This window comes from Pezoporus wallicus, unplaced genomic scaffold, assembly GCF_028554395.1.
Source record: "Pezoporus wallicus isolate ANWC-B61680 ecotype Strahan unplaced genomic scaffold, APGP_CSIRO_Pwel_v1 contig_1876, whole genome shotgun sequence".
Taxonomy (NCBI): domain Eukaryota; kingdom Metazoa; phylum Chordata; class Aves; order Psittaciformes; family Psittacidae; genus Pezoporus; species Pezoporus wallicus.
In genome coordinates, this window is record NW_026638337.1 from 498102 (window position 1) to 759400 (window position 261299).

General features: G+C 43.3%; 2 protein-coding genes across 7 annotated transcripts; one reads left to right on the forward strand and one right to left on the reverse strand.

Moving 5' to 3' along the window:
• The first annotated feature begins 247 nt into the window (after positions 1 to 247).
• Positions 248 to 169944, forward strand: MTUS2 (microtubule associated scaffold protein 2). Of its 2 annotated transcripts, XM_057410384.1 has the most exons (14): positions 248 to 2640; positions 8831 to 9071; positions 18500 to 18706; positions 100285 to 100446; positions 113683 to 113781; positions 118855 to 119063; positions 145725 to 145791; positions 152418 to 152632; positions 154949 to 155054; positions 156920 to 156993; positions 158588 to 158686; positions 160108 to 160227; positions 163166 to 163263; positions 169199 to 169944. In XM_057410384.1, exons 1-14 carry the CDS (start codon positions 370 to 372, stop codon positions 169413 to 169415), a joined length of 4185 nt encoding a protein of 1394 aa, XP_057266367.1. In that variant the 5' UTR covers positions 248 to 369; the 3' UTR covers positions 169416 to 169944. The 2 variants fall into 2 exon arrangements, with proteins under 2 accessions (XP_057266367.1, XP_057266368.1); XM_057410385.1 differs by lacking the exons at positions 248 to 2640; positions 8831 to 9071; positions 18500 to 18706; ... (1 more) ...; positions 113683 to 113781; positions 118855 to 119063 and adding an exon at positions 139548 to 139715.
• On the reverse strand, positions 156891 to 214069 carry SLC7A1 (solute carrier family 7 member 1). 5 transcript variants are annotated; one of them, XR_008972284.1, is made up of 14 exons: positions 213956 to 214069; positions 196739 to 197122; positions 194833 to 194991; positions 192431 to 192605; positions 190214 to 190338; positions 188423 to 188645; positions 187478 to 187617; positions 186070 to 186172; positions 184137 to 184348; positions 183616 to 183764; positions 181176 to 181284; positions 180376 to 180477; positions 170346 to 170415; positions 169249 to 169298 (listed from the first exon to the last, which is right to left on the reverse strand). XR_008972284.1 is itself a non-coding variant. In XM_057410389.1 (13 exons), the coding sequence occupies exons 2-13, from the start codon at positions 197106 to 197108 to the stop codon at positions 156985 to 156987; spliced, it is 2088 nt and encodes a 695-aa protein (XP_057266372.1). In that variant the 5' UTR covers positions 197109 to 197122; positions 213956 to 214069; the 3' UTR covers positions 156891 to 156984. The 5 variants fall into 5 exon arrangements, 4 of the variants coding, with proteins under 4 accessions (XP_057266372.1, XP_057266370.1, XP_057266371.1 ...); XM_057410389.1 differs by lacking the exons at positions 169249 to 169298; positions 170346 to 170415 and adding an exon at positions 156891 to 157205; XM_057410387.1 differs by lacking the exon at positions 169249 to 169298 and having other exon boundaries at positions 170187 to 170415.
• Positions 214070 to 261299: the final 47230 nt, after the last annotated feature.

A 261299-nucleotide genomic window follows, 5' to 3' on the forward strand; every position in this document is an offset into this window, starting at 1 on the left:
GGATGTACTTGGGAGTGCTGTTGATTTTAACTGTGATTTAGCTAGCATGATTCCTGACATCAGTGTAACATTGGGTTTTTTTCTCATAGGTTGGCTGGATTAACTGGCTCCCATTCAGAGGGAACTTGACAGATCTATTTCGCTTTCGTTGAACTCTCTACTGCACATCATAGGTCCAGAAGCTGCATCAAAGACAACTGAGCGGCACAAAAATGTGACTCTGACAAGAGACTGCCAAGGAGTTTTCTACTGATCAGTTTATAATTTAAATGTATAACCAAAGCATGCATAACAGTTAACCTGATAAGGAAAAAAAAAGCTTACTTATTGATTAGGACTGCTAAAGTAGCAGTCACTTGAAGCTTCAAAATGAGTGCTCCGTTAATCCCAAACAAGTCATGTTATGCTCAGCTTCAGGACAACCGCAGTGAAATGAAAAATAATAATGAAAGCATAGTGAGTGTGGGGGATACCAATGCCAATCAAATTGTGACAAAAGTTAGAACCCCTGAAGGAGCTGTCACAAAATGCGATTTGATGGATGAGAGTGGGAATATACAGTCTGGAGGATCAGAGAAAGTTACTCATCTGAATACAGAGCAGAATAAACTTCTGACCTTCAAAGACTCTCAAACCTGTCACACCGCTGTACAGGAAAGTAAGCTGCCCTCCACCACAAGCAAGGAAATGGGGAAAGACTTTAGGACCAGAGAAGCTAAGGACATAGCAAGGCATACTAGGATTAGCCGAGGACAAAGTCTGTCCAATTTAAAAAGTAACACAAATGATGCCAACCTAGAAGTTATATCCAAAGGTGATGTTGACCTCACCCAGAACTTTTCTAAGGGTAAAATGTCTAGGACTGTGGAGGTGGAGAGAATAAAAAGGCTTTCTTTAGGAAGACCAAATAAATTCTCTCCTCAGTCTGAAGCATTCGCAAAAGACTGTGTTGGCCGTGTGTCGAGTAAACGCCTGCTTTCTGCATCACTGGACTCCATCGACACGTCACACCATTTGACAGGAAATACAGAGAAATCACAAAAAACATCCACAGGTCATTTTGTTGGGATGGTGTTTCATCCACTTGACAATACCTCAGAGGAGAATATCGTATTTTATTCCAAACCATCTACCTCAGGGAACAAGAAACTAAGTAAACCGGAAAATGTACCAAATGTTAACGTTGAAAGCACACTGCATACTTCTCATTCTCAACATTCAGATGTGAAGCCCAATGAAATTACTAGTAAATCAGAAGCACAATTAAGTCAGGGTGATAAAAGTAAAAAGATGGAGCTTAAGACTGCACCATCTCTGCAATATAAAAATACATGTCAACAAAAGATTGAGAGAATTATGCTGGTAGAGTTCCTGGGATGTCAAAAAGGCGAAAATACATCAGTGGAGGAAGAGAAATGCTCTGGGTCTTACGCTTCAAAATTTCAAGCATCCCATTTTCAAGAGACCTGTAATAAAGTAGAGGATCCATTATCAAGTCCCGACGACAAATTGTTTAGTGATGTCAACATTGGTGGGGAAGGGAGAGGAAGCAATGATGGTGACAACAGGGCAACTAGTCAGGATGGTGAGGAAAATCCTGACAAAGAAGTGGAAAAAATATTCTCACTCACCTGCAATAGTAAATCCAGTGGCAAATTGACACCTAGAAAAAATGAAAATTTACATGAAGCTGATGCAGGTTGCACTGAAAGAGTTGGTGAACAAATATCTCTTACACATAATACTAATCTACCTGACAGCAAAGCCTCGAAAGTTGATGAGAACAAACTGTCACTAGTCAAAGAAAGCACTGAGGATGCTGCTCTGCCTGCTTCTAATCTCTCATATCAGCGCAGAGCACGTAGTGCAGAGACAGTGTCACACCAGCAACCTGACAACCATGACAGTGACGTGGAAACATTGAACTTTCCAGTTCCAAGTAAAAAGACAGCTAATGCACAGAAACGTCCTCCAGAGGAAGCACCAGAGAGCTGTAATGTTTCAGGAAAGGATGATGCCTTTTTATGTGTCCCAACTCCTGTGCACCGAGTGGCAGCGCTGGATGTTAATAGTCAGCCCATGCCATCAAACAGTAATTTGAAGGACCTTTATGCACTTCATGTTGACAAACTGTCACCCTCCTCAGTCCTACCTCCCATTGACAGTACACAGTTGTTAAGCATATCCCCTAAAGTGCCTATCAAGACTGCTTGCAGCAGCGCCATCCCAAAACCTATCCTGGTCCACTCCAAGGGCTCCCTTGCAGATAAGACAGATGCGGACAGTGACTGCAGTGAAAAGCTGGAAGAAAGCATTGAGATAAAACCTGCCATACCCAGGCCCAAACCTGTGAGACCTAAAATCATCACATACATTAGGAGAAACCCTCGTTCAATAGAGCAGCTTGACCCTTTGTTTGCACCAGCAGGACTGCCCTTTGGTAGCCCTGCGTGTGGCATGCCCATCTCTACAGAGCAGAAGGCATCCAATGGAGGGGAGACAAAGTCTGCCAGCATCCTGTATGATAAATTTAAACCTGACCTCCAGAAGCCAAGACTTTTCAGTTCTGGATTGGTGGTGTCAGGAATTAGGCCCCCAGGCCATCACTTCAGTCCGATGAGCGAGAAGTTTCTGCAGGAGGTAAGGAGGCAGCTTTGAGAGCCTCTTCTGTATGCCAGGTGGTGGTAATTTCCTTACTTGTTGCTGTCAGAAGTTAGTTCTCATATCTCAAATAAGAAAGAAATTCTAAATCAATGCAATGTGTGATCATTAGAAATAAATTTACTTAGCCATTTCTGGCACTGATGATGTTGTGATATCTGATCTGTGACTGGAAGGTGTCACTGCATTCCTCCAGTGTTTTCCAGCAAACTGGTCACCTGCTGGTAGTATAAACAGGGATGTCTAGAAAAGAAAAGGCATGCTGTTTGAATTTATGCATAAATGGATTATGCCCTTCCTCCCCTCATAGAATAGCTTTGGGAAATTAATGTAATTTGCCCACAGAGACTTTTGCTCCTTAATGGGAAAGTTGGCAGGTTTTTGCAGACAGAGCACTAGAGGTATAAACTAATTCCCTCCTGTATTGAAAGCCAGGGACTATCAGAGCTCTTGTTAGATCGTATTGTTCATGCAGGAAAAGATTAAAAAGTCTTAAAAAAAGAATTACTATGTTTTTTTTGCTGTGTGTCTCGTGGTGTTATTGAAGGTATTTTAATGCCTGCCTCATTCTACATACAGTTATTTATCCAAGAAATAACATTGAAATAACAAATTTGATAAGTCAACAATCAAAAGTTGGCAAACACCCAAATTAAAATATTGTGTGTGTGTAGATTGGCCTTATGTTAACAGGAACTTACTGAAATGGTCATGGATTATAGGGTTTCATACAGCGGCATCTCACTGCAAACACCAAAAGGACAGTCCTCGCTGTCCTTTCCCCTCTAACTTCAGTTTCCAGCATTAACCCTGATATTTTGTGTCTGGAGTTAGAGTTATGCAAGTCGTAAACTTGTGTATGCCAGCCATTAGTAGTATATCTTTACAGTTGTCTTCTAAGCTGAGGGAAGATTGATAGGTTATTACTCTTTAATGTATGGCAATGGAAATTAAAGCAAAAATAACCCAGAATGTGTAGCTGTTTCACCATGTTTGACATGATCCTCTAAAGACCATAGGTATCTACGTCTCATACAGTTCGGGTTCAGATAATCAGAAGGAGACAGGTTGTGGCAAATCTGAAGCATGATTTACTCTAGACTAAGGTTAGAAGGAGGGCACTTATAGGCTGGAGAAGATCCAAAACCATTTCCATAGAGTCGTAGAATCACAGTATAGTTTGGGTTGGAAAGGACCTTAAGATCATCCAGTTCCAGCCCTCCCTGCCATGGGCAGGGACACCTCACACTAAACCATCTCACCCAAGGCTCTGTCCAGCCTGCCCTTGAACACTGTCAGGGATGGAAAATTCACAGCTTCCCTGGGCAACCCATTCCAGTGCCTCACCACCCTCACAGTATATATACCCTTATATCCATCCTGAACTTCTATTTAATTTTGAACCCGTTACCCCTTGTCCTATCGCTACAGTCCCTGATGAAGAGTCCCTCCCCAGCATCCCTATAGGCCCCCTTCAGATACTAGAAGGCTGCTATGAGGTCTCCACGCAGCCTTCTCTTCTCCAGGCTGAACAGCCCCAACTTCCTCAGCCTGCCTTCATACGGGAGGTGCTCCAGTCCCCTGATCATCCTTGTGGTCCTCCTCTGGACTTGTTCCAACAGTTCCATGTCCTTTTTATGTTGAGGACACCAGAACTGCACACAATACTCCAAGTGAGGTCTCAGGAGAGCAGAGTAGAGGGGCAGGATCACCTCCTTCGACTGCTGGTCATACTCTTCTGATGTGGCTCAGGACAAGACTGGTTTCTGGACTGCGGGTGTGCACTGCAGCCAGCTCATGTTCATTTTCTCATCAATCAACACCCCCAAGTCCTTCTCCACGGGGCTGCTCTGAATCTCTTCTCTGCCCAACCTGTAGCTGTGCCTGGAATTGCTTTGACCCAGGTGTAGGACCTTGCACTTGCCATGGTTAAACTTCATGAGGTTGGCATCAGCCCACCTCACAAGCGTGTCGAGGTCCCTCTGGATGGCATTCCTTCCCTCCAGTGTATCAACCGAACCACACAGCTTGGTGTCATTGCAAACTTGCTGAGGGTGCACTCAATCCCACTGTCCATGTCAGCGACAAAGATGTTGAACAAGATCGGTCCCAACACCGATCCCTGAGGGATTCTACTCGCTACTGGTCTCCAGCCAGACATTGAGCCATTGAGCACAACTCTTTTGCTGGTGAGAGTTTACCCTTATCCAGCCAGTTCTTTATCCTCTGGGTAGTTCGCCAAACAAGTTTGATGTCTGTCCAGTTTATATACAAGGATGTCGTGCAGGACAGTATCAAATGCTTTGCAGAGGTCTAGTTAGATGAGATCAACTACTTTACCCCTATCCGTCAGTTTTGTAGCCCCATCATAGAAGGCCACCAAATTGGTCAGCCATGATTTGCCCTTAGTGAAGCCAAGTTGTCGGTCACCAACCACCTCATTGTTTTTCATGTGCCCCAGCATGGTTTATAGGAGAATCTGCTCAATAATCCTCCTTTTACCCCCACTTCTCTAAGAAATATGACTTTGGGTGGGTATTCCAACAAGGGAAGGTTTGAAACCAAGAAGCTGCTACTTCAGAGAAGCTGTATTGCCTGGAGAAAAGGCTGGGAAGGAAAACTCAATCAAACTGCAGTTTGTGTTATGACTTTGCATTAGCGCAGGTGTCAGGAGCTGATAGCATAAGGTGATATTTCCTCCTTTGGGCTGCCACCCTGAAAGCAATTACCTTACCCTCCTGCTAGTTACAGAAATGCAAAGGGAGCTGATGTGGCTCAAGCATGGATCAAAAGAAAAGAAAATGATTGATCTACGGAAGTGGTCATATGCTTAGAAACGCAGCTGTGCACAGTACAGGTTCATGGCAGGTGCCTGATGTGTAATCAAAAATAATCAATTAGGATGTATTGACATAGATCAAAATCACCCTTTTGAAGGGACAGAGTAGAAGACTTGGAAGCTTTGGAAAGAGGGAGATGGTGGAGAAGGATGGCTACTGTCTTTATAAGAGAAAAAAATTGCCCTATTTCACACATCCAGTTTGGGCTTTGGAGATCTTTAAGTATTATTTTATAGCTCTTTACATAAGTATGATAGGGAGTGTAAATACCTGCTGTCAATCAGACCCTTCAGATAGCTAAATGACAGGAACATAGCCTAGGCTGCAGGGTGAGAGTTTACCCTTATGGATATGGCTCATGCCTTGTCAGAGAGTAGCCATTGGTTCACTTTGGTCACTACTTTAGGGCCATTGCCAAGAGCCCTGGTTCTGGTGGGGAGTCTATCAACAGATCTGCTGATCACCAGCTCTTCTACCTGCCTCCCCAGGTCTGTGCCTGCCCTGTTCAACCACCTCCTTGTGTCTGCTGCCCATCTGTCTGCACTGGAAAGCATGGATTAAAGCCTGTTGAAACAAAAGGCCTGTAGGGAAAAGGGGGATAAGGGGAATTGTTTTATAGTCAAACCAGCAATTCCTCACCAAATCTCATTATCCGAACGGCCTGAACCAATGTTGCCAACTCTTTCCTCAGATAGCTGCCTCAAGCAGCTGCTTGACAAGATGATTCTTGCTTAAGGCACTAATGTTTGATGCTGTTTAAACAAAGTAACATTAAGGAAAGTGTTGGGTATCCTTACCTGTTGGCTGTGCTGCCAGCTCTGCTAGGGATTAACCAGCCTGTGGAAATTCCTGTATGCTCCAAGCATTTGCTGCAGTCTAACAAATTCATTAAATGGAGAAAGCAGGAATGAACAGACAGTGACACACAGTAAAACTCTGAGCTGAGCTGCTTCTTAGTTGACAGGATGCAACAGACCTTTTATTTAAATTTCCTCACAAAAAAAATCTAGTACAGGATGTTAACAGGTCTCATATTAATCCATATCTTTCTAAAAAGCCTTAAAATGGCCTTATAATCAACAAATGCATCCAACTCTATTGAGACCAGTTGAATTTTACACTTCATAAATTCACTGTTAAATAGAAAAGAAAAAAATATTGTCTTTGTAACATGTTTATGTCCCCCCCGAAGCAGGATTTTTTTCTAAAAAAAGCATTTATTTCTTGAGGGATATTTAGGTAAATTACAGTTGGACTTGATGATCTTCCAACCTAAATGATTCTATTCTAAATCCTTCTTGGTTCTCCCAGCTTGAGAATACATTTTATGCTTGTGATTGAGTGATTCCTTTTGTGTGCATGTTTGTTGACCTTCTGTGTTACTCCTAGCATGCTGTCAATAAAGGAAAAAAGTGAGGTGACTAAAGGCTTGGATAAGTTGACCCAGCTTATCAAAAAGGCATGGTTTCTCTATTAAAGATTTTCCCTATTCTTTATACTGAAGTACTTAGCATTGTTGTGTTCACTGCCAGTTAAATGTGAAATGATCCGAAGTGTATAGGGGAATCTGGCTGAAATAAAGAAAAAAAAATACAAATAGAAAAAATAACTTTAGAAAAGATAAAATAAATAAAAAGACAACTGAATCTTATCCAGTAAAACAGTGTCATATCTAGAAGTTGAAAATAAAAAGCTAAGTATGTCCTACAATCCAAGCCTAGAGAATCATCTATACAGTAAAAAAAATGCATCCTAACTTGTAGAAATATGTCGTAGAAATACAACAAAAGAGGAAACAGGAAGATCTAATGGCAGGAAATAGAACTGCAAGCAAAAGGAAAATACAGAGTGAAAACATAATAATCAGTATTTGATCAATCTGCCCTCTTAATGCCTGTGCAAAAGCCTCAAAGATTCTATATTTAATAGTTTAAGACCAATCCTCTTTCTTTTACCATATTGAAGATTTGCTAAATCAGGATTAAAGCTCTTGAAGCAACAAGGATCAAAGCTTTTATAGCCAGTATTTAAGGACATATTCTAAATGCTTATAATTGGTAAATAGAAATTGATCTGGCATATTATATGCTTCATAACTTACAACACAATTAATTAATTTTCAGTTATATGTCTTCCTAGATAGCCTATGGCACTTTTTGATTAACTTTAAAACAAATTTATTTCAGATTTCCCATTTCCTAAGCTGTTTTGGTTTTGTTTTTTTTTTTTTTTCCTGTGGCCTAAATCAGATGCACTGAAAAAATATCCATGGGTCTTGTCCACAATATGTTGGTATTGCTCTTTATTAGACAACGATGAAGCTGGGCTCTACCCAGAAATGTAAACAGTTCTTTGCAGGTGAGAGAGATGAAAATACTGACATTGCTGTGCACCCTTCTCCTAAATCATGAAGCAGAACAGTGAGGTGGGCATCAGAGCCCAGCTTGAGTATAGAAAGATGCAAGGCCTGAACTGGGGAGCCATGTCATTCCCTGACTACAAATCCTCTGGTAACAGCCAGTTTGATGGAGATATTTTTCAGCTTGGTACTTAACTTCTGTCCTCACAGTATGCACCTGTTAGTATACTGAGAGATTTGTCTCTCATTTTAGCAAGGCAGCATCTATGTGTGATAAACACAAAATATTTCACATCTGCAAATTTGCTTTTTTTCTCCAATTCAAACGGACAGCTGGGTTTTATACCTCTGATTTGGAATATTCAAATGTAAAACATGCCCACTTCCAGAACCAGGTCTCTTTTCAGGACCTTTAGGAGCACAGATTACAGTGAACATTTTGAATTAAGAACATGTAGCGGGGGCTTTTTTCTCACACAAACGATTTGACAATACCATTTCTTTCATTAAATGAACTCAAAATACCTTCAGCTTTATTTTTAACTAAATTAAAAGCGAGTTTCCACAAAATTGTATCTCAGAGTGTTTTAAGTAACTTCTAACAAAAATTTCACTTACACACTCTCTTGATGTGCCTACCTCTATAAATAATATCACCTTTCAGGACTTAACAGTAACTTTATTTTCACTAATTCAAGATCTTCCATTTGTCTGTTTTCTTTTGGGGAAGACATCAATTCTTTATTTGGGTTTAGTTCTGTATTGAGACTAATGTGTGTGTGTATGTATTTTTGGAGAGTGATTCATATGGTAACACCATCACTTTTTGAAAGTGATGATCAGTCTGCAGTGCTCTGAAGCCCAGATTCACAAGGAGGGAAAATTAGCCTTTATAAGCAACTTTCAGCTCCGTATTTTCTGGATTTATTGATTTCTTGCATAAATATCTGTGTTAATGATTTTTCTGTAGGTTGGGGAAAGGCCTGCAAAAGATGAATTTTGCCCTCCACCATATACACACTATGAGGTCCCACCAAGTTTTTATCGATCTGCCATGATACTCAAGCCACAGTTAGGACTGGGTGCAGTGTCCAGGTTACCATCTGCAAAGAGCAGGATTCTCATTGCAAGTCAGAGATCCTCAGGTAGCTGTCTCCATCAGCAAGGAGAAATAACGAGTGCTCCCAGCCTCTATCATCCTGATGCTTCAGGTAAAGTATGAACTTTCTTTCCTTCCTTTAACTGTAGCCACCAATAAGATACGGGGTTTTTTTTTCAGACAGAAATATCACAAAGTAAGTGACATCTTGACCTGATACGACAAAGCTCCAACAGCAGTCGTTGAGGTGTGTCTTTTTATCCTGCAGCAAGGCTGACTAGGGAGTCTGGGACTTGCAGAAAGATTGCTTAACAGATCATTGCCAAAGAAGAACCAATTTCAGTAATAATTTTCATTGTACTCTTTTTTTTATCTTCCTCCTCTTTGCAATGCCTGAAAAATCTTTGTTTTGCTCTGTGGAAGTTAATTAGACATTTTCTGCCATCTGAATATGCCATTCCCCACCATGTTGTGCTCTGAAAGCCTGGTCAGTGTTCAGAATTGCCAGCAGAGATCCTGATTCTCTGAAGCCCTGGTATACACCTCTTTGGAGGCATTTCCAATATCTTTTTCCTTCCAGTTGCTCTCCAGCTCAGCATGACCCTGGGCAGAACTGGGGGGGGGGGCGGGGGGGAAGCAAGAGAAGAATCAGAAGGAGAAGTGTATGGTGCCACAAGACAAGACAGAGATAATTACTTCTACAAGGCATTCCTTGTTAGCCTGGAAAAGCTTGGAGGTTTTAACAATGTACATTTAAATGGCAGCAAGTTCAGAGGCAACTGAAAATCAGTCACTGCCAAAGTGAAACACAGCAGCTGTGGACTATAAGTGTGCAGAGATTTTTTAAAAGAGTCATAAGGGATAAAGTTAAATAATGACTTGGGATTATACGGTCCCTCCTCTTGCCCAGCACAGGATTCCTTCTGATTGATGTTTATTTAACCTGCTCATGAAACTCTATTTATAAAAGTCTTCAATATGAGATCCTGCAGCCTTTGAAAGCAAGCTGTTCCAATGCATTGCCTGCTTTCAATTTAAAAGTTTTCCCTACTGTTTTGCTTAATCCCCATTGTTGCAATTTACTTCCTCTTTACACTCCTCTGGAGTGGACATGGGGCCTTCTCCCCTTTGTAGGTATTTGAAAACCATTACTCTTTTTCCCCAGTGTCCATTTCTCCATACTAAACATCAGAAAAAATTTAGAGAAAATCAGAATGGAAATGGGCCAGAGCATCTTGACTTACCTGAGAGGACAGCATCAGTCAGTAATACAGGTTGCCAGGATTTGGGGTTTATTAGAAAATCAAGCTTGTCTGTAACACAGTGTCTCTTGACACTATCCTTCGCTATTTGACCTGCATCTGGAGTTTATCTATATTGATGCTGACCAAGCTCAGCTGTATGTGACTTCTGAGACACTCCAAGATTGCACCCTGGGTAGTAAATACCAATTCAGTTCGGTGAATTGAGTTCAGTAGCATTGAACACAGGAATGCAGGTGCAGAGAGCAATTGGATCAGATTTTCTGTTGAAATGAAACTGCAAGAGGCTGCAAGTTCAGGATAAGCCATTAGGTAGGGTAAGCCATTGTGTAACAGGAGCCAGTCTGGGAGATAGATATGAGAAGAACATATGAACAGGATATATTATCAAATCCACTGTCTTTTCTCATCCTTGGAAATGAATGTTGCCTTGATTTTTATTTATTCATAATCCATCCATCCATTATTTATATAATCCTGCATCACCAAGGACTGCACATGTGACTTTTTTTGTAGCCATTTTTAACCCAAATTGGAACTTGTCTTGTATCAATTTACTGTCTTCCTACATTACGTGACATTCTAAAATCTAAACATCCGCCTATCAGTTCTATTTATTGCCAGTAATGCTTCCTTTAAAAATGTCAGTGCATGAGAAGTATACATGAGGAAATTGCAGTGGTTGTTAGAGCAATTCCTGTTCCACAAAAATTGATTTCCTAAAGCTTTTCCTATTGATCAAAAGTTGTGGTTTTTTGATCTTGTCACTGATTATTTCTTGGACCTTGTCTGCTTTGCAGATAAAATTTAATTCACAAATCTCCATAATTTCCTTCTTACAACTGTTATTTTGTTTGTTTCTTTATTAATACATCACTGTTTCAATTATGCTATCAAAGATAACTCATGGTAGTCCAATAATCTGTCTGCCATCTCTTTCAGGATCCCGAAGTGTGTCTCATCTGGTCTTTGGGCTCTGACTGCTTTTATTGATTTTAGGTTACCCAAGACTTGTTCTGGAAAGGTTGTTAATTTCTCTAGTTTTTCATTGTCCATCCCAGGACACATAGTTTTCACTTCTGGCATATTACCTTACAATTCCTTTGTGAGATGAAGGATATGTTTATTTTATCTGCAACATCTTATTCCATTGCAAAGTACTTCTCACTGCTCTTTGTTGAGTTCTTTTATTGTCTTTCATGCATTTCTGTTACCTTATATTAGACTTTTTACATTCTTTTAATTTTGGCCTTTTATTTCCCAATTATCCATTCAAGATCGGCTTATAAACTTTTTCCTTGTCCAAAGCCTTTTTCCTTGCATACCTCAAATGACTTATTCTTTCTCTTAGCATCATATAACTTCACAGGTCAGCCCACCAGTCCTTTCATCTTTAATAATTCCATCTAAGTAGAATAAATTGCTCATGAAAGAGACTGGAGTGACAGCAAACAGGAGAAGACTAGTATAGGAGTGGAAGGGCAGCAGAGAACTGGTTCCTGTGGCTGTGTCCAGGCTGGTGCACAAATACAGACCAGAGATGGGTCCCTGATTGCTGGGGGGGTCTGGATAGGAAAGCAACACCTGGCATGCCAGAGCTGGTGTGAGACTCACTGGAGGGGCTCGGGATAGGGCAGGCACCATCAGCCAATTGTTTTAAGGTACCCAACACCATTTTCAACCACTTTTCCTCAACTTGCAGTTAGCTGTGGTATTAAACTTAAATCTGCATTATTGGTTTTGATGTAATATTTGAGAAACAGGATTAAGCACAGTTTTGATTAATAATCATATTTATAAATATGAGCAAATGAAATGCATAAACATATGCTTACTGGCAGGGGAGCTGGTAAGACCCTTGCCCAGGGGTCTTGTGGGGTGTGAGATCTTGGCTGACTGCAGCAAAAGCAGCTCAGGTCTAGGGGGTATTTTTCTCTCAAGAATACCAGTTCTGCCTTCAAGACAGCAGTCAGCAACTCTTGCAGATTATTTCTGAGCTTTTAATCCAATTTCTAATCCTAGTGATTTCAGTCCTGCCCTGGGGTAATGGGAGCAGAAGGATCTAGCCAGTTGCCATCCCATGACAAACTGTGAGGTATCACAGGAAGGCTTTTAAACTGAAATCGCCATGGCACAGTATTGAGGACAGAAGCAGTGCCTCATAATGAGGATTTTATTCCCCTTTGCCATTCCATTCATAATGTAGCAGTCTGCTTAAACAGCACTGATAAGCTGAGTGGTTTGGCCTGTGTGTAATACTAATACTCATAAAACTGACTCTAAAGTAATTGATAATTAAATCCCTGAACTGCCGTGATGGACTCCAAGTGATACAAGTACATTAAGGGTTTCGTTAGTTTGAAGACACAACTAGAAAGTAAAATAATAATGAATGATCTCACAAGTCTTATATCCAAGTGTGATGCCTAAAATGTGACCAGAGCAGCAATCCATCTGTAGGACACAGTACACATGTGCCGGCTTTTGCTGTGAGTTCCTTGTTGAGCAGTGCTGCTTCTTAGGTGATGCTTTGCCTCATACGGGTCAGGCAAGCAGTCTGCCTGTATGAAACAGCATTCTACACTGTATGTAAGATAGAAAGTAATTGAATCATGATGTATTTAAAGGTGCAACAGCGTCTGCAAAAGTTTGATTATTTTATGTAAATTGGCTCGGTTCCGTCTATGGGAAATCTTTAATTCAAAACAAGCATTGAAGGATACTGTGCCTATAACATATAAATGATGAATGTGTTTTCTTGGTTATAAAGACTTCTTGGAGCAAGCGTGTTAGAATTTGCATTAATTAGCTGATTATTGTGATGGAATTAATGTCTGATTTTGAAAAGTATTACAGAGATTTCATAATTAAAACTTCACTTAATTCTCCATTTTTCAATAGTATTTATGGTATTTTTTCTCAAAGAGTGAGTTAATGAAATGATGTTTCCTTATCACCTCTTTGTGTATTAAATTTGCCAGTCCTGAGGGTCTAGCAGTACATTTAATTTCTAAGCAAGCCAGCTCTTACTGAAGATACAATTCACATATAAATCAGGACAGCTATGTTCCTGATTACACAGGCACACACAGATATATACATTTATTTGTGTCTTTGTATATGTATAATGTATTTCATCATGAATACTACAATATGTCTACAGCTTTCTCTTGGTAGGAAAGCTTTGCTTTCACATTTATTCTCAGGAATACCTAATAACTTGAACTAGTAAATGAGATTTGATAATAGAAAAGGGGTTTTGAGGTTACTTCCTGAAATACTGCCTTACTGCTACTCCAGCTGTGTGCTTATTTTATAGGTTTTCAGTCTCAATTACTTGGATTTGAGCCGACAAACTTCTTAATTGTTTAAAGAAATAGTGACAGGGGGAGAATTCAGAGGGGAAAATATTCTGTATCCTGCAGTGTTTTCATTTGGCATTCTCTGCTTTCTTTCGGACAACAATCTGTATTTTGTAAAGAAAAATTAAGTGCTCAAAGGGAGAGACACACTTCTTTATGAGAGTTTTGCTAAGGGCATTGCCACTGTATCAAGACTTAGCCATATACCACCTCTCTGTTCGCCCCAATTACTGTGTCTTCAGAGAACCAAAATGCATCATATCACAAGGGTTGTCTATATAACTGTTGTGCCAAATTGCCAGTCATAAGAATGCTGGATGCAACAGCAGGCAAATGCTTCATATGCTGCCTCCTCCCTGGCAAAAGCCAAGCACCACTGCTGGCTGGGCACCTGCAGCCCTTCTGAGCAGCTGATTAGCAGCAGATGAGCAGATGAGCCATGGCTTTGGTGTACAGAGAAGAGTTCTTGCTGCTCTGGGCTTTCACTAGAAAATGCAGTAAGGGTGGATCAGGCACTGACAATTCCTGTGCTGGAAGTTTCTGTGGAATGCTGCTGCTCTGCATGTCAAAGTGAGCAAGGACACATTCTGAGCAAACATGGACAAAAGTGAACTGACAAATTCTTGGGGCGGTGAGAACCTGCTGAACAACCTTTCATTATCTGGGAGTTAGGAAGGCACAGAGCAGCTTTTGGGGGCTTTTAAATCTGAATCAAGAGGAGATGAGCGCTTCCTACAGTAGACGGTGTACTGGCTGATCAGAAATTAATTGATGTTCAGCAGGGACAACTGTTTTTCCTTTGTAATTGAACTGTCCCAGGCTTGACATTTGGGTGAGAGATCCTCAGAGCAGCTGGGCACAACCAGCTCATAGCTCTTTGAGTGTAAATCATTAAAGCCTCTGTTTTTAAAGCCCCTTTCTTCAGTTCTTGTTCAGACAGAAGTCATTATGCCTATGACAGGGAAACCACAAAGGCAGTAGCAACAGAATAGGTTGCTTGTTTTTGTTTTTAATCTGCAAAGATATCAATGACTGGGTTAACTCTGAGGTGGATTAACTGTGCAGGAATTTAACTCTGCTTGTATTATTTCTGATTAATTCAGTGACCTTGCAGGTAACTCCTTTGCCCCAGATTCCCGAATATGAAATGAGAATAATGATGTTCAGAACATCCTATAAAACAAAGTGAGCTTTCTGAGAGAAAATGACACCTAATGATTAAAGTTTTAAAAGACGTGCTTGTCAAAAAACAACAAACCAACAACCCACCACAAGAGCACAAAGGCTTGACAAGGATCCCTGAATCTCAAGTGAAGTCTTGAACCGCTACTCTTCTTTTCAAAAGAACATATCTGTGTAAAACTTTTCTTTCAATTTCAGATTTCACAAAGAAGTCACATGAAAGTTCCTTATACTTGTGCATGGAGAGTGATTCATGTGTGGTGGGGATGCATAAGAAGTCTAGCTCAGTCTTTCCTTAAGGATCCCCAGGCACATCTGGCTTGTGTCAATCAGTCCCTGCCTCAAAATGTTTTAATGTTCCTAGATGGAAACAGCTTGAAGTGTCATAGAAAATTACTTGTGTGCCATGCAGACAACAATACTTAATTCTATAATTAGCTTCAGGCAGTGAGACAACTGGAATGAATTTTTGCCAATTTTTAAAGCTTATTTTGGCAGATTTTTATTAAAATGAAAAGTGCTCATTAAAATAACTTTTGTTTTGAACTCCCAGACCTTGTTTGCAGGAGTGCTTCTATACTTCTAAGAAACAGAAACAAAGAAAGAACGTGCATCATAAAACTCAATGATACTTAGAAAATATGTACAATAGGCTGATGTCTCATGTATTTTAATGAGAAAGAAGACACAAAATTACTTAGTTTTAAGGATTTGAATGCATCCTTAATGAGGATAATGTCCTGCCCCCAGGACATTCATAGTACGGAAGAGCTGGATTACAAAGAATAGAAATGAAAAATAATTTAAGGATGATGATGAGTTCAAGATACCAAATATTGTTAGTTCAGGGAGAATTTGAATTGAAGTCATAAACTGAAACAGACAGAGAAGTGTGAGAAAAAACACTGGATCCTCTGCCCCAGTCTGGGAGAATGATCTTGAAGAATAGGTAGAGATGGCTGGGTAATTTGTCACCTGAATCCTTCTGGTTTTAAGGAAATTATTCTTCTTCAGTGACAGCTGTAGTGGTTAGTTTTATGGCAGTGCAGAGAACTGGCAGCCTGGGAACTAGGTGTGGGCATCCATGTGCTTGAGCTGGAGACATGGGAGTCCCAGGTGAACCTCACTGCCCTGGGGCAAGCACATCTCAAGTGCTTTTTAAATAAAACCATTTCTAATCACTTTTTCCCCTCCCCTTCCCCCTGACCCTGTGGAATTTCCCCTATTCTGCTGCAGGAAATTTGTGATATTTATAGCTTTTGCTGTAAAATTGAAAGATTTCTCTTTCCACATCAGTTTTCAGAGACTATTAGGAAAAAGCAATCTCAGCTCTCAGCTTGCATAGTGCAAGCCTGTTGGTACTTTTTTTTGAAACTATAAAACCTGCAACTGACCATCCCATACCTTCTCCCTGCTGCCACTGACCTGGGCAGGTTCCTGCAGCCACTTTGCATGGATACTTTTCCGTGCTTCAAATCTGGAGGCTACCTGGTCTTGGTCCTGTCACTGAAACAGCACCTGTAATATTTTGCATACTGCGACTAAGTTGTGTGCCTTTTATCACATGCAGTTGCCCTTATGTACGCAATAGTTATCTGACAAAGATGATGTTTGGCCATGCACAGCCACAAACAAGTGTGTGACTGCACAGTCAGCTGGGTAAGCAAGGTATCCAAAATACTGTTGAAGTGGCATAGACAGTCCGAGTCCTGCCATGCAGCACTTGTCAATGCAGAAATAGTCCTCTCAAACAGAGGTTCTGTCTAGAAGATGACTAGCATGTCGTTTTTATCGTTTGGGACTCTTAAAGCCTTTCACTGGACACTTTTTCTTGTTCCTGCATGAAAATCAATTACATGATTCACACTAATTGCAAGCTCTGCTGGTAGAATTGAGATCAGGCTCTTTAGTGGCTTGCCGTAGGATCATCTAGTTGTGGTGTGAACGTCCCCAGCATTGAGTAGATGTCTGGCTTGTGGTACTTTGCAGATAGCCTTAAAATAAATAGCTGTAACAGACCACTGTCAAAGCAGTGCTGCCCAAGCCTAGCAGTAAACTGATGGTAAACATCACTGCTTACCTGTTCTCCATGCTAATGTGCCTGCACTGCTCTTCACCTGCACCTGGAGCCTACAGGTATTTCTGAACTCATCTGCACATCATCCAAATAAAAGCAGATTCAGGATCGGGGTCTTTTAAAGGAATGTGTTTTACAGAATAACAAAATTCTTAGTCTGATGTTTCACATATTTCTATTTCAAGAAAAAAGGCTTGGTTTTGTTGAACAAAACTTAGTATTATTATTGTGATGAGGTACACATCTGTCTTTCAAAATCACCATAACATTTTTCTGCTTAAAGGAGTTAGTCTTGTTTTCTATAAAGTCTCCTCAAAGTGTAATGCTTCATTAAAATTAATAAGGCTGTGACCTACATAGTTTACAAAAGAATTAAATACTGTAATAATATGAAGATTGCATTCTTACTGTGCAGTTAATTCCCAGTTTTGCTTTATATTATGAATGTTCACTTCTTCCTTTGAAGTATATGTCACGCTAATGCACAAATAGGACTCACTGAAAAAGAATGAAAAAAGGGTGACTTTGTGGCTTTTTCTGGCAGAATATGTTGATTATTTTATTGCAGGCTTGCTTCCTAACCCACCAAACCTGATGACTGATTAAACACTTTGGCACCAGCTTTCGGAGAACTTTGTTTGTTTGTTTTAAAGATATGATTTTGCTTCTTGGTATTCCAAAAGGAACAGGAATCTGACATTGTCAAACCTAGACAGAAATTTTATGTACACATGAGGTTCAGATCCATTTGGTATCCAGACATTCCAATTAAAAGGAAACTCTAATCTTTGATTTCTTGAAAACAATCCTGCTGTGTTCATGGACCTTTGATCCATGAAGACAATTTGGAGCATTTATGAGCCTGTGTTTAGATTTGCCTAGAAAATTTCGACTAGCCAAGAGCAGCAAGGATGCAAGTTAGGACACAAACTGGAGAAAGATGACTAGTTAGCAGTTACCACAGAGACATCGTAGCTGAACTACTACTGTTGTCTAGCTTCATCTGTCATAAGCCTGCTATTGGCAGTTGTCCGGGACTTGGTTGGTGTCATTCACATAGGCGAGAAGTCCATCAGTGGAAATGGCTGCTGGTATATTAAAAAAGTACAACTTTACCAGTCATGTCCTTGTTTCCAGGCTCGGTGCAAGAAAAAAGGCATTTTCTTTTAGGGAAATTTAAAAGAAAAACTTCAAAGAAGTGTTTTCTTTGATGGAATACAAAGAACTCCTGTGTCCTTGAAGTGGACTGTAGGCATTCTACAATAGTTTCCAAAATTGGAGGCCATGAGTAGGGTGTGTACGAGTTTCTTTTAATTGCCATATAACAAATGTAAAATTAGAAAGTGATACAGCATAAAAGAAGATAACATTAAAAAAAAATCTTAGCAGACTTGAACTATGTTACTTTGCTGGAAGTTTGAGTCATTCCTCATGGGTCCTTGATGCATTTCGTGTTTTAAGAATTATTATGACCTGTAATTTTTACACAGAACTTCTTTTTAGTGGAGTGAGAATAAGACATCACTGGAGTTTGAGCAGCTGTTGAAACTTGAATTCAGTCTTTTTACTGACTATGTAGTTGGGTGGTGCAGGTAATGATCAGTGTATCCCAGTTCAGTTTATTTAATAAGAATTTCTTTCTTTTTCCTTCTTTCAGTTGATCTTAAGAAAGGCTCATGTCCAAGTGCTGCAAAATCAAATCTCCCCAAGCCCTGCCAGCCTGGACTTCGTCCTCCAGGTTATTCACGGTTACCAGCAGCTAAATTGGCCACATTTGGTTTTGTCAGGAGCTCAAGCGTATCCTCTGTCTCCAGCAACCAGTCAAATGACAGTGCTCAGAGTGATCAAAGCAGGACAACCAACCGTAAGTTCAAAAAGAGTCCTTCTTTCTGGAGGGATATTAAATAGATGTACTCCAGGATGGTCCAGGCCGGAGTTTGTGTATAATTTAGGACTAATGTAATCTGTGCAGCTCTCACTAATCTTTTCTGTGCCACTGAGTTGTAAGTTTGCTACCTTGACTTCCTAGTGTGATTTTTAAAAATATTATTAATAATAGATGAATAGGTGCTGAATGTACATTGCATGTAGAAGGGGCTGGTTTCCCTGTTCTAGAGAAAACCGCATTAAGAGTGAATCTGAGGCATTTTTCTATTTTATTTTTACTTAGAATATCCCTTCTTACAAGCTGAAGCAAATAATTGCAGTAAACTGTGTTTGGTAGGTATATTGCAGCCATGAAGAACACTTTAGGACAAAGATAATCTAAAATGAGCAACATAATCTTCCACATCTGTGTTTCTTCTGCCTGTTAATATGCGGTGTAATAAAGTCAGTTTAGAGAATTAATCAAATAATGTCAGAGATGTGAAAAGGATCAGAACTGATATTGTAGCTGTTGTATCTTCTACACACTTGGAAGAATTCCATGTCTCGAATGTAATTTCAAATCCTATTTTCTGTGAAGACTGCTGATTTTACCAAGTACAAAATAATACCCACTGGATTGTGCAGTTCCTGGAAAGTGTGTGCATGTCCTGGGCCCAGAGCAGGAATGGGAATTGAGGGCTTTTCATGACCATTTTTCTGTGAGGACTGAGTTCAACCCAAACTCTTTCAGGATCAGAGCAACTGGGATCAGGCCAGGAGGGGTGCAGACAGTGGGAACCAGGTGATATGAAACAACGGAGAAGCCAAGGTGCTGCAGACTCCTAAATCTTTCAGTGTTTGTATTCATTTGAAATGAATTAAAATAAATGAAGTGAAAATAGTTAAAAACTATAAGGGTTTTCTCTTTCCCATTTTAGATTGCGTAACTGAAATGCCAAAGACTAATGTGTCCAGGGACTTCTAACTTTGCCAGTCATCCCAAACAAGCACTTGCCTTTTGCTTTCAGGTTGGACTGATCGCTCATTTCTGTTTATTTCCTAATAAATTTATTTTGAGGGTAGTCAGCCTATTTTGCTTTGTGCTTTTTAAGCACAGTTTTTCCTTTTATCCTTGTATTTTTTTTGTGTGTTTGGTTACTTATAACCTTTGATAGGGACAGAATTACCTGATTTCTGCTTAGACCTCAACTACATCTCTGTAAGAAGTGTTGTTGTCTACCAATTTCAAGGGTGAATTTGAAAAAAAAATAGCACCTGTAGATACAGCACTATCCTTGAACACAGTGGAAATATACAGGTTCATACAACTGAGAATTCTTTAACAGGAAATTACCTCAGATTGTAGAATTTGAATCAATTGATATCTATTCAAAAAACTTCTTTGGAGAAGCATTAATAATCTCAGTTCCAGAAAGTTACATCTAACTCTTCATTTGTCTTAAAAGAAGTTGATTTCATTTATATATTCTGTTTTTTTTTTAATATTATATTTGTACATTAAGCCTATGAAATCTGAAACGATATTCCTTAGTTGCAGAATCCATGGATGTGGAAGTATTTGGTGCACATATTTTGTTCCAGCTGACTTTGTTGACCATAGTAACCATCTTTAATGTTGGGATTAGAATGTTGTGACCAACTTGTGCATGTTTCTGACAGATACAAAAATTACCCAGGGGAAGAGTTCTGCTTGTACAAATTCATGTAGACACAAGCTCAGTCTGTAGGACCTATAATTTCTGCTTTTGTGGGCAAGTTAGATATCTCATCTAAGCAGTTTCCCTCCACTTCCATGGGGGAGCAACAGAATGAGCACTTCCCAAGGATCATCTCTCTGAGGTGGATCCTGTGACACACACAGCTGTCCAGCCCAGAAGTCTTTTGCTCGTCTTTAATTACAAATGGATAATGCTTCCTCCTGTATGTGGGTGAGAGACAAAGGTGTGCTGCCAAGTGGGTGAGAGCATGCCCTGTGTTTAAGGCATCAGCCCTCGGGTAAGTCATCACACGATAAGACACGTAACATGACCCACTTTCTTTGGGTTAAAGGCAACACAGCTCCTCTTCATCACTCTTGATAAGGCAGATGTTTCCTTATTGTTGAATTAACTGTCATAGAAACGTTATTAGTGTAAAACTGTATCCTCTTTTGCTATTTCTAGTCTATGTGCCAGCAAGTGTTAAATTAGTTGCCCAACACCCAAGAAACACAAATTGGTTTTTTCAACTACAGCTTATTTAACACAGATCAGCAGTGCACTTCAACGTGAACAGAGTAACCCCAAGAATGGATGTAGAAGAAACGCATCTTGGCATGACATATTATTTCTTCCCTTCACTTATGCTGGAAGAATAGTTTTATTTAAATTAAATAAATAGCTGATTCTGTAGTTACCACCTGAGACTGTATCTTTGACTAAATCAGACTTCCTAGAGGGAAGAGTGAAAATTTACTGTTAATTTCGGAGCTCAGTAGGGTAGAAAATGCAAAAAAAAAAAAAAAAAGCTTTAGAAATCTTCAAACACGTATGATAACACAATTTTCTATTTAAGCAGCATCTCTGCATGTCAGGGAGGCAGAATTAATTGAAAACATCTTAGAAATGTGCATAGGTTATAAATAGAGGGGCTGCTACTATTGCAAATAGAGGGGCTCACCTCAAGATCTTGTATCTTCCATAAAAAGCAGGTGACTATGGCTGTGTGAAAGAAAAACAGAGATTTATTTTAGCGACAGAGTGTTTTAAGGAAAACAGGAATTCTTGATGGGGTCCTAGTGAGATCCTGTTACTGTTTTTCTCTCCCCTGCCAGATGTGGTGTTGTGCTAGCTCTTCCCAAACCCCTGATGATTACATTTCTTTTCAAAAATCCCAACTGCTGTCTCATTTTGGCATGCTAATACTGATTGAATACTGTCTAGGGAGTAAAACTGCACTTGTTTAGAGTAAGGAGACATGTTGTTTATGTTATGGAGAAATTTGTTAATGGAGCTGTGATGTGGCAGCTTTTTTCTTCATCAGATTTCTCCCCTTCCTGTGACCTCTCTGAAAGCAGTAAGGTTGGATGGGCAAGGAGCCTGTGCTATGCTCCTCAGCTGTCTTTCTGGCAATAGCTTTACGTGTTCTGATTGACTCAATTAAATAGATTTTCAGTGGTGGGACTATGCTCTTTTCCCATGGTAGGGACGGGGCAGGCTGTGCAGAACTTGCCTGCTTGTCCTCTGGTCTTTCCTGGAATCCTGTCCCTGGAGTATGGGTATAAGCCAGGCTGTTGTTCACTGATAACACACCATCTGGGGCAGCCATTCCACCAGCTGCTAATCAGGATCAGTTGTAAGGGGGTCTGCTCCTATGGGGTCCTGCCTGATTGTGTGATGAGGCTGGAGGAACAGCTCTGGCAACCAAACTGCTCAGCATCCCACCAGCTTCTGTGTCAGAGAACTGACCCACAAACTAGGTCACTAGTCTGTTTTGGCCATTTAAAATCCATTTTTTGATGCTCATGTGTAACCTGTGGTTGGCACACAGGGGAGCAAAGGTCTGTGAAGCTCTTTCATGATAGTGGCAGCTTCCCACCTTGTTGAAAGAAGTGGGATACAATGACAGAAGCCAAAGACCACTCCTAGGATGGGTCAGGAGAGCTCATCACGGCTCACCACTGCCTGTCCTGCTGTGCTCAAAATGAAATGGTTAAAATGGTTCAGGGTGAGCTCTTTGTTCCATGGGGAGAACAAGGGCAGTTGTTTGAATGAAACTCAGAGAAGTGGAAGCAGTGAGAGCTCAGTGCACCAGTGGATGGGGTCCATCCTTTGTTGCTGCTAATGTTCGTCTCCATTCACTGGGGAGCCTGCAGCTCTCCGTGACACTTTCACACCTCTCACCCCCAGCTTCCCACATCAGAGCAGCTCTATGCCACGGTGCACCAAGGCCCATGTGAGGTCTTCTGCTGGGGGAAAGCCACATGGCCTGACATCTGGGCAACCCCAGGCTGAGGCTCAGCTCCAGGTCCTGTTATCAGCTCTCCCCAGATTTATTCCATGTCACAGATGATAGTTTTTTTCCAGTAGCACTTTCCTTCAAGATTACCTGAAAAGTTCAAGTGTGCCCCCAGTTCTGGCCTACTGCTTTTGAGGTTTAAAAATTAATAGTATTCTAAACATTTTTCTTTATTTAGACAGAAGGAGGTTTGTATGTCAAAAAATTTGCTGAATTTGTTCACACTCTAAATTGACTAGAATTGAAAAATTCAGACACTTGGATTCTCTGCTAAGTATGAGAAAAAGCAAACAACTAGCAAAGTCATGTTAAGGTTGAAACCAGTGCAATTTGGAGTGGAGAGAAACAGTTGTGTAAACATCAAGAAAAACTTCTAGATTGCTAACTTATAACTAAATACCCAACTGCGTATTTTTCCTTGGATTTTTAAATTCATTATATTGAAGCTGCTCCTGTGTTTGCCCCAGTAAAATTTGTCTAAGAGGCTCATGTCATACAACAAAGGCCCACTCTTGTGGGATGTCGTTCTCAATATTATCTGGTGATTCTGCAGTGCAGTAACATGATGTCTATACTGTAGTTTCTCGTTTAGTAGTTTGCTAGTTTAAGGGCCTTAGATTTCTCCCACTTGCTTGTGCCTGCATTTCCAGTGATCAGCTAAATGTTCTCCTAATGGAGTTTTGTGTACTTCAGAATAGACTCTAATATGCTGTAAGTATCACATGGGAAATAATTCATTAAACACCATGAAACAGTTTGATGTGTGGAGGATTGGAGGAAGAATGGATTGTATAGGATGAGTTGAGGTATAATAACTGCTATGAGTTTAGGTAATGGAAGAATGTAGATAAAATATCAGGAAATACTTTGTAGTCATAAGGTCTACTAGTCTGTTAAATAATCTTCCATCTCAAGTGATAAAATCCCTATTGCTTAAGATTCTTAAAATTGAATAATAGCCTGGTGTTAGAGGCAATTCTTCTCTGGCAAGGTGCTAGACTAAAAGACAGTGCTATTCAGTATCTTCCTACAGCTCTGAGTGGTGAAGAGATTCCTTTTCAGGCTAAGCAAGAAAACAACAATGAATATTATAAAACTTCGTTTAGTACATCTCATGACAACTATTGTTTTGTTTAAAATTATAAAAATATGAAATTGCATGTTTTATACAAACTTCCACTATTCCTTCTTCAATGTGTCTATTTCATCCTGTTTATTGACCTTGCATTGCCTGGCTTTGCTAAATTCTGAATTTCCACTCCAATGAACAAAGATGTCAAAGTTTCAGATTCTGGTGGGTGGAGAAATAGGGAAATTAAAGTGAGCACAGAGGCCTTAAATAGGTGACTAATTGCTTCAAAAAAAGGTAGAACATTCAAAACTGCCACGTGGTGGACAGAAATACCAATAGTTCTTATACACAAAGATTTTCCTATATGAAAATACATTCCAATCCTGTTTCTATGACTGATTTTCTGTTCATTTTTCTACATGGCATATCCAATTTTTTTCCCCTTCTGGTCTTGTTCTGGTATTAGTATCTTGATGGAAGAATCACTTTATGCCATCACTGAATAGAACTAAAATAGAACTATTGAGTTAGGATATTCAGCTTTGTGGGGCAAAACTGTCTGCCAGGAAAAGCAAGGGTTGAAAAGAGAGTTTAGCTGCTTTCCAGAATCTTACCATTTTCTTTTCATAGTCTAGTTGTTACAGCTGGGAAAAAAGCACCATTCAAAGAATGACTTGGAGCTGTAGGCACAGTGGTTTCTCTCTGTTTGCAGACATTGAAACAATGCTGAAGTATAATTTGTCCATTACTTTCATTAGGTTTAGATATGATGTTTGTGATAGTATTTTAAATGCGATAATATTTTAATAGCTTAGATAATGTTTTTACTGTCTACAAATTTACCTCTTCCTCTGCCAACAGGAGCACGCAGAAGAGGGAAGCAGTACCACAGTGGGAGGGTCTGTATAACTCCCTGCAATGAGCAAGTAGGGGCAAGAAGATCAAGATGGTTTGCAAATGCAGAACTACTTTTATATGAAAGCGCCAAACTGAAACATTTTGAGGGGTTGTAAATTTACTAGGCTGAAGTTTGTCAAAACTGAAAACACTCATGAAACTCTCAATTCTGCAAAGCCTGCTTTTTCTGAGCAAAGAACAGTTGAAAGAGTTTTGCCAAACTTTCGTGCCAGCTTAACTTCAACAGAGTACTTAATCATCATATTTGTTATTGTTGCAAACTGCCATATAAAATTTGTGGGTTTAGGTGTAAGAAGGCCAGTCTGGGAGATACTCTGTGTGCTAAAATTGTCCTGCCTCAGACCTGGCAGCCCCACTTCCAGGTTTTGGCACTTATTTCTGTCTGGCTTCTTAAAAGTGACTTAAATTATCCACCTCACTTTCCCATCAGTAAAAATGGAGTGGGAGAGTACAAATGTTTGCACAGGTACTGGGTAATGGGGCAATAAGGAAGAAACAGATAGCAACAAATCCTCTTTCCTGGCTCATTTCCACACAGGATTATTTGACTGATTACGAGTGCCTAATTTAGTCATTGTGACTCTTACTGCTTGATCTGCAGAGGATAAAATGCAGTTCAAACAACTAGCACACCAGGCTGCCAGACACCAGTTTCACTGGACAAGGTAGTGCATCACCCCAAGATTATATTAATCTCATCACAGGCGCCCAAACTAGTCTCTCCTTTGACTCTCTGAGCAGATGTTGGTTCAGTGTCCAGCCTCATAATGTAGATACTGTGGCAGCCTGCTTAAGTACTTCTATATTGGGCTATATTATCAGCACTTGTGTTCAGTTCTGGGGCCCCCAGTGCAAAAGAGACATGGACCTGCTTGAGTGAGTCCGGAGGAGGGCCACAAAAATGTTCAGGGTGCTGGAGCATTTCTCCTATGGAGACAGGCTGAGAGTTAGGGTTGTTCAGCCTGGAGAAGAGAAGGGTCTGGGGAGACTTTAGAGCAGCCTTCCCTTTAAACAGGGCCTACAAGAAAGCTGGAAAGGGATTTTTCACAAAGGCATGTAGTGATAGGACAAAGGGAATGGCTTTAAACTGATGAAGTGGAGATTCAGGTTAGATATTATGAAGAAATTCTTCACTGTGAGGATGGCGAGGTGCTGGCACAGGTTGCCCAGAGAAGCTGTGAATTCCCCATCCCTGGAAGTGTTCAAGACTAAGTTGGATGGGGCTTGGAGCAACCTAGTCTAGTGGATATGGATGTGAGGAGAACATGAGGCTGGTCCCCTCTGCAGGCAGAGTTAGAAGAGAGCTGCTGTTGAAGTAAAACTTCTAAAGTCTGGGGTAAAGCCACGATCAGTCCAGAGCACAGCACATGTCTTTCTGGGGACACGCAGCACTCAGAACAGTATCACTTAAAATGTCCTATTGAAAATAAAAAGGCAAGCAGCAGCTGGAACCTATCATCTGTCACATCTGAATTAAAACCCATCATCTGAAGAACAGAAAATTCACTATAAATTGTCTCCTTTTCATACTCTAATCTGCCTCTTCTACCTGATGAAGGAGGAAAGACTCTTTTAAAAGTGAACCCTATGGGCATTCATCAGAATGGATTAATCTCTTAATTTAGCCCAAAGAAAAATTAAGAAATAAAGCTTTGAAGAAGTGAGAGCTCTTCCATTTCTCTTTCTCTTTTTTCTTATTCTTTTTATTTTTTTTTTCTTCATCCTGCTTTCTCCCTTCTGGACTAATTTCCCTTCTAATGAAATCGCAGTTTCGATCTTCATAGTCTCCACTAATTAAGTACAACCAGCAGGACTTTTGAGAAAATCTCCTCTTCAGCATGTCCCTCTTATCATTCCATTGCAGTTTGCAAATCAATATTTAGAAAGTGTTAATTCTGGATATCCAGCTATGGGGCTCATCACTGGGGTATTTCATTGAATTCATCAGCAGTTTTTGTGCTTTCTGAAATTCAAGCTTGTGGAAATCATGATGTGTTCAAATCCATAAAGGTCTGTCTCCCAAAAGCACTGCATACTGCTTCTGGCTCAATTCTGCATTTTGTATTGCCTGTGAGGTTGGAGCTGGTGAGCACGGTGAGGGACTTCAGCTTGAAAAAGCAGGTGCCCAATTGAACCAATTACTGTCAATGACAAAAATCATCACAAACTCTGTGATCATAGGCCTTTTCCAAAAATAAACATTAATTTCAGCATATCAGAAGTTTACTATGGTAGTTATGAGCCAATTCTGAGTCACAGAGAGACAAAGATACTAATATCACAGTTTTAAATTTTGAAAGCATTTTTGAAATTATGTTTTCCCTTGTGTAACTTCTGCTTAAGGTGGGTGAGGCTGTTGGCTTGTTTTCCTAAACAAGAGGCAAATAACCTTGAAGTTGTGTTTCTTTGATCTCTTTCAAGAACGACCAAATTAAAAGAGGGAGACTGAGAGATCTCATTGCAATCATATTATTAATAGCTGTTGTTAAAGGTGAAATATTATGAATTTGTCATGCACACAGTTCAATCCGCTGTGGGCCTTACTAGCAATAAACAAGGCCAAAGCTATAAGTACTGTAAATATTACCAGCAAATCACATTTAGACTGAAAGATTTCAGAAAACAGAGCTGGCCTATTTACAGTACCTGAAAAATCAATTAACAAAATGTTATGCGCTCGCAAAATGAAGTGTGGATAATGAACACAAATAAACAGGGATTTGGAAAAAGCCTGTATACTTGTCCCTTTTGGGGAGGGAGAGTGACTGATTACTTTAGGAGAACCACGGCGGATTAGTGCAGGTATGTATTAACAGTGGAGAAAAGGAAGACAAACTTCAAAGAAGTTGCTAATCTTTGATCCCATTATGAATCCTGCAGGAGAGTTGTGAATTCTAATTTAATAGTGAGAGAAGTGTTACAGCCTGAAGAGCGTGGCACTATTTATAGTGGGAAAACTTTTCCCATGTAGAGGTTGGGCTGGAATCTCACCCATGACATTTTTTCCATCACATTAATCCAGTCCAAACAGGTTAAAATTGAGGTCATTTATGTAAGTTTTCTGGGTGCTCTTGAGAATATCTGTAATAAAAAGAAGAAACCGCATCTTTTGTGGCTTTCAGTGTTGCCACAAGTCTGTTAGCTGTGATCGAAGAACTTGAAAATTGCAGCTTAAACAGCCTTTCCTTCCAGCCTGCTGCTTGACAGGCTCTAGAGTCCTGGGCACGATTACATGAAGCTGTAAACAGCTCAAAATATTGTGGTTCTTTGTCTTGTGACAGGTGTGAGACCACAGGCTTTCAATTTGGGATTTCCAAAGTTAATTTAAATGCTAAAAGAAAGCTATCTGAGCTCTGGAATAAATAAAATCAGCAATGGCAGAAAAATGACAAACTGAGACCTTCCAACCAAGAACACTAAGCTGAATGAAATGGAAACAATTGCACACTATTTTTCTCTCAGGTGGGGGTTATCACAAACCATAAGGTATCGTAACACTAGACCTCAGCGATATCACCATCAGTAGCTAGCATTCAGTCCCTTAGCCACGAGCTTAAGAAATGGTAGCATGCCTCCCATGTGGCAGCTCTAAGGGTTCACCTGCGGGGTTTGCATGGCTGGAGGAGAAAGCTGCTGCTGTTCAGGTTGAATTGTGTTTTGCAAACACTCCTCGACTCTCTGTTCCTTGTGGTAAAGAGTCAATTAAGCTGGACTACATGGTGTAAATCTTCAATTTATGCCATGTCTTGCTTCAGGGACTGCTGATACGTTTTCACGCAGTATAAGTTACCATTGCTGTGTCCATAGCAGGCTACAAAGTCAGAAATACTTATGCAGATATAAGAACATTTAGGATGGGAAAATAAAGTGCTCTGGTTCACAAATAGGAACATGACCTTGCCAGGATAGTTGGCAGCATTCCCATACAAACCTCTACATCTGATTGTGCATTGATGAGGTCTGTCTCAGAATGGGGCACATCTCTCACTGTGTGTGGATTCAGCAAGCAGTCGTAAGGTTACTGTGTTATTTTAGTATACACTGTCTGAATTGGGGTGTTAGGGTTGCATGGTGTGTCTTTCTCTGTACAGAGGTAAACATTGCTAACAAGGATGCAATAGGTAGATACTGCTAACCAGGATGCAATGGAGAGGGTGACTATGCTCGCCAGCTGGTGGACTGATGCCAGCAACAACTATCAGCAGCACTAACTCTGCACAGTGGACCTTGGTAACATAAAACTAGCCTAGATCAGTTAGTTCTTGCATGTCATGAACCTTTCTCTAGCTGAACAGGACATCAGTCTTCTCCTTTAGTTTTCTTCTTTAAAGCAACCTTCTCAAAGAAGACAAATTCCATGATATTCCTTAATTAAACTACCACAAAGAAAGAAAGAAAATAACTTTTAATTGACAAAGAATTGGGAGACACCTTTCTACTTCACCACTAAAAGCAGAGAAGGAATATAGTAAAAAAAAAGGAATGAGTTGTATCCTAGCACTGCTTTGCATCTGAAAAATAGTGTTCATTTCAGGTGCCGTGGTAGCTTAGTGTTTGTATTTCTTCAGTTTTCAATTTCCTTTCTATCACACATTGCAGTTATGCTGCCTTCTTGCCAGCCATTCCTGGAAAGGTATATATATCTTCCATACAAAACTAAGCAAAATTGAGTGAGGAATGATATGTTTTAAATAAAATGATGTGTCTTGATCAAAACATCTTACGATCAAAATTGGGAAACCCTTGTATTATCTTCTCCTGCTACAAGACTGTACGGATTAGGACTGGCCAGAACTCCGTTTATCGCCTGAAGTGTGTGGCATGACTCTCTTGAGCTAGATGAAAGAATTAAAAATCCAGCACTGTTCATCAGTACTTTTCTCCCTAAAAAAAAGGAATCTATAATTTATTTAGCACTTTTTACAAACTCTTCTGCTCAGTTCTTGCTGCCCAGCACAACATGATCTAGGAATTAATATTATTTTTGCAATCTGAAGAAAGGGGATTTCCCAATGAACATTATTACAATACTTTTATTTAAGCTGAAGGCCTATTTTTAGATGCTTGGATGTGTCCTGGGATAAAACATTCCTTCTCTGACATGTTCTAATGTTGACTAAATGTAGTATGTACTGCATCTAGGTATCTAAGGAATTTTAATTGTCTCAGAGGTACACAATAGCTTTTTAGAATTAGGATATTTATCACTTGTCACAGCTTGTAAATTTAGATACAGAACAGGCCTGTACACTGTCGAGCTGTGTGGGAAAGTAAGAAGAATAAGAGGTAGCGTCATGGTCTCTGTATGCCTTCCAAACACATTAATAGTATGTTCTAAAAATGGATAAGATGTAGTTTAAAAAAGCTGAAACCTGAAAGTAAGATGCATGAAAATGCAGAAGAAAAAAGCTGATGTGAAGAAACTCTCTCTTCTGTGCACAAGTCAGTCCCACTTCTTTGACAAAGTGATAGCTGCTCTAAAAAATGTACCGAGGTGTGCACGGCTTACCAGCAATCCTGCAATGGAGCTCAGTTGTGATGGCTTTGGGGAATGTGTGTGCTCCTGAACTGTCATATATCTGCCGTGCTTATCAAAAGTATCTGAAGATTAAAAAATCCAGATTAATTGAACGAAGCCCAGAGCAGCTTGCTAAATGATACCAGCTTGCTACCAGTTGTGGTCGAAAGATCCAACTATGGACTGTTGGGTTGAACAATTTGCAGCTAGGATTAATTCTGTATTCCCCACTTCAGGGCATGCCAGCTGTTGTGTAAAAAAAAACAACAAACCAAAAAACAGCAGTAAAAGTAGTCTAAAACCTCGAAGATTGGTATATTTTAAAGCAGACTGGCTTTTTCATGGAGCCCACAGCTTTGTAGCCATGTCATTTTGGTTTTCTTCTACTTTTAATTGGTTTGAATAGATGGCAAACCTTTCCCCAAGTGGTATCTCACAAACTGTTGGAAGCTGGTTTCTGCCTTTTACCAGGGGTACTTTGCTGCTATCTGGGCAGAGTGAAACAAAGCAGCAAGATCATGCCCAGCCTTGGTATGGGTGAGGACAAAACACAGCAGGTCCTTGGCCCATGGAAGGACAATTGTCTCTGGCAGCTTGATGTGACAGAAGCCATGTGGTAATAGAGGGTAAACACCTCTTGTTTGTATTTACATGCTTCTGATTTGGGCAATACACAATAGTTGGCTTCCTAACTACTATTATTGTTTCCATGTGAGAAATATTTTTGTATCAGAAGAATGATTTAGGCACTAGCTTCACTTCTTAATGCTTCTCATATTCTGATACCTGTCTGCAGAGAGCCTCTCCATCCACTTTTTCTCTGTGATCATCAGCAGTGCTCCTCTGATCTCTGCAGTCATCTGTTATGTCTTCTTCTCTTCCCATATGGCAATATATTTGGAGTAATCATCCTACTAAAATTCACCATGTTCCCTATCATCTTAACAGTTTTAAAAAAACATGGTCATTGAATCAGTGTTTCATTCCAAAATGCCTGAAACTATCTCTGTTTTGCTGACATCTGTTTTGTCTTATGTCTTCAGACAAGGGACTCCTTGTCTTATTGGTGTTGTCCAACACTTGTATGGCACCATGTACGCTCCTGGTGATGCATGTGATTTGGAAGATGGACACTAAATAAGAACTGTGATAACGTGCTTCCACTACAAAGCTTCATCCTGCTCATTTACAGTTTGTAATTAACTACTGAAATGTATATGTAATCAGCATTGATAATGCTTCTGGGAAACAACTGCATGCTTGCATGAAATTTTACCTCATTGTACAGGTATACCAGAGGGAGGTTTTGTGGCAAAGGAAGCTTCACTTAAGCTTTTAAATGTTTTCCACTCTGTGGATTGTGAAGTCAGGGCTTTCTCCAGACTTGGCCTTCTGAACTTTTTGCAGATTCCATCTCCATCACAAGGTCCTCCCACTGCTTGAAATAATGCCCTGATTCACCTTGGAGCCAGGCTAGGTGTGCTGGCATCTCAAGTTGGCAGCTAGGGCTGAATGAACTGATTGCTGCAGATAACGTGCTCAATCAAATTAACCCCATGGTCTCTGAGTGTGAATATATTCTGCCCGTGACTAACAAGCTGCTGACGCCACCAATGCCCTTCCTCTGCCTGTCACTGAGGGGGGGGAAGGGGGGGCAAGAAGCCATGTTCACTGGCTTCTGGTACCTTCTGACCTTGCGTCTTGTGCAGCTGCAGTGCTTGGAAATTGGGGGGTCCACTGTAAGCAGGAGCACAGCTCTGAAATGAGTGCTTTCAACTTTCTCTATCCCTGTCCTTGGCTTGGTATTGGACCTGATAGTATTAATACAAATATGCCTTGAGAGTGAGAGCTGAGATGCAGATATGTAACGCAGTAAAATAAACCCCTGTAAGCTAGGCTGGTACAGCACTTAGTGTGTTTTATGTTCCATGTTATGCAATGAATATTCCTGCATTTTAAATGGTATGTTATTTACAGCTTTCTGGTCACACTTAGAATAACGTTTTTTAAATTTAACTTCTTTTTAGCATTATCTCGCAGACCTGGAGATAAATAAGCCACAGTTGACACTGGACTTTTGTTGCTCAGCAATATAAATTCTGCTTAGCAGTTTTCAAACTATTGAAGTCTGACAAGATTTTAGCAAAGATACAGTAACAAATCCCCTTATATAAATTGCTGTTCATCTGGTAAGGGCTGGAGGGCTTTGGGTTTTACATTTTCATTCTATCTCTGCAGTGTTGTGCTGGTGATTAAGCAGTTTTTCTGGTACTAATTTAAAGGAAATGGATAAATGGGTATCAAAAGTTTCAAAGCAACCTGCAGGTGCTGAAAGATGGCTTAGCTTGGGATGGCCCTGGCACTCACGCCGCATCAGGAGTCCTAAGCTAATCATCAGGCATGGTGGTTGGCAGGACAGGGTGTCAAGGCAAACTCTGCAAGATCTCAGAGTGGTGCATAGGAATTAAACAGTAAAAGTACAGGGAGTAATTAAGGGTTTAAGGATCACTTGCACTCATATTAGCATGAATAATTTCCTTAATTGGCTTCATGGGGACTGCTCGGTGTCATATACCTTAGAAGGAGAAGTCTTTAGCAGTCTGTGCTACAGCACCAGCTGGGAATCTGTATCATTTAGGGGGCTTGGGAACAAGGTGTTTCCACTATGATTGCAAGGGGGAACTCCAGCAATAGCAGATAATAAACAGCCTACATTTGCCAATATCTCACTTTTGCTCTGCCTTCCCCATAGATTAGTAGCCACTTGAAGGGTAATGTATTTACAGCTGCTGCCTAAAGAACTCCAGTTGTCTGAAATGTGGAAAGTTTCTTGGCAAGGTGTCATTAGTGCCAGCTCTGATGATTCTGTAGAAATTGCCCTGTACCTTATTGTCGGCTCAAGTGATGGCGCGTGGTGACAGATTTCATACTTGCTGTGTCACATAATATAGCTAGACATAGAAACCTTGATCATCAGTGGAAAATCCTGTTCAGTGAACTATTGTGTGTGAGTACAGACTGACATGTTAATACTTCTAAAGAAGTTTTTATTGAAAGGTGTTGGTGAATATTGTGTGAATCAGTTGGTTTTCTTTTGGAAGAAAAGAAGCATGGTTGGGAGTCATGCAAGTGCTGCTATCACTGTCTTGTGGACAGGAGAACTGAGAAAAGTGTGAATGTGACACATTTCTCACATGTGCATACTGGAAGGCTTATGTGGGGTATTTGAAGCACAGGTGCCTCCAGCCCACTGGACCTGCTCTGTGCCAGGATAGTTCGTCTGAGAGACCCAAAGATGAGCTTCCTGGAAGTGCAATAGGGAAAATGACCACCAGCGCTGGGAACAATGTGCTTGAAGAGATGGTTCCCCTAAACCATGATGGGGGGAGCACAGTAATGCTTCAGGACTGTGGTGTCAAAATGCTTCAACGTTTAACCACTTGTTCTTATTTTCAGTGGAAGAAAGCTCTGCTTCCTTGGGGAAAGTTTTAGGAGCATTTGTGCCTTAATGTGATGCAACTTTGTCCCTTCCACACTTCCTGAGCTGAGGGAGAACTTGTGTCAAGTGCCTCAGCAGTGAAGTACTTATAGTCCTTCATCTCTGTAAAGTTGGCTTTGGCATTTATCATATCAAAGTATTTAAATTTATGAAGCAGTTTCTTGGAGCTCAGTTAATCCCTTGGGTGACTTTTTTACAGAGCTAGAAGCTGAGCTGTCTGGCTGTTAGTACTGGGTAGGGAAAAGAGAGAACTGTGTCATGTGAACTGCAGGGAAATTAGAACAAGCTAATCAAGGAACAGCGAAGAGGAAAGATAGGCATTAAAGGCACTTTCATATGGACCACAAAAAATAGAATTAGAAACGTGGCCTTAATACATATTATATTCTGGTCCCAAATAAGAGTCTATACAGTCTGAATGCAGCCAGAAAATACTATATTTGGTAACAGACAACTAAGAAATTATAATGAATATATAAAAGACATTTCCCGAAGTTTTCTCAGGGGGATCTGACATACAGGGTCATTGAAAACAGGGCAGCACCGTGAGATGTGCTTGTCCTGAAGCACGATCAGCTATGCTTGCATGATATGGGACAGATTTTTGTCTGCTGTTGCTTATAAATTGTTTAAGATGTTGACCTTGCCCAGGAAACTTATTCCTTTTTTACTTTTTGAAAATAATTCATGATGTCCAACCTGTATTTCACTCACAGGAGTTTATACCTTTCTCTTCTTCTAAGTGCAAAGGAAAGAGAGAATAGTTTCTGCCCAATACACATGCAGAGAACTGTTTCTGCCTAATACATATTTGAAGATTGTTGTCATGTCTCATTTCCCTTCTGTAGAAATGAATCAATCCAAGTGTTTCAGCTTTTTTCCCAGGTCATACTTTCAAAGACCTCTGATATTTTATATTCCTCATCTTTGTACTTCTACTTTGCCTGTGTTTCCCAGACCTGGACTAGTTATAGAGAGCTGATATAAACCCCACTTTGTAGAACTTCTCATAAGGTAGTCAGTCACCAATCCTCTGCAAAGACAGGGAAATTAAACCTTTCAGAGCACACATGACTGGCCCAAGGCTACCCATGAGGGAAACAGCAGAGCCAGGAAGAGGACCCAAGACCAGATCTTCCTGGCCAGCTCCTGTGAACTCTGGTCTCCCTTGGCAAATGCACTATAAGCAAGACTTTCATTAGTGAAAGTTACCTCGTAGCATCACTAAAAAAATCTATACTACCCCCCGGAAGTGACCTTTTTTTATTGCTAAGGGTGAGATGTAGTTATGCCTCTTGTATTTATATGCTGGCTCCTCTTGCTACAGCTTTAACCCATCTGAACTCTGGTCTCTCGCAGGTTGAGGGCATGGCACTTTAAAGTGTGCTTTATCTTCTTCCCTGTCACTTCAAAACTTCCCATAAATGGACATGTGCATCCAAGTTCTCTTTAAGCTGTAGTCAGAGTAAGTTTGCTTGTTGCCTTTTACTGATGGATTAGTGAATTAAAACAGAACATTTTAATAAAGAAGACCTGGCATATTCTGCTTGCTCCAGTCAGGCTGACTTTACCAACCCAATAAAGTAAAAATACAAGTAGCTCTAAAATGAGGTTGCAGGAATAAGTTGCTCAGCATGAGCTGCAATTGCAGCAAATATATTTCTCCTCAATTATTGTGCAGTAGTAAGTACATTAAAATGTTCAGCCTTCTCCTTAGCTGTATGCTGTTTGCTGAAACAGTCAGCTTGGCTAGGTTGAGTAAACACACACCTACCTCTCTGATTTAAAAATATTCCAATCATTATTCAGCTGATCTATACATCTTATCCTTGAAGTTGTTCAGATGTTTACTTTTTGTTGGTTTGGGTCTTTTTTTTTTTCTTTTCTGTAAGGGTATATTTGTTCATTTTCCCCTTCACTCTATTGGAATAGTTTATCTGTAATTTAAGATGCAGGAACTTTCTTACCAGTGGAAATCAGTGTGCTGATTTAATACTAGCAATTGTTTAACCTATCCAATGCCAAAGGGACCCTATTGCAAGAAAGGCCGTACCAATACAGCTTTATGAACATGCAGCACTCGTACCCGCACACTGCTGATTAAAAAACAAAGGAGGCATTTCTTCAAAGGATTCTGAATAAAGCCTTTGGTCCCATTTCCACACATGTTTTTTTTTCTTTCATTGTCCTAAATGCGTTTGTTAGACTATCTCATTTTAAACATTAACTGAAGCTACATTAGGGAAGGCTTTTGTATGTGTTTAATCACTGAAAACAATTGAGATATATATATATTTAACCTGATAAATACCTCAGCATTTAAAATCAGTACTGATCCTTAGATAGTGCTACTTAATCTCTTAAACATCGTCTTATAATGACTTAAGAATCTACACGCTAGAGATCTAGTGACCCACTTGTGTTCTGCTCTGCCTCTGCCATGTGAGGGAGTTGATTTGGATTTTATTAATCCAAATAATTTTTCAACTCTATAAACTTACCCAGGACTTTGCAAGTGCTAATGAGCAATGCCTGTGACCTAACCAGATGGTGTTCTCCAGCCAGAAGCTCTGAGGTGAGTATATAGCCTTGCATACTGCACCCTGCAGTGGTGAGCTCTGTCCTTAAAACATCTTTTAAATGTATCACAGTTACTGGGAAATGTGTGTGCTGAAACTTTTAGTGATTTCAGCTACTGTGGTGAAGAAACAGACTGCAGATTGCCTGGAAGTTTAGAACTCAAACAATAGTTTCTTTAAATGTAAATCTTCTCTATAATACAGGAGAAAGTAAATGCTTTTCCTTCCTTTGAGGTACAATGAGGTGGTCTTAACATGATTTAAACTACATTTCAGGGTACTTGCAGTCTCTGAATGCTTTATTATGTAGCACTAGCTAGGACCCCCGGTATGAGCTCGTAATACTCTTACCTATGAATTATTTCTGTTCCAGGAAGGGAGGAAGAAATTATTATGTATGAAATAATGCTTAGCAATTAACTCTCCTGAAACAACAGAGGCGTATTTATTCCCAAAGAATTGGCAGTGTGGCAGCCTACACAGTCATGTTACATCTGCCAGGGGTCCACACACACCAAACCCAGGAAAGCCATGTCAGTCTGCCCCAGTGCTGTCTTCCACCTCTATGATACAATGGGTAGGATTCACTGTTACTTCACATCAATGTTTGCATGTCTGCTTTAAGCAATGACCGTGAAATCTTTGCCAGGATAATTTGAAAAATGAAGTGTATCCAAAATAACTTTTGTGCCTTCTTCCTAGTGGGAGAGTGTGAAAGACTTGCTTTGCTGGTGCTGGTCTCTGGCTGGCTTTGAACAGAAAAAAAAATCATTTTCGCCCAGTAAGATGTCTCTATAATTGGAGGGGTTTGATTCCTTTTTTCTTTTATCTTGTACAAAGAAAGCAACTAGTACAGATATATTTACTGAACTGTTACTCCGTATTGAGTCAGCTGTGATCCATTCACATCTTAAATTCTGATGCCACCTCTTATCTTTGAAGACGAACTACGGACATTGGTTGCTTTTGATCTGGCTGCTTTCCACTCTGTCACTGTTAACTTTCTGTTCGTAATCATGGATGATGTGTAGTTCTCTCCAAAAGTTATCCTTATTAGCTGGGTGGGCTTAAAGGCTGAATCTTTCATTTCTTGTGCTACCTGTCACATCACAGATGAAGCTATTCATGTTATGAAAACAGTCACTGTAGTTAAGTGCAGATTAACAAAAGATTATTTCCATGAATATGAATTGTTCCTGGAATACAGCATTTTCTATTTTAACACATTCAGAAACTGGATCACAATTCTGCCACCCTGAACTCTGCTATTTTTTGTCCTCTTTTTTTCCCCACGTACAGATGATGATACTGGGCTGTGATCTCTCCCCAGATATTTGCTTGTAGTTGCAGAGTCCCTTAATTCTGTACCTGCACACAATGTATCCTGCTTAACCAATTCTTCGTGAGTCATTTGTCCTTTACAGCATGTTTTTATTCATACAGGGTATATGATCTGCCTTACATGCTGTTGATCCATCGGAGCCTATCTCAGTGAATTCCTAGATTTTTCTGCCTCATTAGAGTCATTATTGTATTGGACTTCTCTCAGAATGGAACCGAAAAGGTTTTTTTTCATTCTGAGTATGCTGCATTACTGACAATTACTTTCAAAACAGAGGTATCCCAGACTTCTAAAGTTTTAGCTCTATTTTGCAATGTGGGTGTGAATCTTGTCATTTCTCAGGAGAGTTTTCATGTATTTATGTCCCAGATTGGTGCTACATAATCTCTTAGGTCTTCCAACATAGAGTGATTAAAAGCCTGAGAGTACGTTATTGCTGCCTGGCCTGAGAAGTAGCTGGCAGATCTCCTCACAGCCCTCCCTGCTGCAGTGAAGTGTTCCTACATGTTTTCTTCTGTTGCCTCCTCCCCTAGAAGACAGGCAACAGAAAATGACCAAGTCCTCATAGGTCCTGAGCATGGATCTGGTGGGAAATCATTCCTGACCAATTTGGTGGCCTTCTGTGATGGGGCCATGGAACTGATGGATAGGAGCAAAGCAGTTGACATTGCCTACCTGGACTTGTGCAAAATGTTTGACACTGTCCTGCATGACATCGTTGTCTCTAAACTGGAGAGACATAAATTTGGTGGATGGTGGATAAACAATTGACAGGGTGGCTTCACACAAAGAGTTGTGGTCAACAGTTCAATGTCCAGTCGGAGACCAGTAGCGAGTGGTGTCCCTCAGGGATCGGTGTTGGGACTGATCCTGTTCAACATCTTTGTCGGCAACTTTTACAGTGGGATGGAATGCGCCCTCAGCAATTTGCTGATGACACTGAATTATGCTCTGTAGTCAACAATCTGGAGGGCAGGGATGCTGTCCAGAGGGACCTTGACATGCTTGTGAGGTGAACCAATGCCAACCTCATAAACTTCAACCAAACCAAGTGCAAGGTCCTGCCCATGGGTCAGGTCAATCCCGGGCACAGCTACAGGTTGAGCAGAGAAGAGATTCAGAACAGCCCTGCGGAGAAGGACTTGGGGGTGTTGGTCGAGGAGAAGCTTAACATGAGCCAGCTTCAGTGTGCACTCGCAGCCCAGAAACCAATGGTGTCCAGGGCTGCATCAAAAGGAGCATGACCAGCAGGCTGAAGGAGGCGATCCTGCTGCTTTGCTCTCGTGAGACCTCACTTGGAGTATTGTGTGCAGTTCTGGTGTCCTCAACATAAGATGGACATGGAGCTGTTGGATCAAGTCCAGAGGAGGGCCACGAGGATCATCAGGGGACTGGAGCACCTCCCATATGAAGACAGGCTGAGAAAGTTGGGGCTGTTCAGCCTGGAGGCTGAACATGCAGCTTGAAGGCTGCATGGAGACCTCATAGCAACCTTTATCTCAAGCAGGCCTACAGTGATACCAGAGAGTGAATTTTCATCAGGCACTATAGTGATAGGGAAAGGGGTAAAGGGTTTAAACTTAAACAGGGGAAGTTTAGGTTAGATATAAGGAAGAAGCTCTTTACTGTGAGGTTGGTGAGGCACTGGAATGGGCTGCCCAGAGAAGTGGTAAATGCTCCATCCTTGACAGTGTTCAAGGCTAGGTTGGACAGAGCCTTGGACAACATGGTCTAGGGTGAGTCATCACTGCCGATGGCAGGGGGGAGATTGGAACTAGATGAACTTAAGGTCCTTTCTAACCCAAACCATTCTGTGATTCTATGAAAACATCCATAATGCCATGATTTCTCTCTGAGCTCAACAACATCCTTTAGTGGGATGGATGTACATGCTCGGCTAGAACAGCTGTTCGCTGTTGCACATGTTCCTCCTGTGCACAGGCTGCAAGCTCAGTGTGAGAGTATGCTGAGGTGGCACATAGATGCGTTCAAAGTAACAAGAAGCTTCATCAATACTATGAGTCTCTTCTCCTTTTCCTCTATCTGGCTCTGTAAAAAGATGCCTAAACTGAGTCCTTCATTTCTGTTGCATTGTTTTTATTCAGAACGCCCCAAGAGCAATGACATTTGTTTATACACACACCCATGGGAGTGGGAAAGCCAGAATTTATTCATCTCATTTAGCACATGCCACGTGTATCTGGCAATGCCAGGCCAACCTGGTACCTTCTAGGTAAGGGCACTCAGCAGCTACCACTGCTGCAGTGGTGACAGTGCTCTGGTGGCTTGGGGGAGCCAGGAGGCCAAGCTATGTTTCAGCTACATAAATTACACAGTGGAAAATTTGCATGAGGAGCCAACTATTTCTCATTTATTCTGTCTATAAGCCATAGTAACACCATGCATGGGCAATTGTTTACCTGCATGTCCCCCAGATCACTGTTGACTTAGTCTGTCCCTGCTGTTCTTCTTATTAATTTATGGTTTATTCAGAAAACACAGATGTTTGACTGAGGGGCCTTAGGGTATTTTAGCTGGCTTCTAGCCAAATTTGCTTGTCAGGTAACCTTCCTTTTCTCTGGGTGCAGTGTTTGTGTTGGTTGCTAAGCAGTTTATTTCCTAGCTGCATGTTTAACAAGAACAAAAAAGGTAACAGAATGTTCGGAGGTGCTGGATAGCAGTGTAGTGTTTTTGAGTTAGGAAACAGTAAATAAGGGACTAAAATGATGATTTCTGCTGCTCCTTGGGATGGATTCTTTATGCATGAGATCCTTCTGATATTTGCTGTCTTTCATGTGGTGTCTTTGCTTCCATGAATGGCTGAAAAAGCTTGCACAGGCAGCAAGAAATTTCAGCTGAGAAAATGTAAGTAATGTAATAATTGTTACAAAATAGGTTTTGAAAGCTTTACTATTTCTCTCCAATTTTTTTTTGTCAAAATCCTATTGGCTCCTGTGGAGTTGTGTTTACCCTCCTTGTGTAACCCTTTCTTTACAAATGCCTTCAGGTATATAGGTTACTCTACTGAGGAATTATCATATTCTCTAAGCAAAATGAATCCTGATCATGCCATTTCCCATTCATACAATTTCAGTATAATAACATGATTATACTGATCACAGCTTCCTAGTCCACAGAGCTTCTATAAGATGTATATCCTGGGGCAAGAGGAAATCAGGGAAACAGTATTCTTAGGCTATTCTCACTGCTGAAGTTGGTTTGAGGCTCTACCTGAGAAAGAACTGCAAGACTTTTACATTAAGGTCTCATAGTTTGAGTGCCGAGTATTTTGTTGGTTTCTTTCTTCTCCCCTCCCCACCCCCCACCCCCCCTTTTTTTTTTTAATATGCAGTTGGGCTCTGGTTGAATCAAATAGTTAATAGCTGATAATACCTCTTTTCTGCTATAAGACTTTTTTTTTTCCAGCACACCAGGAACTTCAGCCTAGCTAACACCCACAGAGCCACACAAATCACCACGGAAGTCTGGAGTAAATGCACATTTTTATGTTGTATTTCTAAAACTTAGGAGCGTCTCACTGAACACACTGGACCCCTGCAAGGCCCTTTGTTGGTAGGGCTGATAATAGGTTGGTTGTCCTTGGAGGGGAAACTGCAGGAAAGGATAACAGATGTGCTGAATGCAGATCCGCACCCCATCCGGCTCGGCAAATCAATCAAGCAAAAGGGCACTTGTGGGGCAGGCAGAGCCACAGCATAGTTTCCTCCTCACCTCCTTTCGTTTGATGATACCTCTTGGGGTGTTCCTTGTGGGCAGCGTTTTTCCACTTCTCAATAGAGTAACTGATGGTCTTATCGTATACCCTCCACTTTCCTCTGCACAAAGTGCACACTCAGGTGCTGTCACTTGCTGTAGCTGCTGTTCTCTGCAGTGTGGGAGCAGCAGAGCATGGCTTCTGATGCTTCAGAGGTGGTACAGTTAATGATGCACATCCAAAGGCCACTTCCAGTTTCCTAAAGGGAGGATTTCTCATCTGTACCTGAACTGAAGCATATCCAGCTGAAGTAGGAGCATGGACTTTGTACAGCTGAAATCAATATACCAGTGAATAAATTGTTGGGTTTGGGGAGTGAAAGCAGGATGAGCCAGTAGGTTTTCTGGTATCTATTACCTTTGTCATAAGGACTATCTATAGAACTGCCTACTCTACTGCAGTCATGCATGCCCTTACATATGGCAGCCCATGTCTGGCCCCAGCAAGGGTGACATTATTGCATATCATTCTTCAAGAAATCAGTCAATCTTGCCATTACAGGTAGCCCAGGGGATACACCTGTAGCCAATTTCCCCACAGAAAAGGGCTGTTCTTGCTGACAGGTCTGACCCACATTTTGGTGGATAACATTCTGGACTAGTCTTGAGGAACCAGCGTTGTTTAGGCCTGGGAGGGGTCTACTCTGATCATGCAGTATGTTTTGTCTTGCCTCTGTGTGTCCCATTGCCAAAACCAGTGGCACTGCTGTTGGCAGGAACCAACCAAATTTATCAAAGCCACAGAATCATCAAACAGAAAATGCTACAAGTTTTGAGAATTTACCACGTCTGGGAGGCAAGATTTTACTGATGCTCTTATTGAAGGAAAGGCGGCAAAATGGACTTATAAACTTTAATAGCAGGAAATCCTCATGGGAGAATGTCAGGAAGAATGTCCCAGTCAGCAGAAACCTTATTAAAAACACTAGCCCTCTTAGATGCCAGAGTGTCCAGCCAGAAGAGACAAGCCACTAGGTTGCATGAGTTCCCTTGCTGATAAGTCGTTTTCTCTTTCACATGAGTTTGGAATCAACTAACCGCTACCAGCTAGTGCTTTATTCTCCACAATCTTGTTCTTTCCACACATTTTAGAAAACTGAATAAAAAAGGGATGTCTCTTACAATTTTTGCATTGTTAGGAGTTTCATTCTTCCCTGCTCTTCTCCGGAAAAGCTGAACTACTGCTTCACATGAGCCATAGACACTGAACAAATTGACAGCAGACACTGAGAGGAGAGAAAAATAAACTGTACTCACACAGAAAAACTGTTACTTCAATGACTTTTTCTTATCACACTGAGAAGGTAGACAATATGATTGTCACTGAGCATGTATATCCCCAAGATATGCTGGCTGATCAGTATATAAGGTTGAAGTGAAAGTTTTACCTACTAAGCATTGCCTCATACCTACTTTCATTAAAATTTATTTACTGTCATGTTGCCCAATTATCTGCTTTGATTATATCCTTCTGGAATTCCTCTTCATTCTCAGTCATTTTGTTTAACTTCAATAATTCTGTGTCCTCAGCAAATTCACTACCTTGCATACTACTTCTTGTTGAGTTGAAGAGATATTGAGAACTCCTCCATGTTCAACTTGGCAATGTAACTATTTACTCTTCCTTATCACTTCTTTTCTCCTTTTCAAAAATCTTGTATTTTCCCATAGGATTACAAACTTCCATTAATATTCCTCCATGGATGACTTTCCCAATAGACATGGGTAAAACTTAGTAAATGTGTGGCTTAGTAACTTTACACCTTCATGTTGCTCTACAGGTGTATTGCAGACAATGTAGTCTGACAGAAATTGTGCTGCTATTTCCGTTTATGATCATAGGTGAGTGCTTGTATTTTACAGTGCAGAGTCAGAAAAAGTGTATTGCAAAACAAAGAGTTTCCTATATGTACCTCACAATAGAAATATTAAAAGGACAAAACCACAGTGTCTGTGGTCCTCACCATTATTTCTGTAAATGAATCATGTGGCATATCCATGCATTGCTGAAAATCCAGTTAATAAAAGTCCCTGATACTCTCACTAACCATACTGTCTTTGTGTCTTTGCGTCTTTGCTCTTTTTGAAGACTATCTGTAGTTTGTCACCTAGCATTTAGTTGTTTCTTTTGTGATGTGATTAAAGAATATCAAGAGAGTGCATATTCAGCTTACGTGCTATCAAAGGAAACTTTGATATCTATCTGAGGATACCCAACAATGGCTAGATAACATTTTCTCTCTGTGTATGTGGTTATTTTAGAAGCTATATTTTAGAACTAGAAAATCAAATTATTTGCCATTTTGGTGGAAGAGGTGTAGAAGCACAGATAGACTAATTGCCAGTCGTATGAAAGGCAGATTAATACAGGTGCTTTTGCTCTGTGCTGGCTTTCAAAGCTGTTGGTGTGACCTGTTCTACTGTGGGTGAATTTGCAGTGCTTCGTGAAAGGCATCAAAGGCACTTTTTGGATTTCCAAAATGAAAAAGGAGGTAATCTTGGCATCCTAAAGATGGAGCTGTCAGAACAGTGGTTCCCCAGCTGTTCCACAGCAGAAGGAGATCTTCTAATCCAAATTTGAGAGAATTGAAAAACCTGCTTTATGATAAATTTTTGTATTTTCTTAATTCTCTCTCACCTGGTAGAAATAAATAGCTAGTGAAGTGAATCACCCCGCTGCTTAGGGTGTATGTTGTTCATGAGTGAGGCATTCAGCCAGAAAAAAACATCCTGTCCCTAGCAATCTTTTAAACATCACAGCTCAGAAAGATTAATTTGGAGAAAGTGCTGACTCCCAACCCCTGCTTGGTCTTCCTCAAAAGCCATAAAGAAACCAATACTTAAGATGGTTTCAACCACTTCTTTAGTAGGTTCTTTTTTGCTGTTACATGTTCAAGTGAGCACTGTAATACATTTTCCTCTCTATGTTCATCTCTGAGGAAATTAGCTCTTGAAATTTGTTTACTGGACCATTTTTGAGATTTAGCCACAAATTATTCCTTGCTGGCTTTGGAATATGCCACTTCAGCATAATTCATACTCACAGCTGCTCAAACGGCTACCACTGAGATCTAACAGCAAAAAATGTCTTGACAATCATGAAAGAAGAATCACACTCTGAAATGTTGCTGCCTGCTTTGCTCATAGACTAAGCATTTTGCACCTGCCAAAGAAAGAGTACCCAGCAAATGTATCTGTGATAGCCTCTCTGTAATAACAAATGAAGGGGGATTAGTGATCAATGCTTGCTTGTAATACTTGAATGTGGAAGGCCTCTTTTTTAAAAGAAAAAAAAAAGCTATAAAATTCTTTTGAGTTGGTACTGGTGTCCCAGCCTTCTTTGTGCAGTGTTTTGTGGGGTAGATTGCAGCAAGGTTTCAACGTTTTCCTGTTGTCTTAATAGACTAAAAGTAATTTTTCATTTCTGACTGGAGCAAGTTCTAATGGACTGTTTATGATAAATTATGGTATTCTTTGGAATGGTTTATTAGTGCTGTTAGGATTTGTTTAAATTAATTCTGAAACATTTCTAACTGTTCCCATACCAGGAACTGAATCACAATAACTGAAAACATTTTAACAATTAGCAAGCCATGCTTGTAATGCCAGTAAGATCAAGCTGTTGAAAAATGAATAGGAAACATATATGGATCTCCATGATAGAATTTCACAGTACCTGAGAAAGTTGGACTTTGAAAGTATTGCTTTATATTAGGATTTCTGATCATAAGACTGAGGCACATCTTGGTTTTGAATTGCTCAGATGCTAATCTAAGAGGAGCTCTACTGTTGCTTTCCACTCAGCAGCCTCATCAGAGCATCTCTCAGCTTCCAAGCAACTATTATCATGAAATAGCTTCCCAATAACTCCTCCTGTGTACTGGGATACAGAAATAATAGAAGCATAATGATGTTCCATGAAACAAAATTAAGTTCCTAGCTGTACCCTTTTTTCCCACCTCCTCCTAGATATAGTTTGCACCCATTAAAGAACTCTGTGTGTATTTAAGTTGATTAATAACTAAAGCATTGTTTTTGAAAAGCTGCCATGTCCACTGCAATGATTTTCATTTATCTTCTTTTTCTGAAGAGATTAATTTCCCCCCAAATGTTGCAGTTTTCCTAGACTTCCTGTAGTGATCGTAGGAAACCACAGGAGTGCTATAACTATTAGCTTAATGTTAGAGCTGAGCAAATTGAGCAGCTTAGTTATGCAGAAACTATGCTGATAGTTTACATTTAAAGTGTACTCTGCCCGCATATAGGTAAAAATATTAAGTAGAAATTCATAAAGTTTTGACATATAATCCTTACCCATATTTCCAACCATTCCTCATTACTGTGCTGTGACTATAATTAGGAAGGTTCAAAGACAAGTCCATGGTGGTGAGGCAGACCAGAGCACAAGGCAGGAACACACATCAGTGAGTCAGGGTCAGGATCAGATTTGGAAAACACAACCACGCAGAGGGCCAGCTAAATGACCATGAGGCAAAGCCCATAGTGATGAGGCAGGTCTGGGTCAATCCTTAAGTTAGCCTGTTGGCCAGTGTCCTGATCTGAACCATCTGTATCCATGAACAGGGATGGGTGTAGCTGTGATGCCACTGCCATGTAGCTCAGGTAGAGATGGAGGGTGATAGCCTCAGCCTGAAGACCATTCACAAGAGGAGAGCAGCCCTTGCACATGCTTCCTCCAGCCGTTTCTCACAGCAGCCCCTACCAGTTGTGAGTCCAGAGGAACAGACAGAAAAAAGTAGGACTGAGAAGGTGAATTTGTGGTACATCAGATAATTAAACTAAGTGTTTGTAGCTGGATGATGTGAAATCAAAGCACATAAGGACAATAGTCATTGGTCACAGTATGAGAAAAAAGAACAAGTACTGTGTCAGGACAGCACAAAGACATATCTAACTTCTCTAAGGGATGTAAGCAACATTATAGAAAAAAATAAAGGTGTCATTCATTACAGGAAAAAAACAAAGGTGACATTCAGAATAGTTAAAATATCCAAGACTGAGATATAGCTATTTATGAAGGAGGTGGTGAAAGTCTGTGGCTCAGAACATTTTCAAGTGGCCTCACTGAAGCCTTCTACCTCCTCTTCTAAGAAGTCCACAACTGACTGTAGCCTCTCACCATTTGCTCCTTTGCTAGAACTCTGGACAATAATTTCTGATTTCCTGCCAGACAATTCAAAACTTATTTTAGCAGTAAAGAACTATGAGAAGGATCCTTATGAAATACTGCTGGGGCTTGAAAAATGTTTCCGCTGTGTACAGCCTCCTATTAGTTTCCAGAGTCAGTAGCTAGTGGAAGCTAACTGAAAGAAGGAATCATTCTTATGTCTGCTATTTGAGAACATCTGTGAAGAGATATTTTTATCTCTTCTTCACCCAGTTACATTAAAATTAGTAACATAATTTCTTGTATTTTGTTAAATGTACAGCCATGAATTCCAAAGATAAGACAGTGACAAAAAAAGTCTTATTTAGTTAATGAGCCTACAGATGTATGGAAGAGGGCTTTTCATAAGTTTCAGATTAGCATAAAGTGCAAGTGAGTCCAACTTGAAACCTGTGTAGAAGAGTCATTGGGTAAGGCTAATTAACACCTGGTTTTATTATTATTATATTATTATTATTACTTTTATTATTTTTTACTCTCAAGTCTCAAAGACAAGAATTGGTTCATGATTAAGAAATACTATAGTCCTGTATAACTCTGTGTTAATAAAAGGTGTAATGTAGAATCATAAACTGGCTTGGATTGGAAGAGACCATAAAGCTCATCTAGTTCCAGCCCCCCTGTCACGGGTGTGGACAGTTTCCACTAGACCAGGTTCCTCAAAGCCCAGTCCAACCTGGCCTTGAACACTGCCAGGGATGGGGCAACCACAGCTTCTTTGAGCAACCTGTGCTGGTGCCTCACCACCCTCACAGTACAGAATTTCTTCCTGGTATCTAATGTAGTCTGGTGTCAATGTCCAAGTAGGACAAATATTATGTTTTCAGTTCAACCCTTCCATTTTCCCGCTTATTCATGGTCAACATCTATTATTATCATCATTGACTAATTTAAATTTCCCCTTTGCATCTGAACAGCAATCAAATAGCTACCTATTTACCTGGCCTTCCTCCTGCTGATGCAGAAAGACTCGTTATTACCTGATGAACTTCCTGTGATTAAGTAGGAGCACTGAGGTGCACTGGGTTGCAATACATTGAAAGTCAAGGCACCTGGTGACTCATTTTATAAAAACAAACTTTCTGTGCTCCAGTTTGTCATCTGTAAAGTGAAATTAGTGGTGTATCTTTTCGTTATCAAAAATGCTTTTAACACAAAAACATGAGTGTTTTCATAAGAAGGTCTTGAACTGAGACTAGACAGAAAGAAATGGAAGGATTCTTCACTTACTTATTCTCACAATATTTCCCGGGGGGGGGGGGGGCGTTGGCGGGGGGATTTATTCTCACTGCTTACACCACCTTCTGCCTGTGAATAATTGCTGTGCTCCTTCAGGGACAAAAATCTTTCACATCTGAGTGATCTTTCTGCTGTGGTGGAGACAAACACTATTCTAAATACTGAGTTTTCCCATCTTGAGCTCTAGCTTCTGTGTGAAGCAAAAAAAAACCCAAGTTTTGGAGCTGCATAGTTCAAAGTCAGATCAAAGAAATACAACTGTACTGATTATGTTAGCTGGTGATGTCTTGCCGACAAAAAATGAAGTTCAAGTGTCTGTGATGACCATTTTGCATCTGCCTGACGCAGCTGATGCTGTTGATCCTGAATATTTTTACTAACACAACTGTATACGCCAGTGGAAATGTGCAGAGATTGTTCTGTGAGGTTCTTTCATTTCAGAGATGCTACTGGAGATGACATTAGGCAACTATGTCCTCATACTTGCAGAGCTTTTCTATTAATTACTTTAGGCATCTGTCTTGTCACTTTGCCCCTGCTGCGTATTTTGCGTCTGCACCTGTTATATTCTGTGCAAATGAATAAGCTAATAGTAGGTATTCCTAATAAAAGCAGAACTAGGAAAACTTCCATATCCCTTCATAAAGTCTCCTGAGACTTTATGGTTGTGTGCTTGTTCATCTATAGTGAGATAGGAAAATTTTAAAAGGTCTGAAAAGCTTTTGAAAGCTTTAAATGCTTATTCAGCCTTAATTATTCTCCATGCTCTTGATGATTTAACTCAGAATGTCACAGATATATCATTCTTACTTTGTCTTAGCAATTCTTTAGAACTGCTCTGTAATTGCGAAATCCATGCAGCCTGGGTGATATATCACAGTGTATGTAATGCATTTCTTTCCCTTTTCACGGGAGAATTTACAATTCAGAGTGACAATCCATGTGTTTTTTCAGTGGAGAAAGAAAATGCTGATAATATACTACAGTGAATGAAAGGATGATGCAGCATTTGAACATGCTTAAGCAACCAATTACTTCATCTTTCATAGATTCAACAACACCATGGCTTGCAGCTAGCTCTTAAATGCACGTGGCTCAAGAGCTGCTCAGATGTGATTTTTGTGGTCAAGGCCCTGGTGTTTGGTCACTGGGCAGCCAGCATCTCCAGCTGTAGATTTAGTCAGCTGTAGGGGTCTGGGAGTTTGACAGAATTGTAAGTAAAATGGGGGTAGGCACTGATTCCTGTCTCAGAAGTCAAGTAGTGTGAACTAGCAACTTACTACTGGGGACTAGCTCCCTCCATGGCAGGCCTGTATTGGAGAAAACTCACTAGAATAGCAAAAAATATAATAAATTCAGCTAATCATTAAGGGCAATCAGGGACCCAGTGCTTGAGTTTGTTCCTTGGTACTCTTTCATTTTATTGTATAAAGACACTGCCTAGGACCCAGGTATAGTCCCTAGGCCAGGTCTATCCAATGGTGAAGTGAAAGGATCTTTAAGAAAATACCACTGCCTTCTCCACCTGTACTACTCCTAGAACTCTCCATCTTCTTGCTTCTTTGGAGAGAGATGTCATCCACACAGAAAGTTTGGGATGCCTCTCACACAGTCAGGAGGGTGATTCAGTTCAGATTTATACAGAATGGCCTCTCTATGTAACACCTCAGGGCAGCATCTGCCCATCCCTGGGGGAGCTCCATCTCCAGATATTGCTCTCCCAAATCCTGGTGCAGGACAACAATATTCAGAGGATCACAGAAAAAGTAAATCCTTTCTATATCAAGGTACACTGTCATTCAAAAACATGTCCTCTAACCAGTTAAAATAGATCGTACACACAGCAACTGGGGACAGTCTAAAAATCTGCTTAGCTGATCATCTGTAGGTGTCTCAGAGACTCAGATGGATAGCCCACTAAACACCTCCACCTATGTTGTCTAGGCTGTCGATATATTGGAAGCATACCCATCTCACACAGACATCTGTATTGCCATACCTATGTGTAGATATCTCATCTGGAGCTAAATCCCACCCTTCTCTCTCTTGTGGAGTAAATAAAGCCATGTCTATTTTTGCATTCACTTCCAGTTGCTGGTCAAGCATACTGGGATATTCTTTCAAGGAGGGCATATTAACTAGCTTGTGATTCCAGCAACAGTACCATTGGATGTGTGGTTGTCACACTTTGATATGGTCAAGGTAGCTAGATACCATCATGTCTGCACCAATACTAGATTAAATCTCTCTTGAACATGCAGATTGGGCACATCTCCCAGCTGCAGCACAGGCTCCACAAGAGCCTGGAGGTAGAACATGGGACCTTAACTGGAGTATTATTGAAATGAGCTCTCCTTCATCAAGCCAATGTCATGCTTAGTGCTACAGCTTTTGTTCTCAGGTGCTGGTCTGCTGGCAAAGGTCTGCCTGCACTGGGGAGCTGGCAGCCACTGCTGCTGTCACTGAAATTGCTGTCCTAGTAGCATTTGTTAATTTTGAGGGAAATCTGGGCACACATGTCTGTCTTTTCTTTGTTTTGTTCCCCTGTAGTCACTTCATTGTCTCCACTTTTGGAAGATGAGCTTCAGTGGGTCCACATGTTTTCCTGCATCCTTTTAATCACGAGAGGCATGCACAATTTACTTTGCATAACGTGTTTCATTTTTTTTTCATGCAGCGTGTTGGTGTGTATGCTTCTCTTGCATTTTCTTTACCTCTGAGATTATTGGAGACCAATTTAGTGATAACAAAAGAAGGACCCAGTTGTAGTTTGCATATTTCTATCCTTGAGAAGTCCTTCACACGTTTTAAACAGTACTGCTAGAAAAAACCCAAATCAGTGAGCTATCAAAAATAGAGCAGCAAGTAGTGTGCTCCATTTATTTTTGTCTCCCAAATCTCCATGTTGGTTTAGGAAACATTAAATATTTTAAACTGAAGAAGTAAAGGATGAATTCTGGTCTTGATGCTAAATCTTTACTGTACCAGCAAAAGATAAATCAAACTTGTGCAATGCATAAACACTCAGGGTTGTTTAAAAATGCTTAATTTGACATTGTTTTAGACTCCTTTGCCATTAAATTACCTCAGCCTTGAGGAAATAATGTAATAGCTGCTTCCAGCGTAGAAACCAAAATATGCTAAAATTTCCAGTGTATGATCCAAGACACTCACAGACCTGCTGCCATTCTCTCTTCCCCCACCTCTCATCAGTAAAATGTTACCTGTATTTGAGAGTGTTTTCTGTTTTCAAGTAAATCAACTATTGAAGATCTTTAAGTTGACACCTTAAAAGCATTTATTTAAAAAATAAAATGTCTTGGCGGTGACATTATATCTTTCTGTGGCCCACAAAAATATCCAATAAGGTTGGGTTTTTATTGATTTATAATCATCTGTAGTTTTCTTTGGTTATTAGCCGTCACAGTGGAAACTGTTCATGCCTTCATGCTGTACTTCTGGCACACACTGCAGTCACTCTACAGTGTCATCAGGGTTGGAGTCTGTGCACATCATTCACACGGAAAGAAGTAAAACGTAAATAAATTATATCAATGAGCATAATGCAAGCTTAATTTTCTTAATTGCTTGTATGCACTAACTGCAGTTGTTATCCCTCACTGCTTAAATATTTATTTCTGCTCAAATATATTGTCAGCTCCAGCACAGCAAAATACTGACAATAATACTAACAATAAGCACAGCAATAACTTGTAGCCAATGTGTAAACTGTGCTTGATACGTGTGTAATTGATAAAAACTGCTTTCAGTTGGTAACAATAAAGGGAAAACAGTGCTCCATATATCTGTCATGACGGCTTTGTACTGGTTTTTGATGATCTTTGGAAGCATTGCAATACGACAGAAGGTTAGTGCACTTCCTTCCTCTTAAATGAGTTTCCATATGGTCTTTATTGCGTAATTTAGGAGGTGAAGGCACTCCAGGCTTCCTGAGCAAGCCTCATTTAGGTTAAGATAACTTAGGTTAGCTTGTAGGAACAGTTGTGATCCTCTAGTCTGGCTCCTTGTTTAAAGAAAGTTATCATCAGCCGGTACCCAAATGATTCTTGTTTGAATTAATCTTCTCTGCCAAGAAAAGAAAAAAAAAAAAAAGAAGAAAAAAGAAAATAATGAATTAAAGACGAAAAAGCCAGGATGAGTGAGCACGTGTGTTGTGGCAGAGTGTTCTGTCTTACTGCCAAGAAGAAAAAGAGAGGAATCAAGGGATCAGGGTCTCTTGCAAGGGTAAGTAGAGAAACATCCCTGAGGGAGTCATTTAGGTACAGCAAGCAAGGGTAGGATTTATATTCCCATGTCCTGTTCAAGGCTCTGTCTCCCAAGCAAAGATCAGCTTTCACCTTCGTCCCTGCACACAGACTTGTGATGGGAGCAAGACGAGTTGCAGCCATCTGCTAGGGGCACTGCGCTGTTTTCTTTGACATCTGTGAGAAGTTGCTTTTCTTGCTTCTACATTGACTAAGATGGGGTGATATTTTACTATGTGGTTTGCTTGACAGGAGTGCAGTTGGATGTCCAGGAGGGTCAAGTTCTAGTTCCTGGCCCTTTCTTTCAAAGGGGTCATTTGGCTCTTTGGTAAGACAACAGGGTCTATAGGCACAGGAGATGCCAAGTCCGTGAACTGCAGTACACCTCTGATACAGTATCGCTGAGGAAAGTGCTCCTTTATCTGGAGAAAGTGGGATTATTACAGGAATTGCATTATTGGTGAGGAACCAGCCAGAGGAAAGACAAGATCAGGTGCTACTGAAAAGGGAAGTGTCAGGCTAAGGTGAAGATATAAATAGAGTAACTCCAAAACTGATCCGGAGGCTAATCTTATTTAGTGTTTTAATTTCTGACCCTGGTAGGACTATGCTAATGAAATTTGCTGGCAATCTCAAGTGTGAAACCTGCATCAATGAAGAAGAGATTTGGTTATCATACAAAGAGAATCAGATGACCTTGAAGTCTCTAGTTATAGAAGAGGGGTGAAATTCAATAGTACAAAAGTACAAGTTCCTGCACTCAGAAACAAATTAGAGGAATTTTTACTACAAGCTAAAAGGTCATCAGCTAAAAAACACTCCACAGGAAGATCTGGTTGTATTTGCTACTCTGTGACCATTAATATAATCAAAGGCACATGGCTCTGAAAATATCAGAAACAATCCCAGTAAATACAGTCTGTTATAGTAAGTAAGGTGAAATTTCTTGGTCATATTTAGTTTGGCAAAGTGAAAGCCCAGAGGAGATGTAGCCTATAAGTATATACAGGTGGCCACTTAGTGATCAGTGATGGTTTCTTCATTATAATCTGTCTACTTAATCTCACCATCATCTGTGTGAGGACTGTTAGCAAACAGTGTAAGAGAACATTGCAGTTACAGCTGAGCATGTGAGTTGGTGGCTGGACAGAAGTGTCCACCAGTCCTCTCTGCGCTTGTTTTTCTTTTCCCTGGCTTCAAGCATGAGTGTGTGCTTCACCCCTGAGATGCAGAAAAAGGGCTACTAAAGTGATCAGGGCAATGAAAAGCCTGACTATAAGATGACACTTCAAAGATTTGGCTTGTTTAGCATTACAGAGTCTTGTGTGTAAATATTGTCATAGGGGAATATAAGTGAAAAAAAAGAACAGCTTAAAAGAAAGGCCTGTGTTGGCATGAAAACATCTGCGTACGTATGGCTATAAAGAAATTTAGACCTAAAGTTTTAATACATTTAGAAATCAGAAGGTCTATTAATGACCTTCTGATTTCTAAATGTATTAGACGAGGAGAGAGACTCAGGAAGAATTTCTATGTAGAAGCAGCTAAAAAAGCCCCACAACATGGGAGTCGCTCAGCCTGTGAACAGAACTATGTGATACGGCTGCTGCTGTATCAGGACAGGGATTTCAGTACACAGATTCTCCAGTCAGTCCCTGTATTCTGCTGTATTGTTGTATTAAGGTACAAGACACATAGTCAGGCTGGAATATTTTTAAGCATCATAGGAACATCTCAGCAGCAGTGAGTGAACAGAGATTCTCCTGCTTTGATTTTTGCACATATTATAATAGCCAAGATTGTTTCACCAGTGCTTTCATTCATCTCAACTTGGTCAAGTATAATGGAAGCTGCCTACACTTACACAATTTTCTTTTCAGAATTACAAATGTGTCATGATAATTGTAGCTGTATTCCCTGTCATATTTTTGCATTGAGTATAAATAGTAGCACATTCATAAGAATTTTTTAAGATGCTGTTGCATATGTCCAACTTGTGTGTTAAAATGGCAGAATACTGCTGCTGTTATCTGAACATAATTCTAGTCTCACATTTTCAAAAAAAAAAAAAAGAAAGAATTCATTTTCGCAGAAATTTTCAGCCTTTTCCTTCTAGGTTTTTGACTTTTTGAGTCATTTTGTTTTTATTTCATCAGTATTATTTTCACTGAAAGAGAAGGTAAAAGGAAAAAAGGACGTAGGCAGAAGGAGAAAAAAACCCAACAAGGTTACTGTAATGGCTTGAATAGCAGAAGTTGTGTTCTGCAGAAAAATGTGGAGGAGTGTCCTGGGTTTGGCTGTAACAGTTATTTTTCTCTGTCCTGGTAGCTGGTGCAGTTCTGTGTCTGGGCTTTATTCTGAGAACAATGCTGATAACACATCAATGTTTTAGTTGTTGCTCAGTAGTGCTTATTCTGATGAAGGACTTTTCAGTCTCATGCTCTGCAGTGAGGAGAGGCACAAGAAGTCACAAGGAAGCAGAGACAGGACACCTGACCCAAAGTAGCCAAAGGGGTGTTCCATACCACAGCACATCATGCCCAGTATATAAACTGGGGGGAGTCACCTGGAAGTGACTGATCACTGCTCAGGTTGGGCTGGATATTAAGTTGGTGGGTAGTGAGCAATCGTATTGTGCATCACTTGTGGTTATTTTTTTTTTCCCTTTCCCTTTTTAGTTTCGTATTCCCTCGCCTTGTTATTTTCCTTACCATTAATAGTAGTATTAGTTTTATATTATACTTTAGTTATTTGGACTGTTCTTATGTCAACCTGTGGGGTTTGCATTCTTTCAACTCTCCTCCCCATCCCGCCCAGATGGAGAGGAGGAGAGAAAGGTAGGGTGAGCAAGTGGCTGCATGGCTCTGAGTTACCAGCTGGGCTTAAACTACGACAAGGAGAAAGGCAGGAAAAAAGAACGTTACTTGTAGTGAAATACTCCTGTAGTTTGACAAGAACAGGGTTCTTCAGCTTAAGGAGGAAAAGTCTGGTCAGATACAGTAAGTCTTCAAATCATAAGAAGGTGTTGAAAAAAGTAATATTCTGTTCTCAGTGCTCAGAGCTGATAAAGCAAGTAGTAATAGGTGAAAATTGCAGATCACTTGAGACATTACAAAACCTCTTTTTAAATATGGGATGTTGTAAGCAAGGAAGGTCATGCAGGAGGTTGTGGGAATGTTGCCATCCACGGCAGGTCCTGAGGAGTGATGCAGATGCAGCTGATTCTGTCTTTCCGTGGGGAAACGGACCACATGACTTCACCAAGTCCTTCCCATTTCCATTTTTCATTTATTCTATTTGCAAATATAAAGCTATTTTTACAAGGATTTTAACTTATCTTTGAATTTAATAATCTGCACCTAACCGCAGGGAATCAAAGTGTATAGGGAAGATCAGCCGTTATCCTTCAGACATTAACCTATGTTTTACTTTGCTGCCAGAAGGGGTACTCCTAATAGAAAAATTAAACAAATACCTCAGTTTTCCCAGCCTTGTAAAGTCACCTTTCATGGCATGTAATGGCTTTGAGATTCTTCTGTGTAAACCCTGACTTTGCCACTAGAGCTACTGAATGCTTACCACAAAGGGGCCTACCAGAAAGATGTGGACAAACTTTTCAGCAGGGCCTGTTGTGATAGAACAAGGGGTAACAGTTTTAAACTAAAACAGGGTACTTTCAGACTGCATATAAGGAAGACATTTTTTACAATGAGGGTGATGGAACACTGGCACAGGTTACCCAAAGAGGTGGTAGATGCACCATCTGGAGACATTCAAGTCCAGGCTGGATGTGGTTTTGAGCAGCCCAATTAGTTGCCTGCTTCTAGTGATGAGACCTTAGCTGTGAACCTCAAAATGTGGGTCACAGCAGCAAGAAGAGAGTATGCTGAGATGATTAGCTACCAAGCTGGAGAAATACGTGCATGATGGTGGCAAAACAAATAAACTGTGTGACTGAAAGCCAAGAGGTTGACCTGAAGATAAAAAGTGGAAAGCTGGGAAAATAAGGAGAGAAAAATAACATAACATTGAGAAAAATTCTCAAGGAATAAAAGAAGGAAGCTCAAGTAAGGAAAGAAGAAAATCTGTTTGGGTAATTCTCCTAGCAGAGGAGGAAATGTCTTCCTCCGAGCATTTCAGTTTTTCAGTCTTATCTTGCAACTCAGGTTCATCCCATGGTACATAAACCACCGGCACCACCAGGCTGCACTGGATCACTGTGCATTTCCTGGGGCTCCTGGTGACTCCCAGGGCAGCTGGAAGAAGGGGTCAGCACTGTCCACTGCTGAAATATCTCTCTTCAGGTTCCCACTGAAAGCTTCTGGGACTCAGCATCCTCAGACTAGAGACCTGCCCTCTGAACCCACAGCTGACCTGTTCTCACTGTCTTCTCCGGTGGGGGCAAGGCTGGATGACCCTTAATGAAGCTAAATACTCCAGTGCCTTCCATCTCTCCAAGAAGGGCAGGACTGACCTGGGGGAAGCCTCATGGCTATGGGAGATAAGAGAAGAGAGTAAAGGTCAGAGATGTTAAAAATGCATAAACTGATAATGTTATGGCTTTGAAAAAGAAGGGACTGCTCTTCTCCACAACTGAAGAGCAAGTTATCACTACAGAGTTCAATAAGGGCAACAGCTATCCCTTTTTAAAACAATATCTTTGAAGCAACATGCAAAGCAGATCCTGCAATTCTGAGCTCCTTTTTGGTGGTAGTTGCTGTTCTTGTCCTCCCCTCTCTCTCTCTCTTAAAAAGTAAAAGTAAAAAGAATTCAAAGCAGTGCAAGTGCAAACACAAGAAGGTTGACAGGAAACAATTTAAGGAGGGAGATTGACAAAGTTCAACATCCGTATCTTCTGAGGCAAAGACACAAGTCGATGTAATTGCAGCCTGAAACTGCTTGAGCACTAATAGTCAAGATCAACAAAACTGGTCACACAGGGAGTGGGCTGAACTGAAAAGGAATTAAAAATCTTTATAAGCAGTGACTTTGTATAGGAAATGAAATTATTAGTCAAAAGAGATTGTTACAATGTGTTAAATCTTCCTGGGTTACAAAAAAGAAAAAAAAGAGTAGGGTTTGATCCAACATTTTATACATGAAGCCAGAGTACTAATGGGGGGATTTGGTTTCTAGCCCTGGAATTTTTTAGATAAATATCTATATATATGGTATATACAAAGATTTAGAGAATTTATGTTACTAAACAGCTACAATTCCTCTGATAGATATTTTTGAACTCACTACAGGATCTAGCATAGATAGGCCAGCAAAAAAAGCAGCTGTTAATTTGGGTAATAATCATACTTCACATCTGTCCATTTCCCTCCCTGTGGCTTGTGCTCTTCTTCTGCCAGCGCCACTGGCTACCTCCTCTGTGTATTTGTCTTAACATACCATTACACTGACGGCAGCCCTTGCCCTGGTCTCTAATGCAGGCTGTGCTCACTTCTTACCCTTCTTCACCCTGGGCAACAGGATGTGATAGGATGGTGGTGGGCCTCCAGGCTCTCCCTCCACCCACCTCAGCCCACACCATGAGTCATTGAGATAAAGAAAAATTGTGTTCATAACACAACTGTATTTAAGGTAAAGGATTATCAGGCAGTGTCTGGAAACTCTGCGTTATACTTGCTTTTTCCAGTACAAATGTGGGTCAAAAGGTAGGTGTTTCTTCCTAGAATAAGGTTATGTATCTGGACGTGGCCTAAGAAGATCATTTTAGACCTGAGTCGTACCTACATTTCTCAAATTTATTATGGAAATATTTAGAGACACACAATGATATCAGTACTTGTAACACAACACACACGGAGTATTAGGCAAAGCAAAGAATATTCCTTACGTCTTCTTCAATTACATTCAGGTTTTAGGATTACCTATAAATAATTTAATAGTGACCAACCAGTTGCTGGTGATTTTTCATTGCTTTTTCCTCAACTGAAAATATGTGTAAAGGGTGAGCTAAATAATTTACACATGTTTAATATTGGAGTGGTGAGTTATTCCTTCAAGGCCACCATTTCTTGGCACTTTTTGTGCTTAAATGGGTTGTCTGCACACACCAAGAAGCCTTCATGAAGCACGCAACCAGAGATCTCACTGTGCTCTGGTACATTTTAAAACTACATAGATGGAGATCTTTCCAGCAACCTCAGCATGCATTTCCTCATTTGCCTCTTCCTTTCTCATTCATAGTTATGGTAATTATGGTAACTGGCCATACCAGTCATATCCATCACATCACCATTTGATTACTAAAGACACTGTATAAAACAGAGAAAGCAGGTTTGCACTTCCTAATGCTTCCCAAGTGGTTTTACTCTAAGCATAATTTCTTTTAGAAGTCCTAAGGTTTCTTTTTGTCAATTCAGTGTGAATAGATGGTCTTCTAGACAGTCTTATCAGAAGGCTCCTTTAGCTGTTCTCAACCATTGTGACAGCTCTTGTGAGATCCCACCTGCAGTACTGCATTCAGCTCTGGAATCAGCAGTATTAAGAAGGATGTCCAGAGGAGGCCACAAGGATGATCAGGGGGCTGGAGCGCCTCTCCTATGAAACAGAATGAGAAAGTTGGGCTTGTTCAGCCTGGAGAAGTGAAGGCTCCGGGTAGACCTTAGAGCAGCTTTCAGTGCTTAAAGAGGGCCTACAAGAAATCTGGAGAGGGACTTTTTACAAGGGCATGTAGTGACAGGACAAGGGGGAATGGCTTTAAACTGAAAGCGGGGAGATTTAGATTAGATATTAGGAAGAAGTTCTTTACTCTGAGGGTGGTGAGGCACTGACAGAGGTTGCTCAAAGAAGTTGTGGCTGCTCCATCTCTGGAAGTATTTAAAGCCAGGGGCTTTGAGGAGCCTGGTCTAGTGGAAGGTGTGCCTGCACGTGGCAAGGGGGTTGGAACTAGATGATCCTTAAGGTCCCTTCCAGCCCAAACCAGTCTATGATTTTATGAAAATAGAAATAGTTCTTCCACTCACTGTGTTTGTGATTGATTGTTATTATCAAATGACTTTTCATATCTACAATAAGAAATACTGAAAATGTGTGGCACATCATTTGGATCACAAATATGAATCTGATGAAGAGCTATAAAGACTCTAAATTGTATGCTGTTATGTGCACATTGATTTTGCTAAGACACATGTGTGTCTATATGGAGTCATGGACAAATGAAATGATATCCCAGGACATCTTAAATAGCCCAAAGGAAAAAAAAAAAGAAATTACATCCATATGACAATGCTTTGAGCTGCCCCAAGCTGTTTTTTATGACTTTTTAGTAAAAATTCTCTAGAATGGTTAGGAAACTGTTGCTGCACCTCTTTTGAATAGACGTAATCCTGATTTACAGAGAAGATATTTTGATCTGTTCCATCTTAATGTATCAATACTAGTGTCTAATTTTTCATTAACTATAGAAAAGAAGTAAATACACAAAGGAATGAAATCCATTCAACAAAAAAGCATTACACATGAATACTTGTACTGGCTGAAGATTTTCATGTTACGTCTAATTGGCCGTGATGTATTGTTTTCCAAATTTCCTTGATTTCAGCAGTTTTCATAGTTCTGTGAACCTCTATTTGCTGAAGAATTTGTTCTTTTTTCTCTACTACTTCTTTTCAAAGTAGTTTTCCATATTGGCTTTTAGTTCTAACTTGTTTTCTAGTAACATTCAAATTGTGGTGCTTATTTATATGCATAAACGTCTCATCTGCTGTATATCGGGTACACACATACAGACACAACCCACATGCACACACAAATACATATACCCAACTGTCCCTCAATTATTAATTACCTGTTTGGCTGAGAGTTTTAGCAAATCTTCCTGTTAGTTTCCTGCTAATGACTTTCCTAAATGCTTGCTTACATGATGAACAAGCATTGGCTGTGCTTGTAGAGCTCTTAGAGAAAGCTCTGACTGGCTTAATTCATATCACAGATAAATTATCTGGCATCTGCTTAGGGTATTTCCTTGTTTATTCTTGCCATTAATCTTCATTTTAATTATTTCTGTTGAACTGACTCTAGTTACTTCCCAAAGAAATTACTTGCATATTAAACTTGTCCCTTCCAGCTATTCCTTGTATTTCTTGTGAAGTTTCCCAGTCCCTAATGAGATATTGCCTTCTTCTTGTGCAAACACTCCTATAAATTCACAATCTGCATTATCTATATGTATATTTTCTTAACTCTGAATTGCTGGATTAAGGGTTTCCAACTCCAGGCATTTGTGCAGCAGTCTTTCTGCACAGTATTCCATATAGCCCATTTCCGATCAATCCAGCTAAGAAAAATCTGAAAGAAAATTTCTGAGACTTCTCCATAAGCTTTGGACATTCCAGTTTTCTTGCTCTGCCGGCTGTGGATATGTCCTTCAGGCTCAACTTTAAGGGCTGAAACATTAAACCATGAACTCACCAGCATCAGTGCCTGCCAGCATGAGCTAACAGGCTGGCTCTTCCAGAAGCCTTTACAGGCACTCCTGGTCCTTTGGCTGGTGGCCTACAGGTGGTTCTGTGAACAGAAAGAACCCAGGTATAGCAAGGCACAATACTTTTAGGTGAGCAGCGTATAAAAGGATATCTCTTTAGCAATTTATGCTTGTCATCCTCACTGCTCAGTCACCACCCCTCCAGGATTGTTTCCGGCATGCTGCTGAAACTGGGATCTGAAAAGACCAGGGGAAAACCAGGATGTGGCTAATTAAAGATTTTGCCATAATCCGTTTGCACAGGAGTATAGAGTTAGTATTTCCTTGGCAAACTTTTCTGTGATGTTCTCCATTTTGCAAACCTAAACAATTTGTTGTCTCTGCTGTTGCAGTTACTTTCTGCAAATGCATTCCTTTTCCTAAAGTCTTGGTTTTGTAGTTAAAAATTGCATAAAAGTTTTAATTTAGAATTAACCTTTCTTTAATATATCTTGGTCCACATGGGATTTTGAACTAAACCACAATGCTTTCATGGCATTCATAAGCTATTGGAATAGGAAAACAAATAATTGTTTATCTTCAACAAAATATTTCTGATGAAAAATAGATTCATGTTAATATTCAGCAACTTGGCTGTAAATTGGCTGTCCCTTTGTAAAGTAGAAGGAAGCTGAGCTCACAATAAATAAGTACTAAGAAAAAAAGATATTGCTCACTACATGCAGTCTGTTGTTGTGAAAGAATACTCATTGTCTTTCTAAGGAAAGTGGTGTTAGAAAATTAAAATACACTTACTATTGTGGTTTAGCTGCATGTCTCTAATGAGCTGAAAATAGAAGGGAATTACCTGTTTCCTCATTGTTAGGAAGCTTTTCTTGCCATGCATGGGAAGCAGTCAGTTCTGGGGTGACTGTAGAAGGCAGATCATGTTTAACACCCTATTTCTGCTGCAGGTACCAAAGACTGGCTGACCTCCAGGATCATGTCTGATATTCTCAAAAGAGAAAGACTAGTTTTGTAAAATAGCATTATTTATTTATATCTTAATCCCTCAGTTCTGAGGAACTTGTCATTCGAACAAAACAAAGTGGCTGATGAGAATGAAGGTAAAACAGTTCTGTGTGAAAGATTATTTTCCAGTTACTAAATGTGTTTTGTAATTGTGAACCTCATCCCTAAAGCTGTGGTTGTGCTCAAGGAAGCAATTGTATGATTGCCTCTTTTTATCAGACTGCTTGCTTTCTAGCATGGGCAATTTTCCCTCGCAATCCATCACACTGAAACACTGCTCCTCTGAGCCCCACAACACCATGGATAACTACACTGGCAGGGAACCCATATGTAATTACTACAGTGATATCCTCTACCAAATTGCATGAACTGGTCACAAGGCAGGGTCACAAAATACGTGTTGATCCTGCTGCCACACTAACAGGATCTCCAACATCAGACATATTTAGTAAACTGCTTCTTTAGGTCTGCAGCTCCCACTCAATCTTCTTTTTTAATCTTCCAAATTAAACTAGTATTTTAACCATAACACTTTCAAATCAATTAAATCAAGGTTTTACTTGTTGCCTTTGAAAATATTAATGTACTTAAATGAGAAAAACACTGAAAGGAACAAGATCTTTCTGTTCCTGTACATACAAAAAATACATGAAAGCCTTTCTCACAATTGACTAGACATGTTGTTGTTGCTGGCTGCTTTTTTCTGTCTAACAAAGAAAAGTGCAATCTAATAAGCGAATCAAACAAACAAGATGCCCTTTATCAAGTGAATCTGATAATGAATATTTGAAGACTTCCATTTTGCTCTTTGCATTGAAAAGAAACAGCAGGTGATTTCCTTTAACTATGAAGGGTACAGTAAATTAATATTGCCAAAAGGCATTGAGGAAGACACATTCCACTACTAATAAAATATTGATAAAGATGTGAAATTTTCGTCACATTAAATATGCTTCATATTTGGTACTCCAGAAGAAAAACTGAGGGCGCAACATTTAATCCAGCTGCCATCTCTTAATGAAAATCTCATTTCAAGAGATGAAAACAGTTTGAAGTAGAGGCAATTTTTAAAAGATGCATATCTTTCTTCATTTTTTATGCAGACTACATGCTTGCTTCTTCAGTTGTGTGACTGTGTATCAGCACACAAATTACAGATAAAGAATACTTATAGCTGTGCACAGCACCTGCACCCCCCATCAGTAAAAACAACTTTAAGCTTCAAAGACAAAAGAGTTGTTCACCATTTAATGGCAGTTTCCTTGTGTAAAGTGTGGCCTCAGCCCTTATTCACTGTCTGCTCTCCAACCCTGTTATGGGTACATAACGAATAGCTGTAGTCAGCTCCAAATACAAATGCAGGAGAACTTTATTTTATGACTCATCTTCTCATTACTTTCTGGAAGGACATTTCTCACTGACCTCTTCACAGAGACTGAGAGCCCTTCCAGAAATCACATGAGAAGGTCTTGAGTCAGATGCTCAGAGGAGGGGGAACATGCAAATTGCAACTACCTGTGAAACATTTTGGTTTGGGTGATGTACTGCTCTCCTGTAGGGATTAGGGATGTGGTCCTCAGGGCTAGGTCACTCTGTAGTGTGGCAGTGAGTTGCCTCAGCCATAAAACTGCTGTTCTTTCTCATTCTTTAATGCCCTGCCATATTGACTCCCAGTAGTGTTGGTCAACCTTCTCATCCTGCAGAGTACCAGTAGAAAAGTGTTTCCCAGCATCTGCAGCAAAACCTTAGGATTCTGCACAGAACAACAGGCTGCAAAGAGCTGTTTCTCAGTGCTCAGCCTGGATTTATTCCGTGCGCATAATCCAGCCTGTGGGCTAAGGGAGACACCACTGCTGCGATAAAGGAAAACACTGAACACTTGAAATAGACAAAGAAACCTAATAAAGTGGTGGGAAAACATTCTGAGTTATTAAAGCTTATGTAAGTGATAGATTTTTGAAAATGGGGATTTCATCCTCAGTAGCACTGCCATCTTGACTTATGTATACACTTTTCTAGTGTGGTTGAGGGGTGGATGCAGGGGGAGATGGCTGTCCCTCCGGTGGATTGCCCCTGGTACGGATATAACCATGCCTAGACACACACAATTAGGCTACAGTGGTGTCTCATAACCTCGTGCCCATCAATCCCAGATACATGAGATTTGCACGCTAGCATCCAGATCCTCTGGAGAGCTTCAAATGACTACAGTGCTAAGTAGAAAATAGTTGTTGAGAAAATGTGTTTTCCTCCCCAGATTGTGCTGGCCTTTGAGCAGGACAGCTTCTCTCATTTCACAGATTGAAGGGGCCTGCCTGCCTTGTAACCCACTGTATCTGCTGCCTTGAAACACAGGCCACCTATAACACATTATTGCAATAGCCTTGCTTTGTGGTTCAACACAGATTGCTTTTGTCTGTTTTTCTCCCTGGTTTTAAGTTCAGAAGGACAGCCCACAGGGGACCTGGTTCTCTTTCTGGGTATAGTTTACATATGGCATGTGGGACAAGTAGGCTTTCAAAGCCAGGCTGTTGCCATGCAAGAACAGTACAGACACTACAAGGAGTCCCATGTGTTGAACTGGGATGTTTTTCTCCCCATGAAAGACAGAAAAGAGATTTCAGAACATAATGAAACATCTGAGAGCTGAAAAAACACAGCTATTAAAAGAACGTCTTTTCCTAGTAGTTCCTGGACTGTGAGTACTGTAAAACCTGATGAGTTTGAAATCCCTACTCGGGAAATGTCATTTCTCTTGTTATATGTTCCCTTCCTGTACATCTTAGGGACCCCAGTTTGATTTTATCACACATGAGTTATTTCTGTGCTCAGAAAATTTTGACAGGGTTTGTTCAAGATTATGTAGTAAATAATTGATTAGTCCCTGATACCATATATTTCATTTAGCTTTGTTTTGGAGCACAGAGAATAAACACTTGAAAAAACAGCAATTCTTTTAACCAACTGCTAAAGCTAGAATGAATATCACATTTTTGTGAACTATATTTTCACTATTTTCAAAGCAGCAGAGTGTTATATTCCCGTAGTGACCAGTCTCCTTTAAGGCATTTCAGAAGAAAAAGTCAAAGGCAACAAAACCCAGTACTCCATCCCAATGACTAGGAATAATATATACACTGCCCACAGGCCTCTTGTGTTACTCTTCTTCTCTTTCAGGCTTGTTTTTCCCTGGATGTTTGGGTTTGGTTTTGTTATTGCTGCCTGTGAGACTTACACTTGCTGGTGTTTTTCAGGGAATGCTCCACATGTCTTACTGGTAACAGCAGAGGGAATGAGAGTTTATTGATGATACCCTTTTAAAGAAACTGTGAGGGAAGGAAGCAGAAATTTGATGCATTAAAACAAAATAATAATTGCGGTCATTTTTTAAAAAAATAGATATGTTTTTCTGTTTTAAACAGAGAGAGCAAAGTGAACCCAGTGGTACAATATATGGAGATGTTCGCTATCAGACTTCACATAACGCTAAAACTGTAAACCTGTCTTGTCTTTAATTAAACTACTGAAGCAGTTAATCTTCTAACCGGAAGAATTATTGCTCTGAACTGAAAGAATTGAAGGGAACAAGCAAAACCCCTGTGATAAACTAAATCTCTCACCTTTAATTATTTAGTATGCCGTAATATTTATGTGAAGCTTCTAATTTTTACATGTCTATATGTCATGGAGCTTGTAATCTATGCCATTGTGCTGGGGGCTCAAGCATGGGGCACAGCTCTCATATTCCTGGTGTCTTGGCTTTCAGTCTTTGCATTGCTGCATCCTTCTTCCAGAAGGACTCCTCTCCCTCAGCGGTTCAGAATAAAAAAAGGTAGTTCAGGTTGCTATAGAAACCTTAATTTTGACTTCAGTGCCTTGTTTACTGGTTAAAATTTCCATCTTTCAAGTTGCATTAATTTTTCAAATTGTGATTATTTATATAAACACATTTCTTTTGCAGTGTTTGGACAGTTCATAGGGGACACTGTGGGAATCTAATTTAGAGTAAGGGTTTCATACAGCTGGGGGTAATGATCAAGGAGAAACTACAGAAGTGACCTCTATACCTTCTTACCCTTGATAATTTGTAGGGATATATCTTGGTTACTCAATATATTTTCATAACTCAGTGGACACTCATGGATTTTCCTTCATAAGAATTAATGTCATCCCTCAGGGATGTATATATTGTCTTTGGAAATTATGACTTGTATTCTGTTGGGGAGTGAACAATAAAAATCTGAAGAATTTAACCCATGATCTATATTGTATTTGTTAGAGTTTTCAGCAAGTCTTGAAAATCAAGCAGGTTTATAGTTTTTCAACCACAAGCTCCAAACAGAATATTTTTCACAGTCTCAAGAGATACAGAAATGTGACTTTTGGTAATTTCTCAGTGTAATAATTTACATATTAGCAGCACGAGCCATCTACAAGTCACTTGGAGTCACAGTAACAAAATGACTGTGGCATTTTGGACATGCAAGGATCAGACCTGAAAAGACACAAAGTTCTGGTTTAAATTTAAAGGATGACTAGTAAAAATTGTAATTATTTTAGATTCCATGGGGTTTTATGAAAAATGAGTTTAATCTCTTCAGCTTGAGAGAGGAAAGAAAGAAAAAGTCATAATCCATCAAAGATAAGACTGACTTAAATATCAGCCGTTTGTAATTTATAAGACGTTTCATGCATATATCCATATCACCCATCCGTGAAATATTCACCATCTACCAATACACACCTTCCTTACTAACAGAAAAAAATGGGAAAGAGAAAAAATCATGGAGGGAAAAAGTCATGGGTGCGAAGAAAAAGGGAGCACAGTTAAGAGGTGTGGCTTTGATTAAATACTGCTCTGGAAGGTTGTGTCACCATCAGAAATACATTCACTGAAAATATGCAAAAAATTAACTCCTCCTGCAACATACCAAGTTGAGAATGATGGAATTCGGCCCATAATAACCCGCTATTCCCTAGTACTGTGAGACTAATGAAAAGATAACTGGAACAATAGCGGCAATGTAACAAACAGCCTCTTAAGTCCTACATTTAAAGTGTACAAGAGTGGCTATGTGAGGTGGAAAGATTTCTGAGGAATATTGTGGCATGCCAGCTTCATGATGACTCCTGACATCTCCCTTTCATCACTGCAGCAACAGTTTATTTCTTTCTGAGCTGAGGAGTGTACATTCACACTGGCAGCACTTGACACTTTTTTCTGGTTGGGCATATCCTGCAGTGGGGGATATTTCTGTGATCTATCCATCTGGCATCTTGTCTTGTTTGCACACCCTCACTGGCTTTCCGTTCATGCTCCCAGCTTGCAACCAGGCTGTGTACCTCCTTGGGGAGTGCATGAGTGCCTGATCTGTGTTTGCTGTATTTCTAATGCTCCCTGACTGCTTCTCACGTTAACCTAATTTAAGGCAAACATCGTGTGTCAACATAAAACCAGTGACTTCTCTTTCAAAAATCCATAGGACAACATATAATCTGCAAATTCTATTCTGAGCTACAGATTGTGCTGTGAAAATCAGAGTGGTTATATGAAATTTATTGAGCAGTAAGTGGCTCAAAATCTCTAGTAATATCCACTGACTGTTACTGATATTAAGTGAAGTCACAGATGTGCTTTATTAACTTCGGAGTAACAGCAGTGCTGCGTGACAGTGTAATCTTTCAATCTTACCTTTTGCTCTGCCATCACACGTTTACAAAATTACCACTGACATTCGTCCCCTGAATCACATCATGAGCCACCAGCTGAAAGATTATTTCAGAAAAGATTATTAGGAAAGAAGCATCTTGAATAGTTTAGCCAAGCCATGGGCATCACTGATAGGATTTATTTATATAAAAAATAAATTGTCTTTATTTTCTGGAAGCCCTAGTGAAATAGACTCAGAACAATCATGCTGTTTTGGTTTAGTTAAGCAGGTAATATTTTTAAAAGCATAGTGGTATAATGGGTCTTACATTGTATTTCACTGTAAATGATCAAAAGCCTGAAAAAAATGAAATACTGTTTTCTGATGGACTGAAGCATATTTAAATTTCAGAGAATTTTATTCAATCTAGTGTGCTTTGTTATTCATCCACTTTGCAAGCATTGCATTTGACTGAAAAATAAGTTAATTGCTGAATCAATGGCAATCTGAGCTAGGCAATTATTCCCTCTCTTGCTCATGGCTTTGGATTCACTAGTCCACGTATGCTTAGTTGCAAGAAGCAGTTCATTTGGAATTGATAATTAAGTAAATGCTTTGAAATCTTAGAGCAGATCCGTCTGGTGGGACAAACCTTGTGCTGCTCTGACAACTGGTACTTATGTCAATAAGCATTGCATTATGTGAGGCTTGAGTAAGACTTGTGCTTCCCAGGTTTCAAAACCTCCATGAGATTAATTTGATTCTCATCATGCTGCATGTGAATGTAAGTAACCTTACTGTATGCATCTACAGAATGCTACAGTGTTGTTTTGTGGTCTTTTTTAGCAAAACTGCAAAAACATTGAAAGGAGACATAGAAGAATTGTGGCAATGTAACAAACACTCCCTTAAAGTCCTACCTATAAAGACGTGAAAAGATTTCTGAATAATACTGTGGCATGCCAGACCTATGCCCACATAACACAGCTAATCCTGGAAGGCTTTCAGAGCCTGGTAAAGACTAAGAAGACTGAATTTGTTCTTTAAATATTAAAGGGTCATCACTAGGGAACTGCTGTGGTTAAACAGTGGTATCTTCTTCTCTTATATTAAATTCAGAAAACTAAATGTGGCTTTCTCAGCAATGCACCAATATCAGAATTAAATGTGTATTTTTTTTCTAATTGCATTGCTTATATGGGAAGGATGTTTTTAAAAAATTATACATTCTTGAGAGAATCCCAAGGCAGTCACTAATGGGGACCTCCCCTGAGCACATCCATTGTGCCCTGGGAAAAGCAGATAGATCTGTTCAATCACTGTGGTTCATGAAGAGAGGTTCAATATCTTTCCACAGAATGACTGGAGTATTTAGCTGTACAGAAAACTAATGTAAATGGAGTCTTCTAACACAAGATTGCAAAGAGAGTAAATAGAAAGAAATGTGCTACAGTGAGAAAAAAATAACTGTCAAAGCTAAGACAGAAATAACATTATCTTTGACAAAATGACAATAAGTTAATTATTGTGCTTATGGGTTGCAATGTCCCTGCTAACATCATTTTGTAAAACGATCTTCATTCTCCATTATCTATTTTCACTTGTTGTGCAAAATGATATAAATGCAGCATGAAAAAATGATGGAGTAAGAATCTGATCCAACCCAGAAAGAAAAATTACATTATTTATTTACTGCCCAAGCACCATTGTTTAGTTTTACACCAATGTTCCTATGTGGTGTCAACTTCCAGAACTTCACCCTCAGCATTCTTTGGGCTCTGCGGGAATCCCTCCCCTTCTCTGGTCTCAAAACTTGGAAAATGACAAGTTTTCACATTGTGTCCTGAAAGCTATCAAATGCTGTTCAGTCAGTGGTCTGGCAGGCTGAGGCAAGAAATGCAATTTAAAGGAAGAAAGGAAAACCCTGGAAATATCCTGTGGCTAAGCCTTCCCAGTTAAATCACAAAAGAACACAAGTGTTTTGGAAGACCCCCTGGGTGATACCTGTTCATCCAGCTATGCCTGTGCAGGATACCCTGAGCCCAACCCTGACAATGATGAGATCAGTATAAAAAGGAAAACTCCTGAATGGGAGAATGGTGCCAGGACCCATAAAAGAATGCAGGTCACCAAGCCAGTGGCTACGGTTCAGGTCCCATGTTTAGAGTATGAAATCTACACAGAGTGAAACTGAAAGGGGAGTGAGAGGTTGCAGGTCACAGCTTGCACTGACAAGGCAAGGAAAGGCTTGCATAGTCTCAGACATCATAGTCCAGTCACCTGTAAGACTTTCCTACTGTTTGCAAGAAAGCAAAGTGCTCTTATCTTTAACGTCACCCAGGAACTGCATATTCTGCTTCAGATAAGTAGACTACTGTAAAACAAATCCAGACTTGAAGAGTTCGTAGTGCTGCACCAAGGCTTTATAATTTCCCAAATTTAAACATGTATTCCCTAAGCTTTGCCAGATATGAGTGGATGTAGAATCATTCTCACTTGCATGATTCTATGTTTTGTAAATGTAGATGTTAAAAAACATTGGTGTTTCTTAAAATTTAAGTGAGTATTGTTTTAGAAACAAATTATTTGGTGTTTTTGCAAGCTGAAATATCTGCATAGCTGTGTTTTTGTAGCTGGGCTGGTATGAGGATATAAAAAGGAAAAATACAGGGAAAGGTAATTTTATTAGACTAATAGAATTGGAAAAAAAATAAGAAAGGTTTCAGACATATGAGGCATTTTTTGGGTCTGATATAAACTATAGCTGAAAAACAAGACATTATATTACCTTAAGTATCAATTAATGGAATCTCAGTAGGCCTGAGGTACACTATTTGGGGGCAGCTTAAATGCCCCATAATTGGGAAAGTTTTCTTGTTGGGGATAACCTCTAACTGAAATGAGCCAACTTCTTGCTGTATATCATGTCCTGAAATTTAAATACATGTCAGAAGCAGTACTAAATATAGCTACTGGCATTATTGTTAGCATAAGCAAAGATGGTATTTATAAAACCAGTATCCTTTCTCTTATAGTGTGCTAATAGCCTTTGCCTAATTACTAAGATTTTTAGTTGACGGAATTTTGATAGGATGAATTTCCTGTTACTTGATGTGATGAGACATTTTGGACGTAATTTAAATTCAGTGTCAGTGTTTCACTTCAGTAATATGCTGTATTCTCACCTTTCTTTAAATTTACCTTACCCAGTCCTACAGATTTATTTTAAATTATGACAAGAGCAATACAAATGTAGAAATCACTCACACCCTTGGCTAAGGGTGTTAGCTAAAGCTGTGTTACTGTTATGGTATATACAAGAGCGTCCAACAGCAGCAGCATCACCAAAAAATCTCTATTTTAAGAAAATTCTTTTGCAAATAATTTATTTTACTCTGTAAAATGCTCCATCTTCCTTATACCCAGATCATTCTACGTTTTCGTCAATGCAGTGTTCACTATTTATCTTTTATTTTTATTTATCTTTTTATTTGTTAAAATATATTTTAAAGTGTACAAACCCAACTGGTTCATATGGGTCCAGTGAGTATGTGGTGAAATTCTGTTTAATTTTACTTTCCACCTCTGCAAGGGTTTTGATCTTTTTTTGCTTAAACGTGTGAATTTAAATAGAATTTCTGAGGCCTTCCAGAGTTTACCAAAGGGGTTAAAATCAAGTCATTTAAATGCTGCAGGGAAGAGACAGGCAGCGGAAGTGGGTGAGGGTACGCAGAGAGCCAGGGAGGAGCCTTGTTGGACTTGGAGAGCAGGAGGAACAAGAAACCCTTTCCTCCCTGCTCAACATTGCCCTGGCCAGCTCAGGTCCTCCAAAAAGTCATAGTGCAGGCCTGGAGGCTGTTTACTGTCCTCAGTACTCTACTGTCACAGAGAACTTTTGCATTGCATGTGCCTTCATCTTAAATGCTGTTTGAAATGAACCTGTTGAAGGGAGGAGTGTTACCTTTGAGGTGTGGACATCTGTCAGCCTGGAGTCAGCTCTGGTTCACTCACTCATCAGAGCAATGACTTTTTAGTCCATTCTAGACTAATCAAACAAAATACACATTTTCTAAGCCTTAGACTAACTTTCCTCAGTAGAAGATGAATCATTGTCTTCTAATTTTAGGAGTAGAGTGCAGTCAAATTTTTGATGTTGTATCCTCAAGAGGAATACACCTCACTTTGGAAACATACACCTTACATGTGTGTGTTGGACAGGTTCTTGGCTCAATGAAGGATTACGACTTGATCCTCATTTTAATTCCAAAGACTTTGCTCATAGATAAATTTACTTTTCTGGCTGTGTATTTTTTATTGTCTTTTTTTTTTCAAATTCTTTTTCATAGGCAGGTTGCCTTCCTAATAACACCCATGCTTTAATTACAAAAATGTACAGCAGACATACTGAGGAGTACGGCGCTGGTATGAACCAAATGCAGTATCTGAAGGTTTTATGACATTCTGGAGTGTTATTGCACTGTGAAGATTGATCCAACCTGTTAGCCTATTGACAAGTTCAAGGCAGCAGCCTCAGTTGAACAGAGCCTGCAACAAATGATGAATTTGTTCCTGCACTGCTTCCCACACTTCTTCACTCCTTGAGTTCACCAGCGCTGCTCAGTGCAAGCAAAGGTGTCACAGCTGAGCTCTTCTCTTGGGCAAAAGGGAAAATGCAGGGGTACTTACCAGGGCCAAGGGACACGAACTGCTAGTCATGGGCAGCAGCAGTGAGACAGTCAGTGCTGCCACAGAGATGGCTGCCTGGGTGTACTCAAGAGGACAAGGTAGAAAACACAGGTAGGAAAATGCTGAAAGTCCATTCGGAGCACCCAGCAGCATGCTACCCTGCAGAGGAGGCATGGATCCTGCCATAGCCACTCTTCTCATTCCCTGCAAGTACCTGGGGAGCACAAACACCCCTGCAAGAAGCAGACTGCATGTGCTTGATGCGCTTAGGGCAGTCTGTGGTGGCACTGCGGCAGTGCAGATGTTCTCCAGTCACCATGCCACAGGCACATCACAGCAGGGCCCTCAGCCACCCTCCTGCCACCAGCATCCATTGCTCAGCAAGGCATACCAGATGGTGGGAAAAGGTGGGTGCATTCAATCTGCAACCTTGCACTTCAGCCCCAGGGGTCAGAATGGGATTTTCTGGGGTTGTCTAAGCAGCACTTTTTTGCAGTAATGTGTGGGGTTTGCCTGCTCACATGCACATACAGCCCCATAGCCTACAGCTGAGGGAACCACAGGGCCAAGTCAGCAAAAGAGCACGCTGTCAGATGGTGACTTGAATGAGTTATATCCTTAGAACATTTTGGAAGTCTCACTTTTGTGGTATCTTTGCTCTGAGCTTTCCAGACTCCTTGAGAACTAAATGGTTGATAGTTTTATGTTCCCCTTCTGCTGCTTGCATGAAGCTGCAGTACTGTGGCAGAGAATGAGTGCTAGGTTCAGGAGTGCTGGTAGTAACTTCAGAGGAGATTTGTTTCCTTTGTTTCTCTGTTGTCACAACATTAGCTTTTGTCTGAAACCTGCTTGTTCTGAGGTTTAGGTTGCTAAATATTGATGATGTCTGCACAGATATTTACAGAGTTTGGAAGCCGCTGAGCTCTTGACTTCGTGCTCTGGAAAGATTGTCACTGCTTTGAACCATGCATGCAATTTAAGAAATCAAACAAGAGCAAAAGAGTCATGGCAATGAGCCACTAGACACAAAGGTGGCTGGATCAAAGAGGATGTCTCATCTTCTTCTTTTCTCCTGCAACCCTATATAAACACCTCACTCTTAGATCCTGGCTGTGCAGATGTGTAAATTATTCAAACCAAAAACAAATTAGATACTGTAGGTGCCAGAAGTGGGAAACAGGTAACGACAAAAGTCTTAGCTGTTAGATTTCCTTGGGACAATGGAGGAAAAGAAAGGGAGTAAAATAGGCAGTAAAGAGAATATAGTATCTATGAAATGTATGGCTTGCATTGTTCTTGGGTTTTGGGAGGAAAACTTTCAATGCCAAAGAGGACTCTTCAAGGTCACCTGTAAAATCCTTTGAAAATATAGCTCTTTGGAATGGAGAGTTATTTTTCTAGGGTATTTTTTAAAAAGATAGGCAGAGAATAGCACTGACTTCAGAGCTATCAAACAAGGCTAATATAAACAAGTAAAAAATGTGTAATTAAGTCTATAAGGACCTAAAGGCTATGGCAGAGCGAATACCTGTTCCTGCAGAAGTTGGTGTTGAATTTTCCATCATAGGATTTTCTCAGCAAACTGGGTTCAAGTAAAATGGTATGTTAGAGTCCTTGTAGTAAGAACTGAACTGCAAAACAGTGTCTCCTGGTCATTTTATTTCTGTCATTCTGTCCTAGTTTGGTCTTAAAACTAGATGTGACATGGACTTTCATTGTTTGCCTTACTGGACTTTCTGACTTCTGAGTCAAGATGTCTGTCTTAAGCTCCATCAGAGGCAGTTTTAAGTTTAATATTGAACTGCAAGTTTGGAACAGTCTCTACTTTCATAGAATCACAGAATAGTTAGGGTTGGAAAAGACCTTAAGGTCATCTAGTTCCAAACCCCCTTCCATGGGCAGGGACACCTCACACTAAACCATGTCACCCAAGGCTCTGTCCATCTTTGCCTTCAATGCTGCCAGGGATGAAGCATTCACAACTTCCCTGGGCAACCCATTCCAGTGCCTCACCACCATTACAGTAAAGAACTTCTTCCTTATATCCAGTCTAAACTTCCCCTGTTTAACTTTGAACCCATTACCCCTTGTTCTATCACTACAGTCCCTAATGAAAAGTCCCTCCCCATCATCCTTATAGGTCCTCTTCAGATACTGGAAGGCTGCTATGAGGTCTCCACGCAGACTTCTCTTCTCCAGACTGGACAGCCCCAACTTCTTCAGTTCTAGTTCACAACAAATGCATTTGATGGCAATTTTTTCAGAACAATGTATTTCTGATTGCATGAAGAGTGATTGCCTCAACTAACCTTTAAGTCATCTTGGGTTTCCTAATATGGTGTTTTTTTCACTGAGCATGGTTTACATGTTGTCTGCCTTAAACACTGCTTCTTAAATGTTACTTATTTTAAAATAATTCACACTCACTTCTTTTGCAGTTCTCTAAAAGTGAAGTATTTACTCCTCAAGATAGGAAAGTTGCTAATTTTTTTGGATAAATTGAATACATACTGCCCGATATTCATGCTAGTCAGAATACCATCATTAATTTCATCACTTTGCAAAAAATGCCCCCTTTTTGGAAGCATTCATTTGTTTATTCAATGGCCCAATTTATTAAATCCAGCTTTTTTTTTCTTTCCACAAAATCAGTGCCTTTCACTGTAAGTTTTTAAAGATTTGTTTAGGTTCCTGTGTTTCAGAAGATATGATGCAATTCATGAATTCAGCTTACAGTGACCTGACATTTTCTTTCCTACGTCCCATCCATGCTGCAACATTAGTTGCTTATGTAGCATTTAGTACAATGTAAGCATGTCTATGCACTCATACCAACCCAAAGGGTCATTCTAAATGTCCTGGCCCTTCCAGCAATTTGTATTTCTAATATCATAGTTTTAATTGGTGCTTAATCATAAACACATATAACTTAGAAATGATGAGCTTGAATTACATCTATTTAAAAAAAAAATCCATAGTTTATTAGAGTATAACAACCTTAATGAAATATAAAGCAAAATACTGAATTTTTGGCTCATTTTTATGTGTGGCTAATGTTATCTTAGTTCATATCATAGTTCATTTAATGATTTTTTTCCTCATTTTTATGAGTTCTCCATGCCACTGGAGAGGAGAGACACTTGCTGTTTCCGTGGACGGAAAGAGGACATGCACCTGAGATGATAGAGGTGCTGAGGACAGAAAGAATACCTGAGGTCACATACATTCCTGTTGGCCTGGCTTCCTATGGAAATTGTAACTCAGGCAGTTGTGTGTACCTGCAGTTCTCCTAGTTCCTTTGAATTATGAATTTGACAGGGAGTTAAGAGCTATTATATCCCTAGGAATTTCCTGAAAGTAAACATCTGTGTAGAGGAAGAGCTACCCTTTTAAGTGTTTGGACAGAGAGAAAGACAAAAGCATGAGCTCACATATTGTTAGGCACCAAAGGAACTGCATGGAGTAGGGTTTTTAATAAATATTCCAGCTGTGAGAAACCTTTGTACTTTTGTCCATTATTTTGTAGAAACAGAGATCCAGAGAAAAAAGTCATCCTCTCCTTTGCTCACAAAAGTAGCAAATATTGTAACTGTAATCACAGTTGTGATAACTGTAGTTTCATCTTGCATATAGAATATTTCTTCTGACAAGCTAGAAGCTTTGTGTTTTATTAGTATTTATTCATTTCTCAGTCTGGGAGCAGAAAATACATACTCATTACAGTGAGACTACTCTAAGAAGGTAAGAAGGGAAATCGCTTATTTCATCTTTCAAAAATTAGATGCCCTTGATCAATCAGATGTTGCAAAAGTGTAGTTTTTGTTTATTTCTTAATTCCATAATATCCAATTAATTTAGTTTAATCTCTTACATCTAATCATGCAATGTATCTTCCTCATGAGTGGAAAGTAAATTATGCTTTATAAAAACATAGAAATAATTGGTTGGTCATTACATTCTACTCTTTCTCCCCCTGCCCCCACCCCCCCCCCCCCAGTAGTGCTTTTGATCAACAACTTTATATCTCCCAGTTAAGATACCAGTCAAACTGGTCAGTCACAAGTGGCCTGTTCTGTACATTGCGCTTACTTTCATGATCTTCAATTTTGAGACTTTCATAGCTTCAGGTTGCTTATTTAATGTTTTATTGCCAGAAGAACAGACTTGTTAAATGAAACTGCATGCTGTGATTTCATCTAATGTCTCCATGCTTTAAAAGAATTAATCCATGAAATATTCCAGATTTAGGGAAGATTTTCTCTTTAGGGTAAAGCTCAACTCTTGCTAATTACATTTGATAACATCAGGGACTTAGAAAGCTTGCTAAAACTTTTGCTTCAGAAGCTTTCTTGCATGGAACAAGCAGACTTTGGTCAGAAAATTACAGATGATTTTTAGAGACAGTAAGTTCCTCTAAATTTCTCCTATCAAGTTATGTTACACCAATATCTTCTGGAGATGTGACATTTTCTTTGAATCCATAGTACACACGCATGAATAAAAGTAAATAGATCTACAATGATAAAATTGTCAGAAAATGTCCAGAATAAATGGGTTACCCTAATTTTTCCTACCCTGAAATTGTGCATTATTATAGTTGCACATAAATCCACCTGGAGTATAAATCTGGCCCACTGTGACATATCCTATATTCTCATGGAAGTGTAGTAATTTGAATGCCTACTCTCAGGTTGTAGTGCAGCAGAGCACATAAGGCAGCACTTATTGTATGCATCAGTACCTGAGAAGTCCCATTTAAATCAATAACTTTTGAGGGCATTTATGTCTAAGCATATGCTAGAAAGCTAAGATTGTCTTCTGTTGGAAGAGGGCCTTCTGGTGGTAAATGATGTTTAGTCAACTCAGGTTCAAACAGCTGTATCAGCAGCAAGTGTTCATTCCTTTTCACTGGCACTTGACTACCTTTTAGTTTCTTTGTTGCTTAGCAGAACAATGAAATCAAATATAATACTTCATGCACTGCTGGATCATAAGGCATTTTGCAGTTGAATAGACTGTTCAGTTTTGTCATCTCTGCATTAATAGCATCATCATTGTTTCTATTATTATGGACCATTGTATTATTTTGCAAATGAGAAATTAAAGGCCCAAACAGATAAGGCTTGGGATTTATCTACCCTAATTAGATATCTGAAAGTTAGACTTCCTCAGCCTGCAGTACTCACCATAGGCTTCTTTTCTAATGAGCAAAGACAATAGTCACCTTCTGAAAGCTGTTCAGGTTTTCCTAGAAGAGAGACTCTGCAGATGTCCCTTCTTTTCTGCTAATTATGAGGACATTGCAGAGTCACTGGTTCAAATTCATATTTTTGGAGCAAACTAATCCCATTAATTTGGGAGTTAATTGTGGTCAAAAAAGGGTCAGTGGCAAGTGTGAAAAATGAACACAAGTGATCGGGCATTGAAACAGGCTTCCCAGGGAACTGGTGGCATCACTGTCCCTGGAAGCATTCAAAAGATGTGTAGATGAGGCCCTTAGCGGCACAGTTTAGTGGTGGACTTGGGAGTCCTGGGGTAAAGGAAGTGATGATTTTCCAACCTAGTTGATTCTATGATTCTATGGTGTTTGCCGCTCTGGTGCTTCATTTTGTTCTCATTCATGTGCTTCGTCTTCATTAAACTTCATTTTTCTGATGTGCAGAACCAGAAAAAAAAATAAAACCTTCAGTGTCTCTCTCCTCCCCACTGAAGACAACATTGATGTATCTAGTGAAGTTGCCAAAATGGGTTTTCCCACATGACAAAATGTTGGTGAAGAAGCTGAGTTTGTGGTTATGGATTTCTCCTACACGACTGTATGACAACTGTTGTCCCCAGAAGGCCCTTTACATCATAACATAGACTTTCAATGTTTAAGGCAGTTCACCCTAATAGTTGGCTTCATCTTTAGGGTTATTCACTTATCACAGAATCACAGAATGGTTTGGGTTGGAAAGGAACTTAAAGATCATCTAGCTCCCCACGCCCTACTATGGGCAGGGACATCTTCCACTAGCCACATCCAACCTGGCCTTGAACACTTCCAGGGATGGAGCATCCACAGCTTCTCTGGAAAAGTTGTTCCGGTGCCCTAATATCGAGTCCCATCATGTCATTATAGAGGCAACATCATTACTGTGTCTCCCGACTCTTGGCTCCTGTCAGGGCTGATTTTTTTGTGTCATCACTTCTTCCTTATTCAAGTAGGGGCTGAAGAGAGAGAAATCAGTGGATGTCACTTATTTTTTTCTCCTTTTCTTCTTTTCTTTCCTGCTTCCAGGGTCATAGGGAAATGCTCCTTTTAGTTATAACATGATGCTAGGTGTGACAAGTGGAGAAGGTCTCTGAGTATTTTGATCAGATTCTCCTGAGATGTGGGACAAGAGGAGGGAAATGTTGACTGGCCACTGACCTGTGCATGGACAAGGGCAGCAATGAAGCTGCTACAGATCTATGAGGCAGAAAAGATTCAGTGTGCTCATCACAACCTCACTCCAGGCACTGCTGCACTTCCCACCAACTACATTATAGCTCACATTTGTATTTTATGGTGTCGCTACACATGTTGTTTTTCTAGTCTAAGGCTTTGATCACTGTGTAGCTGCAAAACAAAACATGTAGCTTCTTGACAGTATTGATTTCCAAAAATAAAAGCCAGTCACTGACCCATAGCAACACACTTTTTCCTTCATTCCATTGTGTTGCACTGGGCTGTGGTGTCAGTTCTCACAGGAGCATTTCATGCTGGAACACAAAGAAGGAGCCCTGCAGAAATCAGCAAAGCTGGGTCAGTGCCGTGGTTTTACTCCAGCTGGCAACTGAGCCTCACAGAGCTGCTCCCCCACTCCCTTCTCCTGGGATGGAAGACAGATTTGGAAGAATAAAAGTGAGAAAATTGTGAGACACTTTAATAGGTAAAGCAGAAGCTGCTCATACAAGCAAAGCAAAGCAAGGAATTCATTTAGTCATTAGCAGGCAGGTGTTCATCCATCCCCAGGACAGCAACACTCCATCAGTAGTGGTTACTTGGGAACACAAATGGCATCACTCTGAACATGTTTGGTCCCCCCTCACTTCCTTCTTCTTTCCCCAGGTTTACATGCTGAGCATGACACTGTATGGTCTGGGATATCCCTTTGGTCAGCTGGGATAATCTATCCTGGCTGTGTCCCCTCCCAGTTCCTTGAGCACCCCCAGCTCACTCACTGGTGGGGTGATGTGAGGAGAAGAAAAGGCCTTGGCTCTGTGTGCACTGCTCAGCAGTACCTAAAACATCTCTGAATTATCAGCACTGTTTCCAGCACAAACCTAAACCACAGCCCCATACCAGGTACTGTGAAGAAAAGTAACTACCCCAGCCAAAACTAGCACAGTCAGGCCGATAATTTTCCAGATGAGTGGATCAGAGAGACTGAGCAGATGAACGTTTTGAGATTTTATCTACAGAAAGGATTTCCTTTTAACCCTATTGTTCATAACAGACAGATGATATCATTCATTAAATGTGTCCCGCTTTCTTCACAGAATTATGAATTTACATTGTACCTTGTAACTAAAGAACAATTTTCATCATACTTGCAGGACTCTCCCTCTTCATCAAATGTTGAATTCAACTTCGCTGGGAACAGTTTACCCTTAGTATTTCTGCCATATTTATTCTTTTCTTATCCCATTATCTAGGCAAGCAGACTGGATAGACTGAATTTTCATCTAAATATTTTCCCAATGTTATCAATAATTAATTTCACAGAACTGTGGATACACAGACAGACGAAAGCAGTAAAAGAAAGCAGGATTTGACTACCCTGCAGGAAAACAAATAATCCTGTGTTTGCTCCTAGGCTGAGCTCCACCTCAGGTAAACTAAGATCTCAAGCTGTTTTTTAGGCTTGATTTGGTTTATGGGAAGATGTAATCTCGGAGGGTAAGTGCGGGTTTTACAACCCTTTACCCTACGTTGTCAGGATAGTGGCTGACCTCTAGTGGCAATAGGCGTAAATTGCTAATGGATGGCGTCGGGTTCTCCAGGGAACAAAGCGATTTGCAAACGCGTAATATGCGTCATTATTGAAAAATGAAAATCAATTAATGTTATGGAGAATGTATTAAAAAGGAATATAAGGCCGAGACTGAATTTAATTGCCTTTACAAACAGATTTTCTTGGAGGCAGTGGCTTGCAATTTTGATGTCAGTTGCTGGTGAACATTGATGCGCACCAATGCAATAAGGAACTTGTGATGTGCAAGAAATACCTTTCTTTGCAATGGGCTCCATGTATCCAGATGATTTGTGTCGTTCTGCTCAGGATGGTTGGTTCCCAGACCATTTCCAATGCAAAGGTCTGTTTTTCTTCTCTGTGACTGAAAGCACAGAACAGGGCTCAGTATGGAGAGAGAATTACTCATCCCTTACACTCAGTACCCCTCCACAACATATATATGCTTTCACACCAAGAAAGATGGAGAAGAGAAAGGAAAAATGGAAGTTGGGGGAGACCACCCACCTTCTATCAAAAGGGTTTCTTGGTCATTAAGGCTTAGTCTTTATATCAAACTTGCTCCAACTGACTGAGAGCCAAGCATCCTGGAGAAGAAACAGTGCAAGAAGATTATCATGTGAGTAGAAGTTGACTGTATAAACCAAATACTTCTGCATCATGTGTGCACCTGACTTTAGCAGAGATCTTTGGAAATGTCTACCTGCAGTTTAGCTACTTGTTTGGGATATTGCTCCACCATTTGTTTTCCAAAAGTAGCTTGTTACCTTCTGAGGAACCAGCTGCATCCCATGCTCCAAACTGAAGCATTTGGACCAACTTCAGTGTCAGTAAAATACATCCAGTGCTGAAAGGTGGGGAGCAGGAAGGTGGGGAGGCAGCAAGGCCTGTGAAGGGCAAGCTCTGGGGCTGGGCAGAAGCAGAAATGGTGGCAGGCGAAGCAGCACCAAGCTCGTGCAGCTGACAGTCAGGGCAGAGCATGGTGGCTCCAGCAGCAGAATTACCTGGGTGGGCTTGCACAGTGGCTGCCGGACTGCTTCCACTTGCAGCAATCTTCTGTTGAACACTCTCACATGTGTTTGCCTCCTCAGAGTCATGCTGATGGTACACTGAAATGGCAAGATCTTCAGAAATGCAAAAATATGGGTATGGAGCAAAAAAAGAACAACAACTAGAGGCTTAAGTGTGGCACTGCTGCCACCAAAACCTTACATGGGCACAAGCAAGGACCAGAGAAGTCCATACATGAGAAAACCACCAAGAGTTACTTTTCAAACAAAAAGCACCTTGAACCCAGAAGCCCTCAAACCACTGCATTTTCGAGGTCGGAAAAGCCATGGGAGGAGTGGAGGTTTCACTCTATTCTTGCCTATTTCTGTGCTTTTTCCTCAGTCTCCGCTGCTGATCATGAGTAAAAACAGAAAACTGGGTTAGCTGGATGTGTTGTCTGACAGTAGAGCTGGTGTTTTGTTTTTAAGTGACCTCCCCAAAGCTGGGGCTTGATGGTCTAAAAATATTCAGTTATCCATTACTGCCCTGCACCCATACTGGAGCAGTAAAAAAGGAACACAATCAGTTTCAGGCTTCATTGTGCCTGGCTGTAGAAACTCAAGAGCTCTCACAGTTCTTTGTTTGCTAGTGAGGTGTTTGCCACTTTTGAGTGCTCCCATTTAAAACTATGACATAGACACACCTACACACATTTTTCTAAGAGTTGCTATTGTCATAGTTGGTGCTAGATATCAAGTATCTTTCTAGTTGTGACTATTTTCTATCTCTGTTTCATATTGTGACTCCAAACTATTTCAAGGTATCCTGAATCGTACATAAGCCCTGCCAGAGGAAACCTGCTGTAAATACTTTAAAGACTTATATAGACTGCTGTATTTTCAAAGGTGCTTGATGTGCAAGCAATTAAATGCTTACAGAAAGAAAGCAATAAATAAAGGTAATTTTTTATCTTGAAGGTTAGTAGCAGTTGTCAGATGCTGACTTGGTGTTAAATGTAGTCTGGTAGTACTCGTTCATATAATTAATAGGTGACGTACTATCAGATCTGATCTGGTCTGTGGGAAGGAGAGCGTTCATGAACCAGTCTGCTGCTGTGATTGCTTAGTTAAGCCAAGGCCAAGCAGCACTCCACAGTACCCAGCCTGTGGCTTTATCCCTTGCTAGCTGACAGCAATTCTCATGGGGTTATCCACCCCTTGGGGCAGCCCAGTAATGCTTTGTGCCGTAGATACCCACCCACTGCTATACGGGCTGCTGACAGCTGGGATGTTAGCTTCCCATGCTGTAAACCCAGGGGTGATTTCCCCAATACTAGGGAACCCAAAAGCTCTTCAGCCACTGGGCACTTTGGAAAGACCCAGGAAGGAGAACCTGTCAGCAGATCTTCCCATCCCTTAATTGACTGTTTTCTGCTTCTGGGTAACAAAGGAAAATCATGACTGTACAAGCTCTTTGTATGCAAGAGTGTGTTCGTTTATATGTAATGTGGGATGCTGGGTGGTCCTGGTTTTGTGGAGTGAGCCCCTGGGGAGTCCAGGCCTTCAGGCTTAAGTAACCCAAGTAGGAGACTTGTATTTACCTTCTGAAAAACAGTCAGGCTTTCCAGAGTGATTGTTCCACTGCATAAGGAGTCTAACAACAACTTTGGCAAATACAGTGGATGTTGATTTGGAATCATAATCACATTGAAGGCAATCATGAGGTTTAAATTAATAAGACACGTATTAAGAATAGCCTGAAAGCACTCACACTTCAGTAATCCAGTCAGAGTTTCAGCTTTTGAGGGGTACATGTAGTGTTCGAGTTAATAAGGTATTTCTTAAAAATAGGTTTTTTTAGTAGCAAACATATGACAGCTGAATTGATTGTCAAACTTAATTTAAGACTGTACTCCTGCCTGAACTGGAGTAGCTGTATAGCATTACAGGGCTGTATCCCTGTGTATAGCACAGCTCACCAGTTGGAAAGCCCAGACCCAGGCTTCAGTCATTTTGACAGAGACAGCGAAGGACTTTTCCTCCTTCCCCTGGGTCCCAAAAGCCATCCTTGCTGTTCCGGGAGTTGTTCCATTTTAAAATGTTATTATAATGGATTATGTGTTGGGTTTTCTCTCTCTTTTTTTAAAAAACATTATTTCCAGAGGAAACAAAATTTGTATATCCCAGTGGGATTAGTCCTGTATTAATAAATTGCAGTTTCTCCATCTCTGCTGCATTTTGAACTGTTTGGAGGGCAGGAGCCTCTCCATATCCTAAATCTACAGGTTTCATCAGAATTAGCAGGTTGCTAAAGACTGAAGATTCAAAGTAGAGCTTTCCAGTAAAAAAATATCCTATCTTGTGATCTCAGTGGTGCAGTTCCTGTTTGGCTTGCTGTAACAAAACCTACCACAGCACCAGAGCCTGTGTAAGTAGTTAGAGGATGCGGAAGAGCAATGAAGATCCTCTGTGTTGTTTATGAAGCCTTTTCAGTAGTGTAACACTGAAGCTCCAAACAAGAGGAGTATCTAAGTGTACTGTGGTAGGGGCCTATGCTGTATCTGATGGGGAGCTGGAAGCATTGTGGTGGGAATAACTTGAGTGTGCTGTCATCACTGCAGTGGAGATGTATAAAAGCACACAGCACACAAATTCAAAGGAGACCAGATTTCATTAATCTCATTCATGAAACAGCTTGCTGAAAAAATAAATAGATGGGTAGAATTTGGTGGTGATGCTGACATTGTTAAATGGAAATGATATTCCAGATCACCGAAAAAGCAAAACTTCTAGGATTTGTTACAATTCCCTGCATTCTGGTAACAAGAACCAGGTGAAGTACTCATAAAGAACAACCCTCTCCCCCAAAATAAATTTCGTTTAGATATTTTTCAGCAGATCTGTTATGCTTCCAAGCTTAATGGAACCCTTTGCTAAAACTTTTCTCTTTTCCTCAATTCTGAAGAATACAAAGTGGATAAAAACCCTGTCTGGGATGTAGCAGTTAAAATTTCATTATGAATTTGAACAAAATCACAAATCTTCCAGAGAAACCAGCAACATCTGGTGTGTTGTCTAATCTGAAAAAGTCAGTATGTTTTTCAAGCTTTCCATTGTCTTTTCATTGTATAAATAAGAAAACAAGACCCAAAACAAACTCCAAAGGAAGTTCACAAAACTGTGTCATGTAAATCCAGAAGAAAAATTTACCACTTATAAAAGTTGAAGCTGTTTGGGTTTTTTTCCCAGCTACTGACAAGCCACTGAATATTTTTGAACAGAGGATTCTGGTGGAATGGATCTTGATTTCTAATCTTGGCTATACTTTACTTAGTAGACATATGTTCTAAAATATAAAATATCTCTATGTGTGTCCTGCAGGACTAGTACTGCTTCTTGTTCTCACACAAAATTCTTTATAATTCCTAGTCATGAAAAATTAAAAATATCTAAATTTGTGTTGCTGACCACAGGGTATTGAACCTCTAAATGCTTGCTCACAGTATTAGATTAAACACAGAATATCTCAGATTGGTATGGTGACCCATGCATTGTATTCTACTAGCTCACTCTTCATCTTGGGTTTGGCAGGTGCTTGGTGAATTCAGGTCACACTGATGGACTTGGCAGTGCCCAGCAAGGCCATTGGTTTGACAGTGTGTTGCCCGCAGCTTTTTCAGAATGGGCCATTTGAAGGGTGTTGGATCCTTAAATTAGGCTTGTTAGAACACAGCTAGGAATAAAACCATTTGAGAGAGGTTTAAACAAAGCATGAATAGATGCATAGAATCATAGAACAGTTAGGGTTGGAAAAGACCTTAAGATCATCTAGTTCCAGTACATCACCTTGTTCACTTCCTTGCAGATGGGCCCTTGCCTCCACATGGTTGGTCCAAGTGGTTTTGGTGACTCCCTGTGCTGTGCCAGCCCCTGGCAGCCTGGGAACATTGCCATCTGCAAGCCCTGGCAGTCTTGCTCCCTGCTGGTTTGTTTCCTCAGGAGTCTCCAAGGACATATTGTCACTCTTCATTTCCTGCCTCTCCATAGACATGACCCTTCTTTCACAGATCAAGATCACTTCTCCCTCTCCCAGGTCAACAGCAGCCATCTTCTTTGCTACAAACTATAGCTAATTATTGTGCATGAAGTGCACACTAAGCCATGAACAGATAAAGCAGTACTGTCCATCACATGGAGTATCAGAAGTATTCCCAAAGGATGTGTCTTCTTTTCCTCCCTTTTCCACTATATTTTCATTTTTCATTAACTCCAGCAGACAGTAAGGCTGTATGTAGGGAAGGGTGCCAGCTACAGTGGCTTCTCAGTGCACGCTGTGAGACACAAGTATTGAGGCACAATCCAGTTTGAAACCAGCACCAACAAAATCTGTCCTTTTACAGCAGCCTGAACAGCAGATAGTGAATAACGTGAGCCCACCTCATATTTGGACAAGAATAGTTTCTCACACTATGGGACTGCAAGGTTTCCAAGAGAATATAACTCCAGATTACTTCTTGCTTTTAAAGAAGAATGAAGAAAGTGAACTCTCCAATTAGCAGAACTAGTAGACCCATTAGCCCAAAGTCAACTCAGCCTTGGCAGAAGGAGGTCATTCTTGGTTACTTTCACACCCAGCCCTTTGCAAGGACCTGTAACATGCGAATGTTCATGCTTACCGTATCAAATGTCAAGTGTTTGAGTATCTGCTTTTGTAATGTGCAAAATGTGTAATGTTAATGCACACACTCGCCAGATGTCCATTAACAGCTTCACTTTAAGGGAAACAGCATGTGGCTATACAGGAAATACATGTCAGGAAACAGGGATTTCACAGCTTGGGTTCTAGATGGATTACTCAAATGCAGCTTCCATTGGTGCTCTGCCAGGTGCCTCAGGTTTCAAACTCCACCCAAAAGCCTACTGTGGGGGCTCCCACATTATCTCTCTTCCTGTCTTCCTGCTAAAAGAATACTGGAGTAAGCTCAGGATTGTTTATTAAAGGGGTAAATATATGGAGGAGTATTGCTACCAGATCCAGACCAAACTCCTGGTTTGTGTCATATATTTCTTCTTAAATCCTTTATGCAAATAATTTTAATTTTCAAAATTTCCCATTCTTTTAAATAAAGGAGTGTGCGTATGATTTATATCTATATATGTGTGTATATATGTAATAGAATTTATTTTTAAACCACTTTTAGTGTTAATATAACTTGCTAGTTGTTTTGCCCTGAAAATTCGTAAGACCCCTCGTGGCATTTTATAAATATTTTAAAGCACAATTTATTCTCTTCCTATTTACACCCATGAATTACTCATTACTTAGCACACCTCACCTTCTGTAGGCAAACAGCAGTGGTTGCCACACTGTTTTAAATGGAAGCTGTCAAGATAAAGGTGGGGTTCATTAATGAATGACTACTGTGATATTGCACTGCAGGCACTGGAAGCTTGGTTAGGGGTGACTTTTAACAAATGAAGCACAAATGAAAGCAGATAAACCTCACCTCATCTGCAGAACAGCTTTTTTCTTTATAACAGTATCTAATACTTACCTAATACCTTTAATTTCAAGCAATTTACAATTAATCCATCTCCGTAGCTGTCTTGCTAATATAATAGCGATGTCAAAATGGTGCTGGAGAAGCTAGGCTGACTGCCCAGGATTTGTCTCTAACACAGACAAAATACTGTCTTTCTAAGACATCACATACTTAATTCCATATTTTGGTGTGAAGAAAAATCTTGACAGCAAATAGTCTGAGGTCTGAATCTGCAGAAGATATCTTGTAATGGTGACCACAGGACACTGACTACAGGGTCATACTGCAGGTTCTCTGCTCCCTTTGTAGGGAAAGAATCTGAATAGAAGACAGCAGCTGAAACTTGCAGCGTCTTCAGGTATGTCAAATTTGCGATCTACTGTCATTTAGGTCACAAAGAAAAGATGATGAAGGTGACAAAAGATGAGGAGAGGATCTGTCTTATTTTTGGTCAATAGTTGTAGTTCACTCTTCCAACAACACTTCCTTGTGACACTGCATCCTTCCCTCACTTGCAAGCAGAGTTGGGGATATGGAGTGTATATCTGGGATAGGCTGGACTATTCTTCCTTGAAGGCTGTTTGGAGAATTCAGGTAGAGAACAGCAACTCTTTCTTTCCCCTTTTTCTCCACCAGCATGTAAATCATTTGTGCTCACTTGTGTTACTCTCTACTGACTACTGAGATTTCAACACATAAAGTAAAAGGTAACAAAATAAAAGCTTGTATTCTGTCTAGGTCCTAGTGAAATCAGTTCTCATATATACATTTTCTAATCTTAATGTAGAAAGAAGTAATACCTTTTCTGTAAAAAGCCTCAGCAATATCTTCCACTCCCTCCTACAACCATGGCACTTAGGAATTTTGTATAAAGACACAGACAGGTTTGGTGGGTATTCTTGTCTCCATGATCCTAAAGAGTTTACAAAGAAAATACACAGAGTTTTAATCAATATTGACCTTTCCGCAGTAGGAAACCTGCTCTGTCTCCTCTAAAAGCCCCCTTCTTTATCTTCAATATCAGTGCTCCAGAGCTGTTCTACTACCCACATGTTTAAATGTCAGGGATTAGGACTCAGATGGCCTGAGATCTTTGTTTATCATGTTTATCATGTTTAACTGAGAGAAGGAGGAGCCTTTTAAGTACTTCTCAGAGTAAATGCACCTTTAACCTGCATGTTATCACAGTAATGTAATGCAGTATCAGTGCTCAGGCACTTGCAAAAAGCCCCAGGATATTTCTTTAAAGGGAAGATCTTGGAGATGCATCTCAAGCATCTTTCTGTGCTGAAGAAGGAGGGGGGGAAAAAAAAGGAGTAGAAGTTTCTTTTACAGTTATAGCAGTTGAGAATTTCACATAGCCACCTGCCTTCAGGGCCCAGGATTGTAAGAGAAACACCAAGGGCATGTGGTGGTCCTGTCAGATTGTGCCACAGTGGAGGAGACTAAAACTCTGCAGAGCCAGCAAAGCAATATAGGAGACTCTCCAAGGCAGATCTGACACTTCAACTCTCCTGAGGCCTCTGCCATTGTTAGCAGTGCTAAGAGCTATTCAACTCCTCTTCAAGACCACAGGAGCTTTGGAATAATTTTCCTGCAACTGAAGTACTATAGAAATCACTTGAATTACAGTTTTCCAGTAGTCAACAACTCTGGTTAAATATTTCTGCACTTATACAATACCCACACTGTTAATTAAATGTACCTGAAATACAAAAGCACATTATTTGTGTTGGTATAAAACGTTACAGATCATACTTACAGATGTACTTTATGCCTCCTTAAAATAATACAACCCTTTCACATTCATTCACCCCCCCACTCCACTCCCCACATACACCCACATACACATCTCCCTTCTTCCTCCTGTTAATAATTTCAGGTGTCTTAAAAGAATGTTCTAGGATTTAAAATAGTACAAAATGAGAAGCTCTCCTATTTCAGTAACTCATATACTAAATGTATGATTAAAAAGCTTTCGTTTAAGTAGTCCCTTACAAGTCTTAACTACGGGATGATTCATACAGAGGTGAAATTAATAGGATATTTCTGGTTAATCCTGCACTTCAGTTTTCACATGTCAGAGATGGGCAAGGAATTTATCTTCAAAGGTCCTAATTAAAAATAGAGCTATGGCAAGGGTGCAGGTAATTATGCCTCTTTGTAGCATCAGGACCTTGCTTTTCAGAAGTTATGGATTTAGAAACATAATCTTATAAATAAGAGACTTTTGCAAAACAAAGTAACCTCTTTCTTTCTCAATCTAAGTGCAAAATCCAGCCAAATACACAAAACCTTAAAAGACCTCAGCCTGCAAGCACTGAATGGTCCCAGGAGGCCCTCATGAATTTAGCTGTGACAGAAGATGTGAAGAATCACAATTAACAACCACAATACTTTCTGTTTTATTGCCTAATCTGAAATTACCTGGGTCCTTCACATATTGGCCATGGGCTCTGTAGTCAGGGACCCTCAGGGTTCCCAGCTCTCCTGTGGGTTGCTTAAAACCACAGGAGGACTTCCAGTTGGTTTAAAAAGCATTGATTGGGGGTTTTATGGCTAACTAAGTATTGATCATGGCAAAGCTTCAACGCTTTTTGTATTCAGATATGTTTAAACACAGATACGTGTAAGTTACATTAAAACAGCCAGCTCCAAGGAGCATTGCATGAACTCTTGATGGAACTGGAACAGCCTTAGAGGAACATGGGTTCAGTCCAACCAAACTGTGTCAGATAACTGTAGTATCTGTATAAAAGTAGCAGATGTAACATGCTGACATGGTGTAAGATGGCTCCTGCCCATGAAAGCCACTTGCTCAGAGAACAGTCCCTGATGTCAGGGCATGTGGCAAGTGCCAGGGCATGTGGCAAGAGCCCTGGGGTCCTGCGATTGGATGAAGAATTTCATGCTAGGCTGTGCATGTTGTGTTTGCTCTCTGAAGTGAAGATTTCTATCTTCTGAGTCAGAAGGCTGGCATCTTTCACATTTACATCCCCAGCAAGAAGTATATATCTAGACTATAAACGGTATTATAATACTACTTATATTACAACTGTCTGAGCAAGTAGTGGTGTATAGGCTTTATTTTAAGCCTGGCATTGAAAATTGGGGTTCTTTGTTTATTATTCACCTTTCATAGAATCACAGACTAGCCCAGGTTGGAAGGAGCCTTGAAAGATCATCTAGTCCAACCTTCTGTGGGAAGGGAGCCTAGATGAGATTATCTAGCACCCTGTGCAATCACAGCTTCAAAATCTCCGGCAATGGGGACTCTGGCATGTCTCTGGGGATGTTCTTCCAGTGATTGATTGTTTTTACTATAAAAAAAATTCCTCTTTATATCAAAATGAAACTGTCCTGGGTTCAGTACTCATCCACCCTGTTGGTTATGGATATATGGGTGTTGCAGTTGTGGTCCCTACCCCCCCAGGTTCATTAGTTCAAAACACGATTCACTGAGTAAGCCAAACTGCTTCTGAAGATTTATTCTTTCTCTCTGTGGCATATGCCATTTACAATAGACATTTCAATAGAGTCCTGAGGATCTTTGTTCTACAAAGGCACTGTCACTTTTTAAAAACCTACCTCCTCTATTTAAGCTCTGTGGGTTTCAACAGGATGTTGATTTTATATACATTTAAGAGCTTTCATTATGTGAAATAAATGCAACTAAACACCTGTTCCCTGCAAAATACTATGGGCCAACTGGATTCAATTATTTCGGTTCCTAGGAACACCACCATAGCTAAAACACTTTGTAAAACTTATCTAACCGGATCACTGGGTCACAGCAGTTAGTATTACTAATTGTAAAATTAGCTTATTGCAAAATAACTGAATTTTAATCAAAAGCATTCGCTGAAGGCCCTGTTTATAGAAAGCAAGAGGTGAGGGAAATTTTTAGCAGGTTGCATAATTGAAAATTTATATTTACTCTTCATGGATAATGCCATTTATAAGACACCTGTTTTGCCTGTGGGTTTCTCTCTGCAGGTGTTTTTGAATTGCAGTTTTATTTCCAAGCTCCTCATAACTGACAGTATTTACTAAAACAAAACCTGGTTTGATCAAACTATTTAGATATTTTGTGAGGAAAACCTCATTTAATCAGCAGAATTCAACCGGTCAAGCTTATTTTTGGAGCCTTAAAAGACAGCATATGCAATGCATGTGGAAATAGAAAGCTTTCCTCATTTTCTGACTGTTGAAACTCTGGACTACACATCAATTCTTATCAGAGTTTTATTTTGATATAGATTTTTTTTTTTTCTGTAGGATGTCTAAAATAGCCACAAAACGCAAATCTAGATGGGAGCCAGCACAGAGCGGCACAGAGCACATTGTGGATTACTTACAAAGGAGTTCGTGAAAGTTAACTGGGAAAAGCAGGTTCTCATACAGAAATACGTGTGACATTTCTCAAAAGGCTATACCACCAGTAGGAAAATTTCCAGTAGGAAAATTCAAAGAGATCAAAAAAATTGGAAAGCTTTAATGGCCCTGAAACTCTTGTTTGCACTTTTCATTGCAGGAGATAGATACACTCACAGGGGGAAGAGGCAGGAATACATTCCCGCTGTGGAAACTCTTGCTGTTCTAGGCATGGGGATTGGCAAACATTGTGTTTTATGTATCGTTTTCCAAAAGATGCAGGAGTGACTCTGTGTATGGACATGAGTAACAAGGGCACGCCTGCCTCTTTCTTTGTCCACTACTGCACAGTGTCTCAACTCCAGCAGGACAGATGGTTGGACCTCCTGGGTGGGACGTACTCCAGGGGTGTGGGAGAAGGAAGCTCAGGTATATCCCAGTCAGCCATGCTGACCTCAGCTATTCTATAAAAGGTGGGCAAATGTTTTTCTTGAACAGCATGTTGTCCAAGAAGATGAACATGATCTGAGCACACCAAATGGGTGCTCTGAACTGCTTAGATGCCTCCCTGCCCATCTCTGAAGCACAGTGCAGCTTTGGTGCCTCTCACCACTTTTATCCTCCAACCAAATCACTGCTCAGCATTCATGGCAGGTTCTGCTCAGCCTCTTCCATCCTTCATACTCTGAAATGGAGACATCTGTTGGTTTAAAACTCCTTCAGGGCTGGGATGGTGGTTAAGAATAAGTAGTGTGAGTCGAATTTGAATGTGAAATGAATAGGAGTTAAATTTCTAAACAGCTTTGAGGATCTGTGCCGGAGCTCATAAAATGCGATTAATTAGTGACTAACTGGAGATTCTCTAGGGCTCTTCCATCCTTGAGGTTTCAGTATGACATCTCCTTAGCCCATACTGCATGCTCTGAAGTCATCATTATGCCAAGGAGGGAAGCAGATGCATTTACTAGCTCTTTGATCTAGTATAATTCCACGTAAACTGTAGCACACACCTTATTGTGTCTTGGAAGGGAGGGGCAGGACTGAATGCTACCAGACTTTAAGTGCTGAAAGTTGTTAGGGTGCTGCTTAACCCCTCCGAGTCTGGTGAGCTGTGGCATCCAGTATGGATTGCTAAAGCTGATGGAAATTCATTAATACCATTGGAACGTCATTAACACTTTTACTAAGGATTATTTTCCTTTAAGTGTCCCAATACGGCACTCCAAGCCAGTGCTCAAGCAAATTAGAAACAGCAATTCCAGGAAAGAGGCATTTGTGGATGATATAATGCTATAAGTGTCAACAGATGTCATTTCTTATAATAACGCATGTAGATCTAATTTGGCACTTGCCATCAGGAGGAACTTCTTGCAGAGCAGATGCCACTTCAAATCCTATCTTTCATGGGTGCCTGTGCCCTGTTAAAACTGGCATGCCACTTCAGAAGCAGGCATGGTGCCATTAGAGCAGATGGTCATGAGCACACACCATGTTACAGCACTGGTGTTTCTAGAAATGTGAATGCTGTAACTGAAGTACTACCCAGGAACATCTAAATCTTCCTAACGAGGAAAATTCCCCCCAAGTATCTTGATACGTGTCATTAATGCTTTAGTGGTGTTAGAAAATGGATGTTATCTGTATCTTCCTTCTGGTTGTAGGGCAACCACTGGTGATTCCAGGGGCCGTTCTGGCAGCTGAGTTCACTGGAATCTAGATATGTCTTTGTCAAAAATGCCATTAACGTTTGGTCTTACTTTGACAGCTCTGTAGTGCCTGGGAGTTGTTGCAGTACAGATAACTACTATGCTGGGCAATAAGGGGAAGAAGTGGTCCTTGGACCTGCATTTATCTATCTCCTCCATAAGAGAGTGTATGAATGCTGAATACCTAAAGTAAAACTGTGCAGATTTGGTCATGAATGCTCTTTGGACAATACGGGTCCAAGTGGTGTCAGGAGGTGGCCCTTTCAGAAGGCGGATACACAGTGATGTCTTGGGTCCATTTCAAAATGTCTGCATAGTTCGGATATCTTTGGCAAGACTCCAATAACCATATGTTATCCTTCCTGACAACATGATTGATCAGCAAAATACTACCCTGTCTTCACTCTATACCCTATGGGGCTTTAATTAGCCAGCTATACAAACAAGCTCAGCTAGCCAAGCAGCTGTACAATCCACCAGTGGTAGGCAAAGCCACCACCAACATATGGTGGGATTTTATTACATAATGAAACGCTCAACTTGCATGGTAGAGATGTAAACTTTCACAAGAGCTCAAATGCAATGTGTTGCATCACTCCAAAGTGTGGCATTGTCAGCAAGTTGTCTGCAACTCCCACTAACACATACAGATGTTTTACTTTGTGCTATATTTTCTTCTTGACCAATGAGGGTTGTAACACCTCAGTAAGGAGCAGCATGTAACTCCACTCAAATAAGAAAACTGTTTAGATGTGTCCTAAAATGTGTATTCTAGATGGTGAGGTGAAATGAGTAAGTTAGCATTGATACAAGTAGGTGCATCAGCAGAAGGGTCTATTTCTACTATCTATTATGTATGAAGGACAATGAAGATGGGTCTGTGCCACAGAAATTAATTCAGATTTCAAAAATCCCAAAACATGTAAAGGAAGGAGTTTCAATTCTGCTTGGCAGAGGCAAAACATCTTCACCTCTTTTACATCCACTTTGCTGCAGGTGAAGCTAAGCTGAATGGGCTCCTTTGCCATGGGCTGGGAGCACCAGTTGTGCTGATGAGCTGGGGAGAGCCTGGAAGCCAGACTAAGCCCAGTCTCCTGATGCCTCACCCTGCTCTCCACACCATGACTGTGGTTTACTGCTTTCACTCTCTCAAGAAAAGCTGCTACAGTTAGCCTGAGTGGTGTCAGGATGAACCAGCCTACATCACTTGTCCAGCTTTTATTTAGCAATGTAGGCACAGCCTGACAGACCAAGCCTAAGCTAAAAGCCATACCTGCAACGGCATCCTGCCTTGAATAGGGTTGCCAATGCTGCCTTACTGGAATGCCCTACTGCTGCCAATGCTGGAAGTGCAACTGCCAGCTGACTTAGGAAAGCACAGCCTGAACAGGTGATGCCTCCCTCTACCTCTGTATTTTGCTTGCCTGGATTACCTAGAAGTGCAGGACCCAGCCTACAGCTGCAGAAGCTGTAATGGGCAGCTGGAGGTGAAAGAGCCTGCTAGCACCGCTGAACAGTGGTGCTTTTGCAGCTCTTGTGGTGCTGAACTTTGCAGGGTTCCCATCCTTCCAGTACTCCAACAACTGTCTGCATGGCCAGATCTGAGGGACCAAAACCATCTGACAGCAGGTGTCACAGGAGAAGGATGCTTGGCTTTACGTTTGGAGAGCACAAGGAGGAGGGCAGACATGTGGCAACCTCTTACAGACGTAAGTGGTAGTGTACAAAAGTCATGACTGATCACATAGCTGTCATTAATCATCACTGATGGCACCAAACTCCCTCCCTAGCAGTGAAAGGGCTGTTTCAGAGGTAATTGCCTGAAGTGCAGTGACCCAAAGCCTTCCAAATTCAGCGAGCTGGCTACTGTGCTAAAAGGTGCTTCAGATTGGCTCCTGATTTGGTAGAAGTTACTAAGCTCAAAATACAAAGTTCAGGTTACAGTTTAAAATGCTAAGACTTATGAAAAATCAGCTTCTATAAAAGCATGTGGGCATGTCCAAAACTCCTTTAAAATAGATATGTTACAGGGCACTATTGCTCAAACACTTTTGTCTGAGCCAAAAAAAAAATGCAATAGGAAAAAATACTATAGGGTAATTAAGCTAGGTTTAAGAACTGTATGATCATCAATCCTTAAACCTCATTTTGTTTTGGTCAGAAAAGAAACCTGTCATCAGTTTGTCCTTGATACGTACCATATTTAGCTTGTTGTATCAGGGAATAACAGGTACTGGCTCCCAGCAAAGACAAAAAACCCCCAACAAATTAGCTGGCTAGTAATCTTGTCTACCATCATAACATCATAATAGCATAGTAACCCCTCAGGTCTAATGATCACATTGTACCACATGGTCAGCTAAAGCTACAGAGCTGTACATTCAGTTGTGTCTCTTGATGATTACACTGTGAAATGTTACATTGAAATATATAGCGTTGGACTTTAAAACAGTAACCCTTAAAATTGTGAAATAAAAAACTCAGCTGACAGTTGCATATCTTGTAATCAATCTAGAAAAACTACCACTTTATAAGTAAAAATCAGAAATAAAGAGTGGACATTAACTGAAGGATGGACAAATGCTCCAGTTCAGTGAAAAGTGTGTCTTGTGGTTTTTTGCTTTGAACATCACCTAGTTATTTGCAAGAGTTTAGGTGTTTTCTTTATCAGATCATTACCCATGTCAATCGTGTTAAGTTTCATTTTGTGTTTGTATTTGTGCTTGAAAACTGAGGCACAGAAGCACAGCCTCATCAGACTTAGAGGAATAATACATCCCAATATTTTGCAGGTGAAAAAGAGTCATTCCAGTGTCATTCATCATCAGACTTTCCTGCTTGCTTTCTCTCTCTGTCTCTGCTATTCTTTTGCTGTGTGAGTTTGGAAAGCGGCTCAACTCCTTCATTATTTCTAAAGCCTGTTGGGTTTTGTGACTTGAAAGTGCTTTAGAAATGTGAAGTGGGATCTCTGCTGCAACAACTAGACATGCCTTCACTGCCATTAAACTTGACGTCAAGTAGTGTCTGAGGATCCTTAAGATGGAAAGGGCTTGCTATTACCCTGGCTTAATGTTTATGCTTCAGTGATCACTCATGATGCCAGCATGTTTCCAGTGTCTCAGGTGTGATTACAGCTGAGGTGGGCAGCTGCCTGCTCCAAGACTGTTGCCAGCATAGTGAACGCTTGACCTACTCTGAAGAGCTGGAAACAGTCCGTTTCGATAGGCTTCATGTTGCAGCCCACGAGACAGGGAGCTGCAGAAGCAGCTGCACTCATGCTTTAATATTCTTTTGGGGCCTGTTTCTCAGCAAGACAGAGACCCCTTGGCATTGCCAGACAAGCTGTTTTTTCTAGAAATGAAGCAAGTTCTCCAACAGAAGGAGATTTTCTTGCCCTTCAGTGCAGGCATGGAAATCTGTGGCTGTGAGGCTCCAGAAAGCAGCCCTTCCTACTGCTGCCTCCCCTCAGATCAAGACCTGACATACAACATGGCTTAATTAATTTCTTGTCAAATGCAGAACTGCCCTACCCATACTCCTGCTGGTTTTACGGTAATATATAATGTCATACCATATTTCCAGGCCTTTTTATAAATCATGTAAATAATTCCAGAAAAAGGACACATACAAAAGGCACAAACTCCTAGTGACACATAGAAGAGAGCCTTCTTTTTCTGAGAGCAAGGAGCCCATGAAGTCAGCTGCTGCAGGGCAGGGACAGAGGGTAAAGAGGAGGGTAGAAGATATGGAGAAAGGATGGCTTGAGCCATTTGGGAGCTAGTGGGATTTTGGTCATGGTTTTCTTTGAAAACATAGCCTACAATACATTGCCAGCCCTGACTACTTGCATGTCTTTACTGGCAGAACAGCATAGGGGATGAGTGGGTGCAGCTGGGACTCTCCAAAGTAATTGCAAGTCTTCAAACAACTTTCTTCTTCCTTGTATTTTTTTTCACAAGTAGAAGAGTAGGATTCCTTGGGGCTCATAGTGAGAAGATTATAAAAGTGAGGCTGAAGGCCTTTAGCTCCAGCAGATTGTTAATAGTCTGTTAAAAACTTCACTGCAAAGTCAGCAGTGCTGCTGCTCATAGAGCACAGTCTGCAAAGATACAGGGTGTTTACCCAAATGACTCACCAGGTGCCTCAAAGGCAAGCAAGGACTCTCCTTTAGACAGAATGCAAAAGTAGAAGAGTAGGAGGGAGGAGGTACAATACAATCACCTGGAAACTGTTCACACACTGCACATCGGTGTTTTGGTACAGGCTTTTACTGAAAAATGAGGAGTATTCTAGGAGGGCAGATGATACTGACTCACCTGCTGCAGATAAGAGTGGAAGGCATTATCTCGTAATGGATAACAAGTACCGTCTGATGAATAATCTTATTTAATGAATAATCTAAATTAATTCCTCCAAGTAACTGAAAACCTTTATTTTCCTCTTCAGTCGTGAGGAATATGTATTTTCCTGGATCTTTAATTTAATTTCTTCTTTGAATGCAATTTGAAAAGTGGAATACAGCACTATGTGTAGCAAGGTGGAGATCACCTTGCCCTGCTTCTGGGGAACTAGATGTTGTCCTAGTGATATCCATGGGAGCAGCAAACATTTGGGGGTTTGGGTATATTATGTGTTGCTGTACCCCACTGTCTCTTTCTAAACTCCATCTCCAAGTGAAGAAGAAAGTGGGAGATACTGTCTTTTACGTTAAATATTAACTTACCTCAGCAAATCCCGGAGATACTGATATTATTATGGATAGCTGCCAGATCCCCACCCAGCAGCTCTTACTACCCTTCCTTAGCAGGATGGGGAAGAAAATGAGGTGAAAAAGCTCATGGCTAGAGAGAAAAACAAGGAAATCCTTTACCAGCTGCTGTCACAGCCAGAACATACTCAACTTGGTGAAAATTATTTATTTCCAATTAAAATAGAGTTGAATGGTGAGAAACAGAGGAAAAACCCAAACAACTAAACCAGCTTCCCATCCACCCCTTCTTCCCAGGTTCAACTTCACTTCTTTCCCAGCTCTTCCACCTCCTCCATTGAGCAATGCAGGGGACATGGGGAAGTGCAGTTGCAGTCAGTTCATAATAGATCCTCTTCAACACTTTTCTTCCTTCTCACACTATTCCCTGCTCCCGGTCTTTACCACAGGCTGCAGTCTGTCCTTCATGGGGTCCTCTCCAGAGGCCATAGCTTCTGCTAGGAGCCTGCTCCTGAGAGGGCTTTCCACAGGCTGCAGCTTCCTTCAGGACATGTCCGCTTGCTCTCATGTGGTGTCCTCCATGGGCTGCAGTGTGAATATCTGCTCCACCGTTGTCCTCTCCACAAGCTGCAGGGAAATACCTGCTTTACCACAGTCTTCCCTGGGGACTGCAGGAGCACCTCCTTCCCCCTCCTTTCTCTGACCCTGGCGCTTGCAGGGGTGCTTCTCACACTTCATTGCTCACTCCTCACTGCAGGGCAGCTCTGCCCTGAGGCAGTGTTTTCTCCCGATGCAGGACTCCCCTGCAGCCCTCGACACCTTGCCACGCACACCCATACAGCTATGCACCTTGTCCCCTCGAGTCCATTTTTTACTGAAAGATCAAAAGCTGAATGGCTTTTTTTCTTCGTTTTTGAAGGGGTTTGTCCAGCCGTAGCGTGAGGTGCATGACCAGCTCTCCAGGCGTTTCTGATTCAGGAAACTTGATGAGGCCGTGTTTGTCAGCTTTACACACACACACACACACACACACACACACACACACACACACACACTCATTTCTCTATAAGCAGACCTCTTATCCTGTGTTTCAGACAGCAAAAGTGTTCGTAGCTGGCAGCACTTCATCTTCAATACCTAGAAAACCTTTTTACCTTCTTTTTTTAATAAGAGGTTATGTAACTCCCCTGGACACCTTGTTCTTCAACGCAGAAATTGCTTCCATTTAGTCAGATTTGTGAGTTGAAATGTTCTCCGTGTAATAGATTTCACAATAGAGAATAAAGGGTTTCCTTTAAAGAGCACTTGAATGGCATTTAACTGTGAAAAATAGGAATAATTTGCTCATCAAGATTAGTGCCTGCAATTTAAACTTCTAAGCTGAGGAAAGAAAAGAATTTTCTACAAACAGTGCTACCCAAACCAACACGTATCTGAGACCACTTCAGGAGTAACTTCTGGAGTACAATTAAGACAGGCTGAGGTGAACACACATGCTGTAACTTCTCCCTGGCACCTGGTAGAGGTGTCCTCCTGTACCACTGCAGAGGAGACTGGGTCAGGCGGGGCTGGATTTTCTGCTGATGTGACTTTACTGAAGTCAGCAGGGTTTTGTCAGCAGATAATTCAGAACATAATCTTAAATGTTTGTAACACAGGTGAAAAAAAAATAAATCTGTATACTTTGGATATAAAACAATGGGGAGTTGTTACATGCAGAGCAGTGTAAATGTGAGTAATGCTTCAGGTTTTCCTGTTGCTGTGTAGAGTACAGTACACTCTTTTGTTTAAATTTTTAATGTCACTTGACAAAGGTCAAATGTGTTTGTAGAAGTCCATGTATACCGCAGATACGTTCTTTAAATTAAAACTTATATGCAAGCAGCCTTAAATACACAGCAAAACTTGAACTGTTTTGTCAGAGCCAAAAGGTACATTCTTCTTTTATCAGAAAAGAGGATTTTCTTTTCCAACTTACACTTTTTTCTAATGGATTTTCGGTAAGAAAGGCAAAATAAAATCTCTGCTTTACTTGCGCACATTTAAGAAGCCTACCTCTTAAAAATACTGAAGACTTGGACAAGCCAATTATTAAAATAATGTTATCATTTTCCTGCAGGCAATACCTAAATAGTATTGGATTGTATCTTTTTAAAATAATGGGAATAAAAATTATAGCCTTTTAAAATAAAATCCTATGTATTTCTTGACACTATCTCCACTCATTTTTTTTCAAACGAAATATTCATCCTTCTGCAAATGTTCAAGTCCAGACGCTATAATCTTTTGCTCCTCTTAGGCTTCCTACTCGATAGATAAAGAAGACAGTCCATCTTTGCCTTTTTCCAACGCTAAAAAAAAAGATTGGTTTCTTTATATCTACAAGGAGCCTACATGTCATTATTCCCCCATAGCAAATGCAGGAGAAAACCAAACCCATTAGAGGTTTTGAAAGAAGTCAATATAAACTGGAAACCTTGGCAACCTGAGGTTCATTATGAGACTATGATTAAAGTGGATGTGAGAGTTAAGGCAGATGTTTGTTTGTTTGTTTTTCATTTTATTATTCGAATGTCTGAGTGTTGTCTGAGGGCTGTTTGTGGGAAATCCCTTCTGGGTAGGAGAATTTGGTTCCTTGCACCACTGAGCCAGTCTATTGCCCATTACTTAACAACCGGCAACTCCCAAGTGTTAGGGTAACTGTGTAGGGCGACTCCTGTAGCAGCTGCAAAGCCAAAACAACTCGTCCACCCAGATACTTGAAATTCCTTGGTTTCCTTATGAGCCTTGCAGCCAGATACCTTTATGGAGCTAGAGCAAAAAAGCAGGTATTAAGCTTCTGCTAGAGACAGACTCCAACAGCTGCCAAGACTCAATGTTTAAGTTGATAGGAACTCATTATTTCTACATAACCATGCAGAAAGTTCATGTAACTCAGCCCAAGCCACAAAGAGAATATGGCTTTGTAGATTATAATTGCTGATACAAGCTCAGTTGTATGCCACAGTTCACATACATTTTTTATGAATTTATAATTAGAGCAATTTTGGTTTCCTGCAGGTTCCAGCTTTGGAAATGAAGAGCAAACCACTCCTAAGGCACCTGCACCTTCTAAAGATGTTCCCAAGGGGAGCAGCAAGAGCACAGCACAGGTATCGAGCAACACAGCCACTCCACGCAGGAGCTTACTTCCAGCACCAAAAACTGCCACAGCACCTGCTGGTAAGTGCTTCAAACTTGAAACACAACCTGCCAAGAAATGCAGAAAACTCATTATGATGTTGTTTTACTGCTTACTCTCTTAAATGTTACTCTTGGGCACATTGCCCATGTGCTGATTTAGGCTCCCTTTGCTGTGTTATCTTTCAAACACATTCAACAACACAGCTATAATCTCATTTTGTGAACTGTCTGGAGGTGAAGGCATTTAGTGTCCCTAACTACACGTGCCAGAGATTTAGTGTATATATTACTGGTTCTCACCAAACAGCTTTTGAAAACATTGCAGTGCTTTAGAGACCAAAACATTCCATTGAGCAGATGATACATTGCTAGGTATGCTTGCAAAGATGGGAATACTGTGCCCTAAATCTAAGCTATTTGTGGTGTTTTCACTCAGAGAGGGAAAAGGAGACAAATAAATGAAAAAAAAATATACTCCAGGTCTTGTTTCCAAATTGTTTCCTTGCCAAAGCCCTCCTTCAGCTCAATCCAGCTATGTCTCAGATCAGCTGGCAATAATTCATAGCATCTCACACAAGAAAGTTTACAGTTTTCTGCCAAATGCAGGATTTTCTGTTGAAATATCTGTGCATCTCTCCACTATCTCCTGCTCACACTTGTTTCAAGCTGCCCCTTCCATAGCCTGGCACTTGGACATGGTATATGAACTCAAGCTTGCCTTGTCAATGATGTAGGGGTGTATCTTCTTGGGTAGGACTCACCATTTTAGAGAGAGTAAAGAGCAGTTCATGTTACCTGCCCTTGAGGGCTGCTAACACTGGCCCATCTGCCTGCCCATTCAGTGGGGAGAGATGAGAGTGCCTGTGACACTGAACATCTATCACACACTCAGCACTGGCAATGTAAAGACTTTAGTTTGGGTGTAATGGATGAGTTAAGGCTGTTCAATCATTGCGACTTGTAAGAAAGGTCAATATGATTAGTGGTCATAATGAGAAGTTTAAAAGCATGGCTGTAGATAAACTCTTGCCTGGTAGCAGATGTCGTGTCCTCACCCCAGCTGGCTTCAAGCACTTTCCTTACAACTAGTGGACAGTGTTCTCTACCCTGTTCTAGCTCCTGTCTGTTCCATTGCCTTTCTGTCTAATATGGACCCAGGCTTATCTTTCTGCACTGGGGTGGCCCCTGGATGTCCATCAGCCAAGATCTCAGAGTTCCCTTAGGGCCCTCATGAAAAGCATGGAAGTTCTTCAGGGCCCAAGAAGTATGCTGTAACCACAGCAAGCTCTCGCAGACTACAGTCTCTATGTGCCTCCGTGTTCATTCCTGCTTCCTTATGCCTCACGAGATTCTTCAAGCCCCTCAAGGGAAAGGAACATTAGCAATAATATAAAAACAACAGTAATTTTTAAAAACATAATTAGAGGAGCTTACTGGAGAGACGCCTATGCCTGAACTGGTCATTGAACTCTTGATGTGGCTGCCAAAGTCAATATTGCATCTTTCCATGTGGAGGGGAAGGAATAATGTGGTTTCAAAATTTATATTCCTAGAAAGCACTTCATAGATCACTAAGAAAATGGGGTGCATGAGGTGTAACGTATTTCAGTGAGTGAAACATACTCCACTGTGTTTGCGTAACAGTGGTGAAATGTGAATTTGACTTAAACAGTACCTGGATTTGTTCCACAAGTGGTCTGACACAAAGTAATTATTCAAAGCTAGCATGTTTTTCAGAGAGCTTTTCTATTGCTACTAGTAAGCTGGAACCTTGGAGCTGTGAGAACCTGAATGTGCCTGAATCTTTCTTCACTCCTGCAGTTTTCATGGCTTTACATATTTTCTCATAGAAACAACCTCTAGTTCCACTTTCATGAATTTTTCCTTGCTTTTCCACTGCCTCATTGTTTCCCATTTCTATTGTCCCCTCTCTCCTAAGATTCTCCTTTAGGATTTTTAAATGCTTTTCTACTTCTGTCCCTAAAATACTGTAGCTTCATGTCTGCCTTTTTAGAGGGAACATTATGCAGAAAGACAAATCAGACTTTCTGATTCAGTGGTTTTTTGTTTATAAAGACAGTTTGGATAGGCCTCTTCATGGTCTTCAGTAAAGAGATGCGTATGCCTGTACAGAATAGTAAGGATTTAAAAAAGAGAGTGCTTCAGTAAGAGTACAGAAATTCCATCAAGTTCAGATTAGATCTAACATTTAGATTTCAAAATAAAGAATTTTGCATAAGTCACCATTCTTATCCAGTCTGGCTCTTATTCATCAGAGTGTTTCATCTCTGTGTATGTCCTACTGGCTTTGATAACATACACTGAAAATGAAACAGGGAAGGAAAAAAATAGTACAAAATAAGAGACAAAGACTTTATGCATTACTAGTTCTGGACACCCAGTTTCAAGATAGTTTAACCTGGTGTGGTGGGATGACCTTGGCTGGACACCAGGTGCACTCCAAGCTTCTCTATCACTGATCAGCTGGACAGGGGGAGAAAAACCAGCAAGGCTGGCTGGTTGCTATAAGTACAGTGTTGTTTGTCTCATATTCTCACTCTCTCCCAGCTGCTGCTGCACAGCAGTTTTCCCCCTTAAGTATGTCATCCCAGAGGTCCTACCAGCATCACTGATGGGCTCAACCTTGGCCAGCTGTCTTTGGAGCTGGCTGGCATTGGCTCTCTCAGACATGGGGGAAGCTTTCAGCAGCTTCTCACACAAGCCACCACAGTAGCCCCTGCTACCTAAACCTTGCCACACAAACCAAACACACCTGGTTAACTTACCATATGCAGAAAAGCAGTTACTGCTATAATCAGTGCCTTAGAGAATCTGGCAGGGAAGATGAAGCTGACACTGTTCTCCTTATGTAGTACAGCTAAGTGAAAGACAAGGGGGGAAGAGGATGTGTTTTTTTGTCCAACACAGACAGGGGTGAGTGTCTCTTACTGTCAGAAAACTGTTTACTTCTATCATCTGTACTCACTCTGTGAAACAGACCCTATCTATGAACAGAAAATACTGATCAAAGGTGATGCTTTTTTGTTTGTTTCTTTCTTTTTCATTTTTTTTTTCCCTTTCCTTTTGAGCTTCCTTTTTTCTCTTCTGGTCCCTAGCTAAGTTATGCCATTTCAGGCTACAGCACTATTTGATTAGTATCAAATTTGCCCCTAGACATCTCCAGCAAAAGCCTTTTTTTCCCCCAGTTAGTAGCATTGGCATGATAAGCTTCAAAGGGCTATTTTAAGTTTCTGCAGAGGAGCAACTCTGGCCGCTGGGCTTCTTTTGTCACAGGCAAGAAGATCTGGGTCTTTTACTACTTGTGCAGCCTCACAGGAACGAGTCCTTGCCGTGGAGATTTCCATTTTGGAGCACTCAAATGAGCTGGAACCATGGTGGTTGATACGCAATCATGCTAATGTGGAGCACAAGATCTATCATAGGCAAGACTAATCAAATGGTTCAGGCTGTCACCTCTGATTTTCCACATGCTCCAAATCTCAGACACACACAGAAGAGCAGAAATCACAACTTGATGTAAAACAATACTGATCAGGCAGTAGGCATCCAGAAAGTGTTTGCCATTACATCAGGGCATAAGTACTGAAGGGAAAAATAATTACTGAGGCTGGCAGAAAGCTAAAGTGAACTTTTAATTTGGAATTTTAATCTAGGAAATTATTTAGTTTTTTAAATAAAAGACTAATTTTTGCTGGATTTTACTCCTCTGGGGACAAAGCTGAACAATAAAAGGCCATAAAGAATTGTGAGAAGTTCTCCAACTTTCTTCCTGTTAAATAACCTTAATTTGCTCATTGTCCTGAGGTTGTCAAGAGATGTTTTCTGTTTCATCACTTAGTTTCAGTGTAGTTTACTTCAGAGCATTTGTTATTGTCTTTGTATAACCCTCCAGGAACCATGTCTACTTCTGTGGGTGCACACAAAGGAAAGCTCTTTGCCCATGCTTCAAGTTTGCCAAAAGTGAGCTTGTAGGTGAGGAGCTGTAATGTGCAGTTAATGTCATGCAGTGTCTGAGTTTATAGGCCTGTTGGAGACAAAGCGGTATAGCTTCTGAATTGGATTTTCTTCCCGCTAGGCTGTAGAGTGCTGTGTTCAGTCCTTGTCTCTGTGGGTGCATGGGTACACAGGTATGCCTGATGCAGGATGTGCTGTGTTCAGGCTTACACTGGAGAGCAGTCAGATTTGTTCTTCTCATTGCAAGGCTGTTAGTCTGACTCTGCTCATGTTTCCTAATCTTTGCCACAGCCAAGTGCAAAACAGGAGTCAGGTTTCAATCCAGCAGCCCACCATGGACTTTCCACACCAGGGATGTGATTTATTCACATGCTTGCTTATGCAAGCCAGAGTAGCAGAGAGACAGGAGGGATGCTGCTAGAGCATGTTAGATCCATCAGAACTGGAAAAGAGTTGAAATTACTCTCTACCATTCTGAGGGGCTCCAGTCACCTGCCCAGACTCCTCCCAGCAAGGCACCTCTCTTTGTACCAGCAAAGACTGGATGTAGCAGTGTATGAAGACCGTTTCCACCACCTGACTAAGCTTATAGTCTAGTCTTGATAGGGAGACTCAGTAAGGTGAACTAAAACTTGCCTACTTTATTCTGGAAGGAAACTAAATGTATAAAGTAGGGGTACCTGGCTCTGCTATGCAAACAGTCAGAAGGAGATACTGAACAGGCAAGTTTAGGAAGTTGCTGATACGTACAACCAACAGAAGCAAAAGAAACTATGTTAGTCCAATGCTCTGATTTAATTTTTATATGAGCCAAAGTAGCAGTAGATGTATCTGTGGTCAAATGACTTTTTTAAAATTATGGTTTCTCGTTATGCTCAGTATCTGTTGGAAGCAAAAGCGGAAATAAATCAAAGCAGTGATAAAGACAAGGGGTTTTAGCAAGTCTGATACTGTCTCTCTTGCAATAATATATGAATGCTGTCTGTATATCCTAATATGATAGGGAGCCATATAGAATAAAAATCTTCTGGTTTGGTATCTTTTGGACGGTTTTGCACATCTTTTAAATGATGAAGCACAAACCCATCTTTTTAAAAATTGAACTCTATTAAATTGGGAGGAAGATGCTACAGATCAAATGAAGCAAATGGAGAAAGGACAGCAAAGTGTTCATATTGGTTTGGGCTTTCTGATCACAGGCAAACAAAAGCATCTAACAAAAACCCTTTACAATTTTGTCAGAATGGCAGAAAAAGTTCATGGGTGTGCTGAAAAGGCCAGTCCCCAAAAGAATGTCCTGCAGCAGATAGAGGATGTAAAGGTTAAAAGTCTGCATGTGCAGACACTGTAAAAGGACTGTGTTTAATGCCATTGTAAAATGGAAAGAGCAATCACTGGCACAGGCTACAAGTCCGTACTGGGCAACTCTGTCATTGGTGGACATCATAGGGTAGGAGAGAGGTAAAATCAATGTTTCAAATATGTTTGAAGATATGCTAAAAACTAATCCACCACACACACACTCCTTGGGTCACTGACACTGACATGTAACAAAGATGATGAATGTCATGCTTGGGAAGGCAGCCTACCTCATCACTGCAACAGCAGCACCTTCACCAGTGCTCTGGACCGAAGGGTTGAAATGCCTTGAAAACAGTGGAATGAATAAAAGTCTAATATTCTTCCAAACTATTGCATAATGATAATTGCTTGCACAGACAATCCGAACAAGAGAAGAACAACCATGATGTAGGAAGATGGAACAATGGAAAAGACAAATCACTTAAGATGTTCTTCCATGAATCATACAGATTATTTTATATCCAGTGACCATTTTGGATGCCCTTGTATTGAAGGTAGTCTTTGTTCTCACAGGGAATGTAGTTAAAAGAGATCCAGATGCAAGTTTTTGTTGCATGGATGTAGAGAACAACCTTCCCAGTCCTTCAGTTTATGTGCTTGATAAAGGAATGTTTAAGGGAAGACTCAGTGTCAGCAATACATCTCAGAAAGTCTTAGGTGGACTGGGATTTATCCTTATCATGTTTCATCGTGTTCCTAGTTAGCAGCCCAGTTTTTTAATGTGTATTAAGATATCCAGCTCCAGGTTGCCAGGGTAGCCTGGGAAGAAGTAACTCATCTTACAGTCCCTTCTTGGAAAGAGTGGCTTTAGCCTGGTAAGGCTGCTTGTTGTTTACCTCTTATTTGCAGCTGGATCATGAGGAAAACATCTACAAACGGATGGTTGGTGTGCCACATGTTTATCCTCCATCTCAGCCCAGTTTTAACACAGATGAACTAGCAGCGGCCCAGTCTCACCATGGAGTCATGGTTGGAAGGAACTAAACCACCACAGTTTCCTGTTCCTTTTTTGCCCCAGGGCAGGAGACTGCACAAAGGCTGTGACCAAGGAGACAGAGGTGGTTTCCACCATGGATGGAAGCTTTTAGCTATGTATCTTTGTACCACGTACCCCTCCTTGTGCATGGGGGTAAGACCCTGTGCAGAAAGGACTTACAGAGCAAACATACACTATCTTGAAAGTGGAACACATTTTCCCGTAAGAAAAAGTGAATCAATAACATGAACCTAGGGGTGAATTTTGCATTTGAAGAAGTCACCAGTCTCATTCAGTCAAAGTCAGAAGGCCAGGCTGGCCCAATGGCAGAGCTTAAATCAGCCATGTAATAAAGCTTTTGAAAAGCAGGGAAACCACAATGATTCTTTCTGTATATTCTGTGTATTTGTAGAATTATATGATAGATATTCCATGTACAATACTCCTAGCAATCACCTAGTGGTAATTGCTATAGGGCTTGATGTTTCATATGTGCATATAAACACATACTGCATCTGTCCAAGCTCCTGTGCAAGACATTGCAGTTACTAAAGTGCTTAGTGTACTCCACAGTTACAGCTAAAATGTATGGACGCTGTGTATTGTATACAGCATATCTTACAGCAGTAAAAGGAGGAAAAAGTATTTTACAAAAAGAATGGCAGTGATTTCAATATTAATAATATTTGTGAAACAGTGGATTATCAGGTGATGTAAGAATTATATTTGCATTTCGGAGATGCACATAATTTTAACCATGCCTGAATAGTAAATTAGTTCACAAATGAACATATCTATCTATATTAATGAGTGGAAAATAACCAATAAAAATCACATTAAATCTTTCATGTGATAGATGTTACCTGAGAAGATCACTTGTGCTGTAAATTCTCATTATAAAAAAAAAGAGACGACTTCTCAAGAGAGATTATACTCCTGATATTTCACAGGAAAGTGCCTGACAAATAAATTGGACTACAGGGAATAGAACATGTTTGATTAATGAAAACGGACTCCTATAGCTGCTGCTGTGCAGTAATTCAGATGATAAAAAAATTCTGTCATAGGACAATAGCAGTGGAAGATCGTTGCCACGCAGATTGTTTTGAAGACATGAACTGGTAGCCTTTCAATTGGTCTATGAAAAGATTACACTTGATCAGGTTTCAGTGTGTTGCGCAGCCCTTTTTAGTTTGTTATTATACCCCTTTCATGTTTACATGCCTGTCAACATTTAAAAAATAAAAAAAGAGCATACTTGACTAGAAAAAGCGAGTCAGGTCCTTTAATTTCACTTAATCATATTACTTGCCCTGAGAAATACAGTAATAACCTAAGTAATATTTACCATATCTGTTATTATTTTACATTTTGTTTAAAGGTGAAAGCAGGTCTCCACTGGGAACTGTGCCGCTAAGATCCACTTCTGAAAAAACAATTTCCTAGACAGCAAGTTGAACTTAAGTGTACAATGTGTGCTTGTAACAAGACAGACAAGCTGCATACTGGGCTGCACTAGTGAAAGTGTGGCCTGCAGCAACAAAGGTCCTATCCTTATTCACATGTGGCTACTCACAACTTTGTTCATTTTGGGGAATCCTAGGACAAGAACAGTGTAACATACTGGAATTAGAGTAGTAGAGGGCCGCCAAGATGGCCAAGAAAGTGTGGCACATGACAGGACAAGTCAGGAGAGGAGATTGGGAGATCTGGTTTTGTTCAGAGGAGGCAAAGGGAGATGTGTTTTCTAGTGCTCTGGACTCTTTTGCACATTCAGGAGGAGTGACTCATGAGCAGAAATGTCTAGCTAAAAGATAGGTCTGTGCTGGGGAGCTGAGTGCATGGCTCCCACAAAGTCAACAGAACTTGCATGCAGTTCAGGAAGTGAAAAGAAAGTATGGTTCAATCATTGTATTTAAAGATTTGAGAAGTGGTTTACATCTGATCAGCTCTGCATAATTTTATTCTGTTCAAGTAATACACCTTCCTCTATGGTTTCATCTCTGTTTTTGTTTAGCCACATCCTTCTCTCACAACATAGAAACCAACTGAAAATTCAGCTTGGTATCTCTAAACCCTCCTGTCTTGAAACTTTGGTTCACCTTCAGCGTACTAAGGCTCCTCTAGACTTCCTTGTTTGTGCCTGCAGTCCTCCTCCGAATTCCTGAGCATCAGGTTGTTGCTTGTTTCAGACCTCAGCTCTGTCCACCAGAGTAGACTGGTCACCCAATGGTCTATGAAATCAGAGAGCTAAAGGATTTTGTATTTTCTGTGTTGTGGGGTTTGAGGGGTGCGTGTTACAGCATACTTATCTCAGCATGGTTGTTATTCTTCTTTAATATTTACCTCATATAAAAGTGACTGGTTTTCCCCGTTAGAAACTTCCTAATTTGAGAGCAATGACAATAGCAATAAGGAATTCATTTGTGCAGTTTATTTCTACTTGGCTCATTAAATCAAAGACAATCAAAAACATTGTTCAAAAAATCTAACCCAGTCAATTCTTGTGCTTTTACATGTACCAGTAGATTATAAGTAACAGGGAAGGCTGTTAAATGCAATCAGTCAAGATGAAAAATGAAGTCGGTGTTATTACAGCTCTCGCTAGCAAGTTTAAAAGGTAAAATGTACTTGTTTTAATCAGCTTCCGCAAAATCCAGACAACACAACCTCAGAGGCGGAGGGATGAGCTAAGATCAGCTAAGACAGGAAAAGCAAGAACCAATGCTCTTGCAGGGATGAAGGGAGGAGATCCTCCAGCCACTTTGTTACCCTTTGTAAATGTTTTTCATTAAAAGAATAGTGAATATGCAGTGGGTTACACTCAGGTTGTTGCTGTACTGAACATAGGGATGTGTAGAACTACTCTGTCCTGGGACCCAGTCTAAAACATGGTGTAGCACAACTGTGTGAGGAAGCAACAATAAAATGTCATGGGATACATGTGAAATGGCATGAAGAGGTTGTTTTAACTCTGCATCTAAAGTTGGATGTTCTGAATTGCCCTGAGATTTTTTATTCAGTCCAAAGAATGTTTTGTCAGGTTTATTTTTGCCTTTAGTGTTTTGGTTTTTTTTAACACCAGATAAAGAGACCTTCCTTTTTAACACAGAAAGAGAGCAATCACTTTCAGATGAGTCAATGGAATAATCCTTGTCCTTCTTTTTTTCTTATCAGATTGACTTTGAATTTAAAACAAGCACAAAGGGAAAAGCACAAGAGTTAGCAGTTTCTACTTCAACAAATACGTGGTCTTTCTTCTACATCTACTTATTTATTCAAAGTCTTTCAGTGTCTTACAGATCACAGGCAGTGGAGAGTCTCTGGAGAGAATTAGACTGCTCTTACTGTACAGAATACATATTGTCAGCTTTGCTCATCTTGTCTCAAACAATGTGTGCAACTAGTTGAGTATCAAGGGGAAAGGCAGAAGAAAGCTCAAAGTGGTTCTTTGTGAGTGATTGAAAACACTTCCTTGGGTTTATTTAAACTTGCAGACTGCATTAGTTAACTTGGAAAATACGCTTGAGAACAGCTGGAATCCAACTGAATGCAGCCAGTCCCACTGAATTGTTAATGATGTCTACAGCATATTGGGATTTGTTTTGGAGAAAATACCCAATGCGTAATTTGTTAGCATGTTTTCAGTCTGAAGTGTGAAACTAAATTGAAGCCTACCCCACTGTCCTGCCTTTTAAAGACTCAGAAAGGTACAGGCAAATACAAGTGCTCATTCTGCAGCAGGTCTTGAGAAGATGTTTCAGATAAGGCATCTTTAGCTCTGGTTCTTAGGCTAACATTCAGCAACGATGGGGGAATGAAGAAGTGGTTTCGTTTGTCTGCTGTTTCTCCAGGTGATGGATTTAACACGTCTGGAGTGTTTTGCCTTGTATTTCTACTGATTTTGACTTTTCTCCTTTTGTTTGGTTTGAAGCAGGCTATGTGTGTTGTTTACAGAACTGTGCATTTGAATGCATTTTCTAAAGCAATTGCTGTAACCACACTAGTAGAAACAAGACCAATTACTGATGCTCACAGCTATCTTATGGCCTGAAATATCCATTACTATATACAGGTACAGTTTTTAAAAGAGAGGAAACATTGGGAGATTTGTAACCTTAGATGGAATGTAAATTCATATGAAAGTTAGTAGTTTGTGGCTTTTATTCTTGGCTACTGGAAAGGCTTCTCCTTGCTCCATGAGCTCCAATAGAGGAAGGCATTGGCAGAATCTTGCAAGCTGTTTCTGGAAGCCTGGAAGTTAGTAGTTCTTCCTGCTCTGCCAGGAGCCTTGTGTGGAGAGGCTCAGTGCTAAGAGCTTTGATTACACAGCCTGCAGGTATAAAAAGTGATGTATGGGCATTTAGCACAGAGCTAACTGGAATTACACATTTCAAGCCTGTGGGCAATAACACTAAGAATTTGAAGTAAATTTTGTTCCAGGTTAGAGTTAATGTACCTTTTAAAAGACAAATTTAGAACAAAATTAAAACAGTTTGCAGGTTCAAGAAATATACACCTGTGGTGCCTAATTTCCTTTCATAATCTCATTTTACATTTTTTTGTGGTTTTATGAGTGCATGCACAACACCTTTTAATATTACAAAATGCATATGACAGTCAAAGTATTATTTGACACATTCAGTTGTAATAGCAACTGAAATGTCTGTCTTGTTTCCTGAGTTACAGTGGAGCATCAGACTTTGTATGTACATTATAACCTTTGAGTTACTCCTAGTACACCTCAAGGTAGAAAAGACTGAACTACATAATCTCCTGCTGTGCATACCCTGTGGTACAGCATTATGCTGATCATCATGCCAGTGCTCCCCTACAGATCTTTTTAAACTTAAAATTCTAGAATTCTGCGAAATGACAAATTCAGAGCCCAAACTCCTCTCATTTAAAAATTAATTTTCCCTACAGGAACTTCCCTTGAAATCAGCATGTTCTCTGAATGTTTCCCTTTTAAACAACCAGCAGTCGTTGTTTCAAAAGAGTAGAAGAATAAACCCACCTTTTAGAAAAACATTCGGAACAAGCTCTTATTTGAGGTCTGATGCCAGGGACGGCTCTTCCCTTAAGATATCCCTGTGGGTGATGAGCTTAGCAGAATGATAATAGTTTGTTCCTGTGGACTGTCTTTTCTTTTGCCTGCTGCATGCTTCCTAAATCCCTCTCTGCTAAGGAAGGCCACAAAGAGGCCACCAGGACCTTTCTACATATGAAGGAGAAGCTGAATAACCACTAGCTCCACATGCAATTCTCTCCAGCCCCTTCCCAGGAGGGCTGCACTGTGCATTGGCTTTTCCCTTGCTACACAACCCTTCCTCGCTTCCCCAGTTGCTGCATTGATGCCCCTACCAGACCTCAGGAGCCCTCCTAATCCTGTAAACTGAAGAAGGGCAGTTATCCTCATTTTCTGCCCTTGTTATTAGTCCTACTCTCCTGTCCTTGCACCTTTGTTCTGCTGATGTCCCACTTCCCAGGGCTCATGTCCCCATGCAGCCACCTCTCCCACGTGGCACCATCTGCACCTGCATGCAAGTCTCACTGCTCTCTGCAGACCTCCCCTTGCCCTCTGCAGAATGGTGGTGATTGCTGGATTCTTTGCTTCTTTGCTCTGTTTTCTTTAACTGACCTCTAACTGGAGAATTGTTCCTCATTTTGTGCTTAAGGCTAACAGCCTGAACTAATTCCCCAGGTATTCCTCACTGAAAATGCCTCAAAACAAAAGTATTTATATGCCTCTTGTTACCACTGAAAGCATAAGGAAAACTCACTTTCCCTACCATTGTCTGTTCAACATTTGCACAGCAAAATTCATGGAGGAGCTTGGTATATGGGGCATTTGCACATCATATTTTTATTTTGAAAACCACATTAAAAATAAGGCCTCATTGCCATGAAAAAGTAATGCTTGAATTTGTAACTCTATAAATTATACCTTCTTAAACAAGCTCTGGTTTTGTCTCAGAGCTCCCATCTCAGGTTGCTTTCACTTGCTCCGTAGTAATGAAATGCCACCATAAACTTATTTTATGTCCTGCTTTTCAGTAAAATACAGTGTAGTAGGTGGCAGACACAGGAAATTTATATCCTCAGTCACATCGCTGTGAAAAGTATTAATCACAAATAGGACCTGTATCCTCAACATGTCAAATTTACAAACAGCAGAGAAAATTGAGATGGACCAAAGGGAATCAAAGAGGTTCTTAGATGGTCTCCTGTGCCATCCTCCCTCAGATAGTTGGGCTCAGAGCTTGTGTGTGTGTATGTGCTCCTCACAGAGGTACTCTTCAAGCTGGAAGTCACTCTGAATGCTAAGAGACAGTGCTAGAGAATATGAAGCTTGGCTTATGGCGAGTGGCGAATGCTGTGTCCTCAGATCACTGGTTGCAAGTCCTCATGCAGACAAGGTGAAGGTGAATGATGCATCAAAAATAAGCCTAATACTGCAACTGTGACTAGCTGAGGCTTTGGAGAGAACAGAAAGCCAGTCATCCAGCAAGTGTCCCTGAAGATTTTGATCCTGTATAAGTCATCTTTGTGCAGTCCTACTCAGCTTCTCCTCTAGCCCAGGATGAGGATGCACATCAAGGTAAAGGGAACACAGAGCTCAGAACAGATAGAATGGACTACTGTGTAACTCTTTGTGCTTTAATGGCATTTGTGACTCTGCAGATGGCTGGAGAACCAAGTGAGTGTGTAAGGCCTTCTGATCTTCTTTTGTGCTGTGTATGTCAGCTCAGCCACATGCATGCAGTCATGATTGCAGAAGTGGCAGGTTGGCATACAACACAGTACTGGGTAGAATCATTCTGCACGAAGCCCAGGATGTGTATTGGTGAAATAATTATATTTTGCCATTCTGGTGTGTACGTTAGTGACATAGTTCTGTACAATTGCAAACAGAATTATAAAACTGATTTCTTTCTACCTTCTTTTTTTTTCTAAAACAGGTCTGAAGAAAGAAGTACAAAAAGATCAGGATGCTAACAGACCAGCTGTTTCATCCCCTAAGAAATCAGCAGTAACAGCCACCAAGCTCCATTCACCAGGTATTTATGAACCTGAAAGCACTGTTTCAGGCAAGATTTAAACTTGTTGACTTTGCAGCTCTTGTTAACATAGTAAACTCTGAGACCTACTATTGTTAAGTGAAGATTGATTGTGTCCAAGTTTCATTAAGCTCACTGTGAGTACAGCAGGCTTTATCATACCAATGCATGAGCTGAATAGACTTTTGTTTTCTTTGTAACAACTGTGCAATCATCTCCCCTTCAAAACAAAGATTTGTTGCTATTACATATTTAAGGGCACAGGAACATTTTTTTCATCTTTACAAATTTCTTATAGAAAAAGAGAACAGATAGATACAGTGAAATAAAAGAAACCTCAGACAATTACCTGGAGTGATAGGATATTACTCAGAATCATCTTTTACTATTGGGCAGAGGCACTAAATTCCCTGAGCTATTTATATGTATAACTGGAAAGAGTATTATCTATAGAAATAACATTCAGAATGCTATTGGGGCATTGTCAACTTGCTTCTCAATACTGAGCACAAACACAAGGTTTTAGCATTTCCAAATACATTTGTTTATTTACTCAAGTGAAGAGAACTTATTTCTATTTATGTCTGCAAAGTGTACATTAACAAATGTATAAGGTACCTAAAGGCTTCTGTAAGGCTGTCTTTTGGCTGACCTAAACGCTTTTTAAATGAGTGGGCATTGTCCCATTGATTTCATTGTGTTTGCAGTTTTCTTCTGTTCTGTTACCTAGTTTTTCAGACTCAAATAATTTAACTGTCATCTCTACAGCTCTATGGTATTTGATTATGGTGTGTAAAAGTTCGTATTTCTTCATTTGATGGCGAAGTATAAAACATGTAGAGCAGCTCTTTAGATTCTATGACTTGCATCAAGAGTCTCTTCATGCTTGCTAATTCCAATCCCTGTTCTTCTCCTTCACAAACAACAAAATCAAGAAAATGGAAGGTTAAATTTAATCTTTCCAAGGACCAACAGGACTTAAAATTCTTCTCCTTATGTAGATACGAGATTAAAAAGATGAACTTAGTACTGTCCTCTGAATTTTACTATTTTCTATCTATTTTGCATGTGGTGAGATCACCAAGAAATATACAAATTAAAATTTGTTGTGTAGAGTGCCAGACCAGCAGCTCATCGGGGTTTATAATGGTGGGAGTCCAATTTAAGCATCAGCACTGATTGTGGCTGTAACAGCATGTAACAGCAAAGCTGATATGCTTCCACTAGAATTAGAAAGCAAAATGAAACGGGCATATTCGTACTGTGTATTTGTGTTGTCTTAAGGAGGCACACGTTTCCATGGGTGACTTCACGATTTTCATGGCTTAAATTTTTGGCATATCCAATTTATGAAGCCTCAAATGTTTCCTCTTTGTCATGAGAGGTTGAGTACGTACCCTCTCTCATTCAGATTGATTTAGGATTTCTTAAGCTTGGTTGTCTGAAATTCTGGCAGCCTAAAATTGTTTGTCTCTGTAAAGCTCAAATAGGAAAATAAATCTCATCTTCATTTATTTTTTTAGAGTAGCCTTTAGCATTCTTTGAAATAACAACAGCAATAAGAAGGCGATAAAGACAGACAATTTTTCACCCATTTAATATTTCAAAAAGTAATCAAAGCAGTTATTAAACAGACAAGGAGTGAGTGCAGCAGGGACCAGGGGGCAGTAGCATAGGGTTTCCTCCATCAGGATCACAAACTCATGCAGCATTTACACTTTGTGGTAGGAGAGCATGTGTCCACAGGTAACTCCACCACAGCTACATGTGGTTCTCAAATTTCTGAGTGCTGTTTCCAGGTTGCTTTCCCTCTGTGACTTGCCTCCTCACATGCAGTTCCTTTTAATCAGCTCTGGGTTTTGACTGTCAAACAAATTTTTATTAGCCTTGAATCTGATCTTTAGAATTTGGATCAGTCTTCCTGAAGACTTGCAAGAGATACAGAGTCTTCTAAGGGTCTTAATTTTATCTATTCATTCAATACCATTCCTGAAATCTGTGTATAGGAGCAGGAATACCTAGATGCAGGTGCTCTCCTTCCACTCCATTTTAGGATGGTGACATCTGTCACTCTACAGATTGCTTCTTATCAATCCTGTCAAAATAATTTCACTTTCTCTACCAAAATGTCAGAAATTGGACAGTTAAAAGGCAAATAAATTGCATTCCCACCCAAATCCTCATGGACAGTGTTAATTAGGGGTATACACTTGTTATGCCTCTTTAGTTCAAACACTCTGGTAGATAAAAAAGACCTGGGAGTTTTGAAGAGGATCAAAGGTGTTCAGTAATTTCAGTGTGTGCTAGGTCTGCCCCTCTGGTCCCACCATCAGCAAAAAAGGACATTCAGGATCAGGGCCAGCATCATTAATATATACCCTGTTTTGTGCAGAGCAACAGAGGAGAGACATCAATGGCAGAATAAGCTTAGTAAGCTGCTTTTCAGACACAAATGAACCAAGAAATTCAGATTTATCCCTGAGGAGAATAGAACAGTTTAATTTACAAGGACAGCTTATAATACTACGAAGGACAGCATAGAGATGTACACTTCAAATGTTCCAGTGAACAGGAAAGCTAGAAAGATATAAGAAAAAGCAACCTGAAAGGTTTCTGTTTTAATTAAAACTTTATTTCAAGAGCCTACACCCCCTTCTCCCTATGCTTTCTGTTGTAACCTCACCATGCTTTCTTAACAACCCAAGACTTCTATACTAGAAAGACAGACATTCATGGCTCTTGCTTTACTGAATTTCTTATTCTGTGGTAATACCTACTATACAGTTAAGAGCCCCTTTACATGAAAGAAAGAATCAGTAAGAAACTATTGTTCCTTCACAAAAAGGTGTACTGTCTTTAACTGACCCGAGAATGGATAGAGGCAATAGCTGTGCTGGTTGAACTTTCTTAATGAGAAAGTCCTCTCTAATATCCCATATAGTATTATTTAGGTCTTGCAACATCATGAAGTTAGTTTTGCAAAAGCTGACATTCCTCTTTGTAAACCCAAGTCATGGTCACAAAGTTTCACAGGCTGTTTTGCACTTGTGGCTATTTGCAGTTGCAGTATGAGATTCCTGGAGACATAAGCTCTGCTGGAGCTTAGCCTGGAGCCAGAACATAGTCAAGCAAATTAGAAGATATACTCCCAGTGGCTTCACACAAGCTTGGGATCTGAAAAAGTAGGAATATGCTCCTGGTGTATTGCTCTGGCAAAGCCATACTGCTTCCCTGCCTGAACTAGTAAAATTGCCCTAAGGATCCATTTGCACACCCATGCCACAGTCATAAAGATCTAAGGTATCAAAAGTCTATCTGACAAAATTACCACTGGAACAATGCTCTACATCACAAATTGGCTCAAACTCATACTGTCATATCCATCTCTGTGGAAGGATTCTTCTATCTTTTTGGGGAAAGGAATAGGTAGTATCCACGGCAGAAGACTGTCCCCTGTTACATTCATTGCTGAGAATTGGTTGGAGACATTCTTTCTGCACTGTTTTTCAGCACCTGTATATTATGACACCAAAAAAAAAAAAAAAAATAGCCTTTTTCTTTTTTTTTTTCAGATTTTTGCATACCCAACCCTTTTTGCTAACACAGAAACGTTCATTTTTCATTTGTATCCAGACCAATATCCACCATCTCTATCAACACATGGGAACACGGGTCTATTTTATCCTTCTTCCAGTTCCTGAGCTAAAAGCCTGGACTAGTGAGAGGAGCTGAGGAAAAGAACCAGAGATTCTTTGCTCGTATTTGGGAATGAGCTAAACAGCATCAGCTGAACAGAACTGAGGGTAGCAAAAGGAATCAGTAAGCTGTGCAAAGGTGTTGCCCAGCTGACCATGCTTGCATAGGAGAGTTCACAGAAAGCTAAGAAGGTGCAGACAAAACAGATTGTCCAGGCAGTGGCTTGAGCAACCACACACTACCAGAACATTACCCCTTCTTGCTTCACCCTCATAGCTGATTATATCCAGAGAAATGGACAATTGACTGAAGCAGGATATGAACTTAACACAGGATAAAAGCCTCACTTCTCTGAGGTGGCTTACCATGAGTAAACTTTAGTTATTGCGAATATGCAAATATGAGATTGTATTTGAGCTGATATCCTAAACACAAGCTACACTAGTGGTTTCACATCTTTATACAGGATCAGACTTGCTTCAAGCTAACTTGGAGCATGTCAGAGGAGCTAAAGTCTGCCTGGACCCATTTCTGCAGGCACACCATATAGCAATTCTTGTGTGACCTATGGTGCAGAGAGAGCAGCCATGCAGAGCCAGTGGGGTAATCAGTCAGCCTTACCTAGTCCCTGGCAGCATTTCTATATGTATCTGTTTTGCACTGCAACTTTAGAAGTGTTGTACAGGGGAGAGAAAGGGGAACTGGCAAGGTAGACTACACTAATGTTGATAAAAAAAAAAAATAGCTATATCCCAATAGCAAGCGTCCCATGCTGTTTCTGCATTCAGAGAAGGACAGCTGCAGCTCCACATTGTCCCATTTGGAGACAAAAGGAAATCTGCAAAGGCAAAGAAAATCTGGCACCTCTGTCAAGTCACCAAGCTTGGCATTCAGGTGGCCAAAGAAATCATATAGAGAGTGTAAATATCATCCAATTGTTTTCCATATCTACAATAGGATAAAGTGAATATCAACCTGGAAGTGCCCATTTCTCTCACTGTCATTCAAGAGCAGTATCACACATCAAGATGCAGAACTCTATTCTTGTAGATTTCTAACACAGGTGAGATGAAGCCTTCCTCTAACAGTCTCAGCTGTCAGTAAGACACTTAGGAGAGCTCTTCTCAACTCCTAGCAGACCTTCAGGCTCAGATCCTGAGGCAAGATGACTGTTGCAAAGCTTTAATCTTTGGCCCCTAGAGTAATATATTTTACTGTGCTCTTGCTTTTCTGGAAAGTCATTATGTATCTGTGTGAATGTTACAGACCTTTCTTCTCTGTTATAAGGTTGAGCCCAAAAGCCTCAGAAATACATAAAGGTCATGTCTATACATATGAAGTAAGTGACCTTGATGGTCTTTTCTTTTTACTCTCTAGGACATCCCAAGCAAAGGCCAACGACCCCAAAGAATGGATTCTCCGCCAAACCAGGAGAGAGTCGAGATGCTGAAAAGCAGTTCATTCAGAGGTTGAAGGAGAAGTGTGATGAGCAGTCCCGACAGTTAAGCATTATCCGAGATGAACTTAGAAGAGCCAGCTGTGGCTTTGATGTCTTTGCTATAACAACACAGCACTTTTTCAGGCAGGTAAGTGCAAGGGACACTTTACCTACTTTACAAAGGTTCTTTGCCTTTATACCAGTCAGTTGCCCAAATTTATTCCACAGTCATTGAAACTTTGTTATTGGAACAAAGAAAATGTAATTTCTTTGCAACAGGTGTTATGAGGACTGTATTCTAATTTGATGCCATATATTTGAAAATCAAAGGTCAGGAACTTGGAAGAGGAATAATGGTCACTAAAACATTTGTCACAAGCACAGAGGGGTTTCAGGATGTTTATAGGAATGAAGCAGATGCAAAAACTTAGAAGTCCCACTCGCTGGCTGCTACAGTTGGAATGGAAAGTGTAACTGAGACATTGGTACTTGTGAACAAACGCAAGAACAATCCATGCATTTAGTCAACTAAAGGTGTTGGATGAAAGAAACGATTTGCTTTCTCACAGTACTTACTTGATCTTCCTGTTCACCATGGATCAGGCACTGTCCCTTTTACTGAGGTGTCAGTCCTGAAGAGGTTAGAATAACATTATCTCAGCATTTAGGAGATTCCATCCATCAGATATCGAAAACATAAATAAAATGTGGTTAATAATTACAGAAGCTTATTTATTCACTAAACCAGAGATAAAATGAAGGATCTGTAGGCACTGCGAGTTTCAAAAGCTGTTTAGTGATCTAGCTGAGCTCTGAGGACAAGACCTGATGCCTGTGCTTTTTGTACCATCCCAGGTTAAGCTGGTGTCCCAACTACTTTTTAAAACAGGCAGACAATCACCACCAGAAGGACCCAAGTTTTGGATGATATTTTTGATTGCCTGTTGGTCTACTTCTGGAAGAGAGAAGTGTAAACTTTCAGTATTAAGTGGGAGAAAGAAAAACAAAAACCAAAACACAGATTCAAACAGTCTTTGCAAATTTTGAAATACTTTATTCAGCTTTTAGGGCTTTTTTATATTAGTGACAAAGGTTACTTTGAGCAAATGACTGTAGCTCACGCTTTTCCCTGTGCAGGAGCTGATGTTGCCATGGGGAGCTTCACTGAGCTGAAAAATAACAGGGAATTTTTAAAACATACTAAGTATTTTAAATACATTCCCAGGGGATTTTCCCCTCTGTTTTTCTTCACTCTTGACATTTCTGGGCTTGATGGGCATTTTTCTTTTCTTTTTTTTTTTTTTTTTTGAGCTGACTGTGGACTCTCCTTGGTTAAAGCAGAGGAAAACAAAAAAGGGCAAAGCAGTGTCTGCTCAGCTTTGTCTATGCATTGTCCACTGGGGAGAGATTTTTCATCTCATGCCTTGTTACAATTTGCTGGAGGAATTTTGGAAGCTTGGGCATATCTCTTCTGTCTCCTCTGGGTATGTTTTAAGTGAGAACAGCTGCTGCAGACGAGAATCTCATCCTGTTGGTGCATATTAGATCTGACCTGAAAATGCCTCCTAAGCTGAACACCTCAGGGGACTTTATTTAATAGTGTCCTCTCCAAGTCTTGGTTGGGCATAGCTGTGCCTCATGTTCCCAGCTCCTATCAACTACCAGGCCAGCAGTCATACTCCTCTTGAGTGCCTGGAGGTAAAAAATAATACACCAGTGGAATTTAAGCAGTTTCAGGCTTGAGCAGGACTAGATGTAGATTTTTCTGAGATCCACTGCTGAACTTGCTTACCTGTGCTCAGCCTGAGTGTCAGTCCCTTCTGGGCTGGCCTGGTTGCCCTGAAGTGTATATATATGTGCACATCACCATTCAGTGCAGTGCAAGACACTTGTGTAACGTGGACCTCTGCCAGGTGAAGACACTTCTGGCTTCCCTGGGTGATGAGCTGCACAATCAGTGAGAGCCCAGAAGTTACCCACTGAGAACGGAGGATGTGGTATCTACATGAGGAGTATGGCTGCTGTAGGCTCCATTTTTAGTGAATAGAGGCAGGTGAGTGCTTCCATCACCCTATTTACAGCACCAGAGATCTGAATTTCCACTTGAGGTACTTGCCTGTTTTGACTGAGGCCTCCAGGGAGGCCTAAAGCTGCTACACTTTTAAATTCAATGCTCAAGTTGAGAGCCTGCATGTAGTGGGATGATCTGGGACTACTCAAGGAATTGAGTAATTGGACAGTCTTTTTTCCTGCAACATAAACACAAGCTTCTGAGTTTTTGAGTGTCATTCACAGACACATTCTGTAGACATTCTCTGAGATGGCATTACTGTTTGAAAGCTTGAGCAAAATTGCATTGGCTGGCCCTGAGTTACGGCAGCATGGAAAAGTAATCTTTTCCCATTATAAAAATAATACAATTGTGTGTGTTTGTTCCTGAAAAGCCTGAAGGCAAAATGGTTGAGGTCTGAGTAGTGCCGCAGTTTGGCGAGGGAATAATGCTTGTTCAGGAAAAAGGTGGGGTTTTATTCCAGACAAGTTTGGGGTGGATTTGTCCAACTGGCTGTTATACTCTGCTTAGCAGAGGGCCTAATCCTACTATGGCGATAGGGAGCCTCTTTGGGCTGATAGTCATCCATAGCCTAATTTAGTGTGTATATATACTTACACCACACAAAAATAATGCCCAAAACATAGATTTTTGTCTGAATTAGAGCTGAATTCTGTTGGAAAATGCATTCCCAAACAGCAAGGCTTGGTCTGTGTTAAAATCAACCCAAGGACCAGTGTTTTACACAGAGGTAGGAGTCTCCCCATGCCCATAGCTCTCTTGTCTTGCTCACACTGCTTATGTTTTCCTTCCAAAGCTGAGGAAAGCACCAATGCAAGTGATCCAGCAGACATGCTTAGCTGAAGAAGGAGAGGGTCAATATGTGGCAAAGGGTGTTGGCCCTCACCAGCAGTTTGAGTTCTTTCCAAATTTAAGCACTTGCTGTAGCAACTTTTAGGTTACATGACAATTTTTTTTTTTTGAGTTTTGTTGGATTTGTTTTCAGGCTGTCCAGGCCACTATGGAATGGTATCCTGGAATCATCTCTGTCACTTTAAAATGCTCTTAATAGTGAGATTCATGTAATAGGCATCAAGGAGTATACAACATGAAGCAGTACTTACTACAGACCCGTTAAATGCCAGCTAAACCAATTCACTATCTCGGGGGAAAAGCCTATGCAGTCAAAGCAGGTGATTACTGAGGCAGTGGACAAAATAGTATTAAAGCAGTGGTTCTGACATCAGCATTTAGCTGATTATTAAAAGTAATGATTGCAGTGCCTGTGGACAGTGTGGCTTTTAATTATTATTTCATTAACAGATGGATTAGTTAAGACTCTCAGATATACACTCATTATTTCTGTTGGATTTGGGAACCACTTCAAACTTATTCTGAAGAGGAGCGGACCGAGTTTGTCCTTAATGTTGGATGTTCAACATGTCGATACAAATCTTTGTGCTGTGAGGGATACTCCCAAGTGAACAACCGGCTGGTAGGAGCTGGAATGGTGCCATGAAGATGATACCACGAAGACTCTGTAGAGCAAATATCACTAACGGCTTCCCCTGCCTTGGGTCATTCCTGACGCTCTGGCTCGTTAGCCGGCAACAGGGATAGCCCTGACCCAGTTTCAGCCCTGCTCAGCAAAGTGGCGGGCGGCAGTCCCTTTTGGAAGTGGTAACAGTGCCATCTAAAGGATAGCAGCCCAAAGTGACAAATTCTGGAGGGTAAATCCTGCTGGACATAAATAGGGAAGAAAAAAAAAAAAATCCTCTTTAATACAGTACACTCAGAACAGAAATGTTTGTGCTGAGGGCTGATGTGTCCAAACTCTGGCCAGGCTCTGGAAACCGGGCTAATGCTTTCTGCCGGTCCAGCCTGCCCAAACAGCTGAAAAGTGGAGTCCTGTTAGCAAGGGTTATGCTGGAGTAGTCTGTCCTGTACTCTGCATGAGCATAGAGGGGTCTCCAGACTTGCCTCACACTGTGGTTTTCACCACAGGGGTGAAAACCTCAGGACAGGTCCCAGCACATGAGCACAGTCAGATCAGCTTGGAATGCGGGTACCACATGGATGCCCTGAATGAGAGCTGGAACAACACTGCTGAACTTGATGTCATCCCAGCACTTTGTGTCTACCAACGTTGGGAAAGACGTCACCAGTAACCTGTCTGTCTCCACATCTGAGTGTGGGTTACTTTTGGGTGGGTATACAAAACACATCTTCCAGACAAGGAAAGGCACATAGCAATGTCCTGCAAAATCCAGGATGCACAAGGAAAACCTTTTCCCCCATTCAAATAACTGAGATATGTGTGTGCTTGTGTCAGAGTAATGTTTCTGTCCTGGGAATGGAAAAAATGCCACCCAGGGTCATGTAACCACCTTGTCCAAATGACAATGACCTCTTGTGTTAGAGGCAAAACTGGCTGCAACAGTTGTAGTTGCTTGGCACTTCTCACCATCACCTACAAACCAGTCATTTTGGCTAACAATACAAGTGCATATCTCAGGCTGAGATGAAAATGGTTTGTTTTCACAACTGCCTGAGAATGAGTGTAGGAGAAATATATCTATTGTTTGTGCCTGGTGATAAGAAGCCAGCAAACATCAGAAAGACTGACCTTCTGGCTTTTGGGGGTACTACTTTCCCAACATTTGCAAAATGGGTTAGAATTTAGCCCAAGAATAGTCTTTAGAAAGATGCCTCTCTTCCCTCCCTCATCATTATTACAGCTTGGCTAGATTCCCTTTCTTGAGCAAGTTCAGTCTTTTCTTTGCTCCTGCTGGAGACCAGAGCAGTGAGAACAACTCAATATTTTCATTCTGTATCCTGGAAAAACTCCATTTTGGACTTATCAAACCATGGCAGTTTAGGAATATGAATCAAAACCATTTTATTGCAAGACAAAAAACCACTTTGTTTACTTGGAAGAAAAAAACCAGAAAGAAGCTTTACCATCATTTAGGGCTTTCTAAACTGCTTTTAAAGTAGAAATGCACAAGATTTGTAATCGGGGGCTACTAGTTATGGTAAAAGAGCAGTAAGAATCGGGAAGTGCTCCTTTTCATGCAAGCTCTGTCATGCAGCTGCTATGGGACCTGAAGGACACCCACCATGGTCAGTCTGCCCAAGGAACAAAGCAGGGTTTGTGAACTGAAGGAAGAAGGCATTTCTGCAGACCCTCTGCTTATTTGCTGTGGTTGCTAAAAGACAGGCGGTGAGAAGGTAAGGTGCTGTAGGAATAGAAATCTTGAAGCAGCTGAATATCTTTCCAATCCTCATCCTCTGGGTAACTGGATGTTACCAGAGTATGCTACACATGGCCTGTAGGGAGATCATTTCCTCCAAGTTCTCCGTCTCTGTACCAGAGTGTGTCACTCAGCTCCTGCTCATGCATCACCTCTTAGTGCTCAGTGTTCCGTTGCTCTGACTGCCCAGCCAGGCACTCGCAGCACTGTACCCTTGAGGTCTGTCAGTAAAACCCACCCCTCATCTAGGGCTGGATCTAAGGGGTGTTTGTAATTTCCCCGTGCCTCTGTGCCCAGCGGTTAGCCGGGGACACCAGGGAACTGCCACCACTTGGGAGCGCCGTGGAGGAAGCAAATTCATATTTGTGATGCACTCTGTTACCGGGGTGAGCGGACAAAACAGCCTGTGAGGAAAATCAGCGCTGATGTCAGTGCGGAGGATAGCAGCCTCCTCCCACTCCACACATTTTAGCTGTGTGTTCCTGGATAGCACAGGTCTCATGGCAGGATTTCCTCTGAAAACTCGTCCTTCCACTGGCACAAGTTCCTTCCTCACTGCAAACGTGGCAATTAGATAACCTCTGTCTCTGAGATGCAGCCCCTACTCCTGTGCCTGCTGGTCTCCCAGCTTTCTGTTCTCTGGGCTTGTGCCCTCGGGCCACGTGCCTGAGAAAGAGAGAAGAATCGGGAAAACAATAAACAGGAGGCGGGAACTTGCCGGGCTAACCCTGTCTCTAACACAATGGTTTTCTCAGCTCCTGTCCTGCGGCGCAAGGAATGGGGGTGAGTAACCCACCCGCAGGGGAAGCAGGCAGTGAGCAGCAGGAGCAAGGGCATTTGGAGGGGCAGGAAGGGAGCAGCAGCAAACTCCTCTTCCTGCCTGGAATCCTGGGGCTGCAGAGCAGGCACAAAGGCTTTGCAAAAGAGTTTTAAGGGGAAACACTGGAGGCTGATGTTTGAGTAAATTCAGGTGAGAGCATAGCTAGAAAAATGGCAGGTGAAGAACTAATTGCTTAGTAAAAATGATGTTTATTCCTGCTGTGTCCAGAGGAAATGCCCCAAACATGCTAATTGTACATTTCCAGTTGAGTAGGAGTTAAAAGTAGAACAAGAAAAAAAAAAAAAAACAAACCCAAAACATATATATACACACACACACATATACATACAGAATATCTTCACCCAGCAGTTGGCCACGGGGGACTGCAAAGTGGAAAAGTGATAAAAAGGAATGTCTGAGGGACTCTGCTTCTGAGATGTCAGTAGAGATTTTTATCCTCTCCCCATAGCTTGTTTCCTTTGCAGTGCATGCCTTGTCTGGACCCATTTGTGCAGGCGTTGCCTGGCTTTGCCTGGTATGGCTGGCTGTGGCACATCACTGCCAGCACTTTGGAGGTAGGTGCCTGGTAATGCTGTACTAAGCCTGATGGAAATAACCCAATGACCCTGGAAGCAAGGAGGGACAGGGAGGCAAGTGAGTGGCAACTTGTAGGCAGCACAGGCTTGGGAGTGCCCCAAGCTGTAGCTGAAATGAGGCTGTGTCGCAGAATCATTGGCAAAGGTCGTGCTGGGAGAGGTGGGACCAGCGGTCCTGCCTGACCTCTTCACCTCTCCTTTTGGAGCAATAACTCATGCTAGGCAGCTCTAGAGGCATGCCACTGCTTTTGATTTCTGCACCTGGCTGCACATTCAGTGTTTCACCCTGCAGGTCACAATGCCATCCATTGCACAGCACTACCCTCAGGCACCTTGTACTCAACAATGTCTGTTTAGGTAAGACACAAATGCTGCTACCCCATCACCAGGTAGGACTTTCCATCAGTGAATACAGGTGTCCTGGGGCAGCCTGAGGTGCGGATAGACCAGAAGGATCTCCCACCAACCTTGCAGCCAAACCAGCAGCAAACATTAGATTTCTGCAGATACCCTGCACCATACAGCATGGTCTGCTCTGCTTCAGTCCCTGAAAGACACAAGGTAGAAAGTGCAGGGAACCTCTTGGCTTCCCCCGCTCTCCTCATTAGCTTTCTATCAGACAATGCTGTGAAAAACAGTGCAAATTTTGGTTTTGGGGGATGGAAGGACATGGTTCCCTGGGAAGTGCTGAGGTTGGTACAGGGTTCTGTTTTGAAACAACCCCCTGATTACAGTAGGTTTGTATCCCTTGGATGCAGAAGAATTTTGTTAGCTCCACATAAATATTTCAGATTTCAAGATAAATAAGAAATAGCCCCAGGCATTCTAATGTTCCCCTTGAAGAGGTTTTAAATGTCTATTAAAAGTTAAAGATCTCTTTATTTACATGTTGACCTTGAAGAGAAATATATTTAGGCTGTGTGCCAAGTACCAGGTTAAGGGGAATTTATTTTCTCTTTTTGTTTATATTATTGATCTCTGTGTAAGCAACTGGCTTGATTGACAGACTTGATTTTATACTGCATTTGGAAAAATACAGAATAAAAGAATAATAGAAATAATCATAGAATGAATAATGAAAAAATAAAAGAATACTGGATAAACCAGAATAAGGGTTAGGGATTGCTTTTCTGATGATGGTAGCCTCCAAATGGGGTATATGGCTTCTGGTGGGTTTGAGAGATTTGGTGGCACACTGGGAGTTGTGTGGAAAGCAGTGATGAGTAATAGGCTCTGGTGGTATTGCGGCCCTTGCTTGTGCAGGGGACAGAGCAAAACAATTTCCTCACATCAGTCATCTTTATTTTTCTTTGTTTTCTGTGATGGGTTCATTGGTTGCTCTCCACAGGTTCTGTACAAAGATTTCTAGTAAGAATATAGCAGAACAAAGACTTTGCAATTCATTGCAGAACAATAGGTGCAAGGTTCATATATGCAAGTGTTAAAAACACCAGAAACTGAAGAATTATTCTGCTTCCATCAAAGAACAGAAATATTTAAGATGTGAAATTTTATACATAACTTCCAAGGAATTTGACAAAGCTGGAAAAAGTTTTCACTAAAAGGGAGCAATAAAGAATCTGCAACTGTAGTTAGTAGCTGGGTGGATGAGCCCTGGCCTGTCTGGGTAAGAAGGATCCCATCCTTTCTTTGGGAGTCTGTCCTGAGCTCTTTACTTGAAAAATCAATTTGTATCGTCTTATTTGCCAGTGCAATAAAATCTGTTTAAGTAGCATTAGCTCATTGTGTTTAATTGAATTACACAGAACAAGGAACAGAAAGATGTTGTCTGTATTGAATTAGGTTTATTAAAAACAGAAAGCACTTGGCTGACTTAATATATTCCTTTTACATAATATTTGACCTCTATGTAACTATCTCATTAGAATTTAGGACATTAAGACTTCTGTTATTCCACAGTTGTCCCAACAGAATGCTAGACATTCTGCAGATGGTATAAATGTGGTGTCCTGGAGTGCTTAACATCTAAATAGTCAATAGCCCAATTAAAACTGGGGAGTCAAAGTGACTGAGTCTTAGAGATTACCATATGTCTAGTTTATTGTGGATTTATCTGGATAGTCAAGTGTTTGTGTACATAGACACACACACCTGCACACACACAAGCACGTCTGAGTCTGCTCTGCTGTCTCAAATATTGCATGGGAATTTCCAGTGAATGTATGTGGGGCAGGGCTGGAGCATCGCAGGACCTGGGATCACTGACAGGGTAGCAGTGACAGGCACCACCGGATAAGGACCGGACAACGCAGTGTCCTGCCAGTATCACTGAGAGCAATAGTGAGAGCAGGCAAGAAGCAAAACCACACACATCAGGAGGTGTGTAGCTGCTGTGTGCTTAGACAGTTCTGTATGAGCTGTAGAAGAGAGCCCAGTGAGTAGCTTCCCTTCTGCAGAGAAGGATATTCCCCCCGTTCATGTTCATTTATGCCAAGGGGGTGCTATAAATATTTCACATCCCACACAAGTTCATCCCACCTGACTTTGGCCAGTGTTCCCTGCAGTGCAACAGGTGCTTCTGGGATGCTGCAGAACTGAGCAGCAGTATGTGTTCTCAGCAGCACCACCGGGCTGATGCGTGCCTGCGAGGCAAACAAGCTGCACAGCTATGCTTATTATCTCACTCTGATTTCATCTGTGGGGAAAAAACAAGCTACATTTCTTCCTTTTTTTATTTCTTGCTTAGTATACTAAGAGACCTTGGTATATATAGCATGGAGAATTCTGTTCGGAGAGACATTAAAAAACAGCATGTTGTATAATTATATACATATTGAATGCTACCCTAAAGTGAGGAGGCTGAAATAAAACTGAAATTGTATATGTTTATCACAAATACAAATATCAACATCTTGTCCGTTAAGCTAATGAGGCTATCACTAAGTGTTGTAAAGGAAAGCTCAGATACCTTTATAGACAAATATATATATAGTAGACTGAATAGAATCACAGAATCGTAGAATCATAGGATTGCTTAGGTTGGAAAAGACCTTCAAGTCCAACTGCTCCACCTAGCACTGAAAAGTCCACCACTCAATGTCCCTGAGAACCACATCTACATGCCTTTTAAACACCTCCGGGAATAGCGACTCCACCACTTCCCTGAGCAACCTGTTCCAGTGCTTGACAGCCCTTTCTGGGAAGAAATTTTTCCTAATACTCAGTCTAAACCCTCCTTGATACAACCTTAGGCCATTTCCTCTTGTCTTGGATCTTGCCAAAAAAAAAGTTTCAGAGTTTCTGCTCTGACTAAAGAAACAGAGATCACCTCCATTTTGGCATAAGCTTTGGCACAAGCTTCCAGATCTTTGGCCTGATTTTTGTGTTTTCATCTTTCATTAACTTCCTATTTTTAAAAGCAAACACATTACAGAGGAGCATAACATAAAGCAATGGCTGAATACATTACAAGGATTAATTTAGAAATAAGCATGGAACAATTGAATACATGCCAGGTATTTGTGTAGGTGCCATAGAGTGTAATGTTTGAACTTCTGTCTCATAGTCTTGGCATACCTTCTGTTGCACATAAAACAGTATTTCACTTACATTAGTTAATATGAAGTACTAGAAGTTACTGAGTTTTAGGCACATTAAAAAAACTGCTCTGTCTTCTCTCTCCTGCCCCAAAGGCATTTTTAAATGTCATTTGCAGAAAGACTTCAGAAGGTTATTTACTGTGTTCCCTCACCACTGCATATTCCTAAGCTAGAAAGTTCTGCTGATATAACTCTCTGTCTCTCCAAAATTACTGCTGCAGTCCCAGAGGTGAGAGTGTAAATATCTCAAGTCTTCTGTGTAGATGCATCATCAGATGTATTCTGAGCTGATATACAAGAGGGATTTTGCAGCAACATAGTGCAACTTCTCCTCTTGATGAAAATTGCTGGCACACATGAGGTTGCTCCAGTGCAAAATAAGGCTTGAAAATATAGATAGACCATGACTACAGTTCCCACCTGTAAGCCTTTCAAGACTGAGTGCTACATCTGCAAAAACCTCTCCTACAGAGATGCTGAGAGAAAAGGAGCACTTTATTAGGGAAGATCTGGTTTGATCTTCTGTTTTGTAGGTGCAATTTCATACCCCCATTGCATTCCATATGGATTGTGGTCACAGATTTTTGCAGCTAGGTAACCATGTATTTGATTTGTGGGCTGCAAGCTGGCTACACTTTCAAGCACATAAAAGCAATGTGCTCACATTCCTGCTGATTCATTTTTTGATGAATGATAGGTGATGCAGCAAAGCCAGGCTGAAACCAGGTCTGCCTGGAGCTGTCTTTTAGTACAATCCCGATTTGCCTCTGTTCAAAGCAAAGCTCAAGACTTCATCCTTTCATCCCCACCATCCCATAACTAGCTGATACTAACCACATGGGAAGCCTGACTCAGGGTATCTGGACCTGGCAATAGCATGGAGTGATATGGATCATGAAGTGAGCTGGTCCCACTGAAACTGAACGTGTTGTAATGCAACTAGACGTTAATGAATAAAAGTAAATGCAGAATACAGGTCATGCCTCGAGAGCTGTGGTCTGGGAGTCAGCTGAAAAGGAGTAACTTCAGCAGTAATTAGAGTTCCTGGTATCAGAGCGTATCAATGGGCACTCCTACTGTGAACACGAGTTAACGAAAAACTGTCAGGATCTGTGTGTGAATAAGCAGAAAAGTAGCAAGTACGAGGGTGATAACACCTGCACAGTCAGGACTGTGGAGACTGATACTAGGATATGACATTTATCATTGGTGCCCACACTCCTTCAGGAAACAATTAAATAGTGAGGATGGAAGAGATGAGTGACTGTAAGGCAACTGTCAGGGCTGTACAGATCCTTTGCTGTGAGAGACTGCGGAGCACAATTGATTTTCTTTGTAAAAAGGGACAAAGTGGCTTGAGTCCAGAACAAAAGAATTACCATAAGAAGATACTGCTGTGTAACAGGAGGCTTTTTCCTCCAGTGGAGGAAGTTTTAGCAGAAACTACTGACTGAAGATAGAAGCTTTGCACCTTCAACACATGAAGGAAGCACAGACTTTCAGCAGCAGAGGTGATCAGTTATTAGAACGAACCTCTGTGAGTACAGGAAGCAGCTCCACATCTTGATGTCTGCAGTTCACCAAAATGTGCCTTTGTAGAGGCAATGCTTTCATCAAATACAGTTACAGAAAAGTAACTGCATGAAGTATAATGTCTTATGATATAGAAATCATGCTATTTGATTGAATTATCCCTTTATCCTTGAGTTCTACAAAGATCTGTTGGGAACAAGAATATCTGGACGTGTAACATTTGGTGATGCAGTAGCTGTTAGACAGCTGGTAAAGAGTTCTTAAATAGGCAGACACCTATTTTAAAGTAAGAAGCCTTTTTCAGATATTAAGATGAGGTTGCCATGCAGAACAGCTTTTCATCAAACTCTCTAATGTGGGGCTTCTTGCACCTTCTTCAGAAGTTTCAGGCAATAATCACTGCTAGATGCAGGGTCTGGATTAGATGGCCCATGACTCAAAGACATGCATACATGGTAATTATTGTGTTCCATTGACTTTGACGTTTATATTTGCTATCCTTTCAAGTGGAAAGTATATACACTCGCTATCATTTCTGTGTCCTCACAGCCATCCAAAAATATGTAGCTATGCTTTTAAATCGGATATCAAAAACACAGCCTGCCTCTCACATACCTCCTCTTCACATCTGAGCTCTCTGGTTCCAGAAACGAACTCTAACAGGTTTCAGCTGCAATCTCCTGGAATTCCCTGACCTTGCTCCCACCCCTGAGATCTGATTCAAATACTGCTTCCTACAATCATTTCTCACACATTAGAGAAATCATTTCAGAAGGGAGGGAGGTAATATAATGATTTAAAACTGTTCATTATTATTTCTTCTTAAAGCCAGCTTTAAATGCACAGTATAAATGATGAATTTTTAAAATTAGTTCTAAAATTCATCTTCATTAGATTTTCTTTGCATAAAAACATCCCACATCCACAACTGATAGGATTCTCATCAATATGATTATGTGCTATTTCTCTCATCAGAGCACTAAGAATTTTCCCAATAGGAGAAACCTTGGTCCATGTGAAGCTGCTGGAACTTTTTGCCACTGACATTGCTGCAGCAGGATATCAGCACCTGTCCCTTGCTCTGCTTGGCCTCAAAATACAGCAGCTTCAAGCTGTCATTGGCTTTGGGCCAGAATAGCTCAGAAGTGGATGAGAGGAGATTCCCTGTTTGTTGGGAGAAGAAGGAAACATTTCTCTGCAAAGTTGACTTAAGAAAATGGCCATCTGCTTCCAGCTACTCAGAGGTTTGGAATTTAGGAATAGCCCTGCAGGGGATGTATTCCTGGGTAGAGGGCAGGTGAGGAGTTCACTGAAAACATGCATTCGTTTTAGTTCCTTCTGATCTTGATGCATAAATGATGTTTCTTACAGGGAAATGCAAATTCCTTGCCAGCAAGAGCTACTTAATTTGGAATTCGCTGCAAATGCTTACTTTGTACCTTTCCAGACATCAAGAACTAGAAAACACGGTAATAAAGTGTTGTTCTCTGGTGCATTTTAATCCAAAGCCTTACAAGCTACTGACATAAAAATAAATGTAAGGCTACACTAGCAGAAATAACAAAAGTCTGAAGAAATTCTGTTTAGATCCTCACATTCTTTTTATATGAGAACTGAATTAAACATGGAGTCAGCTGGCTGGGCTTTCTCTCTTGAGAAACAGAGAGCATGTAGTCCATGTTAATTTGTGAAATTCTAGAGTAAACATTCTATTCATCCAGATAGACAATAGTGTAATTGTATAATTCACAAACTATGTTAAAAAGGGTTTGCTTCCATGGAAGTTGCCTGAGGATCATTAAAACCTCATGGTACTGAGTAGCACACAAAATGTGAAAGCTTACTCTAAATCTAGGAGAAATTGCCATTCTGGCATGACCTTCAGCTCCAGCTGAATCATCGAGCTAAAACACGTCACTGACTGTTCGTGTCTTCAGAAACCCCCAAATCGCTATGTTACATTTTCTGGTTTGGTTTTTTTTCATGTTAGGTAAGAACAAAACTAAAAGACCCAACCTGGAAAGTAATGTATTATATGTGTATGTCTAAAGACCAGTGCGGAAAACAGAGCTGCATCAGGGAAAATTTTAAGGCACCTCCAGCAAGGAAGATGAAACATAATAGTGAATGGATTTACTTTTCTTATTTCCTTGAGCCACTGTGGATTTTTGTCTGACAGGATTCAAGGGTTCAGGGGCTCATGACAGGACTTTCCTCCCAGCTGGCAGCAGAGTGTGGAGGCTGCCACAATTGCATTTGGCCCAGGGAAGCTGGCCCTGCACTATGGAGGTTGTATCTCCTTGAATTTGCCACTTTCTCCCTGGTTTAGTTTTAACTTATTGCCCAAACACTCATAATGACCATAAGGAAGGAAACAAGGGCAAAACAAGTGACAAGGAGAGGGGAGGATGAAATCACCTCCTTTGACAGCCACATTCATTTTTGGTTCCAAGTGCTCACAGAAATACATGAGTAGCACTTCCAATAAGCAAAATTTGGAAAGAGAATTTAGGACTAGTTGAGTCTGTTTCCAAGTTACTTTTCTTTCAGAACTGAAAACTCAACAGTACCAATAATACCTTTGTCAATGGATTGCAGACTTTGAGACCTATGCTTGTCTCACTGAAAAAGAAGTTCAGTCTCCCTAGCTGTCTGCAATTCTGACCTCTCTTGTAGATACCTTGTAGATATACTCAACCTCTCTTGTAGATATCAAAATTTTGAGGAAGTCCACCTGCACGTTCTGCCACACAAAGTACAGTTAACAGTGTTTGAAAACAGTACGTGCAAAGAAATAGGTTGTGGTAATCCCATAGGCAGTGCTGGATGTGATTCTTCTCCCATCTTGGTCACGAATGATAATTCATGGCACGCCATTCTATCACTCTGAGCCTCCTGTTCAAAATGCATTACTGGAATAGCATTTTCCACTCCACCTCATCACTGCCTTAGACAAAACCCCGGCTCTTGCTGAATGCCACCAACCAGGCTTCTCCTCACATCATCCTTTTGAGGTGCTTAATGCCAATGTCACAATCACCTCTTGCTGTTGACTGCAGAGAATGCCAGGAGGCGGCAGCTGCCGATAGCCTGACTTGTCCGTCACGCTCTAGAGCTCAGACATCACAGAGGTTGCAATGTCTCAGTTATGCATCAGGTCATCTGAATCCGAATGTCAAGTCCTTCCTGATCTCCTCATTCCTGCAGTCTCCTGTTCCTTGTCTTCTCCACTGCATAGCCCTTTGTCCTTTGAAACACCTTCTTCAGAACAATTTTTCCTTTCCCCCCTGTTTCATCTCTTCTTTGAATCCATGCTTTGATTTCTTACCAGGTGAAGTAGTGTTTCAACATCTGGTATGCCCCACCTCAGACTTCTCTCCCCATTATCTCTCTCCCTATCCCTATGGTGTGGTGTTCAGTCTTCTTCATCCTCACTTCTAATGACTGTCTCTTTCAGCTTTCTCCTAGTTTCCTGTGTTTGTTACCATAACCACTGATACTGTCCTATCACCTTATTCCCAGAGCTGGCAGTCCTCTTGCAAACAGATTTGTGTCCCTTGAAGTTCCCTGTACTATCTTTTGCTGCTCTTGCCCTCAGACTGTTATCTATCCAGCTTAAGTATTTGGTTGACATACTTTGCATGCTATGCGTCTCAGCAAGCATTTTCAGTGTTTCATAAAGGATTAATAATATGCAGTTCACTTAAGGATTCTCCTGCTCAGTGACACACATAGTACATTGTTACTACCATTATCTCACAGAGCTGTCCGAAGACTTTGGCTCTGTTTTTCATTTTCCTGTCTTCACCCATGGATCTCAGTCTTCACACTTGCCAAATCTTTGCAGACCAGCACTCTGATCCAAGGAAAACACTGTATCTCTCCTAGGAAGGGTAGCAAACCTCCATAAAATGGGGAAACATCAGATACTAATGGTAAAGAATTCGAAACTGCTTTATATACACTAGAATATATGTTTAGAGCCCTGATTTATTGTTTACCCTCTACATAACAGAGTCTATGGACTGATGCATAAAGACCAGTATGGAATTAAAAAAAAATGCTCCACTGGGGGACCTTAGTAAATGATAAAAAGTGGTTAATTAAACCCTACCTCTCCCAGTTTAGTTCAGATAGATGCAAAATATTGGAATTTCTTGGACAGCAAATAGGAATTGTATTATGCCTATCATGGGAGAAGGGATTGATTCTGTCACTGTAGGAAAATTTACTGCCCATGTTGCCTCTTTACCATTAGAATAGGTTGTTTATAGACTAAGCAACTCCCCATGGACATTTAAGAAAATATAGATGTTCTCCTTGGGCTCTAATTACCCAGAAGTTTTACCCTGTGAGGTGCTTACTACATTGTATTTCCACTGAAGTCAATAAATGTCAGAGAATTCAATACCTTGTGAAACATTCCCCCTTAAGTCATTTGTTGTATGCTACTATTCTGATGTTTAAAAAGCTAATTTTAACAGCCATTGTTCTTCTTCTGCTGATAATCCTGTACATAACAAGGAACACCTCTGTTTGTGGGGCTTACCTGTATTTTCTGTTTCCAAGGAAACAAAGGTACACTTTACATGTAAGGTGTTTTTTAGCTAACAGCACAGGTTTTCCCAGGCCCTGGTCTCTGTCTTACCAGACCTCTCCTTTCTGCCTTGAGGGGCAATGTGAATGAGATCTGCTGGATAGAGCTCCATGTAAAGCAGTTTGGCAGAAACACACTCGCATTTTGGTGTGGACCATCAGCAAGATGTGTAGCAACATACTGGTGACAGTGCTTGGACAAGAAGCATTGCATGGATAGGAATGTAAGGCTAGCAAAGTTCATCCTGGATCACCGTATCCAGTTCCTTCCTGTTGGTAACAATCAAATCCTAAAATGATCAAAATTCAGCTTAAAAGTTTTTATCTTTTCCTGTTTCTACCAGAGGACTGTTTCAGAACCTCTTGTGACTGAAAGAATAAAGTATTTCCAAGTTCACACTTTTTATGTTTTGTAAATACCATTTTTGACTTTGAAGTACTTGTCCATCTCTGTGTGTTCTCCTCACTGATATATTTATAGAATGCTATCATTTTTCAACTTTACTGATTTCATAAGTAGAAGCAGGTATGTACTTACATGGCATCCCTCCAGTGGTATAGGCTATATATTTCCTGTGTCAAAACTGATGTCCCCAAAACACACTTGACCAGAACCATGAAGCTCCAGGTGAGGTCTCTGGAGCTTTCCATAAAGCCTTTAAGCTTCACTTTTAGTCTTTCCTACAGCCTAAGGTTGTATTTGCTTTATTCAGAGCTGTACCATAGACATAATTCTTAGTTATCCTATGATTGAACAATCAGTGCTCTTCTTTTGCTGTTATTTCCAGCTGATGGGTGGAATTTCTACTTGAAATTCCTGTTATTTGTCTCTATGACTGTGACCTTGGACTTCCAAGTATTTTATGTTTTTTCTCATGACCACTACTATAGCCCTAAATATCTAGCTTGATAAGAATGGTGTTTTGACTCTCCCCTTGATGAACACTGCATCCAGCATCTCTTGCACTCCCCTGATTTTTGACCAGGGTCATAAGTGAACACAATTTGTCTCGAGGACTGACCTTCAAACAGCTCCATTCATTATCTCCACTGAACCCAGTAGTTCCATTTGCTGCAACATCTTGCCATCTTCAGCCAAATGATTCCTCCCTGATTAACACTTCTTCAGTGACTCCCCGTCTTTCCCAGCCTAATGAATCATATTGTGGTTGGCATGATGGAACTGGTCCCCAGTAAATGGGAGTTACATATTACCCTCATCTAAAAATATCAACGCTTTTGGTGTACAAAGGCAGCAGTCCGCACAGCGTGGACCTGTCATTGATGCCTTGTTGTGTTTGGCACTTTCCGTTGTTTTAATATACTATTCCTTTCAGTATTTGATCCAAGTGTCACATACCACTGAAATCAGGCAGTTGACTCTAGCATTTTAAAGCAAGAGTTGATAATTTAAACTGACCTGAACCTACTGTTTAAGGTGCCAGTTCTCACAGAATTTGGGTACAAGGGTTATCTTCTCCCATGACATGTCTGCTTTGCTAAGCTTTTTACTCTGTCTCAGTTACGCTTATTTCCATTTCTATATTTATAATCCAATAGGTATTGGTGCCTTCAGGTGAGTGTCAGAAGTCCTCCACATAGTAACCTACCTCCAACCTGGAGCATGCTCCTGTCACAGAGAACTCTCCTGAATTCTTTCTTCATCTTCTTTTTTTTGTGTATTTGACAGAGGAACTGCTCTTTAAAATAGTTTCCATTTTCCTTTTGCTTTCTCAGCTTGGCTCTTTTCTCACCTTAGTGCTACACACATTGTGTGGAAGAAGAGGCCTAATTTAAACTGATGAGTTTGGGCTCACTTTCTCTAAAAGGACCTAAACTGACCAAAGAGACCAGCAGCTCCCCCATACTGTCCTTATCCCTTACCAGTGCCACATCCCACACAGACTCAGCTTCTGGGGGCCTAATTCACCCTTGCCAGAAGGACAGCACAGGACTTCTGCTTAATTAAAGTTCCGATTAAGAAATTTACCTTCCAATTCAGTGCTTAAGTGGTACTAAAGTGCTGCAGACTAGTCTCTAGCTTAGATTTATCACCACATACAAACAGCAAATCTACCATTGTTATTGGAGTGACTGAAGAAGATGGTGTTTTGCTTTAACATCATAACGAAAGGAGTAATGAGAGGGTTTTGTTTTTCTTGTATGATAGTCAGACACGTTGAGCTAAATACTGTAGTTCTAATGGCCAGCTCAGAGAAATGGCTGTGGCAATCTTTTTCTACAAATAGGAATATAGTAATAATTATTTTTCTATGGCCATTAAGTCAGGTTTTGGACTGTAAAAGATTCAAATCATGGACTTCAGGTTATGTGGCAAAAGAGACATTTCTACAGTGAGAAGGAAATGATTTCACCATTGGTGGAAGTCTCTTTTTAACTCCACTCTGCAGCTGTTCAGCAGCCAACCAAATTGTCACACACTGTAAAGAAAAGTTAGATCTTGAACACACATATTAGAACACATGTATGTTGAGTGAGACTTTTAATTTGGTTTAGTTTGGGGTTGTTCTTTGATTTGTTTTGATGTTTGGTTGGTTGGTTGGTTGGGGGGTTTTCAGTTACCTGTCTGTGATATTCTGAAAGTTTATTTAAAGTCCTGGGAGGACTGAGGGAGAGCAGAGAATAAGAAGCTGACACAAACTGGGAAATTACTCGAGCATTTAAATGTGATTTAAAACAAAGTTTTGCTGGAGCTTCCTGTTGGTTCCTACTATTTTCCCATGCACTTTGTGCATCACCAGTCACCATAGAAAATGCAATTAAATAAAAAATGCCAATTCAGAGCAGCAATGATCTGAGCATTGCATCTTTCCTGCCAGAAGGCAGAGCTGCCCAGCATTAAGGGAAATGTAGTTTTACTGTATGTTTTTTAATGCTTTGGCTTTCAGGAAATAACACTTTACAGGTTTAACCAGTGTAGGCATTCGCAGCACAAATACCACCTTAGGTGTAAGTAATTAAACTGGCTTGCCTTTTTTCCAGCACTATCTTTAATGTAAGTTATTAGGGGGAAATACACCATGCCAGAAGCAACAGCCCAGGCTGCCGCAGCTTCATACTTCAGGTCCAATGAAGGAAATGTATTCCTAGTGAGCACGCTCGTAGAGAATAGACATTCACACCGCATGTATGTGTATATGCAGGTTAAGATGAGGGTTATGGCTATGGCTAGGGTTAAGGTTAGAGTTAGGATTAAGATCAGGGTTAGGTTATATGGTGTATATTCACATGGCCAAAAAAATTCCCAAGTCTTGAAGTCTCTAGGTACATTGAAGAGGTGTGCGCTTTTGTAATCGCCGGTAGTCACTGAGGTCCAGAGGGCAATGATCTTGGGATTTAAATAGGCGACTTCGGGAAAGTCTGTGGAGAGATGAGAGCGAGTGGCTTGGCTGGGGGCCACCCCTGACAGCCTGCAAACGAACCGGCAGCCGGTGTCCTAAGTTGGAGGGTCCCAACCTGCAAACCTCAGCAGACGGCTCGCATCGCGGTCCCGTCCCCGCGTCCTGACCAGCGCCAGCGCCCGTTACCCTTCGCGGGGCCGCGCAACGGTGCGCTCGCCCCCGAGATGCGACAGCGGGACAGCGCAGAGCCACGGAGCGGCTGTGTCCAGCGCAGACCTTGCATGGCAGCCGGGGAGGGTTCCGAAGCGGCAGAGCCTCCTTCCAGGGCCACAGGGGCCGCAATATCCATTGCCTGGCTGGGGTGCATTTGGGATCTGTACGGGCGAGCAGCGAGACAAGAAATGTTCGGGTTAAAAGCACCACCCAAGTGGTTGAGGAAGACGGAGTCTAGAGTGGTCAATAGCTGTGAGTGCGGCATGAAGATGAGAACCGGCCGGAGCCGCCTCCCGCGGAGAGCTCAGACTCCCGCTCGGATTTCAGCGCGTTTGGGGGTTTCGCTGCAAAGTTTCGAAGCTTTTCCCGGCCGTCCCTCGCCCCGACACGTCCCTGCGATGGCGCTGCCGGACGTGCCCTGCGCTGGGAGAGCGTTTGCCAGCCAGAGCGACCGGACCCCCTTTTTCGGGAGAGGCCGGAGCATCGGTGCGCAGGCAGGGAGGGAGGAGGGGAGGGAGCGGAGCGCAGCGGAGCGGACAGCCCGCCGCGGGGGCCGAAACCAGTGACTGCTCTGCTGCTCCGCACTCTCTGAGCTGCTTCAGCATACGGGGATCCCCTCTATCTTCCCCTGCCCCGGCACCCCGGCGCCCGGGAGGCAGCAGGAAGCCAAGGGGACGGAGGGGGGACACATCCCTTTTGGCAGCGGCATCGCCCGGGGCTTACCCTCCGGCTCCGGGCGAGGCTGGTGGCGGTCCTGCCGGGATGGGCAAATGCTGCTCCAAGTGTTTTCACCGCGCTCGGTGCAAGGACGAGACGGTACTTTGCCTCTTTTTATCCCCTAGGGAAAGGGTTAGTGAGCCGAGCCCCAGATGCTGATGCTTCTCGCTGGCGTCGGTGCTGTGAGCGCGTCCCGGGGTGGCGGAAAGGGGACTGATGCGCGTTTTATTTACAGTGTGCTGGACCCTGCTTCACCAGGGACAAGACTAATGCCGCTTTCACTTGCACTGCAGTGCCTTACATAATTGTCTCCTGCAGTCTGAATGAAAGGGCTGGATTTTTGTGAAACGAGAAAGAACCCCTGGCATCTTCTGTAGTAACAGTCGGCATGCGGGTTTGCTATGCTTTTCATGCATTATTAATAACCACGTGGAGTACAAGTTACAAAGGAAACTTACACAGAGTTTTAAAGTTTGAAGAGAGATTACTCAACCTCTAGGTGTCCGAAGGTTTTGCCTCTGTACTGATCCTCCTTTCTGACAGAGGATTGATCCTCCAGTTTAGAAGTGAAACGGGGCAAAACTACGTATTTTCTTGTGTCAGGATGAATCTAAAACAAATTCCCAGGCATCAGAATGGGTCGTGTAACAAACGTCAGCGCAGAGGTAAGTACATAGCTACAGGTAGCAGGAGAATAGCATGTGTTGAAGAAGTTGTGGGACATGTCTAACACATGGCTTTTCATGCTGTTCTGGAAATTTGCCTGGATTTTAAGCACGTACAGAAGAAGGAAAGAATGAACATATGCATTTAATTTGCCTAATAGAAAATATCTTGACAGAAACACATGCTTGTGCAGTATATTTTGTTAGTTTGGCTTTTTAAAATGTTCGTACACTTTGTCTAATGAAAAGCTGATTGTATCTCCCATTTACCTCGTAACATGTTCAAATGCAGCTTTAAATATGATGCTAACCAGGTTAAGGAAAAATGTAGGGCTTAATAGAAAACTTGTTCAAGCACAGTCACAGGGGATATCTGGGTGCTTCTAAACTTTAACCTAAAGAGTACTATAAGGCAGAATTACATGATAACCAGCTCAATTGAAACAGCAATCTTAAAAAACTTTTTTCTTAAATGAACACTGTAGATCATTTTGATCATCAGCTGCAGTGTGAGTCAGTTATTCCTTCTAGAAGTATTGTCTGAAATATTTATAGGCACAGGAGAATTCCCAATGTATATGTTTCTCTTTCCAATGATAGCATCAAGTCCTTGCCCCAGGGAACTCTGAATAAAGCACAACAGTGACTAAGCACCACTTGCAGGTCAGTCTTTGTACTTTAATAGTCGGAAAGCACTGGATACAGAAAGGCTAGTCTGAAGGAGAGGTTTTAATAACAATTGCCACAGAGCATCCGTGCCCAGTGCATATTGTAAAGAACTAGGAAATGTTCATGGAGATACTGTACATATATTTGGACCTCAAAATATAAGCAAGCATGTAAGTTGGCAGGGACAAGAGACATGTCGTTTCGGGGAGGTAACTCCAAACTCCTCATATTTATTTCCTAGCTGCAGTTGAATTCCTATGAGGGTCCTATGAAGTCCTATGTTGTTCCTCACCTGGTTTGACCCATTTATGCAGTAGATCTACTATTACTTACCTATTGCTAAAAAGTACCCAGAGGTTTAATTAATCAGCATTTCTAATGATTTAGTATCTCTCAGGTAGTTTGCAATTCCCAGAGGAGACATCCTCTAAGACAAACCTCAACTCTGCCTTCCCATCCCACAGTTATTCCTGGTTGCAAGTAAAATCTTGACCTGTATCCCTGTCAGTGTCTCCTCAAGGATATCTAGCTGTTGACTGAAGCTCCAAGAAACTGAAGCAGAGCCTTGCATAGAATCATAGAATACTTTGGGTTGGAAGGGACCTTCAAAGGTCATCTAGTCCAACCCCCCTGCAACAAGCAGGACATCTTCAACTGGATCAGGTTGCTCAGAGCCCTGTTCAGGCTCTTTCCCTAAGCCTTCATCACTACTTCCCGTCTTTGCCTGTTTGGACAGCACTAGTATCTTGCCCATCCTCAGAACTGTATCATGGCATCTTTTACCAAGTTATTTTTCCAGGTCCTCACACACAGTTATATGTGAATCCTGCCTGTCTTTTCTGAATGACACCACCCAGTTTTGACCACTGTTTAACTGGATGAATTCCTTCTTTCTTCCCACCTCTCTGCCTGCCTGCCGTCTACCTGCCAGTTTTTCTGGAGCTGCTTGGATGTTGCACCAATATAAGTCATACCTCAGTCTATCCTCAGGGAGTTTTCAGTTGAATGGAGAATACATAAGTGCCATTTTCTGCATCTGTTTCACTTGCTGAAATGCAGTTGGGCATTGAGCCTTTCAAGGGAGAAATATTGGGAGGTCTATATGTTATAAAGCTGATGACAGGAAGAAGAGCCGCTACTGTGTCTTCTGTTCAACAGAGCATGAGGTTAAGCACAGAAGGAGCATATTATTCTACCTGTTCTGTTTTTCTTTCTGTCTGAGGAGATGGGACGTATTCCAGACACAAGGCTTAACCATTGTGTTGTGGAGTACAGCTATGAGGAAGATTTCCTTCATCTCCATCATGAACTTTATTTTATTTTATGAAAATTACTTCAGTATTAGAGTCATTTCTTGGGATACAGCCAATGGCAAACCTTATCAGTTTTCCAAGCAATAATGAAATCCATCATTTATTAAAAGTACCTAAAAAATAAATGCAACATTTTGATTTATATAAAACCCACTGTTTTCGTTTCACATTCTGGCCAGAAAAAATTATTCCCAAAAAACATAGAAGCATTTTTTTTTTATTCCCTTGCCACTGAACTGCCAAACTGAAATGCTGGATATTTGTACAATCTCTTTATAGTGATTCTGGCCTTTTCATCCACTGGAAATGGCTGTTTTTCACTAGTATGGTTGTTAAGCCTTTTTAAACCTAGGCTGGATTTAGCCCTTAGTTACCCTCAATGGCTCAGCTCCAACTGGTAGCCTGGTAAAGGACACCTACAAAGCTCCTTTGATATGCTGAGCATGTTAGACACAAAACAGGAAGGGCAGCAAAGGATCCTGCTTACATTGTCTTCTCTCTCAAATACTTTGTTGAGATAAATACTAATGAAGATTGATTAATTCAATGGGATAGCCCATTAATTAGGTTTCTTACACATCTGTTTTGGGGGATTTTTCCTTACCTGCTTGTGAATTTTCTAATTGCTTTGGTGTTTTGACCTTGGACCTATATGAATCTCAGTACTGGGCCTGATAGCTTTATATTCTCACATCAGATCGGTTTTGCTCCGAAGCACCAGCATTCCCTGTTCCCAGCTGCACTGACAGTGAAGTGCTGATTATCTGCAGAACCATGTTGGTGATAACAAGGAGGGGCTTTTTCATTTTGTATTAATGTCACGTTTACACTGGATGCAGGAATACGTGCGGTCCAAACCTATCATGTTATGCTGACAACACAGGTTATAGCAGCAGAAAATGTTAGGGATTTGTAACATCACTGCACACCCAGGAGACCATGAGGCTGATGACAATGATCAGTCAAAACGTCCCCTTGCCTCTCTTGCAGAAGATGAAGGTAAGGACTCATGTGCTGTTGCTCTCTAAAAGAAACCTCTGATAAAGATGTACTACTTGAGACCCTGGCGCTGAGGGTAACCCTTGCACATCTGACCAAAGAGCAGTCAGAATGGTCTAACCAAAACAGTACACAATGCAAGAAGTATTGGCAAGGGAAGCAAATGACAGCCAAGGCACCTGAGCTGTGTTAACATGGGCTCCTCCAGATAACCTGAGAGGCTGCTCTGGAAAATATGGCTCCAGAGTGGTGGGAGGCAGCCAAGAGTCTGCTGGCCGGGTAGAGTGGTGTCCGTACTGGAGCTTAAGTTATGGGATAGTGTTTTTAAACCGGCACCATGGAAATTCTCCACTCTTTTGGAGAGGATCTCACCAACAAGTATGTGTCCTCAAGGGTAGGACAAACCTTAGATAAAACAAAAGCTGAAAGAAAGGCATCTGTAATATTTTTTATGGGGGATCAAAATTTTAACTATTTTTTACAAGTATGTCATTTTTTTACTTGCTTTAATTTTCTTCACGTAAATAAAATAGCCCCACTGAGTTCTGCCTATCTGTAGGTGCTGGCAATGATCTGTACAGAGCTTTAAAAGGCTTTTGCTTCAAATAGTGGGAGCTGGTAATCTGAGTGGGTGCTTCCCGTTGGCAAGTCCCTTATCCAGTATAGCCCTGCACACACACCTTCAAGGGCACCAGTCCTGGCAATCTGTCAAGAACACTTCTTAAAATGACTCCAGTGACTTTAGCAGACGGTATGGGCAGATGCAGCAATATTCTCCAAAAGAAGAAACTTTATCCCTGCAAGACTGCTGGCCGGAGAGTCTGAGTGAAGGACTATGTTTTTTTAACATTCCATGCAGTATTTATCCAGGCCTTTTTGTTTTTTTCACAGCTTTTTTACTAATTAAAAAACCCCAAACAAAGAACACACTCCGTTTTATTCTCAGCCTAATGTGATTGATTGGTAAGGACTGGGGACTGCAGTCCTGGCACACAGTTCCCTGTGCATTACTCAGCAGTGTATGGAGCTGGCTGTTTGGAGGTGCCCAGCCTCATGTGCCTGGCTTCTTCCCATAATTGCATACAAAAGATGCCCACATCACCTGGGTGTCCTCAGGCACCCAAGACTCTCGAATCAGCTCAGTTAGTTACTCTGTTTACAGCAAAACTTTCCAGAAAGTGTGTCCCATGGATCTGATAGAAATCATCCCAAAAGGGCAATGTGTAAAGGATTGATTTAAATTCCAGCTTCCAATAGAGCTGCTGTGTGATTTCTCTTCACAGAGTTAAAAATTAGATGCAGGAAAAATAAACAGAAACATTAAGCTCTGAAATCTCTTTTTTTCCACTTTCATTTTGGTAAGACAGAACTAATTGGCCATTCTATTTGCTATGTATCCTGCTGCTGAGCTAATCCTTTCTGTGCCCTAGATTTTTATTAGCCTTGCTTGCTTATTAAGGAAAGACTTACTTTCTAGGACTCCTTTAAATTCCATTTGCTACTACTCTGCCTTTTCTCTTGAATATATTTTTTCCTGTAGTGTTCTTTAAAGATTCTTGGCCTTTTCTAACCGGGGACATATTTATAGTAGCCTGCTCTACTTTCCGTAATCATTAGTGATCTTCCCAGCAGGATGTGTTCCTTTGCCTTCTCCTAATGTGATTCAGGTACATTCAGATCTAAAATGCCCTTATATTTGAACCGTTATGTTGGAGTTTATTGTACTAAATCAAACTCCAGTAAACCTTCCTGAGGCTTTTCTTTGTCAGTTTGCACAGCACTCATGGGATATTTGCTGTCAAAGTCCGTGCATCTTAGTAATAACACCTTAGCACTGTTAATGTAAATATGCTTTACTTTTCCTTTGGCCTGCTCTTTTGTTTTAATTCCTTAAGTATTCAGATTTCTTTCGAGACAGTCGGAGGAAAGAAGCTCTTGTTCTTTACGGACAATGAAATACCAGAATTAAATGTGGAAACAAGCATGAATGTCAGGCTATTAGCGGTGTCTATGGGTATGCCCACCAAGCCTAGAATGGTATAAGTACAGTAATCTGATTTCCAAATTTGGCTGTGGGAGCATATTACTGTGCTTAGAGATGGTTAAATGTGGGCATAAATAAAGTGTTTTAACAGAATTAATAAAAACACTTATACGCACAGTCCAGCCATTGAACACAAATGTCTTTTAAGAAAAGTAGAAGTACTCTGTGCTGTCCTGTGCACGAGTGTGTGTACACATATTCATAGAGATACAAGGTATTTGTAGCCAGTGAGTTGTGGTTCCTAAGCTTGATTTAAAAACTGAATGAGTTCATTATAATCCCTTCACCACCACCCCCCCCCAAAAAAAAAAGAAATCTGAGGAATCAATCTAATCGTATTTACTACATGAACATGTGAAAGTGCTTATCTGGGATAAACCCTGGGACTACATATTTCTCTCTCTTTTTCCTTAAACAGAATGAAAATGCCCTTGTGAAAATAAAGGAGTTAGGAGTCGAGCTTGAAAAGATCAGGGATGAAGTTGGTAAGTAGTACAAGCAAAATAACAACAAAGTGATTTTTTCACTTTAAACAGAAGTAGTTATTCCCTGTGACCTGATCCTGGGGAACCTGCATACGTGTGACAAAGTGTATTCTGAAGCCCAGTGGCAAGGGGGTTTGTGGCTTTGCAGAGAACTGTGATTTTACCTCTTTTTTTGTAGCGATGGGTCCATCACCGCATACACTGGAGCTCATTGTGCATCACTTTTACTAGACAAACTGTTCGTCATATACCCATAGCTTCTGTTCTCAAACTACATACCACCACCACCAAGGAGAAAGCATGCTGTGATGAGAAGTGGGAACCTAGGACCATTGTGGTGCCCAGTGACTGGGAATGCATCATTTACTTATATTTTGCTGTTCAGCTACAAGCTGTAGGACACCAAGCTCAGAACTTTCTTACTAATATCTCTAAGGTCTTTTCCTGGTTCAAAGACAGCAAAAGCAACATGTCTCATACAGTCTGTGTATTCCCTGTGTATTTGCATGCACCACTTTTCCTGTTTGATATCTGATCTAGACAGGAGAGACAGGCAGGGTGTAAAGACATTGAGAGAAGAATACGTGATTTTGTACTGGCTTGAGCCAACAGGCTGAATTCTTTTGGGCTTAGATCTCCCCAGAACAGGTGTGACATTGGGTTCATCAACCACAGGGCAAATGGAGAGGGCGAAGGGCACCTGAAGGACCACTGGGGCAGGGGGCACCCTAAGTACGAAAAGGTGTTGAAACCAGTGATGACTGGAGCTGTGAACAGTGGGGACCCCTCAGCTTTGCCTGCATGTGAGAGCCCAGTTGCTGGATCACACACTGGGTCGTGTTATGGGAGGGTAACTTGGCTGGCAAAGGGGGGCCAACCGAGTTACCCTTGTGAGGTGGGCAGAACTGCAAGACCTCCCTCTGCTTCATCTTCACCTTACCTATGATAACCCACTGCAGAAAAACTGATGCCCAACAGATTGTGCTCCCTGCTGTGCCCTTCTGAATTTTCTTGGCTGATCATTGCTTCATAGAGAGCTTTGTTGTCCCCATGGCCAAAAGATACTGCAGCAATAGCAAAACAGCATTTTCAGTTATTCCCTGATGCCTGCCTTCATCCATCCGCTGCATCTCCACAGCTCTCACAACAAAGCTGTTGCCATGGGTGCATTCTTCAGGCAGGGCATATCTTAAGCTCTCCATTAAACACCCTACCACTTTCTAGCAGGTATGTTTTCTCAGTTTGTACTGCTGAAGTGAATACAAATCACCAGTGGTTTTGCTGGAGAACTTTGTCAGGTATATAAGTGACTGCCTGTTAAGGAGGCACAGAGCAGAATGTTCCAGTAATAGGGCATCAATGCAGTGTCTACTCTTGTCATTGCTCTTGTGCATACAGCAACAGGTAACTCCTCTGCATGAAACTGACAACTGATGGAGTACATGGGAATGGTTTTGGTAAGAACCGGAAATACTCCAGAAAATCAGTGTGAGGTCCCATCTGAGCCGTACTGCTTCAGGAGGGAGATTAGCCATAGAAGTGTATGTGCTTTCTTTCTCAGAGTGTGGAAAGATGGTGTGAGATAGTCCTTTCCTCAGTGGTCCTGTGGGCATGTGCATTGGTGAGGAGCCATCACAGGCCACTTATTCCTGAGCAAGCCACCACTCTTGTCAGACAATGAGATGCTGAGCAGAAGCTGTTTAGGAGCGACAGGGGTGGCTGGTGATGTGTCCTGCTTGTTGAAGATGACCTCTCAATACAGCCCTGAGCTGCAACATGCCCGGTAGGGATGGACAAAAAAATGAACACACTCAGGTACTGTACTCCAGCAGGGTGTGAAAACACCAATCAGGAGTACAAATCCCGGTAGTATCCATACATACAGAAGGTGAATGTTTATGGGTTTTAGTGTAAGTAATTGTTGGACTCTTTCTTTTCCATTGGATGAAAACTGTAATATTTGATTTTGTGAAATAGCCAGTGTTTTAAATCTGTGGACAAGGTGAGATGACATATATCATGTGCATAAGAGCAGTTCTCATCAGTGCGGTGTTTGCTGTCTCTAAAGCAGTGCAAGCTGGGACTTTGGGTGCTATGGGAGACTTGCAGCCTACCTGTGCTACACGAGAGTTATTTTGGTCTTTCTATCTGATGAATCTGTATGTTGTACAGTATTGTACATCTTCTGACAAGCTTTATGCAAATAAAGAATGAAACATTTATCTGACAACAGCCACCATAGATGACTCTATGAAGAAGTGTAGGGAAAACCTACAGAGCATGTTTTGACTGCAACGAAGTTGTAGCTCTGCCTTGTCTCAGTCATTTGCCAAGTAGTCTTTCATTTATTTCAAAACAAGCAGTCCAGTTAAACAGCATGGGTGTTGGTCTGAAATTCCTGATTTCTTATGTGTAATTTCACTATGTGAGACTCACTGATTCAAATGAATGAATCAATAAAACAAGGCTGGACTAGCCAGGGTTGATACAGGTCATGTGCCCAACAGTTAGCTGTTTAGGCAATAACTAATTCAGAATTATGATTTAGGTGCTGAATGTGCCTGGTTTTGAAAGCACACAGACTTTATTAACTTCAGCAGAAACTGAAGGATTCTGCTGTACAAAGCAATGAAGCTGTGAGAAACAATCCACTGTTCAGAAAAGTCAGAACATATTTTTAATGAAATCTCTTTTGGTACATAAACCCACGATTTAAGCAATAGCAGTGATGGATCCTGGTAAAATAGCCTAGGGAGACCTGCACCTTCTGGAGGCAGGCAAAACATTTAGGTTTGGATAACATTATCCACCTTTACCTCCAGCACTGCTGTGAAGTATCGCACTTTATCTGAAATCAGCGTGCAGTGAAATAGGAAAGTGATTCTCCCTTCCCAGCCCTGAGGAGGAATGTGGCCTCTATAAATGCTGAGGGACTTGTTATTTTATGCAATAAGATTTGCTCATGTATTTTGCTAGAAATGCCAAGGCTCAGAAAACATGACAAGCAATTGTTCCATGCTCAAGACATCCATCTTTATAAATTATAATTATAAGCACTTTTCAGCTGCAACATTCAACACCGAGATTCCTGGAATAAAGACGCTTTGAACACCAGCTGTTTCCCTTCAAACTGATGGAAATTAAATGTCAGAATTACCTGCTCCTTTGCTGCCAGAAAAATGGCATGTGAAGTGAGTTGAGAGGAGGGATGCAGATGTGTAAGCACTTCATGAATGGAAGACCATCAGATGTCAAGTCTAAAATTTGTCTGTGTTCATGGTCTGAAAGCCAAAGCCTGTGTACCACCTCCCCCTGGATATGCTTCCCAGTCAGGACCTTTACCCTGAGTGAGGTGGCTGTGATTTGTCTGTGGCTCTGTGGCCAGGGGTCAGGAGGAAGAGTAGAGTCTGCATGGCAAAGAGCCCACTCTTCATGTCAGAAGCAGACGGTCTCTGTGCAAGGGTACATGATATCAGCCTCCAGCTTCCCATGAGAACTGCTCCCTGAAACACAAAGTGCCAGGGCTGGGGATGCTGAGCTGTGCCTCAGACTGGGTTTAGGATCATAGACTATATTGAAAAAGACCCTTAAGATCATCAGGTCCAACCATTACCCCAGCACTGTCAAGTCCACCACTAGTCCATGTCACTAAGTGCCTCAACTACACGGTTTTTTAACACTTCCAGGGACAGTGATTTCACCACTTCCCTGGGAAGCCTGCTCCCGTTTGTGTGGTACAATCAGTCTGGTAGTTACATCTCCTTTTCCATCACCTCCCTAGCATGGCCCTGAAATGGGGTTCGCTGATCTATTGAACACTGTAAAAGCCACTTGGTGCTCAGGCAGCAGGGAAGCAATGTCAGCAGCTCTCATTTAACCCAGCGTGCTGTCATCCTGGGAAATGCCATGTTATGTCAGTCATTTCCAGCCTCTAAGCAGTAACTGAAATACCTACAGAGAAATAAAAACCCATGTGTAACTCTTCTGGAAAACAGCTGATAGCAGTTGTGTTCTGTTTGTCTTGTTCCAGGTCAGTAATACACTTGTATAACTGGAGGCGACTCAGCCTGGTTCGCCAGAACCATCCTCTAAAGCCACTTAAACTGCTTAAACACCGCCTGTGGCCAGTTAGGCTTTCCCATGCTGAGTGCTGCTCCCCAGCTGCGTAACAGAGCCACAGGGCTGCACGGGTGCTGCCTTCTGCTATTCCTGTCCCAGTGGGTCCAGGCCCAAAGGTCCATCTCCTGTCTAAGAAAAAATTCAGTCTTTCCTCACCACTTCTGTCCTTGGCCTCATATGGCTCTGGGAGACTGTGGTAGGGGTCACTCCTTCATGTTGGAGGTGTATATTCAATATATTCAGGTATATCTGGTATAGGGAAAACTTCCTGGGCAAATGGCTTCGTTTTCTGCCTCCAATAGCATTTTTGGGTGCCTGGTGAACATGCCCTGCAGCCCCTCTTTCACTGCTTTCCTCTTCCCTCCATTTTGCACCTGCATTAGGGTTGATTTGTGAATAGTTTTGTTTCAGGTTACAGAAAGACTTTCAGATGGACTTTCTTTTGGTTAGAGCATGTCATTTCATTGCCAGCCCTCCCTGTGTGCTTGGTAACCTCATTAGAGAGGCTGGAGAGAGACAGGGTTCATTACAGCTCCAATTTAAAGCTCGAGTAAGTATGAATTCTACTGAATGCAGAGCATCAAGCACTACCCCTTGCCCTCCAGCTCTGGGATCACTTGGTATGCCAAAGAAAATCAAAATGCAAAAAGCAAGAGAAAAGGTTTAGAGCTCTAATCCAAACTGCCAGGAGACAAGACATTTCAGCTAATGACCATGTAAATTCTGCTGTTTCATTCTGGGTATGATACAGGTAGGAAAGTTTCCTATGTGCTGCTGGTGCAGTGCTAAGCTCACTAGTTCATGCTCATTTTTTCTCTGTAAGGAGCAGAGAACTTGAAAGAGACAGAGTCCATCTTAGTGATCCAGGAAACATCAGGATCAGAACAGGACCCCAGTAGTGATATCTGTCTGGATATTGGTGTCCAATAAGTGTGGAAGCAGAGCTCTAAACAGGGTGAAAAATATGGGGAAGGGGATGGTTAGCTTGAGTGCCCAAGCTACCTTGCACAGGTGTACCTATGTTGTGGTTTAAGGCTTAAAGCACAGCAACCTAACATGATCTGTGGTCACAGCAGTAGGTAACTTTGATTAACTGTTGCTATCCCGAAAAAAAATGAGCAGAGTATGATACCACAGTAGAAAAAGACAGCAAAACACACGCAGGGTTTGCCCCATTCTGAGCAAATATATAGTCATAGGACAAATATGGTTTTGAAACGTTCAAAAATTGTCTACCCAGGCAGGCAGCTGCTTCCAGTCAGCTGATTTACAATGCCATACAGGTCCGTGCATGCCAAAGGAAGGATGAGTGGTTATCACAGATGATATATTCAAAAGGTGATCATTTTTCTAAATCAGCTCTGGCTCTAAATCAATACAAAGGTCTAGAAGTGCCTTTAAAAACACATCTCTGAGAAGACAGTGTTGTTCTTAATGTTATGGTCGTGATGACTTTAATCACGTTTTACCTTTTAGATCTTTGCATCAGCAAACTTGCTCTCCAAATGTAGTCTGGCTTGCCTCAGGTCTTCAATATCTGGATTGATTGCAACGTTCTTCAGCAAAGCAAAAGGCTGAGGACACAGTGTTCACGACACTGCTGTCTAGGGACGCAGGGAACGATACTGGTGGGGAACCAAATGGGAAATAGACTGAATATCCTCAGCTTGATGGAAGTGTTGGAGTTGCACTTCTATAACTCTGTGAATTCAGACACATGGTCACTGTGTTAGTCCACAAGAGGAAAAATTTCACTTTTTCTGATTGCCTTCAGTACCAGCCTTTCATTTGTGTTGAGTCCATGAAGCACACACGATAGTGTTTTGAATGTAAAAAAAAAGTTAAGCAAGCATGCATTAATGGATTCAAGAGGTGGAGCTGCTGTGAAAATCAGGTTTATGGGGTGAGCAGCTTCTAACAGCTGGAAAATGGGACATATGAGTTACATTTCCTTCTCCTGGTCAAATGGTCAATCACACCCCCTGCATAACATGTGCACAGAATGTGCCTTGAGAGCCCAGGCAGCTTCTGCCTTCCTGGCGCATGGCTGGAAGTGGGGACTTAGTCATGATCACAGTTTGAAAGAAAAGTCTTGTATCCCAGTTGAAAGGCTTTGTGTCAAGTGATTGTCTCACATGCTGTTTCTTATATCCAAGGCAAAGTAAAAGCCCCAAAGCCTCGATTTGTGTGTCCAAGACTGTGCTGGCCAGGAGGGGACATCCAGTCAGCCTGCGGGTCCATGGAGTTCCCTGCTTCCTCTAATTAATATTATTATTATGCTTCATCTGATCCCAGTTTTGCAATCAAACAAACATGGGTTTGTGTGTGTGTGAGGAAAAGGGACAGAGAAAAAAGCAACAGCCAGAGCTTATTGGTGTCTTATTGGAGATTCACAGGAGCCTCAGAGTCAGAGAGAACTGCTCTGATCAGTGCTGTACAAATAGATCTGATGCCACAATTTGCTCCCATGGACTTCTGAGCCTGACTGTATGGTCTTGTCTCTACAGCTCTCAACACAGCAAGATGGAAGGAACTACAGAGCAAGAAGGAGGAGCTGGAGAGGCGCTTTGAGGAAGAGGTGAAGCAGCTTCACAAGCAGCAGCAGGAGGAGCTGCAGGTGCTAGAGCAGCGGCTGCAGGAGGAGTACAACACCAAGAGGGAGAGTCTGCAGGAGCAGCACAGGCTGCAGCTGGAGCAAGTCAAATTGCAGCATCAGGACCAGGTCAGTTTCTGCCTGTTCCCTTTGAAGAGTAGACTATGCCAGTACTGTGTTCAGCTAATGAAATATATGGAACATTCCAACATGAAGACACAGGTACCGAACCGATGACTGGTTCTCCCTTCTACTGCTCAGAGGAAGAGATGCACCCAGCTCAGAGCATGCCAAAATGAGCGAGCCTACTTGAGGGACCAGAGTTGCTCAGCTTTGACACTGCTCAGCTGGCACTGGTCCCAGCCAGAATTACAGAAGAGGCACTTAACTCATGAGCATTTTTATAGCCAGAAATAACTATGACATGGGTTAACTGAGTTAATCAAGCCTATAGATTCAGTTAGTGACAAGTTGGAATTAGCATCCAAGGGAGCTGCTTCCCAGTAGACTCTTTGCTATGAAAAATTGCAGACAGGAGGTTACACTGCAAGATTAACAGAGTTGTTTGGGATGTGGATATGAAACACGCAGAAGACAGAAAAATCCCTGCAGACCATCTGGAACCTATTTAATTGTTTTTCTAGATAAATAACCTGCCAATGATGGTGGCAGTGAAAGGAGAATCCTTCACCTTCTGAAGATGTTGGAGTTGAGCAAATCATTCCTATGGGGTGCTGCTCAGCTAAGAAGCAATTAGTGTATGAATAAAGACTTAAGCAAGGGCAAGGTAAAGAACATGGCAACACTCATGAGGTTTCAGCACACAGACAGCATGTTCAAGGACTGTGCTCTCGGAAAAGAGAAATGATAGTCCCTATCCCATTAGTAGTCCACTGAGTCATCTAGCCCCACTTTCTCTGCTCTTTATTTATTTTCCCTGCAATGTTATCAGCAGGCTGAATCCTCGTTGTTTTGCAAACAGTTCTTCACCACTGAGTTCTTTTTGCAAACAGTTCTTCACCACCCACATTATTATGAAAATTAGTTTAGATAGTTTTAAATTCCATGTTAAAGGCCTATCTTTCATTCTAAGAGCATGGTTTTCCCAATATGCGTGGAAATTTTGCTTCTTTTGGGTAATCTAACACATGCATTTGACAGTTAAGTGCATCGAAATAACATTTATTCCATTCAAGACATGCTCAGCTGCAGTAACTTTCTGCCATTATTTAACATAACAGTGAGCAAAAAAACTGTTTAAAGTCACATTAATTTGCAATGAACAGCTGTTTCATTGTAAAAGCAAATTAGTTTGATCCTCTGCATTGCTAGTTATCACAGATAATGTGTTAAATGGAGGGAATAAGATCCCTGTGGTTACAAAACCCAAAAAAGCAAATTGATGCAAAACTGCTCTGGACCACTGACAGCACCTTGATCACCACCTCTTACTGTATTGTCTTTAATGATGCATATCAAAACACCATCATTAGGGAGCTTGCTTTGCCTTTACCCAAGTCTGTTAACAATGTACTGAAGGAGTCCCAACCCATTGGGTGCACAGGAACACAGTCTGCCCACAGCTTTCTTCCAGCTGTATCCCTGCTCCCATGATGGCTCTGTACTATGTGGTGTGTGGTGCACTGCACAGCTTGAGGCAGCGGGACCTCTTTCTGGCCTCAGTATGAGATTGGGGAGGAAGATTTGTGGCTTCACTGCTGTCTTGCTTACTTCCACACTGACCGGAGAACTTGTGTGTCTGCACTGAAAAAGGTGCTGTCATAACCTTCCATCAGTTTATTGATGTGGACTCAAAATACATGGCTCAAGAGGACATACATAGGAATTCGGGTATTGATGACTTTGTAGGATACTCTTTTTCAAGAGGAAGTGTGACAGATTGCAATTCCTTTTTCATGCCCACTGATAATAATTTCAATGTTTCTGTAGAAATAAATATTTTAGAACTGTGAATCATTCATAGGCACTTTCCAGGGAAGTTAATTCAAAACCTTACAATAAAAATCATTGCAGCAAAGTGCCGTGAAGACAAAAGCCAGGGTAGCTCAGTACTGTGCATATTTCTCTGACCATCAAAGGGAGTCAGGCCATCAATTTAGATTAACGGAATGTTGAGATTTCTGAACATTTTGCAAATGGCTTCTTCACTTAAGGGCTTTTTTGCCTTTTCTTTGTTATGTATCTCTTTTATCACCATTAAGTTAAAAGAACAAAACCACTATCAGCATTGACTATTTACTACCGCTCAAGGCATCAACATGCCTGTTTCCTAACGAATAAAACTGTCTCAGGTACTGGAAGCGTCACTCTCAGTAGATGCCTTTCCTGTTTCCAGCTCACTGGAGCTCTCTATCAGTGGCTTCTTGGCAGGCCACAACACGTCTAACCTTGTCTCTATGTCTCCATTCATTGTGGTTGGAGCAGGTGGAAGATATCACAGCTGTACATGAAGCTGCAATGTTACAGCTGGAAAATAACCACATAGTTGCCATCACAGTGCTGCAGGATGAGAATGACTGCAAAATCCAAGGTAAGACAAAGACAACTCCATGGCTACAGAGTTATTCCAGAGCTGGGATTAGCACTGTAGTGAGGTCATGTAAGCCTGGATTTTCTTCCTCCAGAACAGGGGATACAGAAAATTTGTGTGGGTCTAGAGCTTTCATGTTGTGGGGGGGGGACCACCAGGTTTGTCCTAGGCGTTAGGGAGAGCTGTGTACAATGTGTATAGCATCTGATTTGGACCTGAGACTATCTTAGGGGTCTTTGGGCCAAAGACAAGGCTTTCTCCATGAGTCACTGAACACAGAGATAAAATTCCACCTCACTTCACATGGAGAATTCTCTCAAGAGCCTAATCCTTGGGAAGCCAGAGCTCACTGGTGCTTGGGAAGCCAAAGGTCACCGAGCATCTCTGAATTTTGGTGCTTAAATGCCTATACTGCTTCTAAAAACAATGCTCACAATTTTCAGTAGCAAAAGATGTGGCCGTGCTGAGCAGACCAAAGCCACACGCTGGTGCAAATCAGCACCTCAGCGCTGTTATAAAGAATTTTGTTTCATGGGTTTTCCTTGGGATTTGATGCTTCTGGCAGAGCTGTGTCCTCCCTAACAGTTCAGTACCTAAATATGTCCTTGCACACGCCTTAGCTGATATGTAATGGTATCTGTACAATCCTCTTTTTCTTTTTTTATCTTTTTACATATAAGCATGAGAGTCTAATTTTTAAATAGCTCTAAGTAGGTTTTCCCACAGCTTTCCCCAAACAGACTCGTATTGCTTAGCTTTGCACTGTGTCGATTACAGACACAGCCCAGAGCATAATGTGAGCTGAGAAGAGTCTATTCCCCTCTCCTCTAGGCAGAGATGGTATCTAACCTACTATTTTTAAATTAACATATACAATTTTGAAAATAAATAAACACACACAAAAAAAGCTGTTCTTTGCTTAAGGATATTCTTATCTGTCCATTTCTGTCAGTGTTTTCTGATGATAAAATTTGGCTGTGGTCAAGTTTGTGTTCCCTACTTTTGGTGCGGGTATGAAATGCCCTCCTGTGCATGGAAAAGGCATTGCAGCAGCTGCTATCTAGTGCGCTGTACAGGGCATTAGAGCATCAGTATTATTACTGCTGTTATTGTGGCTAGTGAGCAAAGGTTAGAGGGGAAAACCCCATGGAGTTGAGGGTAAAGACACAAAAAAAAGAGTGTTCATATACTAAAAAGGTAGGTTTAAAAAGGAAGAACGGTACTGAATGACAGTTTCATGCCATTGGCATAGACATTACATTACATTTTACTTTGGTTATTAAACTTTTGGTTATTATTAAGTCCAGAGTGAGTTGTTCTAGTATTGAAACCTTTCATTACGTAACAGAAAGAGGGGGCTTATTTGTCTTTGGGTCTGTCAGTCTCACTAGTGGAATAAACCTCACAGGTCATCTGCCACAGCTCCTGGAAAAGCACAATCATTTGCATTTTTGCATCTGAGCCTCTGAACCCCTCTCTATCTTCTCAAATAAATTGCAACCCCAGCTTTTAAATATATCTAATTTCAAAATCTTTGATGTGGGGATATTCACTCTGAATGGTAAATGAACCATTGTCAGACTGACCCTGTCCGGATCAGAGCTCTCTGGAGCTGGGAATTCTGAGCAGTTCTGAAAAATCAGAATCTGGTCATGTAGAAATAGAGGATCCAGTGAAGGATCAGGAAATTCTGATCCCAAAACCAATTTACCTAAGGTTTCAGAGTATTTTGCTACTAGTTTTGTACTCAGCATCCATGCCCTAAAACTGCATCCCGAATTGCACATGGCTAATGATGTCTGTGTTCCCAGAGCCTGGCTTGCTGGACTTCACTTAGCAATGTTATGTCTGTGTTTCTTCCCCAGAACTCAGTGTTGCTCACAAACTGGAAAAGGCACAACTGGAGGAGAACTTTGAAAAACTACGGCTCTCACTCCAGGTTAGCTGTTTTGTTATTCCCACCCCTGCAGTGATGCTGTGGAGCAGCCAAGGGGGCAGCCCCAGCCCCACTGCTGGCTGCCAGCACACCAGGCTGTTGCGTCTTACCAGCTATAGCTTGTCTTGTCCTCTGCCTGTCCAAACTGGGATCTAGCAGAAAAGGTGCTCCTTCAGGTTTTATCCTCCCTCTTGGCTGGTTCAACACAACACCATCTGAAAGAAAAGAGAGGGCAAACCTGAAGGGACAATAAGGCAGCTGGATAAAGCAAAGAAATGTCCTTTTGACCCTGCTGGCCTGGCATGAGTCATGAAGTTGAGCGCTTCCTTGCGTGGTGGGGAGGGCTTCAGCACCTGAGGTGGCTGTGAGCATCACCTTGTCTGTATGGTACCCTGTGGCATGCTCAGAAGCGCTGACCGGAAAGGAACACTGCCTGGCCCTGTGCCTATGCTTTAAACTCTTTCCCACTGGCTGAATGCGTGGAAGCTGGTCCCACGGTGTTGGCACATTTTCATTCCTGCCGGAGGGCAATGCAGTTCCTGATGAGGGATGGACCAGGGTTGGTCGCACTGTACAGCCAGGCTATGGCCAGCCGGGGTCAGTCCTGCACATCACAACTCCCACATCCAGCTGTTTAACACCACGCTCAAGCTCAGCTTTTTCAATCCTTGTATTTCTGTGCTGTTCTCACTCTCTAGATGAAGAAATCCCAAGGAGTGGAGGGCAAAAGCGTGCTCCTGTGATTCACACTGAGTTCAGAGATCTTGTCTGAACAAGCAAAGATGTCACAGCAAATAATGCAGGCTCTGGTTGATTTTGTAGGCAGAGATGAATTACAGCTTTTAAAACCCCTGACTAGCACATACTGTTGCACGCAGCAACTGTCACTGCCTTCCTCATCTACTCTGACAGTTTGAGGCATGTCCGCAGTTTTGCAATAAGCACTGATGTAATGTTACAACCAAGCAATTTCATATATGAAAGATAAAAACACCGGTTTCACAGCAACTGTGGCTTTTACAGGTGTTTTATAGAGAGAGGTAGCAGGAATGCCTTTGATGGTAACAGAAATGAGATTGCTTAAAATAACATGTTGTTCCTATTTATAGTTTCTGAGATGAAATGACAGTCATTTAAAGCTTACACCACTAAATCCTTGTTTTTTACCTTGTTTTAAGGCTAGAAAGAGAAAAGAAGGAGGGAGAAGATATCTACTACCTCATTCAGACTCTAGGGACTGTACAAATGATCTCCCTCATGCCTGTGATGCAAATGACAGCTCTCTTAAGGAAGGACATGCTCCTTCTCATCCAGCCCAAAGTGATGGGGTGATTTAGCGTCAAAGACATTTCATGAACTAGTGTGAGGCAGTGTCAGCCAGCCTCAAGCATTGCAGGGATTTCAGGATTCCCTGAGGCACTGGGTTATCACAAAGCCCACTCTGTGTTCAAGTGACCTTATGTAAAAAACCCTACCTTGCAGGGCTTCCTAAGCCTTGTCCCGTTGCCCTGGTGGTTTCACAGAGCAGATTGACTTGTATGAATGTAAGAGGGGTGGTAACATGGCTGGGGTGTTCATTGATGTGTCTCTCCTGCAGGACCAGATAGACACCCTCACCTTCCAGAACCAATCTCTTAAGGCCAAAGCAGACCGATTTGAAGAGGCTCTGAAGAAAAACACAGAGGAACAACTGAAGGTAGATGGCCACTATAACTATACAGTCATCAAGTTAGGCATTTCTAAGTATGACTCACATTAGACGGCTCAGTGGATAACACTGGGATCCTTATCCCAGGCACTGGGGGAGCAGACCCCAGACAAGACCCAAAATCCTGAGCTCTGAGGAGGAGTCAGAAACTTTAGTCTAGGTCCATCGTTTTCTGATTTTACTTGTTTTTCTTTATTCTTTCACATAGCATTTTTAGCTCTGTTTCCAAAGCATTTCATTAACTCCATCTAGTGTATCCTTACTGCTGCCTATCTTCTTTCCCTTATTCCTCTCTTTCTCTTTACTTTTATGTCTTTGCACACTTAGGATTTTGGGGGTTTTGTTTTTAGTGGTACGTGTGCGTGTGCCTCCTGAACCATCTTCTTCTGCATTCCCTCTTTTCCTTTATTCTTTTTTTCCTGGATTTGCAAGGGACAGTCCTGCCATTTGAAGTATTTATTCAACTGCTCTCTGCTGGGGCACTGCTGTTTATTTACAGTGTGTAAGTGAACACTGCAATTAATCTGAAATTAAATAACCCTGAAAAAAACCTTGGCCATTTCAATGTGTGCACAGCACAACCCCATGGGCAGCTGTATCAAGATAACAGAAGGAATAGGATGAAAGTAGTGGTGTGAGGAAGGGGCTCAATAACTCCTTAAGAAAGGAGCAAAAATGTCTGAACCAGGCTTGGCCGTGGGAAACAGGCAGCATCAGTCCCTTTCCACCTCCTCTGCAGTACTTAATTTACATGAAAGGACAAATTCCGCTGTATCACACTGATGTTAATGCCAAGCACCACCAAGCAGCTCACTGGAGTGAGTTACACTGGGAAAAATCCAGAGCAGCTTAAGTCAGAAGACAGTATTTCATGAGTATAACTCAGAGTACATCCTTTTCCCACAGGTTTAACCCTAATATCCCCTGCATCTGAAGTTCTCAAGCCAAAGAAGAACTTTTTCCCGCTATATCTGATCTTTGTTAACAGGCACTGCGATGTTGTGGGGCAGGCAAGACAGAACACTGGAGTTTACAACTCCAGTCCCCTTGTCTAGTTTCCTCAGTTTCATGTTTGTACTTTTTCAAAGCCAAAATCCCTGCACAATCATAAAACACAGTTGTCAAGAACTGCTATGTTCCCAAGCTAGGAATAGGAATGAGGTTTCTGAACAACCTGGCTTCCCATCCTTCTAGCCATCAGGGTGGTCAAAAGAAAGGTACTGTTGGTTATCCAACCAAAGGGATGGTCTAGGAGAGAATGTCAGGGTCCTGATGGGCTGCAGAGGCCCAGGTCTAGGTGGTTTTCACATCACTGAGACTCCTAAACCACTGGGTGCATTGAGGAAACTTTGTCTTATGAAGATGTGTTTATGGCTAACTGACATCAAAGCACCTGGTATATTTCCTAGATTGTACGAGCTCCATATCTGCATTTAGAGAAAGATCTGAAGAGCTTAAAACATGTTCTGGAAATGAAGAACCACCAGATTCACCAACAGGAGAAGATGATTATGGACCTAGAAAAACAGGTGAGTTATCATTTTTCCTCTGGAAGAGACAACAGAGAGATAATAAACTAGAAGTTTGTTTACAGCAGATGAACTTTAAAAGGGTGAGGAAACACATGAGGTTGAGGCAAGACACAGTCAAAAGGGTTCACAAATGGATCTATATTGTGTGATTCCACTGTCAACCTACATACCTGTGCCATGTCTCAGGCTTTCACTCAGAAATTGAGACTTTTTCCCATCCGTTCACCCACCAATGACACTCTGGATTTCTCCCACACATCCATTGATCTGTATTGCTTTTTCATGCAACACATCCTCAGCCTGTTACATAGCCAGTGAGGGAAGTGGTGTAGGAAGAATGCAAGAAGTGGAACTTTGTGTTAGTCCAGGGCTTCATTTTGTACCCCAACCTGCACCACAGGAGCCAGGTAACCATTTAGGGCTGGAAAGGGCAAGTAGAGGAAGACTGAGCCACATGTGTCTTGCTGCTGCTTGTGCAGGCATTTAGGGAGCTCCAAGGCACAAGTATGAATTAGCAATATTCAGCAAGCAGTCCCTAGCAAGGCTTATGCTAGGAGAGGTCTCTCCATCCCTAAAGTAATGCTTTTCTGCAGTCTACACTGTTTTCTCACTCATTGCTTGTGGCGTTTCCTAATGAAGAACTCCCCAGTTCACCATCAATTACCATTTTTGTTGGAGAGAAGGTTCATTTTGTAAGGCATAACCTACAGTGACAGTAAGAGTACAGTGTGGTGGCAGGGTGAGGTAATGCCTCAGCTGGGGAGCCAGGGCAGCTGGTTCAGCACAGCATTCAGCAAGATTTGTTTCCATTTGCAGGGAAATTTGAGAACTCTGATGCTTATTTTGCTGAACAAATGCTTAAGTGCTTGTACAGAAAAATGCCTCTTTACAACTGAGGCTTGTTCACTGTGCTCCTTCCAACACGCTGCCCCTAGAGCTGAGCCAGCGTCTGAAAACGTGCTGTATAGTGTTCTACTGAAAAAAATACAAACCAGACAACAGCCTACATAATTCCTGGTAATGAGCTGCTTTCGCTAATTAACCACATACAAGACACAGTCCTGCTCCTGTCCTTTGTAACACAGAGGCTGCTGGGGCACAAAGGCTTTCTGTATAAAGATAGAATCACAGAATGGTTTGGGTTGGCAAGGACCTTAAGATCAACAAGTTCCAACCCTGCTGCCATGGTCAGGGACACCTCACACTAAACCATGCCACCCAAGGCTCTGTCCAACCTGGCCTTGAACACTTCCAGGGATGGAGCATTCACAGCTTCCCTGGGCAACCCATTCCAGTGCCTCATCACCCTCACAGTAAAGAGCTTCTTCCTTATATCTAACCTGAACTTCCCCTGTTTAAGTTTGAACCCATTACCCCTTGTCTTATCACTACAGTCCCTGATGAAGAGTCCCTCTCCAGCATCCTTGTAGGTCTCCTTCAGATACTGGAAGGCCGCTCTAAGGTCTATGAGACTACTCTGAGATCCGCCTTTATAAGTATCAGAACATTTAGGACATCTCCAGATGCTGTGAAAGATGGGATGCCTTGTATGGGAGCAGGAAAGTGTTTCAAATAGAGGGTCAGGCTTGGCTCCTTGTCTGCGAAGGGGAGGCTGGAAATGAAGGTGGCAGGAGAGGCATGGTATAGGGTGAGGGTTGCAGTGGAAAGGGCAGGAGATGCACATCTTCTTCCACGCTACATGCTGACATACCTACTACTTCTTAAAACTATTCAGGGAGCAAAAATGGCTCTCAGAGCATTTCAAAACGGAGCCCGGTATTTGCTCTGGTTTAACAAAACATATTGGGATAGGCCAGAATATCTGAGAATCGGGAGTACCCTTTATGGTTACCTACCTAGGCTGGAAACCACTGCATAAAACTGATGCCTCTGACATAAAGTGTGAGTTATTGCTAACTCCAGTGCACAATATTTTGGTTCTTTATAAAAGGTTGTGAAATTCAATAACAGAGCTCACACAGAGCTAAGGTTACCCTGTGCTATCTTGTTTTCTTGCAAAAATGTTGAATTCAGCAAAATTCAAACTGATAGAAAATTAAGAGCTAAGGTGATAAAGTACGTCAAATTCAAAACTTGGGGAAAACAGGGCATCTCAGGCTGTGGTACCTGCCTACAAACATCTTACTGACATCTTAATACACTGCTATTGACATCCTCAAACTCTGTCCTTGAAACGTCCCAAGTAAAATCTGCCTACACTTGGGATAGGATTCATTTCACTTAATTGTAACTTAATGTTAAATGTCTAGTTTAAGCCTGTCATTAAAGTCGACACTGTCAGTAGTGGAGAGAAGTGTCTCCAAAGGGCAGCCCACCTCATGTGAGTGCAGCAGCAGTCTAAGGTTGCTGCTGGGTGTAATCTGTGTTGGTAGGTAACTCTTTCCTCCCCAAAACTAGGGAATCATAATCCTAGAGGTTGGATGCCAGACATTTATGTCTGATGAGATTACCTGAGCTGGATGATGCACATCATACCACTGTGCACTCCTCCTTCATCACTGGATGACCACTTGCACCACAGTGCCATTTCCAACCCCATGATCCCCAAGCGCCACCAGCTCTCTGTCCAAGAGCAACATCTGGTAACTCTGGCTCCTGAGGGATAAAAACTGTGGGGGAACCACTGAGGAAGAGGTTTTATATGCACTGCACAAGACTAAGACCTTCCTCTTCCTCAGTTAGCAGTAAGAGGTAGTTCAGCTCTGCCCCTGCTGAATGCTCTGCTGATGACCCCACTTCTGCAGTATGATGTGGTGTGACTCAGATCTGTAAGTCTCAGCTGCGGTTAAGATGACCACCTTCATCTTTTCTCAAATACAGAATTTGCTTTAGGGACAAATAACGATAAGGAACAGACTCTCTCAGATCAGGTGTTGGGCTTTCTGCAGACTGAACAAACCTCCCTTTGTTGTAGGCGGAAAAAAACCTAAAACTGGAAGAAAGAATCACCATGCTGCAACAGCAGAATGAAGAACTCAGAGCCAGGATTGAGCAAAATACTGTCATAACAAGGTTTGTGCTGATATTTGCAATCTGTCTGAGCTTGGAAGGAGACTCCAGATCTTAGCTGCCCAAGGCTGACACTTATTTCCTAAGGGAAAAAACTTATTTCTTCCTGAAAGTGCATTGGTGTCCTGTTCTGCTTGTTTTATCAAATCTCCTTCATATTGGGGTTTGCTTACTTCAGTGTAAGGAAGGCCACGTATCTGTGTACTCCCATGATTATTATGCTGAAAGAAAAGTTGCCAGTGGCTTCTAATCTCAGCATCAGTGCCCTGAGACCCGTTAGTCAGTGGGTAATGAGGATGGGAAATGGGACAGTTTCAGAAGAGACATCCTAATGATGCCACTGTCACCCAGGCCGAGTTATCCTTTGGTGTGTTTTTTCATCTGCACTGTTTGCACCCTTGTCACAACTTGACAAAGGTGACAAGGCTCCTTGTGTTAGGTGGTATAGAAGGAGAAGGGTAGGACAGTCACTGTCCTGGACAGATTTTAGTCTGCTGTAAGGCAAGAGACCACAGTAAGAGCCAGGAGGAAGGGGAACCAGGGATTGATGCTGGAGCTGAACTTGTCCTAGCACACAAGCTGCGTAGCTGTCATTGTTGCCAGAAATAATGCTATTTGCTTCAAATGCAATTTAATTTTTAGCTGACATTTTAAAGCCTCAGCATCTCATCTCTGATTTAATTTTAGTTTTTTTTCTTTCTAGTGTCTTCTTTTTTAATGATTCAGCCTTTAATAATTGTCTCGCATGTAGATGTTTTAAAAAGGCAGCACTGTTTAAAGTAGCATTCGGATTGGGTGAGGATTATATTTCCTCTCACCTGATTTAAATACCTGTAACACACATGTCACTGTCTGAGGTGGGTGTCTGCAGGCTTGCTGTGCTTGGGGAAGAAAAACAGGGATTTAAATGTCTTGATTCCCCAGACCAGTTTGATGCTTTGGGCTGAGTGAGTTGTGGTCTAGAAGTGGCAGTCTCTCTCCACGCCTGTAATAGCATCCAGGGTGTCTGGGTCAGTGCTTGGCATCTCTGCATTGCAGCTGCCTGTCTCTGGCTGGGTGAATAGCACCCTCCATGGCCAGCACCTGGCTGCAGTGCTTTGCTTCTTGCCTCTAACTATGTAGATACTGGTTTTGAAGAACACCTCTGGGGAGAAATTCTTGAGGTCAGCCTGGGAAGTCAGTTCAGAGGACAGTGATTTTCCACAGTAACAGTCTGGGTACAGCTCTGGGGAACAGCTACAGGGACAGCATTAGCCAGGGCTTTAAAGCCAGAGTTATTAAAACATGCGTTTTCCTGGCAGCAGCAGCCACCCTGACTGCTCATTTCTGTTGTACTGGCACTGCCTGTAGTGCAGCAGGAGCTGCCCTCACTGTGGAGTAGTGCGGATTAGAGCAATTTCTGCTGATCTGCAGTTTGGGTGCCTGTGTGGCTGAGGCAGCCCAGCAGCAGTGGGAGGAGGAATGGGAGCCAGAGCAAAGCCGGTGTCTGCAGCACAGACAGAAGTGGTGGCCCAGAGGAATGAGGAGGTTTGAGGGAAGCACCCCTGATTGATTTCCAATCATAGCTAAGGGCAGGTATAAAGGAAGGGAGAAGTACCTTGTACATAGATCATGCACCAGCTTTGGATACAGGAGCTCCACAGAGTACCTGCAGGGACTTCCCCAAGCACTTGAATAATTCATCTGATTTCCCAACATCTTAGATTTTCTCCCCAAATCAACCAGAATTTTTTTGTCCTTTGGGCTGGGATGTTTGAGGAATGGTATTTTCCAGCACTCTAGAGATGAAGATGACCAGGATGGTGTCTGGTCTCTGTCAGAATAACCCAGACACCTACTGACCTCTGGGCTTTTTGGGAGAGGCTTTAAAAAGTGAGTTGAGCACGCAACTCAAGCATCACTATCGTGTTGCTGTGCCCCTGCAGACCTCTGCGGTTTTATGGCTGTCATTTGTTATAGCTGCCTAGATTTTGGGGAGGCTGGGAGAGGAACATGTCTAATCATAAGCCTGCAGTGCTGAGGATGAAGGTTTCCCTAGATGGGTTGGGTCTAAAATTGGAACATGTATCTCAAGATACAAACTTACATAGTGAAAACACATTTGCTTTTACACTGAATGATGAAGAGGTGCTGTACATCTGTATGTAAGCAGCGATGCTGCATCTGCTCATGTCTGTCCCCATGGTGCAGCAGCAGCAGACTCAGGTTGGCTGAGCTGGCGGCAGAGGCTTTGCTGGAGGATGCCGGCACTGCTGGCTGTGCAAGCTGTGTCTCTGAGTGGCGTGAAGCTGGCTCTGCCTGTGCCTGCTCACATCACGTCAGGTCACACAGTGTGAATTCCCAGTGTGATGTGCACAAGGCTAAAATGAGCAGCGTGACAAGCTTCCTCCATCCATGTGCCAGAGCCGGTCTCCCTGGGGGACGTGCCCACATGAAGCATGATGGGCTCACTGGCATTTGGCTGCATGGCTCTTGCCTGCTCAGATGTCTCCCTACTCAGCTGCAGATCATGGGAATAACTTGCAGCCTGCCTCTGCCAACAAATTGCAGTGTTCATTGGTGCTGCAAAGTCTACTGTGTGAGACACTCCAGAGGACACCGATACCATTGCATCCTACCAAACCTCTAGCAAGCAGCATGAAGCAGCACTGTAAAGAAAGCTGATACACACTGATGGGCTGTGGATTGCCCTTGCCTTTTGTCCAAGCAGTGCCTTTAGCTGAAGAGGGAGTTGAGCCATTCACTGTGCTGTGAGGTCTGTGCTGGAGTGACAAGCCTGTTCCCAATACCCATGTGAGCTTTACCAGCCAGTCACACACTAAGAGCATCACAAAGGCAGGGAAGGCATGTGCTTTTATTTTCTCTGTGACTGTAGTGATAGGGACAAGGGACATGGCTTTAAGCTGAAAGAGGGGAGATTTTGATTAGACATTAGCAAAAAATTCTTCAGCATGAGGGTGGCAAGACATTGGCACCCCATCCCTGTGCCAGTGATGGGTGCCCATCCCTGGCAGTGTTCAAAGCCAGGTTGGACAGGGCTTTGAGAAACATGGTCTAGTGGAAGGTGTCCCTGCCCATGGCAGGGATGATCTTTAAGGTCCCTTCTAACCTAAGCCAGTCTATGATTCTAAAGTTCTATGATTCCAAGGTTCTATGATTCCATGAAAGCTGGCTGGAAAAGGATGTACTGGGGCTTTGTGTATAACTTATTGACAGTCTTGTTAGACACTGCAAAGAAAAAGCAATTCCATGTGTAGCAAGCAGTTTCCTATGGAGCTGTTTCTTCAGGGTGAGCTCCCATGTGGACTTTGTTGTGCCTGTTAGACCATGAGCTCATGCCACAGCCAGTTCTCAAAGGGACTGTGAATAGGATTTTCCTCTTCTACCAGGCAAGCAGCTTTCTGAAAACTGCTGCCAACTTATGTCCTTTAATCCCTGGATTCTACCAGCCAGTGCTTCATGGTTCAAAACTGGCAGGGGGGTGTGAAAGGAACAGACTATTTGTGCTCACCTCAGCTTCATTTCTGTAGGACCCAAGGCTAAAAAAGCAGAAATTCTTTATAAATCTTTTTAAAAAAAAGTCAGAAATGCCCCCCACCCCCCATCCCCACCCAGAGACTGCTGATACCATGCGAGTGGACCAGCAGTCCATGACATCTGCTATGGGCTTCAGGCTATACCCAGAGAAGGAGTTGGGCAGAATTCCACGTGTGCATCCAAAATCCACACCCAGTTGCTGGGGATGAGGTTAGGTGCCTCCCCGTTTTATTCCTGTAACATCCTAAGTGCCTGTAAATCACATTAGATACATGCCCAGAGCTGCCCCAGGCGGATCACATCAGGACCTGCCTCCTGCCCAAGCGTAACAGGCTGCAGAAGAAAGGTGTTGCCACACACATCCTCTGGGATGGTGATGTCTCCAACACATGCCCAGAACACATCTGGATCAGGTCCCACACTGTGCCCGCCCTGCCCCATTTCTTTTAAAACCAGTCACCTGGTTAGATGAGAGCAGACTCACTGAGGCTGTGGTGCCCATAGGACACCTCCATGCACCAGCTCCCCAGGGTTAGGGCATTCTGGGGACAACACATCTCTGTCATGGGCAGTCAGGAATAGAGGGTTCATTGGGACCAAGGAAGAAGGAGCTGCTAAAGGACCCATAGCCTCACAAACATTGACAGAGCGGAGGGAAGGCCTTGAAGCTGAGCTGCATCCTGCATCAGGACATCATCTAAAATGAGGAGCATGGAGGGTGCAGAGTCCTTTCCTTTTGCGTGCAGTAGCAGCTGGTTACAAGAGTCAGGGATGGAACTGCTGCCTCTCACCTCTTTGCTCTTGCTTTGCCACTCCACAGATGCTGTCTTGCTCATGGCACAGCTTTGGTGGAAGGGTTGAGAAACAAGGGTGAGAGTCCCACAGAGTTGGGACTTTGGATTTTCATCTTTGATGAGACAGAAGAAGGCCTAAACCCCTGGATCATCCCCCTCTGGGGACTGCTCTAGCTGCTATGCTGCTCTGGAAAAAAATTGGGCAGTGTTACAAGCATCAGTGGGCTGTCTGTGTTGTGAAATGCCACAGGGTAAAGGTGTCTGTAACCAGACACTGAAGCCGGGGCAAAGCAGTATTTAAGGAGTGTGCTGCTTTGTGCTGCTTCTTTGCTATCTATCTGCAGGCTGGGGCAGGCCATGCTGGGTTGATCTGTGAAGGCTGTGGTCTTCTTGGTGCAGGAGCAGAAGTGCAGGCCAAGGGGTTGCATGTGCATAGAGCACAGGTGCCGGCTGACCCAGGGCTCTCGGGTCCATCAGGTGTGGGTTTGGCTGCATAGAGGTTTATGGGCACATTGCCGGATAGAAAGTGCTGTGCCAGTGAATAGGTTGTGCAAAAAGAGGCCAGAAGCCCATGCTGGGCACCTCTTTCCTCCATGTGCTGAACAAGGGGAGATAATGCCCCAGTCAGCTTCATTGCATGGCAGCTCCTGGAGGAGTAAAACCACCTCAGCCACAAGCAAATACTGATGGGAAGAGGACCTCTAAAACCACTGTGCTTACCTACATCCCCAGGTAAGTATCTGAGGCCATCTCTGAAGTCTCTCCAGCTGACAGCAGCCAAAGCTGGGTGTGAACATGGGACTGGCATGGAGCTGGTGTGTTCTGCATTCCTGGTTTCCCATTATGGGAGCAGGTCGGATTCTCTTCAGCTCCCACCCTACTCACAAACACATGTTCTCCCAGGGAAGGCCAGTGCTGAGGGAGGATGCATACACATGAGTGCCTTATCTCAGCCTATACTTCTAGTTACCCTCCCCACCCCCTCTGTCCTTGAGTGGACAATCCTGTTCTTGCATTTTTGCTACTTTCGAGTATATAATTAATGAAACAAATACGCTAAATTTTTCTTCTAGGAATTTCCAATTTTTATTTTGTTGTTTGTATGGGAAAATGGCCATTTCTAAAGTATCTGGAGTACGTGGTCAATGCACAAAGCCCTCGGCACCTTTGCATGCCCCGCATGATGCTGACATTTGCATGAGGCCATGGAGGAAGGTTGGGACTCACCCCATATATACTTTGTTAGCTGAGGTGCCTGAAAGAGGTGTAAAGCAAAGACACAGGCACCCCTGGAGGCAGAGTCAGACACTGGGGGGCAGCTGTCACGTGTGGAGATGCCTTTCTCACCCAGCAACGAAAAGACATGGGGCAACTCTGTCTAACTTGGGCAGCTCAGTTGCAGCCCTAGGGGCAGATGATGGATGGGATAAGATGGGATGGGATGGGATGGGATGGGATGGGATGGGATGGGATGGGATGGGATGGGATGGGATGGGATGGGATGGAAGGAGGTGCTCAGGGCCTTGCCTCTTGTGTAGTGCTGGCTGCATCAATGCCACCATCTTTACAGTGGTGTGCCTTACATGCTGTCCTGCTTCCCTCTCCAGGCAACTGTCAGAGGAGAATGCTAATCTTCAAGAGTACGTTGAGAAAGAAGTAGAGGAGAAGAAAAAGCTGAGCAGGACTAATGAAGAGCTCCTCTGGAAGCTGCAGGAAGGAGAAGCTGTGAGCCCCGTGAAACTGCCCCCCTCATCACCCACTTCTTTTTATCGGTGCTCATCAGGGAACTCCTCTCCAGCAAAAGTCAGAACCTTGCGGCGATGACTGAGCCCTCAGCGCCGGAGGTTCCCTGCCTTTTATGCATTTCTGATCTGCTAAATGTTACCATCCAAGGAACTATCACCATCAGCAGGCGCCCAGGGCTCATGGCTGCAAGCACGCTTAGTAGCTGCATAGCTTTACACTAGGCAGGGTACTCTTATAGTCCCAATATAGGAGCTCTTGGTTCTGATGTGTTGATTAGGGTAGCAAGAAAAGATAGCAAAAAGCTAGGACAGCAGAAAGTTAGGATAGCAAAATGTTTGAGTTGTTAATGTTTTAACTGTGGTTAGAGCCAGGAGTTGGAAAATACTTTATTAATGGTTCATCAGAACGAACTTTTGCTGCAATATTTCAGGTTAGTTACAAATACAATTCCAGTTGTGAATATTTCTGTATATGTGTCTGTGTTTATATATATGTACGTACTGTACCTTTATACCTATATATAGACACACACACATATATACGTAGTTGCAGATGTTCTGAATTGCATTTTTTATATTATTGGATACTACTAAGTGCTGATATATTTTCATTAGTCAGCAGTTTTCTAACTCGTGCCTAAGACTTGCATCTAAACAAAATGCATTTCTGTTCAGCCTCCCAGGAATATTTATACCCAACCTAGAAGAAAGTTACACAGAAGTAGAAGCGCCTTCCAAACGACCACCAAGTGGTACTCTATGTAACATGAACACCAGCGACTCTGAAATTCTGAGACAGTACTGCCTTTGAAACCGTCACCTTTGCATTGAACACCAGACAAGATACACATACCATTCGCCGCTTTTTAAATCTTAGCATTGATATTGTTAGTGGAGATAGGCTAGAGGTGAGAAACATGAGGCTTTTAGCAAATTTGATAGAGGTTACCGGTTAACGTGTTTCAATTTTAGTGTCTTTAAATCCTAGTTAGATCTTATCTTGGTTTACCTTGTCCTGGTTTGGATACAATCAAAACCTCTGGCTGTAGGTTCCTGTCCATTTTGATTTATTTCAAGTCCTGTAAGTAAGAAGGAAAAAACAGGTTGTTCATCCTTAACCTTTGCTGGGCAAGAGGTTTCCAGTACCCATTCCAGGGGATGAGATAATGGGCACCTGCTGGGGCTCCAGCCTCCTCCCAGCTGAAACACCAAACACAGCATAGCGGAATATATGGGCACAGACGAGGTCAGAATTACTTTCCTTCCACACATATGTGTTATTTCAGATTGCTAAAGCTTAGCCAAAGCTACAGAGCACCTTGAACATTTATGGCAAAGAGTGGCTAAAGTACCTTTAACTTCTACCTTTAACTTCCTACCTAGAAGCAAAGAAATGCTTGTGATGACCCCCACACGATGGGGTGGCAAGGCCAGTGAGAGGCTGGGGTGGGACAGGATGCAGGCCCCCATGGGCGCTGCCAGCAAGCAAAAAACATCCCTGAGCATAGCTATTAAAACAAAAGGGACCTGCGAGATGCGTTTCTATCCAGCCTGGGACCAAGAGCCTGCATGTATTCCTGCTCCCAGCACCAGGGCCAAAGCGGGAGAAGGTCCCTGCAGCAAATCCCCGTGGTGTGGGAGTGCTCACAGGGTGGCATTGCACAGCGCCGCCATACGCTGGTGTAGGAGCTGTGCTTCAGCATTCCTGCGGAGTGCTCAGGATTCACAGACTGCAGCTTAGATACAGCTTCAATCACTGTCAGTGTCTGTGGCCTGTTCCAAAGTGTTGAAAAAAAAATGTTTTTTTTCTCGTTTTTAGAGAAATCTATATTTTGTAGCAGCTTTTGCATGATACTGTGATACTGAGTAAACTGAGCATCTTGTTAGAATAGCTCATGCCACACTAATACTGTTGAAATGCGTTACTAGATTTTAAGTGTGTCCAGCAAGTACAACCTGAACGTAAGATAGATACCTAGCACACACATGCACATAAAGCCCCTTCTTGCCAAGTACAATTTTAATCACTTTTATACTTGCTAAATGCACAGATATCTGCAATACTGCATTGCCATGTTTCATCCTGCCAATACAATTCTGATACAATGAGATCATAAGATCATAGAATGATGTGGGTTAGGAGGGACATTAAAGCTCATCCAGTTCCAACCCCCTTCCACAGGCAGGGACATCTTCCACTGGACCAGGCTGCACAAAGCCCCGTCCAGGCTGGACTTTAACACTGCCAGGGATGGGGCAGCCACAGCTTCTCTGGACAACCTGTGCCAGCGCCTCACCACCCCCACAGGGAAGAATTTGTTCCTAATGTCTAATCTACATCTACACTCTTTAAATTTAAAACCACCGCACCTTGTCCTGTCACTACAGGCACTGGTAAAATATCTTTCAATCTTTCTTTTAATTCCCCTTTAAGTACTGAAAGGCCACAATAAGGTCTCCCTGGAGTCCTCTCCAGGCTGAACAACCCAAACACTCTCAGCCTTTCTTCATGCAAAAGATTTTCCAGCCCTTTGACCACTTTTGTGGCCCTCCTCTGGACCCTCTCCAACAGGTCCGTATCTTTCCTGGGCTGAGGACTCCAGCACTCCAAGTGGAATAAAGTGGAGTAGAGAGGTAGAATCACCTCCCCCAACCTGATGGCCACACTGCTTTCGATGCAGCCCAGGATGCAGTTGGGTGAGCTGATACAACCAGAACTGTTACCATGATGCTACTCTAAACTTTCCCATGCTAAACACACTAGAACATACTATTGGCCAATTCATTCTTTCCCTCTATTTCTGGTGCTTTATCGGTTTAAATTCATATGCAAGAGATGCTTCCAGCAGTGAATTGGGAGTGGGGCCTTTACGTTGGGAAAACTGGGACCAATCCCAGCTCCACCTTCATTTGGTATAATTACCAATCATTTTCCCATCTACCTTTTGCCTCCCAATCCTGCCTCTCCCTAGATTCTTCCTTGGCACAGCCTCAAGGGCCTGCCCAAACACTGGTAAAGCTGCAGGAAGTTTTGCTTGACCAGAAGGGAGGCAGCCACCCATCCCTGCAGGGATGTGAAGGGTGGTTCCTTCTCGTACAAGCCCAGAAACATGGACTTTTTTCCCCCCCAAAAGTTATTCCTTTTTCCTGCTCTCCCTCTGCCATGTCCCCCATTGCCTCTGTGTGCCAGAGTAGCTGTGGACTGGGGCAGCCACTCCCAGGGGAGCACTCCCCAGAGTGCATGGCCAAGCTGGGAACTCCTGCTCTTGCCGGGGAGCTGTGACCATGCAAAGTGACCACGCCATTCCCAGCAGCGTGAGGGCCAGATCTCTATCCTTGCTTCCTGGCCATCCCTGCTCAAAGGCAAGCAAGGAGAAGCTTTTGGTTTTGGAGGGCTGGAGACTTCCCGAATGCCTTAGCCACAGTGGGAGCTTTCCCGTTTGGCAGAGTAGCGTGGCCTTTGGCAGGAGAGTGCAGCCAGCACTAAGCAGAAAAGGATTTTATTGCCCCTATGTCTTTAGAAGATGCTGTTTGAGTTGGTTAATCTTTATTTGATGCAGAAGGCTGCAATAAAACAGCCTGCTGCTGCTCTGGAGCAGCTCCAGAGAGTGGCACCAGGAGCGGGTAACAGCCGTGCGATAGCAGGAGAGCTGGCATGAGCTGGGGGCATGGAGAGCTTTGGGATAGCTCTGTTCTCCTGTGGGAATGTGCCATTTGGTCCCATTCAAATGGCACCTCAAATAGCTGAGGGCATGGACAGGACTAAGTGATGCCCAGCGGCAAAGGCTTGTGGTGGTGATAGGCAGGGGGAGGAAAAGAAAAACTATCAAGTGCAAAATCAGGTATTTTATGTCTCTGCACTGATGGTGGTTGTGTCCCGTGGACACGCTGAGGAGCCTCTGTACAGTTTCCCATGCAGCAGGAGTTTTGTGGTCCCATTTACTATGTGGCTAATGATGACAGGAAGAGTTTGTATAATTTCAGTTATGATGTACAGATAAGTGTAATATATTCCTGATAATAAATACATGCGCCAGCACACATATGGGCTGACGCATATGAACCAGCATGTCCTGTAGCATTTCCTGTATGTCTGTGCACACAGAAACTGGATTAGAAGTGAAACCCCATCGAAGGGTACCCCAGTACAGTAAAGATTGAAGCTAGAAAACCACATAAGCCTCCTGACAGCAGGGGGGCTTGGTTGAGTTACCCAACTATGGATAACAGGCTATAAATTAGATCAAAAATCCCATTAATTCCTTTTCTAAGGGTGCTTCCTGTGCAGCTGGGGCTCCTGGGTGACCAGGGGTTGTTCCCTGCAGTGTTTTTATTAAGGTGTCATGCTTCAGCATGTGGTAAGGAGAACATTTCCGCCCATGGCTCAGACACGGCAGCAAACACGTACTCTCATAATGCGCCAGTCTGCTGCTGTTGCAACACACCCTCCCCTTGCCCTGCCCTTCCACTGAGAGCACAGAGTTCCTCAGGCTTTGCCACAAGGATTAAAGAATCAGGGCACACCCCACCTCGGGAATGTGCCTGGTAACATCCTCCTGGAAAGTCTTTCACCAGGCCCCTGGCTCAATTGGCACAGAGGAAGCTATAGGAAGGACAAAGACTGAGGGCAGAAGGAAAGCAGGGCTCCTGGAGCCACCAACTCATTTACAGCAGGACACACAAGCAGGATGCAAACGAAGGATGAGGTGATGGCAGGGAGCAGACAAGACTTCTTCCTGGTTGTCAGTGTTGTCCTGCAGATCCTATCCTGGAAAACCCCATAGAAAAGAGCAGAACTCTTCATTCATTACACAGCCCCAAGTTCCCGAGACAACTGACCTTTGCAATGCCAACGAAGTTCACACCACCTGGGTAAATTTTAGGCTAACTCTGCAGGTTTGGGAAGTCCCACCTAATACCTGAATTGGTACCAGAAGACAGAAGAGACTCGCCTCAGTGTCAGCAGCAACAAGCTGCTCAGCTCTGAGCATCCACCCCAGCCTGCAGCAAGTCCCCCACACCACGTATTGTCCCACCTGCCTCAGCAAATCTGAGTCAGGGCAGAGTTAACACGAGCAGCTTCCAGAGCAAGTGCCCTCCTGCAGAGACTGGGTCAGCCAGCAAGAAGTTGGAACTAGCTGCAAAACAGGCAGGCTTACAAAGGAGGGCAAACAATAGACATCACTTATCTGGATACTGAGAAATATGTTTTAATGCTGTACCACAGAATTACAAGTGAACTTCCGAATTCCAAAAGCATCATTCAGGGGAGAAGTTATTTACAGTGTTGCCAGGATAAAAAGTAGCCGCACACCCGCGCTGTGCTCTGGGGCAAGGTTCACATTGTAAAACTTAAGGCCTTAATCGCTACATGAACGTGGTAAAAACCAAAACAAACCCAAAACCTCCAACCCAAACAAAGATTAAAAAAAATAAAAAACAGACCTGTTTGCAGAACAAGCATTAAAACTATTTATTATGCCCATAAGAAATTCTGAGAAATCATTAGGAAAATAGATCATCAGACAACAGAAAGGTATTTACATTTTGCTTAATAATTAAAAAATAAATATATACAGACTCTTCCATGGCTTCAGTCAGTAACAACCCCTTTGCTGACATATGTGCCCCAAACTCACACTAGGTTTGCCAGCACACTACCTCGGGGCTGACAGCAGCTCCTCCTGCTCCCTGTGCCCAGCACTGCTGGAAGGCACAACTGTGCTGCAAGAGAACCAACCCTTTGCTTCCCACTGCTGTCTCAAGTCCACGAGTCACTCTGCTGAAGCCAAAGCCCCACATGGCATAGAGAGGAAGAGGCGTCTCTCGCTGGCCTCAGAGGAACCCCACGTCTTGGAGCGCGAGCCAGGAGAAAAACCCTGAGAGAAACCGAGGTCTGGCTCTTGCTGGCAGAGACGTTCCAGGATCATCTGTTTTCCAGCTGGGTGTCAGACACCCCACAGGACCCCACTGCAACTGTAACACAGCGTAAGGCAGTCTGGGGAGTCTATGGGGCAGGCTTTGCTGCTGGAGCGGGAAATGGGTGACACACCACAAGCTGAGCAGCAGCAGGCAGAGCAACCGGCAGCACTGACAAGGCAGCTTTGCTTTCAGCTCAATTCTGGGATGCTGGAATGCTGGCATCCCAAATCAGGCTGATGGACCTGCGGAAAGGCGAGGTGGCTATGAGGAGTAACTCATGATGCACTGTGTACACAGATATCTAGCCTTAAAGAAGTGCAACTTTTTAATGAGGAAGAAACAGAACCTGCCTGTAAAGTTGGGCCCAGTGGATGTCATAAGGTTGTTCAAGGGTTTAAAAAGAGAGAGGCTTTTCTCCCAGAGGCAAGAGGCTTCCTTTGAAAGGGGAGGGTGTTGAGCTGCATGCAGGGGAGAGACTGCAGGGGAGCCTGCTAAATGAAAATTGGCACCACTCCTGCTCCTCCTCTCCAAAGCAAGCCCCTCAAGCCTGCCAGACCTGCACATCATCGTTTATTCATTTGGGCAGATGACAGCAATGTTCAGTGTACATGGCTTTTGGGGGTGGGGAGAGAGAGAATTTAAGAAATCCCACTGGAATTCATTAGTATATAAAATGCAATCACCAAAGCAGCATATTTTACAAATATAAACATAATATCCTATCATATTGCTTTCTGGTCTCTGACTTAGTAGGAATGGGGGCAGCATGCAGTGACAGGCACCCTCTGTACACTATGAATAGGAGTTTGTTTTCATTTGGGATAGACGAAGGGTGAGTGTTCACAGTAAGCACTGCCAGTTAAAACTTTACGCTTCTAAAACCTGGCAATAAACAGCAACACGTGGCAGTGCTTTCACCAGTATGGTCCCCTGCAGCCCCCTTACCCTACTGCAACCAAGCACGAATGGCTCCAAACTGCAGCAGTTTGCCTGCAGCACACCCTGGTCCCTGCCATGCTCAGATGGGGTTGGTGGGCAGGGGTCAGCCCTGTACCCCCTCCTGCTGACAGATATCTGACTGACAACCAGCACAGGCACTCGCAGCACGGACCAGGAGCAAACTCCACCCTGATGGATGGCAAAAGGGCAAACTGAAGCTGAAACCCAGACAGTAATGATTTTTAGTGACCAAAGAAAGCAGTAAGCAAATAAGCAAAAGCTACCAATTTTTGCACAAACAATTCATTTGGGAGGGATGGGGGAAAAGCTGTTTTGGCAGCAGTTTTCATGGAGAAAGGCTGGCTGTCTACACACCCAGATTTGCTGTTTGACTGGAAGTTGCAGCCTAGGTGCTGCCTGCCTCAATCCATTGTGAGCTGGCCATCAGCAGGACCTTCCAACAGCTCACCTGGAGGGCTCCTCTCTACCAAGCAGACTGGGAGCAACTAAATACACTGAAACAAGGTCAGTCCTTCAGGCCAGAGCCTCCTCCAAAAGATCAGGCAGGCCATTTTTACTATGTCTCTCAGCTTTGGCAAAACCAGATCTATTCTCATGGCAAGCAAACGTATTGCTTCTCTATTCCCACCCCTTCATACAGCAAAATGCTCCGCATCTGCACAAAACATTCCTATAAAAAAATAACTGCATTATTTACAAAGAAAATCTCGAATGAAAGCATATTGTCCACAACAGCAAGGTTATAGCAGCAGTTGTGTGTCTTCAAGAGACACCTGGCTTGATCTATGTTACATACAGACATCAGCAGAGAGGTAAAAAAAAATACAATAATAAAACCACACCCATTCAGAAAGTCCTTGATGTTGTCCTAGAAGGAGGCAGTCAAATTTGCCTTTCAGCTTATGAAACATACAAGCAAGGGATGGATGCAGCCAGGAGGGGATGGGGCAGGGGTATGCAGATCTAATTCTCCGCTTCCTCACTGGTCCACCTCCCACGTCAAGTCATGTGAAGAGGAGGCCAGGATATTCCCAGGTACAGCTGGACACAGGGGAAGCAGGTAGACAAGAGAGCCAGGGAGACACCTACGCTTCCTTGTCACTCTGCAGGGCTGCAGGCTACCTCTATGTGCTTGTATCTGGTGAGTAGCAACAAAGAGCCAGAGAGACGGCAGCACCAACCACAAGGGAACTGATGGGTTGAACACACCAAGATGGAACAGTGGGAGATGGGACTAAGGCTCCTCACCTCCATTAGCTTTGGGTCTGATACAGGTAATAGCACATTTAAATACTGTATCTGCTGACACAGAAGTCTTTAAATTTCTCAGAGAAAAGGCAACTGATGAAAAATGACCCCATCAGGTCTTTCCCTTCTACATACTGCTATTATATGCCACAAAAGCTGAAATTAAGTTATGGAATATAAATACGAAACCAGACCCCTAGGCAGGTAACAAAAATAAGTTAATATTAACAACAAAATATTAATATTAAGAAAAAGTTTACATACAGCAAGAAATCTGCATATTCTTAAATCATTTTCTTTGGAGACAACACTTCCAGTCAGAATTCACCCCCATATGGTCACTTCTGAATGTCTTAATTGCTCAGAAGTTTGTACCCAAGGTAGGGAAAAATATCCTTGCATTTTTGGTAAAACAGGAAACTTTGCTCCCCTCCGAGTTTTCATCTTCTTTCCCTCCCACCACATCTTCAGTGCTTTTTGGAAGGCTATGGACTGTATCGACCTTGCCTGTATTTAAATAAAACAGACTTCAACCAAGTGGCTTTTCATTTCTGTATTATTCTCTCCCTGCTTGAGTAAGACTTTGTACTTGCTGGAGGAGCAAAGGCTTGGCAGATGGTCAAGACCCAGGGACTGAAGCTGGCCCTGACTTTCATTTTGTAGAGGAAACTGCACTCAAAACGCATCCTGGAAGGCAGTGAACACAATGCCTTCACTCACCCCAGTTCCAACCCTGGCAATAAGAGGTCCCCAGTATACTAGAAGGAACCTAAAATTAAAACTCCTTAGTGTAGACAGGGTATCAAGTGTCTCTTGGAGACCTGTGAGAGACCACGGTCCAGCCGTGTAACCCAGGAGATGGTCTGTTTCCCCTTTCTGCTGTACGAAGTTAAGTCATGCAGGGATCTGTTCTTCAGTTCTCCAACTGAACAACAGGGACAAGAGCCTGGCCTTTTGTCAGCAACAGCCATGCTGACAAACAGATTTAAAGACTGTCCAGTGTTCAGAGACAGCAGTGTGGAGGACAGACACCTAGGAAAGCATCCAGTCAGGTTAGGAGAGGTGATTTGGGATGATGTATCACTGAAAGTGTTTGAAGTTACGTTGGATGGGGCTTTGAGCCACCTGATCTAGTCAAAATGTTCCTGGCCATAGAAGGGAAGCTGGAACAGACAGTCTTCAGAGGTCCCTTCCAACCTAAACCATTCTATGATTTGTTTTTCAATACAAGCTGAAGTGTGAATTGAGAGTCACAGACTGGTTTGGACTAGAAAGGTCTGTAAGATCATCTAGTTCCAACCCCCTGCCACGGGCAGGGACACCCTGTCCAGCCTGGCCTTGAACAATGCCAGGTATGGGGCAGCCACAACTTTCTTGAGCAGCCTATTCCAGTGCCTCATCACTCTCACAGTAAAGAATTTCTTCCTTATATCCAACCTTAATCTCCCTCCCCTGTTCGTTTGAATTTAAATCAGTGATACAACAAGGGGCAATGCCCATCTTACTTACGCTTTAACAAAACTTTTTTTTTGGGTACTGAATCTGGCTTGGGAAAGCCATGATGCAGAAAATTAAGGAAATGTTTCATCTTACAGCAAAACCAAGGCATTGTCAACCAAACACAGACCCTGGTCTGAACTCTCATTTCCCACCTTTCCCAACAGCTCAGCTCTGGAGATGATCTCCAGCCACAAAGGGAAAGCTCTTCTCAGCAAGTTGTACCCTAGAGCTTAGCAGTGTTTTCTAGGCTGCATACTCTACCAGGACCAAGGAGCCCCTGCGCACCCTCACAGCCCTTCCCTGGGCAGGGGGCAGACACCAGGTATTGCTCATGGAAGAAGTTCAAGCCACCGAGGATCCTCCCATGCTTCCCCTTCTCAGGAGTGAAACATGCTCCACCTGCCAATGCCAAATCAAAGTCTCACCGTCAAATCCTTTGCTAATGCCACCTGGCCAGCACATAAAACTGCTGCAAGGAGAGGAAAACAGGGTTGTGCTTGTTACCAGAGCTGGGCTCCCTTCTACTAGCCACCCCACCACTGCAGCCACAGCGCTGGTGATTTCCGAGGCGAAGAAGTAAGAGAGCTCTTTGGAGACACCTGCTCTTTTCAAGCCATTCAAGTTCTTGCACTACATAGTTTTATACGGAAAGCTGGCAATCCCTCTGCTGAGCATATAAGCAGAAACATCTGTTAGCACTCCCTGCATGCTGACAAGTGACCATTCACCCAACAAGCAGCAACTGAAAACCCTCCCAGCAATTCACAGCAGCAATGTGCCTTAAAGCATACGAGTATGCAGTTAAGAAAAAGTTAAATACACAAAAACTATGAGATCTGATACTCTGAAGAATGCAAGTCCTGCAGGTGCTTTCTTAATCAGGTGAAAGCCAGTGTTTGGAGAGAACCTTTTCTTGTGCGTACACGTGGGGTACAGCTCACATCAGGTGAAGGACGGATCTGCTCTAAACCTGACAGTAGCACTGCAAAATCAGGTAGAGTATCTGTGGGGAGGTAATTCCTGGGGCTACTGAAAGAAAGACCTTGGTGAGGCCTGGTTTCATAGCAGCATTTAAGGTTAAGTGGCACACAGAAGCAGTTTTCTTTCTACACACTGGGAAAAAAATAAAACACAGAAGAAGGAGGAAGGGAAGCATAGCCCCAGATTAGCTGAGAGTGCTCCCAGGAGTATGCCAGAGGTGTGGCTTTTTTCCTTGTGATCCCTTTTAACTGGGCTACTAAGCAGACTGCGCAAGCTGCAGCAACAGGGCTGGGGAGTCCCGCATTATGCTTCCTTATTCCTGCATCACTGATTAACCAGACATAACCTGGTTCAGGACCCCCACTTGCAAAGCTTCCTTCACTGCAGCCATTCCCCAGTTGCCCATAGCCAAACATGCAGTCATTTACAGCTCTCTGAGCCAGCATCCGTGTTTCTCTCCGCATCTGCTGAGGCAGCATAGGTGGCTTCCACACTGTGCCATATTCCGTAAGTAAAGTAGATGATAAAACCTGTGGAAGCCAAGGGGAGAGGGCACCGTTAGCTCTGCAAGGTAACAGAACCACACTCACTACAATACAGGCTGCACCAGGGGCAACTTCAGTCAACCTCATGGCTGGCTTCTAGTGGACAGCCACTATCTCCCTTTGGGAAAAAAGCCATTAACACAGGCACCAGTCTTTAAAAGACCATCTATCCCAGCTCCAAAAGGGGGCCCAATCAGAAAAATCTCTTATGTTTTCCAGTGAGTCCATTCTGCCCAGAGCTTTCTTTCTCCATTTATGTACCTACAGCATCCATCCCACCAGCACTGATTTTTCCATCATAGTAAATACCCTGGGTGTTTCAGGCCTTCTCCACATGTCTACTGGGAGCATCCTGGGATGCAGCTCAGCTCCTTCAGCTCCAGAAGCACAAAGCCCACCACCTGGACTGCAGTACAAGGCCAGCCAACAATAAACGCTCTGTGGTTTCTTGTTGGCAGTAAGACCCATAAGATGGTTCATGGGTTGTCCTTTTATCCTCACAAAGGCTTCAAGACACTTGAATTTAAAACAAGCTTGAGGCACGCTGCCTAAATGCCTTCAGTTGAGTCATCAAGTTTGCCCAAGGATGGTGAGAGTGCAGAATCCCTCCCTAGAATGCTACAAGGAATTTATGATTAACAAAATCTAGTAATGTTGAACACAGAGTTTTTTCTCTAACTCACCTATGAGCATCCAAACTGCAAACCGGATCCATGTGCCAAGGTCTAGCTGCATCATGAGGTAAACATTCACAAAAATACTCACAACAGGAAGAAGGGGCAAAAGAGGTACCTGAAAAAGAAAAGAGGGATGGTATTACATCCACAGGGATGAATAATAGGCAGGCAAGAATACTGGATCCATTGTAAACAGGAAGTGATTACTGTTACCAACTCTTCATCTGCCAGATATGAGAAAAGGCAAGGTTAGACAAAACCAGAGGACATCAGTCTGCCGTGGGAGAGGGACGTGAACAACGCTGTTCACCTGTTGTAAGAATGTCCTTGTTTTGTGGTCTGGAAGGAGGCAAGAGGGAAATTTTAGCAGCAATGCTAAATATTTGTGGGGGGAAGGAAAGAAGAGGAAAACCAAGGACTTCATCATGACAGGCACCACTTAAGACCAGGAGAAGAAGGTAAGGAGAATGTCTGAGGAACTTCATCCAGCAGGTGCCACAGTAATTAAGCAATGTAATGCAAATAATCCCAGAGCAGAAGAAAACCAGCAAATATTGCAGCTATACTAGGAATGCTTTAGTGATCTGAGAATCAAAGAAGAATAAACAATAAAGTCAAATTATAACAACAGAAAGCTTTGTGAACATGGTGAAACTGAAAAAAAAAGTAAACTTCACTCCTAAGGAAAAAGGAGCTTTACAAGAAGAAAGAGGTTTAAGTGTTGCAGTAGCTTTCTTAAGCATCACAAAAAAAGCCCCCAGCAAAAGAGCAAGAAACATTTACGGTGAGTATCTGTTCACATCATTAGAGAAAGGGGATGGGCACACAAATTAGAAAGCAGAGAGTATTTTTCTAAACCAGGCTTTGTCACGTCAGGAGGGACAAGTGAGATTTCCCTCAGTGGGTAAATTATATATCCAGAGACTGCTGAAGTGCTCTCTGAACCATTAATAGGCATCTCAGAGCTCCTGGTAGACCTGTAATGTCTCTACAGAGTGGAGAAGGGAGACAAATTACCTATTAAAAAGAAATACACAAAAACAACTGGGAAATAAACCAGGCAGCCTTGGATTCCCAGAGAGACTTTAGAGAAAAGTCCCTTGACAGTCAGGTTGTAAATGTCTAAAGCACCACAAGGAGATATGAAACAGTTACTACAGATTTAGAAGTGACAGGTCTCATTCCCTCCCACCCCCCCCACCCCCACCCCAAGAGGGTAGTGGCTGAGGGGAAGAGAAGGAGGTAAAATACCTGGAGCGTAAGGCAAAGAGATCTCCTTAGAAGTGAGTTCAGAAAATAGTCTAGATGACAGTTCCTAAATTTTCTGCTCCTGGACATTTCTGTTTCTACTTCTGGGACCATAATCACAAAATGAGCTGCAAACACTACTCTGGGCAATGCTGGCTGGATTAAATGATTAAAATCAGAGAATTAACTGAAAAACTGTAATTGAAGAGCAGTCGAAATGAGAGCAGTTTGGAGGATGGCATTAGAATACAAAACTAACTAAATAAATTAGGGAAATAACCTGAAATCAACGACAAAATATGACTTGCAGGATTATAATAGTAAAAAAGCCCCCAAACTTCCCAGTGTTTAATACAGAAAGGATGGTGTGCTTGGAAAGGCAGGAAAATGACAGAGTTCCTCATACTTAAGAGTGTTCAACAAAGAATGGACACCCCTTAATCTCCCTGGGGACTAAACAGGATATGAAAGTGCACTTTCTCACCGCCTTTTAGCAAGTACCCCTTTGATACTCACACAAAACTTTCTTCTTGGTTTCTCTTTCCCTCTGTATCCATGATCTGACATGGCCCTTCAAATCATCCCTTTTTCTTCTGATCTCTGTCTCTTCCATATTCTATAACCATCTGCTTTCAAAAGCACTGTCCTGCCCTTCCCTTCTGGACACATCTCTGCACCAAATTCTACCCTCCCAGCTTGTTCTGGACTTCAGCACCATTTTACGTTTCTTTTCAAGTCCTCTATTGTCACCTCTGATCTGACCCAAGGCTTCCCCTCCTGATTGCCTCCTCCAACCTCCCAGCTAACCCCTTCAGTCCATCTTTCTGTGCCAAATCTGCTTCTGCTCACAGGGCACTGCTGGGTACTAGGCTTGCCACAATGCTACTTCTGCTACACTTGCATGTTGCAGCAAAGCATCTATGCTAACCTCTTGAGGTTAGACTCCAAGAGGAAACCACACTCAGAGGCTTAGCTTGGCTCTGGTAAGACATCCTTTTTTGCAAGGAGCACAGACTACAAAAAATTACAGACAAAATAGCTGGAGAGCTCAAACCATCAGCTCTATGGACAGCACTGCACATCATGCCTATATTCTCTGCATGTCCACTTGGCCAGGACCTCTCTTGTGAAACAGGTCAACATGTACTTCCTCCTCCCATCACCTCCCACCTCTAGCTACACCTCCCAGGACACTCACCTTAAAGGAGAGCTTGGTTTTGCTTTCAGGCTGTTTCCATATAACAAAGCTGACAAAAAGAACAAGGATGGCAGCAATAATCCATATAGTCTTTATCAGAACACTTGGCTCAAGAGCAGTCAAGATACAGCTACCCACAATAAGGAAACCTGTAAACGGACATCAAAGCATACAGATTCTTTTTTTTAGAAACAGAAAAACAACAACAAACAAACAACCAATCCCAAAACCAAGAAAACCAAAACCACAAGTGAGGAAAGCAGAGTCTGAAAGCTCAGCAAACAAAACAGCAACATATGAAAAGACTAACTGTAAGAGATATGCCCTTCTCCCTATATACCCACCCCCCTCATCTCTGGATTTCTTTTCAAGTCATAAATTTAATCTGTAGATATTCAGTTATTTTGGCCGTTACAAGAGCTTATCAAAACCAGGGCAAGGAAGTGAGCTTTCCTGCCACAGTGAGTACAAGGATCTATCAGCTGGCTCACTGCCCCCAAGCTGCACTGCCCAGTGCTTACCAATGATGAAGGTTGAGATGTTCACCACCGAGCCAGAGAATTTGGAAGGGTCCGAATTTGGGGGACACAATATGGCTTTGAGGGAACACTTCTCCTCCTCCTCTGGCAGAAATCCAGCCTGAGACTCAGTGGTGCTCACAGACTCATTGTTATCTGTCTCCTCTGTTGTCCTAGCCATCTGGTATGCCAAATTAGGCTGCTCTGGCTGATACCTAGGAAAAGGGAAATGAAACAAAGAGCATATTGGTTTGGCACAGGGTACTACAGATAGTCATGGCTATGCCTCAAATCACTCTAATACCAGAATAGGCCCACAGAAGGTCTACACCCTTCTGTTTCAGGGGGGAAATTCTCAGAATAACGTGGTCATGACGTAAGCAAACATGGTCTGCTATTATCACCTACAGCTTGGTTGTAGTCAGTGTTTTAAACTGGACAGTGTTCTCTTCCACAAACCCTATTGACTGTGTGGCCAAAACACGATCAAGTAATAGTGAGGACTAGAGAAGGAAGCAGCAGAGGGACTGGCAGACAGTTGTAACCAGGCTGTTGTGTTATCTGTGGCAGTTCAGCTCTTGTGTTTTGGCATGGAGGTGGCTAAACTAACAGCTCAGCAGATTATCACACCCAGCAACTGCTGATCGTGGTGACATTCCTTGTGTCCCGTCCTTCTCCATCCCAGTGTCTTCTGCTAGCTTATCTGCTGCCACATAGGGAAGGAAGAGGTGAAGAAAGAATAGACAGCACCTCACTCAACAGGGCCCTGACAAAAAAACACGTGGAACCATAAAGAAAAAACCCACTCTTCCAGCCTCAGCTCTCTTTTATAGAAGGTTTTCTCGTGAATCTCCTGCACAAGCATGACTAAAGGAAAGGGCCATTTCGAAAGACACCTTAAAATCACTTCTGTGGGAATGTGTTTGCAACGAGGGCATTTGTGAAACACAGTAAATTGGGAAATGCAGTGAAATCCTTGGGTCCAGCCACAGCAGGGTAAAAAAAGGAAACAACTCAGCTGCTACTTCATTAGGCAGCCAATGGGGCAGCCAAATCAGCTGCCCAGGCCACTACAGGACAGCCTGTTAGCTCTGCTAATCTGCAATGGGGAAAATGCTACACTACACAGCAGCTTGCAAAAGCAAATTAAGAAGCCATTTCCAGCTCTAGGGAGAAGAGGGAGCTGGGAAGTCAGAGGAAAAGTAAGATGGACAAGGAATTTTCAGCAAGGATTTTCAAGGGGCAGAGAGGACAGCACAAGCACACAGCAACCGTATTACAGTACAGTGTTGGCCCTTCACCTGCTGCAAGATAGTTCTTAGTTCAATGCATTTGCTGTGAGCTTGTAAAAAGCCTCCACCTGACTCTGAATGAGTCATGGAACACATAAAGGCATTTTCAGTAACGTGATCTTCAAGTACAGTCATCATGGGTAGAGTACTACATAGAGTAGTCGTCTGTGAGATGCCAAGCAATGAAGATACTCAATTTTCAGCTTAGGCTAGGGAAGCTGTGAGAGCTCAGCACTTCTAAAAGCCATTCACTAGGGTAATGATCCTGCAAACACATACTCATCTTTTTTGCTGCTGTTAGACTTTATCTTGAATCCTCTTCCAAAAGTAAGACAACCTAAAGCTGTATCACCATTGGGAAGGAGTGGTGACAATGAAGGCATCCAGGACCACCCATATCTCACGCCCACCCACTGGCATTCAGGGCTGACCACAGCAGGAGCAGCATGGACCAAGCATTCAGATGACCCCCTTGCAGATCCAAATAGCACAATCTCTCATCAGCTTAAAGAAACAAATTCTTCACATGCTTGAAGCTATAAATGTTCTTGGTTTTACTGGGCCTATGGAAACCATGAGGGCATCTGATCGCTGTGAGGATTTCTGTCTGTGTGGTACAAGAGAGGTGATTTCTACATCCATACCTTAGTACCAACACGCAGGCTGCCACCAAGGAGTAAGCCAGGAGGGTCCCAATGGACATGAGATCCACAAGATCTTTCAAGTCAAAGAGAAAGGCCATTACAGCTGTAAGAGGAGAGGAAGGTGAGAGAGGGAAGAAAAATCAGTTAACACAGCAGAATATGTGCACCACAGGAGCATTAATGACAACACAGCACACATGTGACTCCTGCTCCGTGCTTAGCTTGAGCTGAGGAGAGGCACAACTTCGCACATGAACACCCTGAGACTTGCAGGGATGCAGCACAGCCTCACTAGCTGGAACCAGAGGAACCATTTGCTACAATAAATGCCAGCCTGTTTGTCTCATATGTGTATGACTGCCCAACTACCAACAATAAGCAGGTGTTTAAGCCACAGACTTGTTGCTGGAGTCCCCTGGCATAGCCGCAGCACCCCTAATGCAACAGTTATCTCCTGGAAGTAGCTAGAGGACAGGCAGCACCTTGCTCCAGTGTCTCAGCTCAGCTGGGGCAAAACTAGGCTTGTACATGCAATGGGAACAAGCATCAAGGAGGGAATCTTGAGGTACCATGACTATTATGGAATTTCCAGACAAAGGCATAGACTACCATCCCTCAAGGATTACCTTACGGCGCTTACACACCTTTAGCAGGCAACCCCCGGTTGTACAGAACTTTGTATAAAGGCCTTCAGAAGGAGAAACAAGTGAGCGGAGGACAGACAGCACAGTCAGACACAGAGGTGACACCACCAGTCATACGAGCTCAGAGCTCACGATGGCAGTCTAGCAGCACTCCCCTCCAAAGGTGGCAAGTTCTTGTATCAATGTCTAATCCTGCATTTGCAGGCATCGTAAGGAAGCTGCAAGAAGAGGGTAAGCTGCTCATCCTTGCCATCTGGGAGGTTTAATTCCCATATTCCTGAGGGCTGGGAGAGGGAAGAACAGAACGGCTGCCAGCTGAGACTAACTGATTAACAAATACCAGTGCCACTGGGACCATCTGCCTGTCTCCGGCTGCTCTGGCATCTTCTGCCGAGCTGCTACCCACAGGCAGTGCAGTGTCTTCAACCATGCCAGGCCAGCAGCCACAAGGATGCTGGGCACCCCGACTGCCATGTTGCAGGGGGTTAATTATTTTTAAGGCCAGCAGAGCACCCAGGGAGCAGATAACAGCAATTCTTGGCATGAGATGGGATGGCAACAATAAGCTCTGAGAAAGAGGGACAGCTATTCATGCTCACCCAGCCCCTCCAGTGCATGCCCTGGAAACCCAGGACACTCTCTGGGATGTCATGCTGTGCAATACATCCAACTAATAAGTGGGATAGAGTCAGGTGGACCTAAACTGCTCCTGTGAAGAGCTTATGTGCCCTTTCCACACATTTGCACAAGTCTTTGGACATTACCTGCAATGATTCCTGAAGTCACTGTTGCAATTATTGGAGTTTTTCTTTTCTCATTGACTTTAGCCAAAAATTTAAAAAGAAGTCCATCTTCTGCCATAGCATAAATTATTCGAGGCATTGGAAACATGGAGCCAAGGAGACTAAGGACAAAGAAAGGGGAAATGATCTACTTATATCATCACCTCCTGAGGAGCACAGGCACACAAATGAAAGCAAGTTTATGGCAGTACAGATATAGAACAGGTGGCTTTCCTTCACTTAAGCTTCTTCTTCAAGGGCTCCCCCTGCACTGTTACTGATAGCTAGCAACTGAGGTGCAGCTCTAAGAATCTGGATACTTAAACAAGCCATGGGGCATGAAAACAGCCTGGCTTTCAGGTAGCAAAAAAGCTGTAACTTCTGTGAGCCTCTGTGAGCTGCTTACCTAACTGAATATGTCTAAATTTATCTGAAACAATAGCTTCCAGAGTGCAGAACAGGACATATCTGCCTCCAGCCCGCCCTGCCACCCATCCAGATAGCTGTCCCGCAGACAAACTGGATGTGGTGAGCTCCATACACTCCAGAAGATGCACCTTTCACTACCTGACACAAGCCTGCTCTCTACTCAGCAGGCCACGATGTCTTGCATGCAAACCGTGATTGCACTGTGGAGTTGCCTCCATGACTTAGTCACTCTATCCATATTTATATTCCAGAGATGCACCTGCTGGGTCTGCTTCTTAGGTGGGTGTTTCTGAAGTGATACTGGTCACGTGCAACTCTGAAATCACAGGGTGAAATCCTGGTCCTTTTGAAGTCAATAGGTCCGAATTTCATCCCTGGTTTTGGCTCTCTTGATGCAGCAGAGCACAGTGAAGGCAAAACCCTGACATGCCCCATTTTTTAAAGGAGCTGGAGATACATGTTTGCCTTGATAGATGCACAAAGAAACAGCAGTCTCACCTCGTAGATAGCGCACACAAAGAACCAACAGCCACAGCATAATTGGCTCCATCCCAACCCACATATTTAAAGGCATTGGGTAAAGGGCTATTGGTATCCAGCTGGTAGTAAGGCATCATGAGCGTCAGGGCAGCTGACACGCCAAAATAAGCCACAAAGCAGATGAGCAGAGATGCCACAATGCCAATAGGAATGGCCTTCTGAGGGTTTTTTACCTCCTCACCTAGAAGAAAGAAATATAAACATCAACTAAACAATGAGCAAGAACTTTTTCCCAGCCTAAGGCATGCTGACCAGGGCTTTCAAGGCTTCACAGGCAACGAGGTGTTGTTTTGACTGTGCCACTGCTGATGGCCTGCCCCAACCACTAGGCAAACCAGCCTGTTTGCTCCTACTTCTGCTGCTCCTGTCACTCCTTCTGACAAGTATTTGTGGAGACCTTGTAAACTCAGGCCCAGAAACAATCTGGATTAAAAACAGTCCTTTCCCCAAAAAGGATTATTTTTACCTCCAATTAATCCTGCTATTCCACTGATAGTGCAGTCCCAAGTATTCAAGGATCACAAATGATGGGACAGGAAATTACTGTAGGGCAAATCTATGGGTGACCATTTCAGTCAGCATCTCCACCAGAACTGCTAAACAGGGAACACAACACTATAGGTGTCCAGTTCAAGAGAGAGGCAGACTTTGCACAGCACCTGGAAATCACACAGATCCTTGAAAAACCCTCTTAAAAAAGGACTTCCTTTACTTTTTTAAGGAAGATTTTTTGCCAACTAGGCTGGGATGAATGTTTTTTAAAAAATATCAAAATTCAGGCACTGGTTAATTGAGTCTTCCCTGTTCAACAGAGCCGCCCTTCTCTGAAAGCAAGAACTCCTCAGGTTTGGCTTTTCGGGATGAAAAACCACTAAGCAGAGACCCATACACCTAGAAGTCAAAGGCAAATGAATGTGTTTCTTCTCCAAGGAGAGGCTCTAGGGCTGGCTGGAGTAATGGAGTCAGCACTTCTCAAGCTCCTTGGAGTAAGAGGCAGCACCGCTTTATCTGTCTTTGTGATAATCTCTTCCTCTCTCTGCTCCAGCTTCGAAGCAAGTCAGTTCATGACAAATGGGAAATTAAGGATAATCCTTCCTTTCTGCAGGGAACTGAGATTCTTCTTAGCCAGGAAAAATAAGACAATGCTGATGACTTCTCTCTCAGAAAGAGAGCCTTTGGACATAAAAACTCCTAACTTTGAGGCACAGCTTTAGGCTGCAGATGACTCTGCAGAGGCTCCCTCTTTCTCTGGCTCTTTAAATACTCCAAGCCAGCAGAGCTTCTCCACCTGAACGCACTGAAAAACCCTACTCAAGAATAACCTGTCGATTAAAGCACCACTTGGAGTTAGAGATTCAAACTTCACCAGTTACAGAAGGCATGTGAACCCGAGCCTTCCCTGTTTTCCTAACTGGTAATGTTTTCTGTTTCTGGTCAGTGTCACCAGTGACCACCCATGAGATTGGAGCCTGCAGGCATAGGAGGGAGAAAGCTCATTTTGTGTATTACATGGTCTAGCTGCCTGCCAGAGCAGCTGAAAGTCAACACTCAGGCACCCAGGGACTTGGACACACTCAGCTCTTTGACTATTAGGAACAGCTGAGCCAAAAGTCTATTTTGGGCTGAGGTTCAGAGGGATGATGAAAGCAATACCCTGAATTACTCATTACCTGTGCTGTGCAACATTACTGAAAGCCAACCTACCACCAACCAGGTTCAAAACTGGAATGAAGACACCTTCCCTCTTACCTGTAGTGGCAATACAGTCAAATCCCACGAAAGCATAAAAACACGTGGCTGCCCCTGAGAGGACTCCTTTCAATCCATAGGGCATAAACCCTCCAACACCGTAGAGCTTTTCCTCCTGTGTTTGACTAAAAGGCATGGCACTGAGTTAGAAGTCATCCTGTCTAGGTGGGAGTAACAAAACTACTCATATATCTCATAACAAAATGTAAAGCCGGGCTTAAGAAGAACACACTCTCCCTTTCATATGCTTGCATACAAATACCATGCAAAATACTACAGCCCTACACAGGGCTGAGCTTGGGACTGGCCTGCAACAGCCTGGGGGATGCATGGAATAAAAATGCTTCATGGTTTGTTCCTACCACCTATTTTGGGGGCTGGGTAAAAATAGCTAAGACAAGGAGAAAACAGCATGCATATTAAAATTCCTCTCCTAATATCATTGCATGTGTGTAATACACTCATTTAAACATAAGCTTTTGACAAAGCACAACATGCAATTCTGAAAGCTAAAGACTGAGAAACATGTAAACCATGCCCTTTTCACCTAGGATGGACCCAGACAATGTGTAGGTAAGTAAATATCAGAGATCAACACAGGGTATTGTGACCGTCTAGAATGTGCACAATTCTCCACTCTTAACCTCAGAATTCCCTGTGCCAAGTTTGTACCACATGCTGGTGACACTGAGGGAAGAGAGAAGCCTACATCCCTGATGCTTTGCTGAGCCTCAAAGTTCAATAAAGTCAACAGGCAAACACATATTGGTCCCAGCGCACTCTGGATCAGGACCCCAGATCCATGTGCCTGTGCTGAGTCATGTATAACGTACCCTCCAGTTCAAGTAATTATGTCACTTTTTCAGGGAAAAGCCCTCATAAAGTGAATTAAGGCAACTAACGTAAATCCCAAATCTGCAAGTCTTATCAGGTGTAAGCATCTGAACTCTCCCATAGAAGCTCCACTGAGACTTAGATGTAAACTGACCTGCTACTTGCAGAAGCAGCACAACCCAAATGTGGATTACTCCAGAAATAATGATAAAGTAAAGTAAGCCCCAGACAGGTTTCACAAAAATAGTAAGTGCTGCAGGTCAAAGAGCTACTGTTACACTTTGAAGCTACTGCACTAATTGCTCCTTGCATGGGAATAGCAGAGAAGAAAGAGAGACCTGTCCTATAGAAGCCTGTTCAGCAGGTTGAATTTTGCAGAGAGGTTCAATAAGCAGCCTGCACACAAGCTAAATTTGACCAATGCAACATTTATAAATGTCTTCAGTTTTTGCTAAGCTGTGCTTCCTTGCAGGCCAGGATAAAGGGTTTAGATACTGAGCCAGGACTGAGTTAATGTATGTGGAGATATTTAAAAGCCCTCATTCTGTGTTGTACAGTCTCAAGAAAAAAATGAACAGCCTTGTATCTCTGGCAACCCTTGAAGGATCCTTATAAGAAGACAGGATTTTGGCCAAGTAGCAAAATACCATTAAATTGGATTTGTGATATGATTTCTGCAACTCATTAAAATAATCTGCAACTTGCCCTTCAGGCTGTACATGAGGAAGAAATTCCTTACAAGGAGGATGATGAAACACTGGCACAGATTGCACAGGGAGGTGGTGGATGTGCCAACCCTGGAGACATTCAAGGCCAGACTGGATGTGGTTCTGGGCAGCCTGATCTAGTTGAAGATGTCCCTGCTCACTGCAGGGGGGTTGGCCTAGATGATCTTTGAAGGCCTCTTCCAACACAAACTATTCTTTGATTCTGTGATATTATGATTTTACTGGAGCATCTGGAACAAGGTCTCCAAAAGGTCTAACAATGCCTCAAGGATACTCCCCCAGTGTCCAAAGAAACTACAGAGCTACACCCAGTCATGGCTTCACTGAGGCACCAGGAAAGCCTGGTGTAGCCTTGGGTAAGAAGTTGTCTAAAAACCTTTTTCTCTCAAATTTGGATGCTGTATTTGTCATGAGGCTGGAAATGTCAGTCCTGCAGCAGGGCCCACATTGACACAGCCTATCTCCCAATTTCAGCCCATCAGCACAGATTGCTTTCAGCAAACATACCCACTGAAGCCAGCTTTGCTTCCAAGGCATTTGGCAAAGGAGGGAGCATCCCATTCACCAGTTTTCTAAATCACTCCACAAACTCCCCTACAAAGTTGCATTTGTAAACCTATCAATTTCAGAGCTGAGAACAAATGATCCAACCTACTTGTCTCCATAAGTGCCATGGCTGGTGTTGTAAATGTCCTGTTCAGTCAGCTGCCAGTTTTTAATAGACCCTTTCACGAAGCCTGAGACCATGACGAAGCCAAGAACAAGGATGTTGATGCAGGTGAACACTTTGTTCACCAGGGCAGATTCCTTCACGCCAAAAATTAAAAGCCCTGGGGAAAAAATGGCATAAGCAGTCAGGTATTTCACTACCAGCAGGCACTGGGGACTTGAAGAGATAGCTCAGAGCTGTTCCTGCTGTGCTCTGCCCAACTTACCACACCTCATTTCTCCACAAAGCCAAGTAGTTCAGGTATGTCAGGATTAACTCACTCAGAAGCAGGACAAGGCCTTCAGCCCTGACATTACTACTGTGGGATTAACACACCTTCCCACCCACCATGCCTATGTAGCACATCCCCCTGGTAAAGTGCTTTGCAAACAGCTAAGCTGTTTCCAGTGCTTTCAGTGCCAGTGCTAGTCACCTCATGGCACCATGCTGTGCCAGCTAGCCACAGCCTCAGCTCCACCCAGAGACCAGGTGGAAGCAACCCAGATGGTTTTTCGTGAAAGAACATTATAGTTAAGGTCTTGGCCAAATGCACAAGTTATGAACAATGTTCACTTTCCCTAGAAGCAGGGGAAACTATGGGCAGGGACTGAATCCATGAGGACAGCTACTACTAGTGCTGAAGATACAGCAGAAGGTGGCATCTTGGGAACCTTGCTCCCACTCCAATCAATCAGCAGGAGCTTTGTCAGTGAGTTCAGCAAGAGCAGGATTTCAGCTTGTGATCTTAAGAGCATCCATGCGAAGAAAAGCACGTTTACAGGCTTTGATAACCAGCAACTCACTGACGCACAGGTTGGCTTCTCACAACAAGCAGCTCTGGTAACTTGTGTTTGCTCTTCAGGTGTCTGATTTTTGAGAACCCAAGCTTTTAAGCCAAATCTAAGAAGGTGGCTGAGGAAGAAGGTAAAAAAAAAAAAATCACACTGGCCTGAGGGAGAAGAGAAGCACAATAGGGTGTCCTTACTGCTACTCCAGCAGGCACTTCAAGGGGAAGCATCCTGTGCACTCACCTTTCCTTCTTTTCAAATAGGAAATAAGCTGAGACAGGCACATCAGAGAAGAGTTTGACTGAACTGTGTACCTGGCCCAGGAAAACTTTTAAAGTACCTTGTACAAATCTGAAGTTCAGGACAGTGCAAACAGAAATAAACTTGTAGTGCTTATTACTGGGACTAAAGCTTATTCAGCAGCTTTTGTAGAAAAGAACGGTTTGCATTTATTAAAATCCAGGGAATTTCCACAATGCAGAGGAATAAAGCCACTGTCAATCTGTACAATTTTATGCCTAGGTAGTGCTAAAGTGAGGAGTCCTAAATTTTGTAAATAGTATCTGAGGTGAAAGACCAGATTCTAACTTGAGACCAAAGCAATTCCTACTATATACAAATGAACAAAGAGGAAAATCTCTCCAATTCAGATGTAGCCCTGAAAACAGAGGGCTGCTATTGACTTCAGTAGTCCTTGATATAGTCCTAGATCCAAATGCAAACCCAGATGTCAAAGCGTCCCATGCTTATGAAGCCTGTTCCTGTGAGCCCACCTGTGAGATGCTCATCTTGATCAGGGTGGGAAATACTGGGATAACCTTGTGGGGGTGACACCGCAGCTTTTGTGCTCTGGAAACCACAGGGGGTACATGAGAAGCATAATTTCTTAACTTTGCCTAAATTCGGCTTTGCAAGATCCAGTTGGAACAGAGGTACTAGTTCAGAAGGATTTTCATTTTAAAATTTTCCAAAACTTTCAAATTCTGACCAAAGCCTTGGCACATTTTTAGAGGAAAAAAGGGGACCTGTGTGTTTGTCACACATTTATTTCTCTAGAATCTTGCATTCAATGCTGCAAACTGAAGCCTATACATATTTCAAAAAGAACCCAAACCAAAAGAGTAGTATGAGATGGTTACTGAGTCCCATCCCCCCCCCCCTACTTTCCTAGCTCTGCAAATTGGCAGATTATCAAATGGGGAATAAGGTTCCTTAAATGAATTCTTGTGTAATAGGATTTGTGGAGGGAAGGATTAAACTTCCATACCTGACTGAGGATAACAAGTCATCTTTTCTTTTCTTCCTTATATAAAATTTGATTGAAGGTTTTAAAAGTGGCTCAAAAAATATTGAGAATGCTCCCTTCTAATTAAAAACCTTGTAAACAGGCTATGCTTTGTGTTAACTCCACAGCAACTATATAGGTCAATCCAAAACATGTACCAAAGAAAAAGTCTTCAATGTTGTTCAAAATAAATGAGGACTCTATGCGAAGTCCAAAAGCAAACAACGAAATGACAGAGGAAGGTCAAAGACTCACAGACCCCTGTGAGGTTTTACCTGTTAGGATGGTGATTATCACCACGGCAAAGATGTCTGGGTATTCTGCCAGCACTCCAGGAGCATCCATCTTCATGTATCTTTTGCAAAACTCTTCAATGTGCTGGCCTATGATCTCATCAAACGTCGCACTCCAGGCTCTGGCCACACTCGAGGTTCCTGCCAGAGGACAGAAAGGATGCAGATCCCCCTTTGTGGTTGGCACACGTTCCAAACTGGGGTCACCTCGCAAGGCTTTTTGCCATGGGGGGCCCCAAAGCAACCTTGCATGTGCTTCCTAGCTGCTGGGAGCAACCTTTCCTCTGCAGATCCAGCCCACAGCCTGTATTCAGGCCTGGCATCTGCCTTGGTGGTAAAACACACAGGTGATGGGTCTCATGCTCAGCTGACAAGATAAAAAGAATCCTTACAGTTTGGCTTCTTAGTAAACCCCAACTTTGCCTTTGCTACTGCCTAGACTGACCTTTTCCTTACACCCCCAGCACCCTGAATTTCCCCCGGGCCTGGTAATTTCTGTCACTAGAGAGGTTCAACTGTCACACTGGCAAAAGGCCCTGGCAGCCCTGGGCACTCTGGATCAGGACCCCAGATGCCTGTCCTTGCAGCTCAGGCAGAGGGACCTTGCAGAAGCCAGCTGGCCTCCAGAAGCACGACACTGGAGCACCAGAGTGTGGATCACAACACTCAAGCTCTACAAGCTCTGCACTCCAGCAGGTCTGCTCCAGCCTCCAGAGCTAGAGCTTCCAAGTGGGATAAAGATGTAATTTACAGGTTAGCTGAGTGTAAGTCAGCCCACTGCAGGACAGTGGTGATGATCCCAGCAAGCGGTACAACTGCCTGCAGCAACTGCTTAGACTTACCCCTCCAGGGCTGCTGTTTGCTGTGGTTCCTGAGAGCACCAAACCACGCACAGCTTGCAAGGGTGAGGACTGAACCTGGGGTCTCAGGATGACCAAGACTGGGACATTGTCTGGGCCAGAAGAGTCATTTCAGAGAACTGAAATAGTAACAACGAAGAGCTACCACCAGACAGTGACAGCACTGTGTAAAATAAGTAGGTTTGGGTAATAGCCAACTTCTCCCTCTTCTGCGTGAAAGTAGCTATGGTTACTCCCGAAGTCTAATACATTACACTATATATAACAGCATCTAATTGCAGGATATAATTACTACTGTATGTAACTACCTAGTTAAAAAAAGAGGTTGGTTTGGTTTTGTTTGCAGAGCAATTCCTCAGAGGACGCAGTCAGGGGCCACCTTATATCTAGAACAGTTTGTCCTGACACACTCACCTGCGGGCAGGTGCTCAGGTCTCAACTCCAGCACAGGCAATCACGTCAGACAGTCTCTGCGCTCAGCTACAGCTACAGCCTCTATAGTAGTGGTAGGCAATGCCTGCAGCAAAGCTGGGAACACTCTCCACCCTAATCCAGCTTTGCAACAGTGGGAAAACAAGCTGCAGAACAGACTCTTCTGTTCATACAAAGTGCACAGTGTGAATTCTTTTAAAGAGGTGGGACATCAGAGCCATCAATTTTATCTTGAAAAACTCCACAAGTTACGGTAGACAGACTATTTCTTTAGTGCTGCTTGGGTTTGGGTTTTGGTTTTTTTTTTCTTTTGTCCTGGCTCTAATATTTCATGTCCTAGGACAGGAACAATGAGCTCCTGCACATATTACATCAGATGCCAGTTCCTTGGATGCCAGTTCTATGTAACTGTAAGCTCTTTATCCCGAACACTCTGTAACCAACAGCCTTGAGGGAGTGAAGGGAATCTGACATTTTTCCAACATAGCAGACACCAGGATAAGAGTAACACAGGCACCCAAAGAAGGCTGATCTTACAAACTATGCTGCCATCCTGGACAAAAGCTAAGGCCTCACAGCACACCCATTATACTTACCAATAACATAGGAGAGGATTAAATTCCACCCTGTGACGAAGGCCCACAGCTCGCCCACGGTCACGTAGCTGTACAGATAAGCTGATCCCGTCTTAGGAACCCGAGCACCAAATTCTCCATAGCAGAGTCCAGCCAGCACTGAAGCCAAGGCAGCAATCAAGAAGGAGATAACAATGGCAGGTCCCGCATTTTCCCGTGCCACGGCTCCAGCCAGTACATAGACACCTGCACCCAAAGTGCTGCCTACACCCAGAGCCACTAAGTCAAACGTGTTGAGGCATCGCGAGAGCCGACTGTCTTCTCGAGTGCAGTCCACGTTTTTCCGGCGAAGAAGCTGGTTACCAAAATTGATGATTTTCTGACACTCCATCTTTGTGTCTGGGCCTGCAAGAAAGATGCTGCCATCATTACCTGGACCAGAATACCACAAAACAGCATCACTGCACAGGTACACTGCTACAGCCCTGCTCCATTTCAACAAATGAAGCTTCCCAAGTTCCACATTTTTACATGGCAAAATGTTTTCTTTGGTTTTTCACCTAGGCTTAGCACAGAGAATTAAAACAGACAAAACCAAAGTGTTTTCTGCTTCCTGCTCCCTGTCACACTGCAAAGCCTGTGCGATCCCAGGAAAGACACAGCACTCCACCCCAGCTCCTACCCTGCTCCACTACCACCCAGTCCACAGACAAGTGGGCAAGCCAAGAACACAAATCCCATCTTCTGGATTTCAGAGCAACTCTCTTGGACTGGAATGTATAAAGAAGTAGAAAGAGAGAGATGTACTTTTAAAAAGAGACATACATTTTTTAAGTCTCAGGGTGAACGAAGTATTACATCCCAGAATAAGGCATCACATGTGCTACTACTGTCCCTGGAACACAACACAACCACATACTGCAGTCAGTGACACCAGCTGCCGTCAAACAGACCTGCTAGGACATTTCCCCTCCTCAAGCTGCAGCCACAGGCAGTAGCACAGGCTGCTGTGGCCTCCAACTATGCAGGCTGAAACAGGTATCATTCAGGAAAACAGACACACAGAATCGAGTTTTAACTCTGTTACACCAAGCAAAGGCTCAAGCAACAACTGAAGGGAGAGCACAGCAGGGCTCCCTGAACAACCCTGTCCCACCCAGAACAGCACCGCTGCAGGGTCCCACTTCAGGAACTGCACTATTCCTGTGCACGGACCCGCTGGCATGGCCAAGCAACAATGTGCACCGGCATCAGCACACGTGCAGTTCATATGCAGCTCACCTGCTTGGGACTTTATGATGCGATTAGCAGCAGGAAAAGCAAATCCCTCTGTGTGGAGGGATCCCTTAAGAAATCCTTCTGGAGTCTCTCTTCCCATGAGACACATATCTTGCAGTGCTACACCAAGGGAAGGTTTTGTTACGTAACTCATCAAGCCTACAAACTGGACCATCTGCACAGGTAGATGCAGACAGTAACAGCACCTGTTAAAAGCTACAGTCAGTCAAACCAGGACAGCCAGCAGTGGGGTCATCTCCTCCAGGACATCTGTGGAATCAGTGCTGTTAGGGAGTCTGCCCCTTTAAGATTTATGTCCTTGCACACAGCACAGGTATAGAAGCTTTGTCTTACTCTTTCTGAAAACAATTAAGTTTGGCGCTTCAGAACTGTCCTTGCCTTTAGAGAGCATCTAGAGGGCTCCTCCTCACCTGAATCCATGAGCACAGCAGGAGTTCTTTCCTTTTACACTGCCAAGTCTAGCCCCAGTTGTCACAGGCAGCTATGGCGTAACATAACACCTTTCCTTCAAGATTTCCAGGTGCCTTAACTCCACTGTTGGAAAGCTCCACCAACACTCTGCTACTCTCCAGCCAAATGCTTTGTTAGGCAGCGTTTACACACATGATCCTGTGCCAAGAATGGACTTTCCCCACTTGGGTCATTACACCAATGTATCTTTAGAGATGAGTCACAACATTAGACTTCGTATTACAAAGGAAAGGGATCTAAGCCCCAAAGACATGGACAGTCCCTTGCCCTGTGTGCAGCTGTTCTCTGAACCACCCTCTGAGCAGCAGTATATCCCATTAGCACCCTTGTACTTGTTGCATCAAGAGGAACCATCAGAAGAAGCAAAAAAAGCATCCCAAGAGCAACTGGTAAGGGCCCCAGTCCTTTACTGATGTCTGTTTTCCTCTCCAAGTCCTCTCTCCATCCTTTGTGCCCCATGCAGTTTCCTGCTGTCCTGGGTTCAGCAGTAGCAGTCATTTTTCTCCTTCTTAGTAGCTGCTGCAGTGCCGTGGTTTTGACTTTCAGCCTGGGAACAGTGCTGATAACACCATGTTTTTAGTTGTTGCTCAGTAATGTTTACTCTGACCAAGGACTGAGTCTCATGCTCTGCCAGGGAGAAGGGGAAGCCGGAAGGAAGCAGAGACAGGACACCTGACCCAAACTAGCCAAGAGGTATTCCATACTAGAGCACGTCATGCCCGGTATATAAACTGGGGGCAGCTCACTGCTCAGTCGGGCTGGGTATCAGTCAGCAGGTGGTAAGCAGTTTTATTCTCTTGTCATCTTATTTCCCTTATCATTATTATTACTGGTGGTAGCAGTAGTGGTTTGTGTTATACCTTAGTTACTGGACTGTTCTTAACTCAACCCATGAAAGTTACATTCTTTCGATTCTCCTCCCCATCCCTCCAGAAGCAGGGGGGCAGGGGGAAGAGGGGGAGTGACAGAGTGACTGCATGGTTCTGTTTTACTGCTGGGCTTAAACCACACCACCTACCAGTCCTTATCTTAAACAACCTGGGGTGTGGCACTGCATCAAGAGTTTTACTCAAGATAAAGGAGAGCTATCACTCTTCCTTTTAACCCTAAAAGTAGAAAAAGCCACAACAGTCTGCCAGCTTCCCTGTGCCTCTTATCAAATAAAACTGTCAAGTGAATCTGCCCATCTCTCATAAGTAAACTCACTTATCTCTTGGCTCTTCTCCAGTCAATGGGCACCACTTCCTATGACAGGGGTTTCACTTTGCTGGATCACCAGATCCTGCCCCGGTTCTTTCTGATTACCTGTCCCTAACCCTCCTATGTGCTGCTCCCACTAACTGCAGCCATTTTCCTCAGCCCACACTCTGCCATCCCACCTTCATCCCAGCATCATCATACTCACTCAGAATTGGGCAATTGGATAATACAATGCTCTCCACAGGTAGGATGTTTCCATAGGACCTGCTGGATCACTCCTAATTCACATACACAGAAAAATATGTTCTTCATCTTGAATGGGCCTCCAGTGGAGCTAGCCCAACACTTGTGACATGCATCAAGAAGCTTTGAATGTCCCTACAGAGCCATACTCCAACCAAAGATGACAGGCAACCGAAGCCAGAGTAACAGAGCTGGTGCTGACAGCAGCCTACCATACTTTTACAAACCAGATTTGGCTTCAGACACCAAAATCACTACTTGAGTAGGACTAGATGCCATCTTCCATCTCAGATTGCATCCTGTAGCTCCAAGAAGACCCAGCCTGATATTCACACTGCAGCATTTAGCCCAGCTTTGGCAGCAGGGCCTTAAAACGTTTCTTCATTAATTATGGAAACGGATAAAGGTTCTTTTATTTAGATGCAATGTTGGAGTAAGGCTTTCACTCTCCAATGAATAGTGCCTTGTATACCAATAATGGGCCAGTAGTATACAGCACACTCTAACATCAATAGCATGCTGAGAATAATGTTTAGGCAAAAATATTACTAAATGCAATTTATAGTATGGTCAAGTGAGACTGGTACTTCATCAGCTCTGGCTGAAACCCAGTGTAAAGATGGGAAAATACATGTTAAGAAACTTAATTGAGTAAGCTCTTAAATCCAATGCTTCAACTTTGTCACCACAGCATTAACTACAAAATAAAAAATCCTCTTCACCTTTCCAAGACACCAATCATAGCACTAACTTAAGTCCTTTTCTCTTGGCCTTATGCTAACTCCCCTACTATGAGAAAGTAATTACAACTGCAGGAACAAGGCTGAGGATTTACAAGTCTCACCGTGTCAGGAATTTTCTCCTCCACCAACAGCACTCAAACATTCTCCTGAGAGACATGGATTTAGACTAATGAAGAAAGGCAGGTTTCAGGCCAATCTTATAAAATCTCATTTGATGAACCATGGGAACTCCCAGCACACACAGAGAAGGGAAACTATCTTCTCCCTTCAGTAAGCGGACAGACCTCTTCACCCACGTGAATTCATGTCGGTTTACTCACGCAGTTTCTCCAACTCTACCCAAACCTGTTTCTTCAACTCTACCCAATCCTGTCAGCCAGGATTGCTTTCACTGGACACCTGCCCCCTCCCCAAAGCAGGGACAAGGCAGTCCTAAACTTTGAACTGGGATAAGGTGACGTGGAGAGCAGTGCACTGGAGCATCTCCTATGAATTTCAGTGCTTTCTAGGACAATACAAGCCCTAGGCTTTGCTTAACTCCCACCTGAGTGATGCAGAGGTTCCACTAATATCTGTGTCCTACAAAGACCACAGTAACTGGGCTAACTCATCCACCACTGCCTGGCGGTGGTGGTGGTTTACATTCAGTCTGGAGCTCCAGGAAACGGGGAGGATCCCAGTGCTGTGCACCAAGAAAAAATGCTACAGAAAAGACAAAAAAAAGCCCTCCAAAACAAAACAAAGAAGTCCTCGCCATAAACTGCAGCCAACTATGAACAGGATACCCACAGGAAATGTGTTACTGGATTTATTTTCCAAAGTTAGTGTGAAAGTCAAGACCAGTTTAACTCAGACCAAACTCTGGATTTCAGGACAAACACGGGTTTATTCTGCACTACAGAAACATCAAGAAATGCCACAAGACTGGTGAAAAAGTTTACCACTTGCTAAGTCAATATTCATAGCAGGGTTTAGACATTCAATGGCCTGAACAGAGGAGTTAGAAGCAACACAGAATACAGTGATGTCCCAGCTGAGGCTATTAATGAAGACAGAAAATGGAAAGGAGGTAGAGAGATGCCCCAGCTCAGAAAGAAGCAAGATCCAGGGAGGTCTGCAGGGATGCAGTGCAATCAGCAGGGCTCGCCTGCCCTTTGCACAGAGTCCCTGGGTAGGCCCAGATGGACCACTGGGGCTGAGCTGGACCAACCACAGAAGACCAGAGAAGAGATCTTCCTAAGACATTTCACCATGCATAAGGTCCAGACCTCCCCAGATCACAGTGACTTATCCATTATTTTGTGCTCCTCAGGGTTTGCACATCTGAGTTGACATCAGTGTTGCTGAGCATACAGGGTTTCATCCTACTAGGTGCTGAGCATTTTTTACATGGAAAATCCAGGTGAGGGAGAAGAAGTGATTCAGAGCAGCCCTGTGGAGAAGGACTTGGAGATGTTGGCTGATGAGAAACTCAACGTGAGCTGGCTTCAGTGTGTGCTCGCAGCCAAGAAACCAACCATGTCCTGAGCTGCATCAAAAGGAGTGTGACCAGCAGGTCAAAGGAGGTGATCCTGCCCCTCTGCTCTGCTCTTGTGAAACCCCACTTAGACTACTGTGTGCAGTTCTGGTGTCCTCAGCATAAGGACACGGAGCTGTTGGAACAAGTCCAGAAGAGGGACACAAGGATGATCAGGGGGCTGGAGCACCTCCTGTATGAAGACAGGCTGAGAAAGTTGGGGCTGTTCAGCCTGGAAAAGAGGAGGCTGCATGGAGACCTCACAGCAGCCTCTCAGTATCTGAAGGAGGCCTACAAGGATGCTGGAGAGGGACTCTTCATCAGGGACTGCAGTGATAGGACAAGGGGTAATTGGTTCAAAATTAAAGGGGGCAGCTCAGGTTAGATATAAGGAAGTTCTTTACTGTGAGGGTGGTGAGGACTGGAATAGGCTGCTCAAAGATGTGGTAAATGCTCCATCCTTGTCAGTGTTCAAGGCCAGGCTCTACAGAACCTTGGGCAACATTGTCCAGGGTGAGGAGTTCCTGCCTGTGGCAGGGGGGTTGGAACTACATGATCTTAATGTCCTTTCCAACCCAAACCATTCTATGATCAATGTGTGGGTTTCTATCATGCCCACACAATGGGAATGGGGCTAGCCTTAAGAGCCTGATAGTACTAATGATACACCTGCTTGCAGTGCGTAAGTGACCCACTGCCCCATATATCACAAAGTGCCACAGACAGCCTGCTCTGTGGGAAACAGAAGCAAAAGGCAGAGGCCAGGCTGTGCAGTGTGACATTATCCTTGTATAGGAAGTGCCTCCAGGTAGAGGTGGATCAAGGTTCCCTGCAGTTGAGAGCCACACTCAAGATCTAGGTAGCAACTTCGTCCTGCCCAAAAAGCATCCTCAGAAGGTCTGAGCATCTGTGTTGTGAATAAAATACCTCCTAACAACATGCAGATAAAAGACAGGGCACTGCAGCCATGTTCTGCATTGCTCATACACAGCACTGTCCTTCATCACACAGGTGACTGATCTTCATCCTAAACATCTCTCACATGTTTTTGTTGCTTTTGAAACAGCAGGTACCAAATCAACCTTTCCCTTTCAATTATTTTCAGCATAGCTTGGCAAAGAGACCTTCAATAAAAGACAGGTGGGATTTTTTGTCAGGAGAACAATCTTTTGGTTTAGTACGATGCAGTATAGGGGCCATTCATTACACCTCTGCCCAAAACCTTTCCTCTGCTAGGTATCATTTGTTATCTTTGCACTTGTATCAAAGGGTGATTTTCACAGAGATTATTATTTTTCCCTCCTTAGAAGTTGGATCCGGCTGTGACCTCACTTTCTGAAACAGGCGTTCTTGCCTTTGAAGTAAGGAAATATGTTCCGGGCTGGTTCCTCTCACTCCCACTCCCAACCATACTTGAAACGATGAGCCTTTTTTTGAATGTACAATCAGTATTCCTGCAGCATAACACAGTCCTGACCACATAAAACAATATAAATTATTCCAGGAACACTACCATATTGTACATAACCACCTTCAAGCTGAGGAAACTTGATCTGAATGCTAGAAACACTGATCTGAATTACAGACTAGCTTTGCTCTGCACACACCTAGCTCTCACCCCTACTTTAGCTCCAGTTTCTCTGATGAGAAACACTGCAAGCCCTGGCTGCTCAGGCCCTGGGTAGGAAATGGCTTCACTCCAAGACTTTGGGCACCTTCAGGAGCAGAGGAGGCACCTTCATGTTTCAGTCAGAGCCGAGGGCTTTGAGACCAGCGGGAAGCAATGACACACCTAGATAACTTAGCAGGGTGTACTCTGGGGCAGGGGCCACATCCTTGGGTGAAATCCTGTCCCACTGAAGTCAATGGCAAAGCTCCCACCAACTTCAATAGGGTCTAAATTCCACCTACTGCTACTGGTCCTTGTCTTTTATTTAAAGTGCATTTTATGTTTGTTACTTTTGTTCCCTGTCCAAATTCTTGTTCCTTGACTGCATTGTATTTTCAAATAAAATAAGATATTCTTCCTCCTCTTATCTAATGGTTAACATACCTATTATATCAGGTTGATAGATTTCCTTCCCGATTAACAACATTCTAAAAAGGGACATTCTCCAAAACAATCCCGTAAGAAAATAAGCAATCTTGCATCTGGTTAACAGCAAACCGTAAACTGTAACAAACATCTGTGCTGCTAAACATAAAACACCACGTGTAAAAATAAGCTGACAGGGCACCATTTTACATAAGCAGTACTATCACTTCCTAAACAACTACAATTTGTTTCAGCTTCTGAAAAAGCACTCCTTACCTATTTCAAGGCCTTGCTGCTTCTGAGAATTTTCTTCTTCTTCTTGCAGAATTAAGGACAGAACAAGGACTTTTTCTAACAAGGACAGGAGAAAACCCAAGCCTGACCCTGCTGCAAGCCCCATGAACTCCCAGGCACGACCTCAGAGGAAGCAAGAGCAGAAATCCTCATTCAACATTGTCCCATATATGCTAATATCCACTTTGAAACCTCTACTGCCATCTGTACCCTTCTCAAGGGTGATGTCCTCTGGACAGTCATTTTCCCTCAGCATCCTTTCAGTCTTCAACAAACGGATCACCCAAACAGCTGTACCATCAGAGCTATTAGGTTGCAGAACAAAAATCTTGCGCTTATGCCATGCTGGTATGCTGGCAAACAACACAGAACGGGTCTTGCCCTCTATTTTTAGTTTAAAAATAGGTCAGCTCACTGAAAAAGCATGTAGTGGTGATGCCAACTTTTTGATCACCACACTGATAACAAACCCATTGGGAAGCCCTTTCCAGAGGGCTCATTTTGGTACTTCCACCCCCAAGGGGGGGATGGACATTCTCATTCAAATGGACATCTGCATTTACCAAGGTATCTCCGGAGAGGCGCCTTCAGCACCGCAGCGTGGGGAGACCGCAACGCCCAGGAGTCTGGTTCCTGAGCCCCCAGAGCCACCACGGGCGCCCCGAGCCCTCCCCACGCCCTGACCAGGAACCAGCAGCGCCGCTGACGCCGCAGCGCACTCACGCGGGCGGCGCAGCAGGGACGGCACCGCCCCGAGCGGTAAACGCGGCCCGGGAGCGCGGGAGCGGGCGCGGGCAGGTGAGGGGCAGGGCCCGGCACCCCGCACCCCGCACCCCGCAGCGAGGAGCGCAGCCCGCGCTCAGCCGGACGCTGCTCCGGGATAGCAGCCTCGCGGCAGGAAGCAACCGCAGGCCTCTCTGCTGGCCAGGGGGGACGTGGCGACACGCACAGAGGTCCCCCATACCTGTCCCGGCGTCTGGCTGTGCCAGAGCCTGTCGGCGATGTTAGGTGGTGGCTGTGCAAGATGTCAGCAGGTTGATGATGTGCTCCGCATGGTGGCAGAGCTGTGGGAAGAGGTGGAACAGCCAAACGAATAAGGAAATCTGAGCAGGAGACTGACTGGTCAGAAGCAAGCCTTTTTAATCCTTGGAGAAGTCACGAAGGTCAGCAAAACCCCCACCGTAGACTTCCAGAGGGCTGACTTTGGCCTGTTTAGGATGCTGGTTGGTAGAATTCCTTGGGAAACATTACTGAGGGACAAAGGGGTCCAGGAAGGCTGGATGCTCTTCAAGAATTATATTCTGAAGGTGCAGGAGCAGGCAGTCCCTATGTGTCAACAATCAGACCTGCAGGGAAGAGACCAGCCTGGCTGAACAGAGAGATAGTGCTGGAACTCAGGGAAAAAGAGAATTTATCACCTGTGGAAGAAGGAGCCACCACCCCATGAAAAATACCGGGATGTTGTTAGGTTATATAGAGAGAAAGTTAGGATGACAAAGGCAGAGATGGAACTGTGATAGAACAGAGAGATAAAAGATCGTAACAAATACTTTTACAAATATATTAGCAATAAAAGGAGGGCCAAGGAGAACCTCCACTCTCTACCAGATACCAGGGGAACCCTAGTGACTGAGGATGAGGAAAAAGCTGGGATACTTCATGCTGCCTTTGCCTCAGTCTTTTAAGTCATGCCAGCCATCCTCAGGCTACTCAGTTCCCTGAGCTGGATGGCAGAGATGGGGAGCTGGTTGAAGTCCCCATAATTAAGGAAGCAATGGTTAGCGACCTCTTGCTCCACTTAGACGTATACAAGTCTATGGGTCCAGATGGGTTCCACCCAAGCGGTGAAGGAGCTGGCAGAGGAGGTCACTAAGCCGCTCTGTTATCTGTCAGCATCCTGGTCTAGTGGGCAGGTCTCAGAGGATTGGAGGTTGGCCAACGTGATACCTCTCTAAAAAAAGGGCAGGAAACAAGACACTGGAAACTACAGGCCTGTCAGTCTGAGCTCAGCGCTGGGGAAGGACATGGAGCAGATGATCCTAACTGAGGTCGTAAAGCATGTGCAGGAAAACGGAGGGATCAGGCCCACTCATGTAGGGCAGGTCCTGCTTGACCAACCTGATCTCCTATGATATGGTGACCCGCCTGGTTGATGAGGCAAAGGCTGTGGTCATTGACCTTAATTACTTGACACTGTCTCCGACAGCATTCTCTTGGGAAATTTTCTTTTCATTGCCTGGATTAGGTATATTCTTTGCTGGGTTGGAAACTGGCTGGATCACTGAGCCCAAAGAGTGGTGGTAAATGGCATCACATATAGTTAGCGACCAGTCACTAGTGGTGTCCCTCAGGGCTCAGTGTTAGGGCCAGTGTTATTTATTATCTTCACTGATGATCTGTATGAGGGGATTGAGTGCACCCTCAGTAAATAAGTGAACACCAAGTTGAATGGGAGTGTTGATCTGCTGGAGGATAGGAAGGCTCTACAGAGAGATGTGGACAGGCTGGATGGATGGGCTGTGGCCAGTGGTATGAGGTTCAACAAGGCGAAGTGCCAGGTCCTGCATTTGGGTCACAACAACCCCATGCAATGCTACAGACCTGGGGAAGAGTGACTTGAAAGCGATTGCATTATACATTTCAACATACTTATCTGAGCATGTATAGTACCTTCTCTCCCCATGTCATTTACCTAGAACAAGAAACTTCGAAGTATAGTAAGCTCTGCTGCTACTAGACTTTTTAAGTGACAGCAGGAAGTTAACGAACTGGTTGTAAATATTCTGCTTAGCTCCACTGTAGTAGGACTTGGAAAAAAGTGCTAGTGGTTTTAAAGGAAAATAACTGAAACAAATTGCAATTAACATTTCTGCCCAAGAGTCTGAACAGCGGCATGAAAAGCAAAGAGCCGCTTTTGTGCTTTTGATGGTGTCCTGCATCATGCTGTTCTGCTCTCCAGGTATTTCCTTCAAAGGGAAAAGGAGGTTCAAAAGCACTCCAACATCTATGATGGTTTATCTGGAGCAGCCAAAGCACACCAGTGTGGCTTCATCACTTACATGTTTCCTTGGGGGATATCCTTGTATTTCTTCTTGTGCCAATCAGGTTATGAGGGGTAGGATTGCTTCAGCCAACTCCAAAGCAGACATTTGGGTTTAGGGTATCATCTCACCTCGCTCTGTAACCAACAGAGCAAAGACAGGCACCTCCAGGTATAAATTTACCCCTTCAGAGGAGAGATGGGAGGAATGACCCTCCAGAGACATCCACCTCCCCTTGCTACTGCAGGGCTCCAGCAGACATCTATGAAAACTCCACCAGACCACCCCTCAAGACAGAGGACAGACTGAACCTTGAGCCAGCAGAAGCAAAAGGCACCTCAATGAATTCTGACCTGCCTTTCTGAAGACAGTTAGTAGAAAGGTGTGAAAGTCTCCGAATGGTCTTTGGGGCTTTAGTAACTCAGAAATCCACTTCCCTCACAAAAGCAATGACGCCTCTTTACATTTGTCTTTCTCAAAAATAAGAGCACTTTCTGAACAAAGGTTTGGATTTCAAGACTGCCCAAGCACTGATCCTAGTACCTTCAGAGCAAAGCATGATCATTTTGCTTCCGCTTTTCTCCCATTGCTTAACTGTTAAGTTTTTCATTCTATTGCTTATGTTGGTACCTTTCCTGAAATGAAAAGATGCTAGAGGCCAAATTCTTGCTCTAATATCACAGAGCTTCTCATTTCCAAAATCTCAACAAATGCCTACTGTTTTTTTCCTCCAAGATGTGGTACTTCCACCCTAATCTATAATTCAGCTGCTTGAATTCTGGGTGTTGCACTTTCTTCTTGCCAGAACATTTTGCTTTTTTTCTTCCAGCAGACTGCACAGCCAGAAAGGTCCTGCCTAATGCATCTGTATTCAGCATGGACAGATATACAATGGTACCAGCACCTTTTCACTTCAAACCTGTATCAGCAAAGTTCAGCTAGTAATTGGAATACACTTTTAAATACCTGCTTTGAACACTTTCCTTTCTCTTCAGCATCCACATGCCTTTATTCAATACACTGCTTACATGTCTTTTTTTTCCACAGTGACCACTATACATTCATTGTCTGTATCTCTTAACAGCTACATGGTTCTTCTTGAAAATAGCCTGCAAAGAAGTCACTGTTGCTGCTGTAGGTGAAATAAGAAAGAGAAGGGGTTGATTTTGGTTTTGATTTTCTTTACAATGTGCTCTCAGCTTTCGGAAGCTCCAAGCACACAAACCAGTCTGATGCACAGACTGCCACAGCAAAGTAAAACAAAGAATGAGTATCTTCACAACACATATGCTACAGGTCACTCTGTTTTGTGAATCTTTTTGTAAGGATAAAAACAAGCAGCACAGCATGCAGCAGCATCCTTTGCTTGGGATTATCTCATATGGGTCATCAAACAGCTGGCAGGCAGTATGCAACTCTGAGTGAAGTTTAATCAGCAACCTAAGGCTGAAAGACTATTCTGGTTACCCAAGCCAACTAATCCCCTCTGGAATATCTTCTAAAGATACATCACATCTACTTTGCTTTATGAGAGTCACTTCAGCAAAATAACCTAGTTCTCCAACCTCAGCAGCACAGTTTTTCCAATTAGTTTAACAATAACTCACCTGATGAAGTAAAGCTTTTCCTCAGCTTAAGGAAACAGTTCACTAATTAAATCACAGTAATCTTTTGTACAGTAAGTTTACTCCTGCCACATACATGTCCAAATAAATCTCCCACATCGGCATTCCCAAATAAACTACTACTAGCATTACCGGTAGTCTGATTTTTTATTGTTTACAGCTTGTACTTTTTTTTCCCTCCTATTTTGCAGAATGGGTTTTGTTTACTGACTCCAGATTTCACAGCAGAGCCTTCTATTCATCCACCATCCACAGAGTTACTACCTCCCGACCCCACTGCAGAAGCAGTTTGGGGAAGCAGATCCCTTGTATGCAAGTTCTCCAAAGCCCTGATCTCAGTATGCTTCACCCATAAAATTAAAAGGTGATTTTGCATGGTACTTCTTTTATTGCGATGGAACGTGGCACTAAACTACATCCCACAAATACCCCACAGCGAAGGCAAATTCACCTTTGGTTTAATCAAACCACTGAACTGAAGTGGTCCACTCTAAACACATAGAGCAGCACCAGTGTAGACACTGTTCTTCTGACTGTTTCAAGTGCACTGGCTGCAGAGGTGAGTGTCCCCAAATGCTTGGGACTACCTTCTACCTCCCAGGCATCATCACCTCTGCACAGAGCACTAAGCTGTCTGTGCAGCATTCAGATGACCTCACTCAAACACTGCTAACTCATTAGCAAGTATTTTCTAGACACACCATACTATTTTACTTTGCCAGCTGAAACTTCAAAGGCAACCTAGCTGCTAACTCAGGTTAGACCTGGCAAAATAAGACAGTTAGGTTTACGCACAGCCAGGAATAACAATACGGGTCACAGCACACATGGATGTTGATTTTGAGAACACCTTCTCATTTGACAGAATAGGCTCCAGGAATAAATAAATGATATGGTACAGAGGATTTTAACTGTCTGCCTGAATCAGTACCAGGGACAAACCCACTAAAATAAAAAGCTCATTGTTTAATTTCTTTTGGGTTGTTTTGTTTTTTTTTTAACTCCAGAGTGGCTTATAGTAAATTTTCAGACATGGCTCAATATAGTGGTCAAACAGCCACTAAATTTCAAGCATATATTCACTCAGTAAATCCTAACAGTTATTAATTGCAAGTCCTCAGAAACAGGATACTAACTAAAATCCTCATCCTTGTGGTTTGAAATATAGATGGGTCAATGAGATCTACAAGGAAAGACACAAACAACAAACATGAGGCAAGAGTGAACTGTGAAATCTGTACAGCTCGGGAAAGACAGCTGGTAAAAGGGAACCTAAGAGTTATTCCTTACCTCAGAAAAAGGCAGGAGGAAGAGGTGTAAGAAAATATTAAGCAAAATATTATGTAGACAGTAATAAATTTAGTAGTTTAGTAAATATAGCAGTCATGTATTTCTCATAAAAGGGGACAGAACACGATAGGGGAGGCACTGAGGAACAGGTAAGATGAACAGGAAAATTTCACAAGGGATCTTGCTTGGCACAGAAGCTAGTAGCACATTTTTTTCTACAGCAGTTACTGCAACTCTTGAACACACAAAACCTGCACCTCTGTGAAATACAGTTTTCTGAACTGTTTTTCACTACAGTAAAAGAATACCAGAAACTCAAAACTGCATCTCTTAAAAGTACTTTATTTTGTAAACTCTGAAATAAGGCACTTCTGTTGGAGGTACCATTCACAGGATTTATGAGCCACCACCTTGGTGGTCTCCAGCACAGTCAGGGACCCTGGCAAGCACAGCAGCTGCTGACCCACAGAAGGAAGGCAGCTCCAGGCAGTGCTGCCAGAGCGAATGGAGTGCCTTGGTTTCTACAAACTGCAGCAGAAGAGTGGGAGCCCCAGCTCCTGATCCCTGACACCCCCAAACTGCCCAGGAGCCACAGGCAGTTGTCAGGAATCCTGTCATAGGGCAGGTGATAGCCCCCATGTTTTGTCTGACCAACAGATTCAGTTGTACCTTTTTCTCTCCCACTTCTTTTTTTTTTTCAAGTGGGTTTAAGTAGCCAGGGACACTGCAATGACAGCACTAAGGAGGGAGTGCTCAAACCAGAACAAACCCCCACAATACTGTCGACAGCCACACTTCCCAAAGTCACTGGGGAATCAGAGAAGCTCACAGGTCCATTGAGACACTGACAACATTTATAGCGCAGACTTAGACATCCAGGCTAATCCTCCTTTTATAGTCAGTGGAAGGCTGAGATGAATCACACTCCAGGAACTCCACTCCTCCCCTGATTGACCTTAACAGGAGCAGGGGCTGGCTACCTTGGATATGACTGCATTTGGCGAGATGAATCACCACCATCCAGTAAATGAGAAATTTGCAAAGACTTTGGCCCTAGGATATATCCTAGGATGAGGATGTAACAGGTAATGGAAAAAAAAATCCTAGGATACCGCCAAACACACCAACGTACATAGCAGAAATGATCCACCCTGGGTTACTAACTCCGAGTCAGTATTGACTGGACACCAACCAGCTCTACCCAGAACCACTGAACTAGCTCTGCATGCCACCCAGCCTCCCAGTTCTGCTGGCCAGTGCCACTAGCTTCTCCACATGCTCAGTTAAGCCAGCAGGACTTCTTAGCTCATCCTTCACTAGAGGCTAAGGGGCTCTGCAACATCCCTCTTTCCCCTTCAGCACCACAGTGGCCCAGCTAATAAACCTCACCAGGATTAAGCCAGCATCCACTGGGCACATCTGCAGACAAAGTCACCCTCTTTTCTTCCTGCCCCACTCCACACTGATGTTTACAGCATCACAGATAAGAGCAAAGAGAACTAAAGTTACCACTTTGTTTTCTACTCTCCGGAAGCTGCAGCGTAACTGGAAATGACATTTCTAAAAGGCCACTGAAGTCTCATCAACCTGTTGAGGAACTTGACAGAGCAAAGGTCTCACTGCCTGAATGAGAAGCCTCAGGATTCCATTACAGCCCACCTGAAATGAGGAGTGCCTTCTGAACACAACCCCTCCGTGATAAGCACAAGCCTACAAGCAGCAAGATTCAAACTTTACGCATCCCAGCAAACCAGCATAAAACATAGTTCTGCTCAGGAAATGGGTTTACTTCAAAGCTAATTTGACTACTTAAAGCACGCATGCGGTAGAGCACAGTCAAGGCCTGTCCCCTTCAGATCACTCAAAATGCGCAATACTTAAAATACTTGACAGCAAAATAAATTCTGAGAGCTGTGGCAATCAACAAGCTTGCTCCTCTTTTGTGTCAGGGTCAGCACTTGCAGCTATGCAGCCTGTGCAGTCCTCTTTTGTATTATATGGAAATCCTGTCTAAAAGGCATTTCAGTTGAGCACTGATGGCAACAGAAGCGCACAGAGTATCTGACCAATAAGTTCCTACCTGTTCTCTCCAAGTGTTCCTTTTATTTCCCTCTGACTTGGAGACAGCAGACAGCCAAGCCACGCTGTTGAACAGCTTCAAGAGGCAGAGCTGTTCCACCGCAGAGGTTCCTGTACACCTATGTGTGTGACCGCATCTTCCCCACTTGCCCCCAAGGCTTAGCAGGGCCCATAGATCAGGCAGTGTTCACCGGTTCACCTGACGCTGGGCATCACCATGAGGCTGTTGCTCAAGCATGAACATTAACAGTTGTGAATGACCACAGGAGCCACACACAGGTAGCAAACAGACTCAGCCAAGAGACAGTTAACTCATACAGCTGCAGCACCATGATCACCTCAGCCTTCCTGCCCCATATGCAGCCTATGAACTTTTTAGAGCTGCAACTGCTATGTTTATAGCCTGTATGTAGTTCCAATCCTTCTGTCCAGCCTTAGCTACATGTAAAATACCACTTGTTTTTTTAGTGGGCTCCCCACCCTGTCTGCCTCATTCACACGTACATATGCAAAAAAGAAGAATCCATCCGTTAGTCAGGCCAGCTGCCTGCAAAATGCTGACAAACAACATGGAAACAAGCCCCAGTCCTCATCACAGAGCAGGTTCAGGAACAGCAGAGCACAGCACCTTGCAGGGTGTGGGGCTGACTCCCACGCTACAAACAATACCTGCATTTTTGGTAAATTCTCAACCACCGTTGCATTCTTTAAGGGAAAGCAACGCACAGCACGGCGCAGCAGCCACCCAGGAGATATCCGGGACATGGAAAGACGGCCAGGGAAGCAGCCCAGGGTTTCTCCTTGACACCTGGGCCTTCACCTCCGCGGCACTGCGCACGTTGCAAAGCAAAGATAAGCAAGAAAGCGGGTTAGCTGAGCAACGTGCACGCATAGGCGCCTCCCAACCCTGCCCTCACTTACTGCTTGCTCTGGAAGAGGGAAAGCGTGGCTGGAGGCCGCAATGCTTACCACAAGGGACGTGCTAGGCAACGCTGAGGCGCCAAAGGCAGCAGGTCCCATCCCCGCACCAGGCTAAGGCCCTTCCCGCCGGCAGGGCAGCCCCAGCATCCTGAGGGATCGCACCCTCAGCAGAGGAGCTGGAACAGTCCCCCCGCCGGCGCGGGATGTGGAAAGGCGGGGGACGAGGGATGGCTCCAGCAGCGCTCGGGGACAGACCCGCCGCGGAGCGCGGCCGCAAGCAAGCGTGCCACCAAGGAGATAAAATGGAGTGATGGCTGCTGTGGCGGGAGAGAAGACAGCCGGGCCCCGAGAGCCCTCCGCGCCCGCCCGGATCCATCACAAAATGGACGCCCCGCACGGGGCCGCTGCGGCCACCACCCGCCCGGCCACCACCGGCCCGCTCCGCCCGCCGCCGAGCAGCCGCGCCGCGCCCCTCACTCACCGCGCCGACGGGAGAGCCCGGCGCCCGCGGGCTCAGGGGCAGGCGAAGGCGCGCCGCGGGCAAAGCAGCGCCGCGCAGCGCTTTTACATCTCAGGCGCGCAACGCCCGCTCCGCCCTCCACCACGCTGAGGGGGAAGAGGGCACTGCCCACCCTCCTCTGTGTTCCTCCTAAGGCTCATTCTCTAGACCCCTCACCACCTTTGTTTCCCTTTTCTTGAACCCGCTCCAGCACCTCAGGGTCTATCTTGCACTGAGGGGCCCAGAGCTGAACACAGGATTTGAGGTGTCACCTCACCAGTGCCCAGTACAAGGGGACGATAGTTTCCCTGGGCCTACTGGCCAGGCTATTGATGATACAGGCTAGGATGTCATTGCCTTTCTTGGCTTTCTGGGCACAAGCTGGCTCATGTTCAGCAGCTGTCAATCAGCACCCCAGCTCTTTTTCCACCAAGCGGATTTCCAGTCAGTGCAGGCCCCAGCACTTTGCCTCGTTGAACATCATACCATTGGCCGCTGCCCATCCATCCAGCCTGCCCGGATCCCTTTGCAGAGCCTTCCCACCCTCCAGCAGATCAACATTCCCACCCAACTGGTGTTGTCTGCAAAATTACATGACCCCCGGTGCAGATCATCAATGAGGATATTAAACAACACTGTCCCTAACACTGAGTCCTGAGGGACACCACTACTGACTGGCTGCCAAGTAGATGTGATGCCATTTACCACCACTCTTTGGGCTTGGCCATTCAGCTGCTTTTTTTTCCCAGTTTAAAATATACCTATCCAGACCATGAGCAGTCAGTTTCCCAATGAGTGCCATTAGTTTAGCTTGGCCTGAAAACCTGCTTATTATTTCCTCTCAGTCCCTAAGGGAATGAGAACCGAAAGGCTGCCTTGGACTGAACCGCCCATTCAGTCAAACTGCTCACCGTGCTCTGGCAGCTGTTGAACTTCTGCAGAACATGGCTGACCAAGCAATGCCAGGATGAAACAGCTGTAGTAGATAAAGATGGACTTTTATTTCTGGGGTATTCCTTCCTGCCCTTTTTGTAGAGAGGTGCCATATTGGCCAACCTCCAATCCTCTGGGACCTGCCCACCAGACCATGACTGCTGACAGATGATGGAGAGCGGCTTAGCAAGATCCTTTGCCAGCTCCTTCAGCACTATTGGGTGGAACCCATCTGGCCACATAGACTTGGATACGTCTAAGTGGAGCAAGAGGTCGCTAACCATTGCTTCCTGAATTATGGGGACTTCAACCAGCTCCCCATCTCTGCTATCCAACTCAGGGAACTGAGTAGCCTGAGGATGGCTGGAGTGAATATCAAAGACTGAGGCAAAGGTGGCATTTTCCTCATCCTCAGTCACTAGGTTTCCCCTAGCATCCAGTAGAAGATGGAGGTTCTTCTTGGCCCTCCTTTTACTGCTAATATATTTGTAAAAGTATTTCTTATGATCTTTTATGGCAATGGCCAGATTCAGTTCCAGCTGTGCCTTCATCTTCCTAACTTTCTCTCTATATAACCTAACAACATCCTGGTATTTTTCATGGGGTGATGGCTCCTTCTTCCACAGTGATAAATTCTCTCTTTTTCCCTGAGTTCCAGCACTATCTCTCTGTTCTGTCAGGCTGGTCTCTTCACCGCCGGTCTGACTGTCAGCACATAGGGACCGCATGTTCCTGTGACTTAAGGATTTAATTCTTGAAGAGTGTCCAGCCTTCCTGGACCCCTTTGTCCCTCAGTAATGTTTCCCAAGGAATTCTACCAACCAGCATCCTAAACAGGCCAAAGTCAGCCCTCTGGAAGTCTAAGGTGGGGGTTTTGCTGACCTTCTTCCTGACTTCTCCAGGGATGGAAAATTCAGTTGTTTCATGATCACTTTGCCGAAGACAGCCTCCAACCATCACATGACCCACCAGTCCTTCTCTGTTTGCAAACAGCAAATTAAGCCAGGCATCTCTCCTAGCTGGCTCACTCACCAGCTGGGTCAGAAAGTTATCTTCCATGCCCTCTAAGAACATCCTGGATTGTTTCTTCTCTGCTGTGTTGTACTTCCAGCAGACATCTGGCAGGTTGAAGTCCCCGATGAGAACAACGGCTAGCGATCATGAAACTTCTCCCAGTTGTTTGAAGAATACTTCCGTCTTTAGCTTCATCATGACTGGGTGGTCTATAACAGACTAGTGCCAGGATGTCTGCTTGGTTGGCCTTCCCACTGATCTTCACCCACAGGCATTCAGCTTTCTCACTCAGAACACTGAGTTCACAGAAGTCGATGCACTTCCTGACATACAACGCAACCCCACCACCTCTTTTTCTTTGCCTATCCCTTCTGAAGAGCCTGTAGCCATCCACTGCAGCACTCCAATCATGCAAATCATTCCAGCACATTTCTGTGATGGTGATTATGTCATGATTTCCCTGCTGCACAATGGCTTTCAGCTCCTCCTATTTGTTGCCCATGCTGTGGGCATTTGTATAAATGTACTGAAGCTGCCTGTGGATCTGGACTCCAACAGCAGCATGCTACCCCATGGCTCATGTCTAACGAGCCTGGTGTTATCCCCTTCCCCCTTCAAACCTAGTTTAATGCCTTCTCTATGAGCCCTGCTACTTCTGGGCTAGAGTCCTTTTCCCCCTTTAGGACAGGCGTACCCCATCTGCCACCAGCTGACGTGGTCCCGTATAGACTGAGCCATGGTCCAAACTCCCAAACTTCTGATGGTGACACCAGTCATGGAGCCAGGAATTAATTACTGAGATTTTTCCAATGTAACCGTTGTCACTGACTGTGACTGGCAGGAGGGATGAGAACACTACTTGGGCTCCTGAACCCTGAACCAATCGCCCCAAGGCGCTGAAGTGCTTCTTGAGTCCCCTCAGGCTTCTTGAAGAGATTTCCTCATTGCCTACCTGGAAAACTAATAACGGATGGTAGTTGCAGACGAGTAGCAGACGAGTGAGTTTTCTGGTGACTCCCCTTGCCCTGGCCCCGGGGAGGCAGCAGATCTCCCTGAGTCTGGTCAGGACAGATAGGGGGCCCTCTGTTCTCCTTAGTGTGGAGTCACCAATCACAACCACTCTTTTCTTCTAGTAGAGCTTGGTCGTAATACAAGGTGTTCTCTGACCTTTCTGTGGGACCTCTTCTGACCTGGATGATCCCTTATCATCATCTTCCTCACCTTCCTGATCCTCAAGTACCAGGGCCTTGAATCTGTTGTAATGCGGTACTTGGGAAGGTGATAGAAACTGGAGGATAATGTCCCATCTGATCTGAGGATTAACCTGTTACCAGCCTCCCTGTCTCCTGGGTCCCATCCATCTTCCCAATGGCAAGAAGGTAGGGGATCCTGAAGCTCTTCCGTTTAATGTGGCTGGCTCAGCAATGGTACAGTACACATCCACCAGTCAGTCTCCTGCTCAGATTTCCTTATTCGTTTGGCTGTTCCACCTCTTCACAGTATCACAGTATCACTCTGCCACCATGCGGAGCAGGAACACCTAGATAATGTTACACAGGAATGCGTCCAGGCGGGTTTTGAATGTCTCCAGGGAAGGAGACTCCACAACCTCCCTGGGCAGCCTGTTCCAGTGTTCCGTCACCCTCACTGAGAAGAACCTCTTCCCACAGCTCTGCCACCATGCGGAGCACATCATCAACCTGCTGACATCTTGCACAGCCACCACCTAACATCACCGACAGGCTCTGGCACAGCCAGACGCCGGGACAGCTACATGTGTATGGGGGGCCTCTGTGCGTGTCGCCACGTCCCCCCTGGCCAGCAGAGAGGCCTGCGGTTGCTTCCTGCCGCGAGGCTGCTATCCCGGAGCAGCGTCCGGCTGAGCGCGGGCTGCGCTCCTCGCTGCGGGGTGCGGGGTGCGGGGTGCCGGGCCCTGCCCCTCACCTGCCCGCGCCCGCTCCCGCGCTCCCGGGCCGCGTTTACCGCTCGGGGCGGTGCCGTCCCTGCTGCGCCGCCCGCGTGAGTGCGCTGCGGCGTCAGCGGAGCTGCTGGTTCCTGGTCAGGGCGTGGGGAGGGCTCGGGGCGCCCGTGGTGGCTCTGGGGGCTCAGGAACCAGACTCCTGGCTGCCCTGCGGAGCTACTCACATCGGCCAGTCATGTGGGTGGGAAATGACTGAATGCCTTCCCTGCCATGAGCACACACAAACCAGCCGGCTGCATGGTGTCAGAAGAGAAATGAGCTCTGCTTTCCTATAGAAGGCTGCACAACCTCCAGAGCTGTGTACGGTGTGTGCCCCAGAGTTAAAACGTCTGAGCAAGAGGGGAGGGTCTGGAAGCTGCACCTATTTCCCATGCTTAGGGACTGAAACAGAGGTCTCCTGCTTCTCAAGAGCAATGTGACAGGTTGGATTTTCCTTTTTCCGAATTAGAGCTAAATCTGTCAGGAATGTTCAACATTGGAACAAAGAGACATTGCCTTTCCAGGAGCCAGAATGCTGGTGGAATGTTTGCTCTGGGCCAGGTGGTCCCCCCTGAGTCCCACAGCATCTGAGTCTCACTGGGAGCTAGCAAATGCTCTCTCATAAATGTCTTTCTCAATACACTCTGGCACCAGTCCTGCCTGGTGCCACTCAGTCAGCTTAAGGTGACTGTTTGCCACATGTGGCAGAACCCTCTGTCCTGAAGCCTCCACCATGTTGGTTGCAGTGTTGATTGCAGTAGAGAGCCCATGGGCTAGAGGGTGGAATTCCACCCTTGGACATTGCAGTCACATCTGGGGACCTAGGCTGTGTTTGAGAAATGTGATTCTCAACCTAGCTGCTCACTCTTACCTTTGTAATTAACAGGATGGTCACTGATGTATCCTAGTGACAGGGAAGGCAAGTCTCTAACAGAGTTTTAAAATGCACCTTATTGCAATATAAAGAATAAATCGAATGAACCCTGATGGTTTGTTTATCTCTTTTCTTTCTCTTGCTTGGTTGTAGGAGACTTGCTCCTTTCCAAGTTATTCAGCATTACAATACCAACCGCTGGCAAATAAAATTATTGAAGGATAATTACAAACAGGTATCTCCACTTCAGTGGAAGGATCTTCTTTCCTACTTTAGCCACATTGATGCTCTCATGTTTCATTCTTTCTGGTTTATTACATGTTCAATGCTTGTGCATTGAGGAATTCAGTACTAGTTCAGGGACTCAGGAATCAAAGGAGACGCATCAGACAAAATGGATGCAACAAGAGCTAGGCAAAGAGGTCACCTTTGAAGTGGATGGTGGATTTCAAAGTGCTCTCAGCTAAATTTTATTCCTGCAAAGATGAAAACAAGGAGAGATGTGGCTGCCAAGAATGGAGTGGCTCCAGACTTACGACAGTGAAATGGCAAGGAGAAGTGTGCTCTCTGCATTTTCATAATTCATTATAAATCTAAAGAGGCGCCTTGGAACACGCTTGGCCAAAGCTGTGGGAGGTGGTGGTGTAACACAAGACTTTTTGTACTCATTTACAGACGATTTTTATCTGAAACCACCACCCTCAATCCCACCCTTTTCTCTGTAATCTTTTCTTAAAATAACCAGAGCTAACATCCTGTTACCGCTTCGGGCTAGTCTCATTCTTAAGAAAGTTGTCCCTTCACCTGCTAATATGCTCGTACTAGTTTTCTCATTCATCTTCTCCCTCCTTTTTTTTTTTCTTTTTCCCACTAGGATTTAATGGGTGTAGCGGACTTCCTTCAGGATCTTATGTTTATTTGGGGGGAAGCAGACCATGATTTTATTGGAAATTATTAATATAATTCATGTGAATTGTGCTCTCTGAAAGCACCAGAGATGAAAAAGACTTTTCACTTTGTACTTTCTGCTCTTGAAAGATAATTGTTTCTGGCAAAGACATTCAGCATTTTCCAAGCTGTGAAATGATATCACTCACAGGCGAAGCACAGGAAAGGCTACATCCAGAATACTGAGAAATGCTAAGACAATTTTCTAGGCAAAGCCACAGTGTCTGTGACATATGTTGTCCTTTTGGCTTTCTACATTTATTAAAACATTGAGGAATAGGCTGGATGCAAATGGACTTTCTATGTATTACAGGACAGTGATTTAGTTGTGATTTTCAGGGAATTTTGGTGGATTTTTTAGTGAAATTTGAATTGCATATTTAAAACCTGAAAAAAATAAATCCTCAGAAAAAAAAGTATTTGAGACCTACAGCCTATATAGTCTTACCATAGTTGATCACAGTCCTGCTGTTGACATCCTATAAATCATGTTACACTTAGCAGATTAATCACATCTCATTTACACAGCAAGAAGCTCCAGCTGATCACGTCTTGGGCCCCATTCTTATATATCTGAGCCTGTATGCAGCTTACTCATTGGCAGGACAGGACCAGGTTTTTCTTCCCCTGCACCAAATACAGCTGCTTCCTGACAAGCCATGCCTCATGGGAGAAGGAGCCTCCACCCCAGGAGGACCCTCATTGCAATCTGCTGCTGTACTTGCCTTGTCACACTCTTCTTCTATGTGCTGGAGACAAAGATGGCAGTGTTCAAGGCCAGGTTGGACGAGGCCTTGGGTGATATGATTTAGCATAAGGTGTCAGGGGGGTTGGAACTAGATGATCTTAAGGTCCTTTCCAACCCTAACGATTCTATGATTCTAAGATAACTGCAAAGGGCCATATGACTTCTCCTGGGAACATGTCAAAATCCTAATTTATGGGTAAGTGGATAAAACATTCATTTTACCACCTGAAGAGACACCTCTGACACGGCTGAACTCAATGTAAAGTACCCATTGAGTGGTTTCCAACCTGAATTTCAATATTAAATGATATGCTTGGGGATTTCTCCATTCCATTTGGCCAGGCCTTTGCCCTGCTCCTTGTTAGTGGAAACCATCTTCCTCCATGGGTGGGGAAGAATTAAATCCTATAGTAGTATTTCCTAAGCAAACAAGAGCAGATGTAATTCCTATGATTTCTTTAAAGTGAGGATTCAAGGGGAGCCAGAAGCTGTCTGGTTTTGGTGGGGTTTTTTGGTGGGTTTTGTTTGTTTGTTGTAAATATTAGTAGGGCCAGACAAGAAGCATCCCAAACTTCAACCTCAGAGATAAAGCATTTCTCCAGTGAGGGTTAACCGTAAGATTCAAGTCACCCTCACATGTATCTATGGATCTTCAGTATCTTAAAAAAAAATACATTAATGAATGAATTACAGGTGAAAAAGATTGTGATTTGTTTGTTTGTTTGCTTCTGTATATCTGTACATCAATTTCAGCCCAGGATTATGCATAGGAAGGCATTTTAAGTTGGCCAAAACTGTGGTTTAGGATGACCTAAATTATTCAAATCACAGAAGGTCCCTCAGGCTCCAGTTTGCCTCCTCACCTACAGTGGTAACCTGATAAATTTCAACTGAATTTGGAGAAAAAGCAGTGCAGTTCACTTGCTCTCAGATCACAGGCTACACCCAAGTCCTGCAGTTTTCCCACTCCCTCTCCACAGGTAAAACTCTCATCTGGGAAACCAGAAGCAGCAGGAAGGGGTGCTTTGTGGTTTACAGTACGCATCAGTGTTTACAGTGAGTATGTGTGTGAAGGTGGAAGGTGTTGGCTGTTGTAACTGGAAGGGACTGAAGCTGGTCACACGTGATTTCTTACACTTTTAGTTTCCTATCTAGTTCCTTAATTGTTGTAACAACTTTTCTGGTGCCTTGACAAACTCCAGCATGCCCTGTTCACACCCAACAAAAATGCTCCAGAAACATCTGCCTTCTAGCCTGGTCTACTGACCTCACGATTCTCTCTTTACAGCCCTTCACTACCTCTCTTTATGACTTGTAGCAAATAGCATCTGCTGGTCTATACTGCACAAGACTTTGCAGATCCTTGTACTCCCTTTAGTATTTACAGATTGATTTCTACCTCAAATCCATCACAATGTCACAAACTGTGGCTAAGTCTCTTGGTGCTGTAGCAATAAAAATAACAACCACTATTCCAGCTACTAAGTTCCTTTCTTCATAGGAGGAAATCAGATCAGTAGAATTGAAGGATCCCAGTCAGATAAATAGAACTGTCATCGGAAACTCCAAACTGTTCACTTTCTGCCTTTGTGTTCCATTTTTCATTTAAATACATACCTTTGTATAGCTTTACTTCAAAATGGGTCTTAATATGTTGTGTACTACTGCAGTCAGAGCCCCATGGCTGCTACTCATCCAGTTGTGTGGTAACACCTCTCATTTTTAAAAAAAAAAAAAAAAAGGTAACAAAGATCTCTATTTCCTAGTTTGCTGATGAGACCAAGCTGTGTGGTCAACAATCTGGAGGGAAGGGATGCCGTCCAGACAGACCTTGACATGCTTGAGAGATGGGTCAATGCCAGCCTCATGAAGTTCAACCAAGCCAAGTGCAAGGTCCTACACCTGGGTCGGGGCAATCGCAGGCACAGCTACAGGTTGGGTGGAGAACAGATTCAGAGCAGCCCTGTGGAGAAGGACTTGGGGGTGTTGGTTGATGAGAAAATGAACATGAGCCGGCTTCAGTGTGTGCTCACAGCCCAGAAAGCCAACCGTATCCTGGGCTGCATCAAAAGGATCATGACCAGCAGGTCGAAGGAGGTGAACCTACCCCTCTACTCTGCTCTTGTGAGACCTCACTTAGAGTACTGTGTGCAGTTCTGGTATCTTCAACATAAGAAGGACATGAAACTGTTGGAACAAGTCCAGAAGAGGGCCACAAGGATGGTAAGGGAGGCTCATTAGCTCAGACACCATCTGACCAAGTGACCCCCACCTTCCCATTAGTACCCAGCACCAGGAGCACTCAGAGAACTAAATACGTGAGCGCTGAATTCTGATGGTGCTGGCAGGGTTTTCAAAGCAGCAACTGAACCCCAAGAATCCCTCTGCCAGTCTCACTGCCCTTGTCACAGAGCAAGTGCCGTGTTGCCTCCCTCTTGCTCTTCTTTTTCATAGGGGAATCTTGCACACCTCTGAACCTAGGGGCTTTGCTTAAATAGATGGATATAAAGTGCCATGCACCCTGCTGTCTTTCCCAGCAAGTCAGACAAGAGCATGTTAAGTTAAGAAGTGTCTAAGATAGGTTATATACATAACATTGTGCAGGAATATATTGTGCAGGAGATGCCTACCAATTTGTAAAAAAAAACCAGTTATCCAGTTGTTGCTGTCTCCTGGCACTACATGACTGAGTTTATTCAAGGTCTCTTGATAACATCTCATTTAGGTCACCCTGATCTCAGAGGCTAGACTTACATTACTCAAATGGGCTGCATCCTGTTCTCTGACCTTGAAGGCAGCCTGAACAGCACAGCTTGCATCCACACAGCAAAACCCTTGTTTCCAAAACAAGTCCATTGCAAGGGGGCCACCTCCAAAGTGCTCGCTGGAAAGAGCAGTCCCATGTTGTCCCGTGAAGTGTGCCCAGGCATTGTCAGGGAGAGGGCTGTCTTGCACAGATCATACCTATAGCAGGAACTATTGAACACCATGGGCAGTCATGGACTGGTACAGCCACACTGCCCATGGCCCCACACCATGCTTTATTTACTAACGTAGGTGTAACCAGAGCAGCTTTGTTACAGATCTGGAACAAGACAAGACAGAGTTTTGGACAGGTGGCTTTGTCATTTCCTCATAAGCACCTCTAACTAGGTCTTCTATAATGTGTTCAGTACTGAAACTACATCCAAAATTCATCCCCTTTTGCTTGTGGGGATGAACAGGTGTAATATCACATCACTTTATTCTTGAGTTTGCAGCTGGAGCATTAAACTCTTGCATATTGGCAATTCACAGCAATATTTATTCTTCATAGTAAAGAGACATTAAAGATCTATGGTTTTACAGAAGAGGGCTCTAACACCCTCTTGGTTTTCCCCTTCACCATCCTTTCCCAGCAGATTTTGACTTAACTAATTTTGTTTTCTTCTTGCTTTGTCTCAGTTTTTTTTATTACCTGTAACTGTATCACATCTCAAAAAGAATGTACCAGAACCTGAAATATTCAGAGAAGAGTCAGATGAGCATTAAAGGTATGGGATGATTTACATTAAGGAGTGTCTGAGTAAGCTTGAATTGTTCAGCTTCAAAAAGAGATGACTTGGCAGAAGATATGCTAACAGAGCTGTGAAATAATGGGTGGGAAAGGTGGATCCCGTGAGTCAAAAGAGAGTGTATTCACTTCTCTTCCAGAACAAGAGCCAGGAGATGTCAAATGTAGATGGTGTTTGACATGCAACACATGTGCAGGGGCACTGGACAAGTGCTTGGCAGAGGGACCCATCAAAGCTACAGATAAACTACATTGGGCTCAGGAAATCCCGTGCTGAAAAGAGACAGAGATTGGGAGAGTGTCCTGAGAGTACAGTAAATGTTTGTGTATATACTTGCACTGCTCCTATTTTTCACTGTGCACCTCCTCATAACTGCTGCTGGAAGCACAGTACTTCAGAAGACAAATCCTCAGTCTGAGCCAGAATAGAATAGAATAGAATAGAATAGAATAGAATAGAATAGAATGAAAGAGACCGGAACAGCACAAAACAGACTGTTTTCAGTTGGAAGGGACCTGCAACAATTACCGAGTCCAACTGCCTGTCCAGTTCAGGGATGACTAAAACATGTTGCTAAGGGTATTGTCCAAACGTCTCTTAAACACTAACAGGCTTGGGACATCAACCACCTCTCTAGGAAGCCTGTTCCAGTGCTTGACCAAGCTTTTGGTAAAGAAATGCTTCCTAATGTCCAGTCTGAATCTCCCCTGGAACTCTGAATTATTCCCATGTATCCTGCTACCAGAGGCCAGCGAGAAGAGCTCAGCACCTCCCTCTCCACCTCGCCTCCTCAGGAAGCTGTACAGAGCAATGAACGGGCCCCTCAGCCTCCTTTTCTCCATACTAGACGAACCTTCCAGTCCTTTCAACACCTTTGGTGCCCTTCTCTGGACACATTTGAGTGTCTTCACAACCTTCTCAGTTTGTGGGTCCCAGAACTGAGCACAGGTGAGGCTGCATCAACACTGGATACAGTGGGATATCCACCTCTCTTGACCGGCTGGTTATACTGTGTTTGATGCATCCCAGGATGGGGTTTGCCCTTTGGCTGCCAGGGTACGCTGCTGACTCCTGTTGAGTCTGCTGTCAGCCAGCACCCCCAGATCCCTTTCTGCTGTGCTGCCCTCCAGCCACTCCTCTCCCAGGTCATACTTGCACCTGGTTACTGTGTCCTAGGGGCAGGAGCCGGCATTTGGACTTGCTACATTTGATCCTACCAATCATTGCCCATGCTCCTATCTATCTACATCCTTTCTGCAAGGCCTGTTGTCACTCAAGAGGGTCAACAGTGCCTTCCAGTTTGGTGTCATCAGCAAATCTGCTAATGGTGCATTCAACTCCTGCATCCAGATTGTTGATAAATCCATTGAATAGAACTGGCCCTGGAATGGAACTGCTAACCAGTTGCCAGACAGATTTTGCCCAAGCATTACAATCCTTTGAGCTCTGCCCTCCTGCCAGTTCTCCACCCAGCACACCATGATGATTTTATGCAGCATATTCTTGTTTCCGTGGTCCTGTTGGCTTGCTCATACACGTCCCTGCACCCTCTTCTGCTGCTTCTCTATTTTCCCCCACTCAATTCTTGCAGTAATACACAGATTTTTTTATTTCTGCCTTCCTACTTGAATGAAATTCAGTCTCGTCTTTAGCAGGATCACACTTTGATGCCCTACCTGCGTTCTCTACATGGGAGGAACTAGCAGCCTTGCTTAATTTCCTCATCTCTCCTGGGAGCCCAGGCAGCCTGTGAGAAGCCAAATTCCTACTGTCCCTCTGCGACTGATGTATATGATAGTTTCTGGGTATGTGACCAAAGCCTGTGAAGAAAAGCCAGGCAAGGAGACTGCCTGCGACCACTGTCGCTGTGCCAAGCACAGTGCCATTAGAAACCCCTGAACCGGGTCCCGACTGGCCCATGTCGCGACCACGCCCGTGTTTCCTCCCTGAGCCCCCCGGGACGGCTGAGACGGGAGCCGGCAGCAGCTCCCCGCAGGCCCAGCCCGGCCGCGACGCCCCCCGCCCGGGGCAGCAGGCACAGGCAGAGCCTGCGGAAGCGCCTGCGGCCACAGCCCTGGCCTGCGGCGCCCCCGTGCGGCCGGCCGGGGCCTCGCCACCTCCCTCCGGAGGGGCTGGGCCCGCGGAGCGGCCTTGTCCCCGCGGCCTCCCGCCTGCCGGCGCCGGAGGGCCGGGCGGGGCAGGGAGGGACCGGACACAAGCGGGCAGCCCCTGCCTGGCCCCGGGAAACGCGGCTACTCTGGGCGGTCAGGCTTGTCTATCAGTCGTGCTGCTGGGGCCTCACGTTGTCCTCAGAGGTGTCCCAGACCCCAGGTGTCCACTCTCCTGAGACCTCTAGGCGTTACGGAGGGCTCGTCCAACAGAGGTGACTGCTGTCAGTAGGGGCAGCCCCTCAGTTCCATGGCTTGACTTTCCACCCTCAAATCTTCGTCGCCTCAAGGAGGACCCAACCCACAAAGGCATTTGGGCACCTAAATCCCATGATATCAGTGGGATGTTGGTACATAAATATCTTTGCAGGTCTTAGTTTCATTCCACATTCTCCAGCAAGGTGGAATTCCCCATTGGGCTGATGAAGAAACTCCCCAATAAACCCCCTACAAACTCCCTTTTATTGACATGAAAATAAAGCAAAGAGAAAAACCCAACCCCAATAGGTGTTGAGCATTTGCATCCTTTAGTGGTGGTGACTGTATTTCATATCATATCGCACCCATGGTGCAATGCAATGTACTGGTAAGGGGGAAACCATTCCCACCCAAAGCCTGTGCTGTGGTGAGACTAGGTGTTCTGGTTGGCTTAAACAAGACACAGTTTGAAAGGTACTGGGGGGCTAGTGCGGTCTCCCAGGTCTTGGCCAGGTCAGATGCTGAGCAGTGAGGTCCTCCTCACTCTTCCCGTGTGGACCACGCAGTGGGGCATCTGCTGAAATCAAACTGTCCCAAGGCTGGATCTTGGTGTCATGAGAGCAACTTCTCTGGATGTGGCCTCTGGATGGATCCTGAGTGAAGATCATCCTCCTCCCTGTTCAAAGGTTCCCAAGTAACAACATATTGCCTGCAAAAGAAGCCAGTATTGCATCTTTTACTTGAACCTGCTTAATTATACCGGAGGGCACGTGGACTTAGAAATTTGATATATGCCTATCTTCTCCCCCAGAAAAAAATACAAACCATCCAGAAACATCCTTTTGCCTCCAATCCTTCCCTGAAGGCACTCAGTGTGGAGTTGCAGAGAATTGTTCGTAGGAGTCAAGAGTGGGTCCCACTGCCTGGAGAGGAGATGGGTGTCTACTGTGACACTCTTTTCTCAGAGGTAATGAATTGATTCCTAGTAGGTTCAGTTTCCTCATAAATGGGAGCAGTTTTCCTCCAAAATGAAGAGAGGAGTTTGGCTCTTCAGCTGCCCCTGAGCAAGTGAATGTATGACTGTCGTGGTTTAAACCCAGTCAGGCAATTCGTTCACTCACTTCCCCCCCTTCTTGCCCTCCCCCTGCTCCCGGAGGGATGGAGAGTCAAAAAGAATGTAACTCCCACGGGTTGAGTTAAGAACAGTTTAGTAACTAAGGTATAACACAAATCACTACTGCTACCACCAATGATAATAATGATAAAGGAAATAACAAGGGAAGAGAATACAACATCTCACCACCAGCCAACTGATATCTCACCCCCCAAGCTCTGACCCATACCTCCTCCAACCCTGCAGTCTCCCAGCCCTTCTGGCTAGCTCCCAGTTACTTCCTGGGCATGACGTGCTGTGGTATGGAATACCTCTTTGGCTAGCTTGGGTCAGGTGTCCTGTCTCTGCTTCCTCCCGGCTTCCCCTCCTCCCTGGCAGAGCATGAGGCTCACAAAGTCCTTGGCCAAACCAAAACATCATTGTTATCAGCTCTGTTCCTGAGCCGAAAGTCAAAACACTGCACTGCACCAGCTACCAAGAAGGAGAAAAATGACTGCTACTGCTGAACCCAGGACAATGACATACTGCCTGGCAGAGGGAGCATGGTGGGTAGGCAGGTCCATGAGAGCCAGCTGGGAGGCCAGCATCAGCTCTGGGTCTGGAGTGACGCATCATGAAACCCAGAACAAGCCTGCAGCATTGCAGGAGTGTTAATAGTCACAGAGAGCTGCCTTTTGCCCTTCAAGGGAGAGAACCTGGCCAGGAGCACTGGAGCTGCTAATTGAGTCACAGAGCAGTCATTTGTACAGTTAAATGGTAGAACACTAAACATGGCCTGCAGTCAGTCCTGGCAAAGGACACTGGTGGGGACACTCTCAAAGCTACTCTGGGCTGCCTGACGCATCTCTGCAAACACAGCTCTTTCTGCCTGGCTCTTGCCAGGCACCCTTAAAGGGGGCAGCTCCCCAAGCCTTTTGCTTTCCCTAAGTCGAATGTAATAGCAAGTAACAATTGAGATGATCATAATGCATAGCTTCCAGTATAAATTAACAACCTCACTGATTTAAAATGTCCTGTTAGCTTCTGAGGTGTATGTGTTGGCACTTGGGCTGAAATATCTGCACCCTGGACAAAACTGTCCTCTGGCTCTGTTCACAGCCATCTCAACCACTACCATTGCCTTTACAGCAGGACTTCAGTGATTCCTTCAGTTTCTCCACCTGAATAAGACATCCCATTTTTTTTCAGTCTCTGCATTGTGCAGCTCCAGGTGTTGCTTGAGGAAGATGAGACACACATTTTTCCGTAAATCTTTCGAGCTGGTAGGACAAGCACATTGCAGCAATCTGCCACTACCATCACTTTGCATTAGCCTAAGTGCTCCAGCTGGTGTCAGAGCAGCTTGGTGTATTGGCGCGATCTCTTCTGGTGTGTTTTCCCAGGCCTTAGTATAGGAAAAAATGCAGAATGAAGGGGCCTCGTGTCAAGTTCTTAGCCCAAATGCTGCATCAGCTTTACCAATACTACACCAGCTAGCTGTTTGCTTGATGTACTCTTTAAAAGATCGGTGAGGGCAATCCCCATCCCTCCCTGCAGTAAGAGAAACAAAAGATGGATGGTTGGCCCGATGAAACATCTGGGCTGCTGAATGCAAATTCAGCAGTGGTTGGAGAAAAGAGTGTCTCCCAGAGTGCTGAATGGGAACAAACATGCTGGTTTTTCACTGCCTTGCCAGAGACCTGCTGATGCTGGAGTGTCAAGTGTAGAAAAATATCTGGCATCAAGTACACCCTTAAGAAAACATTCCCTTTGTATGCAATGAAATCACTCCCTTCCAACATGTTCACAGGGATCTTTTGAGATCTCTTCACCAGCAGAGGTTTTTGTATGTTCCCCAGTTCTGATCTCTCACTTCTTTCAGTCTCCTCTCTCTTTGGTGCCCATCCTTTCTGTCAAAATCCAGCATGTAAGATTTCTGAAATAATAGAGATTCAGTTTCCTGCACATACACATTCCTGAATGTAATCAATTTACATTCACCTTGGTTCTTATCTGATCTTGTGTTTCACACCCTTCCTTGGTAAGGATTAGTTTATGCAGTCTCTAGGGTTTATGGCCTGTCTTGTGCTCAGTGTCTCTTTCATTGTTGATAATACTGTTCCTGCCACCATGCTGATTTGGGCAGTTTTATCCAATTTGAAATAAACAAATACCCAGTTTTGTTTGGGGCTGATCACCCATGTGTGCTCTGGAGCTGTTGGCAACCTCTGTCAATGCTGCAAAGCGGTGGAGCTGTGGCACATTTTGCATCTCCTTCCAAATGACAAGTGTCGCCTCTGTTTGTGGTGTCTGCCACAGAGCCTGCAGCTCCTTGTGCTCTGTCTTTTCCCTGAACGTCTTCCCTCTTTCACTGAGGGTATTTTCCATTTCATCTCACAAGTGGTACCATGTGGTGCTTGGTAACCACACAGAGCTACGGCTGCTGACAGAGGCTTCTCCCTTCAGTGTTGGATGATCATTAGCTTTTTAGCAGTATATAGCAGGAGCCTCTGCACAGCACCGCAGCATGACCTAAGCAGCTCTGGCAGGAGCCTCTAAAACACTGTTATTGCTGAGGAATGCTTAATCACGAGCCTCCTCTTGTTGTTATTCTCTGTGTGTTCCTGGGATTCCTTCCCTCTTTGCAGCAATACCATTTTTGCACCCTCCTGCCAGAGGGTGCTGGAGTGTGAGCTTTGATTTATTGGCTAGTGGAGAGGGAGGGATTTGCTGGGATTTTTCCCAGAAAATGCTGCATTTCCTCAGGCTGGTTTGCTAAAAGCTGACCAGAAGCACACTGCGGAGCCCAGACCATATGGGCAGCTTTTGTTTGAATGAGAAAACGTTATATGGTGACAGTGAGGACACAAACTTGGGAAGAGAATGAGAGAGGTCTCTGAATGGTCTCCTTAGGAACCCAGCTCTAACAATGCTGTGAGGTCTGGGTGCTCCCACTGCCAGATACTGGCTCCAGAACAATTCATTTCAAGGCTGGGGATGATTAGACCAAATGGAAAATAGGATTCAAGCAGCTTAGGCAAGGATAGACTGACATATAACTCTCTGAATAACTCTGTTCTCTGTTTGGTGGGCCAAGGGCTGAAAATATGTTTTCCTTCAACATGATGACTTTGAAAAAGCAAAACCCTAGAATGCTGATGCTGGCAACTCGAATTAATATTTCATGAGAGACAGGATTTTGTTTTCCTTGGTGCAAGGTTGATGCTATTGAAGATTTCAGAGCCCCGTGCACCCCAGCACAGTGTGGAGAACTCACCAGCAGGTTTCATGATTAAATGTTACAAGAATTATTTGTATTTTTTGCTGTGAGAGAGATGTGGGTGTCAGAGAGGCTGTAGCTTGACACTGATTTGATGCCAGGGAAAGCAATTACAGCAGATACACAAGCCAAGAGCACCAAGAAGCAGCAGGAGACATTGCAGAGTCCAGCTAATCCCCTAGGCAACATCAACCATGTTATTACTTGATGCCAACAGTTAAAGAAATGTCAGCATTAACCTGCATCTGCAGCAGCTTTTTTAAACAAGCTAAAAGCAGTCTGCACCAATGGTAAGGCAAAACCAAATGACTTCTGTATGCATCTGGGGCAGTGGTAGCTGTCTTATTCCAATGGCTCAGGTGATAAAGGACACACAGGCCATTAGACACACATCTGCCTCTTAGGAGAAGAGTGGATAAATCACTGGAACAGGGGGATTTCATAGTGAGACAGAACAGTCTGTTCCAAGGCTACAACAGGGACAGATACTCCTGAAAAGATGTACAAATCTCTTCTGGCTCTATACAAGCCCTACCCTACTGGGGCAATTACATGTACCAAAGAGGTCCCTGCAGCCAGGATCAGTATGCAGGGCACCAGCATGGTTCAAGATGTCGTCCACATGGGAAGACATCTGTTGGGTTAAAACCTTTTAAATACCACTGCTGAACTGTAATTTAAGTGAAAAACTAGGCATGACAGAGGCTTAATGAGAATCCCAGCTCAAGCTGAGAGGCTAAAAACAAGCCATGGCTGGCCAACAGGCCCCACACAGCTTCAGTTCATGCAGAAGAGCTGCCTTACAGCAGAGCCCCATTCAGAGCTGTAACATGATGTTTTCTTGTCACAAGACTTAAAACAGTGATACCAATGGAAACACTGACAGGCTCAGTGACACCCAGATTCTCCTCTCCGCACCTTCCACCACTTCCTACCCAGGACATTTGGTAACAACTGGGAAAATTATCCTCTTTTTTTTGTAGGCTACTTACTACCAAAGCCTATCTGATATTCCTCAAAATGAACCCTGCACTATAAAGCTCAGCCAAGGAGACAGGTCCATGGCATGATACCAGCTGGTGTGTTGGCTGTGTGCCTCTTGGCTGGTTGGTGCTCTTATCCCTCTGGCAGAGCCCTCTGGGTATGTCTGACAACATGGAGACCAGGAAAAGCTGGAACACAACCTCTAGCTCAGGCTAGCTGCCAGACATGCACTTGGCCTGGAAAACTCAGTGGCAAGAATCATAGAATCACAGAATGGTTTGGGTTGGAAAGGACTTTAAGATCATCCAGTTCCAACCCCCCTGCCATGGGCAGGGACACCTCACTCTAGACGATGTCACCCAAGGCTCTGTCCAACCTGGCCTTGAACACTGTCAGGGATAGAGCATTTATCACTTCTTTGGGCAACCTGTTCCAGTGCCTCACCACCCTCACAGTAAAGAACTTCTTCCTTACATCTAACCTGAACTTCCCCCTTGTCCTAGGTTCAGCAGTAGCAGTCATTTTTCTCCTTCTTGGTAGCTGGTGCAGTGCTCAGTTCCTGAGCTCGGGAACAGAGCTGATAACAATGATGTTTTGGTTTGGCCAAGGACTTTGTGAGCCTCATGCTCTGCCAGGGAGGAGGGGAAGCCAGGAGGAAGCAGAGACAGGACACCTGACCCAAGCTAGCCAAAGAGGTATTCCATACCACAGCACGTCATGCCCACTGGGAGTGACCTGGAAGGGCTGGGAGACTGTGGGTTTGGAGGAGGTATCGGTCAGAGCTTAGTCGGGCGGGGGGGGGGCGAGTTATCGGTCGGCAGGTGGTGAGATGTTGTATTCTCTTCCCTTGTTATTTCCTTTATCATTATTATCATTGGTGGTAGCAGTAGTGATTTGTGTTATACCTTAGTTACTAAACTGTTCTTATCTCAACCCGTGGGAGTTGCATTCTTTTCGATTCTCCTCTCCGTCCCTCCGGGAGCAGGGGGAGGGCAAGAAGGGGGGGAAGTGAGTGAACGAATTGCCCTCTGCCTGGTTTTAAACCATGACACCCCTTTTAAGTTTAAACCCATTAACCTTTGTCCTGTAACTACAGTCCCTAATGAAGAGTCTCCTGGCCTTGTAGGCCCCCTTCAGATATTGGAAAACTGAAGATGCTAAAGAAGATGCGAAACTTAATGGCAAGTCAGGTAGTGATTGGACAAGAGGAATGGCTTTAAACTGAAAGAGGGTAGATTTAGATTAAATATGAAGGAGAAATTCTTCACTTTGAGGGTGCTGAGGTGCTGGCACAGGTTGCCCAGAGAAGCTATGGCTGCCTCATCCCTGGCAGTGTTCAAGGCCAGGTTGGATGGGGCCTCAAGCAATGTGGTCTAGTGGGAGGCTGGAACTGGATGATCTTTAAGGTCCCTTCCAACCCAACCATTTTGTCATTCTATGAGTCTGTGGGTGTCACTCTCATGCCTGAGCTGTTCACACTTACTAGCTGCGTTCAAAGGTGAAGGGCTTAGACATCTATTCTCTGAAATTTCTTTTGTATCCAAGACCTTTAGAAAGACAATTAATGACCCACTGTAATCTTCAAGTGTGGCCTTCACCACATCCTAGTCCATGGCTTTATTGCCTAGATGCTTTGTGATCATTAGATCAAAATGCCATGGCTGTTTCAAGAAACTGAACTCACCCAAACATGAACAGATGTGGGTTTACAAGAGAAGGCACTCGTTTCTGTGTCCAGTACTCCCCTGGCAAGAGCCCTTTGAGGCCATCTGCAGAGCAGGTGGATCTGTCAGCACCATGGAGCTGAACAATTACCTGTGTGTGACCAACTTACTGGGAAAAAAAGGTATCTCAGAATGGTTGGCACCTTGCAGTCTTTGAATTGCTGTGCTCTGACTCAAGTGCAGAAATAGACGTGAGAGTGGGCATCGGAGGAATTATATTACAAGATGATCATTAGCTCTACTTAGAGGTCCCCAATTTTCTGCCAGCACAAATGTGCTGTTGTCATGACATGGAAGAGGAGATCTATTGAGAAAAAAGGACATGATGAGACTGGGCTGATGGCATGTGCCTCGGAATGCTATTCCACAAAGAGAAAATACATCTGCTAGTGAGAAAAGCAATTATGGCATTTGACTGAATGTTTTAGCTGCTTTTGAGAGTTCAGCACAGGCCTCTGTGTAGCTCTCACAGCTGACCACAAGCAGAGCTTCCTGTCTGGATGTCCCAGCATGCTCACACTGGTTGTGTACTGAATCTAGATATGTATGACGAGGCAGTAGGTTGTGGTCCTGGCAGCCACAGCAGGTGCCCTCTCAAGAAGCCCATTGCCTGAGGCTGATTGCAGAATTGGCTGCTGGCTAATTAGGACTGCATTACCAGCCGTGGATCACAAGTTGGCTGAAACCTGCTTGGCAAAGCAAGCGGATGAAACATGATCAAAGGAACTCTGCCCTTCAGGATACAGAAAGAGTCTCAGCTAGGAATGCAGTCAAAAGATCCCCCATCCTTCTGGAGAGCTGACGAAGACATAATTCTTGCTCATCCAAAAACCACAGAGGCTGAAACATTTCCAGGGCTGCATGGGGGATGTCCAAGCACTGTAGAGTGATTGATCTGTAACCACACACTGTGTTAGGGCCGGATATTTTCTCTGAGCTGTATCCAGATTTTTGTGTCAGGATTGCCCCAATCCATGTGCAGGACCTTGCACTTGGCCTGTTGAACTTGATGAGGTTTATACCAGCCCGCTGCTCGAGCCTGTCAAAGTCCCTCTGGATGGCATCCTTTCCCTCCAGCATGTCGACCACACTATACAGCCTTTGTTGTCAGAAAACTTGCTGAAGGTGCATCAATCCCGCTGTCTATGTCACTAGCAAAGTTGTTAAACAGCACCAGTTCCAATACTCACCCCTGAGGAATGCCCCTTGTCACTGGTCTGTACTTGGACATGGAGCCGTTGCCCACAACTCTTTGAATGCAAGCCTCCAGCCAATTCTTTACCCACCAAGTGGTCCATCTATCAAAACCATGTCTCTCCAGTTTAGAGAAAAGGATGTTGTGTGGGACAGTGTCAAAGGCAAAGCATATTTCCACTGTCCACATAGATGACATTCAGTTGCTCTTCCCTTATCCTCCCACACTTGGTGGGGTTTTTCCTAATACTGTTTTTAATCACATTATGTCAATCTTTGCAAGACACAGCATGCCAGAGGAGAGCTGACTTTTCACAAAGGCTGCAGCTTTAGCCACATCACTTGGAGACCTCCATGTTTGCAGAGCACATTGAAACAGTAACGAAGATTGTGAGGGTCTGTCTAGCAGGAGCTAGTACACATACAAAGTATTACTGAACTATTGTGTCCTGCTGTGACAGGGAAGGCTGTCCTCTCTTACACATTTATTCCAGTGTGTCGCAAATTTGTGGTAAATACATATATATATATCCATCAAGGAAAAGAAAGTAACCAGAATTAGAAAAAAATATACCTGTTACGGATACACAGGCATATTGAATACCAGAGAGGACAATTTAGTCTTTGGGACTGGTATGTAGATTCAGGGACAAGTCAAGAAAATGTCAAAATCCCATATGTCTCATTTTCTACCTGAAAATCATATATTCCTCTCCTTGCCACACCTGGCTTTGCCTTCTCCTGGCCAGCATCTCTGGCTTGTAAGAAATGGGGCAAGACCAGATCCTGATGCATCTGCCCCTCTACTCCATGACCATAAGGACGCAACACAGTGGTTTGCAGCAGCTCCCCTTTCTCAGTGTGTTTATCACTGACTAGCACACCTGCCTCCGTGACCATTCAGAATAGGGAAAATCTTTGGGTAATCCCCTACCTTGTAATGACAGTAAGTGGGAAAACACCCAACACAGATACATCCACCTCTGCCCTAGTCTTCACCATGAATAGCAAAAGCATCAGTAGCCCCAGAGCCTTCCCATGCAGTGGTGGTTCTTGAAAAGCAGATGTTCTCCTTCTTTGGGTATCCACTTGCTGCAGTTTGCTTAGGAGGAACATTTCCCATTACAAGAGTCTCTCTCCTGACAAGCATGGTGTGAACAGCTTCCAAGGTTATGCCTTTCTTTCTCGTCCAGTGGCTACCAAATTAGGAGCTCCTGTGCCCATGCAGTTGCTTTCTGTGGTTCCCTGCAGAATGAAGGAGGTTTATACAAGCATCTGTCTGTCCTGTATCCAAAAGAGGGCCAGGGCAAGACCAACAAACAGAAGAGAAAACTGGAGCCTGTTGTGTTTCTTCATCTGACTGGTGACTCCTTTGGCACTGGAGTCTCAGAGCTCAAAATTAAAACTTAGATGTGATCCAATTTACAACCCATAGGAGGAGGCATTTTCCTCTGTCTGTTCCAGGACTTTCCCAGTAGACCACAAAGAGTTCAGCAAATAGAATAATATGTTTTCTATGCTATGTATGATGAAATTATATTCACTGCAGTTCCTAATGGGAGTTTTTGAACTCCAGGTTTATTTCTTAAACAGCCACCAAAGGTTTTATTGCCTGAAAAGAAATAATTAAAGAGTGAATGGAGAACCTTGTCTAATGGATCTAAGTATCTCAAAAGGGAGAAAATGATAGATCTTACTCAGATAATTTTCTAGGGATTGTATCATAGAGACTTACAAGATCAATTACAGGGCAAATTTATATAAAGCAAAGGTTTTTCAGTTACACCTGCTTTCCCATATCAGAAATTCCTTTAACTGCTTGAAACTAGAATAATTGCTCATTAAAATAATTATCACTTAGAAATGCAGCACTAAAGATAATAGAATGTGAGTTGTCAGCCTGCGTAATAGATGTATGATTGAGCTCCAAGGATGGATCCATTTTCCAGTTACAGTGCAGCCTGTGCTAGAAGCTACTGTTCTTAAACAGCTACTGATTTTAAAAGAACACCCAAAAATAGCTCTATTATTCCTTATCTTTTTCTAAAAGATTTTCTCCAGCAGTGCACTAGTCTCCAGGGTGGTGATTCTACACAGGCTTCAGACTACTTGTACTTTGGAGAGACCTGCTTGATATTTTTGGTATATCAAAACTTGGATTCTAATTTTGAGAGCAACTTGACAACATTAGGAAAGTAAATTAAGCACAACGAGATGGGAGATGGCTCTGTAATAAGAACAAATATAACTGCAGTCAGGAAGTCTTTCCCCTTAAGGAGTTGCATTCGTAATAAGAACGCAAAATAAATCAGCTTGTGCAAAAGTAGAGCAATCGGCTCATTCCCCAGCATACAGATAAATCCAGTCCCATGAAGTACAGCTATGTCACCCAGCTACATTCTCCCTGTTTTAAGGGAAGGAAGGACAACCACTTCCAAGAGCTTAGTACTCTCCTGGACCTCTCATGGGTGATCAGTAGGGAGTTACTCTGAGTGGTATTAATCCCACTGATAAAGCAGTTGCTCTCAGGGAATATTTTTCCATAGTAAAAAGCCTGAAGTCTCATTCCAGGAACTGATACATTCAATATGGTTCATGTCTTCACTTCATCAGTGATTCATGTAAGCGGGCTTTTCAGAGCTCCAAAACAGTCATTTAGCCTCTAATTAATATTTGAAACCCAGAGAAGAGCCTCTTTTTCTTTTCTTTTTTTTTTTCTTCTTAACACTTAGGTAAACAGAATGCGATGCTTGGCAGTATTTGCATACCAAGTGCAGCTTGGCCTGCCTGCTCTCCTCCCATCAAAGCATGTGTTTGTTAGTAACTTCAGTACGAGACCCCATGTTCAGATACAGCTTCTGCCTTTCAGTTGTATCAGTCAAGACATGACAGAGATAAGTGGCTCAAATGCATCAGCCCATCCTTCACTTCCTTTCTTGTCAGCCACTGGCACCACAGAAATAGCTCCAAATCAGTCAGAGTTATCCAGGGAGTTTTGGTACTCTCCTCCCTTTAAGTTTACTGGAAAATACTGGTCTAAATGGGCAGTTTCACGTAGATATTTCATGCATTTCATCTGCAGCAGTGCCAAGGGTCTGTTTGGACAAAGCCTTTTGTGTGCAAAGCTGCCACTGGAGCTAGTCAGCTCTAGAAGAGTTTAAGACTGAGCACTTCATGAACCCTGTACTGAAATAGAAGTGGATCTCCAGGAAAAGAAGAGAAAGCTCATTTTGGACAATTCCAAAAGAAACATTCCAGTATCTTGACTCAGTTGAAAAGTAATTAAGACAATCTGGAAAACAGATGCAAAGTCTAGCAGAAAAGAAAGGCTCCCACTGCTAAGAGAAACAGCCTTGCAGGAGACACTAATATATAACACATATTCTGGTGTAACAGCGAACAACTGGATTGTTACTGGCATAATTTTGTGTTAATGAAGAAATGGTATATTTTCACTGATTTACAGCTTTGCTTGATTTTTTTCCCTTTACTTGCTTATCATTGTCCCTTCATACACATGCCAGGCATCTCTGCTGTAAATGTCTTCTCATCACACTGTCACACTTACCGACATTTCAAGGGCGTTTCATTTGATGTGTTAAGAAAAACAGCTCTTCACAGCCTTCCTGGAAGAAACATCAAAGACTGGCAGCATTTGAATTCATGTTGTCCCATCTCCAGCTGGACCCAAACCTTGAGAAGCAACATCTGGAAACAGGATCCCAGGAAAACTCCTAAAGGCCCCTGCACATTTTGGGTTCACCAGTGACACCACTTAATGGAAGCAGTTCACCTACAGCTGAGTGCTATCATTTAGCACAAGCTACTTCATTGTTTATTGCCCTGCTCCTCCTCAGTTTTACCCTTCCACATGCAGTGTTGTTCATCCTTGGCATCCCTTGTTGCTCCCTCAGCATGCAGCTCTCCCCAGTTCTTCCTCTTCTGTTGATGCTCACATCACAAACTCACTTAGGAGACTGCATTTAAAATGTATTGCTTCTGTAAATTGCAAGTGTCTGAACCTCACCTGGTGTCATTCATAGGAGTCCTTGAGAATTAATAGCTCCAGGCACTGGAGGATATGGATCTCTGTGTTCAAGCGTATTGTGTAAGTTCTTTGAGATAGGTACTATACCTATACTTTGAGATACCTACTACACCATAGGTAAAAATAGATATAAATAGGCAAAAATATGTTGTTAGTCTATATGGAGTCTAATCCATTTGGAGGAAAAAGAAAACTTCTGACCCTTATATGAGACATATGGCTAAAAAGTATGAGACATATGGCTAAAAGAATAATAAAAGGTGGTCCCTGGTAATAGAGTGTGTGATTTGGGCCTTTGAAAGTTTCAGAGAGTGCAGAAACAATAGTAGAGCAGACCTTAAACCTTCATGGTTACGTAGACAGAGAAAGCTGGTGCAGCTCTGCATGAGTGAGGGCCCATGAAGGACAGCTGTGCTCCTGTGCACTGACTCGTGGCTGGGAGCTTCACCGCTGGACTTCAGGTGTGACAGTAGGTGGTCCTCCCTGAGCTAATAGATTTATCATATGCTGGGATTTCTATTCAAGACATACCACTTGTAAAACAGAAACATGATACAGCACAGAGTAAAAGGCCTCATTCAGTTTTGATCTGCTGGAACAGTGGTATTTGGCAACCACAAAAGAGAAAAGATCAAGAAAAATACGCTGTAGACTAAATATATACCTGTGTCACTACTCATTATTTCTCTTCTTACAAAAAAAAAAAACAAAACAAGCCAAATATAGGATCCAGATTTTTTTGATCTGCTCAGATGTCATCTCCCTGATGATGAATGTTGCTTTCCCATCTTATTCCTCTTCTGTACGAGTCCTGTCCTTGTGAGAGACCAGACCAGCTGTCATTGATACCAGAAGGGACTGAATCAAGGGCTCATTGTTTCCTTGCTCTCCATCACTGTTCCCTCTCTTGGCTTGTTTTTTTTTTTGGTTTGAAAAAGAAAAATCACGCGATGAATGCTGCACCAACGTGAGATTCACTCTACTCCCCACCCTCTGGAATCACAATGACATTGTGACATCACAGCCTGCACAACAGTATTTGATCAATGGCCTTTGAAGGTGGGACAAAAATGTCAATAAACTCTCATTTCTTCAGGATGTCTTCTCCGCTGCCTTTTCATGTTTTCCCTGTGGGATATTTGGCAATTTTTCACACAGAGCATGTAACCAAGTTGACTTATTGCATACAGCTCTTTAAAATAACACTGGAACTATTCAAGAATTGCCCTTAACGCAGCACTGTGAAGAAATGCATCAGAGTTCTCTTTGCATTAGCTATAATTCCCTAATGTCCCAATGGCCTGTTCAGCTGGAGCTGGCTATTAAGCTGAAGTTGTTTAGGCAATAATTAAGGTTTTCATCATGGAATTTTATTAGGAGTTCTATTTGGGGAAAATCATTATTTAAGAACCCCTCTCCAGATCAGTGGTGTCTTGGGTTAGAAAGATGTCTCAAAAAGAAACCAAGGTGATATGCAGGGCATTTTCTGTGACACCGACTGGTGCCTCCTGTGGCGTCTGTGTTTGAGAAAGTAGTGGGCAATTCAAACTGAAATTATCCAGCATTCCCAGACCCTGCCTGCTTGTGTGGTCAAAAAAGAGAAGCCATCAAAACACACTAGGGAGGTACCTATAGATTATAGATTGAGCACAGGCCCTGCTCCTCAGCCAGGTTTTATGGAGCCAACACGGGGAAGTCAGAAGTCTAAACCACTCTCTTGGATATCAATGTCGTAGGAAGCATTTGAGCAGGACACTGAAGGGCTCAGCTGTCTGTTATGTGAAGGCTTAGCCCCTAATACCACTGGTTATAGGGCAAGTTTATTCATAAGTAACAAGCCAGGTTGCTTTTATTGCAGGTTGTTTCAATTTTACTACCTATGTAGCACAGGAGTGCAGTGCCACAGCCCTCTCCACAGAGGAAAACCCACTCTGTTGGTAACCAAGATAGCTCTGCATTGGCGTGAGGTTGCAGGACCTCAGCATCCTACTTGGCACTGCTCAGTCCATATGAATCCACGTAGTGGATGCCACTATGGTGGTGCTGGACACAACACTTCCACAGCCAGAGAAGGCAGCTCCCCAGCAATCTCTGAGGGACACCGCACAGTCCACCAGCTCTCCCTAGGCTTTTCATTTGGAAGGAAGCTGCATTCTTGGGGACAACTCGCCATGGCATTGGCTCAGACTATGCTGCAACATCCTCACCTCTTGCTCAGTCAGCTAAATCCTCAACTCTTGCTCAGTCTCTGTTCTGGGCTTATTTAGGAGATTGACTTCTGTTTACCTTAATAAATAACAACCAAGAGACAGACTACAATGCAGAGCAGAAACAGCCTCTGCCCTATCTTGAAATAACACATGAAATCATAGCACTATCAAATCACCCTCACTGAGGGCTTTCTGATGTTACCTTAATAAAAATAATTATCCTAATTGCTTGCTTTAAGTATCCCAGGTGCTGACAATAGTTGTGCCTTGCAAATGGAAGCATGAAATGAAAAAAATAACAGATGAAGCAACTGCTCTTACAATGAAAAACTTAACCTAAATATGAAACCCTGATCATAGCAGCAAGCCACATCAAGCATACAGCAAGCTGTAGCGTCAGCATAAGTCGTTACAAATTAGATGTATTCGTCTAGCACTAAGGTTTCATCAGTCCACAGGCCCTTTGGTCCTGCTTGTGCCCTGATCTCCCCTGAGAACGCCCATGTCTCAGGATGAGGGCTTTGAGGGTCCATTTGCTTCCAAGCTTCACAGGACTGGAGCTAGGCTGTCCACAACCAGTGGAGAATATCCATTCCTGTGTGTGAAACACTAGCAACTTGCAAAGTTTGCTGATGTCGCTCCTTCAAAAGGTTATCTTCTGCCAACCCCCTGATCATTTCACCTTGAGGACCACAGCAGAAGAAGAAATGGGATGCACTGCAACAGTGCAGTGCGCAAGGGGTTTCCTGACAGCTGCATGTGTCTGCTGTTGCTAGTATGGCGCAGGTCTGCATGCCCCACGTTTGACATGGGGCATGGAAAACCTCAACTGAAGCCCAGATGAGCCCTTTTCTGCTCTGCTCAGACATGCCCAAGGCAAACAAAGCCATTTGGAGTCAGCAGAGATGGATGCTGGATGTCTGGGGGAGTGACTCCTCCTGTCACTGCCTGGAGAGGACACTAATGGAGCAGACATTTCCAGCCTGATGAGAGGAGCTCAGAGGGGCTGTGCAAGCCCCTTAAGGGCAAGCATGGGAAGGCTGAAGAAGCTTTCCGAACTGCAAACCAGCGCCATCACAAGAGCAAACTGATAGCAGTGTGCTACATGTGCACTTGAGCTGAGCATTCACCAAGGGTCGTGGTGGGTTCAGAGCAGCCTCTGGCCCAACATATGGAGCCCCACATCCACCTGGGTCTAAAGCACAGTAACGTTATAAGCATCACTAGGTGGTGAGGTGCTGGGGGCAAAAGAACATTCAATTTGATGAAACAAAAGAATCCTCAGTCCTACAGTCCTCAATGTCCCTGGGCATTTCTATTAGGAATCAGAAATAGGACTTATTAGGCCCAGTCTTATTTATACCCATCTGAATTCTGACTAGTCGCCTAGCTGCCAGTGTCCAAGTGCTTTGAGTGTATCTTATCTTGCAGAGGAGCCCTCATCTGGGACAAACTTTGTGAGATCCTAACTTTTAAGAACAGGTTTGTGTGATTTGAGCCTTTCTTGCTTCATTCCACAGTATGTCACTGCCAGGGTGATGTAATGATAGAGGCCCCAGTCTGAATTTTATTCATTATGAAAATTTCAGGCCACCACATATCTTCAAGAGTACATCCTTTTAATATAACTGGCAATGCTTTGATATGATCAGTCTGTGAATCACCAGAGATTCAACTAGAAATCAAACTAGACCATACTCAGTTCCTTAACAATAAAGAGCTATTTCTTTGTCACATCAAATGAATTTATTCTTTCAGTTCATTACTTTTCCCCTTCCCTCTCCTAACCCATTTCTTTTCTTCTTTATCATAGTAGCTTACTTGTCCCTGACTGGAGGCACACCCTGCCCTGGCTCTATGTGCCAGTGTGTTCCACTCATCACTGGGACTCAGTGGTGTGACCTGCATGTGGGACCAGTGAGGATGCTCCTGAAGACTGTGATACTCTTTGCCTTGTGCATGCAGCAGCAGTGCCCAGCAGTGTTTGCCAGGACTGTGTAAAAGTTACGTGCACAATGCAAGCTTGTTTTGAAGAACTGCCCCAGTCAGAGCTCTTGCTAAACCTTTCTTATGACAAATGCTCTGCTGAAAAGGCCCAGAATTTGCCAAAGAATCAAGTATGAATGCACAGGCACACTGAGGTGCGCATAGGACCTGCTTTGCTTGGGGTCTGTGGCCACGTGTCTCCTTGTAGCTGCATGCCTGGGTCTAGCCAGGATGAGCCCATACAAATGCACATCTGGGATGGCAACCTTCTGGCCTGGGCAAGCACCTCTGCTGCTTATAAGAGCAGAAAGGTGATTTTCCTGGTGGTGAGTATGCTTTCCATGGAAAGCAATTCTCTGTGTGATGCTGAAGTGTGGAAACCAGAAAGAGAAAGAAAACACTAGGGGTGGGGGAAAGTTTCCCATGATTGTTTTATCCAGTGCCAAATCATTTTACATTCAAACCCCTTCTGGCCAGGTTTTCAAGGGAATGAGCTGCCACAGTCATGCTGGGGAAAGAGAAAAGCAGTTTTCCCACAAGTGCTGCCACATCCATCTGTCCATCCCTCAGCACATAACCTAACTACAGAGCAGAGATAAAAGCTATAGTTGTGGTAATTCTGTTCATTTGGTAGATAAAGGTGTCTGAGTAGGGAAGAAGAATTCCCTCCTGCCTGGGCAGGGGATCCATGTGGGTACAGTCCTGCCAGGGACAAGCCCAGGAGGAGCCAGCCTTGGTCTGTGCTGCAGCTCCTGCAGAGCTTTGATTTTCCCCTTGCGCAGACCAATTGTTTGCCTGCAAGTTTGGAAGAGAGCTTTTCCCTCCTAGCAAGCTGTCCCCTGCCCATGGTATGTGCACACTCCCAGCCTTCATGACCACATTCAACCAAGCTGCCAGCCCCGTTCTGCTTTTGGTGGAAAACCACAAAGAAATGGGGCACCTTCTCCCATGCTGAGTGAGCTCCCAGTCCCTCCTTGCTCTTCTGAGCTGGTGCTGTTCCTGGGGGACCTGGCTGCAGCAGGGAAGGAGAGCGGCACATGTGGCACAAAGGGCAGTGCTCTGCACCTCTGTGCATTTACGTTAGGGAGGCCTGGGAAGCAGACCTGGGAGTGTGCAAGCAAGAAACTAAAGCTAATGAGAGTAAATAGCACGGCGTGGGAGCTGGAATTTCCATTTTTGTGGGGAATTCCCTGGTTTTGCAATGGGCTTTTATTCCCTGCTGGATCAAAACCAGCGAGTGTTGGAATTTCCTATGAAACTAAGCTTGAGAAAGAAGAGCAGATCCTTTGATGCCTGTCAAAGCATTTGTTGTCATTTCAACAACTGACAGGGCTTTTTTTTACATTAAATAGATCTTGGAACAACACGTTGCCTCTCAAAAGAATAAGACAAGTATTTCACCATGGAAGGGTTGAGGCAAAGTAATTTTATTACTTCAGTCCAATGCTTCCTTCCTTGCTTCCAGGACTTTATTTAATCTTTAGCTTTTCCCTTTAAAGTTTCCCTTAAAATGATGCCTTCTCTTGCATTGCTAGTGCTAACAAAGCAAAGCAATCTCATTGCTTTTGCAGCCACAAGTCCACCTCCAGCACTTCCTGAATGCTTGAAAACAGCCCTATGGAAATAAAAGTCACTTTTTCCTTTCTCCCATGTTTTCTTGAGTGCTGCAGCAGGACTGGAACCCACCTGAGCTCTCCTCCCATCCCAGGGCCCCCACCAACAGGAAAGAGGGTGGCACATCCGATGTGGTGAAAGATTCCAGCCGCCATCCAGGCTAGGATTGGTTGAAAACTTGATGGCTGTGGGAGCAGAAACAAAGTTCAGCCTCTGAGCAGCTCCCTTTGACAGGCTGACAGCTAAATCCTGGAGAAGAGCAAGCCCCCGGATGGATCTGTGAGTCAGGCCAGCTCTGCACATGTATTTGTGGCTACAGGTTTTCAGCAGTAAGAAGACAACAGAAATGCTTTATCCAAGTTACCGGTTTTCCGTAGATCACGATCCTCCTGTGGTGGGGAGATCCTGTGAACCCCGGTGCTAACACTGCAGGTTGCACCTCACTAGTGGTAGGAAGGGAGGAAGGTCAAGGTTTTGGGCTATCTCCCCGAAGGCAATTAGTAGCATGAGGTGCTCAGCTTGCACCACTGCTTGCAAACTGCTGCTTTCGTTTATTGAGTTTTGGGCAGCCACATTCTCACTTGATGCACTGATTCCCACCCTGGTTTTCCCTGGTACCTGTGCCCAGAGGCATGGTCCCCCTCCAGTTTTGGTGGGCACAAGGGCCACTGCAGCGCAAGCCATCCTGACAGCGCACTCCCTTAACAATGTAAATCAAAGCTCTTGCCTTCTTTCTTGGCCATATTTGTTATTTCAGTTAAGTCAATCCCATCTGAATTCCCGAAAGCCAAATATCCTGATCTGCATAAAGAACATGTTTTGTCTTTATGAGAAGAGCAATGGGATCATTTTTTCATATAGCTTTCTGGTTTGTGTCTCTACTAACTGTTCCTCTCCATTTAATTATTCATTTCATATCCACCGCCCCTTTGCTGCTACCTGAAGTACACTTCAAAGCTCCAAAACATGAGCAAGGCACGTATAAATTTCAATGTAAATCAAAGTGAAGAGGAATTTCAGAAAGCCATCAAAGAGCTGCATGGAAAATCTTCCCAGCCAAGATGCCCTATGCTTCCTCCCTGGTAAGAAAAATCTAAGGGAGGATGGTTTTCTTCCAGTGCCAACCCCTACTCCAAGGATTACAATGGGATGCAGGTGCCTAGATGGTCTGAAGACTGTTATTGCATGGGTTTCAATGAAATATCCAGGCCTGCCCATGAATTGTGTAACCCCCAAACACATAAAAGAGCATGAGTGGTAGCTTGGCTGTGAGTAGAAGCTGGAGGAGAGCACTGAATCCTAACGCCCTCTCCAGTGTGTGATGGCTTCTTCCAGCTCCCTCCTAGCCCTCCCCCCAGCAGCTCTTACCCCCAGACAGGAGGTGGTCTTTGAATAAGTCAAATCAAGGTTTAAACCCTTCTATGATTTACCTGAACCAAGAAAATGACAATGGATTCCTATTTTATTTCCCAGTCCATCAGCTCAATAAAGAGGTTTCTTTCTACCCTGTTATCTTGGAGTAGCTTCCCTCATCTTCAAACCATTTAGCTCAGTTTTGCTCCTCACTCTGTCTGCCCCATGCTCAGTATTCTTCTATTTCTATTGCCTCCCAGTCCCATTGCGTTGCCATGTAGGGTGTCTTTCAGGGGCCATTCCTGACATGCATCCAAGTCATCACAGCTGTCTTTCCTGACTTTTCGGTAGCATGGCAGCTTCTCGCATTAGCTGTTTCCCTCATCACATCGTTTATTTTCTGCAGCTCTGGCCCTGGCAGCCTGCTTTCCAGCTGGCTCGTTTCTGCAGTCCCCATCCCTGGGTTGCTGCTATTTCTCATACTCCACTACCTTGACCCATTCAGTGGAGCTGTCTTAGACATGTTCATTCCTGACTATGGCAAAATGATGGGAGCACACTCCAGTCCTTGCAGAGTTTCTACCCTCATGCTTCTTCCAGTGTCAGTTTCACAGCCCTCATCGCTGCCATTAGTTCTTCACCAGGTTCTCACCTTGTCCTCATTTTTCACTTCCCAGTTCTGTCATTGCCTCTTCCCGTTGTTTTCCATTTGACAGGATGTTTACCTGCACGCTGAGCCTCAGTGCAAATTTTCTGCTCTTTTGGTCCCATCTCATTAGTTATTCTCTGCAGACTTTCCTTCATCAGTGACACCAGGCCAACAGCGAGCAGAGCTGGGGAAATGGCAATGAACAGTTTCTCTGATGAGTGCAGCTCCTTCGTGTGCCATGGCATAGCTGTGAGCAGCCTGTGTTTCCTGGACTGCCTCCAAGCCCTAACACCAATAGTTTCATCATTCACTTACAGGCTCATAAGCCTTGAGGAGCCAAGCCATGTCCAGCATGGATCTCAACAAGTCACCAGTCCCACCAGTGCCTGCGGCTTGTACCCAGGTCCAGCACTGGTAGTATCCTCCTCTGGGGTCTGAGAATCCATTCCCCATCACTGAGCACAAATAGCAGTGAGGCTGGGCTAGGTGAGCATGGCCAGCTCCCATAGGGATTCTGAGGGGACCAGGAGAAAAAGGGCTGCTCATGGCACATGGCCGGGAGCCTTCACCCAGCTCCCATCACAGGGCAAACCCCTGCTATAGACTTCTCCATAAGGAGCTGCATGGACTAGCAGGTAATTTTAAAATCCAATTTCAGCACCAGTTAAGGCAGAAGAAAAGGTTGTCAGGAAGCTGAATAGCACAGGGAGGCCTCTGATGCTCAGAAATGTCAGGGGTTAATCAGGGAAACCTGTGCACAGGACACCTCTTCCCCTGTAATCCTTTTAAATGAAAAATAGATATATAAGCTGAGCCCAGCCCTTCGTCCACTTGTAACCCCGATCACAATTAAAAGACAGATAGAGCAAATGCAAGCAAGAGAGCATCACATGCATGGCTAATGGGTTGTCTTCACTTCCTTCAGGGATGGGATTATTTCCCTTTGGCTCCCAGCACTGCCTTTGCACAAGGATGATTAATAGGAGGAAGAAACCCGTTGACCCAAACCAAAGCCCATTACAGTAAGTGGACGCTGCCTGTTGATTTTGCTGCATCCTTCCTCCTGCAGCCCAATATGAGGCTGGTCTGTACCAGGGCTGCCGCTTGGAAACCACTTTGTGCTGGGAAGGTGGGAAGAGGGGGGATGTCTCTGGGAGCCCTTTCTGTGAGACCATGGCAGGCTCAGGTCACCCCACCTCTGCATCTCCATTTCCACATGCTTTGACCCCAGCGTATAGTGACATTGCTTCCTATGGAACTATGGGTATGTAAAAGCACTGCAAATTACTCTCAGAAATCATCATTATGATGAACTCTGGTGTAGGAGGCCATGCAGGCCCTGGCAGGGGTGCAGCTGGGTACCTAAACCCTTTGAATGTGGTAGGGCTCATCCACAGCTCACTGAAGTGGAAAGGCACAGGAAGCGAAAAAGGCCCCTGAAAGAGCAAGTCCTGGCAAAGGCAGGCTGCTCCTCTGAGGGGTCCGAGGACCCCATTGCCCAATCACACCACGCAGCCAGATGTGTGCATATTTCAATCATAGGCTGCCATATGAGACACCTGGTTTGCTGGTGGCAGGTGGGATACATCAGTCCCAGAGGGGGAGAAGGTTTCTGGGGCAGGAGTTAGCAGGGCTCATTGACAGGGCTTTAAACTAGGTAGGAAGGGGGAATGGGAGATAACTGGGCCTGTTGGGGACAAGCCCAAGAGAAACACGCTAGGGCTTGAAGAATGGCAGACTAGGGAGAACTCTCAATCTATTGTTTCATTTGAGGGAAAGGGTAGTTGTTTAAACCCTGTCCTGCAGGGGAAAAAGGGTACCTGGGCAAGAGTTAGTAGTGCTCACTCACAGAGCTCTAGGTTAGATTTGAAGTGCGAGGGGTTGTAGCTGGATTTGAACTAGTGGGGCAATGTTCTAGTATGAATGAAGACCAGAAGGCCTCCCGCCTCCCAAGGGTGCCACTAGCGTGCTCTGCTCGCTCCCTGAAATGCCTGTACAGCAATGCACACAGCATGGGGAATAAACAGGAGGAGTTAGAAGTCTGTGTGCGGTCTAAAGGTTATGACCTGGTAGCAATTACAGAGACATGGTGGGACAGCTCACATGACTGGAATGTGGTTATGGATGGCTATGTCCTTTTTAGGAAAGAAAGATCAGCAAAGCGAGGTGGTGGAGTTGCTCTTTATGTGAGAGAGAGACTGGAATGTATTGAGTTCTGTTCAGGGGCAGATGAGGACCAAGTGGAAATTAAGGGACAGGCTGGTACGGGTGGCACAGTTGTGGGAGTCTATTATAGACCTCCTGATCAGGACAAAGGAGTTGATGAGGCTTTCTACAGGCAATGGAAAGCAGCCTCACAACTACATGCCTTGGTCCTTATGAGGGATTTTAACTACCCCAACATTTGCTGAAAGACTTACACAGCCAGTCATTCACAGTCTAGGAGGGTCCTCCAGTGCACTGATGATAACTTCTTAATGCAAATGGTGGACGAACCAACTAGGAGAGGAGCGCTGCTGGATCTGGTACTCACCAACAAGGAGGGTCTGGTTGAAGTAGTGACTGTCAATGGCAGCCTGGGCTGCAGTGACCATGAGATGATGGAGTTTAGGATCTTGTGTGGGAGGAATAGAATACCTAGCAAGGCCATATTTCTGGATTTCCGAAGGGCAAACTTTGGCCTCTTCAATCAGTTGCTAAGGGAAGTATCATGGCAAAGGGTACTAGGTGGTAAAGCGGCTCAAGATAGTTGGTCAGCATTCAAGGACCACTTCTTCAAAGCTCAGGATCAGAGTGTCCCAATGGGTAGGAAGTCAAGTAGGGGAGCCAGGAGACCTGCATGGTTAAACAAGGAACTGCTGGGCAAACTCGTACGGAAAAAGAGAATCTATGGATTATGGAAGGAGGGGCTGGCCACTTGGGAGGAATATAGGACAGCTGTTAGAGGATGTAGGGAAGCAATTAGGACAGATAAGGCCTCCTTGGAACTTAATCTGGCAAGTCGGGTCAAGGACAATAGAAAGGGCTTCTTCAAATACATAGCGAATAAAACTAACACAAGAAGCAGTATAGGCCCACTGCTGAATGAGGTGGGTGCCCTGGAGACAGAGGATATAAAGAAGGCAGAGGTGTTGGATGCCTTCTTTGCCTCTGTCTTTACTCCTGCAGACTCTCCCCGGGGGACCCAGATTCCTATAGCCCCAGAAGGAGTCAGGATAAAGGAGGAGCTTGCTTTGGTAGATGAGGATTGGGTTAGGGATCAGTTAAGCAATCTGGACATCTATAAATCGATGGGTCCAGATGGAATACACCCGCGGGTGCTGAGGGAGCTGGCGGAGGTCATTGCTGAGCCACTCTCCATCATCTCTGGTAAGTTGTGGGAAACAGGTGAGGTGCCTGAGGATTGGAGGATGGCAAATGTCACGCCGGTCTATAAGAAGGGCAAGAAGGAGGACCCGGGTAATTATAGACCGGTCAGCCTTACCTCCATCCCTGGGAAAGTGATGGAACAACTTATTCTTGACACCATCTCTAGACATATCAAGGATGAGGGGGTCATTAAGAGCAGCCAACATGGTTTTACCAAGGGGAAGTCATGTTTGACCAACCTTATAGCCTTCTATGAGCAAGTAACTAGGTGGCTGGATGATGGTAAGAGCAGTAGATGTGTTTTTTCTTGATTTCAGTAAGGCATTTGATACTGTCTCCCACGGCATCCTCATAGATAAGCTAAGGAAGTGTGGGCTTGATGATCAGGTAGTGAGGTGGATCAAGAACTGGTTGGAAGGAAGAAGGCAGAGAGTTGTGGTTAATGGGGCAGAATCTAGCTGGAGGTCTGTGATTAGTGGAGTCCCTCAGGGGTCAGTGCTGGGACCAGTGCTGTTTAATATTTTCATCAACGACCTGGATGAGGGAACTGAGTGTACCCTCAGCAAGTTTGCTGATGATACTAAACTGGGAGGAGTGGCTGACACACCAGAGGGCTGTGTTGCCATTCAGCGAGACCTGGACAGGCTGCAGAGTTGGGCAGGGAATAACTTGATGAAATTCAACAAGGGCAAGTGTAGAGTCTTGCATCTGGGGAAGAACAACCCCATGTACCAGTACAGATTGGGGGCTGACCTGCTGGACAGTAGTGAAGGGGAAAGGGACCTGGGGGTCCTGGTGGATAGGAGGATGACCATGAGCCAACAATGTGCCCTTGTGGCCAAGAAGGCCAATGTCATCCTAGGGTGCATTAGAAAGGGTGTGGTTAGTAGGTCAAGAGAGGTTCTCCTCCCCCTCTATTCTGCCTTGGTGAGGCCGCATCTGGAATATTGTGTCCAGTTCTGGGCCCCTCAGTTCAAGAAGGACAGGGAGCTGCTGGAGAGAGTCCAGCGCAGGGCAACTAAGATGATTAAGGGAGTGGAGCATCTCCCTTATGAGGAGAGGCTGAGGGAGCTGGGTCTCTTTAGCTTGGGGAGGAGGAGACTGAGGGGTGACCTCATCAATGTCTACAAATATGTAAAGGGTGAGTGTCAGGATGATGGAGCCAGGTTGTTTTCAGTGATGTCCAGTGACAGGACAAGGGGCAATGGGTGTAAACCGGAGCACAGGAGGTTCCATGTGAACATCAGGAAACATTTCTTTACTGTGAGAGTGACAGAGCACTGGAACAGGTTGCCCAGGGGGGTTGTGGAGCCTCCTACATTGGAGATATTCAAGGCCCGCCTGGACAAGTTCCCATGTGATGTACTCTAGGTTACCCTGCTCTTGCAGGGGGGTTGGACTAGATGGTCTTTTGAGGTCCCTTCCAACACTTAGGATTCTGTGATTCTGTGATTTGATCCCATCTGTTGGCATTAAAAGGTGTTTCAGGGCTGCAAACCTGCATTTCATCTGGTTGTGTCCTGGGTTCAGCAGTAGCAGTCATTTTTCTTCTTGGTAGCTGGTGCAGTGCTGTGGTTTTGACTTTCAGCCTGGGATCAGCACTGATAACACCGATGTTTTTAGTTGCTGCTCAGTAATGTTTAGTCTGACCAAGGACTTTGTGAGCCTCATGCTCTGCCAGGGAGGAGGGGAAGCCAGGAGGAAGCAGAGACAGGACACCTGACCCAAACTGACCAAAGAGGTATTCCATACCACAGCATGTCATGCCCAATATATAAACTGGGGGCAGTTACCTGGAAGAGCTAGATCACTGCTTGGTCGGGCCAGGTATCAGATCACTGCTTGGTTGGGCTGGGTATCAGTCAGCAGGTGGTGAGCGGTTTTATTCTCTTCCCTTCTTATTTCCCTTATCATTTTTATTACTGGTGGTAGCAGCAGTGGTTTTGTGTTATACCTTAGTTACTGGACTGTTCTTAACTCAACCTGTGGGAGTTACATTCTTCCGATTCTCCTCCCCATCCCTCTGGGAGCGGGGGTGGGGGGGAGAAAGGGGGGAGGAGTGAGAGAGTGAGCTGCATGGCTGGGCTTAAACCACAGCAGGTTCACAGGAGGTGACCAGCCTACAGTCCAGTCATCTTTTGCCCTTGAAAAGGTTCCCCTCTATATTGGCACATGGGAGCCTGGAGGTCCCACTGGTGGCAACTGGCACGAAAGCCACCACTCCAGACAAATGTAAGATGTATGCAGCTCCTTTCTTGCAATATCATTGCAAAGCCCAGGCAGACAACAAACCATAGGAGGAGATTAACTTGGGATATTCACAAGTGGAAAAGGCATGAGGCTAAAAATGAAGCTAAAAAGACCAACAGGCAACAGACACAAATGCTAAGTGACAGCAAAAGGTGCCCTTGAAACAGCAGGGTTGTTTTCTCTTCAGATGAAAATAGCTTGCAAGGATCTAAATATTGGCTAGATTTTTGAATATAGCAAAATGGCATCTATGAGCCAGGGAAGATTACTTTTCACCTGGGATCTGTTAAAAAGGTATTATAACAGTGTAGAGCAAGTGAAAGGTATTACCCCATGGGCTCTTGGAGCCCAGTCTGCAGCACAGTGTTATTCCCTTAAAACCAGTGATGTGGTAAAGCAAGCCCTGGTAATACCTAGGTGTTCTTCACCCTACAGCCTCACTGTGGGGCTTATGATGCTTGGAAATAGAATACACGGTGAGCTTGAATTTATGAAATTTGGAGTTATTTCAGGGTAAAATCTTATGAAGATTTATTTAAAAAAAACACAAACCCTATATGTTTAAAGGATCAGAAGACAGAAAAGAGGATAAACGAGGCAGCAGTCACTATTCGCTGTTCAAAATATTATTTTGAAACACAAAACCCCTTCCTCACTGCACATCAGCCTCCTGCCCCTTGAAGCCCAGAAGCCCTTGGTGCCCTGAGTTCAGAGAGCACATCCATCGGGGGAAAAAGGACCATTTGCCTCCCTATGGTTCAGGAAGCCTTCTGCATCAAGGCTGAAATTCACCCCTAGGAGAGATATGCCAAGACAAACCCATGTCCATACACATGGTCCATGGCTGGGGAAGGGCTAGGGGTGAGCTATATTTCCCATTTGCCCTGCTCCCCAGTGTGGAGGTGCCTCTGGCTCTGTCTGTGCCTACTCTGGTCTCAGAAAGGCTCTCCAAATTCAGAAGAGGTGCAAAATCTTTCAGTGGGAAACTTCCATCAGAGCTCTCACCATGCTTGGTATGGACGAAGTGCGGGGCGGGGGGGTGAAGTACATCACTGGAGTCAACAGGAAGCTTTCCATGAGTTCCTGTGGGAATCAGATGCGGCCACGTTTCTCAGTACCTTTTCCTTTCTGCTACTATCTATCAGCAACCCCTGGAGACCAGCCAAGTCTGCTTCCTGTGCTCCTCATTTATCAGCATGCACCTAAAAATCAATAGCTTTGCACTGGCTACATCTGTTAGTGCATTATCATTGCAAGAGGGATAGCTTGATAGAATGAAGTTCCAGCTAATTAAGGACTGTAAGAACAGCTGCATTGATGCTGGGTCTCCGGCACTCTGTAGGCTGTTTCATACAGCTTCTTCTGGAGGAGACTCCAAAAGGTCTTGGGTCCTTGATCAGTCCTTTTGCAGTTGCTACTGACAGGATGCTCCATCCCCCATCCATTAATAGGAATCACTTGGATATGAATGAGGCAAGTGTCATCTACATTCAGTGGGCTGGGAGCCCTTTGCATCACAGACAGCACAAAGGTACTGGGAGGCTCCATCCACATGCAAATGCCGCATCTGCTAAGGCTGAAACCTCCCTCATGGCACATGTGGTGTTTCACAGAAACAGGAATCAGCCATTCCGATTTCCAAAGTGTTTGCACATGCCTGCTCAGAGACAACATACGTTGCCAAATGGTTCCCAACAGCTGACTAAGGCAGCCCAGTCACAACTTGCAGCTTTTGAAAGGAAATAAAGGGAATTATACAGCAGTTTCCACTGTGCTGATAAACCCCAGGGTAGGCTGGGCTGGGGAAGACCTAGCAAACCCTATCAGGCCACCATAGCACTCGAACAGTTCCTCAGGCCAGTTAGGCTTGAAAGATTCAACGAACCAGTCTGCACAGCAGTAGCGTGTAGCACATGAGCTTCATGGATGTATACAAGGTGGATCGTCAGCTTTTAAGACATGTAAGAAAAAGTACTGAGGGGTGAAGCTGAATAGGGCAAAATCAGTGCAAGCCTCCTTTCCCATCTGCCCTTTTCCTAATGGGGACATTATATCGCTTAGACTTATATTGCTCTTCCCCTTTCTTGTTGCATGTGAATGTTGTCCTGCAGCTTGGCATAACTCAAAAGCAGAAGGACCAAAAGACAAAATGCATTGGAAGAGAAAACTGAGAGCAAGGCTGTGAGATGGCTGCTGGTGAGAACAGACAACAGCCCTCCAGCTGGGTCCCCAGTGTTCCAAGGTGTTCATTTACACCAGCCCCAACTCAGTCATCACACCATGTACCTGCACATCAGCCCACCTCCCCATCTATAATCTGAATTGGCTTGGAGAACAGCAGTCTCATTTCCTTCCCCACATGACTCACGGGATGCGGTTCTCAGCTCTTCTGTCTCAACCTTTCCTGTGATTTTTTACCCCCCTCCCCCCCCGCTACATCCCAAAAGATGCATCACTCATGTGAGGAGGTTGATTCCTGCTGCTGCAGCCTGGCTAACCAAATTCCATATCTCCTACATAAAAAAGGAGTGTATAAATACACAGAGCAGTGGTAGAGGATCCATGTGGAGATACAAAATGAGATCATTGTAGGGTCTTCCTAAAGAAGTTCAGAGACCTGTTCATTCATAGTTACCTGGTAGCACCCAAAAACCTGGTCTGATCCAGACCCAGAAGAGTAGGCAGGGGTCACCAGCCTCTGTCCTCGCTTGGGCCAGCAGTCCCAAAAGGGAGCAGACGTAGAGGAGATAGAGGTCCTCTTCCACGCATGGCAGGATTGATGGTGCAGCATTACCGAGAGCCTCCGCTACATAGAACTGTGGTTTTCATGTTGATGAAGGGAATTCAGTTCTCAGAAGAGGCACAAAGAACGGACATCACATGGGGAAAAGTAAATTCTTGCTGAATCAGGGTCAAACATTGTGGCTGGATTTTCAGTCTAGAAATGAGTAACAGCATCTACACTTCTGCATCTTTACTGTATCATACTGTTCTAATGACAAAACTAGGACAAAAAGCCAGGCTACTCTTGCAGCACTGTGAAGCTGACTGGAAGTGCCTGCTTTGGCATTTAGCATTTGGTGAGACCTCATTTTCACATTTAAGAAGATCACAGTAAGCACAAATATCCCAGTGCAGGAATGGCAGCAGGTACCGAAGGGCAAATCCTGATCTCTGCTGTGAGCACCTTGTCAGGAGCCAGAAAAGACACCAGATAAAAAGCCGTGGCCTCTGCTCCCCACACCAGTCACTCTGCCTTTCCCAACAAAACCAGCCATTTCTCCTTGGGGTGTTTCTTCACACAAAGCTCTTTTCCCCAGCAGAAAGTGTATTTCTATAAAGAAACAGGCTCAAGAGCTGCAGTCTTAAAGGACTATCAGATGTCGAAACTCAGCACCCGCACCTAGGGATCAATACAGCCTCAGTATGACAGCCTGCAAAATCCCAAGGTGCCAGAAGCAGTGTTATTTACAGCCAGCCCTTCCCTGCTGATGCTGACATGCAGACACTGCGGTACCCTGCTTTCTTCCCCAGCCAAACTGTGCTCAGCCCTTTTATGTCCTCCTTCTCCATTAACAGTGCTACCTTTTGCCTTGGAAACAGCATCCCTGGCTGCAGCGGTGCTTCAGGGGCATTGAACGTGTACTCTCTTCACTGTTCCACAAATACCCCTTTTAGTGTGGCTGAAAACCCTTTTGACACCTTGGGCCCCACAGTGCAATTAGGGAGACTCAGACCTCTAATTTAAACCTCATGCAGGCCAGCATGGCTGCAGAGAGCTCCACCACTGAGCCCCCTGCTCCTCCCCTACCCAGTGCTGCCCAACATGAAGCAGGGCACTGGAGGGCTATCCTGTTTCCTCATCTTCTCACCCAGCAGATAATAACCTTTAGTCCAGGATTTCACAGATCCCACTGGCTTTCCTCAAGGAAAGGTCTGGTGAGTGAGGGGTGTTCATCCCAGACCTGCAGGGACTGAACCACTCACATCTAAACACCTCTCGGCAGTTGAAAAGGTGATTTGTGCACTGGACACCAATTATGTCATGCTCTTGGGAGCTTCCTTATCTCCAGGCTCTTGTGTCTGTTCTGACCCACCAACCTCATTTTTGTCTCCGTTTCTCCACCCTAGGAAGGAGGGGTGTCTCCCTGGGTTTTGGGATCAGCCTGCAGGGATCAGAGGAACCATTCAGGTTTTCCCTGGCAGCACCCTAAGGAAGATGCAAAGAAGCTATCTGCTGGCAAACTCTTCCTGCTGCAGCACAGGGGAATACCTACATCTGCCCTCCAGGTAACTGCTTCTGGCAGAGCTGTTGTCTGACAAAAAGGAGTTGAGTAACTTCTGCACAAACCGGCTCCCCTCTCCAGGAAACGGGGGGAGAGTTCTTCGCTAACTCAGAGGGGAGGTAAAGACTCAGGTACCACCACACCGACCCAGCCTCTTTAAGACCACGTTTCCTTAGCCCATGACCCTGTGCACACAAGCCTCACCACAGCAGGATCCTCCTGCCCAGGCAGGGAGCACAACCATACATCACTGACCAGGCAGCCCTGCTCAGAGGCAGGGTGGGTGTTTGGCATCTACGGAGGCAACAAGTTGCCACCCCTTCCAGCTGCCTTCATCGCCAGAGCTAGTGAGTCTGCTCAGGGCCTGGCCACAGTCTCTGGGGCTTAACCATGAGGGCTCAGTTGATTAAACCAGCCAGGAACAGAAGTGCACACACAATATTTAACATGAACAAAAACCTCTTCAGAACTTTAAAGCACAAGGCAGAAGAAACATCTTTGAAGAGTGAACCAACCAACCAAGCTGTGTCACCCCCTCCACCCTCCCATCCCCACCTAGATAAACCCCGGGGGAAGCTGATGCCTTCACTGGCTGGCAGCCGCCAGTGAGGCAAACAAAAGCCATGGGCTTAGACCTGGTCCAAATTAAGTCCTTCTGAAAGCTCAAGTACCCCCATCCACTGGTGGGAGAACACCTCTGGGAAGCTCACAGAAGCATCTTGCTTCAGAGTTGTTACCAGCTCAGGCACGGGTGCTGGTCTTACAGATACTCCTGACCCACGTCTGCTCTCATGTCCGCCCAGGGGTTATGGCCTCCCTGCTCAGAAGGGGCGGTAGCTCTTACCAGTTTGGTCACCAGCGAGGTTCTTTGCCGCAAGACTCAGTTTTGTCCAGCTTGAAAGGGGCAGACACAGCTGTGGCCTGGCCACAATGTCATGGACAGTGGGTCTGCCCTTTGCTGGGAAGCTCGAAGTGTGTTCCACTCCTCCAAGCAGGTGAAGCTACCCAGCAACACCAGAGCCATGCAGGAGTCCTGTCCCAACTCAGCAGGCAGCCGCAGAAGTGCACTGCATCCACATTGGCCGTGTCTTTTTCCCATCCTTGCCATGGGCTCTGCCCAGTAAAGCATATATCCAGTGGGATCACTGCCGTCTGCAGCCGGAAGCACCAGCCTGAGAATCAGAACCATGAAGACTTGGTGGTGGTGTTGAAGCCAGAGACAGTAATTTCTTAGAGTACAAGAAAAACAATCTGAGGCAGCCTTCGTATCTGCTGGGTGAGAGAAGGCCTCTCCCTGGGATGCTGGCAGTCAGCATGACCAGGAACCAAAAGATTTCGCTGACATTGCTTAGTGAATGCCAGAGAAGACTCCTGCGTATCTGCTTTCTAGAAGAATAGCCACTGAATTCACCTCACTGGAAGACAGGGCTTGTGCAGTGGGGTGGATTACATGGAGCCCCCTCGGCTGGGCACTTGCTGACTCTCCACACTGACATTTCATCCCACCTCAGACCCTGTGTTCTTCATCTTACACCAGAGATCTGTGCACAGTCGTGGTGCTGACTTTTCCCTTGGCAAGGCTGCGGGGTGCCAGCTCCTTGCCAGCTCCGCTGCCTGCCACAGCAGAGCTGTAACCTTGGCAGCACCGGGGATTAATGCTGCTCACTGAGGAACACGTGTGAGCTGCACCAGTTAAAGAACTGAAGCCCAGTCTGTAATTTAGCCAGTGCAGGTAACAGGCAGATGCAGGTAACACAGACACCGCTACTTATCTCCCTGTTGTGAAGTCCAACATCACCCAACCAGCAAAGAGCTGACTTCTGGCATCAAGGATGTTTTTAAATACTGTGAGTTCTCAGATCTAACCTCTGCAGGCAGTTCTTTGCTATTGTGCCCCCCCATAACTGGTGCAAGATCCCAACCCCCTTTTTGCCAGGCAACAGCTGAAAGCACTTGGTCACAAAGGGACCAAGCATCACCCCCATCTACTCCTCATTCACAAACTGAGCTACTTCATCCTGGTAGTTAGTTGCCATGCTGTGGGCAGCGGTCACCTCTTTCCCATGGCTGCTCTTTTTGCCGTGGATAGCTTCCGGCAAGTGAATTTTGACCGGCCATTTGATGGTTGATCTATAGTAGGTGCCTTAAACTACTCCTGTTATTCCTTCCTGATCTTTAGTTCAAAGAACAGATAAAGGAACAAAAAGAAAATTGTTCTGTTTCATCCCATTACCTTCCCCTATCCAAACGAAATAACAGCTGAGGAGTATTTTCTGCTAGAAGAGTCAAAACATTTACTACCTGTAAATTCAGCATCCTCTGAACTGATGAAAGCAGGGTGCTTTCCCTTGGCACTGTTCAAGAGGCATTAACTGATTTTTTAATTGCCCTAAGCAACTGCAGTTCGTGTTCTCCACAGCTAAAACACAGTAAGTTACTCCCTCAAGCCTGCTGCAGGAAAAGCACAGACATCACCCTGAGTCTGACCAGAAGTTGTTCTCGGGATGCAGCAGGTTTGTAGAGACAAACTCCTACCACAGCACACAATACACTTATCCTGCACAGGCTGGGGCTCATGCTATGCAGCTGCTTGTACATCATGGAGGTGGGAATGTGTCACAAGTACTTTTCCCCTAAGAGCTGGGCTCTTCATTGAAAGCTAAGGTAGCGTCCAAAGGACAACAATTTCTTCTCAATTTGTTGAGAACAAGTTCATCATTACTAATTATAACACCTCTGGAAATTCCACCAGATTTCATCGATGCAATGATGGATTTTCCTTTTACATCCTGCTCAGCCTTTTCCCTCACGTTACTTCTGGTGGAAGTGATTGCCATTGATTTCACAAAAACATGTTCTATTGGATTTGAATTTGTCACCTTCACTTTAGAGACAAATGTAAAAACTGGGCCAATAAAGCCACAAGCCAAAACCAGGAGTTCTCCATCCATTTTCTCCGAGTTAGTTGCAACTGTAGCTAATTTAACTTTTAATTCTCTTCAATCTCTCTGTAACATTCCTGATGTCTCATTGTTATTTTCAAAACCCTAAGGAACTTGCAGTAGAAAGTGTTTGCCCGTGATGCCCAGAACTCAGTCCTGGATGGATCCAAGCCATTTTAAAACTAAGAGTTGTGCAAGTACTTTGCTTTCTCTATGCTGTCCTTCACATTAAAAACAGAACTTCATTTGTCACTGTGATCCGTTCCATGAGCTTGATGAGATTCCATCAAATGTTCATTATTTTTGGTGAGCTTGACTTTAATAACCGTCACCATTTTCTATTTCACTGGTCATTCCTTTTCCAGATTAAAAAAAACCCCTTAACAATTAAGAAATAAAAGAAGCAGAAACCAATCAGAACTCCTGGAAAACCCCAGAGCCTAAAGAGGGGTTTGTAATTTCACAGTCCAGCCGAAAAAATTGTTAAGCAACTTAGCAATTACATTGGAAACCTCCTCACAGGTATGTACATGTGGCATAATGTACACATGCCACCGCCTTGAGGCCTGTAAACAACTTACTATCATGAACCGTGTTTCATACTGTCAGCCTCTTGAAATAACCGTAAATGCCTTTTATTTTGCTTTGAAACTAAGCTTCATCCTGACAAGTTACGGCCAAGTTCTAGTATCTAGGAAGACTCTAAGTACTCCAGAAGAAATAAAAGGGGTGGGAACTCTCCCTTAAGAATCTGAACAGATCTTGCTGTTTCCTGATTTAAGCACAGAATTCCAATCGGTTTCAATGGTGCAACTGCTGTTAATGATCTAAATGCCAATTTGCAGAGGACATAGAACTGTAAATCTGCCTGAGTTTATGTGTTTAATTAGCGTACAGTGAGTTTTAGATGAAGCATATCCAGATTGTTACTTGCTTCTTGAGGCAAAATTTGTATAACAAATCATCCGAGCACACACAGAACCACAGGCATGATTTTCCCAAAGAATAGCTGCAGAAACTCCCAGCTTTCAGCCAGCCCAAAATCAAGCCACCTTCCTTCTTGCCTGTATGAGGAGGAAGCTTTTTCAGAGCACTGTATATTTCCCTTTTAAATTAAATGTTCCTCCTGTTGTAAGCACAGTGTACTAAGGAAAGGTATTCAGGGATTTTAGAGATCTGCACTGGATTCCTATCAACGCAGCACCTTAGCAAAGCCTTCAACACTACCCTGGCCATATTTTCTTCCTCCAGCAACAGAGCTAATCCCTAAGACTGTTTCAACAGTCATATTTTTTGCTATCATTTAAAAAAACAGAAGTTACACAGTACATTCACTGCCATCGGATATTATACCTCAGGTGTGAATATTGATTTATGATTGGTAACACATGCAATGGTATGGGAGACGGATACAGTCCCTTCAGGACATTTCATAGTACGAAGGGCTCCAACTCATTCTCCCCTTTCTTCATGACATCTATTAACTCATCCATATGGAAAATATAATTTCTACCAAACAGTGAAAAACAAATGCCAAACTCTTCAATGTGTTATCAGACTGTCCAGCACCCTGACCCCGTGAAGACTTAGCTTTAATCTCTTGGGGCTGCAAGCAGTCTCTAGACTCCAATCAACTTGAAAGAGAAGCATGTGTGTGAACTTCAGCAAGGCTGGGGAATCTGGATGAACAGCTGCTGCTTTTGTTCTGGCAAATAAACCATCCACAATACAAAGCATCCAAGGAAAAAAAGAACACAAACCTTTTGCCAATTCTCCCCACAGTTTTCCACCCGCTTCACACCACAACAGAAATGCTCTGCAATGTGCATTTGCAGGAAAATAAAAGCAATGGTTCTATCTGCTTTCTGCAAGAGTTTATTTTGGCAAGCTCATGCTTTAAATGCCAAGCAGCATTCAAGGATGTGCTTGGACATGTGCATATATGCA

Coding starts and splice junctions, on each gene's coding strand:
- MTUS2 (XM_057410384.1), top strand. CDS start 370: ATGAGTGCTCCGTTAATCCCAAACAAGTCATGTTATGCTCAGCTTCAG. Junction 9,072..18,499: donor CTATCATCCTGATGCTTCAG/GTAAAGTATGAA, acceptor TCCTTCTTTCAG/TTGATCTTAAGAAAGGCTCA. Junction 163,264..169,198: donor CAAAATACTGTCATAACAAG/GTTTGTGCTGAT, acceptor TTCCCTCTCCAG/GCAACTGTCAGAGGAGAATG.
- SLC7A1 (XM_057410389.1), bottom strand. CDS start 197,108: ATGGAGTGTCAGAAAATCATCAATTTTGGTAACCAGCTTCTTCGCCGG. Junction 190,339..192,430: donor CATGGCACTTATGGAGACAA/GTAGGTTGGATC, acceptor CATGCCTTTTAG/TCAAACACAGGAGGAAAAGC. Junction 184,349..186,069: donor GCCTGCGTGTTGGTACTAAG/GTATGGATGTAG, acceptor CCCTTTTCCTAG/GTATCAGCCAGAGCAGCCTA.